This window comes from Typopeltis vanoorti, chromosome 15, assembly GCF_054136105.1.
Source record: "Typopeltis vanoorti isolate ZY-2024b chromosome 15, IOZ_Tvanoo_1.0, whole genome shotgun sequence".
NCBI lineage: Eukaryota > Metazoa > Arthropoda > Arachnida > Uropygi > Thelyphonidae > Typopeltis > Typopeltis vanoorti.
In genome coordinates, this window is record NC_143563.1 from 76951310 (window position 1) to 77239667 (window position 288358).

The following is a 288358-nucleotide window of genomic DNA, read 5'->3' on the forward strand; positions in this document are numbered from 1 at the left end:
TTGAATAGTTAAGTGTTAAATAAAATAAAAAAACAGACATTTCTTAACGACAATTTAATTTATCAAATAATATTTTAACTGTCATATTAATGTGCCACTGGCATAAACTGAGCTAAATTATCTCTTTGGCTGAAACACTGTTCATCAAACTGTACTCATTCGGAATAAAAGGAACACTGCATACCTGGTTTAACGCATACCATGGACAGAACGCAAGTTACAAAAATAGGCACACATCGCAGCCTGGGAATACAGATACAGTATGGAGTCCCTCAAGGAGCAATATTATCACCCTCACTTTTCAACCTATACTTAACATAAATAACACTCAAAATTTGGAAATTCAAAGTCAAATATATCAATACAGATGATACAGCACTACTAACAGTCCACACAGACATTAACATGCTTTCTTCAAAGCACAAGACCACCTGCTTCTATCCCAATTCAGTTATAATGAACAACACAAACCGCAAATGCTAATTATGAAGAACCCAAGAATCATGCACCCTACACTACTAGCGATATATAATCACACATACAATTGCATTAATCATGGCAGTTGCTGCTGTTCTGAAATCACACGCGTGGACTAAACGTATAGAAAACATTCAAAACAAACTACTCACTATTGCTGCAAAGCTCTTCTAAGCAAAAGACATCATGCCAACGAGCGTAAAAAAAATCATATCACGAAATTTATGAAACAATACTAAGGTACGGTATAACTGTCTATGCAAATATACCGAACAGTCAGTGATCAAATTGAGAGAAATGTTCACTGAAGAATCGTTTCCACTGTGATTTGGAGATCCAGTGCACACCAGACAGTAACCGAATCCCTAATAGCAAAACACAAAACCTTGAGCATAAAGAATCTAAGACACTATTTCAATAACGCTTATCGTAATAACAGAGGGAAAAAAAAACGTATCGCATAACAAGACCAACACAACCAGGCGCTATAACAACTTGTATGGAGCGGCATGAGGAAGTATCTCATACCCACACTACTCAACAACCTTCCATATAATCTAAAGCAGCTAAACACTTACATAACATTAAAACAAGAACTGTGGAAATGGTATAAAGACACTTAGTACTGCAAACGTTGTCATTTGTATCGCATAAAGCACAGTAATCACAGCAACAGACGCTAAAAAAAGTTAAGTTAATCATTAATTCCACTGTCTTCAGAAAACCTAACTCTACCTTTGAAGTCAGTGGGATCATGGCTGTACTTACACTTTTCCCGAGGCGGGCGGGGCCTGTGGCTTTAGAGTGCTCCGGGAACCCCTCCCTCAGTGTTTGGGGCCTTTAAATTGGCTTTACTTTTTCGAAGCCCCCAACTAGAGCTCGTATGTCTGTGCATAAATACGGCCCTGAGTTTATTATTATTATTATTATTATTATTATTATTATTATTATTATTATTATTATTATTATTATTATTATTATTATTATTATTAAACACTTCTTGGAATCAAGACTCTCATCTAGGGAGATACCAGTATGAAACAATATAACAGGGATAATGTTGTCATTCCTCAAGTTAAATTGATTCAATATCTCTGCAACTACCTCGTCAGGCACGCATTCCACTCTCCAACCATTTCCATGCAAGAAAAAGTCATGTTTCATTCTCTCACACACCACACTTTTATGCAGTTTCCAAGAATGACCTTTTTCTCTTTATTGTCTAATCTTGCAGTACTTTTTTCTGATATTATTTAAATTGACATACTCTTACCTTTTTAATCTATTTTCGAATTTGGCATAAAATAAAAATTTCTTGTAATAATATTAAAATTTATACATTAGCATTAATATAATGACAAGAGTCATGAATTTAATATTATTAATAATAAATTTAGAACTATTATTATTTCCTTTTTTCAGCCAGAATGAGCTGTTATCATATTAGCATTTAAAAACAAAACATATTAGTGACCACTAGGAGGCTATGGAGACAGGGAGAAAGAAGCTGTAAGTATTGCGGTAGTATTATGGTTGTTTCGGAACACCATATGGTGTTATATACAATACATTGGCAAGAGGCTCGTTCTGAAATTTGTAGAGCTCAAATATGTAACTAAAAATTTTGCACCTGTAACAAAAATGCTAATTATGTGCCCATTTCAAAATTTTTACATCATGGAGAAATACTAATTATGCGTTCCCTTTTAACTGAATAATTCCGATTAGTTTTTAATTTTTTTTTAATTTGTAGATCATTTCAACAGTTCTTGATCAATAATTAACCCTTAAACTTCAGATATAAAAAAAAATTAAAAAACAAAAATAAACTATTGCTTCCTTGACGTTGCTGTGCTATGAGCGATTTCCCCGTTCGCCCAAGGCAGGCGTCCTAGTTACGGAACTGGACATACGATACATGTGACAACGACAATAACGTGCATGAATACGCGATCTGCAAATACCGTGAATGGGCTAGTTCGCTTCATTTCCTGTACAGCAGCACATACATTATCGATTAAGATAAAAAGAAAGGTAGTTCATTCATCAAAAGATTGCATAATGAAATCTAACTACTTGTTAACGCACAAACTAGTTTCAAAATATATTCATATAATAGCAATGCGCAGTTTGTAGTATTTTAGTCCGCTGAAATATTAATAATAATATATAAGAAGCCGTGCTACATTAATAAAGATAGTAAGGCTTAACAAAATAATTCAATTTATGCTCTTAGTGGTGTTATATTATTGTATGCACGGCTCAAAAGCTCTTCTAGTCAGTGAACTTAATATCGAAACTGTAATGCCTTATTTAATTTATTTTTAACTTAAATTGAATATAATTTATTTGTTTTGGAACCGCCTATATAAAATCGTCGCGATATTACAGTTACTACGGCGATTTTATATAGGCGGTTCCAAAAGAAATAAATTATATTTAAGTTAAAAATAAATTAAAGAGGGCATTACAGTTTCGATATTTAGACACAGATTGGAGGAATTTCTTCTAGGCCCTTTCCTGACGATTTCAGAGTTAGTTGATCTTAACTTTGACATAAACAAGTAGGCATTTATCTCCCTGAAGAAACTCGGGGAATATATATATATATATAATAGCTTGGTATCTTTAACATATATATAAAATAATAAAATAATTTTTATTATATATACATATATAAACTGAAAGTTGATATATATATATATATATATATATATATATATATATATATATTCTTATATTAATTAATGTTGCCAATTAATTTTTACTGACAACGTTATTGTAAAATATCTAGTTTAATTTTTTAAAGCGTTTAATCAAAATATTTCAACGCACTCTTTAAAAATTGGCTCTGCTAGAGTCAGAAACCATATTATTAGTTTTCACTATACATAATTTTATTTTTCAAAATAAAATTTAATTTTGAACTGGCCTTTACAAAATAGAAAAAAACTTAACATTAGAAACATGAAGTGGGAGCACTGTCCGTATTCTCGTTACCTATAAATTTTTCAAAATCGTCAGTAGCCCTGAGCACAGCTATGGTGACGACAGAGGGAAAAGTCGGCCGCCTACTGTTTTCTAAAAGTTCAAGGGCTTAGTTGAATTCCGCTCATACGTCGTACGTCACCTTATTCCTTTCTCCCCCTTCAACACGAATTGACTCTTCTTGAGACATAAAAGGGGTTAGCGGATATCTTTTATTACTTATAAATAAAATAAAATAAAACAAGGTTATTTATATAACAACAGTGAAATGTTGTTATATAAAATAATAATTGAACGTCAGAAATTATAACAATAATCGCATTATCCTTTGAGAGATCTACATTTGTTTTATTCACTTCGCGTGTGTACTGTAAAAAAAATAACGCATTAAACGCTCTTATAAGAAATAAGTGCATGACGCGTCACCATTAAGCAAAAAATCGCCTTCTATGATTATTAACATGTTCTATAACATTTCTTTTCAACACATAGTTCGCAACTTTGTGGTTTTATACCTGTCAATAAAAGTACGTTAAGCTAAATAACCTATTGAAAACCGACCATTTCCTACTTAATATGCATAACAAGGTCACACCCAGTGTCTCTCTCCCGTATTGTACGACTGCCGATTTCGATGTGAGCATACGAAATACTATAAATATGTGATTGTGCTTCTCCTTATACAGTAATCTGCGTATTGTGTAGGTTTAGTTTTATTATAATCCATTTTATAGGTATAATAAGAAGTGAATTATAGTAGTGTATTTTTTTTTTTTTTTTGGAACGAAATACTAACTGTTTTTAAATGATTTATATTTAATGGGTTAATTTTTTTTTCTTTCTGAGAAGTGCTTAATATATATATATATATACAGGATGTTCGGGATAAATTTGACAGTTTCGTAAGGAAAAAGAAAATCTTCTTTGTATCTATTAAATTTAATGAATTGACAAAAAAACATTACAGGCAGAGTTAATTACAATACTATCAACAAGATTTACTCAAAATAACCACCATTAGTATCGATCACAGCTTCAATTCTGCTTCGGAACCTCGAACAAGCTGATGCTACAGTCTCCCTGGGAAGGGCCGCAAAAACTGTTTCAATTTTATCCATTAACTGGGCTTTTGTATTACTGGAAGTGCGATTGGTGTCTTTTTCAACTGCGCCCCATACAAAATAATCCATGGGGTTAAGGTCTGGGGAGTTTGGAGGCCAAACATTTGGACTGGTGAAGTCGTAGAAATTTTCAGACAACCATTTTTGACTTTTCCCAGAGGTGTGGCAAGGGGCCGAATCCTGCTGCCATACATACGGCCTACCATTGGCTACCCTTGTTATCCAGGGCTTGACTACAGTTAGCAACTCCACGAACAAAGCCCGAATTCCAATGCCAGGGTTCTTCAACACCTGTTCCTGCAGATTTGCGAGGAATTCTGCTGTACGAACGCAATCAGATCGTCTGCTAGGGATCTTTCTTCTTGCTACATCCTCGTAGTCACCATTGCAAGTCTCTAGTTCATGCCTGATTGTTTTTACTGTATTCAGGGAGCATTGGGCAGCAGTCGTAATATCCTTATTTTGATGGCGGGCACGAATCATCATGATACAAGTTATTCTCTTCCATGATTCAGGTGGGTTCCAGCTATCCATCCTTTCTGACATCTTGTATATGAATGAAGAAGGGTCCAAACTTTTAAATGAAGAGAAGTGTGTGTTAATACATGTAACTTACGGAAAAATATAATTAATTATAAATATGTCAAATTTATCCCGAACACCCTGTATATATATATTTCTTTTTTTTTTTTAATTTAAATCAGCATATTTGAAGTATTTAATCTATTTCAAGTTTAAGGAATTTACATAATAATTCCAGAATTTTTTTCTTTGTCGAAAAAAATAAGGCAATTTAAATAAGGGGAAAAAATAAAAAGGCAGTTTTCAAAGATGTGGCACAGTATAGTTCGAATTTTTTTAAGGGAGACATCACCTACCAGTACATCACAGTAAATACACATACACGTGTAGGATATTTATAAATATAGAAGCTCATGACTGTTGTGTTTATACAATAGTAATCAGAATACGCCATTTTTTTAAAAGCTCAAGATGATCTTTGATGATAACCTTCGACACCTCTGCGCATGGCAGAAGAATGCGAATTCATTCCGATAATAGGGTAATCAATGCGTTTCATGGGATGGGTGGTTATTATTACATGTCGTAAAATTAGCTTTTCTTTTATGAACATTGTAGTTTTTAAAGTGGTAACTATTTGTTTGTATAGCAGTTGGAAAATTTTACGTATAAAAGAGATGACGAATTCGTACTTCGCCTTATTCCTTTCTCTCCCTTCAACACGAATTGACTCTTCTTGGCACTGTGCCAGCTAGGGTTCTCGCAAGGGGACTATAAGTTGAAATGTGCACGCTTTTCAGCATGCGAATTCGATAAACCGAATAGAACTATTGCATTTGCAAAATACAAGCCTACTAGGGTGACCACGTATATTTATATAAATATATAAACTTCGACATTAAGTAATAAAGAAGTTCTTTAAAAATACTCATGAAAAATTAGTTTTTAGAAACAGGCGTATATGTTATGTAAAACATTATATGTATGTTGTATAACACTTATGCATGTAATTAAGTACTTGAATCATTTCTTACCCAGCTCTCCTCTTGGCATAACATTGTCTATTTGTTTCCATTGATTTAATAATACAAATTATTGTTGCCGGGATGAGTTCTTAATTCTCCACTATACTCAAAACCCTATCCAATCCCTGACTCTCAATTGTGCACAACAGTTCAAGCCAAAAATTCAGCATGTGTTTAATGGCTCAATTCAACAAACTTCAACCTCTCACTCTTCTTAAACTACAGTTCGTAACAACTGCAGAAATCCAACAAATCAACAGACTTTATAAGAACCAAATTCACTAAGCTTATATCTTGTTCAAATGACAATCGTACCTTTTCGTGCCTCCCCAAGGCTCTGGGATGCAACTTCTATCCTTCCATGTTTCGTTACCTCTCTTATAGCATAACATTTCCCAAGGATAAGGTAGAACGCTTGGCATCAATATTTCCCTCCAATTCTCGCAAAGACGACCAAGGCAGATTTCCCACTATTCTACAAATTATCAACATTATACTTTTTTCTGAAAATTCGCCATATTGATATCAAGGCTACGACATCGTAGCCTTGATATCAATATATCTCCTGGCCCGAATTGATAGTATTCTTCTAGGCGCACTGAAAGCTTGTGCTCCAGAACTCACATTCATCATCGTCTCTTCAAGCTGCATATCCTCTGACATCTATCCAACAGCTTTGAAGCAAGCCTTCATCCAAATCCCCTCCTTCCAAAAAAGAGGGATAGAAGTCAACCATCAAACTATCATCCTATTGCTGTAATCCCAATATTCTCAAAAATTATGAAAAAGATCATGAACAGCAAACTTCTTGGAGAAGTTTTCTGTTCAGACGGTCCAAAGCAGGTTAAGTTTCTGTCTCGGGGTCATTATGCCTCCATAGAAACGAGTAGTAACAGTCATCTTAATGATGTGTCGTGAACTTTGGGGAGAAGAGAGGAGAAACTTATTCTGAACCTCTATCCAACCCAGAGAAGGCATCCTATATATATTCACACGAAACTCTACAGTGTGCATGTGGTACTTAATATTTTTATCGATGATACAGTTCCTTCTCTCCAGAGATAACATTTTTTCCCCCAGTCATCTGACATTAATAATACGGAGACTGATCGCCAGTGTATATGTAGATTAAGCAGGATTATTGCAAATGATAAACTTCCTGGGTGGCTTTAAATCTGAACTCTACACAGGCATTACGACTTTCTTATTCAGGCAAGTACTCATGCATTAAATCAATATGAAAAGTGTTTTGTCACAAATCAAAGACTTTAATGGACTTAACCTTATCGGATATCTTCACGTATGACTTTTAACCTCAGTTGGATCTCTCACAAGAAGTGATGATGATGCCAGTCCTGAATCAAAGAGCCCCAGTCATCTGAAGTCAACGCATATGACCTTATTTCTTTGGTATCCTTTGATGTTAAGGAAATATCAGAAGAGACTAATAATCTTCTTGCTCCCAAAAGCCCTTAAAGGGAGGAACCCTTAAGGGCTTTTCAACTAAACATGAATGAACTTCAGCACGCACGCATCCAGCACACACACACACACACACACACACACACACACACACACACACACACACACACACACACACACACACACACACACACACACACGAGTCTGTTTTCATTCCTTCGAATGATCAGTGGCGGAACATTGGAACAACATAGAAATTTTTCGAAAAGAAAGAAACGTGGAACGTTTTATTTTTAATATTTTTCAAATTATTTTTCACGGAAAACTCTTTATTACGCTATTCCCCCCTCCCCTATAACACACAGTACATATAAATCAATTACTAGCATCCAGCAATAATCTTTGAATAAGAAAGACAGATAAACACTACAGGAAGTGGTTGTGCAAGATGCGTTTATCTCTCGGTGGGTCGGATAGAACTGAATCACAGACCGGATCAGGTCTGTGGTGCAATGTCTGCTAATCTGCGCCACTATCTGTATATCTACTTGCCATGTCGAGTTCACTGATTCATGCTAATATCTCCCCATATTATCACTGTATACTCTTTAATTTATATATATATATTATATTTTAATTTTAATAGTTAATATTTTTAATTTTAATGATTTAAAATTTAATATTTTAATCGTTTTATTATTAAAATGATTAATATTTTAATATTTTAATTTATTTATATATATATATATATATATATATATATATAAAGAGAGTATTATAGAAGAAAAATAATTATAAACATCCACCAAACGGCAAATGAAAGTTTGCACTAAGTAACCGGAACTGGCAGAAGATAGCTTTTGTGATAACGTACAAGTACTGTTTACTTTTTCATAAGTTGTTTTTATATGTTTAGTGGTAGAAATTTTTCGTTTGCTATTACAGTACTTGTTTATTAAAGAGGGATGTTTATCTCTTTTCTAAAATACTTTCGATTATCAAAATTAAGCTTTTTTGGGTCTTCATTCTTTAAAATCACTACTTATTAAATATAATTATAATATTTCGAATATTTTATTAGTATTCTCTTAATAAAATAATGTTTATTTTAATAATGTTTTATTAATTCTTAACGCTGTAGATTGTTTTGCTTAACATCTGTGTCTGGAATCTGAGAGTCAAATCAGTTTGATGATTTATGAAGAGTCACGGCACGGGTTTTTAAGTGAGTTCTGCAGAAAATCGTTGACTATTCTTATTAAAAAAATAATTCCTATCCTGATTTACTCTCACGTGTGTAGACGTTCGAAACCGAAATCCTACGGAATACGTTGGTTAATCCTTTTTCAAGAAGAAGTGTCTTAAAACTGTAGATTTGTGTGTTCAGGGGCCGGTTTGCCTGTTTTGAGTGACGAAAAATCCGAGTTTTCGAGAGAAAACCCCTCCACCTCCTTAACAGACCGGATAACTCATCATTTTGATTGAAAATTTTGATAAAGGTTCCTCACGTCCTAAACGGGACTAGAACCCGGGTCTTTCCAACCAAAGGATTTAGAAATAATGAAAATAGAAAAAAATATATATAAAATATATAAATTTTATATATATATATATATATATATATATATATATATATATATATATATATATATATATATATATATATATATATATATATATATATATATATATATATATATATATATATATATATATATAATAAATACAAAAAATAACCTTCTTCTTCTTCCTAACATGGAATTTAGGCCAAGTGATCTTTTCCGGTCTCATGCCATCTCTTTCTTGGTCTTCCGATTCTTCTTTTTCCACTTATTTTGTATCTATATAATATTTTTGGTAGTCTGCTGTTGTCCATTCGATTTAAATGCTCTAGCCATTTTTGTTTATACTGTCTTATGTAGTAATTAATTGGTTTTATTTTCAGGGATTGTAAGATTTCTTCATTTGTTTTGTGGTCCCACTTGGTATATCCCGCTGTTTTTCTGAGAAACTTCATTTCTGCTGTTTGAATTCGTTTTTCATCTTTCCTTTTCATGGTCCATGTTTCGCTTCCGTATAGTAGAGTTGGTTTTGACAAGACATTATATAGTCTGATTCTGGTGTGTTTTTGTACTAGGGATGGCTTTAATATATTATTTATTATGCCATTTACTTTGACAAAGTTTGATATTTTAGTGTCTATGTCTGTTTCTTCTTCTTATGATAGATCACATCCCAAGTATCTGAAAGTGTTTACTTGTTCTAGTATTTTATTATTATCTATCACTATTTTGCTTCTTATTGGGTTTTCTCCTTTGAATGCCATTATTTTTGTTTTTCCTTTAGATATTGTCATATTATATTGCTTTGAGATATCATTTAATGATCTTTGTAAGTCATCTTCTGATGTAGCTAATACTATTTGATCATCTGCAAATAGTAGTGTATCTATCTTCATTTGCGGGGTCATTTGTATACCAAATGGGTTATGCTGTTTTTTCCAGATTGTTAATATTTCATTTATATATATATATATATTTTATTTCCTGTATATATTTCTGCTATTTTATTTCCTGTATATATTTCTTGAATAGATTGTAAAAGTTGGTTTGGTATGTTTAAATCGGTTAATATTTTAAACAATTTTTGTATACTAATTTTGTCAAAAGCTTTTTCATAATCAATAAACGCCACATGTGTTTCTTTTTGAAATTCTCTTCCCTTTTCTATTAATAATTTTAAAGTAAAAATTGGATCTATGCAGGATCGGTCTTTTCGGAAACCATTTTATTCTTCTAGTAATTTGTCTTCTACAATGCTGCTTAGTTTCTCTTTTAATATTCCTGCATATATTTTATATCCTATATTCAGCAGGTGATATTTTCTATTAGGTCATTCTTTGTCTTATAAAATTTTATTTCATTGTTCTCATCTGTCCAGAGATTTTGGAAATAGGTCACCCATTTTTCTAAATCTATTGTTTGTATTTTTATCTTTTCTTTTATTTCTTTATGCATGTATTTTATTACTTTATAGGTATTGGGTTGTGTACAAAAAAATAATGAAAATAGAAAATATATCTCATGAAAAAGACGTTTCCTACGAATGAAGTCATTTTTATTTTAATATAATCATAATTACAAAATTACATTTAAACTAAGATTTTTAATTTTTTTTTTTAATGTTAATGGAATGCCACTCTTGAAAAATTCGCCCAATCAGACTAAAACGAAGCGGGAATTTCAAGGGATAGCTTTCTATGCTCGATTTTTTTTTTACCCATTTCTTCTTTAAAATACTGATTATTATTATTATTATTATTATTATTATTATTATTATTATTATTATTATTATTATTATTATTATTATTATTATTTATGTGGTTCCCATCCACGAAAGGTTATTAATAAACCTATAATACATTTGTACACTGGGTGGACTAAGGATTCTTTTTCCATTTTTATTTTATTTTATTTATTTTATTATTATTATTTTTTTGTTGTATATTCAATTATTTCCAAAAAATAATAATAATAAAATCTCAGTAAAGCAGCCATTTCGAAACTGCAGGCAACCTTGTACCTGTTCAATACTTTATTATTATTATGTGACACCTCCAGAAAGTCCAAAGACTCATCGAGGGAGGTGTGCCAACAGCATCGAACGATTAAACCCTTCCAACTATTAACCGTGCTCAAACTTGATTAACTTTTTGCCTGACTCATAAGTAGCAGAGGATCTACCAATCGGCCAACCTTTGCTGCCATTGTTTCACTTTATATGAGATTAGTTCTTTTTTTGTTACAGAAGCGAAAGGCAATTAACTCAGTGCTAACCAGCCTTGTGAGTGTCCAAAAGCTTCTCCCTTCCTGGAAAAGCAGGGTTTTTTTTCTTCCCCCAAAACAGACAAATCAGCCATAAAAAAAAACACATTCAATTTACAAACATAATACTGGCTTCGTAACCGGCGCTGCTTCGGCCGTAATTTCAAACAATCAAAAGCACAACCCGAGTCATCAGTCATTCTCCAGACAAAACACAGTTCGTGCATGCAGTGAACTTTGATTTAATACTAAAATACTTCATTGTCATCTGCTTAGTGCTGCCATCTCTTAGAATCAAAAAGAAGATTAATCAAATTAAGTGAAAATATATTTTATTAATGTCAATTACCATTCGATTTTAGTCCAGTTACTTACTATTTCGCATCACCATATTATAGCTTTCTTTCTTGCGCTCTTAAATAGTGCAATTCAAAAGTAATAAAAAAAAAAGAACAGAATCGAATTACTACGTCAACTGAATTTGTCATACCTCTCCATCTACCTATACGCTGACGGACTTTTATTAATTTTACGAAATGAGTTCTTTACAAAAACAGAAAAAATAAAATCTAATTATTATTCGAAACTGTTCTGCTAAGAGTAGAAATTTGGGGTCCATTTAAAGGTTTCAGTTAGCTTTGACTCAAAGCTATTTGAGTATATCTTCGTTTTGTTTCGTACAAAATTTACATCCAGTTTCCAATTTCTGCAGTTACATTCTAATGTTTTTTTTTTTTTTTCAATTTATTATTATTATTATTTTTTATTTTTATTTTTTTGAGAACAGCGATTAACGTAGTAGTAGTTATTTACTACTTTGGAGTTCTGTCAGAACTCCAATATTGTCAGATCTTATATTTCGGTCTTGTAACGAGATTATAAATCTGATCACACAATCCTGAATGCTAACAGCGCTAACTTCGCAGTGTTTAAGATTTGCTTATAGTATATGTCAGTGACGTATACTGACATCGTCCGATGCATATGAAATGTGGATCAAGAGGCCCGCTAAATATCATTTTTACACATGACTTTATTATAAATTTAAAGCACAAGAAAAATACAATTTCAATATTTAAATCTATAATAATAACTATGAAATAACTATAATAAAAACTTAAATATCTAGTGAGTGTTGAATTATCCTATAGGTAACTAATTATTTAGCGCGCAAAATATCAAGGTCCCATTTATTTGTTGTTGTTTTTTTTTTAATATGTTCATCAGAAATTGTAGCTAATAAAATATAATTTTCAATTAAACTGACTTAATTTTTTTAATAACGATGATTTTGAAAAGATGTTAAAAAATTTAAATTGTACGTATGCAATTTGCGTGAACCATAATAAACTGTTCAAGTGTTAAAAGACATAATAATAAACATGATAAATGTAAAATCAAAGTCAGTTTGTTGCTAAGATGAAGATAGACGATGTTTTATAATTTAGAATAATGATAATAATTGGAAAATGTCATAAAAAACAATTTATACTTTTCCAGAATCAATGTACCAATTAATTAGGATAATACATGTTTGGAATTAAAATATTAATGCGCAGTTTTTCCAGTATAATAAAATATCCATTTTAGTATGTGGCTAATTGAGTATCCCGAGGTATTATTATTAGCTAACAACGTAGTTGTTCAGTACGCCATAGGCTCTGTTATTGTTTTATACTGTATGGAAGTTTATTTAATAAGTATACTTTATTTTTATTATTATTTTTTCTTTTAATATTATATATTATTTTTCTATTTAAACTAATAATATTTATATAAAATAAAAAAATGAATTAAAACATCCATGAGTTCCCTCCCCACAACTTGGCAGTTGTTCGTAGGATTCTTAAATACCACAAGTCGTCGCTGATATATTTTCTACGAAGTAAAACTAGTTTGACGATGCAATCATTCATTTGAGGTGGTGATTAATATCCTTGGAGGGTAATGGATGGCAATGCTGTAGCCAATGAAGTTCTAACTAATCGTTCCTAAATAAATGCAACAATAAACAGTTAAATTGTGATGTAATTTCTGCTAATAATATTAATAATATAAACATCGCTTGCTTCGTAAAACTTATTTTGTATGCTTCCTATTTTAATAATGTATATGATTTTTAATTTCTTATTTTTTTTTTCTCTAGTAGCCTGTTTCTTTATATAATAAGTTTCTTTTATATAGAAGTTGTTCTAACCGTTGGCGTGAAGTTCAGGTGTTGCAAATTATTCAGAATTTAATTATCAGTTGTCCAATGCCTTTTATTCCGTTATAGGAAGATGACGAAGCCTTTTAACTTTATCTAGCTTTTTTGGAGACTTAGTGGGCAGTTCAGTCTTCAATATAAATCTGTCTCAATACCTTTCCGACGAAACTAATGTTAATAATAAATAATTAGATGTTTTTGCTCACCTCATTTCAGTTTTGGCCGTGCGTGAGTCTGTATCAGCCACGTCCACATGTTCCATTATATAATCACTGTGAAATGTGGACTTGGCTGATTATTTATTACATTAAATAAATAAATAAATTTATTTATTTATAGTAATAATAAATTTATTACTATAAAAACTGAATTTATCACTGAATCAGTATTAAAATCTGTCTTGAGTCAATTCAACTGGACTTTTAAAAGGAAAGAAGAAAATTATAGCTACAATTCATAAATCCAACGAATTTAATTATTGCAATAAATGTCATTATGCAAGAATATGACTATGAAACTCATCTTTGTCTTTTTTAAGAATTAAGAAAAAAAATTACCAACAAAAATACCAAATAAAGTTCATGTCTGTTTATCAAAAGATAGAACAATTAGTTAAGTGAATTCTAATTCATAACACTTTTATGAGGATTTTAAATTAAATCGCATTTACTATCAACTTTACTGACATAAGGGGTGAAGCAAAAGCTTTTCATATTCCCCACTATCTTAAGAGAAACTGTGAGTGGAGAAAGTTTATGAGCTAATTGCTCGCCCTGAGTGGGCTAGGAGATTAGTCCTCAGTGTTGAAGTTTAGGGTGGCTTTAGGTCTTTTATGTTTGAAATAATCCATTGCGTCATAATCTGCAGCCAGTTGGATCAGTTTGTTAGGGTGCACAGATGATTTTGAGAAGAATTTGATTGCTATAGTCTGCATGAAAGTGTGAATATAGGGGACATTTGTGTCCCGGTGAAGCTACACAGTTCGTACGAACCATGGGGCGTTCAAGATCATTCTGAGACATTTATTTTGCACACGTTGTAACTTAAGAATATTAGAATTTGAAGTATGACTCCAGGCCGGTGAAGCGTAGGTGAGTATTGGACGAACCATCAGTTTGTATATGAAAAGTTTGATTCTGGTGCTCAGCTTACTGTTTCTGTTAATTAACAAGTAGAGCTAGACTAGGGGTCGCCAAAGTCATTTGCCCGTCGACCCCTTCAAGCGTTTCTTGACTTGTTATCGACCCCCTATATTTTACTATTACGTAATTATAATAGGACAAGCAAAAAAAGACGCTTATGTGAGTTTTTAGATTGTTTATTTTATAGTTACAGTGTTTATTGTATGTATAATACATTATTATATTACTATTACTACTACTATTACTATCACTAGATTGACATCCCCCTAGAGCATAATGATATTCAGACCATAAATCGGTTTCCCAGGAAGAACAAAAAACAAGGCTCGCCACGACCCGCACCAGTCATAGTTCGTCTGACAAGCAAGGCTACAAGAAACAATCGCATAAAAGCCAGCAGACTGAAAAAACCAGTAGTCAAGGATTTAAATGCATCGCAAAACTATGCCAATCTTTCTATCTGAGTATTTAACACTTTTCAATCAGAATCTTTGGAACCAAGCAAGAAAAGAAAAAACAGAAAAAAAGTATCAATTTTTATGGATCAAAGACAGTAAAATATTCTTGAGAAAGTCACATACTTCAAAGTCTATACAAATAAAAAGCTCGGAAGATATAGACAGGTTGCCAAAGTGTAACAAAAGACTCCAACTTAGTTCAATAAGATCTCAACTAGTAATATCACTGGTATTACTAGTGATATTAATAAACTACTGGTATTACTACCAGCACTGCTCAACTCTTCAACATAGAGAAGTTTAGTTCGTGAATGAATAACGATTGAATTATAATATGTATATTGATGAATTTTAGAATATTAACGCTCACTTGTATGTCGATGCACAAAAATGAGACTGGGATCGAATACTTGGAAGTATCAGTAAATAAGAAACCACGTACGTGTTGCAATCTCGCTCCCACTGCGCCGGCCGGCAGGAACCACCGACATCCGTTTATTGGTAAATACGTCATTTTGGCCTACTTGATTGGCCTCAGTAACTGTTTTCATGACCTTACTCTATCTTACAGGTCCTATTCATGGACCTGTAAGATGGAGGTACTGGTCCCACGATTCACTCTTAATTGCGTTGTCATTACCTCCATGTCTTTTGTCATGGAGGTAATCCAAGTTAACCGAATTAAATATTACACATACAATGATGTCTTATATTTTTCTGTCGACCCCTGAGCCCGAATCGACCCCTAACAATGTCCTATCGACCCCTTTGGCGACCACTGAGCTAGACTATGGTTTTTGATGTGTTTTTGCACAGAGAGTCTTGATATGGGAGCTGAAAGTCAGTTTTCTGTCCAGTATTACACCAAGATATTTGATCTCAGTTTTCCACGGAATTTTAGTGTTGAAAAGGAGAATATCTTCTTTAGGAAGCACTGATCTTCTAGAGAATAGGACGGCTACGCTCTTCAGGGAATTCACTTGGAGTCGCCATTTGGAGAAATATTGTTCGATTAGCAGTAGGTTTTCTAGCAGTTTCTTGATGGCTAGGTGAGGCTTTAAAGATCTGGCCAATATCGGTGTATCATCAGCGTATAGAACTTTAATTGAAGACAATGGGTTGTGCGGTATATCATACAAGTATAAGGAGAATAGGATTGGTGCTAGTAAAGATCCTTGTGGAACTCCAGCCAAGATGCGTTTTTGTTGAGACTACCCCACACATCCTGACTTGTATGCGCCTATTGTAGAGGTATGCCTTTATAAGATGAATGATTCCGATTGGTACACCAGATGATATCAGTTTGTATAGCAAACCATAATGCCAAACCTTGTCAAATACACTGGCTATGTCAAGGAAAACAGCCCCAGTGCATTGACGCCAGTTAAAACCCATGATGATGTGTTCCACTCATCTGTGTATTCGTTGCGTGGTGCTATGCGATTGTCGGAAGCCAAACTGCTCCTCAGGCAGGATATTTAATCGGAGTACTGAATATTGAAGCCTAGTAAGAATTACCTTCTCGGCAATTTTGCGGAGATTTGAGATGAGGCTGATTGGTCTGGAATTTTGAGGCAATCTGGGATCTTTTCCAGGTTTATGGATCGGTATTATGTCCCAGTTTCCAGTAGGAAGGGAAATGTTTGTAATAATAATTAATAATAATTAAAGTTTTTAATAATAATTAAACTTTACAAAAAATTCTATAAAAGTCATACTTTTAAATTTAATAGCAGTCAGAATAATTCAATTGGACCAAATGTCTATAGTCTGTTTGTATGTTAACTCTAAAAAGGATGAAATTATTAGATACCAAGGTAGAGATTTTGCTACAATCTCTACATAAGATTGAAACTGAATGAGTTAATGAAAAAAAAAAATCTCTTTGATTGTAAATTGGGAGACTTTTTTGGAAATTTCTCATGCTTACTTAGGTGTGTGATGCACTTAAAATCCATCAAACGATTTTCTATGCCTACGTGACGTCCGAAAGCCATTGCCGTTAGTTGAAAATACCTTGCCTAGAATCCGTGAAGAACAACAGCATTTCCATCAGCTCTGATCAATGATGAATTTGGAATGCAAAAGTATTATCTTGATGAATACAACATTAGAAACAACGTTTATATTATAGCAATCAGTGAAACGTTTTTTTCCTTCTTCTTTTTTCTTGGAGTGAAGGGCTTGTTTCAATGTGTTAAGCAATCATTAATCTATGAAGCAGTAAGAGACAGTTGTGTGATGGAACCTTGTTCCAGAAATCCATGTGGGTCTGGTTGAACGAGATGATCTCTTGGGCACTCTACAACCACTAGGTTGCGTATTCAAATCTCCCTGCAGTATGACGTCTGCAAATATCTTTAGTCTGAAAATGAATATCATCGATTGGTGGGATATTTTCACCCTACTTTGGCTTGAAAGAATTCCATGGTCTGTAGGACAGAAACTATCTTCTAACTCTTCTCTCATGCAATGAACAAATCCATAATAGGTTTACAAGCATTTGTGGACGGATCATTGAAAAAAAAAAAAGAGAAATAGTAAACAAATCACTGCTCTACAGGCTTCATGCTATCTTTCAGAAAGAAATGGTTTGGTATGATCGCTATGCTTCCCCACAGTTCCATGCATAATATGAAAAATGTTGTTGTTTTGTATTCTCCTTCAATGGACTCCTTCAGAATTGAGAAGTTCTTTCTTCGTAATCGGTTTGTTTGTTGCGTGGCGATGTGATAAATTCATTTACTGAATTTATGACATCAGGTTTAATATCGGGTTTCTTTTAAAAAATTGCTGCGTGTTGTTATTATCACAAACAGAGGCATAACTCGTGTACCAGAAAAATCCTACAGTTTGGGGAAGGAGTTAGAGAGCTTAGATGAGTCGAACGCTGGACCGATATGAAAAATTCTCCATGTCTCAAGAGTTCGAAAACTTGTCCCAAAATCATAAGTTATTCCACTGGTCATGGTGTGGCATATTAATTATTAAGATGTTTTCCGATATGTATTACGTTTCAGGACAGAGTTTCGATTAACTAACTCCAAGAGATCAGGAGAAAGTTGTTGGATAACTAAAAGTGTTGGTTAATACAGAAAAAATGGAAGCAAAAAACATCACTCCAAATATAGTCTCCTTTGAATAGCGAGGACTTCTCATGTGCTGCAAGACGAATCATAGGTACTTAGCCAGGGGTGTAGTCCTAAAAGAAATAGTGCCAGGGCTCTATCTTAGAAACAAAAATCCAAAGCACTAAGTGCGGCATCATTATTATTATTATTACGACAGCCATATGGCAGAGAGATTGCCTTGTTTTCTGAAACGAAAATGAAAAGAGCGGCAAGCTGCTCTTTTTTGAATGAAAGCTGAAAATGCATTATAAGTCTCCTTATTATAATTCTTATAATTTATTATAATAAATTTAAAAATTTTGATAATTTTAAAAAAGTACTAGGGAGTCGCCCTGCCGCGCCCTGGCCCGACTACATCCCTGTACTTAGCAAAAACTACAAAACTATTCATCATACGTCTCCAATTTTCAAGGATCGCTCTCTCTCTCTCTCTCTCTCTCTCTCGTAAATTTGGTATACGCTTCTCAACAGCTCAAACGTCTGTCATATCACCTTACGCATTCTCTTTGTCAAACGCCTCTGCACCCTCTCCAGTACCTTCCTTCCATCCAAATTCCGATGACCAGATTTGATGTAATAACATTCAGATGTATCCTGATCATGGTCTTATACAAAGGAATCACTGTCATTTTATCTCTGTTGATTAATGATACGCTTAATATTGCAGCAATTCTTTTTGAGTGTCATTACAGCGTTTGCAATATGTCCCTTGAATTTCGAATTTCAATTAACAATAATCACAAGATTCCATACTTCATTCACTTCCTCCAGTATACTTCCGCATTAGAGTACGCAGTCCCCCATCTGCAGATCCCAGAGTTCAAGGCCTTGCATCAAGCGCCATTAAACTCGAATTCCCATCCATTTACCCACTTTTCTCTTATTGAGATCCTCCTGAAGAGCCAACTATAGCATTACACTTAATAATCATCCCCCAGCTTCACGTCGTTCGCAAACAAGTGAATATCTTTCTAAATTCCAGTGAAAATATCATTGATGGAATGGTTAAATAGTAATGGTCCTGGAGCTCTGTGGAACCCCCACTGGTACCTTTTTTTTTTTGTCTTTGATATTGCGTTCCCTAATACACAACCCTTTGATATCTATCAGAGTTATTAATTAACATACTAATTTCTTAAAATAAAGTAATTATTACTTAGAAAGTAGAAAAGTAAAATAAACATTTACTTTTGTACTACATTATATTATGTGTAAAAATTATTCGATGGAAACAGGAACAAGGCAATAAAAATTCTTTGGGGGAGGGTGAGAGCAGAGAACCACGTGAAGTAGTGGTGGTCATTATAATATATGTATATAATTTCTTCCTTAAGGACGAGCAGTTAATAGAACTTAATTAATTTCGCATTACAGAATTTTAAATCGTAATTACACACAAAGAAACAATTTAGATGTCTTGCTGTTTATTTAAAATCTATTGATTTATTGCTTTACACATACTACTCTGTCTTTTAGTAAGAAGCTTATTTGTGTTACATCAATCAGTAAGTAACCAAAACACTGTTGATCCAATCAACAAAACTGGAGACTTGTGTATAAACACCGGGATATCTTGAACGACCACATCCATTACCCCATGAAACGATGCCAACTAAAACAGCTTGACCATTAACACGCTTTATCAGTGGTCCTCCTGAGTCGCCCTATAGAAATAAACAAAGAAATTTGCACTTCATCGTGAAAGAGAAACATGCCGCTTACTAAAAATAAATTATACTTATCATATAAATAAATATAAGAATAAATGAAATAAATCTTCTTTTCAAAGAAAGTAAGCAGAGCGCCTTTAGCCCTAAATAACTTTTTGAAGACGAAAGGGAACCCAGTCTCCATTCTTCAAGCATTTGCTGATAGCGAGTACAAACTGTTACTAATCAGATCTTTTCAGGGGTGAGAGTAAAACTGACAACTGTTGCCACCTGGTAGACCCAAATCCTAACAATAAAGAAACAAATAAAAATATCGCTCTCATTAAACCTCATGTTGAATATTGGATTATCACTCGTTCGGGACCTCCTTAAGAACAGTCTGATGATTATTATTAAGTGGACTACTTCGAAAAGAAGTTCGTGGATATAATTTTAAAATGCGTATTACAACTATTTTCAAATAAAATTTGATACCCACGTATAATTCTTATGGTTTTATTCTGATTATCTCTCATGCGTAAAGAAATGCAAGCACACAAGCAATTTTAATAGTCAAATGTCATTTTCACCAAAAAAAAAAAAACATTTAAAATAATGAAGATATTAATTTAAAATTAATATTTCATTACTTTAATTAATGGCATCAAATATACATTTTCATAACTATATATTGAAAATTGGTAAATTGATTTTAAAAAGTAAACAATGACACAAGCGATTAACCCAAAGTTAATTTTGGCGAATATTCATGAGTGACTTTGTAAACAACGTAACAAGAAAACCCAAGTTAAGATGAACGTAACCTGAATTGCAATTCTTAATAGATACATTAAAAAATCTAAGATATATATATCGTTTATCACCAACAAACTACAGTGAATAATAACACACACACACACACACACACTGGAATTTAGTATGCTGATTTGTGAAATTAAATTATTGTATTTATTTATTTATATTTATAAACCGAGAAACATGCTTCTCCCCCCCTACACACACACACACACACACACACACACACACACACACACACACACACACACACACACACACACACACACACACAGTGATGAGAACTGTCAGTATACAGACATCCGATATATATATAGGAAGAAATAAATGGCAATAAACAGAGGATATTGATTTACCTGGCAAGCATCTTTTTTTCCTGTTGTATATCCGGCACATATCATGCTGTCAAAAAGGAGTTTTCCGTATGATCTTTTGCATGAAGTCTTACTAATCAGCGGAACATCAACAGTTTGAAGAGTATCGGAACCTATTCCATCTAGATTTTTAATAAATTTTTAAATTATATACTCGTGAAAAAGTAAAAGACAAAGTTTGGCTAACAAGCCAAAGATAAAAGAAAAACATTCAAGGAAAAAAAAATAATAATAAATTATATATATATATATATATATATATATATATATATATATATATATATATATATATATATATATATATATATATATATATATATATATATATATATAATGTCCATTTACTTTCAATTAGAATAATAATTTTCTAAATGAAAATAAATCATCTTCTGTCGCCCGTAGTTAATACTTTATTTATTTATTCATTTATTACTTTTAATTATTTATTTACACTTTATTCGTTTGAATAAACTTATTAAAATTTTTTATTACCCTTTCAGTTTGTCAATTTCCTTAATGATAAAAAAAAAATCATAAAAAAACTGCTTCATGAATGAAATAAAAGAGAATGGAAACTGCAGCCAAATTTCTACTTATCCGCTCGGTTGTATGAATCAACGCGAAGATTTCGCGTCATCTGCTTAGACGCATTCTGCGCTTGCGCAGCACTTATGCTATGTAATGTGCGTGAACCTGTATGTGCAGAACGATTTAAAAAAAGTTCACGGTTATTATTAATCATCCTGTTTGCGTGTTAGAATATGCTGTACGTCGCGCGCCTTGGCCCAAGAGAGAGAGAGAGAGAGAGAGAGGCCCAAACATGCCACATTGCAATTACAAACATACGAGGGCAAAATAAAATGTGCGGTATAATGGTTTATGTAAAACTTCTTAATTTGTGAGATTTCTTCTGTATTTTAGTAGAATTCCTCAGATAATGCAATAAAAACCATGAATATAGTTAAAAATAATGGTTTGATGTTTTTTAGTTTCTAAACTTTAAGAAACCTTCCAAAAAAAAAACAACGGAGAAACCTTATGAATTGAAATTTTTTGATAAGATTTTTTTTATCGTGCTTAATTCATTTCTATAGATGATCATGATTAAGTACGAGACTATTGCAATATTTTACGAAAATTATTTAGAATTATTCATAAAAGCTTATTTTGGCGGTTTTCAATATTGTACTGGAAGTGAACCCACTCTCCCCATACTAAAACAGACATTACTTTGTGCAGTATCTTATCTGCTTCGGCAAACATGACCCAAAATATGTCTTACTTCTTTGAATTACCAAAGAAATAACACGGTGATATCGCTGTTATATTTGAATAAAAATTTGTATATACTTAGGATAATAACCCGAAAAAAAAACAACTTAAAGAATTTCTGTAATGAATATCAACACACGTAAATTTTCTGTAATTACGATACATATAATATTATAAATATTACAAATTACCATATAATATAACTCAATTTAAAATATAACTTTTATTATAATTTTATTACGTATAATATAATAACAATAAATAACATTATGCAGTATGTATAATATTATATAATAAATATATCTAAATACGTAGGCTGTTCAATAAGTAATAAGGGACGAGGATGGGGTGATCAATCGACCGTGAGTTGCGGTGATTGATTCATTCAATCCAATACCCTTGCAGGGTAATGGATGGCAATGCTGTAGCCAATGAAGTTCTAACTGAGGCTCGGCTATTGCTGTTACCCTCCTGCCATGATCAGAGCTTTAATTGCTCAATAACACCTTATGCCTACACTGTCCTCTACAGATAACGGAGATGAAAAGCATTCTTGCTTCGCCCCTTTAAGCCAGTCCTTCTATAAGGACTATGGTGATGTAGAGTCGGAGGATATGGTTAGTGGCGTTTGCCTAGTGTGTGCTTGTTGATTATGATCTCGAAAAAATGATATTATAGATATGTTAATATGAAAATAGATATTATACCTCGGAAGCCTTATAGCCAAAGCCCTGCACTGATTCTTGCTGCCTCACTAGGGGAGATGCTAACAGCCTTTAGCAAAATGAACCCTAACCAAGCCGACACCAACAAATTCCTCAGGAATACCCAAGTCATCTTCTCCATGATCAACAAGTGACATGCTCTCCTGCATATCGTTTCTGATATCCCAGATATTTTCTCGTTGCTCCGCAACACTTCCACTACTTATTCACTTAAGCCGCTTTTCATCCCAAGCAACTCATTCAGAAGTTTTCTAAGCGCCCGAAAGCTTCTCTGCTTTTTGGTTCAGGCGCTCCCGCACTGCCCTGAATAGGGTGAGCCAAGCTCGTTAATCTTTAACACAAATCTATTTCCTAGCGATGAAGGGATAATAATCCGTGGAATTGAGGTCCATCAAGCCACAGAAGTTACAAGTTACAAGTATGGTGATGTAGAAAAAGAGAGGAAAAATGGCGGCTTGCGTACGCGTATCAGTCTCGCGTTTTGATTAGTGTGATATTTTTGGATTTCCGAATGATATGTAGAGGTAAGCGTTCTTCATTTTGTGAAATATTTACTACCTATGCTAGTAGATCGATTTGATCTACGGGATATTTACATTGGGCTCTAGGACCCATTTCTCAAACTTTATTCTAACAGAGTTGTTGCCTCCTATCAGACATGTCAAAACCTCTCAATGAAAGCATATTCGAAAAAGTTTACAGAGAATTCCAAAGATTAGGAAAACTATTGAGCGACAACTGGCCAGGGAAAGTAAAGCTGTTAGATACATTCCCCCCCTACAGCAGTGACAGAGGATAGGATGGATGATTTAAATGATGGAAGTATGTTGACTGAACCAGAATTAAGACACTCCACGAATATAGAGGATGCTGCATCATAATTCAATAGCCGAACCCCAAACTACAGGAATAGAAATGCATATGGAAAACACAAGCAGCATTACGATATATATGCAGCCTACAACCCCCCCCCCCCCAAATAAAAAACTCCTTGAATCTGACTTAGATGTGATGCTAAACACAGGCAGAGCAGTGATTATAGCCGGAGATTTTAATGCCAAACATTCAGTCTGGAACAGCAGAAATTCAAATATTAACGGAAGAATACTCAACTCTTACACCACTTCAAGAAATATAACAGTAATAGGACCCACTGAACCCACACATTACGGAGCAACCGGACGTCCTGATGTACTAGATATAGCTATATTAAAAACCATAGCGCACAGCTATCAGATACAAGCAATCAGCGACTTAAGTTCTAATCATAACTCATCATATTACAACTAAGCACCATACAAGATTTAACGGAAAACACCACCACATTTATAAATTGGAAACAACTTCCCTCAGCCTGCCAGGAAAACCTTGGTCCAATACCGCATATAACGTCTGCCGAAGATGTAGACAAAGCAGTGAAAACTCTTGAAAAACAAGTACCGACAGCTATAACACAGGTAACAAATATAGCCAAATGTACACCATCAAATAAACTCCCAGAGGATATAAAACGTCTTATCCAAGAGAAAAACAGATTAAGAAGACAATATTAGGGAACAATGGATCCAGCGGATAAACAAGCAGTCAATAGAGCAACAAACCAGGATCGATATGCCCTAAAGAACCACCGTAACTAACTCTGGAATAACAAAATTCACCAATTAAACACAGAGGATCAATCAATATGGAAAATGATGAAATCACTCCGTTCAAAGAGTTTTATACTTCCTCCAATCCAAGGTGAATCTAATGTTGTCTACAACGACGAGAAAAAAGCTGAAGCATTTGCTGACAGTTTAGAAAAACAATGCAGCCCCAATTATATCAATACAGATATAAATTTCATAAGTAAAATTCACACCCAAGTGCGTAAAATAACTCAAAATGCCTCACTCCAATCCAACAACAAATCCGTGTCACAACAGAAATATATGAGATTTTAAGAAAACTAAATAACAAAAAAGGCTCCGGGTTCAGATGGAATAACAAACAAGATACTCAAGTTACTTCCCCGCAAAGGGGTTATGCATCTGGTAGCCATCATTAATACCATCCTCCGGCTAACGTCGTCGGCTTATTTCCCAGAGCGATGGAAAATTGCCGACGTTTTCCTAATTCTCAAACCTGGAAAAAATACACAGTTTCCTGAAAATTACAGACCAATCAGCCTTCTTTCATGCATAGGTAAGATAGACAAACGTGCTATTCTCACACGGGTTCAAGAGGCAACAGATATCAACCATGTCATTCAAGATGAACAATTCGGCTTTAGGAAATATCACTCCACAACGCTACAAATTTACAGAGTTATCGAACATATAACCCAAGGGTATGAATGGCACCAACACTCTGGCGCAGTTTTCCTGGACATCGCAGTTTTCCTGGACATTTTCCTGGGCATTTGATAGAGTGTGGCATCATGGACTAATTTTTAAACTACACGAAGTTGGTATTCCATTGCCACTAGTTCTACTTATCAAATCATATCTAAATAACAGAAAATTTAAAATAAAACTCAACGGTATCAGATCCACAGAGAGGAGAATCACGGCCGGAGTCTCTCAAGGCTCTCTGCTATCTCCCCTACTCTTCTCCATATACATTGCAGATCTCCCCAAACTGTCCCCAGCTATCACCGCTCTATATGCCGATGACACAATTATTATAGCCAGATCCCTCCGTCCACACCTGGCCACAATCAAGCTGCAGAGAGCAATCAGTGAATTGGAGGATTGGTACACCAAGTGGCGTATCGCAATTAATCCAAACAAAAGCTCTGCAGTACATTTCACCAGACGTAAAGCAGAACCGAATACAAGCATACAAATGTTTGGTAAAATCATCCCTTGGCGCAATTCTACCAAACTGGGAGTTCATCTTGATAGACGTCTAAATTTCAAGTCATATATGGATAGTGTCGCCACTAAGGCAAGTCAGACCATAGCACAGCTATATCCACTTTTGAATAGGAACAGCTTCCTAAGCATAAGCAACAAAATCCTCCTTTTCAAATCGGTAATCAGACCGCAACTAACTTACGCCTCTCCAACCTGGGGTCACACGACTAAAAGCAACATCAACAGACTTCAGATAATACAGAATAAATGCCTAAGAATGGCATTTAATGTCCCATGATTCATCAGAAACATCCAGTTACATCAACAAGCCAATCTTCCAGATATTAAGACCTACATGACAAGCATTGTGGAGAAATTCAGGGATATATCACGGATAATCACCCAAATCAGCTAGTTCGACAGGCAGCGGACTACAAGCCCTCAGATCGTTTCAAACATAAAAAAAACGAAATTCTCCATCGCAAGAGAAAGCTGATACAGCCTCAATGCTCACAATGAACGGGTAAATTACCCACAACAATCCCCTCACACACAAGCTAAAATCAGATGAAGGAATGAAGAGTGAAGGACTCGGTCCATCTCCCAAAGAAGTTCCAAGTTATGATGTATAATTATTTTGTGTATTGTCAATGTAAAGTAAATATAAATATTTAAATTACTATAACATTTAAAAAAATGGTATAGTAATTATATGTTATAATAAATAAAATGAAAGCACTTAAAAAACATCTTGAAGTATTATTTACAATTACAAAAATATAGCTTGGTTTAGAAATGTTAAAAAAAAAGTAACTGTAGCTGATTTATATGAAAAATCAAGCAACATGTTTCCAATTTATTTGTAATTATTATCGCAATTTATAAATGTGAATTCTTACATAGATATTTCATATTACCATAAAAGATTGTTGAATTTGATATGGTAAACTCAGCAAATCAGCTTTCGGGTATGCAACTATTACTAACCAAGATAATAAATAAAATTTAATTATATAATTGTTTACTTTTTTTTTATTTTTATCAATTCTTAATTACATTTCAGCGCCTCTTCGTAAAGAAAACATTTCACTTATGTTCACAGGATGCCTCGCACCGGATATCAGTACTTCACGAACGGAAATAAGTTTTAATTTAATGCCTAGGTGGCGGGCTGGTAACAACAAAGTCGTGTGGCTGCAATCGCTCTTTTTTGCTAGCGGTTATGTACAATAATTTCATTTCTTTACAAAACTTTACAGATTAAATGAATATTTTCTCTCAATTAAACATAATTGAGATATGTTGGCTATTGTAAATCCGTGTTTCGCGTCACGAACTAAAGCGCTATCATTACCATAGATATGCTTACTGGGTAATATTAACAAGGACATTGAATTAATTAATTATATTAATTAATTCGCTAGCATTGAATAAAATTATATAATACATTTTATTCATTTCAATACAATAAAAATAAAATAAAAAGAAATAATAACTATATGGAATACCTTGTGGAAATAAGTTATAAAAAGCAGACCTAACAACACAACACGACTCCACGGTTTTAATTACCTCTATGCTGATGTAAACAATGCATTTTAAATAAATCACTCGCTTTTTAATTTATAATTAGTTGTACGGTTTATCTTTGCGTAGCGAATGCTTGCCTGAATCTACACCTCTTACTGGTTTGATTTTGAAGAACTATAAAGTAGATAAATAATAAGATATTGCAAACATTAAATGTCTCGTGCAGTTTCCTAGTTGGGCGACTCATTCTGCTGACTATGAATTACCAAAATGACATTTTAAAATTAAGATTTAAAAAAAAATCAATAAACTGCAGTGGTCTTCCAACTGAGCTTTTTAAAGTAACTTAAATTTACAAACTTACCTTCTGAAGTTTCTCCCCATCCTGAAATCGTTACATAACCAGAAACGGACTGATCTTTGTGTGGCAGACAAACAGTGTTGATATAGCCATTGGAACCCTGGATATCAATGGGTGTAGAGACTTTTACAAGGGCGATATCATTCTGGTAGGTATCCCGGTTGAATCCTCGGTGAAAAATTATTTTTGAGACCTTTAAATAAAAAAAGAGTGTTTAAGTATTTCCCCTCTCTAAAATTCATCCTAAAGTTTAATAAAAATGTTCTTATTCTGCCTAAAATATTAAAAATTTTCTTTATTTTTAAAGTATCTTTCTATAGAATTCCCATGAAGAGATTTCGTTTTTTTGTTTTTTGTTTTTTTTTTTGTATATGCAATCCGGCCAACGATTATTATTTTTATTATTATAATTATTACGCGGCATCCCCAAGGAGTCCGAGAACTCATTGCGCAAGGATACATCACACAACTCATAGTCGACATCACTGAATCCCTCTCCATCTACCGCCATTAACAGCAGATGTTGCCCATACATTACGCGCGTTTTGTCTGTTTTATGGATGGGGGACAACAAAAAACTGCCAGCGGTAGAACTCAAGTGGTAGAACTCAAGCAATTAAATGTTTATTTTTAATTACTTTTTTCGGGGAACAATTCTCAGTTTTCCATTGTCGGTGTGGATAGACCAGTATAAATTTGCTGTTTTATTTCCCAAAGATATTTTCTTCCCATATGTCTTATTCTTTCCCCTTCTTACCCACTATTGCAAAGTTTCGATAGGCAGGTTTCACGTACAATAAGATGATCCATCATGTTTCAACAAAAAATGTTAATAATATAGCGGTGTTAGGTGGAATCGTGTTCAGTAACCGAAGTTTCTAGAGAACAGAGAGTAAAATGTTTTCTCAGAATCTTTAACCGGTGTTGTTCTTACCTCGAAAGGTCGATTTCTGAGAACTGTACTCGAAGGACCCCGTAACACTATCATCTGTTTCTGTACTATCACAGGCGGGGCATAATTTTTTTTTTTTTTCACATATATTTGTCAAAAATTTATTTCAGTTATGAAAGTCCTATAACCAACGTAGAAACGAAATCGTCGATTCAAGAAAAGGAAAAAAAAAAAAAGAAGAAGAAGAAGCTCAATTCATCTATTTACACTATCACGGACAACTTCAGCCATCATGCAGGAAAAGCAAATAAAATCAAATAAAAATAAACATTAAATTCATTTACGACAAAAGTTCTGCAAATATATATGAAGATTTCCTTTTTCAAACAGTGTAAATTTCATTCTGTATGACATTTAGATTTTTTTTTCTTGAAAAAAAACCTAAACTTCTTCGATAAGGCAATTTTTGTTTCGTGCGACATAAAAAATCATCAAAAAGCTTTAGAGGATTCCAAACAATTAAAACTAAAAAAAAAAAAAAAAATGCTTCATCTGATTAACAAGTCAATAGCTTTATAATCCAAATCTACAATCGTTATTACATTACTCTGATTTCTAATATTTCATTAGAAGGAAACGATTAAGATCGAAATATTAAACTACATCTTTAGAAAAAAAGAGGAATTCATATTATCTCAATGAATATAATAAATAATAATACAGTTTAATATATAAAAATAATTTATGAATTCTTTTCTTTATGCACTTATTTGCTTTTTATATAATATTCGAATAATAAAATTAAAAATGAATGAAGTAAATTTATGAGAGTCATCCAATATCCTTGGAGGGTAATGGATGGCAATGCTGTAGCCAATGAAGTTCTAACTGAGGCTCGGCTATTGCCGTTACCCTCCTGCCATGATCAGAGCTTTAATTGCTCAATAACACCTTATCCCTACATTGTCCTTTACAGATAACGGGGAAGATGAAAAGCATTCTTGCTTCGCCCCTTTAAGCCAGTCCTTATAAGGACTATAAGTAAATTTAATAAATTTACAAACTTACCTTAAATTTAATTAAATTAATTTTAATTAAATTTAATAAATTTAAAATTTAATAAATAAAAAACTTACTTTGTGAGTGAAGGTGGTTGGTGATTTCTCATTTTGGTTATGCAAACCAACGACAATTTCATAATTTGCAGCTGAGCCTCTAAATATAACAATAAAAAAAAGTTTACGTACTGTCCGATGTCTTTTTATAACACATGAATTAATATCAGTAAATATTAACAGAATGTTACAAAGTAGTTAAATTTAAATACACTTCAATTTAGTGATACGGAACAATGAATTGCGATGAAATATGTATGCAAGATTAAAATGCATCTAATATATAATATATGCATAAAATATTAGTGATAATTGAATTTTCATAACACTGTGCGTTATGCTTTTTTTTTTTCCTTTTTTTTTTTTTTTTTTGGCAGCTTCTAAAATCTGTCGACTACCTTAAGAGGTTCCAAGTGTCAAAACCCTATTTTATTCGATGCCGTAGTCAAAAATATCAGCCATATAATTGATTTGTAAGATCAGAATGTTGAGCTAAATCCTCCCTGGGGTTCAACAATTCACCACGTTATTCCAAAGAAGTAGTGATATTTTATGATCTTTCTTTTAACTTCATGTATGTAGCATCGGAACCACACGAAAAGAGATGTCAAAACCCAACCGGATAAATAAATATTTATTTTTAAACATTTCTTCAAAGGGCACATCAGACAGTGTAGGTTATGTCTAGTTTATTTTCCAAATTTCAACTCTTTGTGACCCATAAAAAATTCGTAAAACATATGAACTGCAGCGTATGAAGCAAAGAAAGAAAAAAAAAATAGATAAATGCTGACAATGGCTAAATTTCTTTCTTCGGTAGTAAGCTGGTACTCACCATTTTTGAAGGAAATTCATTGCAAATAGTACAGGAAAGTTCATAATCAGTTTCATTCTCAAATATTTAATAGGCTTGGAAACATGACAATCAGAAGACTCGATTAGTATAAAATTGTTTATATTAGCACGTGCAAGCGCGTGTGTTATTTTGTTTGCACTTTTTTTCTTTTAATTTTTTTTTTTTAAACTTCGCGTTACAATACAATCGTGTCACTTGAATTAATGGCCCGGAAACGGAATGCAGGAAAAATTACAGCTTTGAAGTTCCAATAGATGAGCGGACACTGTCTGTAGGTGGTTTTCTATAAGCGCCTTAACCCCCACATCCTACGTAAATTCCAGGAAAGAACATCTGTTGATATGAAAACACCATAAAGAATTCGGAAAAGAGAAAGAGGAGTAATAATTTATGCATTAGTAATAGTTTATCGAAATCATTATGATTTAAGTGTTCCTTTATGGTGCATAAATGGCATTCTTCTCTCGATTACGACAATTTTTGATTCATAAAATGTGTGTGTGTGTGTGTGCCACCATTAAACGACCACCACAACAACGCATCTCTTTCGGCTTTCTCATGCGTGTACTCATTCGCTGCAATTACTGAGTGATTAGCTACGGCAGCTTGTGGGAAGGTGTCTATCATAAATGACACTGAAAATTAATGATATTCGACACGCAGACAGTACTACAGATTTAGCATGCCTTACACCATACTAGTGAGTAATGTATCGTAATAAGTACTTTTTAAAGTATACAAGTACAGTTTTGGAATGCAACTGTAACGAGTTCACGAATCCAGCATTCTGCACGGTTATGTAAAAGTGAGGGATCAAAGAGCCAAATTGGGAGAGAAGGGTGAGATATTTCTCTTCTCCATATCACTTGACAAATGAATATTTCTTTCTATTGCTCTTTAGATTAACAAATGAAACCCCTAAAATCCGTTTATTAGATTTTCAAAAAAGCCAATACTAGATCTATTATTTTAAACAGTACTTACCCGTTAATACAATGCGCTGCTGTGATAACCCATGATTCACTCAGTACTGTAGCTCCACAAACTTGAACGAAAGCTCCACCGGGTATTTGTCTTTTAAATGACGCCTACGGGAGACAAGAAAGGAAAGAAGAGAAAAGGGGATAATATGAATAGACCGAAGTGAGAGAACTGTATGTTAAATAACTAGTTGAAAGACCGTTGTAGTAGAAAAATATTTTATAGAATGCCCACGCGCTAATTCTGGAGTTTATGAAATAAAATATCGCATGACGTGTTCTCCTACAATTACTGCGTCATTCTAATCACATGATTGAAATGCAGTACATTAACTATAATACAATATTCTATATTTGCAAATATCTGTGTGTAGAGTGATCGTTGAAATATCTATTACAATACATATCTACGTCCGCGCAGATAAGATGATTAACAAACCCTCGACACCGCAAGGTATATCTACCTATTTGATCTAAATGTATTTCTTTAAATGTTTAGTCGGAAAATGTTTAAGTTGATTTAAACTGTGTTTAATTTAAATTTAAAAATTGTATTGTATTAAGTGAAATAAATAATACATACATAAATATAAATAAATTGATAATACGAGGGGTTTCTGAAAAGTAAGGTAACTTTTTTTCCCCCGGAACCCTACTCTATAGACAAAACATACAAAACCTCCAATAAGCGGCGGGTGATCTCACCGAGACGAAATTTATCAACCGACTTCTTGTTAGTACCACTCCCAACCGACTTGTCGCTGGGGGGGGGGGGATATATTTGGCTGTAGAGGCGTATGTTCACTGGGCGGAAAAAACCCCACTGCCCACGCCCGGCTAACTTGGCTATGCCTGAGGAAGATCCTCCAGTTCCTCACGTCTTCGAAGGGAATCGAAGCTGGGATACTCCTTCCCCAGGCTTATATAGTTGCGAGGCGCAAAGCCACTGGGCTAACCGCGCGGACTCGTATTTTTAACATTACATCTATTAAAAATATATCCTGCTTCTTCACGAGTGTGCACCCCGAACGAGTTAACTTGTAAACTACATGTATAAATATAAAGAAAACGTGGTTATAGATAATCATCGAATTATATCCAAACATTGTTTTAAAATGTAAGAAAATAAACAAATGAAAATTATAAAATTATATCAAATGATAAAATAAAAAACAGAATTAATTATGACAAAAAAGGGTAGTAAAGGGAAAGAAGTGCTAATTATTCGCCATGTCATGATAATTTATAATAAATTTTATTAATGTTATTTTAATAATAAATGTTATGTCTATTTTCCTATTTTTTAGACGAAATTGACTATATTTGATCAGATAGATTAATTAATCCATTCTATACTTAAAAAAAACATCGAAAAATCATATTTAAATTTAAATATAATAAAGGTTTCTTACGTCATTTGTGTGGCGTAAAATTATTCTTAAATAATAATAAAAATAACTGAAAAATAGATGTGTTCATCTTTAGAAACTAAATCAACCCTAATAGAATATATCCAATTCACATTTTCATTGCTATTTTTGATGATCGCATTTTAAGATATTCCTCGAATAAACACACTGAACGTGATAATAGCAATGACTTATTAAAAACAGACCTTACCTGCCAAGGAAACTCTCCCCGCAACGCTTCGCGACCACCCACAATTCTGTCACCGCTGTAGCTATATTTACTACCTCCACAGGTGTCAGCACTTCTCTGGAATCTTGAAGCTCCCAGAATGCCTGAAAATATTGTGCAAGAATGAGGAAAATGTAATTGGACCTTTTTTGTTAGCAAGTCTGTCGTTTGGATGTAAATAAAAAGTTTCCGTTACCAAACGTATAAAATATCAAATGTGGACAAGACGAAATGCAAGTGTACAGCGCTATAAATAGATACCATTTGAAAAGGAACACATCGGTATTAAATATAAATAAATTAACTGATTTAATTTATCTTTTTTTATTTTATTGTTATACTTTTTTTTATTTTAGTTTGTTCTAGAGAAACTACATTAGCTGGCGAAAAAAATATTAAAGTTATTTCAGGAGTTCTGCACACTTACTGTGTTGTTAAACTAACCATGAATTTAATAAAATACATTTACAGGCTTCAAACTTGATCTCCATTCTGTCTTATCACTAATGTTCAATATTTGGATAAGCCCTGTATTTCTCAAAAAAATTGTTGTTGTTGTTTCAACGCCATAAAAAATGGAGCGCATGATGGTTGTTAACCTAATCTGACTTACAAATAACGTGCACTTGCATGGTCAGTCACACTTTACATCACTTCACTAAGCCCGCATGCGCAGTGTGCACAATTTATGATATCACGCGCGCGCGTGTGTTTGTGCGCTTTCACTAAGAGCATGGAAAACTTTTTTTTTTTAATAATTATTTCTGTAGGTTTAGTTCTTCCTTAGGGTACAGGAAATGGGTGAAGGGACTTTCTGACTATACAGTTTGTGCAGTCTTCCACAAATACTGACTCCATCTCCCTTGACTATGTTTGCCAAGGAAAAAGTGGCTAATACAAGGAAAATGTTTTTCCACGCTGCGATCATTTATAAATTCTGTAACTGCTGTTGACATTCCATTTTATTTTAATTTTTAACTTTACGAAGATGATTCTACAGGAAAAGTAAATCTTGATTGTTTTTCACACTTACCTTATATGACAAACATTTTTTTTTTTTTTTGTAATATATAAAGATACTTATAAGGATAATACATAAGGATTGCATAAATAGGGAATAAATTATAAAAAGATAAAAGATACCTATTTTTCATATTTAATTTTTTATTTAAATTAAAATTAAAAAGTCATAATGCAAGTTAAAACAAATTGGTCAAATTTTGAAATAAAATTATTTAGATGTTTTATACTAAAATTGTGCTACTAAAATAATTTATTAATTATCGGATATCTGTTTTATCAATTTTTATAGTTATTAACTTATTATAAATATTAAATTCTTGTAACTAAATCAAATTAATAAAATTCTAATTGTTTATTTCAAAATACTTTGAAATTAAATAAATATTATAATAAGATTTAACACACCTTATATTTATCGTCATCATGTTACAATATCCAATTAAATAAAGGCGTGTTAAGATAAAGAGTAGGACTGAGTGGAAAAATGGCGGCTCGCGTGTTAGTGTTTTGTGTCGTGTGTTATTGATGGTGAATTGTGTATTTGACTGATAAGTTTTCAGAGATTTATGCTTATATTCATTAGTAATATCAGTTATTTGCTTGCCGCAATAAACAGGCATTTTACATTTTATTTCCCATACAAGGTAAGTCAACTGACTTCGCAAAGGCGATACGCTAGGCCTACTGCCATTAGTGTCGTTGTTGTATTTTAACATCTTGTTGCTAGTTGACGCGCCTATGCTTGATATTGCTGGTAGTCCTTTGCGGCTGCGGGATATTTTACAAAAACTTCTGCTGGCAGGTCTTTAGACCTGCGGGATATTTTATTAACGCACATACGCAACTAAATCGATATGAGCGTGCCTGACCTGGACGTATTTGCTGATCTGCTCGAAAGAGAGCCAGCTCTTGAACTCATTGATAAACTACAAAAGAAGTTCAAGTTGACATGGCCTACTAGCATGATTGACCCCGACACTATTATTGAGTCACTCGATAAAAAGCTAGCACTCAGTTTTATTAAAAAGCTCCTCAAAAAGTTTGAACGGGATTGGCCCGGCTACTTAAATTTGTATTCCTCACCTGAAGTTGAAGTTGAGGAAAATGAAGACTCCCCACAAGTGGAGGAAAAACTCAATCTAGTTGTCTCTACCTCTAATCCTTCTGATCAAGAAGAAACTCACGCACGTAAGAAGAGAAAAATTCTTGCTGCTGAATCAACAAATGTTGTTGGTATGGAAGAGGATGTTCCCATTTCAGATCCCTCTGTTTCCCACAATGAAAAGGTGCCACCGATTATCCTAAGGGAAAAGCAGAGATGGACAACACTCAGAACCATCATGGCAAATTCACAAATTCATTACACGTCTGCTAAAAATGCAGACGAGGGAATACGAATTCAGCCCACCACGGTGGCTGACTATAGAAACCTTACAAAGGAACTGGATACTAGAGGAACCCAATATCACACATTTTCACTTGCCTCTGAAAAAAATCTGAAAGTAGTCTTACGAGGAGTCTCTGAGGATATTGACACAGATGAAATAGTTACTGACCTTAACCTACAGGAACTACCCCCCATAAAGGTCACTAGAATGTTTAGATCAAATAAGACACCTATGCCTTTAGTCTTAGTAGAAATTCATAACATCTACAAAGACATTTATAATTTAAAATCAATCTGTGGACTCAAAATCACCACAGAACCATTGAGAAAGAAATCATCTTCTGGGCAGTGCCACCGGTGCCAAAAATTTGGCCATGCCCAGAAGCTATGCAAAGCTCAGTTCAGATGCGTAAAATGTGGCGAGAATCACCCCACAAACACCTGCGCCAAGCCAAAAACCACCCCGGCTAAGTGCGCTAATTGTGGGGGTCCCCACCCTGCTAATTATAGAGGGTGTATGCATCATCCCAAAAACAGATGGAATGATCCCAGTCATCAATCTACCTCGTCATCTAATGCGAGAGTTCCTGAAGCTCAGGCTACTCAGTTCTCCAAGAGTGAGAACATGACAACTGGTGCTCGCCCATCATTAACTGAGCCCCTTAAGAAAACGAATCTTCAACATCAAGTAAGAACATATGCTGATGTGGCCCGCTCCAAACAGATAGTACAAACCCAGAACCGGAATACTCCACACTCAAATCTATCAGCTGTTATCACCTCTTCTCTTGCAAACATGCTCCAGGATTTCAGCAACTCAAATCCATCCTTAAGTGTCACAAAAAGATTCCTACAGCAAACCCAATCCATATTATCTGCACTCTCTGATGCATAAGAAAAAAAATCGTCCCAAACTCTCTTAGGATTATCGGTTGGAATGCCAACGGTATAAAAAACAAACTATTAGAAATCCAGGAATTTAATAATAGATACAACCCAGATATACTGCTAATTAATGAAACTCACCTGAGGCCTGCTGACACCCTGAAAATCAGAGGGTATCAGATTTACAGAAACGACAGGCTTGGGTATAGAGGTGGAGGTACAGCCACTCTTATCAAAAGCTATATCAATCATCACTCAATAACCAACCCTACTACCACCAACCTCGAAATCACAGGAATCAATGTTCTCACAAACTCAATTGGGAACCTCAAAATTTTTTCTGCTTACAACCCTCCATTAAAGACATTATTGACCTCAGATCTGGATGCCATCCTTGGAGTAAAAGGACCGATCATCATCGCTGGAGACCTCAATGCAAAGCATCCTGCTTGGAACAGTAAATCCACTAACAAAAATGGTCGTATCCTTTCTAGCTACACAGGATTAAACCATGCTGTTGTGGCTGGACCTACCGAACCAACTCATCTCAGTACATCTGGCACTGCTGACATCTTGGATATAGCCATCCTGCAAGACATTAAACTACAGTACAGCCTTACATCACTAAACGAGCTGTCGTCGGATCACAACCCAATTCTACTGCAATTGGGAGAACAAGAATGCCTGTCTCCTCCTCATTCAGGCATATCGTGGGAGAGATTGTCTAAAGCACTTCGGGATCAAATAGGACCCGTCCCACACATATGCACACCAGAAGATGTGGATTCTGCAGTGACTAGCCTCACCCAACAGATTAAGTCCGCTATAATGGTTGCAACCTTCCAGAAACCTGTTCCCAAGCCTGATCGTTTGCCTGAGGACATTATGGACCTGATCAGAGAGAAGAACAGAGCTAGGAAGAGATTTCGTAACACTCGCGCTCCTCAGGATAAGACAGTGCTTAATAGATTGAATGGAGCAGCAAGAGATGCACTTAAAACGCATAGAAACGAAGTTTGGGATAAAAAGTTAGCCTCTATCTCACCTATTGATCACTCTATCTGGGGCCTACTGAGAAACATCAAAAACAAAAACAGATCCCTCCCCCCTATAATCTCAAACCAGGGCCTAATCCACACAGATGCAGATAAGGCAGAAGCCATACTTAAAAATCTTGAGGATCAGTGCAAACCATCTTATAACAACATTGATTTCAATCATCTGTATAAAATCCACAGACAGGTTAGACATGCACTAAACCTCCCGGATACCAGTGCTGATCATATTGCACCCGCATCACCTGTTGAATTATATGATATTATTAAAAAACTTAAGAACAATAAAGCTCCTGGACCAGACAGCATCTCAAACAGGGTGATCAAGCTGCTGCCCCGAAAAGCTATAGTGCATCTGACCAGTATAATAAATGCAATCTTAAGACTTCACTATTTTCCTTCCACCTGGAAACTGGCTGATGTGATTCCTATACATAAGCCAGGCAAAGACCCACACTTACCGCAGAATTATCGTCCAATCAGTCTCATCTCCAACCTGGGTAAGATTGCAGAGAAGGTCATCCTCTCACGACTCCAAACCTCAATAAATGACCTAAACATCCTCCCTAAAGAACAGTTTGGTTTTCGGCAACACCATAGTACTACCCAGCAAATCCATAGAATTGTGGAATATATCATCACCAGCTACAACTGGCGCCAGTACACAGGAGCTGTTTTCCTAGACCTATCTAAAGCATTTGATAAAATCTGGCATTTTGGACTCCTGCACAAACTTATCTCAGCCGGCATCTCACTAAAAATGGTTCATCTAATCCGTTCATATCTTCAGAATAGAACAATGCAAGTTAAAATTAACGGTTCTATATCGTCCCAGCGCCATATCTTTGCTGGAGTGCCACAGGGATCTCTACTGGCTCCATTGCTGTTTTCTGTATACATGTCAGACATCCCTCACAATCCGATGACTTCCATTTTAGCGCTGTATGCGGACGATACGGCAATACTAACCAGATCCCTCAGACCCCACTTCGTTACTAGAAAGCTTCAAGAAAACATTCTAAAGCTGGAGGGTTGGTTCTCTAGGTGGAGATTGGAAGTCAACCCCCTGAAAAGCTCAGCGGTTCTTTTCTCAAAAAGGCCAATGTCTCCTGCAGGAGATGTGTTACTATTCAATACTAAAATTCCCTGGCAGACAGAAACAAATTACCTGGGTGTAATTCTCGACAAAAAGCTATCTTTCAACCAACATATCAAGTCTGCATGTGCAAAAGCATCTAAAGCCATAGCTCAGATTTACCCGCTAATTAATAGAAATAGCAAGCTCAGCAACAGAATCAAATTGCAACTTTACCAGATGACGATTCGTCCCATAATCACCTATGCCTCTCCAGCCTGGAGCCACACCTCTAACGCTAACATTATCAAGATTCAGCGTGTGCAGAACAAGTGCTTGAGAATGATTCTGAACGCCCCGTGGTATGTTAGAAACAGCCAGCTCCATAGAGACACAAATATTCCATATATTCTCTCTTATCTACAATCCTTAGCTTCCAAGTTTTTTCTAAAGACGTCCACACACCCCAATGATTTGATTCAACAAGCTGCAGCATATGAGCCAACGGACATATTCAAATATAGAAGACCAAAAACTATATTAGCCTCCTATAACGATGCATAATCTCCATGCCCATTCAGGGCGAGCAAACTGCTCGTAAATTTTATCCTCACTGTAACCACGACAGATAGCGGGGAATATGAAAAGCATCTTGCTTCACCCTTAAAGACATAAATGTCAATTGTCAATTGTTAAGATAAATGAGCTGGATGATGGGTGATATAGAAATCGACCGTGAGATGTCGTGATTAATGATTAATACCCTTGGAGGGTAATGGATGGCAATGCTGTAGCCAATGAAGTTCTAACTGAGGCTCGGCTATTGCTGTTACCCTCCTGCCATGACATCATCAGAGCTTTAATAGCTCAATAACACCTTATCCCTACACTGTCCTCTACAGATAACGGGGAAGATGAAAAGCATTCTTGCTTCGCCCCTTTAAGCCAGTCCTTATAAGGATATAAATCGTTTATGGTTATATAAATATAAAGAGATAAATCGTTTACGGTTAGTGTTCTATTATCACTATTTTTTTTATATTCTTTATAATAAGTTGATATTTAAGACTATTATGCTACTATTACTATTCTCTTTTCTATAATAAATAATTAAAATTTCCCTTTGAGAGTTATCAACTAACAATTTAATTTTTTAGCGTTATTAGTTAGAGTAAAATATTTCATCGTTATATTACTGTAATTTAATAGCGTTGTTAATTGTATCATATCGTAATGTAATAATAATATTAAAGTCAATAACACTGTTTTAAGTGTTCTTATTGCAACTGTAATAAACATCTTCACTTTTATGATGATTGTGTTCTTATTGTTATGAATAGTACAATATAATATTTTAAATATAATTAATTAGATGTCTATGTCTTTTGCCATGGAATTTATCTTCACGATAAATTCCATGGCAAAAGAAAGACCTTATGATTTCTATTTTAACCACTAGATGAGTTTTTTTCTAATGTAGTCTCTTTGTTAATAACTGAAAAAAAAAAAGTACAGAGGAGCAAATATACTGACACAGTTTAGAGCAAGTTTATAAAATTAGCGTTAATTACTAAAATTCTAAAAAAATTTTAATTATTTTTTTCAAATTTTGTTGGAATTAAATAAATATTCTAAAAATATTTCACACACTTTATTTTTATTATCTTATGAAGCGTATAAAATTACAGACGAAGGTTTTTTTTTTTTTTAAGCATCTTTACCTTTTAAAACTGTAATGTTCTGGTCCTGTTTTAGTTTAGTTTAGTTTTAAGTTTTTTTTAAATACTATTTTCATGTTAATAATATGTTATTCAGAATTGTTAATTTAAAACTAAAATTGTCGTTTAAAACCAATAATTTATTTATTTATTGTTATTAAATAAATTATTAGTTTTAAACGTTTTATTAAATTAAAAAAAATAACATAACTGAGTTTTTAAAGTTCACATTAAATCAATTTTAAGCATTCGTATTAAATTTTAAAAAATTGCTAAATTAAGCGTTCTTAAGTTCACTTGAATGCATATTTCTTATATTAGCATTTACGATCACTACTTATTAGTTGAAGGTACTTAACGTTTTTATTATATTGCAATAAATAATCAAACCGGAAATGGTTCTCAAAGAAACGTTAGACGTGGTATTAATCAATAACTTCATCTATGAGTAGCTCTCCCGTGAAGATCATGAAAAAAAAAAAAGTATTCGTTGGAAATACTTTCCACAACGCCGAAAAATTACCATTTGTTTCAAATATTCACGCAAGATCATTGATACGATACAAACAGGATCCATTGATTGATAGTTTTTTTCCTTATCTCACATTGCCTTTACTATAATTACTTTCAGAAATTTGTCACAGCTAAATAACTTGGCTTTGTTTTAACCTGTTAATAATAGGAACAGCAGCAATCCTATGGTTGCAATCTTCTATATCTGTCAGTGCACGTGTTTGTTGTCCGATTTGTTGTTTAGTAAGGGGGAAAAGAAGACTACAATACTACAGAAAACTTTCAAGACTACATACTTACTTGGTTATTCACATTAAGACATATTTTTGCTATTTCCCTGTGCTTTTTTTGGGAAGGACGATCTGGTTTTCTGCAACGTTTAAATTTTAGACTCTGCCATCTGCCCAGAAAACATTGACGTATTACCCAATTGTCATATCCACAGGCTTTTTCACATTTGATATCAGTTACTCGCAATAGTGTCAGCTGCCATAATTAATACACTGCAAAAGATTTCGCGAGGTTCAATGGTGGCATTCCTGAACTCAATGCCTCTCTCAATGTATTCTGATGATGACTAGACATAATATTTCTCTTCTTGTTATGCTTCTCCGCTCGTTCTCTCTTTTTTCCGGCTTCACTTATCATTTTTATGTTTTCGAAATTCGAAAACAAATTCGAAAATTTGATATTTTGGAATTTGTTTTAAATTTAAAATCAGTTATATCCCTTAAAATATTAAACAAACTTTATGCCTGATCGTACAAGTGTGTTGGGTGTTATGTTTTAAATTCTATCGCACTATCTACATTTAATATGTAGCAAAGTGACCAACAGAACAATTCCACGTGGAATGTTGAGTCATATTACAATACATAAAAGTATATTCTTTCCATCAAGGTATTAAACTTTCTCCTACTGTGAACTTGAACACTCTCCTTTTTGCCGACGACCAAATAATAATTACAAATTCTGAAGATAACTTACAGAAAGCTATTTTAAATCTAAATGAGATATCCAAAGATCATGGTATGATAATTTCAACAGAAAAATCAAAAACTATGGCCTTTAAAGGACAAGATCCAGAAAGAACTAAAATAGTAATAGATAACAAGATTTTAGAACGGGTGAATTAATTTAACTACCTAGGATATATAATCTCATATAAAAATGATAAACCTAAAAATTGCAAAATATTTAAAAATAACAGATGTCATTAACTCTATATTTAAACCAAATCTAGTACAAAAACATACCAGAATAAAAATATACAATACATTAGTTCTACCAGTCTTAATGTATGGAATGAAATCTGGACAATAAAACCAAAAGACAAACAAAGATTAATAACAGCGGAAATGAAGTTTATGAGAAAAACTGCAAGGTACACTGTATTTGATCACAAAAGAAACGAATCAATTATGAAAGAATTAAACCAGGAATCAGTAATAGAAAAAATTAGAAAATATAAACATAAATGGATGGAACACGTTCAAAGAATGAAAACAGAAAGATTACCAAAACGAGCCTTAAAGTACAAGCCATTAGGGAAAAGAAAACCAGGACGTCCTCTTAAACGATTCAACGATGACTTCTAAGGCCGGAACAGGCCATGCTAGGCCTAAATCCTTGATAGGCATGATGATGATGATGATGATATTCTTTCTAAAGATGGATTCAAAAGCTTAATTGTTGAATAACTTCATAAAATAAAAGATCTTCTCACCACCATTTAAGCATCCACAGACCAGAATAAAAAAGAAAACTTCCATCTTGAAGTCATTCACTTATAAAAATGTGTTGCCTAAAATTAAAAACGAGCTCTACCAAATAAAAATACTGGATTGGCTAATGAGAAAAAGCAGTTCTTTATATAGTTATACAAGAGACGATCTTTGAAACTTGTAGGATAAGTTTTACTTCATCGATTACGTAAAAGAACATTCAGGCGATAACTCGGATTAAACATTGATCTTGTTAAGAGCTAAGCCATCAAGGTTGCAGTAATTTATGGTTCGTTTGTATACCGAAGGATTTTTGATATTTAACTGAAGTTTAGATAAAAGCCAGAATGTCAAAAAGTTTTGAGTCTCATAAATATTGAAGGCTTTTATTGTCATTATGTTTGAGAAAGAATAGAATAAGATTAAGCAACTTGATCGACAGATTCAAGTTGAGATTTAGTTGGTTCGTAATCAGTTGGTTTCAGAAAAGATAGGGATGGAGAATCAGAGAAAAAAAAGTTTCTCTGAATAAATCAAATAAAAAAAACTAGTAATTTACATAATATAAGATTTTATGTAAATTCAAAAATTTAACTCCCCCGAATATTGATTCATATATATATATATATATATATATATATATATACAGGGTGTTCGGGATAAATTTGACAGTTTCGTAAGGAAAAAGAAAATCTTCTTTGTATCTATTAAATTTAATGAATTGACAAAAAAACATTACAGGCAGAGTTAATTACAATACTATCAACAAGATTTACTCAAAATAACCACCATTAGCATCGATCACAGCTTCAATTCTGCTTCGGAACCTCGAACAAGCTGATGCTACAGTCTCCCTGGGAAGGGCCGCAAAAACTGTTTTAATTTTATCCATTAACTGGGCTTTTGTATTACTGGAAGTGCGATTGGTGTCTTTTTCAACTGCGCCGCATACAAAATAATCCATGGGGTTAAGGTCTGGGGAGTTTGGAGGCCAAACATTTGGACTGGTGAAGTCGTAGAAATTTTCAGACAACCATTTTTGATTTTTCCCAGAGGTGTGGCAAGGGGCCGAATCCTGCTGCCATACATACGGCCTACCATTGGCTACCCTTGTTATCCAGGGCTTGACTACAGTTAGCAACTCTACGAACAAAGCCCGAATTCCAATGCCAGGGTTCTTCAACACCTGTTCCTGCAGATTTGCGAGGAATTCTGCTGTACGAACGCAATCAGATCGTCTGCTAGGGATCTTTCTTCTTGCTACATCCTCGTAGTCACCATTGCAAGTCTCTAGTTCATGCCTGATTGTTTTTACTGTATTCAGGGAGCATTGGGCAGCAGTCGTAATATCCTTATTTTGATGGCGGGCACGAATCATCATGATACAAGTTATTCTCTTCCATGATTCAGGTGGGTTCCAGCTATCCATCCTTTCTGACATCTTGTATATGAATGAAGAAGGGTCCAAACTTTTAAATGAAGAGAAGTGTGTGTTAATACATGTAACTTACGGAAAAATATAATTAATTATAAATATGTCAAATTTATCCCGAACACCCTGTATATATATATATATATATATATATATATATATATTAGAGAAATTAGAGGGCGAGGGGGAGGTGACTCTTTTCCTCTCAAACTGTAGTTTCCACTATCTACTAAAAAAAAAGGCAAGCCTAGTTGTCTTAAGGTGGCAGCCCCACCACTAGGATACCTATCGTCATGGTAGTCACTCGACATAGGGAAATACTTTCAAGTAACGAAATCCAAATCTGAACCTGAATCTGATGCCAAGTGTTCCTACTAATTACCTACATTACTATTTCATAGCAATGTAGATAATGCTTAATTAATCAATTTTATTTAGAAAAACTCCTCTCACAACTAGCAATACTTACAGCAATTGTGCAGAAAATTCGCAGGAGTATTACAATATTTGGAACTGAGTTCTCGAGAATGTATTTTAGAATTAACTGCAAAAGTTCAAAAAGATTCAAAGTGCCGCCCGAGGAGAACCTCCCCTTTCGCCCCTCCCTAGCTACGCCTCTGAATCACAGCCATGTATCTCTAGGGTTTAATTTAGGAAATTATAACGGGCTGCAAAATTTAATCCAATATACATAAATGATATGTATTTTCCATAGTTGGGTTTTCATTTTTTTATGTTTTACTTGTAGCCATACGAGGCATAGAGAGACAACACCTAGGACACTTTTTTTTTTTTTTTGGCCCTGATCTTAGTTACAAAAAATTCTACACTATTCATTCAAGTTTGTTTACTAAATTCGTAAAGATCGACTTGTTTTTTGACTACGGAAACATCCGTATAAGTTCTCATCGAAAATAAGGATTTCTCTCTCTCTGTCATTGGAATTTTATTGTAATGACTGTTTTACTTGGATCTGATTTGAATCTCCTGAACTTGAAAATTATAGGAAATGCCTACGGAAGCGCTTGCAACGATGTTCAGGAGAATGTGTACACATAAAAGTCGCCATCAAATGGTCTTTAAGAAGGAGGTTTTATTTCTTCGTTTTATTTTACTTTAGCTGCTCTTTGATAAGTTTGTTTATCGTATGCTTTTCCCTTATTAAGAAATCTTCATAAGAAATAATCACGTGCATTTAAATGCTGGCGACAGTGTTTCACAACCGTTCAATTACAAAGCGCTTTGTCAGCCGCTAGGCAATTTCCGTCTGCAGGACACGGACGGAAATTATGTTTTACACTAATCAAGATAAAAAAAAATGCTAATAAACTATCGACGTTTTATGTGTACTGCAACTCGAAATTCAATATACATGTCTGTATGAGTTTGTCTCCGATCTCTCATCGCCGAGGGAGGCATCTCCTTCTACTAATGGGAGGGGAGGGGAGGGGGGGGTTACTTCTCCCATGGGGGAGCCATTGTCCATCTTGGAAGGGTGCATATATTGCATGTACGAAATGAATGGAGGACATCGGAAACATCCATAATCAAGGCGGATTTCGAATCCTCTCAACCTTTTGGCTGGAGAGCGGATAAGCTAACCATCCGGCCAACCAGGCCAGCATAATACGTCTTCTCGATTATATAAATCCTAAAGTGGTGAAATAAATGTTAACTTCGTCTTATTACTGCTACGAAAATATTGACTATACAAATGAATCGCTATTATCGTGTATTAACTTGGTACTTCTGTGGGGTTCAAGATTCATCGCGAGAGGCCCATGTTAACCATTATTCACAATATACCTATCACATCTTATCAAATCTCTCACCCTTACTTACACTGACTCATCTACAAAGCACTGACAACAATTTCAAGCAACCTATTTCAATCACCCACCACAAAAAGGTTAGCAAAGAAAAAGTCTAAACGTTACATCCTTACTAACTATATTTTCATGCGAGATCCCCTCTCTTTCTTCTATCAGCAAGTTTTTGTAACTTAGAAATCTTTAATCTATCCTAATAAGAAGCATTCCACAAACCTGAAACCATCTTGGTCAAGAGCCTTCGAATCCTCTCAACCACTTTCACATTCCCGAAATCAAGCAACCAATGAGTACATTTGATTTTACACCAGTGGTTCTTAACCGGTGTTCCCCAGAACACTAGTGTTCCGCGAACTGGTTACGAGTGTTCCGCCGGTGAAAGATGTCACGTGACATTAAAAACATTACCGGCAGTATTAAAACCTGTACTAGACCAAGTTATAAATATGGCCAATTACATGAAGTCAATACCTTTAAAAGCAAACCTTTTAAAAAAACTTTGCATATCTATGTACGAATCTTTGCTTTTTCACACTGCAATAATTTTTGTCCAAGGCGAATACCCAGCTCTCTCTCTCCACAAGGGCACTGAACATTTTGTTACAGTTGTCAACATCATATTAGTGTGAGCTTGGTTTCTCAATATTCACCAATATAAAAACTAAAAAGCATGAAAGACTTACTAATATAGACAGACAAAGATAGATGTGGGTAGCTATATCACATATTAGCCCTGATATTGCTGAAATCTGCAAAAGCCGACAAGCTCAAGTATCGAATTAAAATGTTTCATTTTTATAAAAGGCAAGTCCATGCATATTTTTATTGTTAGTTTTATGACCCTCATGCTTTTGGTGTTCCCCTTAGAATCAAAAGTGTTCCGCGACTTAGAAAAGCTTAAGAACAGTGGTGAGCTATAAGGGGCTCGCGCGAGCCCTTTGTTACATGTTTTTCAAATTTGCGATCCCCTTGTTCTTCTTGTTTACTTTTTTATTTTTTCAAAAAAAAAAAAATTTTTTTGAAACATATTAAGCGACAAATTCATACGGTAACCTAACAAAAATTAATCTATTCGGCAGTGTATACATTATTTCGAATTATTGTTTCCACTCCTCTATAACGAATGCGCCCAAGTTTGAAAATAAAATAAGCGCATGCCTATCTTTACCCTTCTCTCTTCTGGTAGCCAATCGTATAGTAAAACCAGTAGCCAATCAAATGTTTTATAAAAGATTATGAAAGATTTCATTCTTATTATGTCTTGATAGTTAAAAAAAATGTTTTTCTTATGTAAGATAAATTAACACAGTTGATGGTGCAAATGCTTCATGTTTAGATCATATCATGAAATATTTGTTTAAAAATGATAGCCGTTAGAGGTTGATTGTCCTCTCATACTTTTTGATTGGAATTTGTACAGTAGCTGTATTAATAAAAGTTTTGTGTTGTGAAATACGGCTTTTTTTTTTTTTTTTTTTTTTCTCGACGATGCGAGCCCTTTGTTAAAATTTCCATGGCTCACCATTGGTTAAGAACCACTGTTTTACGCAGATGCGGACGTATCAAAGTCTTATAAAGACGAATAATGCCTTATTATTATTATTATTATTATTATTATTATTATTATTATTATTATTATTATTATTATTATTATTATTATCCCGCATGATAACATGCAAAGTAGTAAAATAATACACGCAATTTATAGGCATAATATTCTCGAATTCAGGAGGAGAGAATGTATGTAAAAGAAACGATAAGCCGGATGTATTAAAAGAAGTAATTCCCCCACAACACACACACCCCACCACCACCACCACCATTGTGAGAAATCCAATCTTTGTACCTGAAGAAACTGATATTTCAATTAAGTCAGGTGACGGGATTTTATTGTTTTCGTATCTCCAACAGATTTTCTTTCCCCTTATCTTTCAATTGTAGATCTAGTCTGGCATCATCACCAAGATTTATTGCAACTACATCACTGTCTCTGTCATTTAGGATCTTGACGGATAAGGAAGGAGCACTTGAAAAAAAAAAAGTATATATATATATATATATAACCTAAAAAACTAAGCTAAAATAAAATGCATTTAAATCCACGGTGAGAACGTTTTTTTTTTTTTTTTGTCGATTTTATTCACAAAAGGTATTTAAAGTTATACCATATTTAGTGCGGGGTAAATAGGCAATGGATTACATTATATAATAGGAAAACCCTGCTCTAGAGACCAAACATCGAATATTTTCAATCCATTTTAAACCTACAAAAACAGATAGATGGTCTCATACCAAGCGGCAAAAATCGTCTGCTACCTAAGATATATTGCAACAGAAGATTATTATTATTATTATTATTATTATTATTATTATTATTATTATTATTATTATTATTATTATTATTATTATTATTACTACGTGATAACCTCCAAGGAGCCCAAAGACTCATCGACGGAGGGCACCTACTTAACAACTCTGTCTCCACCACTCAATCCACCAACTACAGCGAACCTCTACCACCTTATACCAACGCCATTTACTGCCCACCACCACTAGTATTTTTGTCTGTAAATTGCGTGTTTTCTGAAGGCCGATTTGTCTGTATGTGGGATGAAAAAACCAAGTATTAGGAAGGAAAAAAACCTTCCTATCTCCGTACGAGATCAGCTAACTCAATCTTCAATTGAAAAAAAAAAAAGAAAAAAAAAGCTCAAATAAAGATTCCTCTCGTCAAGACAAGAATCGAACTCTTAGGCCTTTTCCAATCGAAGGGCGTAAAATTAACTTTACATATCATACAGTCTCAGTATGATATGTAAAGTTAAGTTTCTGATAGGTCAGAAAATTATCGAAAAATTCCAACCTAGAGAGAGAGAGAGAGAGAGAGAGAGAGAGAGAGAGGGAAGGGGAAATGGAACAGAATGTCTCCAGCTACTGATTAGCACCACCTACCATTGGATTTTTAAAAAGCGAAAAAGGTTGGAGTTCGTTTTAGGAGGGCTTATTTCAGCTTTAGCAAATCAAGCCATAGTCATAAATATTTCGACCAGAAACTACGACTGAAATTTTTATGAGTGGCTTGATTTGATTGGATTTTCTATAAACGCCTTTGATTCAATGTTAGATTAGAACTGTTAATGAGTAATTGGAAAAATTTTTAATTGAAAATAAATTAAATGCAGAATTTATGAATCTGATTACAGAAAATAAAGAAAGTAGTAAAAACTGAGTAAAACTCAGTTGATTGGGTTTTATGCAAACCTCATTGGTGATGAGTGGGTAGTGCCATGTTTGGCTTATAGAAAAATTTTCCTGGTAATTAATCTAACCCTTAGTTTCATGTTTATTATGATTCATCATGGTAAAAATAATTAAAAAAATAATAAATAAATAAATATTTAAAAAAATAATAAATAAATAAATATTTAAAAAAATAAAAAATAAATAAATATTTAAAAAAATAAAAAATAAATGAAATTTAATTTTAAATTTGTGATCTAGATTAGGACCATTTTGAATGATTAGTTATTTGGTAACAAAGTCTAAAAAATATGAAAAATTATTTATTGATTGATCTCAGACACATGCGGATTTCATTCTTTTCGTTTGTACCTTGCAGCTACACAAGACAACAAAATTCACACATAGCGAACAAATATTGCATGTTTATTGCACAAAAGATTCCAGTTTCAGAAGTCATGCGTAGACATTCGCCGATTTTCTTCAATCTTTCAACTTTAGCGCAAGTAAGTACGATTTTTAATACGGAATTAGAACCAGAAGGCTGTTGGATGGAGAGCAAATATGGCCAACCAGCCATCAAATACACTGGGTTGTGTGTTAAATAAATAAGTAGAAACAAAAAAATTAGACAACCTATTTTCTAAACAGAATAACACGGTAGGAATAAAGTAACTTTCACATATAGCAAATTCATAATTTTAAAAAATCTGATCATGTCAAGCATTTCTATTTCGTTTGATGCTAGTTCTATTCTCCTTTGGTGATATGTTTTGTATGCAGAGGAGTTCGTGAATGAAATTAAAACTTCTTATTCCATAAGAAGTGCAGTATTTTTTGCCTCATTTGTTTGCTAAAGAACTTAAAATTTTCAAATTTTAAGTTCTTTAGAATTTAAAATTTTAAAATTTTAAAATTTAAAATTTGAAAATTTTAATTGCTAAAGAAATTAAAATTCTTGAAACAGTATCGTCCGGATAAATAATTAAAAGAGCCTGCATAGCCTTGTGGCAAATGTTTCTGTTTCCATATTGCAAGGCCACCAAAAGAAACAGAAATTCGATTCTAGTCTTCAACTAAAGAAACTTTTTCTAGGCCTTTTTTCAGCAGGTTTCAGACTTAATGATCTTTGCGTTTAGCAGATAAGGTTTTGTTTTTGCCGAAAACTTGAGTTAGCTACTCAATCAGAAAAATATACTGTATAACCTACACTATTTCTCAAAGCTATACTAGTTTATATTAGGAATAGGAAATGGTCGATGTTGTAGACTAACAACTCCAAACAACTCAACTACCAATGACGAAAGGTGGAGGCAAGCTCCATACTTTCCAAAAGTTAGAGCTAAAAGTGTTCCACTTCCTTCACTGTACGAAAATATTACGGGGGTTTAGTATACCTACTCTATGATGAAAAGTTAGGGACACTGCCGTTTCTCTTGGTATGCGAGTGACAGAGAACATGAAAAAGTAAGGTATGAAGACAAGGAATGGATGAAAAAGTATGTGTGGAATATTGGAAAATAAATCTTTAAGTGAAATTTATCACACGCTGTCAGATTGGTCACCAGGTAATGCGTGGAGAGTGGAACGTATTGTTTAGATGTGTTTCAACACAGTTAGGACATTTGAGATCAGCTGTGGCTGGCGTAATTAAATAGAAACCTCATGGTGAAAAGATACCCAACAACAACAACAACAACCAAAAGTACTCCATAAGCTAACAGAAAGGGAGATGAGATTAAGGAGAATAGCGGAATATTCCTTCCAACCAACAAGCAGCAGAATATTCCCATAACCAGGAGTTCAGGCATTCACAGTTATACATACATACATATATACATACATCTTCAAGGCTCACTCTTCCTAATTGGGTTGTGGGGGCAAAAGCTGCAAGAGGAGCTTCCAATGATCACGATCCTCTGCCACCAAGTTCAGGTGTTCTGGTGGGATTCCCAAACGTGTCCACCCAAGGTTTTGGATGTAATATATCCAGCGAGTCCTTGGCCTTCCACGTGGCCTCCCACCCTCTGGCTTGGCAAAGAGGGCCTGCTGAGAGAGCCTCTCTTGTGGCATTCTGACCAGGTGCCCATACCAGCGTAACTGTGATCTCTCAACACGGAGAAGCAGCGGTTGAGTATTGAAGGTTTCCCGAATTGCAGAGCTTCTGACTGTGTCGAGTTTTGTCAGCCCCGCAACCCCTCGAAGGAACCTCATTTCAGCCGCTTAGATTCGTGTCCGCATTCTTTCGGTCATTACCCAACTCTCATGACCATAGGTGAGGATGGGGACATAGACTGTATTGAAGACAGCCAACTTTGCCTTCTGGCTTAACTCCCGCTTCAATACTACTGAACGGCCAAGCTCCCGCAATATTGAGCTTGTATTCACAGTTATTATAATGATTTTACTAAAATACTATTTATTGAGCAACAGAGTCCGTTTCATTGAGGGGTTTCTGCGTACATTTTAGACAGCATGAAATAATGCTCGAGTCTGACTTCTGTGATGGTGGAGAGTACACAATTTAGAAAGTTATAAAAATGGTTATGTACTGAAGATTATCATTTTGTCGCTTACCTTTTGTTCTCGAAAAAGCACATCAACCATTATATTCTAGAAAATTTTGTGTTTCCCAGTCGATACTTTTATAGAAAACCCAACTTAAATAAAAACATGAAAATCACGGCCCCTAGAATTCAAGGATTCAGCAGCATAACATACGGATGTGAACGCTAAAATTTTCACCTTTAGGAACAGTTAGAATGTTGGCTGAGAGCAAGACCTACATGCACAGATGAAGGAAAAGTGGCAGTCATTTTGGTGGAAAAAATGAGCCATATTTCTTGTGTGTGTATATGAATATTTGTTGGTAAGGACTATCCGAGATAATGGAATGCTAATCACAATCAAAGTTTACAGAAATAAGGAATTTGTTTGGTAGCAGGGGATGGAGTTTTTTCCCATTACTCTGATAAAATTTTCATCCCACAAGGAAGACAAACTGATTAGGAAATTGAAAAACATAGGAGGCTAAGTGGACAGCATGTACTATCGCAACTTTAATTAAGTTTTAATGAGGCCACGCTACTTGACCTTGGCAGGCATTCAGCCAAACATATTTCCTTTAACATCTTTGAGAAATGAATTAACACTCCACTCATTCACAAAGAGGTTGGAAACCTCTCATGAGTCAAAATTTAGAGGAAATAAAGAATTTTGATCTTGATTCAACTATTTTGCCTTCTCAGGCTGAATAGTGGAAAGGGTGCTTTTTGGCATTCTTTCCATTAATTCGTAATATGTTTAGCAAAAATAATCTGTCACTCTTGAACAACACATTAATCATTGAAGTCAATGAGAAAAGTTTCCATTTATCATATCTCAGATGCTTCTCCAGAAACTTTCAGTCTGAATTTAGTGGAATTGGATCTCTCCTGCTTCTTTAATACGAAACTTTTTTTAAAAATAAGTCTTTGCATATCATCCAGATTTGTCAGTGCTTTGTTCTGATGAAATGTTGGTGTAAAGGATGCTGTTCGCTGTAGTTGGTGGATTAAGTGGTGGAGACGGAGAGTTGTAGAGTAGGTGTCCTCCCTTGATAAGTCTTTGGACTCCTCTGGAGAAGTCACATAATGAAAAATAATAATAATTGCAAGTGGGATGCATTATTCATGATGTCACATAATGACACTTCCAGTATAGTTATATATATATATATATATATATATATATATATATATATATATATATATATATATATATATATATATATATATATATATATATATATATATATATATATATATATATATATATATAGAAAGTGCTTGGTAACCTTAACATATATATATATATATATATATATGAAACGTACTATTAACTCGGGGTTGGGATATGTTCATTTTTTAAATTAACTGACTTAAACCCGAGAATTATAACACAATGACATTTATTTGAAAAAAACGCAACATGTTTCGTCAAAAATGACTTCTTCAGGCGATAAGAACATAGAAAGACAATAAAAGACACTTAAATTAACATTGACACACTCTAAAGCTATACAACTATAAAGCCATAATATTCGACTGTAAATTACAGTTATGAGCTTGAACTACAGTCCGAGTTAAAGTTCTATTGTTGTACACCTGTGCGTGTGTGGAATCACGCGATCTCCAGTATCTAATAGTAGAGTTGAAAGAGTCTGCCAAATTATAGCTAAGATTATTATTCAAATGAAAAGGGTCTAAGGTGATTTCCCTTGACTCTACAATGCGGCGCTCTATTTCATTATGGCTGATGTGTAGGTTTGAAGTCAATGTCCAATCTATTTCATGTTGGTGGCCTTCGTTGTTTGTGTTTATTGAAAGCAGGACATGGCCCGACAGAGCAGTCGCTCTGGTTCTCTTATAGGCAATGTCTCTCTGATGCTCTTCGAGACGTAGTAAGATAGATTTTTCTGTCTGTCCATAGTAAGGCTTTCCGCATTCACAAGTAACCTTGTATACACCTGGGAATTGTAGAAGGTTGTGAGGTTGTTTATAGTTGTTGAAGCGTGATCTTATTTTTGGCAGAGTCGAGAAGCACGTTTTTATGTTAAACTTCTTTAGAATTCTGCTCAGCTTTTTGGATAGTGTGCTGATATATGGCAAGACGATATGACCTTTGGAGTCGTCCTGTGTCTCTACGTTGTTACGTTGGTGGCGGGATAATTGGTTGCTAATACTTTTTAGAGAGTAGCCATTGTTTTTAAAGGTCCATTTAAGATGTTGTAGTTCCTTTTTTAGTTCTTCTTCATCTGACAGTACAGATCTTGCACGATTCGCTAGAGTTGATATAATACCTAACTTTTGCGCTGGATGGTGATGGGAGGACGCATGCAAATATCTGTCTGTGTGTGTTGGCTTTCTAAAAATAGAGACTTTAATTGATTCAGGCGTCTTGGTGAGTTTAACATCTAGGAAGCAGATGGAACTATTTTCTTCAATCTCCATAGTCAATTTTATATCTTGATGGCGGTTGTTTAAGTGGTCGAGGAACTTGTTAAGATTCTCAGTACCATGCTCCCATATGAGGAATATATCGTCCACATATCTAAGCCAAATTTTTGGTTTTAAAGTAAAAGAGGAGATCGCCTTTTCTTCAAAGTCTTCGAAAAAAATGTTGGCTAACACAGGAGAGAGAGGGCTTCCCATAGCTAATCCTTTGACCTGTTTGTATAGTTTACCTTCGAATTCAAAATAGCCAGAGTTTACACAGTGAGATAACAGAGAGAACATTTTATTTGAAATCTTGTTTTTTAAAATATGGAGAACGTCCTGTGTCGGAACGTTGGTAAAGAGTGCTACCACGTCAAAGCTCACCATGATATCAGAAGATTTTAGTTTTAGGTCCTTTATTTTAGAGACAAAATTTGTTGAGTTTTTAATATAAGAAGAAGATTTTCCAGCATAAGCTTTTAACGATGACGCCAAATATTTGGATAACCTGTATGTGGGTGAGTCAATGCTGTCTACTATAGGTCTCAGTGGATAGTTTTCTTTGTGTACCTTCGGGAGTCCATATAACCTTGGAATGAGGGGGTGTAAAGAGCGGATGGAGAGCCGTGTATTCCGTGGAATTTCTGTGGTCTTTTGTAGGAGATTATTTGTTCTATTGTGTATTTCTCTTGTTGGGTCTCTCTCAATTTCCAAATAACTATCTGAATTTAACAGTGCTAAGATTTTTTCTCGGTAGTCTATTTTATCTAGAACTACAGTTGCATTCCCCTTATCAGCCTTTAAGATGACAATGTCCTTGTTAATCCGTAGATTTTTAATTGCAAGTCTCTCACTAGGGGATATATTATCAGAAGGAGGTTTTGCATCGTTAATTGCAAGAATTGCTTCGATCCGAAGTAAACTCGCGTCTGCGGTAGGAAGTAGCGAAGCTGCCTTCTCTATCTTAGTTAAAAGTAATTCTTTAGGGATGCATTTCGGTGCTAACACAAAGTTTAGGCCTTTTTCGAGAATTTTCTCTTCATCGGGACTTAGCACGTATGACGATTTGTTAATTACCAAATTCTTAAGACTGCTATGGCAATTATTTAAGGTAGAACTTTCTTGTTTTGACTTGAGAAAGTTGAATTTTCTTATTAGCTTTTGTTTATTTAAGTTTTGATAATGTAATGCACGGTGTGTACTTAAATCTTTAATGTGATTCCAAGAATCCAGATCTAAGCAGGCTGCTAATTGGTTTTCTAAAGATGTTTTTTCTGTGAAAAGCAAAGATAAATAGCGTTTTGTATCGCAAATCCTCTCTGTTAACAGTTCAAGTTTAGCTCTAGTGTAAATACGGTGCGCTCTTTCAATTTAAAGAAACCATTACTACAGAAAGAGCGCACCGTATTTACACTAGAGCTAAACTTGAACTGTTAACAGAGAGGATTTGCGATACAAAACGCTATTTATCTTTGCTTTTCACAGAAAAAACATCTTTAGAAAACCAATTAGCAGCCTGCTTAGATCTGGATTCTTGGAATCACATTAAAGATTTAAGTACACACCGTGCATTACATTATCAAAACTTAAATAAACAAAAGCTAATAAGAAAATTCAACTTTCTCAAGTCAAAACAAGAAAGTTCTACCTTAAATAATTGCCATAGCAGTCTTAAGAATTTGGTAATTAACAAATCGTCATACGTGCTAAGTCCCGATGAAGAGAAAATTCTCGAAAAAGGCCTAAACTTTGTGTTAGCACCGAAATGCATCCCTAAAGAATTACTTTTAACTAAGATAGAGAAGGCAGCTTCGCTACTTCCTACCGCAGACGCGAGTTTACTTCGGATCGAAGCAATTCTTGCAATTAACGATGCAAAACCTCCTTCTGATAATATATCCCCTAGTGAGAGACTTGCAATTAAAAATCTACGGATTAACAAGGACATTGTCATCTTAAAGGCTGATAAGGGGAATGCAACTGTAGTTCTAGATAAAATAGACTACCGAGAAAAAATCTTAGCACTGTTAAATTCAGATAGTTATTTGGAAATTGAGAGAGACCCAACAAGAGAAATACACAATAGAACAAATAATCTCCTACAAAAGACCACAGAAATTCCACGGAATACACGGCTCTCCATCCGCTCTTTACACCCCCTCATTCCAAGGTTATATGGACTCCCGAAGGTACACAAAGAAAACTATCCACTGAGACCTATAGTAGACAGCATTGACTCACCCACATACAGGTTATCCAAATATTTGGCGTCATCGTTAAAAGCTTATGCTGGAAAATCTTCTTCTTATATTAAAAACTCAACAAATTTTGTCTCTAAAATAAAGGACCTAAAACTAAAATCTTCTGATATCATGGTGAGCTTTGACGTGGTAGCACTCTTTACCAACGTTCCGACACAGGACGTTCTCCATATTTTAAAAAACAAGATTTCAAATAAAATGTTCTCTCTGTTATCTCACTGTGTAAACTCTGGCTATTTTGAATTCGAAGGTAAACTATACAAACAGGTCAAAGGATTAGCTATGGGAAGCCCTCTCTCTCCTGTGTTAGCCAACATTTTTTTCGAAGACTTTGAAGAAAAGGCGATCTCCTCTTTTACTTTAAAACCAAAAATTTGGCTTAGATATGTGGACGATATATTCCTCATATGGGAGCATGGTACTGAGAATCTTAACAAGTTCCTCGACCACTTAAACAACCGCCATCAAGATATAAAATTGACTATGGAGATTGAAGAAAATAGTTCCATCTGCTTCCTAGATGTTAAACTCACCAAGACGCCTGAATCAATTAAAGTCTCTATTTTTAGAAAGCCAACACACACAGACAGATATTTGCATGCGTCCTCCCATCACCATCCAGCGCAAAAGTTAGGTATTATATCAACTCTAGCGAATCGTGCAAGATCTGTACTGTCAGATGAAGAAGAACTAAAAAAGGAACTACAACATCTTAAATGGACCTTTAAAAACAATGGCTACTCTCTAAAAAGTATTAACAACCAATTATCCCGCCACCAACGTAACAACGTAGAGACACAGGACGACTCCAAAGGTCATATCGTCTTGCCATATATCAGCACACTATCCAAAAAGCTGAGCAGAATTCTAAAGAAGTTTAACATAAAAACGTGCTTCTCGACTCTGCCAAAAATAAGATCACGCTTCAACAACTATAAACAACCTCACAACCTTCTACAATTCCCAGGTGTATACAAGGTTACTTGTGAATGCGGAAAGCCTTACTATGGACAGACAGAAAAATCTATCTTACTACGTCTCGAAGAGCATCAGAGAGACATTGCCTATAAGAGAACCAGAGCGACTGCTCTGTCGGGCCATGTCCTGCTTTCAATAAACACGAACAACGAAGGCCACCAACATGAAATAGATTGGACATTGACTTCAAACCTACACATCAGCCATGATGAAATAGAGCGCCGCATTGTAGAGTCAAGGGAAATCACCTTAGACCCTTTTCATTTGAATAATAATCTTAGCTATAATTTGGCAGACTCTTTCAACTCTACTATTAGATACTGGAGATCGCGTGATTCCACACACGCACAGGTGTACAACAATAGAACTTTAACTCGGACTGTAGTTCAAGCTCATAACTGTAATTTACAGTCGAATATTATGGCTTTATAGTTGTATAGCTTTAGAGTGTGTCAATGTTAATTTAAGTGTCTTTTATTGTCTTTCTATGTTCTTATCGCCTGAAGAAGTCATTTTTGACGAAACATGTTGCGTTTTTTTCAAATAAATGTCATTGTGTTATAATTCTCGGGTTTAAGTCAGTTAATTTAAAAAATGAATATATATATATATTATATATATATATATATATATATATATATATATATATATACACTATATTATATATGAAAATAAAAAAAAACAACAAAAAACAGCTAATGCCTTTTTATTCCTGTATAGGGAGTAGGCGAGGCCGTTTTAGTCCTATCTAACTTTTTGGAGACTGAGCGGGCAGTTCAATCTCCACTGATAGCCAATCAGAGATAGGTAGCTTAAGGCTATCACTGATTAAGCAGCGCACAGTGAAGATACGGCTCAACAAGTGCCGCCATCTCGTGTTCTCTAATCCTAAAACAATATTTTTAATGTCTGAAACAGTGTGGGATTTAGGGTCGATTTTCTTGAGTTTACGGGGAGAAAAATCCGAGTCTCCGGGCGAGAAAACCCTCTTGCACGTGCCAAAGAGATTTAACGAAAAAAGGCTTAGTAAAAGTTCCTTCTAGTCGGCGACTAGACTTGAACTCGCAGGCTACCTTCGGGTGGTTTAGCGCTGAGCAGTGGGATGCTCAGCGCTAAATAGGGATGCGTTGATCGGTCTGGGAAGCTCACATATAATAGCATTATTAGTACGCCCACAGATACGAGACCCTTCGACACTTCTGCGCATGTCAATAGAAGGAGAATCCATTCCGATAATAGGGTAATCAATCCGTATTGTGGGATGAGTTGTTTATTATTACACGTAGGAAAATTAACTTCTCTTTTATGATCACTGTAGTTTTTAAAGTGGTAACTATTTTGCTTGTATAACAATTGGAAAAAATTACCTATAAAGCACGTGATTTCGCGTTTTGTTGAGCAATTCGTTCATCGCCTTATTCGTTCAACGAGCTCTCCCTTCTGTGGTCGAACTATACTATCATATTTAATGTGTAGGAACTCTAGAGCTTCTACATATTAAAACAAAACTCTAGGAACTTTAGAGCCTTGTTTTAATATTACAGCTAAGTTTTAGTATTCTATAACAGTGCCACTTAAACATTTTGAGAATACAGAACCCTACATAAAAATATTTCTTTTTTTGCGTAATCCCCTGTGAAAATTTTCATAACAAATTATCAGAATTGAATTATGACAATGAATTTAATCAAGAAAATATGTGATATTTAATATTAAAAATAATGAAATAACATTTCTGGAAATCATCATCAAGCTTTTCAAGGATTTAGGCCTAGCATGGCCTGTTCCAGCCTTAGAAATCATCGTTGAATCTCTCTTATTTTGGTAATCTTTCTGTTTTCATTCTTTCAACGTATTATGTTTTTTTTTTTTTTATTTATTTTTTCTATTTCCGTGGAACCATAAAATTCCGTGGAACACAATTTAAGAAATACTAATCTTCAAGACTTCCTGGCGATTCCTCTTTTATAAGATATATTAGATCTACATCAATATAAAAAAAAATATCTGATATGACCTTTAAATAACATCGAATGGTTTCCTGATATTTAACGATGATTGTGTAATTTCTGGATAAAATAAAATAATAATGATTCATATAAATCAAGTGGGTATTAAATCCAGCATTATTTCATATAAAAAAAATCACGAAACTTTCATAGTTTCTACATTCGGCTTTGAAATAATGCTGGATTTAATATCCATTTGATTTACGAGATTTAACATCCACTTGATTTGCATCCCCGAACTGAAGCCTTTTGGCTCTTTATTTTAGTAAATAATAATACTGATAATTTTACTGATAATTTTTGTTTCGTCTTATCCTTTTAATGTTTTCATACATGCAATTCAAATTTTAGGGTTATTCATCTTTTGATGAATTAGACAGTGTAATTATGAATCCTTCTAATTAAAACTCAGTAATTTTTCTTGTAAACATGTGCACTCACTATTGAATAATACAGCCTACAGCATAATTTTAGCTGACGTCTCAACTGATTTCTACTCTATAACCTATAGTTCTCATTTCTACCACCAGGAATTTAAATGTTTTATTTTTGCTAGTGTATTTATTATTTTCTTCATCGTTATGTTTTATTTCAATTCTACATTTGAATTTCTTGAAAATTATATTAAGTAATTTTTTCAGTTTAATTTATTTATTTATTATTTTTTTTAAAAGATTCGATTTCATTTTAGGTCAATTTCTTTCTTCGCTTTTCATTTTTGCTTTTTTTTTTTTTTTCCTAGCGATTTTTAGCCAGGTCATGATGCGACTACGGGACTGTGTGCAGTGGAATTAACTGCGAGATTATTTTGTAGTTTAATGCTTTCCTGTTTAACTGACGCATATTATGTGTTGAGAGTCTGCACCCAATTAAAGATCACAGTAGGATTCCGTGCCCAACTGTTCAAAACACTTGTGCACGGAACCTTACCCCATCTTGAACAAGTGCAATGAGAAAGTTCCAATTCACAGGGATGTTCAGAGTCCTCTTCGATTTTACCTTCATTTAGATAGATCATGTGTCTATCCTTTATCCTCCAATTATTTTCATGCATTCGTTTCTTTCTATATAGGACATTTTCTCTGTCTAAATATTCCGTAGCGGCCGGTGAAAATTTTAAGTGGGGGGGGGGGGTACTACATATACAATTTAAGCAAAAATAATTCATTTTTTCCTAATCAGTAACCGATTTATTAATAAGTAAATTGACATATTAAAAAATTGCTTTATTAAATATTTTACCCTCACCATGAACACAACAATAACAAAAGTTTCATACACAGAAATAACGCGCGCAAGCATGCAATTTATCTGTAGAGACACTGCTCAACAAGCATTATCAGATTCACTTGTTACGTGCGGTGACAAGTGCAAACAAATATTGGCGAGTCTAGTCTGAACTGACCGAACGTGATAATTCCGACACTTGTTTCGTAATCGTAAGGGCTAAAAGAACAATTCCAATTAATAACTATTCAATCGATGTCGAAACATTAGCTGTAAGCTTTAACATGTTGTATTGCATTTATATAATGTTGTAAGTATTGTTATTATTTATAAACACAAACAAAATTTAATTTTTTCATTTTTTTCCCTTGGGATACTGCAGTGTCGCAGTGCTTATGTACAAGCCGCCACTGATCCATTCGTAGTTGTCTTAATGAGAATGCACTGAACTCCTCATTCAAAATATCTGCAATGTACAAACAAATATTAAGAAAAACTAAACAAATTTTTCAAATGCAATTCAGTTTTGTTAGGTTATAGCATATCCTGATGCATAAATATAATCTAGTTTACTTGGACTCTGCATTTTAACCAGCACCACAGAATTCATAATATTTCAGACAACAGATGGGCGTTCGGGTTTAGGGCCACAAAATGGCAGAATCTTTCTCAATCCTATTAAATCTTCGATTTGTATCAGCTCAGATTTCAGTTACAGCTAATGGTGGAGACTAAAGATTGATTTCCAAATGTTGGTTATAACTAAAATAGTTTTGCTTACTTCTTTGAAAATAAATAAGCATTAGAGCATATATGTTATTTATATATTTTACTTCGCTTTCAATAAAATTCCGTCGATGCCTCCATTCTCCCACCACTTATGCAGTAGTACTATTTTATCTTTCTTCCACTAACATGGGCTTTCCTAGTTGCAAGACTTTCATTAAATAGCAGTTTCCATGGGACTGTTAGTACAGCACATTTCCTTAAGACACTTGGTGAAATGTCTCCCAGTCCTACTGTCTTACTCAGATCTTGAGTATTTAGTATTCTAAATACATCCACTTCATTAATTCTTCAACCCTCTCCGTCCTCTTTGAAATAAAAGTTGCTTCGTCAGACGAAATATTCTTATGAAGTACAGTATTTATTAAACAGGTCTGTTATTATCATTCGTCTTGGTCATTCTACCATCTGTTCCATCTTGCAAGACCAGTAGTGTACAATCATTCCTTCTCTTGCTGGCCACCTAAGGAAAGAATTTTTGGTATTCTCCCCTTGAATGTAGTGCCGATCTTCTCTCATATTTTTTATAACTTAATGATTAAAAATACGTAAACGTTTCGGGCTTAAAATTTTTTATTGAATTAAGAATTTAAGAATATGTAAAAACCACTAGCACTGTAATTTTCTTTAAATGAATTATATTTTTAAACTGAAACATTCTATAAATATTACGTGTAAACAGAAATATTGTAAAGTAAACATGGAAATAACGGACTCCGAATGCCACGTGACTCTCAAAGTACGTCTAGGTATAATGTGAGAATCTGTGACAATGGTAGGTTATTATGGTAAAGAACTACAGCGCGACAAGCGACAAGAAAACAAACTGGCGGTTTTGGGCGGTTTAGCAACTGAGCATTGGTGGCGCACTGTGGCACGTTGCTAATGTTTGGTTTGTAACTATAGCTTTATGGCAAAGGCACTTTGACAGAAAGTTCTCGTGCGCGCCACAAGGCAGATGCTTACCTTGACATGGTATTTTGCAACACACCGGATGGCGTGGTTGTGTTTTATGCATCATTATCATCTTAATGTATACTTGCTCCATAGACTTTTGTTACCTTAAAATCGAAACTTATACTCGGTGATGTACTCATGAGATGCAAGTAGCAGGTGAAAAGAAAACTTATTAATGAATTGAATGTGAGCTATATAGCATACAGTGTGCTTTTGGAAGCTTAGTAATTTAAGACTTAACTTATGTACTTTTATTTTATTTTTGTGGATACTTCGTCTGTAAACTTGATGTACGTCCCAGCTGAATATAGCCGTGGGCTTCACTAAATATGACATCCATTCTTCCATTCACGCTACCTGTGGTGAAACGACTTCTAGGTTGGAAGAAGGGTGAGGGCGAAGATAAGTGGAGTGAAAAAGCTGTTAAAAGTTTGGTAAAGAAACTGAAAAAGACTGGCGGGCTGGATGAATTAGAAACGGCTGTCTCTTCTCAAGATTCGAGTACAAAGTGTATTACAATTCCGAGGTAGGTATTTTAAGGTTTCTATTTATTTTATTTAATTTTTTTTTTTTTTAACACAGCTGTTAATTTTATGAAAAGTATTTTTGCATTAAGTGATTTAATTACCAAGGTAAGCATTTGCTAGTTCAGGTATGCCCACGCTTCCCCCTACTCCATAGTAAAATTTATTTAGAATTAAAAATTTCTTTTAAAATTTATTTAGTTTCAGAAAAAAAAATGAAGAACTTCCAAATATGTAATATTTTTCTCCTTGCGCTATGTATTAATATCCAATCATTAAACAAGATATATAAGTACCCATTGAAGCGATTTATATACTAAATGTTAATTATATTTTAATAGACAGTATTGTTTTGATATCCTCCCAGAATTATGTTTGAATTTGCCAGACCTTTTATTAAGATGTCTGCTTATTCTTCGTTTGGCAATGCGCTCTTGGGTGTATCTGGGATGAAGTGTAGATAGTTTGCATGTGTGCGTATTCACACACACACACATATAAAATTTGGTCCATAGGTTGCATAAACTGTAGCAACTGCAGTGTTTCCTACTATAGTTTATGCAACCATGGCTACATACACATTGAATACGAGTCTTCTTCCATTCTAATTACGAGGAAAAGGAATTTTATTAGCATTAATACCGCGAAGACCTTAGGTAAATTTGAAACGTTTTTGCATTCGTACATTAATTCATTTTTTTTTTTTTTTTTTTTGAGATTTTGTACGTTTTTGTTGTTTATGATTTTTCCTTACACTAAGAAATAATTTCAGACTTGACTCATCTAAATTACGCATACATTTGTACCTGTTGCTAAGAGGATCCCTTTGGCGAGACGAGCAGAGCACTTATTTGTCATTAAAAGAAATGATGCGCACCGTCATCTCTCTCTCTCTCTCTCTCTCTCTCTTAGTGAGGAAAAAAAAATTTTTTTTTCTCTTAGCGATTTTTTTTTTTCTTTCCAGAAATGACGGTGCATCAAGAAGCAACGCGGTTTTTATATACTGCCACGGTTTATTTTTAGTGACTTTGCATAATATAGCGTAAAAAAAAGTATTTAAAAAGATAATTTGCGATGTTATTCATTTTCTTTATAGTATCTTTTCTCTTTCATAGATTCGTTCCGATATATTTTGAAAAATGCTGTTATTTTAAAAAAAAAAACGTTATTATTATAAAGAATGCTATTCGTTTTAATAATTGATTATAACCTTGTTTAGCTTAAGCATAATTATTTGTTCACGTTACTTTTAAATTCTGTCTAGATGTAGAATTTACCAACAGGTGGAAGGCGGATATTTCTTGTGGATTTTGCGAATATGATAATCAATGCTGTAACTACCGTACCGCGAATTCCCGCAGTGCAGGTGGGGGGTATTCCGAGAGCTGGCAGGGACCCAGTTAAAGTTTTCGGGGCCCCAGCAAAAGTCTTTCGCGTGGAGATTCAGTAATTCTGAAACATTTTAGCGGCCGAATTTCTTTGGATTTCCAGGTTTGGATTTCCAGGCCAATTTTTGATAGTGTTAAAATAATTTTTCTTATTTATGGTGTATCCAGCGTGTGTAAAGGCAACACAGGAAGCAATATTATAAAAAACCAAATATCTGTGTTTAAAACAGTGTTTACTTTTAGAATGTTTGATCATTTTATTTTAGCTTAATAGTTTCAAATATATGATAATCTTAAATGGTTTTAAACCATTTAAGATTAATGATGTGCATGTGTGTGTAATTTTAGATGTGTCCGCCTAGTTTTCCAAGTTGTTAGCATATCTGATCTCCAACCAGTAGGTAGGCTGAGGATTCAAATCCCACCTTGACATGATGTTTTGTGAATGTTTTTAGGTGGGAGATAAATTTCATTTGTATGATGTGAGGTCACCACCATCCTGCTTACTGGAGGCCTGAAGTGCATGAAAAAAATGTTCCGTTTGGTCTCCAGAGTATGGTTTTCAGTTTGTCTCTTAGCCCAACTCATGGTACTAATACTTGTGTACTGTAGGCTAGTAGCTTTTCATAGGCAGGATGGACAATTTTTTTTTAATATAACTTTAAAATAGTTTTCAATATACAGTTATTTGAAATATGTAATAAATGCTAAAATGCATATTTTACTGAATATGTCTAAAGTATATAATTCTTTTACTATATCTGTAAGTGAAAACATGTCTAAGTGAATATCTGTAAGTGAAAACAAACTTGTCTGTGGGTTTACTTTCCAAGGAAGAATTATTTTTGGTAAAGATGGCAGGCATCCTTAAATAATATTGCACTTTAGAAATCACATTCAAAGTTCCACTTGAGAGGAACTTTGGATGTGATTCCTCCTCCTCTTCTGAATGTGAAAAAAAAAAAAAACATTAAAAAAATAAAATTAATGAAAAATACAGTTTTGCTTTTAAATGTATATATTCAAAAATGAATAATAACACTATTATTAGTAAATTGTTAAATATTAAATTTATTGATTATATTATTAATAAAAATATATATAAATTTTTTATATCTATTTTTAAACATTTTTAAAAATTTTAACCAGTATTTTTTAGTGATTGCTGTTTATTTTTTAAACTCATCTTAAAAATACCATATTATAGATCAGTGTTTCCCAAAGTGTGGTATGTATGCAAAATGTCTTTAGCAGATAGACACTTTTTTTTAAAAACATTTCTTTGATTACCATTTTTTTTCCTCTTCTATATTTTTGTCACCATATTGCTGTAGATAGGTGCACGTCTAGATGAATGCGTAAAAAATCTAAAGGAAGTTTGAAATGAATTATGTCTCTTGGCATGCATCAGATGATCTCCATTAGCACCATATCTGCTTGATGGCTTGATTGCATTGAAACCACATAGTTTCATACTGTTTGCATTAAAAGTTTAAACTGAAATAGTTAGAACCAAGCTGTTGGAACTCTCTGCTGACTCTCTTCATTCATCTAATTAAACTTGTTTTTATTACTGAAAATTTTAATTTCATAATTTTTGTTTCTACTGTATTTATATTAGATTCAAATGACTAAAAATATATTTAATAATTAAAGTGTAATTAAATAATTAAATTTGTAAGTTATTACAATGCAAATGTTAAAAAAATACCTATATTAGTGTTTGAAGGAAATATTATGATAATCTTTCCAAACTGCCTTTGCCTTAGCAGGGGTATGCCAGCATCACTAAAATTTTAAAAGAGGTATGGGGGGGGGGTCCTGAAAATTTGGGAAATACTGTTATAGATAAATGAATAGTGAGATACCTCTTTCACTGAAGTAACTGAAGCAAACTGATCATCTGTCCTTTGCTGGATGTTTTTCCTGGGAGATAAGCAATTCTGCTTGGTGATAGGGTTTGCCTGCCTGAGTAGAACCACCGCTGAGTATTTTTGAGTGATTGAGAGTTAAGGAGTTAAAATGATCTGCTAGATCACTCATCGAATTTGAGTGATCTGAGGGATTGTCTAGTTTTGGAGACCCTTCTCTTATACAAAAGTTTAGGCAGTGGCCCTTCCCATAATGCATAGTATTATGTACACCTGAAAGGATGTGTGCTTGCATTATGAGATACTAAGGCAATTAATGTGAAATTATTAGCTTCTATATACAAGTAGTCTAGTTGGGAAGATACTTCACACAAAAACTTTGTTTGCTTACACTTGGATAGAGGATTAAACAAGAATATAATTTCTTGGCATCTTTAATTTAATTTAAAGATTTATTCTGCACTTCAGAAGTAATAAAAATATTCATTGAGCTGGAAACCTTACATTTCTGGCACATGCAAACAAAGTAGATAGATACATTTTCAAGATATTCTTGGTGCATTCATTCTAATATGATTGCTATTGTTTTTAGTGTGTTTGTTTCTAAGGCATATATTGGTGTTTTGAAGTGGAGGGCAAGTTCATGTTTGCCAAATTGGTCAATATTCACTTTTATTACGGATGTGCCAATGGAAATTCACATATGAACTGATTAAAATCCACATGCAGTTATTCATTCAAGGCATCAGCAGCAGCAGTTCTCCATCAATTTATGAGCAAATATTTTTGGAATGATTAATAGAAACCTAAAGATATTTTGATCAAAGCTTTCCTGAAAGATAGATTGTTTAAGGTTAAATTTACATGCCCTCTTCAGTCACTTGATCTAAATCCTGTGGATTTTTATCACAGGGCATGTGAGTAGGAGTCAAGAGAGAAAGAATATGTTAATTCTTTTTGAAATGCTGGAGATTGTAGTCTTTGGGAAATACTTCATTAGGAAGGTTGTTCCAAATAACATAGGTAGATAGAATAAAATATGAGTATCAGTAGCAAGGTTGATGGGTTAGAAGTTAAATGGATATTTGGGCAGCTGGTGCTTGTGTTATTGCAGATGTTATACAATGCACATTAATATTAGATTAAATTAATATATTTTATTGACTCGCTAAACAAGAGTTTTTGCTCTTAAGGTTTCTGCGTTGTCTCTGAAGAGAGCCAACTAGTCCGAAATAGCTGTCAGGCTAGTGAAACCTTATCAAAATGGCTTAATGAAAGGTGAATATATATATAGACACTTGGGCAGCACCTATGTCTTCTAAGTAGTCCACACCAGGACAACTCATGAATGCCTGGGGATGTATTTCCATAAGCTGTCTGGTCAACTTACCTTACGAAACTTTCATAGCATCTACATATGACTTTGAAATAATGCTGGATCTAATATCCACTTTACTTATATAAATTAATATATATATATTTTTTGCTAACTTTATATATCAGTTAATGTTTAAATAATGAATGCATCCAGCACTAGAGAGCAAACAGAACTTTTCAAGACAAGGTGGTGGCCAGGCCCCCTGCCCCACCCTGGGTGTGCCACTGATGGATACCCTAGTTTTTAATAATTTGCTAAGCTGGAGAAGGAGAGGGGAGTGGTGCAAAAATCACAGAATGTAATGTATATTTAGACTGAGCATCATTATGTCATGTATCACTCTTCAAATTGTGGGTCAAAATTCACAGTGATTGATAAAGTTATTAATTTTTTGGGAAAATATGAAGTTGCTAACAAAAGTGCAAAAGTATGCTTCTTCTTATTATATATATATATATATATATATATATATATATATATATTAGGGTTACCAAGTAATTTTATAAACTTGGTTATTTTACTCCTAATCCCAATTAAGCAAACAGTTAAATTTGCATCTCTTATTGAGATGTGCTTTACATTATGGAAAATACTAAGAATCGTGATCAGAGCTTTATCCACCTTTACAGTGAGTTGCTGTGGTGTTGCACCACCTTTAGACTTGAACTATGTTCAGGCGCAAATTTAACTGTTTGCTTACTTGGGATTAGGAGTAAAATAACTAAGTTTATAAAATTACTTGGTAACCCTAATATACATTATTCTCAAGGTAAAAAAACTTTTATATATATATATATATAATATAAAATTTTTATATATATTTTTATATATATATAAATATATATATAAATATATATATATATATATTGCAGTGAAAATATTGGAGTAGTTGGCTTTGGCTTATTTATCAAAAATTTTATTAAACTATACTTTAGTATAATAAATTTAGTTTAATCCTTTATCCAAGTGTGAGCAAACAAAGTTTGCGCCTGAAAGTATCTTCAGGACTGGGGTAAGGTGGTACAACACCAGGGCAACTCGTTGCAAAGGTGGAACAAGCTACCAACACTCCTGTCTCAGTATCTCCTATAATGCAAAACACATCTCCTTGCGGATATGTCTAATGTTATGCATTAAGGGAAGGGCCACTACCCAGACTAGTTTCGACCTTTATTGAGGTCTCTTCAGTGGGAGCCAGGCCCAAGTTGAGATACCAGGCAGAAGCATTAGTAGGTCATCTCTACCTATAGGAGTTGCCACGAAACTAGTCTGGATAGTGGCCCTTCCCTTAATGCATAACATTAGACATATCTGCAAGGAGATGTGTTTTGCATTATAGGAGATACTGAGACAGGAGTGTTGGTACCTTGCTCCACCTTTGCAACGAGTTTCCCTGGTGTTGTACCACCTTATCCCAGTCCTGAAGATACTTTCAGGTGCAAACTTTGTTTGCTCACACTTGGATAAAGGATTAAACTAAATTTATTATACTCTAACCAAGTGAAAAATAAACTTTCAATATACTTTAGTGTTCCTACAATAATTAAATCCAATGAAAAATGTTGTTTAGAATCTGAATCTCAGTTAATATGAAAATAAGAAAGCAATTCTGTATTTCTTTTATGCTCTAATTCATATAGCATTCTGCAGTGGTTTGATAATTGTTGATTTAATGAAAAACAGTATAAAAATAAAAATAAACGATTTTTTGCAAATTTTTAGTTAAAAATATTCTGTGATGAGATTCCAGTCTCTGATGTATAAAAAAAACTGAAACTCCTGACTTTTTTTTTTTAAATAAAAATCATATTTTAATATATGTGTCAGTATCTGGAACCATGACCACCACCAGATATGAGAGACAAACAAAAAATTGCATTTTAATTTAACTCTAAAGTAACAAAGGTTGCATTCTGTCACTGTTAGAACATTTTTATTTATAATTAATGGCATCAGTATTGTGATAATGAAATAAAAATTGTAATAGCACACAAATGGATGGACTCAGATTCAAGTTATTTTTGAAATTTGGAGAACATCAATTTATTTACTTAATGGTTCTCCAAACTGTATAAGACTAAATAATGTTTTTTACTTTACTTTTATAAATGTCTAGAAGAACTTTTTAATTTAATACATAATACAGCACTACCGAGAATAGTTTCTGATCAAATTTAAGATAATTTTTGAGTAATCCTTAGATGCATGACAGTCTCGCCATCTCCCACCCAATTCTATTTTTTGAGAGAAAAAAAAAAGTCTTGGGATCTTATAACTTTACGATAAAAATTATTATTTTGCACCTTTAGTCTTCTGATGATATTTATTCTAATAATATTAGGTTAAAATTGTTTGCTGCCCAGAGTAGCATAGCCGTAGTCCGTGTCAGGACAAAATTAGGCAGGAAAAAATTACACGGGAAAAAATTGCGCTGCAAAAATTACACGAGGACGAAATTACACAAAGAAAAAATTACACATATAAAAATACACTAAGAAAAAAATTAAAAGGAAAAAATACACAAGTAAGAAATTACTTGTGTATTTACACAAGTAATTTCGAAATTACGAAATTAAGAAATTAAACAAAAAATTACACATAGATAAAAATACACTAAGAAAAAATTAAAAGGAAAAATAGGAAAATAAAGGGTGTCCTAAAATTCACGCAAGATTTAAATTTAGCGCCATTTGTGCAGTAAAGTGTTGCCAACGAGAAAAAAAAGACAGCGTGACAGCTGACAGTTCAGGGTTATTAAAAACGGAGCGCTACACGAAAGAACAACGCATTTTCATTGTTGAGCAATATTTTAAAAATAATGAAGGTTTGGCAGCTACAGTTCGCAATTTTCGTACAAAATATGGTCGGAATAGTGATTTAACTTCATCAACTGTGAAAAGATTAATTAAAAAATTCAAGGAAACTGGATCAATTAGTGATCTTATACACTCTGGCCGTCCTTCAACAAGTCGTTCAACAGAAAACATCGAAGCAGTTCGTGAGAGTGTTGCTGAGAGTCCAGGAACATCAATTCGGCACCGTGGTCTTGAACTGGGCATTTCGAAAAGCTCTCTACAGCGTATTCTTACGAAAGATTTGCATCTTTATGCTTACAAAGTTCAATTGACTCAAGAACTGAAGCCTACTGACCACACACACAGCGAAGAGTTCGTTGAATGGATTATGGAACAACAACAAGTGGATGCTTATTTTTCGAACAAAATCGTCTTCAGCGATGAGGCTCATTTTCATCTTGATGGCTTCGTTAATCGACAAAATTGTCGCAATTGGGGTTCAGAAAATCCACGAGTGATTGTTGAGAAACAAATGCATCCACAACGTGTCACTGTTTGGTGCGGATTTTGGGCTAGAGGCATCATCGGTCCATTCTTCTTCGAAAATGCGGCTGGTAAGGCAATAACAGTTAATGGTGCTCGCTATCGCGACATGATAATCCAGTTTTTTGTGCCTAAATTGCAAGATATGGATGTGGACGACATGTGGTTTCAACAAGACGGTGCCACATGCCATACAGCCCGAGAAACAATTCAATTACTGGATGAGTCATTTCCTGGTGGTGTAATTTCCCGTTTTGGTGATCAGAATTGGCCGCCCAGATCATGTGACTTAACGCCGTTGGACTTTTTTCTTTAAGTTTTTTTGAAGTCTAAGATTTATGCCAACAAGCCCACGACCACCCACGCCTTGAAGGAGGAAATTGAGCGCTGTATCAACGAAATTCCTCCACATTTAAGCCACATGCAAAAGGGTCATGGAAAATTTCGACAAAAGTGTGCATATGTGCCAGCAAAGCCGTGGAGGCCATTTACCCAATATGCTATTCCATGCATAACCCTATACTGTATTATGAATCAATAAGAAATACATACATACATACATCTTCAAGTGCCACTCATCCTAATTGGGTTGTGGGGGCAACAGCTGCAAGAGGAACTTCCAATGGTCACGATCCTCTGCCATCAAGCTCAGGTGTTCTAGTGGGATTCCCAAACGTGTCCACCCAAGGTTTTGGATGTAATCTATCCAGCGAGTCCTTGGCCTTCCACGTGGCCTCCCACCCTCTGGCTTGGCAAAGAGGGCCTGCTGAGGGAGCCTCTCTTGTGGCATTCTGACCAGGTGCCCGTACCAACGTAACTGTGATCTCTCAACACAGAGAAGCAGCGGTTGAGTATTGAGGGTTTCCCGAATTGCAGAGCTTCTGACTGTGTCGAGTTTTGTCAGCCCCGCAACCCCTCGAAGGAACTTCATTTTAGCCGCTTGGATTCGTGTCCGCATTTTTTCGGTCATTACCCAACTCTCATGACCATAGGTGAGGATGGGGACATAGACTGTATTGAAGACAGCCAACTTTGCCTTCTGGCTTAACTCCCGCTTCAATACTACCGAACGGCCAAGCTCCCGCAATATCGAGCTTGCTAAGCCAATTCGAGTATCTAGCTCTACGTCCCATTTTCCATCATTCGTGAATATGGACCCAAGGTATTTAAACTTCTCCACCTGCCTCATTGGGACTCCACTTACATTTAGAGTGTACTGGGATGGTTGTCTTGAGACTGTTTCAGTTTTGGCCATACTGATCTTCATTCCAGCATCTGCACAAACAGTTACAAACCTATCCAGGGTCCACTGGAGGTCATCTGTGGAAGAGCTAAGCAGAACTAGGTCATCTGCAAAAAGCAGACGTCCAATGCTGCATTTTCCAATTCTGACACACTCACTGCCTCAGCTGTGCCTATCAATCCAGTCCATAAATATTATGAAAAGGAGGGGTGACAGAACACACCCTTGGCGGAGGCCAACAGAGACTGTGAAAGGTTCAGACTTTGTGCTGTTTACCCTGACACAAAACTCTGGGCATTCATACAGGGACTTGATAGCAGCTAATAGTTGACCATCCACTCCATACTCCTGTACTACTTGCCAAAGCTTATCCAGGGGAACCCGGTCGTATGCCTTCTCCAAGTCCACAAAACATGTGTAGACATTCTTTGCATATTCCCAAGATTTCTCAAAGACTTGCCTTAAAGTGAAGATTTGGTCAGTTGTGCTTCTACCAGGATGAAAGCCACATTGTTCTTCCTGGAGCTTTGACTCAACTATGCTCCTGCACTGTCTTTCCAAGCACTTAGCATACACTTTCCCAGGCAGGCTGAGCAGAGAGATGCCACGATAGTTACTGCAATCCTTCTGGTCTCCCTTCTTAAAGACTGGTATTATTATGCCTGTCTACCATTGCTTTGGTGCTCGCCCAGATATTCAAGCAGCCTGACACACTCGAGTCAGCCATAGAACACCGTCTCGCATCATCGCCAGCAGCCTTGCCCGATTTTAGCGATTTTATTGCTAAACGGACCTCTTATGCTGTGAGACTAGTCATTGCCCGATCTGCACCTCTTGGATGTCCACAACTGTTGGGCCACCCGGGTTAAGAAGGCTCTCAAAGTATTCCCTCCTTCTGTGGAGGATATCCTTCTCGGTTGTTAAAAGTGCACCATCAGAGGTCTTAATTGCCCTTGCTGTGCACGATTTCCTCCCTCGAAGGCGGCTGATGGTCTGCCAGAATACTTTGTTTGCATTTGCATAGGATGAGCCTAATCTTTCTCCAAAGGATTCCCAAGCCTTCTGCTTTGCTCTCTTTACTGCCTTAGCAGCAGCTTTTCGTCCCTCAGCATTCCGCAAACGCATCTCAGGTGACCTGACTCTAAGCCATGTTAGGTAGGACTCCTTTTTTGCCCGGACAGTTCTTTTGGACTTCTTGGTTCCACCAAGGTGTCCTTTTCTCACTGCCCGTTGCCACGCCGAGCCGCTTTCTGCCACACCATGAGAGTGCAGAGGCAGTGACAGCTGTTCTGAACAGCTTCCACTCCTCCTCAACATCTGCAGTATGCTTGGGGATCTCTTTGAACCTGGAGGAAATGTCATCTGCAAAATTCTTCCTCACAGCCTCGTTTTCCAATGTCTCCCATTTCACGTGGTATAGCTGCTTAGGCCTACCAGCGTTGATGGTAGCATCTGGTTTCTGAAGCCGTAGAGTGCACACAACAAGGTGGTGGTCAGTTGACAGTTCTGCCCTCTTCTCACACGAAATAAATAAGAAATTACAATTTTTAATTAAAAACCTGTGTTTTCTATCAAAATTACTTCTTGCGTGAATTTTGGGACACCCTGTATTTGCACAAGTAATTTCGAAATTACGAAATCAAGAAATTACACAGGGAAGAAAAAACAGAAAAAATTACACAAACAAAAAATTACACATATATAAAAATATACTAAGAAAAAAATTAAAAGGAAAAAATACACAAGTAAGAAATTACAAATAAAATAAAATTTACCAAAAATTGTACAAAATGTATAACCAGCGAGGGGTAAATCACTAGTGTAGATTTAGGCAAGGGGATTAGGGAGGTGGTTGAGTTGGAAACTCAACATGATGTAGTGATTAGCTACTCTAATTAGTACTTACCTCAGATTTACAAGGAATAATTTCCTAAGTTAAAAACTAATTGTCAATTGTTAATCACCATGAACTGCTGAAGAATTTCTAACAATTGTTTGGGTGAAGGTATATAAGTAAATTTCTGTCTTACATTCTTCAGTGCTAGTTTAGTGACTCGTAATACAACTAGTGTATAACGTGCGACGTAATAAATTTCGTGATTAATTTTTTTAAATTAATTTTTAATTTACTTATGGCTGATTTTGAGTACGGCGTTAGTAATAAAGGTGGTCGAATTATAATTTACAAAGAATTTGAGTTTGTTCGTCACCTTGTAACTGCTATCGAAACTATTCATTGGCGTTGTGCAAAGCTTAGAACTTTACATTGTCGATCGTTGCTCCATACCAGAGACAACAAGATTATCCGCGAGTCTTCAAAACACTTATGTTAACAGCACTTTTGAATCTGAAGCTCATCAACTTGCAAATCAAATGAAAAGAAAAATGTCGAATCCAGGCGCAACGGCTCGTGCAATTATAGCTAACAGTTTAGTGACTGTATCAGAAGGATTAAAAATGTGCCTACGGAAGAAGAGCTCCATGACGAGGCGATTAAATAGATCCAAAGCTAAAACAATCGGAAACGTTCTTTCAAATCCAGATAACAAAAATTTTGAAATATCAGAGAAGTACTTTAAATGGATTATTCATGATTCCGGGGTCAGAAGATCCAGAACGTATAATACTAATTGGTCACAAGACTCTTCTAGATCAACTTGTAGTTAACGATTTTTGGCTAGCAGATGGTACATTTTAAAGTGGTTCCAGAAATATATTATCAGTTATACAGTATCCATGTCCAATATGATAGACGGCGTCGCTTTTCCTTGTCTACCGGCTCTTCTACCAGGGAAAAAGGAAGAAATATAATTGAAGATGCTGAACATGTTACTGGAGAAAATTCCTTAAGCTTGACCACAAAAAAGTTTGACCGATTTTGAAACAGCAGCAATGAATGATTTCCATTCCGTGTTTGAAAACATCGAAATTGGTGGCCGCTTTTTCCACTTATCACAATCTTTTATATGCAAAGTAAATGAGTGTGGGCTAAATTCTCTGTATGAATCCAACCAGTCATTTGCAGTAAACATTAAAATGTTATAATCACTTGCACTTTTACCAGTAGAAGTGTTAGAAACATTTTTAGAAGTTGCTGATCTGTTTTCTAATTTAGACGATTATAATGAACAAATCAAGCAAGTTCTCCTTTACTTCGAACGTACATACATTCGTGATCTACAGCTCAGAAACGGCACTTATGGCTCTATTTAATATTTCTTCTTGGAACCATAGACACTCTGCAGCCAACGGTATAGCTAGAACTACAAATTGTATCGAAGGATGGCCCTATGGACTTCAGTCGCTCTTTCAGTATTCCCATCCAACTGTCTGAAAATTTTTGGATAACATATTTAAAGAATTTTCTTTACAACATACAAACTATTTGCAGCATTTAACTGGTCAACGAAACCCAGGACGTCGTAGGTACATTTCGTTAAAACAACGTATTTCAAATATTGCACAAAATTACGACTCTAATAGACGATTGGATTTTTTACGTTGTATAGCTTATATGACTTAGTGTTTCTTTTTAATTATTTTTTAAAATAAAAGTAATTTTTGCAATATTAAGAAAGTTTATGTGTTTAATTTGACAACAAAATACCAATAATATTTTAATCGAATTAAAGTCAAGAGGTAGGTCTTATAAAGTATTACAAAATTAACGGAACTCTTATCTGAAAATAAATATAAAATTCATCATAAAATTTTTAAAACTCTAAAGTAAAAACCTTCGGTATGAATATTCAAATTTGTGTAATTTTTTCTTAATGTATTTTTATCTATATGTAATTTCATCCTTGTGTAATTTCTTCCCTGTGTAATTTTGGCAGTGTAATTTTAACATGTAACTAGCCGTAGTCAACTGTATGTATATGTTGCACGTTTGTTTAAAGCTTGGCAAGTTTGGCTCTTTTGCAATTGCAATTTACTGTAAATGAAGAGTTCCAATACCGATGTTTGTACTGAGGAAACTGAAGTATTATCATTATTATAGTTCACAAATTTTATCACAATGAACTTACGACAAAACCAACTACTCCTGGAGGTTCAGTTTTATACCAAGCCTCTCTGAGAGCTTAAGTTCAAAACTTATATTTGACCGTAGCACATCCAGTAAAAGATTGTGCACATACAATCTTTTAGTGAGTAGAATTTTTATTAAAAAGTACCACGAAAAATATGGATATTTTATTCTCCTTTTTAGATATAATGAATTAATAAAATTACGAGGCAAAATAAAAAAATAAAAAAAATAGCAAAGACAGTTTACATGTAAGAATAATAACAATACAGCATGCCAGAACCCACTCCCCAAGTTTAGATAAACAAGTCTAAAGTCTTCCCTTTTGCCGCCGCTTATTGTCTCATACTGTCGAAAGATAAACATGTCGACTCCGCTCTCCGATTGAACCATTAGGGAACATCTGTATCCGATTTTTGTTATAATTAAACCTTCCTGATATTTTCAGAAGAATGTTAGCTCATTATATACAAAAAATGTGTACGAATGGACGAAAAGGTTCAAAAGAGAAACGGAAACTGATAAACGTAGGGGGATTGCTATCAATGTTTTTAATTTTTTTTTATTATTTGAATCGTTGCCATGTTCGATTCATTCAATCAATGCAACCATAAACAATTCAAGAACTTAAATTTGAATGTTTTGCTCACCCACTTTACAGTCCAAACCTCACTCCCCAATTTTTCTCCCTATTTAAGAATATTCTTTTTAATATGAAGTCAAAGAAGCGGTGCATGCGCGATTGCAAAACAACCGATTCTTCTCAGAATTGCAATTAAGAAGCTCCTGGATTGATTCAAGGTTGGAAAAGCAAAAATACGTTGAGAAATAATGTTCAATTATGCACATTTACCATTCCACATGTAATAATAATAATAAAAGCAATAAATTGTCTTTACTTTTTTGATTTACTGTGGTAAACAGAATTCCAGTTGGACGTAATCTTTTCCAACAAATCAGACTTATTAAATTTGTTTCGTAGAAATCATGACAAACCAGTTGTTGAATATCGGAACTGAACGGCTATACCAGTTGTTTGGATTTAAATTTTCCCATTACGAAAAGTTAAGGCCGCGTGAATGAACTCTCTGTGGAATGAGCCAACCTTGGTGTAAAGAAGTGCCACTCTTAGCGAATGGAAACAAAATCATCAAATCATATACAGATTTTATGTAACCGAAAGTAGAAAGGCGCCTAGTAGCAATTTTATGAGTTTCGAAATTTTGGTGGCTCACTGTAATGTTTATTGCAGTGTTTTCGTAAGCATAAAGTTCGGCATGTTTTCTAGTGTTAACTTCACATAAGTCCTTGCGGGTTTCCAGGGAATTATTGACCCATTGAAGAGTTAGCCTCTGTGTGATGACGAATGCCATTAATCAATCTTTTTTTTTTTTTCTTTTTTTAAGCACGCTATTTATTTTCATAAAATAAAATCTTTCGCTTTAATAAAAAAAATAATCAGGAAAATAAAAACTTGCACGCTCTTTATTTTCGTGATCTACCTGGAAACTCCCAGGTAGATCAGGGAGTTCGCATCCTTGCTAGTCCGCTCCTGTTAACATGATTCGATAAGGTCCCTTTAACAAGGTGGAGCTCAATATACTGGAACGGCATGTAAATGTTGGCGAAATCACTTTTGGAATCGTATTTCTTTGGGAGCATAATTCACGTATCCTTATTACTCACAATTCACTTTTGAATTTGCTCATGGGGCATTTCAAAGTTCTTGTTCGGTCACTCTCATCATTGCTTGCTTTCTCTCAAAGATTTATAGATAGTCCTTCTTGAAGTACATTTGCATTCCGCATTGATTATTCAGCCCAAAATCATTGCAGAAGATGAAAATTTGTAATCAGTTTTGTTTATACATGAAACTTCAGGTTGTTTCTTAATTTGCAACCACTTACCAAAAGGCGGAGTGTCATTATATGACCTAACCGCTCATGAATTTTTTTTTTTATGTAGACCAAATAGCAAAGTTGATCGGCTACTAACTTCGAAAGCGTACGTTGCATGTTTATAGCGTGAGCATATTTCGTTCATTTCTTAGCCACTGGTTACCCTCACGTTATCACCAAGCAACAGACGGCTGTCATCGAAGTCTGTTATTTTATCATTTCTACATGAGTTGGGACGTGGTGATAGCGTCTGCAGTTTAAAGGGAAGAGGTAGCAGCCTATTGATAGTCCAGAAAGCATATTTTATTATTTTTTAATTATTATTTTATTTAGTAACAAGTAAATAGAAAATGAATTTTACAGTAATTACTATTCATCAATATAGAAACAAATTGAAACTATTGCACTTTAAAAATGTACTGAAAGTTTTAAAAATGTTTATTTATATAACTTTCTAAACTGCCCAATTTCAGGTTCATCATTTTCTATATAAACTTATTAATGTCTAATAAAAAAAAATCCCGCTGCTTCCTAAGTTATCGACCGCTAAATAATACCCAAATAATACTTCAATCACATAACATGCAGTGCAATGCTATGAGCACTGTTTGCCGCAGCGTATATTATATATATAGTATAATCCCCCATACGTATGTCGGTGCTCTGTGTGGTTAACAGGTTAAGAAGAAACCTAAGATGAAAATATGAGGAAGACTATTCTTCTAAGGAACAGAGGTTGATGGAATGAAAGAGAAAGAAAAGTTGGTTCGCTAGGTTGAACTTGGACTAAATGGATCTTGACCAGTAGCTGCAATTGTTTTCACAGACTTAGAAGAAAATAGACTGAAATTAGTTCATCAGAACAACGTCCATGAAAATGTCTGCAAGAAAGGACCAAGATACTCGTATCTAAGATTCGGATTCGTCTCTGAGAAAGGTGCCATCTACTGGTCCGATTGCCCTTTTTTGAATTTCTGTGGAGATTTTTGATGCATACACTTCAATTGTGAGACAGTTTTTCTAAACTTAACTTGCAGCAGCCCTCTAACATTTCATTCATTCTGATATTAAATACTCAAATGACCATCAAAGAATATACAATCTGAAATCTTAATTTTCTCAACTAAACGCAGTTTTTATATAAAATGAGTGCAGATCACTGTTTTATTAATTTTAACGAAGTGTGTTCAGATGGATAATATGAGAATTTTAGACATTGTTTTATTTGCTATTATAAACGTATTTTTACGAAGTTTTCATTCTAATTAGGCGTACAGCGATTTGAGAAACTGTACACAAAAATCCTAATAGACTGGTGTTTTTAAATGACATCAATGCCAAATGTTGATTAGTTTTATAGAATTCAAATTAATTGATGTATTAATTTTATACATTAATGTTTGTGTCTCTTATTCAGCCTTTACAACATATTAGTTTGCTAATTATTAATACAGTTTAGATCAAAAAATACTTATAACATTATAAGACTATTATAATGTTATAAGTATTTTTCTATCGGCATCTTCAGGAAATACAAACTAGTAAGCTATATGAAGGTAACAGACTAGGTTATAACTGATGGTTCTAATTCATACAGAAAATTAGTATTGAACGAGGCAATGCGCGTGTCTCGGGAACATGATTTATTCGTTATGGCTTATGATGTATTTTTTTGTATGAATTAGAACCATCAGTTATAACCTAGTCTGTTACCTTCATATAGCTTACTAGTTTGTATTCCCTGAAGATGCCGATAAAAAAAAAAAATTGGCGAAACATGTAGGACAATAAAATAAAGCTACTTGACGAACATTATATATAAAAGAAGTGTAATAGTCTTATAAATAATAGTCAAGAAAAAATTCAGCACATACTTATAACATTATTTGTAAAGGTTATTTAGTTAAAAGGCTTTTTTTTTTTTTTTTACCGATTTCATACATTTGTTTGTATCTCAGACCTCTAGTAAGCAGGGCGGTGGCCTCACACCGGGCGATGAAATTCATCTCCCACCACAAACAACTGTGTCTACGGCGGGATTCGAACCCGCAGGGGTTGGAGAGCGGGTACGCTAACCACTCGGTCAACCAGACCGGCCAAATTACTATTCTTTCCTGAAGTGCTATATTTCTAAAACTAGATTTTCTGCATCCAATTCTCGCAATTTATGGCACTTAAAAATTCCACTGCCCTTGATTCCTCACAGTCCGCCGATCTAGCGTGATGTTTCTTCCTCTAGGAAATTAATGCCATGAACATTACTATATTAGAGCAAGCAGTCGACAATAATGTCATTTACTGGACGTAAGGTCTTCAAATCAGAGTCTGACTGCGTAGCACACTTGCAATGACGAAGCGACATTTGCCCTCCGATTGTGAAGACGTTAGTTCGAAGCTTGTCTATGAAGCGAGGAATTTTTATAAAGGCCTTTCGCAGCTGAAGATGAGCTAATTGTCTCATACGGAGAAAGAAGGTTTTTTTTCCCCAAAACTTTTTTTTTTCCCTTCATACCGCTAAACAGGCAGAACACACGCAGTTAACAGACATAATTACATTGGTTTCATTGCCTTAGGTGCTTCGGTCGTCAAATTCAAATCAGATCTCGTCTAGTATCAATCCCTAAAAGTACCTTTGCGTGTAGCATAGAAATTAAGTACTAAAAACGTTTTATAAAACTTATGTTTGAATGTACGGGGTGGTGTAAAATAACCTTCCCTCTTTGGAGGCATCTGTAGCTAAAACAAATAAACGGAATGAGACCAAATTTTATATTGAGACTTTTGAAGGCATGGAGAGATGATTTCCGCGAAAAAAAAAAAGATTTAGTACCAAAAGTCGCCGATGGGGGAAATTTTGGCGCTGGTGGAGCCGAAAACAAGCGGATAATTACATTAAAGGCAGATAAAATGGAATAATAACATTTCGACGGTGTAAGCGACAGCTGCGTCATTCATTCCTGGGGACCAATCGTTCGATGCTGTTGGCACACTCTCCCTCGATGAGTCTTTGGACTCCCTGGAGGTGTCAAATAATAACAATAATAATAATAATTCCAACTGGATATGTGGCGCGTTACAATGATAATAATAATAATAATAATTAAACTAAAACAACAACTAGCGAGAGACACAGAAATTAATGTAGTGATTCAACTCACAGGAAATAATGTTTTATTCATCAGAATCAGGGTCCCCTGGACCCCCATACACGATTTTCAATGTGCTGACCTTTCTTGTGTACAACAAATTGCATCCGGTATGCGACATGCTCTACAGCTGAGCGTAAGGAGTCGGATTGGATGTTCATAACAGCCCGTTTTATGTTCTCTTTCAAGACATGCAAGTTGGGAACGCCATCAACATACACAACGGATTTCAAATACTCCCACAGCCAAAAGTCACATGAAGTGATGTCCTGGGATCGAGCCATGCTGTCAGAAAGAACTGACTGATAACCTTCTCATTACTAAAATGCTGGCGTAAAAGGCGCTGTACTAAACGTTCAATGTGTGGCCGTGCTCCATCCTGCATAAAAATTATGGAAATGTTATTATTCCATTTTATCTGCCTTTAATGTAATTATTCGTTTGTTTTCGGCTCCGCCAGAGCCAAAATTTCCCCTATCGGTGACTTTTTGTACTAAATATTTTTTTCGCAGAAATCATCTCCCCACGTCTTCAAAAGTCTCAATATAAAATTTGGTCTCATTCCGTTTATTAGTTTTAGTAACATATGCCTCTAAAGAGGGAAAGTTGTTTTTTGGCCACCCTGTATGTCAGCGGTTAATGTGGGGGGTAGCTATATGCTACCATACTAGGGAAATGATTATGAGCAAGGAGGTTTCTCGTTACCTTCCTTGCCGTACGATATCGTATGACTGTAGCCTGTGTGTTCACGGGACGGGTGTGCCTGCTTGCGGGATGAAAAACCCCAGATAAACTGGTGGAAAAAACCTGCTGTCCACGCCCAAGACCGGCTAACTTGGCTATGGCTGAGGAAGATCCTTAAGCTCCGAACCTAGGACACTCCTTTCCCAGGCATATGGTTGTGAAGCGCAGACTAGTATGCGTATATTTCTGATGTATATACACTCATGTAAGCAACAGGTCATAAAGGAGGACGTGTATTTCATTGTGACTTGTAAACTAACGTCTAATTTTTCTGATACGTTTCTGCAGATTGATATTGCATCATCCTGCTGGCATTAGAAAATTGAATTAAAGCAATGCAATTTTTTTTTTTTTTTTTTTGTCCTCTCTTTCTTCCAGAATAAATTTGATTCTTTTTATATCTCAGTTGCTCTTCACTAATCTTTTTTAGATTTTAGTTTAGGTAAAGGGCATGACCATGGTGGTTGTCGTCCGGTTGCAAATTAATTCAAGGATGACTGGTGTGCCTTGGGGCAAGATAATTTCACTTCCCCCCCATCTAAAATCGCTCAACTATCTGTGTTAACTGAAATAAAGTTATCTGAAACAGATAACTTTATTTGTTTCAGTCATAATTCTAACCTATTTAAGTTAAGGGATATTACATTCCATATTGTTTCCTTTGTTTTGAAACCTTTGGCTCTTCATATAATTAGTAATAATTCTAACCGTTTCAACTCCTTCCTAGTACGGTGTCGGTAACGATATTTGTTCATTATCGCATACGTTAGCACTGTCTGGAGTTCATCCGGAGTCACTCTTACGGCCCACATACAGTACCGTCGATAGGGTGTAGCATAGAGGCAGCCTGTCTCATGGCGCGGCTTAATAAGGGCGCTCGTTCAGCCATATTGGGCTAGGCGCCGTCGCTACGCTAACAATTCCTGTTAGCGTAGCGAGTGCGGAAAGAAGTTTTTCCGAGCTTAAACTGATTAAAAATTATTTGCGAACAGCAATGACCCAAGAAAGATTGGTGTTGGTCTAGCAACTGTATCGATAGAGGCAGATATAGCTTATAATTTAAATTTAGAAGAGCTTAAAAACAGTTTTATTGTGCGATATCCCCGTAGAGGGCCCTTCCCCCCACATATATTTGGTACTTGACATTTATTCCTCGCGTCTTGTTTGTTACTGGTGGATTTTATTGATATTTTGACTACTGAGTGCAGTGTGAAAGAGAGAGCAGAGTTCTTTGGTTAGGAAAATATTTTCATCTAACTTGTCAAGATTTGAGATGACTGAACCATGTAGCAGTTTCTTTGTTCTGAAAAATTTTAATTAAATAAAATTTAAAATTTTTAAATTTTAAAAACAAAAATTCAAATATCATTTATTTTTTCGTGAATAATATTTTATTTATACGTTTTTTTTTTATTTATAAATAACTGTCTTTACAAATGATGTTTATGGATCTATATTTTATTTGTAAATTCTTTAAAAAAATTTATCCAAGCTGTGATATTTGCCACTTCTTTATAAATAGTTCCTCTTAAGACAAAAATAGCCAGTGGATACACGACATGCTTGTAGCTTTTGTGGTCATAGCACTGTTTCAGATGAACTATTGCATAGTATCGGCAGTAACAATCTGTTCTTCAACCATTCCTTTCTTAAAATAATGAAGTTTTAAGATGTGTTGCTTGAGAGTTTTGTCACTGGTTTTCAGTATGGGTATTAAATTACGAAACGTTACAAAGAAGTTCTTGGTTCAACGTACGAAGGATAACACATTCGAAAATGGTCTGTTTATTCTTTTTATTAGGCGCCTGTCAGAACATTTTTCATATTTGGTCTTTTCACCAGCTGATAGATTATCTGTTTCCAGACTTACTAATGCTTAGGCTACTTCTTTCACAATCGTCATTGTAGTCACCAACGATACGGCTAATTTACAGTGCTAGAATTTTAGTAAGAAGATTATTTTCTATAATCTTTAGGGTGCTTAAAGCATAGTCTACTATATTCACTCAACTTGTCATGCATATTTTTTTCTTTTTCTTTTTTCGTGGTAGGAATAAATAGCGTGGAAAAATCTATTTTTTTCTGGATTCAGTTACGAATTCTATAACTACTGTTGATTCCTTTCTACAAGTTGTCGCATCATGACTTCGCAGACGCAAAAAATTCATTTGTGAAGTGATTTTAATTATTGATCTTTCATCATAATGTGGTCTCGTGATCGGGATAACTCCCCCAGGAGTGTTGGAAGAGGAACGCACACGCACGCACGCACACAAAGTAACTGGATGATTTGCTTGCTTTTCAATCGTCCCTTTTTTTTTTATATCAAATCTACAAATATATCTACAGTCTGCTTGCGAGCACTTCGGTTTGTTATTTACGTTTTCATCGACTAGCCTTTGCCATTTCAGGTTTTCAGCCGTGATAACAGCAGCAGTAGCAGCAGACGAAGTCAATAAACGCCTCGACATTCGATCGACGGCGTCTAGCTCTTGCTAACATCTCTCTCTCTCCGAGAATAGCTCTTCCGATTCGCAACATGCATGCTCAGGTGTCCCGCTGTGAAAAACCATTGTAGGCGTGTGCACACGTGTCTTGTGTATATTGAAAATAAAATGCCCATAGCTTATTTTAACGCTTTATGCAAGACACAGATTCCTTCTACAGTACTTCCAATGTTGTATTATTGACTTTGGAGATTATGATTAAACTTAGCTCCCTTAAAAACAATGAAAGGAGACTGACCCAATAAAACTCGTCGGGCTAGTATCCCTATTCAAATAGTTGTTTAATGCAAAAATATAAATTTCATTCGAATCCGTTTTTCAATCTGAATTAGACGAACACTTGAGACTAGAAAAAAATAACTAAGTTCTTCCTGACCATTTTCTCCTCATGTATCGATATCCACAGGTGCAAATAAATCATACAAATAGAGGATTTTTTTTTTTTTCTTTTCAGGTGGGGCACGTTACATTTTCGAGGATGGAGGAAAGAGAAGCCTAAAAAGTTAAGGCTGTTTTGAAGCTACAATAAATAAAATCACTAAAGTCTTTTATACATGTACCACACCGCCTGTGCTGACAGTAGTTCAGGGCTCCATTCCTGAGACCACTCCCAGTCAGAAATTGTGTGTGTGTGTGTGTGTGTTGGAGAGAGTCCACCCACGAAAGTTGTCTACCTATTGTACAAATTAGTGACGTGGATAGATTGCGAATAAGATAATTCGAAAACCTTGTTTCTCATGAACTAACGAGCCCTTTTCAAACCACTTCAGGCTTTCATAGCACCGGGCAATGAAAATCACTCAGACTGAAGCCAAGACATTTACTCGCCAAACCAGGCCAGCAATATTGAGCATGGATCCAGTTCTCAACAGTTACGGAGCTATGAGTATTTAACATTTATCGAGACACCGAAATTTAACAAACTATAAGAGTCAGATCATTCTTGCACTAAGCAAGCTAGCGCACTTCTATTGGCAAATAGCCCATTAAATATTCGGTTTTCATTCTATATTCGGCTATCATTCTAAAACCCTTTAGAATGGCAGTATGGCCTACCGTTAAAGAATATTGCTAACAATTTCCACTGGGATAAATTCCAGTTGACTGACGAGTATATTCAGTTATGTTTATTGACATTTACCAGAAAATGGTTTATTTTCCAACTTCTGAACATTTAAGACAGAATTGTGGATGATAACATTTAATGACAACTACAGTCCACATATTAGTTCTCTAAGAATTTCATCCGGCCTACATGTTCCATTCTTGACAAATTCAGAAACGTTACACAGTGAAGGATTGTATTACCATATCCAGCAGACTCCGATAGAATTCTTCCTAATGGATATGCGATCTGCAGACCAGACTACCGTGACTTCATCAGATTGTAGTCGGCTGGATTTCTATATGGACGGTGATGTGGAAAATATATCGTAGGAATACACGGTGGAAAAGGACATAAAAGATGTCAACAAGATGTTGTTGACTCCGCAGTTTTCTCTAAAATTGCATTTTCCGTTACGTGCATCCCAGCTCGGTTGACTGTGACTATTTTGGATATTAATATTAACCTGAACTGGACAATGCATTTATTTAAGTATTACTTTTGTTAGTCAATTCATGTCATCATGTATGGCATTATTTCTGACCTGGAGTACCTCATGTATTCATGATGCATTCAAATAATACTGGAAGGCATTCATCTTGAATCTGTATTACCAACAATCACTCCACATTCTTTATGTATGAAATTCATTTAAAATGCGAAACTATTCCTCGCTAATTTACAGTTCATCATAAGAGTATGTATCATACGAAGGTGGTCTGAAAAGTTCTAGGCCTAACAACGAAAAACGAATTTATAATTTCAAAATTATTTTTATTTTTCAACATAATCTCCCTTAAACTAATACATTTATTCTAGCGATGCTCCAGCGCCATTATCCGGTCATGTAGTGGTTCTCAGTAAGATCTGCAAAATATCTCTCTGCAGCTGCCAACACCTCTTGATTGGTTGAAGTTTTAATCTGGCGAAGAGATAGAAGTAAGAGGGAGCCAAATCTGGGGAATAGGGTGGATGTTCCAACAATTCATAGTGCAGATCCTTTAATTTTTCCATTTCCAAAACACCTTTATGGACAGGTGCATTGTCCTGATGAAAGATAATTTTTTTTCTTCTGCAAATCGGGTCTTTTCTCACGAATTTTTTCGTCTAGTCTGGTTGAAAGATCGGAATAATATTCCCTGGTTATTGTTTTACCTTTTTCAAGATAATTAATAAACAAAATGCCTTTAGCATCCCAAAATACCGATGCCATGACCTATTCTGCTAATGGAACCGACTTTGTCTTCTTTGGCGCTGAAAAAATGGCTTCTTCCGCTGTTTTGACTGCTGTTAGGATTCTGATGTGTAATGGTGAATCCAAGTCTCATCCATAGTAATAAATCAACGCACAAAATCAGTTTTATTCTTGTTAAAACGCTGCAAGCACTTTTCAGAGATTTTCATGCGAATGCGTTTTTGATCTGCTGTGAGCAAGCGTGGCACCCATCTTGGCCAAACCTTTTTCATCTGCAATTCTTCATGCAAAAGATATCCTACACGTTCTTTTGAAATGCCTATAGTCTCAGCAATTTCACGCACTTTGACTCGCCGGTCATCCAATAATATATCGTGCACTTGATCAATGATTTCTGGTGTTACACTTTTTTTGGACGTCCTTCACATGGATCATCTTCAAGGCTGGTACGGCCACGTTTAAACTCGGTAATCCATTTCCTAATTGTCGAAATCGAAGGAGAAGAATGCCTATAAACTTTTATGAACTTCGAATGAATTTCTTTTGGCGTTAAACCTTCTTTTAGAAAGAATTTTATAACCACACGATACTCAATTTTATCCATTTCAAGGGATACAGACAACACTTTTGCTTCAGACAGCTGTATGAAACAAACTACTTGATAGAATGACTTGCAATTTCACATGGATGCTTATGAGAGATGCACCAACTTAGAAAAGAAAAATCTTGCCGATACTATTGCCATGTATAGTCGAGGTCGAGAACTTTTCAGACCACCCTCGTAGTACTGCCCACAATATCCAATGCTCATTTTTCTGAGCACTGTGACAAAGTGTTCCTAATTCAAACCGCATCCATAACACCATTTTTATGATGAAATGATACACACTGGTAAATAACATCTTTCCTGATGCCATTCTCAAATAATTACATCTGATTAAAAAATGTATAGCAAGCTGTTACCGTATACTTGACTATGGTCTACTAACAATCAAGGTGGATTTTCGTTACTGGACAAGCAAAATAGAATTCAAGTATTGTTTGAGGCTGACTTGGAAGCCCTTACGTAGTGTGGACAACATGATTAGAAATATATTAATGAATGTTAAGAACACAATCCTTTTAAGTAACTGCACTATTCCTTTTGGTCAGTTTATAGTCTGATTGGCTATCCCCCCCCTCAATTATTTCCAAATTTTAATTATCCTAAACTATAATTTGTTGATTTAACTGTACTGCAATTACTCGCTGATTAACGAGTTCGAATAATTGCAGTAATTAATGGTAGCATATGGTAACACATCTGGAAGTCCAAATTACGGTTACGAGAATATTTGTTAGTTGCGGTTTGCTGAAATTATTATTATTATTATTTCATAACATCTCCAATTACTCATTGTGGGAGGACACAGCACTCAACTACAATCTATCAAGAAGCAGAAAAAATGAGATTTAGTTGAAATTTATGCGGTCTGGAAAATATATAAAAATATACAGCTGGAATTTGTTGCATTTGTTATGTTCTCTACGGGATACAGACACCACTTTTGCTTCAGACAGCATTATAAAACAAACTACTGGATAGAATGACTTGCAATTTCACCTGGGTGCTTATGACAGATGTACCAACTTAGAAAAAAAAATATTGTTGATAGTGTTGCCATGTATGGTGGATGCAGAGAACTTTTCAGACCACGCTCGTAAAATGCGAAACTATTCCTCGCAAATTTACGCTTCGTCATTAGAGTATCGTGTGATTTCATGATAGATGTTCAGAGCGTTTATATTTAAATTTTGTTTGGATAATGGCCTATCCCAGGCATGGGCAACCTTTCCTAGTTCAGGGGAAAAATTATCATTCTGTCTCCGAGTCAAGGGCCGGACCAAATTATTAAATAAAATAAATTAATATTAAATGAATTAAAACAAGTTGCTACTTCATATTTCATTTATTTATGATGTAATGCTTTGGTATAAAGCTCTACATAAATTTTATAATATAATGAACGACATAGTAATTTAATGTGAAGATTGGCCTTGTACTTAAACTACGAGGCTATCAATATTGACGTTAATATTACTTAAGGATAATCGCATAGAATTTTTTTTAGGTTTTCGTCCGTTATTCTTGTCCGAATTTTGATTTATTGTATTTCATCCTCGAAAAAAACTGTTCACACATATATGTGCTGCCGAAAAGACAAATGATTTTTCTTGAAAAGGCGCGTAAATTTGTATATTTTTTTCCCACCAAATAAAATTTATAAAAATCCGTCCAAGCAATATTGTTAATTTGTGATTTTAGCACTAAATCCGCCTGAAGCTCAATAAGTTCCATCTGTAAGTTTTCTGGCACATTATTTACACCAGCATCCATCGGACGAGCAAATATAGCGAATGTGGAGTCTTTGTTTTTGAAGTCGGCAAACCTTGTATCAAATTGCTCTATTAGTGCCTTCAGTTCATCTCCATAACAATTATAAGGGATATTTTTATGAATTGCTAGAGTAGGAAAATGATAACAATTTTTAGCTCTTATCTGACTTTCCGACAATCTTAGTTTATTACAAAAAGCTTTGACATATCCATGCAGTTCATGAACCAATTGTCCTTGTTTTTGCAATTTAAGATTCAGTTCGTTTAGGTATCCGGTGACATCTACAAGGAATGCTAAATCACACACCCACTCATCATCTTTTACTTGGTTAATTGTGTTTCCTTTTATGTCCATAAAATCTGCAATGTCTTGTCTCAGATCATAAAATCGTTTTAACATTTTACCTTTACTCAACCACCTCACTTCACAATAATAAGACACATCTTCATAATCCGAAAATAGATCTGCCAAATACTCCTTAAATTGGTGGTGATTAAGTGCACGTGACTTAATAAAGTTAATACTGGCTACTACAACTTCCATAACATTTGTGAATTTAATCGATTTTGCATACAGATTTTGTTGGTGGATAATGCAGTGAAAATTTGTTAAATTTTCCGGATGGATCTGTAGTTCTATTGCTCTTTCATGAACTATTCCAATAAATCCCTTCTTTGCACCAACCATTGCAGGAGCTCCATCAGTGCATATGCCAGATAGTGAACTCCATTTAAGCCCAAATCTCTCGAAGACTGTGTTGACTGTTTGAAATATATCTTCACTGGTAGTTGTTCCTTTTAACGGCCGAAGCGCCAATAATTCTTCTATGATGTTGAAATCCACATCAACTCCTGGAATAAATATTGCTAGTTGTGCTGTATCGGTGGCATCAGTGCTGTCATCCAAAGCAATTAAAAATACTTCCAAACTAGCAATCTTCTCTTTTAAACTTTTTTGGATATCATCAGCCATAATTTCTATCCGTTGGACAACAGTACGTCTCGACAAACGAATATTCTCGAAGTCTTTTTTCAGGACGTGTACTTGCAACATCCAGCAGATATTCTTTGAAAAATTCTCCTTCACGAAATGACTTAGAATGCTTAGCGATTTTTTCGCTTACCGCAAAGCTGGCTTTGATAATGCTGTGGTGCTGCGTTCTTTGCTTGTTGAACATTTGCTGCTGGGTATCCAAGTTCTTCTTCAACTTCTGTATTTCACCTTTTCGTAGTTGTCCATCAATTTTTTGGTGATCCGCATGTCTCGAAGTAAAATGTCTCTTTCATGGATGGATACGGATTCGTTGCACAGCAAACATAAAGGCAAACCTTTATTCAGAATAAAATAACAATCCTCCGTCCAGTTGTCTTGAAATTGACGATTCTCTACATCTAATTTTCTTTTTTTTTGCAATAACCCCTTACATTGTCCCATCAACGCAGGCACCGAACAGAACATAACATCAATGCAGGCACTGAACAAAGCACAACACCAACGCAAGTACCGAACTGACACGTTGTAACACGTTCACACACGCCGCTAGTCAAAGTGAGAAAGAGACCTTGGGGGGGGGGGGAAATATGGTGTGTTTTGCGCAAGTCATATGATGTCAGCTTAATGTGAGTTAGTAGAACACACCATGTTTTCTCCCACCATGAATCCGACAAACTTCGCTGAAATAGATTAGAGCCGGATCAAAAGAAGTAGAGGACCGGATCCGATCCACGGGCCGGGGGTTGCCCATATGTGGCCTAGACTAATATCGTGACGCTTAAGTTTGTCCTCGGGTTGTTTTGTGAGCTTTTCTAATTCGCAGTTCCATATGGTGAAACCGAGCTCTCAATCTATTTCTTTAATTGTGATCAATCTACGTGCAACCAACCGTCTACTCAATTTCGGCATTTGACTAATATCGTAGAACACGTACAGAACTCGATTTCTTAGCGTTTTTTTATATATATATAAATATCAGCTAACGCCTTTTATTCCCTTACATTGACTATTGATTAAAATAAGATATTGAAGTAAGATGCTTTTCATATTCCCCGCTATCTGTTGCGGTTACAGTGAGGGTAAAATTTATGAGCAGTCTGCTCGCCCTGAATGGGCATGGAGATTATGCATCGCTATAGGAAGAGTTAATATAGCTTTTGGTCTTCTATGTTTGAATATGTCCGTTTCCTCCTATGCTGCAACTTGCTGAATCAAATCGTTGGGGTGTATGGGCGTCTTTAGGAAGAACTTAGATGCTAAGGATTGTAGAAAAGAGAAAATATAGGGAATATTTGTATCTCTACGAAGTTGATTGTGTCTAACATACCATGGGACGTTCAGAATCATTCTCAAGCACTTGTTCTGCACTCGTATTTTGAGAATGTTAGTATTAGAGGTGTGGCTCCAGGCTGGAGAGGCATAGGTGATTATAGGACGAATCGTCATCTGGTATAGCTGCAATTTGATTCTGTTGCTGAGCTTACTATTTCTATTAATTAGCGGATAGATCTGTGCTATGGCTTTAGATGCCTTTGTGCATGCAGACTTGATGTGTTGATTGAAAGATAGCTTTTTGTCGAGAATTACACCCAGGTAATTTGTTTCTGACTTCCAGGGAATTTTAGTATTGAATAGTAACACATCTCCTGCAGGAGATATTGGCCTTTTCAAGAAAAGAATGGCTGAGCTTTTTTGGGAGTTGACTTCCAATCTCCATTTGGAGAGCTAACCCTCCAGCTTTAGAAGGTTTTCCTGAAGCTTTCTGGTAATGAAATGGGGTCGGAGAGATCTGGTTAGTATTGCTGTATCGTCCGCATACAGGGCCAAAATGGAAGTCATCGGATTGTGCGGGTTGTCCGGCATGTATACAGAAAACAGCAATGGAGCCAGTAGGGATCCCTGCAGCACTCCAGCAAAGATATGGTGGGATGAGGTAGAACCGTTGATTTTGACTTGTATTCATCTGTTCTGAAGATATGAATGGATTAGATGAACCATTTTTAGTGAAGTACTGGCCGAAATAAGTTTGTGTAGGAGTCCAAAATGCCAGATTTTGTCAAATGCTTTGGATAGATCTAGGAAAACAGCTCCTGTGCACTGGCGTTATAGCTGGTGGTGATGTATTCCACAATTCTGTGGATTTGCTGGGTAGTACTGTGGTGTTGCCGAAAATCAAACTGTTCTTTAGGGAGGATGTTTAGGTCATTTACTGAGGTTTGGAGTCGTGAGAGGATGACCTCCGCAACCTTACCCAGATTGGAGATGAGACTGATTGGACGATAATTTTGCGGTAGGTGTGGGTCCTTGCCTGGCTTATGTATAGGGATTACATCAGCCAGTTTCAGGTGGAAGGAAAATAGTGAAGTCTTAAGATTACATTAATTATAATGGTCAACTGCACTACAGATTTTCAAGGCAACAGCTTGATCACCCTATTCGAAATGCCGTCTGGTCCAGGAGCTTTATTGTTCTTTAGTTTTTTAATAATATCATATAATTCAATAGGTGATGTGTGTGCAATATGGTCAGCAGTAGTATCTGGGAGTTTTAATACGTATCTGATCTGTCTGTGGATTTTGTATAAGTCATTGAAATCTAAGTTGTTATATGAAGGTTTGCACTGCACCTCTACATTCTTTACTATGGCTTCTTCCTTATCTACATCTGTGTGATTTTGATAATTAATGTAATCAATAGGTGAGATAGAGGCTAACTTTTCATCCCAAACTTGGTTTCTATGAGTTTTAAGTGCATCACTGCACCGTTCAATCTATTAAGAACTGTTTTGTCCTGAGGAGCGCGAGTGTTACGAAATCTCTTCCTGGCTCTGTTCTCTCTGATCAGGTCCATAATATCCTCGAGCAAACAACCAGGCTTGGGAACATGTTTGTGGAAAGTTACAACCGTTATAGCGGACTTAATCTGTTGGGTGAGGCTAGTCACTGCAGATTACACATCTTCGTCTGTGCATATGTGAGGGTTTGATCCCTAAGTGCTTTAGACAATCTGTCCCACGATATGCATGAGTGAGGGAGGAGAGAGGTATTCTTGTTCTCCCACTTGTAGAATTGGGTTGTGATCCAATGACAGCTCATTTATTGATTTAAGCCTGTACTGAAATTTAATGTCTTGCAGGATAGCTATATCCAGGATGTCAGCAGTGCCAAACGTACTGAGATGAGTTGGTTCGGTAGGTCCAGCCACAACAGCATAGTTTGATCCTATGTAGTTGGAAAGGATGCAGCTATTCTTGTTGGTGGTTTTACTATTCCAGGCAGGGTGCTTGGAGTTTAAATCCCCAGCAATAATGATGGGTACTCTAACTTCTAAAATGGCATTTAGATCAGTGTGCAGTAGAGTTTTTAAGGGTGGATTGTAAGCTGAATAGCTTTTCAATCTGCCGGCAGAGCTGGTGAAAACTTCCACGCCTGTAATTTCAAGGTTAGTGGTTGGTGGGTTGTTCACAGAATGGTACTTAATATAATTTTTAATGAAGATGGCAGTGCCACCGCCTCTGTAGTTGGATCTGTCATTTCTGTACATGAGATAACTCCAAATTTTGGGACTGTCAGAGGGTCTGAGGTGTGTTTCACTGATTAGAATAATATCAGGTTGGTATCTGTAAGTGAAATGTTGTAGCTCCAGAATTTTGTTCCTTTAGCCGTTCGCATTCCATGCAATGATCTGAAGAGAGGCAGGAATGAGTTTGTTTTTATTCATTTATGATTGCTGTGAGGATGGCCTGTGTTTCCCGTAGGAATCTTTTAGTGGTGGTTGCTGAAGGGTTAGACAGGCTGAAATCTTGTAGCATATTAGCTAGAGAGGCTGTGATAACTGCTGTCAGATTAGTAGGTGCTATTGGCTCTGATATTGGTTTGTTAGTACGGGCCATGTCAGCATAACTTCTTGTTTGCCTTTGGCTTCCACCGACTGTTGCTGACAAGTCTGAGGTTGAGGAGCAGGGGCCTCAGGTGATCTTTCACTAGAGGAAGAGGGCGGTTTAGCTGTCTCCATCCCTCTGTTTTTTGGATGCTGAGTACACCCCTTGTAGTTTGCTGGATGAGGGCCACCACAGTTGACACATTTAGCTGAGATGGCTTATGGCTTGGTGCAGGTGTTAGTGGGATGGTTCTTAGCACATTTCAGGCATTTATACTCAAATTTCTGGCATCTATGGCATTGACCAGTAGATGCCCTTTTACGGCGTGGCTCTGGGGGTGATCCGGAGTCCACAGACCGATGTTAAATCATAGATGTTCTTATAGGCTTTGTGGATCTCAACCAAGACCAAAGGCATACGGGATGTCCTCTCCAGTCATTCTGCTGATCTTAATAGGTGGCAGGTCCTGGTGGTGGAGGTCAGCCTCAATTTCATCTGTAGGTAGTACTGCGGGGTGTTACCTTCAGATTTTTCTCCAAACTAAGAGAAAAGGTGTGGTATTTAATGTTGCTAGAGTCTAACACTTTGGTCAGTTTCCTGTAATCAGTCACAGTAGCCAGCTGAATTTTTATACCATCATCAGTGTTCTTGGCTGAGAGATACTGTATCTGCGAGTTTATCATGGTGGACCTTAATTGTGTCCATCTTTTCTTTTCCTGGAGGACTATCGGTGGAACCCTCTCTTTCGTGGCGGTCGAGGGATTGGAACTGGAAGTATCCTCTTCCATACCAAAATCTATGGGAGGTTCTGTGTCAGTGGTTTTGCGCTTTTTGCGCACGCATACCTCTTCAAAATCTGGGGGAGATTGCAACTGAGTGATGAGCTCCTCATTTGTATCGTTCAAGTTATCTTCTGTGACTGCAGAGGGTGGGAATGAGTCAAAAAGCTTAACTTTTCCCGGCCAACTATCACTCAGAAGTTTTCCTAATCTGAGGAATTCATTATAAACCTCCTCGAAAATGGTCTCGTTCAGAGGTTTTGCCATAGCAAATCTCTTAGACACAATCTGGTGTTTTCCAGCTGTACAATATATATAGTTTAGTATGCCCTGTGATGTGATTAGGCTTAGAAGATGGTTTCTGATGGAACTAAAAATTGAAATTAAAGTATTTACTCACCTGCAACTTACAAAAACTTTTCGTAATCAAAAAGCTTGATCAATACATGTGAACATAATACTCGACACGAAAGCATAAATCGCCAAAAAACATCAATCAAATTCGCAATTCACCATCAAAAATACACGAAACACTAACAAGCGAGCCGCCATCTTGTCCTACTCCCTTATAGGGAGTAGCCGAGGCCTTTTATATATGCTATCTAGCATTTGGAGACTGAGTTGGAGTTCAATCTCCGCCGGTAGCCAATCAGAGATAGCTGGCCCATGTCTATCACTAATTATAGCAGCTACCGATGAAGAGGCTGGCAAACAAGTGGTGCCATCTCCTGGTACTCATATGTTAACAACATATGTTACTGTCTGAAATAATGTGGGTACTACGGTCGATTTTCTTGAGTTTACGGGATAAAAAAAAAACCGAGTTTCAGGGAGGAAAAACCCGCTTGCTTGTGCCAGAGATTGACTAACTCGGGAATCGGTCGAAGAAATTAGAAAAAGTCCCTCCAGTCGGCGACTAGACTTGAATTTAAGTCTGACTTTGAGCGACCAAGCGCCACTTCCGCTGAGCTACACAGGCCTATTATTATTATTATTATTATTATTATTATTATTATTATTATTATTATTATTATTTTTTTTTTTTTTTTTTTTTTTTTTTTTTTTTTTTTTAATTGTAGGGAACACATTCATAATGCAGTTAGAAGAACTCGTTCGTCCTTTAAGTTTAAATCTTGTCTAAGATGTGATAAACATAAGGGCTTTTCAGCCTTCAGTTGAAAAGCCCTTATATTTTGCTTGATGAAATCTCTTGACACCTTACAATGAGATCTAACCAAAGTATCCAACTAGAAGATATCATCCCAATGAGCTTCTGAGGCACTGTGACATTATAAGTCATAATGTCCACCTATCATTCTGTCTACACACTGGAAAGTTGTTTAACTGTAATAATGAATAAAAATAGCACTGCATTGCCTTGCGCATTCTTACGTGTTCTCTGATAACGTATTAAAGCGTATAAAGTTAAGCCAGGCATATGTGGAGGTTATTTGCCTCTGTAAGACGCGATTTGATGCAGTGAATCCTTACAAAAATAGTTTGACATGCATTAATTAATCAGATACTGTTCATTTTTATGCATGATTAGAATGTCATCAGAAGTTATACTTCAGCAAAAGTACACCTTCCAGTCGTGATTTTTACTATAGGCACTCGGCAAAAATAGATGTAACCGCTTATGGCATGCATTTATTGATAGCGTTCGTGTGTCATCCCATATTTAAATAAATTCAGAATCTTATTAAAAATAAATTTATAAAGTAATCTTTGTTGTTTGAAATTATGGCCCAAGCGACTGAGGCTATGAAGGCTAGAGTATTATATCTGTTAATATAACACACTGTTGCTCTTAATATGGCACACGGTTTGCTTGTTTTGCAGAAGGAAAGGCCATACTCTCTTCGTATGATGTGTGCGTGTGTGTCAAATTATATACTAGGAATATTTCATGACATTGAAACCTACTTCAGTTGTCTTGTCGACTGAACAGAAACTGGGGGGGGGGGGAATATAATCTAATTTGATGTGATAAAAAATGACATGCCAGTTGTTGAAAAGTGCTTACATATCTCGTTCGCGTGACAGTTTGGTCTACCGTGTAATCAGTTGGACTTATTGCAGCTTTCTTTTGTTCTTGTAAAAACAGATTTCCGTTGTATGCATTCGGAAGAACGGCACGTTCCCTCTGGATGAAATTTGCAATTTTTCTTGAGGACGCGAAGAATATTTATTTATTTACTTTTTTTTTTTTTAGTACACTCTTCGCAGCATGGGCTTCCGCAGAAAATTTTCCGGGGGGGGGGGGAGCTTGAAGATATAATTACATCAATAAATTTTTATTTATTTAATTAAATAAAATAAATAATTAATTAATAATAAAATAAATAAAATAAATGAGAAATGAATAATGAATAAATTAATTATTAATAAATTGATTAATGAATTAAAAATAAATAAATAAATAAAATAACTCCATATCACAGAGTTTTGTAAATCTTAAAAATTCTTCCCTTATGTTTTTATTTCCGTCAACAAACCTAATGCCAAGTGAAAGCTGCTCTATCTCAGCAATATTTGCGGTTTCGTCAGCTAACATCGAAAATCCAATAGATTTATTTACAGCAGTTACAATGCTTTCTCGTATTTCCATTTCACAAAGTTCTATTAGTGTGTACCGGTCATTTGCAAGAGCTTTCATCAAATGATCTTTTAAAATTAAGTCTCCCGCTTCGATCCGAAATTGAAATAAATCATGTATATTTCCAGAATCACTCCCATAACGGCAAAGCACGAAATACAATGGCTGATAAAATAGAACTTAATTTAATTCTATTGGACTCTGTAGTTTTTTGTATTGATTTATTAATCTGACAAATTATAACTTTTTCTGGATGTTTGTGGATTGTTATAGAATTATCGTTATAGAAATCTGGATGTTATAGAATTCTGTGCATCATTAGCAGCTTCTTTGTGCCATTGAGATGATACATGATTTCTGGTGGCTTGGTTTAAATCGTTATATTTTATGAATGGAGTTTTTATAATATTTGAATTTTTGAATAACATTTGAATGGTGAGTATTCCTCTAACCAAGCAAATCTAAACTGTTTCTTTCCAGAAGAATCTTTTTTGAAATCATAGTCCTTGTTGGAGACATAAGTATTAGAAAAGATTTCAAATTTTAAAGTTGGTGTTTTAGCGGAAACTCCAACGTAGGAACCAATATCGTATTCTAATAAATTATTTGTTGAAATTGACTCGACAGAGTCGTTTTGAATGGATGTTCCAGGAATCGGATTCAACTTGTGTATCCGAAGGCCATGGGCGTCAGCAGAAAATTTTCAGGAGGGGAAAAGCTTGGAGACAAATAATTACAAGCAATAAATTTTTATTTCATTATTTATTTTATTTTTATTTTTTCCAAAAGTAGATTATAGAATTGCACCACTTACCTTTTAAAAATACATTTTTCTTTTTAAATTTGTTTCACTATAAACTTACAATTCATGCTTCACTCATTTAACTCACTAGACACAGAGGACAAACGAACTGGTCGCTGTTCACAACAGTAATGAACTTTTTTTTTTTTTTTTTCACAAATCAGAAAAAGATGAACCAAAAACAGGAACACTTTGTTTTATTGCTGCAATAGATGAAACGTGTGTTCTTATGGGTACCCCGTCGAAACCGACCAATCCTTAATAAAATTTTAAGACGGACAAAGCGTCCCAGGGTCGAGGGTGTAAGGTTACTTAACGAATCTTAATCACTTTTACGATTATAATTTGTGGAATTTTTTTACTCGATCCCAGGGAGGGGCAAATGTCCCATTCCACCCCCCCCTATGCGGACGCCCATGCTTCGCAGCTTAGCTTGAAATTTTCAGATCTCGAAATGCCATTGCGATACGTAATCTCATATGACATGAGATGATGGACCAGTAGACAAAATAAAACATTACGATCTTCACTCTTCTGGGGTGGGCGAAATTGTAATATGCCTTGTCATACACCGACGAGACCCAAAGTTTCTGTTTTGGTTATCGATATTATTCACCATAATTGATTGCAATCCCTAACAAAAACAACCAAAATTTCACATGAGGAATTCCAGCATGGTGACGAAATTGTTATTTCCTAAACTTCTCTCATTCTGAAGCTGAACTTCAAATCATTGTTGACATTTTCAGACATTCGTATGAAGGAATCGGCCGAAGTACATCACGAGAAAAGTGCTTCACCACCATCATTCAAAGTGCCTCTCATTCGCCTTGGATTCAGAATCCTGGAAAATGTGTACCATTTCTCTCTCCTATCTTGACAGTCATCTCTCTCAGCAAATGCTAAGAATTTCTTCATTGGTGAGGAGATTTCGTATTGTGTTGGAACAGTAGTACATCTTGTAAACGTTTGAGAAAACGAATCTTTGAATAAGATATCCATTCTAAAACCCATCTCTTGGTTTATATTTAGGACTTTTGTCATACCAACGTTGCTGTATGGTTGTGAAATTTGGATCACATACCCCAAGAACATGAAAAAACCAACCCTTAAACTTAAATATGAATGTAAATTAAACAGGAATTAAGGGATTAAATGAAATATATTAGTATAACTAATACATTAATAGTGGATATGGACTTGTGCTTACGCTTGACACCACCAGTGTGAACTGTCCTTTTTTTTAGAAGTCCTAGCTAAGGTTAAATGTAAGCAAAATAAACTGAGAATAATTCAAAATCAAGCACTCATCATGAAGTACAGATGTGTATAATTGAGCGAGCGTGTGCACACGCAACGCTATCTATGGCAGCCCAGTTAACCAGTTGGGTAGTCGCGGGAATTTCAAGTGTACTGTCCTAATTTTGCCCGGAGTAAATGAGGTGTCGGACCATCAGTTACCAGAAAATCAGTGGTGTACAGATATTGGGATGAATGAATGGAAAGCTCTGCTTATAGATAGATCAGAATGGAGAAAGTCAATGCCTATGGATCTCATTATTTTTGAAAGTGTACAGTGCACCACGAAGAATCGGGTCTCCCGAAAACACGTGGAGGGTTCTAAAAACTCAATGTGGAAAGTCGTGTAGAACACTCATCGGCCTAATCAGTCGTATTCCCCATCATCACTGGCAGTCGCGAGTCACTGCTGATGATTATTATTAAATGCTTGTAGATAAGTTAAGGGATAAGTTTACCGGGAAAGCAACTCCCGGTAAACTTATCTACCTCGCAAATATATTTTCCTCCTCTTACTTACATGTATTCTTTGGCTGATTTTCTTGTTTTGAGAAGGAAAACTACTACCTTCATATGAGATCGACAAACACGCCTTCAGTTGAAAACCTTTTATAAAACCTCTTTACTGATAGATTAAACGTCTATGCGCTGTTCAAATTGTAACAATATTTATGGCTAGACTAGGTAGTTCTTTGAATAAGTTAAATTTCGTCAGTGACATTATGATATTTCTCGAGAAAACAGCGGAAATTTATGATCACTATTTCATTCGGACCATTTTAATTGAGAATTTGGAGAAGAGAATGTCTACAAGCCATGTAAAAAAAAAAATAAATAAATAAAATAAATAAAAAAAAAAAACGACTCGCAGTTCAGTTGTGGTAACGAATGTTATTGCGACATATACTTTTTTTATTATTTGCAATCGTTTCCTTTTTTTTTCCCTCCCCGAACCTTTACAGCTGCATAGTGTGACATCATCACCGAAGCATACTCGTATATATGCAGTAGAAGTCTGTGTGTGTGTGTTGTAATTTGCAGAGCTAATTTAGACGACGATTTTGCATCATCATCACTTTATAATCATTCTTTCGCAACTATTTAAAAAAAAAATGTACACATTTACACCATATTTCAACGCTGGTCTGCAGGACCTGTTTTTGATATGTCTACTTTAGATGAGCTTGAGAGATTAAGAGAAGGCAAAAATAGTATAAAAATGAATTCATTCCAGTTTCTAAACAGGAGAGAATTCATTTTATATGACAATGTTTCGGTTTTGTTTTTCCACCTATAAAAAGTAATCTAGTAAAAATACGTATTAATGAACTTTAACTACAACAAAAGAATTAGGTATACGCCAGCTGATTAGATCTTAAAATTTATAAAATTAAAAACAACAATTTGAAAACAGTTCTCATTTTATTTTCATATCATATTTTTCATATCATATTTACTTTTTCGAGTAAGATCCTGAATTATCAATGACAGTCCTTCTCGCTCTAGATTTCTAACCATGCGTGGGCGAGAATCAGGGATTATCATTAAAAAAATTCAAATGTAACCCTTTGTTGGAAGTGACCTATAGATGACTACAAATACTCAAGATATTTATATAAACGCAAAGACACGAATTTATAACTCGGTAATAGAATCGATTTTAATATATGGGTCTGAAACGTGGGAGGTAAACCGAAAGATTAGCGATGTGCACTTGAAGAATATGAAGAATTCACTTTATGAAGATTTCAATGCATGACCAATAAAGAAATAAAAATAAGAACGAATATGTGAGGAAGCAGTAATGCAATTTTGTTAAAGGGAATGATTTATGAACCTTCAAGTAAGTTCGTAAGATTTTGCCTAATAGTGAAAAGTTATGAGGTTGGATCAGTGACTGGCTGATATGGTCATCTGATAAGCCTATTTCCCTTGTGGAACGCAGACTTAAAAATCTTGTGAAAAACTTTTACATCCCGAATCCATCCTAGTATGATGGCTTCATTATTAAGTACTTGTTCTTTTTTTTTGTTTTATTTTTGGAGGCTGTGTATAAGGTGGTCATAGTTTAAAAATCCGCGATTTCCTCTCAAAAATTAACTAAAACTGTGACTGTCCTTTTTTCATCTGATCTTTAGATGTGCATCGTGATATAATGCTGTCACAATGGACGAAACCTGTGTTTTATTGCCTGTTACTTTATAATTATTTTTTCATTATATCGAGTGTTGGTTGAAATTACGGCTGAAGCCACTAAAGTGTGATTACATTATATGTGGGACCTATAGTTGGCCGAGAGCATGTCTTCGCTTTGCAACATCAAGCTGTGGGGTCAAACTCCACTGTGAGGCGGTTGCATGTGCAAGTCTTTATGTAGGATGATTTTTCATTAAACTGTGACGCTCTTGCCCTGGTTGTTTGAGTGAAGAGGCTTCAAAAGGTTTTGGTTTGGTTTCCAGAGCATGGTTCCTCTATCATCTCCCCCCCCCCCCCCCTCCACTTAATATCAGATTCACACAAAAGAGGTCGCAAATCTATAGCATATCAGCGTGCAATAGGTTTGCGACTGACATTATTTATATTAGCTCAGAGTTTTTATCCTTTAACAAGGTTTTTAAAGCTCGTGTTAGCCGGGAAGTTTTTGGGAGGTAGTAGTGATAACTGATAACTTCTGTGACTTGATGGACCTCAATCCCATGGATTATCATCCCTTCATCTCTATGAAAGTGGCTTAAATGAATGAGAATTTATCGAGCACCTGGCTCACCCATTTTAGGGCAGTGTGGGAGCGTCTGTACCGATGAGCAGAGCCGCTTTCGGACGCTTGCGTTTCCACCTATCGTTTTCATCGTAGTTAGATGACCCTCGAATGAGTTGATTGGGATGACTAGCTGCTTTGGTGAAATATGTAATGGCAGTATCACGGCGAAACATGTGAATATCAGGAATGGCAGCGTCTCGGTGGAGCAGAGTATTCCTGACAAACCACGGAGCATTAAATATCATACGGAGACATTTGTTCTGGATGACCTGTAACTTTTTGATGTTGCCAGGGGAGGTGTGTGACCCCAAGTCGGTGATCCATAAGTCAATGTGAGTCTGATGATTGCTTTATAGGTTCGTAGTTTGTTTTCAGTGCTGACACGGCTTCTTCGGTTGAGAAGAGAGTAAAGTTGCATAATTGCGGAGTTTGACTTGCTGCAGGCATAATCGATCGATGTGAGAGTTGAAGTTTAGACGGTTATCTAGTTGAATACCTAAATATTTGGTGCTGGATTTCCATGGAATAGTTGTGTTAAAAAGTTTTACTTCTCCGTAGTGGGATGCCTTCCGTCTTGTGAAGAGAATGGCAGTACTTTTATCGGCATTCACAGCTATTCTCCATTTCCTGAGCCATTTCTCCAGGTTTGTTGCTGCGGTCTGCAAGCGCTGTGTAGCTAAGTTCAGCCTGAGAGATCTACTCAAAATTGCATGTCATCCGCATAGCAAGCTGTGGTGGTTGATATCGTGTTAGGGGCGTCAGCAACGAAGATGTTAAAAAGCAGCGGAAAGAGCAACGAGCCTTGAGGAACACCTGCAGTGATTCTTTTCAAAGAGGATTTGAGTTCTCTCAACTTGACCTGAAATTTCCGGTTTTTTAGAAAGGAGTCGATAAGTTTGATAAGGTAGAGCGGAACTTTGGCCATAAATAATTTATAGATGAGGCCTTTGTGCCAAACCTTATCAAAGGCTTTTGCTACATCCAGAAAAACAGCTCCTGTATGTTGTCGCCAATTGAATCCAGTAGTGATAAATTCGACCAGTCTGTGAACTTGTTGTGTAGTACTGTGACCGGTTCGAAACCCAAACTGCTCTTTCGGTATTGTGTTGTTATTGTTCACCACATCTTGAAGTCGATTGAGGATGATTTTTTCTGCAATCTTTCCCAAGCATGAAAGGAGACTGATGGGTCTGTAACTTTGCGGTAACTGAGGCGCTTTTCCCGGCTTATGAATGAGGATTATATCTGCTTGCTTCCATCGGGTTGGAAAATAGTTTAGTCTGAGTATTGCATTTATGATTGCTACCAAGTGCATAACAGCTTTGTGTGGAAGGGCCTTGATTGTTTTGTTGTTAATTTCATCTGGGCCAGGGGATTTTTTTGTTGTTAAGCTTCCTAATGATTGAGTAGACCTTTTTAGGCAAGGTGGGACAGATATTTTCACAGTTGTTAGGCTGATGGAGCGCAGTACGGACTCGACGGTGAATTTTCTCTATGAAGACCAAACCGCAGATGCATAATTAGGACTGCACTGAAGTTGAAGAGCTTCAGTGAAGGCTTCTGTCTTTTCATCGTCCCTATAAACTATACCTCTTTCTCCGTGAATGGAGTGGATATTGGAACGGTCCGTACGGATAGCCTTTGCCAACTTCCACAAGGAGTTATCTTCAGTTTTCAGGGAACAAAGTTTTCTTTTCCATTGTAGATTTCTGTGATCTTTTAGTGCATAGCTAAGTAAGTTTGATGCTCTGTTCAGCTCTTGGCGATCTTGAGGAGATAGCGTGTTATGAAAGCGACGTCTGATTTTATTTTTGTTTTTGATTAGAGCAAGGATTTCTTCTGGAAGTAGGTTTATTTGAGCTGAAGTGGAAATAGAAGAGGCTGCAGTTAAGCTAGTTTGAATTTTTCTTTCCAGGTTGTTGACTGCTGCGTCAATTTCTTCACAGGTGGAGATATTCGGCACTAAATCCATGATAGTGTTGATTGTAGCCTTGAATTTTGTGAACTTAGTAAATGACTGACTGGGAATAAGTTCCGGATCCTCTCCCATTTTTAGAAGTACTGGGTTGTGGTCCGAACTGAGGTCGTTAACTACTTGCGGCTGGAATTGATGAGATGTGTTTTTGAATATGGCTATATCTAATACATCTGGCCTGCCATGTGTTCCATAGTGTGTTGGTTCAATCGGGCCTGCGATGATAATATTTCTCAGCTTAGCAAAATTTGAAAGGATTTTTCCGTTGTAATTAGTACACCTGCTATTTCATAAGGGATGTTTTGAGTTTAGATCACCTGCTACTATTGTTGCTTCCGTAATGTCAAGCAGCTGAGAAAGATCAGAGGATAGCAGAGTTCTGCCTGGAGGGTTATAAACAGAATATATTTTTAAGTTGCCTGCATTAATGGTGTAAATTTCTATGCCAGTGTTTTCCAGATTAGTTGTAGGAATCTTTTTTTATCTCATTATAACGGATGTTTTTCTTGATAAAAATTGCAGTACCTCCACCTCTGGCATTAGGTCTATCATTTCTAATTAACGAGTAATTTCTTAGCTTGGGATTATCACAGGGCCGCAGATGGGTCTCATTAACTAACAGGATATCAATTTTGTAGTGGGTAGCAAATTCTTGGAGTTCTAGAATGTTGTTGCTGAGTCCATTAGCATTCCAGAATGCAACCTGTATAGAATTTATTGTGATTGCCGAATTATTCATTAATCATCGAGAATATGACTTGAGTATTTTTGAGAAATCTGTTTGTGTCAGCCTGGTTTGGATTTGATTTACTAAAAGCTGATAGCATTTCTCCCAAAGTGGCAGCAAACATTGCAGCAGAGTTTTGGCTGCTTGGTGTGGTTTCTGCCGATTTGTTGCATGAGTAAACTACAGAGGCATATATGATTTATCAGGTGTAATATTCCGCACTTTAATTTCAGATTTAAGGTGTGTGACTCGCTTCTGAGTGGGCGGGGTTACTGCCTCCCTAGTCCTTGTCAGGTTAGATGGGCAGAGTGAACAGCCCTTGTAATTAGCTGGATGTGGGCCGCCACAGTTGGCACACTTAGCAGGAGTGGTTCTTGGTCTGGCACATGTGTGTGAGGGATGATTATTTCCGCACTTCACACATTTGTATTCCGCCCTACAAAGTTTCTGCGCATGCCCATACTTTTGGCAGCGATGGCATTGACCAGCTGAAACCTTTCTTCTGAGAGGTTCGGTCTTGATGACTAAGCTGCAAACTATTTTAAGGTCGTAAATTTCTCTATGGTCTTTACTGATCTCGACTAAGACCAGAGGCATGGGGCGTTTGTCTGCTCGGTACATGCGCGATATCTTAATCGGATCAAGGCCTTGTGATCTGAGGTCAGTAGCTATTTCTTCGGCTGGTATGGTCTCAGCCAGACCTCTGATTACCACCTTTAAATTTTTTTCACTTTTAGGCTGAAACGTGTGATATGAGACTTTCAGTTCATCCATAAGTCTGGTGAGCTGGCGGTAGTCCGAAATTCCCTCTGGTTGAATCCGGATTCCTTCATCTGTACTCTTGGCTGATGTAAATTTGATGTTTGCGTTCTTCATCGTAGCTGTAATTAAAGACCATTTTTCTTTTGTTCTTAAAATTACTGGTGGAATCCTCTCTTTGGGTTGTGCCCTGGAGTCGGTCGCTGTTCTTTCATCAGGTTGTGCTGCTAAGTCCATTGGAGTTGTTCTTTCCGGGGGTTGATGTATTATTTCAGGATCTGCTTCTGGCGAACCCTTCTTACGCTTCTTTCTGCTGACAACCTGATAGTCTGTAGAGTTATCTGAGTCCACTAGGGGCTGGTCGTTAGCCGGTGACATAATCTCTCTAGTGTTATCTTGAGAAGTGCTGGGGAGAGGGTCAGGGGATTGACAGTCCTCTGTTTCACCCTCTTCTGTTTGGTGGATTGCCACCTTTCCTGGCCATTCCCTTTATAGTAGGCCTCATACATGCTTGAAGATTGCCAATAGCTGCTTAAAATCGAGCTCATCGTATGGAGAGTCCATAGTTTGGCCTGAGAGAAAATAGGTTTCTCGGGTTTCCCGAGTAATCCTGTAGACTGAGAGTCTACTAGCTAATCCCGTAGACAGCTTAGAGTAAGCGTCTACCACCAAAAAGTTAGTTTGTTATAGGTGACTATCCTAAAAACAAGAAAAAAGGAGTTTCGGGAACTTACTTGGACACAGACCATTCGTCCACCACTGGTCCTCATTGCGGGTGGGGCCTGCCCGCCATTATACCTCTGCATATTTCATACAGAGGGGGAGATAGTAGATCTCGAACTGTGGTAGTTCCAGTGCAATGTGAGCTTCGCGAAAAACCTTATATAAAATTCAACTAGGCAGAGTCTAAAGGAATACGTCCGATCACAATGACAGCAAAAACAAACTCTATCAAATGTCAAAATCACGGATCATATATATATATATATAAACACTTGGCCTGGAAGGTAGTAGTGAAATAAAGATTTGGCCTTTAAACTGCGTAATCTATACCAGATTACTGTTTGCGAGAAACAGCTTTGAGAGATTGTTCTCTGAAATGTCTATTTATTAATGTACTGTTCATCGTGACTTTGAAAAGGAAAGATAAAAATCATTTTAAATCAAAGAAACTGCACATTTCATTTATTTGTTGGTATTAAAGTTTCGAATAGGCGACTAAAACATATTACATTTTCTCTTTAGCTTTATCCTATCATAGTATTGGTAGTAATGCAGCCTAAGTAGCATTAGTTGGCGGAAATATCTGGAACATTTATAATGGCTTTGCAACTAAAAAGTGGAATAACGCTTGTTTGATATGGAAGACGAAAGGTTTTTATTTTATTATTTTTTTTTTCTTCGCCTGTGCCCGCCATTATTAATTGCCTGTAGTATGTTGAAATAAGTATTGGGACAGCTTTGTTTAAGAGAAATCTAAATTGCACTTTCGCCTATTAATAGGGAGTTCATAGGTCATAGTATGTGAGATAAGTCAGTGTTCTGTTCAGTTGAGAGCGCATCTCTTTGCAGTCCAATCCAGATTTGGAACATAAATCTCTTGCAGTACAATATGATGCATCGTCCTGCTTAAACAGACGTGCCAGTTTCTTAATGTCGCAGCGTAGAAAGCCTTTCATTATCCACAATGAGTGTTTCACATCTTGCCGGGATTCATTCTTCCAGGCGCCAACCACAGTTCCGAGTTCATACCAGAAGAAATAGCTTTTGACCATTCCTCCGGGACCTGAGCGAGAAAAGGTAGCGCAATTCATGCTCTGTAACACAAACTTCCGACGCTTTGTTGAATTAGTTGCAATGGTAGGTTGGATTAGATGTAACTATCCTTCTGTAAAACTCAAGAATCCACAAATTTTTACACACTGCCCCACTTTTATGTATTCTCATTTGTCAGAAATAGTAGGTCTTTGTGAAAAAGTGAGACTGATCTTAAATTGGTTCATCGATGTTACCATTTACTCATTCTCTTTCTGTCAGATAGAGAGAGAGAGAGAATGAACATATGCAACAATATTCTGAAATCCTTGTAAATTTTTTGAATTCTTGGTTGATTATTTTCACAACGGACTGCCGGAATTTCTGCACCATCCTTCCGAGTGCTCTCTAGCCTCTTAGATATGTGCGTTTCTTGGATCGAGCATCGTCCTCACATCAATAGATAGTGTTTCCTATATTTGGGGCGATGCAGTCATTTTCCAGTGTCACAAATGGATGTGCTATTGATGTGGCATTTTTTGATAACCTCTTTCAAAGTCCATGTTTTTTTTTTCTTTCTTTTTTTTCTTCCACGTGTCATTGACCATACTGTCAATGACACGTGGAAGAAACACTGGTCGATGTGTGGATAGGCCACGTGTGACTACAGGAATATAAATATTAGTATATTTCATTCTAAAATTGAGAATTCCAATACTTATTTCAACACAGTATATATCAGGGCGAATGCTGGTTCTTGAAATTCACGCTTGATCTTGTTATCATTCAGGGAGTGAGAGGTGTGATTGAAGGAATAATGAATTACTGACCATTTAAAACTATATATTTAGAAATTTATGTACATTTAATCATACAAATACAACATTTATTTTACAAATGATATTCTATCTTTTTCAATTGAGCTATTTGAATACAAATTCTACCCTACGGTTCTTCTTTATGAACTGGTCAACAACATCGTCATAAAAAGTTGGTTATAACTTAATTTTCCCAAGTAACACGCACACTTGTAAAGGCTGACTGAAGCCCCCCTTCACGACGTGAAGGGTGCGGAAATGGCTGTGCGCGCGCATGAAACCCCAGTGCAGCTGCGAGGACTTGGAAGCTCCTACAACCGAGCAAGCCAGGGTAATTTTGACTAGACGAGCAAGCATCGGCCTTCGATACACAACGCAAAGCTCAATTATTGCCGCGCAAGTTTAAGACGTCTTCTATCTACAAAAACAAAAGCCTAAATGGAATGCTTATAAATGCATGCATTTATTAACAAATAAATATTACTTCTTTTTCAAGTAATGAGCTTGCGCAGCAAGTATAGCAAGCATGGAGAATTTTCACCCCTGGTATATATGTTAGCTCTTCTTCTCGCGTAGATATTGTAGAGGTCTTTATGCGAAAGTGAGATCGATCTTGAATTAGTTTGTTATTGCCACTATTCATTCACTGTTTTCAAAGAGAGATAGAGAGAGACATACGCAACTAATACGTATAGCTTTTCGATGAACTTCAAATAAGTCATGAGAGGTACATGTACCTCTTATACCTTTATAAAGTGACCTCGAGTTTGATCCAAGATTCGATTATCCTTTCCTTGGTTCCGTTGTGTCGTCTTATATTTGTAATCAGAACGCCCTGGGGTTGATAACAAGCTACTGTATTTAGCTGTTAAGTTTCATAGTTTAAATTTATCAAACCAGTTGGATGTAATCAGCTGTAAGCACGTGGCTTACATGCGACGCTTTACAGTGTAACTTTAAGGATAGGGAATAATCAGTCCAAGTACCTACCGGTTCATTCTTTTGTTTATGGATTGTCTATTTTAGTCAGTCGGAGTTATTATTTCTCGTGTGCCTCCTATCAGCTTGCTGCCCTTGAACCGACGAGTTCAAAAACTGTAGCTCTCCAGATCGTAAGTGGGACTTCCTAAGGAGTCATCGCCTGTAAACAACTTAAAGAATAATATTGGGAATAATATACGCAGCTTTTTCTGAACATCGAAACATTCCATCGGGGTCAGCGTGACTCATCTGTACCCTCCCCTTTCTTCTTCAGATATCACTTTCTTAAAGCGGCTCTCCTCGTAACGTGATAAACAAGGTATGAATTTCTTTATGTGGAGGATATTTTATTATAGTGTGTATATGTGTATGCGAATAATTTGGCTAACATTGTTATTGTACTGCGGTAATGTCACTGTCTTATTCAGCAGTCAGTGTCTGCTTACTAAATGAGATTACTCAGCAGAAAGTCACAGATGTATACACATCATAGAAATTATATGTGAAAATAGTGATGCCGGATGAACGTTGTACATCTTTTGACTACGTTAATAATCTGTTATTAAGATAGGCTTACGGATGGAACTGTCGTAGGTGTATATTTACGTATCTATAACATCGCGAGTTAGTCAGAAATAAACCCTAGTTTTCTATCATAACCAGGGGCAGCTCGTGCATAGGAAGAACTGCGGAACTGCAGCACCCCCAATTTTTTTCGATATATAAATATATTTATTAATTTATTTATATTTGCTTGTAATATTTAATTTTATCATCAACAATTCTATAGAATTCTCTTATTTTGTATAAAAAATAATAAAAATCCATCTTGTAGCACTTCGGAGAGCGAAGGACGCTAGCAGCACTGTGTTTACCACAGTGTCATATTGCTACGCGCGCAAGCATATGCATGTCATAGTGAGATGCGAGCTATTAGCGTAATGCGGCACTGAACGTCGCGCAGTTCCACTGTTGTTTATATGCCGTTTGCGACAGTAGTAGAGTGTTCGTAGTGCTTATCGTGTTTACTCCCTTTAAATATTTGGACATTACAATTAAAGGAATGGATTTTATTTTTAAGTAATTTTGAATTATACTAAACTGTATAATTTTATCGATAATAAACAATATTTTTTCATGTTTAATTTTTTTTAAAATTTTTATCATAATTTTGATATTTTACCCAAACACGTGTACACTGTACTTATAGTGTGTATGCATATTTCGAAAGTTGCAGCACCCTCACGATTTCAAGCCACGAGCCGCCACTGAAACACAAAGTGGCGTGTACATCGCTTGTCTGATTATGACTGAAATCGAGTCTTCAAGATAATTTTATCTGAAATTCTAACACGGAACAGTGTTTCTTATTCTATGAATGGAGAGACGCCCCTATGCTCTACTTACATATCTTTACGTATCTTTGTAGGCTTTTGATTATTTTAATGTTTAAATACATTTGATGGCCTGTGCGTTGAACCGTTTATTTATGCTTTGCAGGGATCATAAATAAATATATAATAATTAAGGTGAGCAGTGAATTTTTTTTTTTTTTGTGAAAGTTCTCTAGTAGATGGGAATAGAAGTGCCACTTATCCTAGCCACAAAATTAATAATTTCCTCAAAATATATGCCAAGCGTATGCACAAAAATATCACGTACATAGTTATAAACATTTTCATTTCTCTTTCCTCCGACCAAACTGCAGTATAAACTGCTCATGAACTGCCTCAAAGTGTTCAAAAGCTAATTCTCCAGTTAATATGACCGCACTATTCGGACTGGTCAGATTTTGATGAAGTTTGTTATTTGGAAATCTTTACCGAAATTTATCCAGCTGTTTCATTTGTTAGATTCGATAAATTTATTTATGAATTTTATCCGAAATTTATCCAGCAGTTTCAGTATTAGATACGATGAATTGATCAGATTAATCCAAAAAGGTTTACAGGAGAAAAGATCACCACCACAATCTGAGAGCGGTCAGCTCAACCTTGGTCGAGCATGCCTAGAAAATTGTTCTTTGTATACTGGTTGGGATTTAAACTCTGTGGTCTTTTCAACTAAGATGAATGCGACTTCAAACTATGAAAGAAGCTGGTTGCATTGCATTGAAAGACATATAGGACTCGAGCCATTTCTGTATTATCCACTTGACTGATATGTTGATATTGACATAGCGATTTGTGACTATTTATATTTTAGCCGATGTCAGTAGGTCATGAGGCGTTCGTGGGTTCTATCTGTCAGCTGTGTGTTTCCCATTATGGCTATGACTTCACTATCAAGACGTTAGCCAGGGACGCCAAGAGCGTTTCTTAGGCCTCTTCATTTCAAATGCCGAGATGTCTGGTCTCGGATGGAAATAGAAAGGTTCTTCATCCTTCAAAAACACAAATTTATTATAGAATAATCTCCGTTGAGTGGTCTTAATTGTGTTGGCGTTAATTATAAACAAGGAGACATGCCGGGAGACTATAAACAGTGACATGAAACACATGCTGATAATTTTCTTTCGATTTATCATACTGATCTTTTTGCTAAGTTCGCAGTTTGTCAGCTGCGAATGTAATCAAACCAAGGTTTTTGATTACAGGAATTTTGCAATCTTCAAAATTAATTAATCTGTTGATATAATTTTTGATAACTAAACATTTTGGAAGACCAAAATGTTTTAGTTATTTTGAACTTGAAATTATGCTGAAATATTTGGCTTAGGTCTTTAGAACTCTGTATCAGGTGGAGATGAATCAAGTCAAGTTAAAGGCATCCCCTACGGAGACAAATGGGTTGGTGAACGGACGATTACGTCTTTATATTTGGATATAGAATAGAGATGACTCTTACTAAGTAATTTCTCTCGCTCTCTTCCCCTCCCCTCTCCTGTGCATTCGTTTTGCATATTCATAAAGTTGCATATTTATAAAGTACATAAAAATGCGCCACACATAAAACCCTGTACTTGAAAAAGCAAGTCATTTTAAATAACAGCAAGTTCAACGGTAATTTTTTTATTAACATGCAAACCCTTAGCAACAAATGTCATTTTCAATGCCACCTGTTGTTAAGAGAAAGGCTGCTGATACAATGTATATAATCGAAACTGTTGCTGTAGGCCATTTGAGCAAGGTTAATGCAATTAATATTGCGAAGTGAATGGTCTGGTTAAAAATAATAATAATAAAAAAAAGAACAAAAATCTGTGACAGGAATAGTTTTTGATAGAAGATATAGAGAACTTATCGTATGTCTGGATCGAAGTTCAAACTTAAAGGTAAATAACTTTAACTGTGATTCAAGAAAATAAAAACGATCATTCACTTTGAATGTTTAAAAAATGAACCCGAAGGCTGAAGTTCCATTGACTGGAAGCGATTAAAAATATCTGATTCGTTCATTCATGTTTTGCTGAAGAAAACTGAATATGGCTTGAAATCACGGAAAGTGGAAAACTGATCTTTATGGATAGCAAGAAAGACTCCTGAAGACTAATTTACATCTCATTTTTGTGTATTCAGGGGAAATAACGCTGCAGTTGGTCTTCATCAGTTATTAATCCTAGGCAATAGCTTGGGTCATCCAGTCAACTCAAAAGAAGAAGGTCCGATAATTTTAGAAGTATCTCAAAGAATATGATATTCATTATCCCGTTTTGCTGTTAGCAAAATACGGATAATGAACGTCGATAAAATTAATTGCAGCCTATATCCATTCACAGAGGCACGCCAAGGGTATTTGCCGCCCGGGTGAAAACTTTTATCGGCGGCCGATAAAAGTTTTCACCCGGGCGGAACACCTTTCTCGGTGTTCATAGTCAGTATATCATTAATTATATATATATATATATACTGTATATTATTTTTATTTGAAATAACACAGCTCAGCAGATTCGTGCATCTTATATTGTATTTTTAAATATCCATTTTATAGAACGCGAATTAAAATGTTTTTTTTACCGTTCTTACCGCCCTTTTTCGTACAACGTGTATGTATGTATTACTTAACCTCCCCTCCTCCTCCTGAACACTGCAAACCACGTGGTACAGCAAAAATATATATAAATGCATGAGAATGCACGCTAAAATTTACTACATTTGTATACATCACTTGAAATTGGGTATTGTCACTGGCCTCCTATCCTTAGGACCATCTAGTGTGACAATGGCATAAACTCCACAAATTAGCCAAATTCATACATTCACAAACGTCCATACCCGCGATGAGATTCGAACTTAGGCTGTTGGTAGGAGAGCTGGCCTCGTTTGCCTGGTTTACTTGGCATACCAGGCCTGCTTAACATACACTTCCTTTACGCATGAATTTGATTAATTCGTTATTAGAGGCCTGAAGTAGTTTCTGGGGGACCTGAAGTGGTTTTAAAAAGCTCTCTGTTTGATCTCTGAAGCAGTGTTTACTAATTGTTATAACCCTTAGCCTAATCACGACAAGATTACGACCTTTTGTTTGTGGCGCAAAACTAACCATAACCATAAAGCTACATTTCCGTGACCAGGTAATTTAGTGCTGAAAGAAAAAGAACAGCAGGCGCCCTGCATACCGAGCAATAACCAAACGGATGCCCTTAAGACACTCTACAAATCGGCTTGTGTATAATATTCACTTCTGTTCCTTCATTTTCTCGGATCCTTTTCGTTTTTAATTCTTGCATGCATATGAGACACACATAACAATACGCATGCTCAGCAGTGCTAAATTAGATAATTATACATAATTAGATTCCAAGCTTGCTATTTAACGGTGTGTGATTATGCTCTTTTGTTAACAAAAGAGTTCACTCGGTTATAACCCATTGATCTTGACTTTGAATTCACTTTTATCGGCTGAAGGCCATTCTGCGAATTTCCAATCATAACAATAACTAGTTATAATTGTTCTCACTCTTCTTCCCTGTCTTTTTATTATGCTCTCTAGGGAATAAGAATCCCGTAGAGAACATAACAAATGCAACAAATTCCAGCTGTCTATTTTTTGTCTGTTATAAATTTCAACTAAATCTAATTTTTTCCCCGCTTCTTGATAGATTGTAGTTGATTGGTGTGCCGTCCCACGATGAGTCTTGGAGATGTTATGTAATAATAATAATAATAATTTCCACAAACCGCAACTAACAAATATTCTCGTAACCGTAATTTGGACTGCCAGATGTGTCATCGTATGCTGCCATTAATTACTACAATTATTCGAACTCGTTAATCAGCGAGTAATTGCAGTACAGTTAAATCAACAAATTATAGTTTAGGATAATTAAAATTTGGAAATAATTGAGGGGGGGGGGATAGCCAATCAGCCTATAAACTGACCAAAAGGGATAGTGTAGTTACTTAAAAGGATTGTGTTCTTAACATTCATTAATAGATTTCTAATCATGTTGTCCACGCTACGTAAGGGCTGCCAAGTCAGCTTCAAACAATACTTGAATTCTACTTTTCTTGTCCAGTAACGAAAATCCCCCTTGATTGTTAGTACGACCGTAGTTAAGTACTAACAACGTTAGTACTGAAAAAACATTAGTTCAGAAAAGAACAGCTTGCGATACATTATTTAATTAGATGCAGTTATTTGAGAATGGCATCAGGATAGATGTTCTTTACCAGTGTATATCATTCCATCTTAAAAGTTGTGTTATGGTTGCGGTTTGAACAAGGAACACCTTGTCATACTGCTCAGAAAAATGAGCACTGAACATTGTGGGCAGTTCTACGAAGGTGGTCTGAAAAGTTCTCGGCCTCGACAATAGATGGCAACACTATCGGCAAGATTTTCTTTTCTAAGTTGGTGCATCTGTCATAAGCATCCATGTGAAATTGCAAGCCATTCTATCAAGTTTGTTTCATACTGCTGTCTGAAGCAACACTGAAGCAAAAGTGTTGTTTGTATTCCTTGAAATGGATAAAATTGAGTATCGTGCGGTTATAAAATTCTTTGTAAAAGAAGATTTAACGCCAAAAGAAATTCATTTGAAGTTCATAAAAGTTTATGGGCACCCTTCTCCTTCGATTTCGCCAATTAGGAAATGGGGCTGCCGACTTTAAACCAGCCTTCAAGATGATCCACATGAAGGGCGTCCAAAAAAAGCGTAACAACACCAGATATCATTGATCACGTGCACGATATGGTATTGGATGACCGGCGAGTCAAAGTGTGTGAAATTGCTGAGACTATAGGCATTTCAAAAGAACGTGTAGATATCTTTTGCATGAAGAAATGCAAACGAAAAAGCTTTGCCTAAGATGGGTGCCGCGCTTGCTCACAGCAGATCAAAAACGCACTCGCATGAAAATCTCTGAACAGTGCTTGGAGCGTTTTAACAAGAAAATTGATTTTGTGCGTCGATTTATTGCTATGGATGAGAGTTGGATTCGCCATTACACACCAGAATCCAAACAGCAGTCAAAACAGCCGAAGAAGCCGTTTGTTCAGCGCCAAAGAAGACAAAGTCGGGTCCATCAGCAGGAAATGTCATGGCATCGGTGTTTTGGGATGCTGTTGTTTATTCATTATCTTGAAAAAGGTAAAACAATAACCAGGGAATGTTATTCCTATCTTTTAACCAGACTAGACGAAAAAAAAAATCGTGAGAAAAAGAACTGGTTTGCAGAAGAAAAAAATCATCTTTCATCAGGACAATGCACCTGCCCACAAAGGTATTTTGGCAATGGGAAAATTAGGGGATCTGCATTATGATTTGTTGGAACATCCACCCTATTCTCCATATTTGGCTCCCTCTGGCTTCTATCTCTTCCCAAAACTAAAATTCTTCCTCGCTGGTCAGCGTTTTGCTTCGAATTAAGAGGTGATTGCAGCTGTAGAGAAAAGAACTGGTTTGCAGATCTTACTGAGAACCACACTACAGGGACAGGACAATGGCGCTGGAATAAATGTATTAGTCTTAAGGAGATTATGTTGAAAAATAAAAATAATTTTGAAATTATAAATTCGTTTTTTCATTGTTAGGCCGAGAACTTTCAGACCACCTCGTATAACAGTTTTCAACAAAAAGTCGGTTATCTCAAACATTTCACAATAAATAAAGTACGTCATTTACTGAAAAAGATGTTGGCTTCAATTTGGAAATGCCATATTACTGACAATTCGTTTTGTTGCTGTGGTATTGCTGGAATTTCCGAGGGAATTTATATTCTCGACAGTTAAAAGAATTTCAGCCAAGTAGCAACTTCTAAATTTCAACCAATGTCCTATTTTCTCAGTACTTGGCTCACTTTTTTAACAGTACGATTTTATGATAGGTAAAAAAAAAAATAGTCCTGGAATAAATAGTTGAAATTGGTCGTTCAACCGATATGAAATGTAGACGTATATGTGGTATTTCACGGCACTACCATTTGGGTTTGTGAAAATAGTAAGGAATCGAATAAACAGCTATATTCCAAATTTAGTCTCACGGTTGAACAATGCAACCTCTAGAGGTGGTTGTGGAGAAGGCGGATCGGATCGTTCCCCCATTAAATTTATTAGGCTGAATTTTTCAGATTTTAGCAAAGTAAGAAACAATTACAGCATATATTGAAAATTTAGTCGAAATCGATTGAACGATGCGATTTGAGGTGTCTGCGGAGGAAGCGACGCTCCTATTTTTTTTTTTTTTTTTTTTTTTTATTTCTTCAGAAGATCAATCTGTCTGCCTTTGGCATTACTTAAGAATTTCAGATGTATTCTAGATTTGGTCGAAAATAGTTGAACGAAGCGACTTTATATCAGAGATGGCTGTGGAGGAAGTTACTTTCGGGATATCACGATTGGATTTGACTTTTTATTCATAGGTTCTTAGCAGTGTTAAAAAAATCAGTTATATTCTAAATGTAGTCATTTAGAATATAACTGATTATAGACCTCTGCATGTTACATCAGTGAACATCATGATATGTAAAGATTTCTGGAAAGGAAACCCCCCTCCCCCCCCCATACACACGTACACTCCCAAACAACTCCATTAATTTTTGTGATATTGGACTAAAATGTTCGGACGGAATCATAAAAAACAGACAGCAATATTTCAAATTTCGTCGAAATAGGTTGAACAATGCAGCCTGAAAAAGGTGTAGGCATCGTGTATACAGGAAAAGTTTAATACGTTCTTTTTTTAATTATAATGTTTTAATGATGATGTAACTACTTTTATTCAAGAGCTCTGTCGAATACAAGTAGATGACCGACAATATTCAACATGGATCCTCAATTAGAACAGATCGAATTTGGTTGTTTCTTACAATTATAGTAGTCGGTGATTCTTACGTTACTTGGCTTAGCCTGTCTGACTTCATTGTGTTAATAAATAGTTACAGTGTCTGTGCACGCCCGCGCGCGTGTGTGTGTGTGTGTGTGAGAGAGAGAGAGAGAGAGTATTCACGTTTATTTCTCCGAATCTTTTCCCTCTATATTTACACTGCACAAAGCAGCCCTCCAATAGGAGAATGCAAATTTTTACTGTTAATTTACCGGCCTGATTGTCGAGTGATTAGCGTAGCCGTTCTCCAACAAGTTGCAAGTTCGAATTCTGCCGTGGGCATAGATGTTTGCGGTTGTTATTAGGTGGGAGATGAATTTCATCTTCCCGTGTGAGGTCACCGTCCCTCGTACTGATGTGGCTTGAAAAAGTTCCGTGTTTGGTCTCTAGAGAAGGATTTCCGTTATGTAGTAAAATAAAAATACAAAAACCGTATGAAAAAATACTAAAAATAGAAAAACATCCTTAGTCTACACCTGGTACTAATGTAATATAGATTTACAACCTTTGGTGAACGCGACTCGCATAAAAAAATAAACAGTAATAGTTAATTTTGTTTGTTTCCTGCGGCTTTAATAAGTCATATGAACAAATATCCATGTTGACCGTAGAGAAAGCTTGCATCAACATATATCGATTTTGCTCACCTGTTTGCTATATCTATAGGAAAAATTATTGTTTAACGTGGGCGGAACAATGCTGCAGTGTAAACGACGAACATCTCGTATTATAGAATTAGCAGTCAGAATAGTGACTGTATTTATTCCGATCTGCTAAGCTGTGAAAATAAGCATGTCAGGATAGATTTTTCGCATTTGAAATTGTAGGTATATTATCTTATTTTTACAAAGTAGACTTTTTGTTAGATTTTAAGATTCTTACTTTGTAGCGTAGTGCTAATCAAGTTCGATTTTATCTTAGATTGCAACGTGATAAGATAAAGTGTCAATGTAGCGCACTCTTCAATGAAATTACCCTTTTCCCACAGGAAGGAGCATTTTTAAACGAAGCTCGATAATTGGTTATCACTGACGTGGTGATTATGTTGAACTTAGAAATACATAGAGTTCCGGACTGGTAGGCCGGTTCTCCTTAAATTCTGATGACTCGAAAGGGGGGGGGGTTCCCCCTGGCGCCTATGGCACCCAACCTCCCGGGTTCCGGACTAGTAGGCCAGTGCTCCTTGAATTTTGAAGACTCGAAAGGGGATTCCGCACCCTGACGCCCAATCCCCCGAATTCTGCACTGGTAGGCCGGTTCTCCTTAAATTCTGATGACTCGAATTTTGAAAATTCGAAAGGGGGTTCCTCCCCCCCTGGCGCCTACGGTGCCCAACTCCCCGAGTTCCGGACTGGTAGGCCAGTTCTCCTTGAATTCTGATGACTCGAATTTTGAAGACTCGAAAGGGGTTCCGTCCCCCCCCGGAGCCTATGGCGTCCCCCCCCCCGAGTTCTGGACTGGTAGGCTGGTTCTCCCTTGAATTCTGATAACTCGAATTTTGACGACTCGACACTCAGGGTAGCCCCTGAGTTTCAAACGTTTCAAATAACTTGACAAAAAACGTGACACAAAAACGTTACAAAAAAGGCTTATCATTTTATATTATAGAGTAGATTAGTGAAACAGTGTAAGGCTTTAGTGGTCATTGGTGGTCTGTTTTTACTCCCTTGAACAGCTTATTTTTACTCCCTTGAACAGCTCATCAAGGTTATTTAACATTGATTTATGACTTCTATTTTTTTTTTTTTATTCCTATAGAATCTTAACTATCTCGTACAATTGTCATGTTTTCAAAACAAACAACACAATTTTTTATTGTAGTTTTGGATATCTCTATGTACTAGACCTCGCCAACAGCTGTTTTCCATCTGATAACACGGAGGGAAATTAAAAATAAAACAAGTTCGCATCATGGCATTGGATGCGTCATCACAAAACTAACTGCCTATACCACTGGGTTTGTTTCTGAAATTATCATGTCACAACTCCGGAGAAATAGCTGTCTCATCATCACTTTAATGTTATCGAAGTGCTTAAATAAAAACCCACAATCAACTCCTGCTAGGACCAAATACTTCATCTTAACATTTCACAATATCGGTCCTTAAGATCTTCATAAAGTCTGGCTTGTACAACGCATGACTGGATTTAATCATCTAGTTAAATTATGGTTTTCCCTGCTCTGCAAATTCTAAAGAAAATTAAGTGGCCACTTAATTTTCTTTAGAATTTGCAGAGCAGGGAAAACCATAATTTAACAAAAAAAACCAGAATTGTCACTAGCATTATTTTCTTAGTAAGACTTATTGCGACTATTTTTAACTATTAAAAACAATGTTGCCAATGCACTTTTTTTTTTAAAGGTATGGTTATGTCTCAAAAAAGTAACTTTCAGTCGATGTTAGTTTGTTAGAATGAAACTGATTTATAGTGTTTCTAATTTAGGGAAAGTGATCAGTATTAATGGAACAGTATATTATTCACGGTAATCTTATTAAAACAGTAATGATAATTATTAGGCATATTTGCTGCTGGTTAAATTATTTGACAGAGCCCAACTAATGAAATTAGTCACAAATGATAATTAGGGTCTTTTCTCACGAATTGTTTCGTGAGAAAAGACCCTAATTAAAAAGATCGGAATAATATTCCCCGATTATTGTTTACCCTTTTCAAGATAATTAATAAACAAAATGCCTTTAGCATCCTAAAACACTGATGCTACAACCTTTCCTGCTGATGGAACCGACTTTGTTTTCTTCTTTGCACCTGCCTACAAAGGTGTTTTGGCAATGGGAAAATTAAGGGATCTGCACTATGAATTGTTGGAACATCCCCCCTATCCCCCCCCCCAGATTTGGCTCCCTCTGACTTCTGTCTCTTCCGAAAACTAAAACTCTTCTTCGCTGGTTAGCGTTTTTTCTTCGAATCAAGAGGTGATTGCAGCTGTAAAGGGAATATTTTGCAGATCTTACTGAGAACCACTACAAGGACGGGATAATGGCGCTGGAGATCGCTGGAATAAATGTATTAGTCTTAAGGGAGATTATGTTGAAAAATAAAAATCATTTTGAAATTATTAATTCATTTTTCATTGTCAGGCCGACAACTTTTCAGACCACCCCCGTATATCATCTGTTATGGAATTTGCGAATCAGAACTCAAATACGCATAACAGTATATGCCAACATTGCAAACTGTCACCTCTCAGAATCATAAACATTACAAAGAAGAATTGTTTCTTCTGCGGTTTTTTTTTCGAAGGTTAAACAGAACAAACAATAAAGAAGTCTTCTATGACAAAATCCTCAGAAAAAAAAAAAAAATCCAAAGGCATTACGTATTATGGCTAAAAATTACTTCAATAACACGTACCCAGGCAACAGACGTGTGGTGTTACATAACGACCTACCGCAGTTCTTTACACAATCAGATGGAACACGTATAGTACAGTTGTGACAAAACATCCTCTTCCCCCCCCCCACCTCACTGCCGCACAACCTTAAAATACATAAATAGCTGCAGAACATTAAACTGTAGTATTTGCAAATACTCTAGAACAGGGGTTCTCAACCTTTTCCAGTGGCGTACTACTATATTTAATTCAAGATATTACATGTACCAGTAAGGCAGTGGCTCAACGTACCACCAGTGGTACGCGTACCATAGGTTGAGAATTCCTGCTCTAGAAGAACCATAAATATTATTTATGGTTATTTATTTATTATTATAAAATAAAATAAAATGTAACTTTTTTGGACATGGATAGTTACTAAGTGTACAATATTATAATAAAACAAAATCTGCAAGTTTCCAAAAAGAGGCAATTCTGTGTTAATAGCAAATCAATTTTTCTTATTACTGTGCTTTACAAGTCTGTACATTGTTAGCGTACCACACAACAAGCACGCTTGCTATCGGTAGTCGCATCGTTTTAGACATTACGATGACAAGAGCTGTAGATGAAAGGGTATACCTTACATATACGGGAAGCCTGTACACATACTTCACTATCTCCTAACAACAGCAAGCTCCGACATGCTGTATTATAAAACTCAAAACTGAATAACATTGTGTAAATCCTAAAACTATACAGGAGTAAATGTGACTTCCGTATGGCATGGTTTTATATTATGTTCGGCACACTTACTATTTGAATATTGGAAATAATATTCTTTGTGATATGAGTAATGTAACGTTTAGCAGCATATTATAACTGATTCGTTTAAAATAAGTCATAGATGAGTGGAACATATGAGACTTGAGGGCTCTCCAAAGCATACAGACATTTATAAATTAGAAGTATTTTTTTGAAAAGAAGAAAAAAAATCTTTCGGCGAATGGGGAGAATACTGATTTTTATTAAATTGACTTATTTCTAGAACGGTTATTTTACTTTATTATTTGTAATATTACGTATCATATGTTTTCTTGTTTAAAATATTTTGCAGGTAATGTTCATTGTCATAATTTCTTTCCGATATATATATATTTTTTATATATGAAAATTTTCAACAGGCCTTCTGCGAAAAGAAATATTTTTAGGTGGGGTTCCGCAGTTTCCAAAAGTTTAAGAAACTTGGATATAGATTATTGTTTATTTAACAAATAGTAATCATTTATATAACTATTGACGTTAGTTTTTACGTACAGTACACAAATCTTTTTCGCCATTCTATCTGGAAAAATCCTGAATAACAGATTTTTCGAAATCTAACTCGCTTGCTTCGTATGAGCAAAGTTTGGCAAAGATAGTAACAAACGGGGAAAGTAATCAAACCATTTGTTATCACCACCGATGAGAAAAAATCGCGTGTACGCATGATAAGCGCCGTGACCGTACCTTCAAACAGTTCATAATTTCTTGCGATTACAGTTTGCATATTATTGCGCCGTACAATTGTTTTACTATCAAGTCTCAATATTCAGATCAATAAAAATTATTTTTTTAAATATAAAAATTGAATTTATATTAATCGCCGGTAAGTCCCCATTAAGTCTAGGCCACCCGATGTCCTTATATGCTAAAATCTCAGTAGCTAATATAAAAACTAAGTTATTTGAAAGCCTTATGGGTTACGGTAACAAAATGCTAAAACGAGTTACCAATAAACCTCGTCTTGAACGTTAAGATGCACCCTAGCGGTTTTGTCACGTTTATTTACACGAAAAGCAGTTTCATGTAAGATAACGTGGATAGTAGCGAACCGAAGTGAGCATTTCGGAGCAACACGCTGAAAAGCCATTTATAAGCACAGTAGCTCTATTTAACTTAGGCTTTATTGTCGTTTCTTAAACACTTTCCAGGATGGTCTGTAAATTATGGTGCAACTCGAACAAGGGAAATGTTTTGACATTCAAACACAGACGTAAAAAACAAAACAAAACACAAAAATCATGGCTGAGCGAACACTGACAAGTCAAAAATCAGTACGCAACGGTAGATTGGTAAACTTTTTTTGTCAGGCTATTCCGACAGTAGTTAGGGCGACTTTGCAAAGAATCATCTGAAGTCTTAGGTCATGGACATTTGAAAGACGTCATTATATAAGACAGCAACAGTGCAGACTTGTGCAACACGAACATTCATGACAATGAACATCGTAAGATGATAGCACAAACAAGCATGCGTTATATACATACATGGCTTCACAAGGACGGTTGGTCAATAAAATATTTAATGATCACTATAATAGCAAGATACCCTAATGAGGCCGCAGTTTTCATTGCTTTATAGGAAGGAATTGATTTATACGAATTATCTAGATGTCAAATGTTCAGTTATATCCGAGCATCGCTCAAAATTTAGATCCGGTTAAGAATAGTCAAATAAAAAAGTTTGTTTTGCATTAGAATTACTTTTTTTTAAGAAAAAAAAAATAATTCTACGTAGAAAAAAATTACAAGGCACTTCGAAGCGTATTATCCCGATTTTTTCTCAACTCTGAAAAGCATCCTTTCCCTGAAAACTTCAAAACATATTAAAACTTAATTTCGACAATTTTTTTTCTAAATATTAATCCATTCCGGGGCGTGAAAATTATCAGTAAATGAATATCTTGAATAATTATTCTAATTAGTCTATATTTAAAATGCTTGACAATATTACTTGCCAAGTCACGTTCTTGCGCATCCTCTGCGCCATCACAGGTTGCAATATTGTTAACAGTTCATCAGCATGCCATCTAAACGGCAGGCAAAATTCAGTGCGGAGATGAACGAACGATTTCTCATCTATTAAGAAAGGACGAAATAATTTTATAGTCTAGTCTGGTTCTGCAAGTAAATGTTAATTATGTGTTGTAGTTATAAACGTAAAACCAAAACGCAAATCGTTAACAATGTACAAAAACTATCAGGTTTCAGTGACTGTGTTTACTGATATCAAGTATAAAAAAAGTGTGTCCTTCTGCTTTCACCTACTACAGATTTGCTAATGTGCTTGATTTCACTTCTGCAGCTATGGTAATATGCGGTGTAGTATGATGATCCATACTACAAACCGGAAGTTCGCCAGCGGATCTCTTTACAAGTATGACATCTCTACAGACTGGCCTCTCAACATGCGTGTATCATATCCTCTTCTATATTTGTGTTGGAATACTTGATCGTGACCTAAAGTTGTCACCTGGATTTATTGTAGTCTTATGTTTTCATGTTACGTATTAAATATTTTTAATTGTTTAATTATACATTCGTTTTACCTTTTTATTACACAAATGCATTCTACGATCAAAACAAGAATTTTGGGGGTGGGGGAGAATCAATTGGTGTGTAATGAAGTTTTTTTTCCTATGTTATTTTCAAATATCAGATATATTATTATTATTAACTGCTACCGGTTCTTAAAATGATTGAAATTGCACAATATATATATTAGACATGCAGAGTATATATACATAATATGGCATGTATTGTGCAATTTCTATAATTTTAAGAACCGGTAGCACTAAATAGTTTCCTCTCAGGAATCCAATACTTTTGTTGTTACTGCTGCTGATAATGATAATGCCTTGAATTTAATATCAGTAAACTAAGGCCAACGTGAGCAACTTCAGCTCTAGCTTCTATGAGAAACGGTTGGTAAGCTTTGCGACAGAACACTTTGCCAACTCCAAGCATCTTGGTTTCCCCCTCTTTCCCCTATTTGCTGTGATGAATTACTAGACTTCGCGTCCTTCCGTCTGGGAAACGACTAGCCGCCAGACGGAGTATTCCATTTTGCGTGTAGGGGAGAACTAAAGAAAGGAAACTACCTCTTATCCATCAAGTTACGCGAAACTTTTAAATGATTGCACGAAATTGTTGCAGAATGCATCAGTTATTGTTTGACGAAATGAATTGTGTAAGGAATGTGTGTTTTTGTAGTGTTTCACTACACTTATACTTTAAAAAAAAGAAAAAAAATGAATGGTGTAGCGTATATAAAGAAAAATTAAACATCGAATTGCTGACTGAGCGAACTCACGTAAGACAGTCTCGCTAGCATTCCAAGTTTTTTTTTTTTTTGAATAAACAACATCGCGAGTGTTTTCTTATTAGAATGATGAGCAAATTAGCATGCTGATTAACCGATAGTATTTATAGCATTATTTTTAATGATACTGTATAATACTCATTCTCCCGCGATGTCTTCTAACTTCACGGAGATATAATAATAATCATCATAATAATTTATTTATTTTCAAAAATCAAAATTTGTGTTATTTTTAGGTCTGTTATTTATTATTGAATATATCTCAACCATATAACAAAAATTGTTGAATGTGGAAAACAAACTTAACCCGACATTTATCAGTTAAACGCTACAGTAATACTTGTTTCAATTATTTTTATTTAAACGTTTCATTTATTTAAAAGGGAACACGTAGCTTGGTGCGCCCATTTGCTTCTTGGTGTTGATCGTCTCTAACTATTGCTTGCTTATGCTAGAGTAATTTGGATGAAAACAAGAACATAATTTTTTAATGATGGTATACCACTCATCCACTCGGGACGGAAAGATAAGACGTTTTTTGGCCAAGTTAAAACCGAATGAAATAACAGCATCTTTTATGGTAAACGAGCGACCGATTTCAAATTTTGGAGAAACCAGAAAGAAGGCCAGAAAATACGATAGAAAAGGAGATGGGAAAAAATTTGGATGGTGTATGATGAGGTGGCAAGAGACTTTGGATAACTAAGAGGAAAAAGAACGAATATTGTTTACCAAACGAGAGCTGGAAACTCATATAAAAGGGATAAAATTACAATGCTGTCTCAGAGAGAGAGCGCGTTATTCAAACTAAAAATAACACGCATTTTAATTTTTGAAAATAAATAATTATTATGATTATTATTAGATATCTGTGAAACCAGAAGACTCATCGTGGGAGAATGAGTATTATACAGTATCATTAAAAATAATGCTGTAAGTAGTATCGGTTGATCAGCCAGACCAGCTTTTGAGGGTTCATGTATTCAATGTAGTAATGGTGTTCATTAATTATTTTTTCTATAGAATAGCTGTCCATAGTATGTCAAATTACATTCATAAGGGATCTAGTAAATAGTAGCTAAAGATATAGGCAACAGTATCTTTTGTAGATGATAAGAGATCTGAAATTTTGTTGAGAGGAAAATATATGGAATTAAAGTGACAGTATTCTACCAATAGGTTCAGAGATGTAGAAATATATGGGATTGAAATCCTGCAAAGAATCTAGCAAGAATCCTTAAGTGTTGGAACATGGGAGTCAATTATTTGTTGGATTTCATGAGAGTCTATTTAATTCTATTAAAGTTTTGATAGTGAGAAGTTCTTGTTGTAAGTCTGAAGGAGAAGAGCACTGTGTGCCCTTTTGATGTATATCTGCAAGTAATGGTTAGATTCTGGTTAATGTAAACACTAATTGACAAAGTACCAAGAAGGATGTCCAAGAAGGTAAATTAAAAGCACTTTCTTTTTCCATGGTGAGTTGAATGAGTGGGTGAAGGCAACTGATTCAGTGAGTCTTTGGATTCCATGGATCCTTGAAAGTAATACTATTCGATATAGGAAAGTGGCGAGTTTGTTTTCAGAATGAGGTCAAACAGTAAACACATCATTGACATAGCAAAACCAGAAAGAGAGTTGGGGATGGATGAAAACAAGTTATCTTCCATATGGTTCAAATAATAGGTTGCGAAGGGTGAAGAAAGGAGGGCTATCCATGGCTGTACCTTCAATCTGTTTATAGATCTTGTTTACCAGCTGAAATGTTCTGATTGTTATAACAAATTCAAAAATCTTTACATCAGGAGGGAACTCCTCATATAGAAAACGAATAATCAATATATATAGACAATATATATCTCCACTACATCTGAAAAGCCCTCTTTGCATTATTTGTATTAATTTCAATTAATTTTTTTTTTTTTTTTTTTTTTTTTTTTTTTTTTTTTTGTCAGCGTTTCTCTCAGTGCAGTATTTTGCCAGTTAAATTTTTGCATCTCCTGTAGTTCTCAGATCTGATCTGATTTACTCTTCTCAGGCTAACTCAACTGTTTAGCCTTACTTAGCAGAAACACATCAATCTTCAAAGTCTCCAAATTTGAAAGCATGCTGTTCTTCTTGAAGAAATCACTTCTCACCTCTATAATTTGCTAACATCATATAAATGTGAAAAGGTATTCCAAGTCTTGGAATACCAGTTCTCTTATTTGGAATGGTGCACCGAAAAACCTCTCAGAAAGTACTTGACACTATTCAAGTCTCTCTCACTCTCTTTCTTATCCCCCCCCCCCAAACTTCAGACAGACAATTATTTCAATCACTTTCTCAGGCTGTTTCTTTACTTAGGTGCTGGTCTGGTGAACTAACTACCATCATTCCTCTAGTTTCCTTGAGCTCTGTAAAAACAAGAACAGATGCACACCAATGTGCTCACTATGTCTTAAAACCTATTAAACAAACTTCTTTTTCCCATTTTGTCTGCTCTTTGGAACAGTCTTTCTCATTCTGTTTTTTTCCCTAAAGTGTTCCAGAAACATAACATTAGATTTCTCCTTAAGCACTTGCGACACATGGCTGTTGCATCCTCTCATGTATTGATATATATGCATATATATATTGATATATAATTATTTTCTTGAAAACGCTCCAAAACCCATTTTTATACTGGAATCCTTTGATCTTTGCAGAAATAGTGTTCATGAATTCACATAAGCATTTGATATGTTGAGTTGTAATAATACTGAAGTAATTTTTAATTAAGACAATTTAAAATTTTGAATGAGCTTGCATGTTTTTGGCAGGTCATTGGATGGTCGTCTTCAAGTATCCCATCGCAAAGGACTTCCCCATGTAATCTACTGCCGTCTTTGGCGTTGGCCAGATCTTCAAAGTCATCACGAATTAAAAGCTATTGACTGTTGTGAATTTGCATTCAATCTTAAAAGAGACGAAGTCTGTGTTAATCCTTACCATTATCAGAGGATTGAATCACCTGGTACGTAGCTAAAATTTTCTTGTCCCATTACATAAAATAGTATGTTTCTATTTTATATTTTCCATTATATTTATATACTTTTTTACTTAATGTTTAATTTATATCCCTAATATTATGCTACCAAATTAGAAATTTTCAAAGTTAATTGATAAAATTAAGTTGACAAAATTTTCTAGTAAGAAAACTTAGAAACATGGAAAATATTAATATTATTTTTCACCTTTGTAGCTTTTTTCTTTCATTTTTTCCCTTTTCTGAAGTATATTCTGATTCCAATTTACTTGAAAAATATTCAGTAATTTCAGAATAAAGAATATTAAAAATATAGTCTGATCTTTTCTATCTCATGCTGACGTACAAAACGAGTGTTGTTCAGGATTCAACTCATATCCTATTTTTTTAGATTTCGCTGCTTTTCGAAATCATATTCAGATATTTTGAACTTGCCTCAACAGAATGTCACCTCCTTGATATGTTCCAATTCCACATTAGGGAGTTTCTATGCACTTGTAGGGAAATGAGATAAATGCTTTGCTGTTGAATGTATAGTCTTGAATATGGTTTTTGTCTTGTGTCAAATGTTATTTTAATATTTTCTTCACTTGTTATTTCACAAGTGAAGAAAAAATATCTTCACCATTTACCATCTAGTAAGAGTTACAGTTGCTCTTACAGTCCTGTTCAACTTTTTTTTGTGTGGCTAATATATTATTATTATTAATTTTTTTCTCCCTTCATCACTTACCGCCATTTTAAAGTTATCGCTCTTTTTTCTTTCTTTTTTTTAATAAGTAGTTTTAGAAAAGTTATTTGGGGTGTTTAAGAGTCAAAGCTATATAACTGAGAGGAGGCCTCCACATAGCCTTTAAAGGAATGTGGAAAACCGACTAAGGCTTCTGACCTAATGTCGAATGCACCTTCTTGTGGTGCACCCTGTTAGTTAGTTAGGTATCTACCTGGATACTGAACGAAAGAGGATGGACTGGCAATTTGAGATTTAGCTGACCAAATTGTATTCTTATTGGCTTAAACCAAAATATAAAATGATGGTACAAGGTTAAACAAGGCCCCCCCCCCCCCCATTGTTTTTGCCAGGGAACAAGGGTGAACAGTGAAAAGTCAGCTACTGGAACAAATTCTGAAAAACATCACAACTCAACATCACCAGAGTTCGAGATCAGTACTATCAACATAAGAAGCCTGAATGGCAAAGAAATCGAACTAGCAGAAGAATTGGATAAGTACCATATCAACATAATAGGGGTTACTGAAACAAAAAAGACAAAAACTGGTGAGATCTTTCTAAGCAATAAATACAAAATGTTATATTCAGGCAATAACATCAAATCAGGGAAAAGAAGGAGTAGCTATAGTATTCAACACTAAATATGAGGGTAATCTTCTTGAATGGCAGGCAATATCAAGTAAAGTGATGTGTGCAATTATCAAAATGGGGAACTGGACAATGAAACTTATTTGTGCCTATGGTCCCATAGAAGGTTCTACTAAGGTGGAAGTGGAGGAATTTTTTTGAGGCTTTAGAGAAAGCAACTGACACAATGAAAAGGAAAAGTTGGTCCTTGTTGGGGATCTAAATAGTAAAGTAGGAAATGATTGTCAGACATACAAAAATATTTTGGAAAAATTTGGAGAAAAGAGCAAAGCTAATAATAATGGCAAATACCTGTTGGATTTCTGCTCAGGACACGGACTGGTTATTATTAACACAATGTTCCAACATAAAAATCTGCACAAATTGACATGGAGAGAAGAGGCAAGGAATAAGAAAAGTCTCATTGACTATGTTATTGTTGATAGTAATGTTTTCTCACTGGTGCAGGACACTAGAGCGTACAGAGGATTTAAAATTGGAAGTGATCACCATTTAGTCTTGAGCAGGATTAAATTGAATTTCACATTGAAAAGAAGAACATGTAAGAAAGTTTTAAAGCGAATAAAAGTTGAGCACCTCTCAGATGTAAACTGTAGACTAAGATATTCAAACATTATTTAAGAAAGAATGAAAGAGTTTGAGAACAGGAACCAAACCTTGGAGATTCAGTGGCAATCGCTGAAGAAAACATTGATTGATTCAGCCAGAGAGGTATGTGGTGAGGTTGTTTGCAAGGATAGAAAAATCAGAACTCCGCGGTGTACACTGGAAGTTGAAGATGCAGTGAAGGAAAAGAAGAAAGCATATCAAAAGTTCATGGCGAATAAGTCAGCTTGTGCTCTGTAGTGAAAATAAAAAGATGAGTTAGACAAGGTTGTATCCTTTCACCAAATCTAGTTAATATCTATAGTGAGACAGTGATGAAAAAGATTGAAAAACAAAAAATAGGAATTAGTATCAATGGTATAAAATACAACAATTTTAGATATGCTGATGATACCATTCTAATAGCAGAAAACAGAAACAAATTTATCAAATTACTGCAGCTACTAATTGAAGAAGGTAAAGAATTTGGATTAGATATAAATGCAAAAAAGACCAAATTTATGAAAATCTCAAAAGAAAACAGATCTGAGCCAGAAATATTCATAAACAATATGAATATTGAACATACAACAGAACACAAATATTTAGGCACCTACTTTACTGCAGATGGAAAGCAAGATAAAGAAATAAAAATAACAGTCATAGCCAAAGATGGCTTCTAGAAAAATAAAGATCTGCTCAGAAGTTCTATGGGTATCAAGACAAAGAAAAGAATGATAAGAACATTAGTGTGGCCAGTTTTCACATGGAAGTGAATCCTGGATATTCAAGAAGAGTAAGATAACAGATAATGGCCTTTGAAATGTGGTGTTATAAGAGAGCTCTGAAAATCTCATGGACATGTGACAAATACAGATGTCCTACAGAGAATGAGAACACAGAGATCTTTATTACAGGAAATGATCCAGAGAAAGATGAGATTGGTGGGACATGTACTAAGGATACTAACAGTTTTAGAAGGAAAAATTCTGGGAAAAGGATCAAAAGGCAAAAAACGAAGGACATGGCTTGAAAATATAAGATCATGGAGACGGGATCATATGGCTATGCAGAAACAAAAAGGAAAGCCACCAACAGAGAGAACTGGAAGGACATGGTACTGCACCCTCTCACTGAGGAAGCTACATTAAGAAGAAGAAAACTAGCTAAGAAAAGTCATGGGAAGACTTTTGTAAGAACACAGAAAATAAATATCAGGAAGACGGCAAAATATTCTGGAGGTTGTTGAAAAAGTTCAGAAATGGAGGAAAGAGTGCTGCAAAAGGAATTAGGGATGATAAAGGTCACATGAAAACTGGAGGAAAAAGATATCGAAGTATGGAGTAATTACTTCAAAAAATTGCTGAATGAAACAAGCAGTGATAGCACAGTGGTACAAAACACTCAAAAGGCATGCAATCCATACATTATGTATTCCTTATATGTATGGAATGAATGAATACATATCCATACTTGAAGTAGAAAAAGCCATCAAAAGCCTGAAGTGCGGAAAGAAGCAGGGGGGAGGGGATGATATTCTACCAGAAATGCTCAAGTATGGAGGTATAAAAGTTTTATATTGGCTGCACTGCACTGCATAGTTCAGAAGGCCTGGACAGAGGGATGAATTCCAGATGATTGGAGTAAAGCTCTCATAGTACCCATATATAAAAGAGAAATAAAACTGAATGTGAGAATTACAGAACTACTGAGTGTTCCTGGTAAGATTTATGCAAATATGCTTAAGAAACAGTTGAGAAGGATGTGGAAGGGAAGCTTTCTGAAGAACAAGCTGGATTCAGGCCAAATAGAGGCTGTCAGGATCAGATTTTCACTTTACATCAAATAGTTGAGAATTGTGGGAATATAACAATGATCTGTATTTAAGTTTTGTAGACCTGCAAAAGGCATATGACAAAGTGCAAAGAGAAAAGTTATTCAAAAACTCTACAGTTATATGGTGTCAATGGGACATTATATCAAGCAATACTTAGTCTTCAATTCAAGTCAGCAGTTAGAATTGAAGGAAGTACAGGATGATAGTTTGATGTTAAATCTTGTGTTAGACAAGGATGTGCATTATCCCCTATCTTATTCATTATCTATATGGATCACATTATGAAGGAAAGTGGTATTAAACCTGATATCAAAATTGGAGGTGTTAATCTCAGCTCTTTACTTTATGCGGATGATGTTAAAATTCTAAATAAATCCGCTAGAAGTCTGCAAGATTCCCCGACTAAATTGAATAACTGTTGTGATAGATATGGTATGAAGGCCAGCAATAACAAGACAAAGATAATGAAAATAGGCAGAAGCACTGAAAATATCAGCTGCATTATGAATGGAGAACCTATAAAACAAATAAAACATTTCAGCTACTTAGGCACAATTTTTAGTGAAGATGGTAAATTAAATATGGGAATAGACAAAAAAAAAAAAATTAGCAAAGCTGGTATGTAGGAAGTTAGCTGAATATATGTATATGGAATAATAGAGAAAGTAGTCAAAACAACTAAATACGTGATGGTGTTCAAACCAATTTTATATTATGGATCTGATAGCTGTTAGAAATAAAACACTTAATCAAAGACTAGAGACCACAGATATGAGAGTCCTGAGAAAGATTAGGGATGTGAACAGATTGAATCAATGGCAATATCATATTAAAAATGAGGATATTAGGAAAGAACTTGTTAGCATTCAGGAATGTGTTAGCAGAACTAATCTCAGCTGGTATGATCACTTAAACAGAATGAAAGAGGAAATATTAGCAAAACAAGTGTTTTCTGTCAGGTTGGCAGGAAAAAGACCCAGAGGAAGACCAAGATATAGGTGGATTGTTAAAAAAATTGCCTTAGAAGACAGTAATATAAGATCCAATAATGTTGGAGTCTTGACAGATAACAGATTGATTTGGAGGAAATTGTTGATAGGAAGTTAGTGATATAAGCTTTTGAGGGTACACCCCCTTGAGGATACATGTCACAAATTTGATGATGACAATGAGAAAACTTGTTATTATTATTATTATTATTATTGTCCCAAGATCCTATGGAGTCACAGACTCATCTAGGAGGTCCCCTTTTGTCATAGCTTCCTCTTGTTTTCTCCCAATCTCTCACTTTTATGAAAAACGTCTTCAAAGTTAATTTTATAACAACCCCCTTACTAACTTGTATGTCTCTATGACATCACTCCTCTTCCTCTTATCTGCTAGACTGCAAATTGCATTGTCTCAACCTTTCTTCATACTCAACATTCCAGAGACCAGAAACTATTTTAGCCAATTGCTTCTGGATCCTTTCCAACATCTCTTCATCATTTTGAAAACTAGGTGACTAAATCTGTGCATGGTAGTCCATGTATGGCCTAATCAGAGCCTTGCACAATGAAACCAGAACTTCCTTACTTCTACAAATCAGTGTCCTCTGCATCATTATTAAAATTCGTTGTGTTGTGTTGTCCTCACAGTTTTGGCAATATTTCCTCTAAATTTCAGATCCTTATCCACCATCATCCCAAGATTTCTTATTTCCTCCATCTCCAACAATATATCCCCACTAAGAGTAAATTCTACATCCCCATCTTTGTTTTCCAAATTTTAAAACTTTACATTTTGCAACAATGAACTGGTATCTCCACTCCTGTGCCCACTCACTCAGTCTATTCAAGTCTTCTTGTAAGGCCACAATATCTGTTCTACTCCTATAGTTCATCCCAACCTTGCATCATCTGCAAACAACTGAATATCCCCATTCAGATCTTTCCCAATATCATTAACATACAGATTAATGTCCCTAAAACAGATCCCCAAGGCATACCACTAGTGTCTTTCCTCCTCTTGGATATTGCTCCCCCCATACACAACTTGTTGATGCTTATCAGACAGGCAATCTCCAATCCAGTGCACTAGTCTAATATCCAACCTTATCTGCTTTAGTTTAACTATCAACTTGTCATGTAGTAATCTATCAAAAATATTTGCAAGGTATAAGTATACTACTCTGTATCCATCTCCTGCATCCAATGCTATTGTCACCTTATTGTAATAAGTAAGTAGATTACTAAAACATGACCTACCTTTAGCAGATCCATGCTGTTCATCAAAGATAATACCACTGTTGTCAACCCAATTCACCTGGTTCTCACTAACCTGTCCAAAACTTTAACCAAAACACCTGGTACACAGATTGGCCTATATTTGATGCTTGACTTCTGTCACATTCTTTATGAATCAATACAGTCTTGCTTTCCATCCTCTCCTTTGGAACTACCCAATGTAAGACTAATATTAAACAAATATATCAAGGCAGATGTCAACTCCCTGGACATTCCTTCAAAATATGTGATGATATATCATCACGTCTCACAGCCTTATTAATGATATCAAGTTTGTTTGCTTAATTCCCCATATACTTCTTCCTCACTCACGTCAATCTCTCCTCCTCCTCCTCATCATCATCCACTGCCTTCAAACTCTCCATGATGTCACATTCATAAGGATGAAATACCTTTATGAACTGTTCATTAATTATCTCAACTATATCCTCCATATTGTTTTCTCCAATCAGTGAATTCTACCATAATCGTTCTTATTTTTGCTGGCTACATATCGAAAGAACTCCCTGGGATATATTTTTTTTTTTTGCTTCATTAGCTAACCGCTGCTCACACTGAACTTTTGCTACCTTTACAAACTGAGTTACCCTTCTTGCCTGTTCTTTGTATTCCTAATGGAATTGATTATTACCATTCCTCTTATGTTGCGTCCACAATGCCTTTTTTCTCTATTGCATGCTTAATCTTTTCATTCATCCATTTCATATGACCTTATTTAATCTTATGACCTTAGCAATACATTTAGACATTGCTTCTACTAGATAGTTCTTGAATATCACCCAAGCATTGATCTCCTTTCCACCCATCTCCTCATTCTATGCTACAGCTCCAAGCTGTCTCCTGAACTTCTCATAATCACCAGCCTTGCAGTTCCACATATGTCCTTTCTTCACAGAAGTCCTCATAGCTGGCAACCACCCAGGTAACCACTTCATGGTCACTCTCACCAACTGGAGAGAGATTTGACACCTCATTTATAATAACATGCTCTGATGAGATGATCAAATCCAAGACCCTCAATCCTCTTTTGCCCTCTGTTACATACTGCCTAAGGTAGTTGTTCCTCAAAAATCCAAGAAACTCATTTTCTTTACTTCCAGTTGCTATCTTGTCATCCCAATCTATATTGTCATAATAAAATCACCCATAACGATCACCTTTTCCCCATTTGCTTGACTAATTTGCTTATACATTTCCTGCTCACTATCCTCACATTACCAGTTCTATAGCAATATCCCAACAAAGTATTTCATTGTATTCACCTCTATTTCACACTATACTGCCATAAAACCATTACCACTATTTCCTCCTTGCATCTCTGTCTTGTATGGACATAATTCTTTTTCTATCATAAATAGCACTTCACCTCCCTTTTTTACCTTTTCTATCTTCACGAAACACATCATACCCTTCCATCTCTATTCTTCATTCAGCATATCATCCTCATCCAACCATGTCTCACTTATGGCAAAGTTTAGTAGGACTTATTATTAATTTGACTGTTTTAAAAAACGTTTTTGAAAAAATCATTATGAAGTAATGGTATTCAGATAAAGTCATCTCTGCTACTACTGTTATTATATGCAGCACTTTTTCCTTAGATTTCTATTTGACTGACTTGTGAACTACCTTTCACTGAATCTTTAACACTCATTGGTATGTGCAAAGGGGGGGGGGGGATTGATAGCACACTTATTTTGGAAACCATTGATATGGTTTCCGGGCTTAGCTACATGGTGAAGGGATGTATACTCATTTCCCACGGCTTTGGCAATTTTTTCTTATTGCCCTTAAGATCTTTTAGTTTTGAAATAGCTTGTCTCTCTCTTAAATAAAAGAATTGTCTCTTATGTAAACAACTTTCAAACAGTGACATTAATTATATATAATATTTACAGTTTAATGTTATTTCCATTTAATATAATTTAATGTTGTGTGTTCTGATTATCGATAGATACACATTGGGAGACAACAGTCTGTGATAATGTGTGTGTGTGTGTGTGTGAGAGTGAGGAAGGGGATATTCATTTATGTACAGCAGGGCCCAACATTCAATGATAATTTGTTTCACAAAATACATTGTATGTTGAAAATATTGTAAGCTAAAAGCAGTAATATATTGACTTCCTATAGTCTGCTCCAAATCCTTGATAAGCAACCCCATCACCACAAAAAATTGCTCAAGCAGTGGGAAATGAGTAAACATTCATTTTATTTATATTCAAGTAAACAACATTCATTTACATGATGTTTACTTAAAAAATGAATGTTTTTGTAAAAATCAAGTAAAACATACTTAAAATGAGGCGCTAGCGTCGCTGTAGCATGTGGCGGTGAATTTGAGCTGTGCAGAAGAAAGTGATTTTTAATCGGTGAATAGTCCGCTTTTTTCCCCGTTTTTCTACATTTTTGAGTGCTAAATTGTTTCTCTGAATATGAGTGTACTTCAGTGGTTGTTTTTTGGAAGTTAGTTGCTGTCGCGATATAATATATTTTGGTACCGTCGGAATCGAACGCGTAACGGTGGAAGACAAAACGAAGCTAAGTTACTGTATTTAGTTATATTTCATTTTATTTAATTATATTTAGTACTTAAATGTTCTGATGTTTGTACTTTTTTTTCCCTCTTATTTATTAATTGAATAATTATTAAAGATTACGCTACTCGGCAGTAAGGAATGATGGTGGATTCGGCAGCAGTCGCAAGTGGCGTAACGCCAAGTCCTCCGCCATTTAAGAACTCAATTATTAGCAATATCATAAGGGACTTTGTGGCATGCAGTACTTGCAGCATGTATGCGTCTCGGGAATTACATATGTGGCTTGTTAAAGAGAGTGGAGAGCGTATGTGCGCAAAATGCAGGCAGTTGGAGGAAATAAGTACATTAGATATATCGATATCCGACTTTGTTGCCCCAGGAACGGGGAATGAATGTAGGAAGACAAGTAGTGTGATAGGAGAGAATGAGAAAATAATAGTTGATAGTGTGGAAGGTGTGAGTGACTGTGAAAGTTTAGGAGATGGTTTTGTTTGGGAGAGTGAATTTAGATTAAGAGTGACTGACCTGCAGAGGGAGATAGATGAGTTGAAAGAGGAGGTGGAATGTCTTGTGAATGAGAGCAGAAGTATGAAAGATAAGATTAGGAGAATGGAAGAGATAAATGCAAGGCGAATCAGAGTAGGAGAGAGAGAGAGAATTTAGGGAGTATGAGTGAGAGGTATGGGGGTGCTAGAAGAGGAGAGAATGGAAACAGTAGAAGAGAGGGAATGAGAGAGAGGTATGGGAATGCTAGCAGACAAGAGGATGGAAACAGTAGGAGAGACGGAATCAGAGAGAGATATGGAAGTGCTAGAAGAGGAGAGAATGGAAACGGTAGGAGAGATGGAATGAGAGAGAGGTATGGGAATGCTAGCAGACGAGAGGATGGAAACAGTAGGAGAGACGGAATCAGAGAGAGATATGGAAGTGCTAGAAGAGGAGAGAATGGAAACGGTAGGAGAGATGGAATGAGAGAGAGGTATGGGAATGCTAGCAGACGAGAGGATGGAAACAGTAGGAGAGACGGAATGAGAGAGAGATATGGAAGTGCTAGAAGAGGAGAGAATGGAAACGGTAGGAGAGATGAAATGAGAGAAAGGTATGGGAATGCAAGAAGACGAGAGGATGGAAACAGTAGTAGAAGAGACAGAATGAGAGAGGGATATGGAAGTGCTAGAAGTGGAAAAAATGGAAACAGTAGGAGAGAGGGAATGAGAGAGATGTATGGGAGTGCTAGAAGAGGAAAGAATGGAAACAGTAGAAGAGAGAGGTATGGGAATGAAAGAAGAGGAGAGAATGGAAACAATAGGAGCGATAGAATGGTAAGAGGTATAATGTATGGCGACTCAATGATCCGTGGTGTTCAAGATAGGATGCGTGAGGAGTGTTTGCCAGGAGGAACAATAGAAAGGGTGGCTATGGCAATTAAGAGAGGTGAAAGGGTGGTTGAGATGATTGTGATGGTAGGAACGAATGACTTGAGTGGTAATGTAAGTCGGGCAGCGAGAGATATGAGATTTTTGCTTGAGACTGTACGGAAGAAGACAGAGAGAGGAAAAATAGTGTGCGTGTTGCCTAGGTATGATAATAATGAGCTGAGCAGAAGAGTGCTGATATTGAATGGCATAATAACGAGAATGTGTGACAAGAGAGGACTGGTATATGTGGATGCTTGGAGTGCGTTTGAGGAAAGAGAGGAATTGTATGCGAGAGACCGTTTACATTTGAATGAGGAAGGACGTAGGCATCTGGAGAGATTGCTGTTCTGAACGAGTCAGTGTGTCCCAGGGAGGATGATAGCAGGGGTGGCCTCTTGTGGGAATGGATACTTGGGAGAAGGAAGACAATGTCAGGTAACACTGAGCCCAGTGGAGTCTAGAAGGGATAATGCTGGGTATAGAAACAATGGCATTTATATGCTTTATACTAATGCCAGGAGTATCCGGAATAAGGGAGAGGAATTGGTGGTGCAGATAGCATCAACCTTGCCAAAAATTATTGTGATCACTGAGACGTGGTTGACAGAAGGGGATATAACAACAGGAATAGAGGTCGCTGGGTATAGCATTTTTCGTCAGGATAGGAGGGGAAAGCGTGGTGGTGGGGTACTGCTATGATAAGTGATGACTTATGTCCTCTAAGAGTGAAGAATTTGGAAGGAAGTGAGACAAATGATTTTCAGAGTGTATGGTGTGAGGTAGAGGTAGGCAAGACAGGATATTTAGTGGGGTGTTGCTACAGACCCAGGAGCACAGAGGATGGGGACCAGGAGATGTTTAGACAGCTAAGTTTGGCAAGTGCAAGAAGAATGATTGTTATGGGAGATTTTAACTTCAGTAGTATAAATTGGAGAGAGGAAGATGCATGTAGCAATAGGGGAATGGAATTTCTAGACTTCTTGAGGAACAAATGTCTTAGGCAACATGTAACACAGGGAACAAGAGGTTCAAAAGTTTTGGATTTGGTTATAGCATCAGAAGAGTTGATAATAACTGAGTTGATGTCTCTCCCACCAGTTGGAGAGAGTGACCATATGGTGTTGACTTGGAAAATGAATAGACATGCAGGAGTATCAAAGAGACGGGAACTTATGTGGAATTATAAGGCAGGTGATTATAATAGTCTTAGACGTCAACTTCGGGAAGTTTCATGGAGGGAGGAATTGGAAGGCCGGGATATCACTAGTGCGTGGGAAATTGTGAAAGAATATTTGTTATCAGCAATGGTAAGTTGTATACCACGAGTGAAGAAGAGGACGCAATTTGGAGTAAAGTGGATGACAAACAATATTAAACAGGAATTGCATGTGAAAAAGAGGCTATGGAAGAGATATAAGGAGACAGGTGAAGAGATGCATGAGGAATATAAGACACAGGCCAGAAGAGTGACTAGTGTGGTAAGGAAAGCGAAACTGGAATATGAGAGGAGATTGGCCCTAAGATCCAAAAAAAATCCTAGGGAATTTTTTAGCAATGTGGCCAGTAGGAGGAGAAATGACTGTGGAAGAATGATATTGTGGGATAAAAATGGGAATAGAGTGACTGATGCAGAGGACATAGTGGAATTGTTCAATGAACACTTTATCGGAGTATTTCATCCTGGAGGAGTCAGTTTTAATGCTAGAGGGATAGGACTAGTAAGAGGTCTGGAGGTACAGGAGGAGAGTGTGTTTCAGATACTGAGTACTCTGGATGTCAGTAAAGCTGTGGGACTGGATGGTATTTCACCACGAGTTTTGAGAGAATGTGCTAGGGAATTGACAGTGCCTTTAATGTGGCTTTTCAATGAAAGTCTGGCTTTGGCAAAGGTGCCCAGGGAATGGAAGGAAGTTAACATAGTGCCATTGCATAAGGGTGGTAACAGACTGGAAGTGTCTAATTATAGGCCAGTCTGTGTGTCATCAGTAGTTGTTAAGATCTTAGAGAAAGTAGTGAGGGACCGTATACAGCATTGGGCAGATGAAGGTAATGTTATCTGTGAGAATCAACATGGATTTGTGAAAGGGTGCTCTTGTTTTAGCAATATGCTAGCCTTTTATAATAAAGTTACAAGAACATTAGATGAGGGAAAGGCATATACTGCAATTTTCTTAGACTTGGCGAAGGCATTTGACAGGGTGCCACATGATAAGCTGATATTTAAGTTGCAGCACATGGGCCTGGATGTCAGATTGGTCAACTGGATTCAGGATTGGCTGTCTGATAGGTATCAGAGAGTTGTGTATGGTGGAGCAGTTTCCAGGAGGCAGAGGGTTACAAGTGGGGTCCCACAGGGCTCAGTACTAGGACCTATATTGTTTAACCTTTATATCATTGACATAGCCAGTGGATTGCAGGGGGATATTCAGTTGTTTGCAGATGATGCAAAGCTGGGAAGGATTATTAGTAATAGTGCAGATGTGGTAGCCCTGCAAGAGGATTTAAATAAGCTAGATAGATGGGCAAATGAATGGGGGTGTCAGTTTAATGCAGCAAAATGTAAGGTCTTGAGGTTTGGGAAACATCGATGGAATGCTGCATACTCTATGGGAGGAGTTATACTGGAGGAAGTCGGGGAGACAAGAGATCTGGGGTTGATGATTGATAGAAACCTGAAGTTTAGGGGGCATATTGCAAAGGTGGTGAAGGTAACACAGAGGATTGCTGCTATTATGAGAAGGACACTGACTTGCAGAGATAAAAGGGTTATCATTCCGTTGTATAAGTCTCTGATCAGACCACACTTGGACTATTGTTCTCAGATTTGGTCCCCAGGATTTGAAGGGGATAAATTAACTGTGGAAAGACGGATGACAAAGATGGTTTCAGGACTGTACAAGGATAGTTATGAGGATCGGCTGAGAGAATGTGGAATGCAGAGTTTGGTGGATAGAAGAAGGAGAGGTGATATGATTGAGACTTTTAAACTGTTGAGAGGTGGTTACAGGGTTGACACTGGGGAGTTCTTTCGCTTGGTTGAACAGTGGGAAGGAGTGATGACAAGAGGCCATCCCTGGAAGTTACGAAAGGAAACTGTGAGCAAGAGGGTAAGGAGTGGTTTCTTTGTGTGGAGGGTGGTTGAGCCTTGGAATGGATTGGTGGAAGCGAGAACGGTCACTGAGTTTAAAGAGTGGTATGATAGACTTTGTGTTTCTAAGGGGGGGGGGACCTCCCCTCGATGAGTCTTGACAGACTTTATGTCTTAGGAAGGACCTCCCTCAATGAGTCTTTTGACTCCTTGGAGGCCTGAATAATAATAATAATAAAATAAAACATCGTAAAATAAAAAAGAAAATCAGATAATAATTAGCATTTTCCTTAGACTCGAATTGCAGGGGTTGATGAAATCATATGTGGCATAGTAGTGGTGGATATTCTCAACTAGTGCTTGAGCTATGGTTATTAATTTAAATTTATTTAATCTCATCTCATCTCATTTTCCTTTTACCCTCTTTTAACTTGCAGTGTTGAGGGTTTATTAATCATTGGACCTAAACCATTCATAGGATAAAGTGGTGTCAGCCCTATGCCCCGGTGTATCCTATGTCCTCTAGTGTTGAGTTCTCAAGGCCGGTTTGCCTGCTTTGCGGGATGAAAAACCCCAGGATAAACTGGGGAAAAAATCCTACTGTCCACGCCCAAGACTGGCTGACTTGGCTATGGCTGAGATCCTTCAGATTCTCACGTCACCGACAGGAATCAAACCTAGGACACTCCTTCCCCAGGCATATGGTTGCGAAGCACACAGCCACTAGGCTAACCGTGCAGACATTTGTTTAATTAATACTGTAAACACAAAAATAACTACAATTTAATTAAATGCACTCTATACTGAACAGGTGTTAAACAGAATATTAAAAAAAGAATAACAGTGCCCAATTATGCATTTCAAAATGAAGCTGACATGTTCAGTTGAACAATTACAAAAATGATTCATTGGGATCACTGTATGAGGATGTGCAAATGATGTTTCACATTCTGATTGGCAAAGACTCCACTCGCACATCATTCCCATCTGTATTGGAAGTCTACAAATATCACTCTCTCTACAAGTAAAACTCTCTTGGAATATAAATTGCTTCCTGAAAATATCAGATATCAATGTCAAAAGAAGTCGAGGCCCAACCTCAGTCACTTTCATAATTATTTTTGAAATGAATATTATCGTTCATTTCAAATTACTTACATTGCATTCATTCACTACATAACTGGATTATATTTTTTAGCAACATTATTTAGCATTCCTGTTTATACACCTCCTTTTGCAGTTGAAGAGATTATTAGTTTATTCAGATAACAACTCCATTTCATTACTCTGGAAGAAGTTAATAGTTTTAGATTTTTTTATATTTCATTTAATCATTACTCAGGAAAGGCTGACTTTTTTTTTTTTTCAACTTAGTGGAAATGTCATTAAGTAGTAGTTCTTCAAATAACAAAGAAATTTGTGGAATATTCTGAATATTGAAAAATCACTAGCATTTTTAGATTCATCTTGTTGAAAATTAGTTTCATCCTGAAAACTTAAATTAGTGCTAGCATGAAAGGTGTTTCACTTCTAGTTTTACTGGTTGGTTAATAATTAAATGATTATTAAATGATTAATAATTAACATGAAAATAATTGCTTCCCAAGCAATTATTTTCCTGACCTTCATCATCCTTCTTTTTTGTTTCATTCATCTGGGGTCAAATGACATTTGCGTTCTCTACAGCAGTGGTTCTCAAGCTTTTTGTAGTTGCAGAACCCTTTTTTGTGAAGCATATTTTCAGTAGGAACCCATGACAAGCTGTGTAACTGGAGCATTCATATCACCAATAAAGGTAAACCATTATTCTAAATACAGTAACTATTTTTTTTTTTTTTTTGCACCATAGCTTTAATTATTCATGTTTGGGTAGGAGTTTTACTAGATTCATTAATATTTGTGTAATTTTTGGTCCAACCAAAACTGTTTTCGTGATAATTATTTATTAATTTCTGGTCATTTTCCATCTTGAGTTAATATACCCATTTTGATTCTTGTAGGGTTAAGGGATTCAAACTAAATGAAAAAAAAAAAAAGATACTTTTGATACTACATTATTAAAATTGTAATTCAAGAATTTTAAGAAAATCTTTCAAAATGATATACAGTATTAATGTTTTTTTGCAGCATAAATAAATAAAGACAAATATTCATGTTTGTATATATGAAGTGATCAGTTGACACATTTCATCAGTAGTTGTTAAGATCTTGGAGAAAGTAGTGAGGGACCGTATACAGCATTGGGCAGATGAGGGTAATGTTATCTGTGAGCGTCAACATGGATTTGTGAAAGGGTGCTCTTGTTTTAGCAATATGCTAGCCTTTTATAATAAAGTTACAAGAACATTAGATGAGGGAAAGGCATATACTGCAATTTTCTTAGACTTAGCGAAGGCATTTGACAGGGTGCCACATGATAAGCTGATATTTAAGTTGCAACACATGGGTCTGGATGTCAGATTGGTCAACTGGATTATTCAGGATTGGCTGTCTGATAGATATCAGAGAGTTGTGTATGGTGGAGCAGTTTCAAGGAGGCAGAGAGTTACAAGTGGGGTCCCACAGGCTCAGTACTAGGACCTATATTGTTTAACCTTTATATCAATGACATTGTCAGTGGATTGCAAGGGGATATTCAGTTGTTTGCAGATGATGCGAAGCTAGGAAGGATTATTAGTAATAGTGCAGATGTGGTAGCCCTGCAAGAGGATTTGAATAAGCTAGATAGATGGGCAAATGAATGGGGGTGTCAGTTTAATGCAGCAAAATGTAAGGTCTTGAGGTTTGGGAAACATCGATGGGATGCTGCATACTCTATGGGAGGAGTTATACTGGAGGAAGTAGGGGAGACGAGATCTAGGGTTGATGATTGATAGAAACCTGAAATTTAGGGGACATATTGCAAAGATGGTGAAGGTAACACAGAGGATTGCTGCAATTATGAGAAGGACACTGACCTGCAGAGAGGGTTATCATTCCGTTGTATAAGTCTCTGATCAGACCACACTTGGACTATTGTTCTCAGATTTGGTCCCCAGAATTTGAAGGGGATAAATTAACTGTGGAAAGGATACAAAGACGAATGACAAAGATGGTTTCAGGACTGTACGAGGACAGTTATGAGGATCTGCTGAGGGAATGTGGACTGCAGAGTTTGGTGGATAGAAGAAGGAGAGGTGATATGATTGAGACTTTTAAACTATTGAGAGGTGGTTACAGGGTTGACACTGGGGAGGTCTTTCGCTTGGTTGAACAGCGGGAAGGAGTGACGTGATGACAAGAGGCCATCCATGGAAGTTACAAAAGGAAACTGTGACCAAGAGGGTGAGGAGTGGTTTCTTTGCATGGAGGGTGGTTGAACCGTGGAATGCATTGCCTGATGGAGTGGTGAGAGCGAGAATGGTCAATGAGTTTAATGAGTGGTATGATAGACTTTGTGTTTCTTAGGGGAGACCTCCCCTCGATGAGTCTTGACAGACTTTATGTTCTTAGGAAGGACCTCCCAAGTGGTTGAGAAAACTGTGAAGATTGTCAATACCATGTTCCCATATGAGGAATATATCGTCCACATATCTAAGTCAAATTCTTGGTTTTAAACTAGAAGAGGAGATTGCCTTTTGTTCAAAATCCTCGAAAAAAACGTTGGCTTCCCATTGCTAATCCTTTGACCTGTTTATAAAGTTTACTTTCAAATTCAAAATAGCCAGAGTTTACACAGTGAGATAGTAGAGAGAACATTTTATTTGAAATTTTGTTCTTTAAAATATGGAGAACTTCTTGTGCCGGAATGTTGGTAAAGAGTGCTACCACATCAAAGCTCACCATGATGTCAGAAGACTTGAGTTTTAAGTTCTTGATTTTAGAGACAAAATCTGTTGTTTTTAATATAAGAAGAAGATTTTCCCGCATAAGCTTTTAACGATGATGCCAGATATTTAGATAACCTGTAGGTGGGTGAGTCAATGCTGTCTACTATAGGTCTCAGTGGGTAGTTTTCTTTATGTACCTTAGAAATACACAATAGAACCAATAATCTCCTACAAAAGATCACAGAAATTCCACGAAATACATGGCTTTCCATCTGTTCTTTACACCCACTCATTCCAAGGCTATATGGTCTGCCTAAGGTATTGGTGATAATCCACTTCCTTGGATGAGACCTCTATTGGTTTTCATTTTTTAGGTTGTTTCATTATTTATTTTAATTTTAATATAGCTTTCATCCATTATATTTACTATTGCTTTGTGGTTTAAGGTAGAACTTTCAATTCATACAGTATATTGATAAATTTTGTTCTATTGATTTGATCATATGCTTTCTCATAATCTAGGAAGGCCATATATGTTGGCAGGTTAAATTCTATTCTTTTTTCTATAATTTGTTTGAGTGTAAATGTGGGATCTGTACAGGATCTTCCTTTCCTAAAGCGACATTGTTCTTCTCCAGTAATTTCCTCGGCCCATGGTCTTAATTTACTTTTAATTATTATTATTACGGGCAACTCCAGGGAGTCCTTAGATTCATTGAGGGAGACCCCAAATCATGTTCATCACAACTATTCCACATTCACACAGTATCTATCATACCTTGCCTTAAACTCATTCACTGTCACAGCACCCACCACAGACTCTGGCAGCCCATTCCACTCATTCACCACTCTAAAAGTAAAGAACCCAGCTCTAACACCCTTACTAACCACACTCTTGCCCAGCTTCCATGGATGTCCCCTAGTCCTCCCACAACCAATCCTGTTCTCAAAAATATCTTCTGAATTAATTTTATAGAAACCCTTCAATAATTTGAATGTCTCAATCGTATCTCCCCTCCACCGCCTATCAACCAATTTCTGCAACCCACAAATTCTCAACCTGTTCTCATAAGGTTCATTCCACAGACCTGCTATCATCTTGGTCACTTGCCTCTGGATCCTCTCAACCTCCTCCCCATCAAGAAGCACCTAGGTGACCAAATCTGGGCACAGTAGTCGAGATGGGGTCTTATCAAGGCTCGATACAGAGGAACAATAACATGCTTGTTTCTGCTCGTCAACGTATTCTTCAGCAACCAAGTGATTTGATGAGCTGATTTGGCCACTTTTGCAATGTGCCCCCTAAACTTCAACTCCTTATCCACCAACACCCCTAAATCTCTTGCCTCATCAGTTTCCTGGAGTACAGTTCCACCAATGTAGTAAACTGCTGCTAATCTTTTCACCCCAAAACGTATAACCTTACATTTTGCCACATTAAATTGACATCCATTCTCCTTAGCCCAGACCCCCAATCTATCCAAATCATCCTGCAAAATTTTGACATCATCTGCGTTCACTATTGCCCTACCCAACTTTGCATCATCTGCAAACAAATGAACTTTTCCTCTCAGATCCTTTCCTATATCATTAATGAACAAATTAAACAGCAGTGGTCCAAGAAGAGATCCTTGTGGCACACCACTGGTCACAGGCCATCTTTTGGACTCTACTCCTGAATAAACCATTCTCTGATATCTCTCTCTGTCAACCACCCTCCTATCCATCTCACCAACCCTGTATCCATCCCCATATGTTGCATTTTACTGATTAGAATTCCATGTGGTATCCTGTCAAAGACCTTAGCAAGGTCCAGTAGAATCACTGTAAACCCATTACCCTTATCCAGTTCAGCCGTCACTGTGTTATAATACGTAAGCAAGTTACTGAGGCATGACCTGCCCTTCACAAAACCATGCTGTCCCCGATACAGTATCCCATTTTCATCTATCCAATCTTGTATTTTCCTCTTTACTATTTTCTCCAGGACCTTGATAACGATTCCTGTTATGCTGATTGGCCGGTAATTTTCAACAGCAGCCTTGGAACCACCTTTATGCAGCGGAACTATTTTCCCCTCTTTCCACTCCCTTGGGACTGACCCAGACCCAAGGCTCAAATTAAACAAAATGGTCAAGGGCACTGACAATTCTTTAGCCGCTTCATGTACGACACCAGCTGGTATACCATCCAATCCCACAGATGTATTGACATTGAGGTTCTGTAATAGACTATTTATCTCTACTTCATTCATCACAATTCCAGTATAAGCTGTTGGTTCTTCCATTCCTGTAATGTCACCACCTGGATGATATACTCTTGCAAAGTGCTCGCTCAGTAATTCCACTGTATCGACTGATTCAGTTACCTCCCTACCCTCAGCATTTTTTAAAATCATTCTGCCATGAACATTTTTCCTTTTACTTGCAACATATTGAAAAAACTGTTTGGGATTCTCTTTAGCCTGCATGGCCAATTTTCTTTCATAATCCGCTTTTGCTTTTCTTACCATCTTTGTTACCTTTCTGGCCTGAGCTTTATACTGTTCCTGCACCTGCTGGTCACCTTTCTCCTTAAATTCCCTCCACAATTGTTTCTTTTTTTGCAGCTCAAGCTTAATAGTGTTATTCATCCATTTAACCCCTACTTGATTTATTATTCGGACTCTTGGTATACAGTCAACCATTGCCTCCTGCAAACAGTTCTTAACCACCTCCCATGCACTATCAACATTCAGCCCTTGCAGTTTTACATGCCATGGCACTGAGCCAAGCACACTCCTAAGCTTGTCATACTTACCAGCCTGATAATTCCACATGTACCCTGTCTTAATTGTAAATTCCACTCCTTTAGCCACCTCCCAAGTCATGACCTTATGGTCACTCTCACCAATTGGTGGCAACATTCATGTTCATTACAGCCACATTCTCAGTTGCAATTACCAGCACTCTCTGCCCCCTGGTATTTTCCACTGCATGTTGCCATAGATAGTTGTCCCTTAATAACCGCATAAAATCCAATTCGTTCCTCCCATGTGCCCTCTCCTCTTTCCAGTCAATGTTACCATAATTGAAATCACCCATAATAATTACCCTCCTTCCACTCATTTCTTCTATTTGCCTATGCATACTATCCCCACCATCTATTTCATCACCTGGTCTATAGCAGCACTCAATTGTATATTTTGTTCTGCTAGCCTCAATCTCACACCAAATAGCCTCAAATGTGCTCTTTTCTCTATCCTGCAGTTTAACTTCTATACTCCTTGGCTGCAACTCATCAGCTATCATCAATAACACTCCTCTCCCCCTTTTTATTCCCCCTGTCACTCCTGAACATGCTATACTTGTCACATTCAATCCCACTAGTTTTATTATCTTCTGTCAGCCATGTTTCACTAATACCAACAACTTGTGGCCTGGAAGTGCCAAGCAAGGCCAAAAACGCCTCCTCCTTGTTCCTAATACTCCTGGCATTAGTGTACATGAATTGCAGAAGCCTGTTAGTCCCATCCCTACTTTGATGCCTTATACTAACTATCCCATTCTGATTTGTTATCCTTCGTACTTGTTCGGGTATATTATACTCATTCATACATTCAACTGCCTCCCTAAAGTCTGCATATCTACTTCTCCCCCTTAATAAATCTAGTTTCCCTGAGTCTGTACATCCACTTCATTCATCAACACTTTTTCAAGCCTCCGTACACCAAATTCATTCAAATGTAAACCATCCATCTTATATAAATCCTTTCGCCCATCGACCTCACTCCACACATCCACAAATTCTATACCACTCTCCATGCATAACCCACGCATAAAGTCATTGGCAAATATGACCCTCCTTCTAAACACTTCAATGTCGTACCGTGGCAAAACACTCACCATCCTAACTCTCTCACTCTTCTCTTTTGCTACCTCAAATAATTCCCTCACATCCTCTATCATTTCAATTTTGTCTTCTTTCAAATCATTCCTGCCACAACTATCATTTCTTTCACCCTCTGTTTTAGCGCTCTAATAGACTCGCTGACGTCCTTTATGTTCGCACCCGGTTGGTACGATTTCGTCAAACTCTCAACTATCACATCTCTTAATAACGAATCTCTGTACAGCACTCGCTCCTTCATTTTATTTACGTTTACGAACATTCTCTTATTTTTCGTATCAGACTTTCACCGTTTATTAGTTGGTACGTTCGGTATACATTTTTGCATACACTCCAGTTGCCGCTTTGCTCTATGTATCGCTCCGCTCAACCGTCCGATTTCACTACTTGCATCTATCTCACCATTTTCATTATCATTTAAATCATCCATTCGTTCTGTATTTCTACCTTCATTTACACTTTCAACGTCGCTCTCACACCTATCTGGTACTACCTCGCAATTTCTTATCACATCACTATTTTCTATATTCTGACTTTCTTTAACGATATCACTCTCACTACCCGAAACACGCTTTAGATCCTCATTCTCCTTACACTTTCTGTACATATTTACTCCACTATCACCAGCATGTACTTAATAAGGATATTCCTCTGTAGTTTCCACAATTTTTTGTTTCCTTTTTTTGAATATGTTTATGACTTTCATTGTTGTGGAATGTTTCCTTCTTCCCATATTCTGTTTAGTTAATTGTAATTAAATTTATTCCATCTTCTCCTGTAGCTTTTCTATTTTTTAGTTTTTCCAATATTTTCTTTAGATCGTTTAGTTGTATTGGTTCTTCATTTATTTTGGAATTAATCACACCTTTGGCACAACTATTTAATATGAGTCTTGCAACAGGGTCAGTCCCAAAGGAATGGAAGAGAGGGAAAAATAAATTATTCCACTTCACAAAGAGGGGAGATAAGACTAAGGCTACAAATAATAGGCCAATCCGTGTGTCTGTGGTTGTTGTTGTTAAGGTTAGAGAACTTGGTGAGGACTAGGATTCAGAAGTGGGTTGATAATAGCAGTATTCTTTATTATGGTCAGCATGAGGTGAGGTATTGTTGATAATAGGTGAAGAACTTTGACCAACAAAAATAGAAGTTAAGGAGGATTTTAATTCTAGGGGAGATAGTTTATTTGAGGTTATCTGGTGTGAGATAAGGACCTCTGTAGCTGAGTTGGTTTTGATGAAGCTCTTTGGTTGGAAAGATCTGGGTTGAAATCCTGTCTATGATGCGAGGATTCTTTATCAGGGCTTTTCAGTCAAAGGTAAGTTAACTGGTCTCATATGGTGATGGAGGATTTTCTCTCATGGAAACTTGGGTTTTTTTCATACCTCAAAACAGGCAAACTGGTCCCAGGAACACAAATATCTGCAAACATAGGATACTAACTGCAAGATGAAAGAGACCCAAACCCCATCATCTTATCTTTCTACTGTACATTATGGACCTCAGATAGAGATCCATAATAGTCAGCCTCCTGGATGGATATACTTTACAGGACAGATAGACAGGTGTGAGGTAGCGGTTCACAGGACTAAATACATTGTTGGTTGCTGCTATAGACCAGAGAGTCTACAGGAAGATGTGAATGCCATATATCATCAGGTTAGCACAAATGCATGCTAGGCAATTATTATGGGGACACAGAATGGAGAGAGGAAAGGGGAGCATGGTAAGATGCAAGTGCAATTTAACAGTTGCTAAGGAATAATTATCTGAAACACTATGTCATGGAGGGCACCAGGAGTTTGATTGTGCAGGATGTGATAACAGTGTAAAACTCAATGTAGCTTGGAAATACCAAAGCGCTTTACATCGATTTTTTACAGAGGTCAAGTCTCGTGAGAACTGTTACAAAAATAACCTTGTTTGTCTCTATGTATTTTATGTTAAATATTAATGTAAATAACCCTATGGGAAATGACTGTATTTACTGTTTTAACTAAAATTTCTAGAATGTCAAAGGCAATGCTTTGCCATCAGAACTTTGCATAATAGCTATATATAAGAGCACAAGAAAGTTGTTTACGATTAAGTATGTGAGAAAGTTGTTTACAAGCTCTGCGCATAAACACCTTCAAAGTTAGTATCAAAGAGATCTGCTAGGTTCAGACAAGTTTCCGCTGCCCGACAAAATAAGAAAAAAGGACTGTACGGAGGAGAAGAAAGAACGGAGCGGGTTTTATCAAAAGATCAAGGAGATGTGCCGATTTCTTCGGGGGTTACAACCCTTGGTGCAAGGTCCCCAGAGAACGGGAAATCAAAAGGGACCGAGCCGAACATCGGGAGGAAGAGGCGGCCCAGTTACCAAAATGAGAGGTGAGGCGCAGTTACCAGAGGGAAGAGGCGAGGCATAGTTACCAGAAGCAGAGAACCAGAGGCAGTCGGATCCAGAGGACCAGACGTTACGGCGAACCCATGCCAGAGGGAAAAGAATGGGAGTGAGGAGAGAACAATTATATGTTATATGTTACAGCCTCTGGAGAGTCTTGCTTTAGGGGGCATACCCGAACCAAGTGTTGGTTGATGTCCTTTTCCTGCTGGAGGTTAACCGAAGCCAAGAGCAGCAGAGCGACCTTCAAGCCTGTATGCTGAAACTTCTTGCATGAGCTGTTCGAGTACCAGGAAAATTGCAGTCCAAGATCCCGATTAGATGCCCCCTAAAGCAAGACTCTCCAGATGGAAGCCTAAGGCCTGAGATGAAAGAAAAAGCATAGAGACTTTAGTACAGGACCTTTGGAAGAGTGTGCGACACAGCCTCTGTAAGTTTGCTCCATCTTTTGTTGTACATTACTTTTGTAATCTAGGAGATATGTTATAGATGGACTGATAAGAAATAGTAATAAGAAGTATCTATAAGAGAGTCCTCTGATTTGTTATTAATTGGAATATAATTTGAGAGATAACTTGGCATAGTTAGCTAACCTCTTTGTGAATAAATTAGTTTCGATAATCTTGATTTAATAAGCAGAGAAGTAATAGAGTAAATATATTGTATAGTCATTTAGTATTGAAAGGGGAAAGTTTGTTTCTTTATGCTAAAAGTCTAAAGGATAGGTAGAGAGAGTAACCTCCCTATCGTTTAATTAATGTACTTTGTTATTATTGTTAATAAATGTGTTTTATTTATATGTCAATGGAGTGCTGCCTGATCTATTATTTTACAATGCACTGTTTCTAAAAAAAAATTGAACTCGTGAGCAGGAAACAACTAAGGCATTAAAAGCACAGTTTAAGTACTTAAGAACCACGACTATTTATATAAACTTTGTTGAAGGAATTTACGCAAGTATAAGAGAGAGAGAGAGAGAGAGAGAGAGAAAAATCTACCGGTCATTTTACTGAGTCTTGTGCCGATATTGATATACTGGTGCTGCAGTCTAAATAAATAAATTTTCCAGTGTTCATAGGCATACGACTAGTAAATACAAAAGGTGGATAAACATAGTACGCAATAGAATAAGTAAGAAAGGTTATGAGAGAAAAAGCGCGCACTGCTAATTAGAATAAAGATATACATTACAATAGCGCGGTAATCAGTCAGGCTCATAAATAGCAATTAATAGCTACCGTTACAACAGTACCCATAACCAGGGTAGACACTCTACTTCCAACTGGGGAAAGCAACCATGTAGTCTTATTTTGGGAAGTTGCTAATCATGTGTAATTCTCTGTCAAGAAATAGTTCATGTTGAACTATTAGGACATGGCCTGGGACAGTGCCATTGCTTAAGAAGAAGCAAGAAAATATCAGTAGTGCATGGGAAAGTCAGGGATTATTGGTTATTCCTTGACTCCCACTTGGCTCATCCTGCTGACTGTGGGTATGGCAGTATCAGGCTGTATACCTATGGTCAAGAGGATAAGCCAAGTGGAAGTTAAATGGATGAGTAGAGAGATAAAGCAAGAGCTGCAAAGCAGGCACAAAGGTGACCAGTATGGTAAGAAAGACCAAATCGGATTATGAGAGAAAATAGCTAAGCAGGCCAAAATAAATCTAAAAGAGTTGAGGATGTAGTGAGTAAGAGGAGGAATAATGGAAGGACGACTTTAATTAATGCTGATGGTAGGAAGATAACAAAAGCAGAAGAAATAGTTGCTTGCTGAGTGATCACTTTGCAAGGGTGTATCATCCAAGTGGAGATTTTGCAGCTGCTAATGTGACAGACTGAAGAATATCTACATGAATAAAGCACTAGGAATGGATGGCATACTGGCCTATATACTATGCAAATATATAAGAGAACTGGCATCTCTGATGAAGTTGTTTAATCTAAGTCTCAGCTTCAGCAAGGTTCCAAGAGAGTGGATAGATGGCTTAATAGTTCCATTACATAAAGGTTGTTCCAAGAGAAAAGTAGCAAATTACAGACAAATTAATTTTCCAGAATAGTGGTTAAAGTATTGGAAAAGTTGGTTAAAAGTAAAATCCAGCAATAAGTGGATAGGAGTACGATACTTTATGGTAGGCAGCATGGCTTTGTAAAAAGTGGGTCCTGCTTTAGTAATTTACTCACATTTTACTATAGTGACAAACAGCAGAATTAGATAAGGGAAATAGACTTTGCAAAGGCATTTTACAGAACACCATATGGAAAACTATTACAAAAGTTGTAACAAATGGGAATTAATATGAAACTGGTGGCATGGATGGAGGTAGCTGTACTAGGGACAATACTTTTTAATTTGTATATTAATGAAATAGGAAATGATTTGGGGGGGGGATATGCAGCTGACAATGCAAAACTGAGAGGGCGATAGTCGATAACAGTGATGTAGATATCCTGTAAGATGATTTAAATAAACTGACACTGTGAGCAAAGAATATGGTTATCAATTTAATGTTGAAAAATCAAAGGTTATGTACTTTGAGATGACAAGTTCCACATTGTGTATCACATTGATGGTGATATATTGCACCATCAATGGAAATTGATGAGATTAGGAAGTAATGGTGGACAGAGGGTTGAAGTTCAGAGGGTATGTCACAAAAGTTGGAAAAACAGCTCATGACTACTTGGATGTTGGAAAAATACACCAATAATTAAAGATACAGAGGTTATTATTCCTCTCTATATGCTATGATTGGGCTGCATCTTAACTACTGTGCACATTTGGTCACATGGTTTTCTTGGGGATCAGGAGGTTGTGATGGTGGAGAGGATTCAGAAATGAGTGCCAAGTTGCTAACAGGTCTGCAGAATGCTTCCCTGTGAGGATAGGAAGTTATGTGGGTTGCAGAGTTTAGATGATAGGTGGAAAAGAGGAAACATTATAGAAAGTTATTAAAGGGACTCTATAAGACTGACAAAAAATAAATTTTTCAACACACGATGAACAAAAATCACATTCATTCAGGGATGATTCCCCCTGAATGAATGTGATTAGTAAGAGTGGTCAAACTAGATTTTTTGCTTGGAGAGTTGTGAATAAGTGAAATGGATTGCCAGAATTAGTTTTAAGTGCCCCGACAGTGAATGAATTTAAGAAGAGGGATGACTGATATTGGGTATATAAAGGTTAATGTGTGTCTCCTACAATGAATCTTCTGACCCCCCCCCCCCACGGAGATACCCATATAATAATAATAATAATAATAATAATCTTAGTTTTATATTCTACTTGCTCACACAAAAACCAACACAAAAAAAAATTGTGTGTGTGTGTGTGGGGGGGGGGTAAATAAGCAAGTGAAATACCGTCTTTCAAATCTGGCTATGTACAGTTAAGTAATTTTGTATGACATTTGGCTAAAAGAGAATAATGAACAAGGGTAATGAATATGACAGGTAAAAGCTCATAACAAAAATGGAACATACAGAAAATCAATTTCCTCTATCCATACAGAAAACCTATTTCCTCTATCCTTTCTGACAATACAATACCTTGTACTTTTTATCCCTGTGACTAATATAATTTTCTGTCAAGCTCTTACTGATGGCTAAATTTTTGGCCAATTTGAACTGGCCAATGCCAAAAACAGCATCTCCTTTACATCTGACATTCATATATATATACATACCAGGGAGGGGGGGGGGGGCTCTGGCACCTATGGTGCCCAATCCCTGCCTTCCGAGCTAGTAGGCTGGTTCTCCTTGAATTCTCATGACTCAAATTTTGAAGACTCGACACTCAGGGGACTACCTTCAGCTAAATTCGGCTTATCTTTTTTATATTATATGGAGATTATTATATAAATATATTATATTTTATTATAATATATATAATATGTAAGGGCGACTGTGGAACCCGCAGTTGCCCTTTACATAATGTCATTACCAACCCATTTAGATTTGAAACCTGTGAAATTACATTCACCATTGTGTAATTATTTCTGTACAACACACTCATTTATCACAAAGATGGCTGAACCCATACTTGATTGCATTCCCCTTAGTACTTCTAGTTACCCTGATTTTGCACTTCCGCCCTCTCACTGAACAGTACCTTTCCAAACATTAACTCTAAAACCATTCAAATGCAGTCCATCAAGCATATACAAGTCCTTTCATCCATCAGATTCACTCCATACATATATAAATTGCACACCATTCCTTCTGCACAATCTTCTCGTTGACTCATTAGCAGTCATAACTCTTCTTCTTGTTCCATCCTATCATACCAAAGCAACAGACTCAAAATCTTTATTTCCTCACTTTTCTTGTTTGCTTCAATCAGCAACTTTTCATATCTTCTCTCATTATATATGTCTCACCTATCAAATCATTCATGCCAGCCAAAATGATCAATTCTTGCACATTTCCCCCTCTGCAAACAAACAGCTTCACTAACATCCTTGATCTTTGCACCTAGGAAACATGCTTTTGTTACTTTCTCCATAAGTAATTTCTCATAGGCTCTATCCAGTACATTATCCTTACTTCCAGTTTCTCATACTTTCTCTCTCCTGCTGTACCACATGTGAATCATTTCTCCAGTAGGCAGCCTGGTTGGCCGAGTAGTTAGCATTCCCGGTCTCCAACAACAGTAATCATATGTGACTTGATGAAAGCCTTATACAGGGAACCATAACTTCTTTGCATGACAATGTCCTCCTCTTTATTGCCATAATCCATTGGGATGTTCTTACAATTTTAGCAATGTGACCGCTAAACTTCAAATGTCCACTATCACGTCCAGATCTCTCATCTTCCACCTCCTTCAGAATTTCTTTATTAATTGTATACTCTGCATCCCACCCAACCTTCTCAGTGAAATTTCAAGACCTTACACTTTGCAAAATTAAAATGATAGCACCACTCATTGCCCACTCAAACGGTCTGTTGAGATCCTCAGAAAAAAAAATATGTATGCTTTAAAAAATTTTAAATTTTAACAAGATGTATAATTTAAAAATAGAATAAAAAGTGTACTTTTTGTAACTATTAGTATGAGCTTGTTATTGATAAATTGCTAAATCATCAGTTTTCTAAAACATTTCACTGTTGAATTAAATTACCAACACAGGCATCTGTAATAGTATGCAATCTTTAGAGGTACCTGTGGCATAATTAAAATTAATAACTTAGCACGTATAAAACCAACAGTAATAACTTTAATGAATTAAAGGTACAAATATTTCATACTGAAAGTAACAGTACATCATCAGTGTAGAACAAACAGTTAAAAGAATGGAATACAAAGTACAGAACAGTCGATGGATTACCAATTAAATTGTTGCCACATGCCAGAAGATTAATGTTAATAAAATATTATTAAATAATTCTTAAATACTATTTCATTGATGGTTGCATAAGATGAGAATCTCCCAAACTTTTGGGAGAGAGAGAGAGAGACAGTCATTTCGATTCAAATTCTGCCAATGTAAAAGGGCTTTACAACTTTCTTTAAAAAAGCATTCATAGTTAAACCTGCATCTGTGGAGAAGACAAGCTTTATCCATAGCATTGACACTAAACTGGATATTATGTTTAGTGTCAATGCTATGTTATGCTAGACCAGACTTATGAGGTTTCATGTATTCGATATAATACTGATGTTCCTTCATTCTTTTTTCCACAGAACTGCCTGTTTGTCCAAAATATGATAAATTGCATTCACATGGTATCTGGTAAACACCAGCTAATGATGGAGGTGCCAGTTTGTCTTTTGTAGATAGCAACAAGTGAGAAATTTTGTGGATAGGATAATATATGGGAATAAGATGATACTACTTCAAAATTCTGCTCATCACACCTCTCAAAAAATTGGCATTATAAAATCTTTAATTAATAGAGCACATAAAGTGTGCTCCTTCCCATTAAGCTTACAACAAGAACTTTTCACTATAAAAAAGTTAATAGAATCTAATGGTTACAACCCTCATCAAATCCAGCAGACAATTGACTCCTATGTTTCAACACCTCAGGATTTTTCAACACCCATGGCAGTACCTTTTAACTTGTTTGTAGATCTTGTTTTTCCAGCTGAAATATCCTGAATATAACAGATTCAAAAATCTTTGCAATATCCAGAGGGTAATCAGCTGGAAAAACAAGATTTACAAACAAGTTGAAGGTACTGCCATGGGTAGCCCTCTGTCTCCACCTTTGGCAAACTATTTTTTGAAACATCTGGAAGACACCTTGTTTTCATCCATTTATCCCCAGCCCTCTCTTTGGTTTCATTATGTCGATGATGTCTTTGCTATTTGGCCACATGCTGAAGAGGAACTTACCCCATTTCTACAACTGATAAATAGCCTTCACCCATGCACTCAGTTCACCATGGAAAAAGAAAAGTCTGGTAGTTTACCATTCTTGGACATCCTCCTTACATGCACATCCTCTGGTACTTTGTCAACAAGTGTCTATCGAAAACCTACCTTTACTGGCAGATACATTTATCAGAAGTCTGCTCATCACACCTCTCAGAAAATCAGCATTATCAAATCTTTAATTAATAGAGCACATAAAGTGTGCTCCTTCCCATTAAGCTTACAACAAGAACTTTTCACTATAAAAAAAAAGTTAATAGAATCTAATGGTTACAACCCTAATCAAATCCAGCAGATAATTGATTCCTATGTTCTAATCCCTTATATTTCAGGCATCTCAGAACCTATTTGCAGAATTTTGAAGACGTATCATCTTATTCCGACATATTTTCCTATCAACAAAATTTTTCACTTGTTGCCATCTACAAAAGACAAACTGGCACCTCTATCATTAGCTGGTGTTTACCAGATACCATGTGAATGTAATGTATCATACTTTGGACAAGTAGGCCGTTCTGTGGAAAAAAGAATGAAGGAACATCGGTATTATATCGAATGCATGAAACCTCATGTCTGGTCTAGCACAACATAGCATTGACACTAAACATAATATCCAGTGGGATAAAGCTTGTCTTCTCCACAGATGCAGGTTTAACTATGAATGCCTTTTTAAAGAAAGTTGCAAAGCCCTTTTACATTGGCAGAATTTGAATCGAAATGACTGTCTCTCTCCCAAAAGTTTGGGAGATTCTCATCTTATGCAACCATCAATGAAATAGTTTTTAAGAATTATTTAATAATATTTTGTTAATATTAATCTTCTGGCATGCGGCAACAATTTAATTGGTAATCCACCAATTGTTCTGTACTTTGAATTCCATTCTTTTAACTGTTTGTTCTGCACTGATGATGTACTGTTACTTTCAGTACGAAATATTTGTACCTTTTAATTCATTAAAATTATTACTGTTGGTTTTATATGTGTTAAGTTGTTAATTGTAATAGTATCCACAGACAAGAAGGTTATGTATTGGCATTTCATGTTTAGTTTTTTATTATGGTTTAATTTACAACACAAGACACTAGACAGACATGATATGCAGAAGATTTATTTTTGCGTGTTAAACATTTAATATGTTTTACAGCACAATTTCATCATCATAATGCCACATGTAGCTTCAACAGCTTATAATTGGTCAGCTGAATCCAGGATTACCAGTTCATTCTCATTTATTCTGCTTGCTTTTCTTAATGGAATGGATGCACTGCAGGAGGTATTAAACATGTTGTAAGAAGTTGTCTTCTTACAACATATTAGAAGTAATCCTACTATACCATATCCAGTCAGTTATTCACATTCCTTATGTGATTTATGGCGATTTCTTCCCAGTTATTTGGCTTTGATCCTTAAGTGACCTTAATTGCATTGGACTTTATATACTGGATTATACATCTCTTGAAGGTATATACTGCGAAGTGATGGTGGTGATATAATTCTTGTAGATCATTTTTTTTTTTTTCCCCTACTTTTTTTAAGAAGCAGACTAAGTTTAAATCTGACTGTTCATGAAGAATTAATTCCTTTTTCTCACTTGATCTCTCAAATTGTATATGACACATTTAAACCAGATATTTTAGAATTAGATTTTGAAAATGACATATTGCCTACAGTAAATTTTTTTGTCATCTTTATATCCTTTATCAACTGAAAAAAATGACAAAGAATGAAAAGAAAAATATACCTCTACAGAAAACAGAATTATTGTAAGCCAACCACATAAAGTTTCTAGATCAACTACCCAGTGGAGTTAAAATTTCATGTTCAAATTTAGCCCTGACTTCTCATAGAAAATTGGAATGAGCTGGTAGATTAAATGGTTGTAATGATATAAGTCAAAAGCTACATGAAATAGAGTACCATAAAAATCAAAATTTTGGGTCTAAACATAATTGCTAGGTACAGTAGGGTAAACATACAAAATTTTGTTGTGGCAAATCCACCACTTTTCAAGATATATAAGCTATGAAATGAAAAAAAAAGGGGAGTCCAAGAGTTCTCTAGATAAAAGTCAAAAACTTCATGACATAGGGATAATTACCAAAAGGCAAAGTCAGAATTTTGGTTACAGCATAGTCTGGTATAGCCTAATAAAATAAACCCTATAAAATTTGATTTTCATTAGCAAATATGAATAGTAACAAACAACAACTCTTTATAAGTAATATATCCCAGGGTCTCCTCTTTAATCTCATTCTGTAATTCCAACTGATTTTCAGCTTTCATTTTTTAAATGTTTTGCTTTTACAAAAAAAAAAAAAAAAAAAAAAGAAAATCAGTTGACTGGTTGATCTTTGGAAACATGCCAGAATATTATATTACCTGTGATTTTATTATTATAAAATGTGGTTATATTTATTATAAAAGCAAGCAGAATATTATATTACCTGTGGGCCAAACATTTTTATTGCTATGTGAGCTTCCTATACCTTACTGGATAGAACACTTTAGAGACTTTTGTAGAGAATTTTAGCAGAATCTATGCTACTTGAGCTCCCATTTAAAATAAAAATGAACAATCAGTCAAGTGGATCTCTGGAAATAGATGTATTTTTCTTTGTCAACTGTTGCCTTGACTAGAAAGTTCATTTTTTAATCAGCATTCATGTCATTCACTTTATGATTCTACACACAAATGAAAGGGAATTAGCTGCTACAGTGCTGGTCTCTATTTAACTTGGACTGAGTTTCAAGCTTCTTAATATGACTTCTGGATAAATCTTTTGGGAACTATTATAATTTTATTATTATTATTACATCACACCTCCAGGGAGTCCAAAGACTCATCGAGGGAGGGCATCTACTCTACAACTCTTCGTCTCATTACTCCACCAACCTTCATTACCTAACACCAACGCCATCTACCGCCGACTACCACCACTGGTACTTTCACAGACAATCATAACATCCATGCCCACGGCGGGATTCGAACCCGCAGCCTTTTGGCTGGAGAGCGGATACGCTAACCACTCGGCCAACCAGGCTGGCATCAAATTTTTCATCAAATTTTCATCAAATCTCTGCCACTTCAGCTTTTAAAAACAGTAGTGGATCTCTCTGGAAAAGATGCACAATTTACAGAAGCACTTATTAAATATATAAATAAGTTTTATTCTCTATCAGGCTACTGAATGGAAAATATTCATATCTGCATAGCATCTTGCCAAGATGGATTGCATATACTGTACTTTGTTACATATTATTCTTATTCAGAGCATAAAATTAGTTTCTGGAAATCATCTCTGTTGTGTTATCACAGTACACATTTGCATTTAAGTAATTAATTATTGATTTCCTTCCTTATTTTTTTCTTTATTAGCATAATTATGGGACAAGAAATTACTTATTTACTTTAGACTAGTAATTATTAATTAATTTAGACTAAGAACTTTTGGACTGAATTTTGAAGTTAGATACTTTTGTGCATTTATTTAGCCCTTCCTCCCATTTTGGTACCACGGCAATCAGGTGACATTCCTTCTGAACTGCCAACATTGGACGACTACATTAATTCAATATTTGACAGTGCAGAATTTCCTGCTGATTTAGAAAGTCAAACATCTCCTCTTACAGGTAAGTGAAACTCTGCTTTTCTTGGTCTGGTTTTGATATCTAGATTATAATTTTAATTTAATGGGGATGTAGATGCATAGAATAACTTTAATTTAACAGTTGTTATTCCTTTTAATGAATGTTTGATTATTTTATTAACAAAGCCATGAGACACTTCATTGCATCATTTATTGGTACTTATATTTTTCTTTTGTATTGCACTATGTTTTAGTCATTTTTATGTAAAACTGATTTGAAATTCAAAGATTCTGATGATGTTTTCTGCAGTGAATAAAACCTCATTATTTCTAGGTTCACATAAGAGAAAAATGAGTAATGTGTTATGTTTCTATTTTTAGTTGAAGATAAAAGGCTTTTTTATGACATATCCTAGTTTTTATTTCTATTTAATGCATTTAACAGATTTTATACTGTATTCATGATTCTACTTATAATACTGAAGAGAACCATCTACCAGTTCTTGTATTTGGAATTTTTCAGCTCTGTGATTTATTAATTATAAAAGACAATTATAGTGAGAATGTTCAGCGTCCAGTTGTAAATTAAGTTCGCTTTAATCATGGAGCATTTCTTGTTAGTAAAGTATAGTTTTTGGATTTACTTTTTAAAATGGACTTATTTTCTGGATATGGAGTGTCTGCAATATTAAAATAAAATTTTGTTTTATTACTTTAAATAAAATTTAATTATCATTGAAAGTGAAAAAGAACCTCCATATCTCAGTTGATTATGTTGCTACGTTGCTCTTTGATTGAAAAAGTCTGGGTTTGAATTCTGTCTTAGGACATTAATCTGATGAGTTAGCTAGTTTTATTCAGAGTTTGTGAATGTTAACAGTTATTCCTGTCTGTCTGAAATAGACTAGTTTGCAGACACACTTGTAAGGCACTGTCATAATACCCCTGGATCTGATAAAGGAGTGTCTTTAAGGGTTACTAGCTTGTACAATAAAAGAAAGCAAAAGTTATAACCATGGTTAATAAAGATTGCTACTTTAAATATGCAGTTTAAACACACTGACTGTTACCAGAGAGCACATCAAAAGACAGCAGCATGACATCATCACTGGTGGGCAGCGTATATGACCCATACACTGTATTGCAGTTGGCTTCCAATATAAACATTATTATTAGTATTATTATGTGACACCTCCAGGGAGTTCAAAGACTCATCAAGGGAGGGTACCTACTCTACAACAACCCTCTTTTTCCACCACTCAATTCACAACTACAATGAACAGCAACTGCACCAACAACATCTACCGCGACTAGTAATTTCGCAGACAATCGCAAACATCCATGCCCATGGCAGGATTCGAACCCGCAGCCTTTTTTGCTGGAGAGCAGATACGCTAACCACTCGGCCAATCAGGCTATATACTTTCAAATGTCTATTATTAAACTATAGAGAACTCCTATCTAATAGACACTTCAGACTATGAATTTTCAAGTAACAAATTACCTTCTCTGCAGTCTTTTACTTCATCTAATGAAATTTAAACACATTGACTGTTACCGGATTTTAGGCCTCCAAGGAGTCAAAAGACTCATCGCGGGAGGTCCTTTCTAAGAAACACAAGTCTATCAAGACTCATTGTGGGAGGTCCCTCCTAGGAAACACAAAGTCTATCATACCATTCCTTAAACTCATTGACCATTCTTGCTCTCACCACTCTATCAGACAAAGCATTCCACAGTTCAACCACCCTCCATGCAAAGAAACCACTCCCCAACCTCTTGCTCACAGTTTCCTTTCGTAACTTCCAGGGATGGCCTCTTGTCATCACTCCTTCCCACTGTTCAACCAAGTGAAAGAACTCCCCAGTGTCAACCCTGTAACCCCTCTCAACAGTTTAAAAGTTTCAATCATATCACCTCTCCTTCTGATCACCGAACGCAATCCACATTCACTCAGCTGATCCTCATAACTATTGTAACATTGTACAGTCCTGAAACCATCTTTGTTATCCACCTTTGTACCCTTTCCACAATTAATTTATCCCCTTCAAATCCTGGGGACCAAATCTGAGAACAATAGTGTAAGTGTGGTCTGATCATGGTCTTATACAACGGAATGATAACTCTTTTATCTCTGCAGGTCAGCATCCTTCTCATTATTGCAGGAATCCCCTGTGCTTCACCACCTTTGCAATATGTCCCCTAAATTTCAGGTTTCTATCAATCATCAACCCCCATATCTTTTGTCTCCCCTACTTCCTCCAATAGAGTATGCAGCGTCCCAAACCTCAAGACCTTACATTTTGCTGCATTAAACTGAAACCCCCATTCATATGCCCATCTGTCTAGCTTATTCAAATCCTCCAGCAGGACTACCACATCTGCACTGTTATTTATAACCCTTCCCAGCTTCACATCATCTGCAAACAACTGAATATTCCCTGCATTCCACTGACAATGTCATTGATATAAAGGTGGGACCCCATTTCTAACCCTCTGCCTCCTTGAAACTGACCCACCATACATAACTCTCTGATACCTATCGGACAGCGAATCCTGAACCCAGTTGACCAACCTGACATCCAAACCCATGTGCTGCAACTTAAATATCAGCTTATCATGTGTAACCCTGTCAAATGCCTTCGCTAAATCCAAGAAAATGGCAGCATGTGCCTTTCCTCTCATCTACTGTTCTTGTAACTTTATTATAAAAGGCTAGCATATTACTAAAACAAGAGCTCCCCTTCACAAATCCATGTTGACTCTCACAGATAACATTACCCTCATCTGCCTAATGTTATATACAGTCCCTAACTAATTTCTCCAAGATTTTAACAACTACTGATGACACACAAACTGGGTTATAATTAGACACTTCCAGGTAAGATAGTGCCCTTATGCAATGGCACTATCTTACCTTCCTTCCATTCCCTGGGAACCTTTCCCGTAGCCAGATTTTCATTGAAAAGCTAGGTCAAAGGAGCTGTCAGTTCTTCAGCACATTCTCTCAAAACTCATGGTAAAATACCATCCAGTCCCACAGCTTTACTGACATCCAAAGTACTCAGTATTTTGAAACATGCTTTCCCTCTTACACCTCTAAACCTGGAACTAGTATTAAAATTTACTCCTCCATGCAGAGGACAATTCCACTATGTCCTTGGCATTAGTCACTCTATTCCCATTTTTATCCCACAATATCATTCTTCCACAATCATTTCTCCTCCTACTGGCCATTTAACTAAAAAATTCCCTAGGATTTTCTTTGGATCTTAGGGTCAATCTCTTCTCATATTCCAGTTTTGCCTTCCTTACCATACTAGTCACTCTCCTGGCCTGTGTCTTATATTCTTCATGCATCTGCTCTTCACCTGTCTCCTTATATCTCTTCCATAACCTCTTTTTCACATGTAGTTCCTGTTTAATATTGTTTGTCATCCACTTTACACCAAATTGCATCCTCTTTTTCCCTTGTGGAATACAGCTTACTATTGCTGCTAACAAATATTCCTTCACAATTTCCCAAGCATTAATGATATCCCGGCCTCCCTCCATGATGAAATCACTGTAAACTGAAAAGAATCATGATTTTATCTGAAAACAGCTCAGCTGAGGTGATGCATCATCAAGTCACAGAAAGTATGTTTTGAACTTGCTGTGATTTGTGGATAATCTTCATTTCCATGAACTTGGATGTCTTTCCATTTATTTTCATCCAGTGAATGTCTCAGATTTGTGCTCAGTGAATTTAGTATTTTTTTGGATTTATTTCTGCAAGTATTATTGCTGATCAGAAGTAGTCATTTGTATACATCTTTAAAATGACCTTATTGATGTTGTTGCATGTGGTTTTTTTTTATATATTTTACATTAACATTTAGTAGGTTTAAAGTATGTGATTTAATAATTTGAAAACAAAAAAAAATCTGCTAAACACTTAGGCGAGGCCATTTAGGCCTCGCCTAAGTAACTACATAACTAAGTAATGCCTAACTAACTTTTTGAGATTTCAAATAATTTTAAAAATAATTGAATAATTCATTTTGATAAGGTAATAATTTAAAAAAAACTTTAATTTTTTAATTTACAAAATAAACTGGTTTCTTATAATTGTAAAGTATTGTTGCATATTAGTTTGCTTGATGAATGTTTTATAGTTAAATGATCTCATTATTAGTTGGCACATAGCAAGATTTAGTGAACTCAGAATTATTTTTATGGGAAAAATGCTAAATATGCTTTTATCAGTTTCATAATTTGTGTACAAACTTCTCCAAAAGCATATTTTTCATACTGCTGGCATTAGTAAAATTAAGTACTGACTAGTTTATGTAGTTATGTTTTTCTCTCCACATCTGTCCTTTGCTAGTTCATGACTCATGATGTGTGTCTGTTTCTCTCATCATTTTTTGTTTTTACGATCAAATTCTTGTGTATTTGAGTATCTGATCCTATTCTGTGGGATCACTTGCCTTAGTATGTATCCCCATCTATTCCATACCACTGACCTTTCTTTCAGTGTCCTGTCTCTTGTTCATGAATTCTAGCTAAGCATTGTAATATAAGTTTCTATGTGAATGGTTCTAGCATGCAAAGATAGATGTAGTTGGTTGACATGAATTATTAAAAAAAGAATAAGTATTTGTATTAAGAGAGGATTTTGTCTGTCTATCTTTTGTTACCAACACTACATTAAAGATGCCAAAAAATTATATACTTGGACATGAATATATTTCACAAGTAGCTCAGATATATTTCACTGATGTGAAATATATTCACATCTGAGCTACTTGTATATGCTAATCTTCGGCCAACCAGGCCTGCATAATTGGACTATAATCAACATAATTGAGCTATTTAATAGGGTGTTTTGGTCTATCCTGGTAAAGGATGCTTTATTCATAGAGGGATAATGAATGGAGAGACTGTATTCTGATTACTGTCACTAAGGTGGGGGGGTCTAAAAGACAGGATTTTGCCACAATCTTTAAATTATTGCGCTAATGAACTGACTGTGCCATTAATTAGACTGTTTAATAAAAGCCTTGCAATAGGACAAGGCCTTAGAGAGTGGAAGGAAGGTAAAATAGTGCCATTGCATAAAAGTGGTGGCAAAATATAGGCCTCTCTGTATTTCTCCTGCAGTTGTTAAGATTTGGGAGAAATTAATAAGAACTTGTTATACAGAACTAGACAGATAAGGACAATATTATTTATGCAGGCCAGTATGGATTTGTAAATGAAAGGCAACAAATGATTACATTGTAATAAAAGGCAATAAATGGTTTCTGGTAGGATATGTGATGAGAATGTCTGACAATAATAAATTTAGTTTAATCCTTTATCCAAGTGTGAGCAAACAAAGTTTAAGCCTGAAAATATCTTCAGGACTGAGGTAAGGTGGTGCAACTCGGAGCAAAGGTGGACCAAGCTCTCATCACTTCTGTCTCAGTATCACCCACAATGCAAAGCACATCTCCTTGCGGATATGTATAATGCTATGCATCAAGGGCCACTACCCAGACTGGTTTCGACCTTTATTGAGATCTCATCAGTGGGAGGCAGACCCAGGCGGTGATACTAAGGCAGAAGCAATAGGAGATCATATTCACTTATACAAGTTGCCAACAGGTGTACCACCTTATTATTCTATTACTCTGGATTAAGAGAAAGATGTTGGAAGTTTATTTTGCGCTTGGTTAGACTATAATAAATTTAGTTTAATCCTTTATCCAAGTGTGAGCAAACAAAGTTTGAGCCTGAAAATATCTTCAGGACTGAGGTAAGGTGGTGCAACACTTAGGCAACTTGTAGCAAAGGTGGACCAAGTTCTCATCACTTCTGTCTCAGTATCACCCACAATGCAAAGCACATCTCCTTGCGGATATGTATAATGCTATGCATCAAGGGAAGGGCCACTGCCCGGACCGGTTTCGACCTTTATTGAGGTCTCATCAGTGGGACGCAGACCCAGGCAGAGATACTAAGGCAGCAGCAATAGGAGAGTCATATTTACCTATACGAGTTGCCAATAGGTGTACCACCTTATTATTCTATTACACTGGATTAAGAGAAAGATGTTGGAAGTTTATTTTGCGCTTGGTTAGACTATAATAAATTTAGTTTAATCCTTTATCTAAGTGTGAGCAAACAAAGTTTGAGCCTGAAAATATCTTCATGACTGAGGTAAGGTGGTGCAACTCGGAGTAAAGGTGGACCAAGCTCTCATCACTTCTGTCTCAGTATCACCCACAATGCAAAGCACATCTCCCTGCGGATATGTATAACACTATGCATCAAGGGAAGGGCCACTGCCCAGACCGGTTTCGACCTTTATTGAGGTCTCATCAGCGGGAGACAGACCCAGGTGGTGATACTAAGGCAGAAGCAATAGGAGATCATATTCACTTATACAAGTTGCCAACAGGTGTACCACCTTATTATTCTATTACTCTGGATTAAGAGAAAGATGTTGGAAGTTTATTTTGCGCTTGGTTAGACTATAATAAATTTAGTTTAATCCTTTATCTAGTGTGAGCAAACAAAGTTTGAGCCTGAAAATATCTTCATGACTGAGGTAAGGTGGTGCAACTCGGAGCAAAGGTGGACCAAGCTCTCATCACTTCTGTCTCAGTATCACCCACAATGCAATGCACATCTCCCTGCGGATATGTATAACGCTATGCATCAAGGGAAGGGCCACTGCCCAGACCGGTTTCGACCTTTATTGAGGTCTCATCAGCGGGAGACAGACCCAGGTGGTGATACTAAGGCAGAAGCAATAGGAGATCATATTCACTTATACAAGTTGCCAACAGGTGTACCACCTTATTATTCTATTACTCTGGATTAAGAGAAAGATGTTGGAAGTTTATTTTGCGCTTGGTTAGACTATAATAAATTTAGTTTAATCCTTTATCCAAGTGTGAGCAAACAAAGTTTGAGCCTGAAAATATCTTCAGGACTGAGGTAAGGTGGTGCAACTTGGAGCAAAGGTGGACCAAGATCTCATCACTTCTGTCTCAGTATCACCCACAATGCAAAGCACATCTCCCTGCGGATATGTATAACGCTATGCATCAAGCGAAGGGCCACTGCCCAGACCGGTTTCGACCTTTATTGAGGTCTCATCAGCGGGAGACAGACCCAGGTGGTGATACTAAGGCAGAAGCAATAGGAGATCATATTCACTTATACAAGTTGCCAACAGGTGTACCACCTTATTATTCTATTACTCTGGACTAAGAGAAAGATGTTGGAAGTTTATTTTGCGCTTGGTTAGACTATAATAAATTTAGTTTAATCCTTTATCCAAGTGTGAGCAAACAAAGTTTGAGCCTGAAAATATCTTCAGGACTGAGGTAAGGTGGTGCAACTTGGAGCAAAGGTGGACCAAGCTCTCATCATTTCTGTCTCAGTATCACCCACAATGCAAAGCACATCTCCCTGCAGATATGTATAATGCTATGCATCAAGGGAAGGGCCCCTGCCCAGACCGGTTTCGACCTTTATTGAGGTCTCATCAGTTGGAGACAGACCCAGGTGGTGATACTAAGGCAGAAGCAATAGCAGAGTCATATTTACCTATACGAGTTGCTAATAGGTGTACCACCTTGTCTGGATTAAGAGAAAGATGTTGGAAGTTTATTTTGCACTTGGTTAGACTATAATAAATTTAGTTTAATCACATCTTCTTGCGGGTATGTATAATATCCGCAAGAAGATGTGCCGCAATGATTAATCATTGCAGCACATCTTCTTGATACCGCAATGTATAATCACTGCCCAGACTGGTTTCGACCTTTATTGAGGTCTCATCAGTGGGAAGCAGACCCAGGTGGTGATACTAAGGCAGAAGCAATAGCAGAGTCATATATATGAGTTGCCAATAGGTGTACCACCTTGTTATTCTATTACTCTGGATTAAGAGAAAGATGTTGGAAGTTTATTTTGCACTTGGTTAGACTATAATAAATTTAGTTTAATCCTTTATCCAAGTGTGAGCAAACAAAGTTTGAGCCTGAAAATATCTTCAAGACTGAGGGGTCCGCATCCCACTGATGCGGACCCCTCATCTAAACCAGTCTAAACCAGTCTGGGTAGTGGATTAAGATTACTCTGGATTAAGAGAAAGATGTTGGAAGTTTATTTTGCACTTGGTTAGACTATAATAAATTTAGTTTAATCCTTTATCCAAGTGTGAGCAAACAAAGTTTGAGCCTGAAAATATCTTCAAGACTGAGGGGTCTGCATCCCACTGATGAGACCTCAATAAGGGTCGAAACCAGTCTGGGTAGTGGATTAAGATTACTCTGGATTAAGAGAAAGATGTTGGAAGTTTATTTTGCACTTGGTTAGACTATAATAAATTTAGTTTAATCCTTTATCCAAGTGTGAGCAAACAAAGTTTGAGCCTGAAAATATCTTCAAGACTGAGGGGTCTGCATCCCACTGATGAGACCTCAATAAGGGTCGAAACCAGTCTGGGTAGTGGCCCTTCCCTTGATGCATAGCATTATACATATCTGCAAGGAGATGTGCTTTGCATTGTGGGTGATACTGATACAGAAGTGATGAGAGTTTGGTCCACCTTTGCTCCAAGTTGCCTAAGTGTTGCACCACGTTACCTCAGTCCTGAAGATATTTTCAGGCTCAAACTTTGTTTGCTCACACTTGGATAAAGGATTAAACTAAATTTATTATAGTCTAACCAAGTGCAAAATAAACTTCCAATGTCTGACAACAGATGGACCAAGTGAACAACAGAATGGACAACAAGAACTGGTTATCAGAAACCATTAGATGAGTGGTAAGATGGGATGATGATATGATGAGATAACAAGATGGCATGGACATTTATGGTGGAGAGATGCATCAGGTTGGTCAAAATGGATCATCCAGCAGCGGACTGAAGAAAGTGATGATAATGATGATGATGATAATTGTAAAGATATATATGTCTGAAGTAAAAAAAGATGATTGGGAAATGAGAGATGAGGTGATGAGAGCTTGGTTCACCTTTGCTCCAAGTTGCCTAAGTGTTGCACCACCTTACCTCAGTCCTGAAGATATTTACAGGCTCAAACTTTGTTTGCTCACACTTGGATAAAGGATTAAACTAAATTTATTATAGTCTAACCAAGTGCAAAATAAACTTCCAATGTCTGACAACAGATGGACCAAGCTATGATGTATAGAAGTAAAGAACTAAAACAGATGTATTTAGTTTTATTACTTACAAAACAGCTTTATAAGGTATTTACTGTTTTGATATTTTGTGTAGCAAATTTTCAGACATAATGATTATTTCTTTCCTTCCTTTATTGTTCTCTCTCTCTCATTTTCTTCATTTTAATTTCTGGCTCTTATTCTGCTTAACTTTTCATTTTCTAACAGAAGAAATTTCTTCAACAGAAACACCACCACCAGGCTACATGAGTGAAGACGGAGACAACCAGGAACAAAATGGAACAGATAATATGAGTAAGTTATCAATTTTATACACAAGGAAAGTTCTTTGTAAAATGTTAATGAACTCATATGCTACTATATAGATTGTTAAAAACTCTCTTGAATAGTATCTGTTGCATTTCAGTAATAGGAAAAATTTGAAACTTTTTTTTTTGTTTGTTATTAATATAATTTCTGCTTTTGTCTTTAGTAATGCATGGACTAGGGTGATCCAGAAGTTTTTTGAATTTGTGTTTGTTATATTTTCCTCTTTTTTTTTTTTTAATTTTAATTGATGTTATAATAATATGTTTTGCACACAGAGCTTACTCTTGTGACCACAATTATATGAATAGTCATATTTAATGCTTAAATGATAGAATAGTGCTTAGAATGACAACTTGACTTAGAACTTGGAACGACAACTTAGAACTTGACACTTTCTCAAAGACCAGCCTCAGTCCAGATTGCCACTTTCATTTGATCTCAGGCCTGTTGTTAAAGGGATGCTCTGCAATGTCATCTTCATTTACTTGTCTAAGTTAGCGGAAGTGTTCAAAAGGTTTTCTTAAACTAACATCATTATCAGAGAATTGAATTAATCTTTGGAATGTTTCTCCAAATGAATTGTTATCATTGATGGAAACGGAGTCTATTTTAACAATCCAAACACAGGAAATAATTAGATCAACCTAAATATGATACATTATATTGAATTTATTGGACCATGGTTTAGATAAACATATGTACATAATCGTCGACCAGTTTTGCCAGCTGGGGTCATATTTAGTGAAAAGAACCAAATATTAACTATCAAAATAGATCAACCTAAGTTAAAAACACTTCTTCCCAATAATTGTCGGCCTGGTTGGCTGAGTGGTTAGCATATCCGTTCTCCAGCCAAAAGGCTGTTGGTTCAAATTCTTCCATGGTCATGGATGTTTGTGATTGTCTGTGAAAATGCTAGTGGTGGTGGTGGTTAGTGGTAGATGGCATTTGTGTAGTTGCGGTTCGCTGTATTTGGTGGATTGAGTTGGGGAGATGGAAAGCTATAGAGTAGGTGCCCTCCCTCGATGAGTCCTTGGACTCCCTGGAGGTGTCACTTAATAAGCAGTTAAGTATCTGAGAACAAGGCTATGTTTTGGGTTTGGGTGAAATTTCAAGAGTATAGTTTACTTTGGGCTGGTGTTCGGAAGCCTTCACCATCAGTGATAACATGTATTCTTAAAATGAGTGAGTGCATTTGTTTTGTACATGGGAGCTCTTCCAACAAGACAATGCCAGACTGCACATAGCAGTATGTATGTATGTATGTGTAGGCTGGTAAAAATCAAGTAGCTGAAGATACAGCTTTTCCTCATCCAGTAACAAGTAGGCTTTAGTGACATCCATTTTATTATTCATTCTGATTGATGATCTGCTTCTTGGTAGATGTTTTGTTGCCATTGTGGAGTCTGGACTATTTATCATAAGTTTGTGCCTTCAAGGAAAAGACATGGTATTATTATTATTACACCCTCCATGGAGTCGGCAGACTCATCACGGGAGGTTCGTTCAACTGACAACATATTTATCATATGGAATCTTAAAATCCTTAACTCTCCTTCCATTAACAACACATTCTGGTAATGCATTCGATTCACTGACAGTTAATCTCCATGTAAAAAATCTACTCTTCACACCCCCTCTTCATCACACTTTTACATAACTTCCAGGGACGAGCTCTGGTTCTTCCCCCTCTCACCTACTCTTTTTATAATCCGCTCTGGATTAATCTGATAAAATACTCTTACTAACTTAAATGTCTCTATCATATCGCCTCTCTTCCTCCTATCCACCAACCTCTGCAATCCACATATCTTCAACCCCTCTCTCTCTCTCTCTCTCTCTCCATATCCAGCATTTCAAAGTTCCAGCATCGCCTTAGTCACTTACCTCTGGACCCTCTCCAATGTCTCCACATAACATTGAAAACCAAGTGACCAGATCTGAGCACAATAGTCCAAGTGCAGGCTGACCAGTGCCTTATACAGTGGCACAACAACTTCCTTACATTAGAGTACTTTTTATCATAGCAGCACTACAATGTGCAGCTTTTGCAACGCTAGCAACATGCCCTCTAAACTTCAGTCTACTGTCAATCATCCCAAATCCCTAATCTCATCCACTTCCTGCAGTATGGCACATCAATATAGTACACAGCCTTATATTTTTGCACTCCAAAATGCAACACCTTGCACTTATTGATATTAAAACCACAACCCCACTCTTTTGTCCAAGTAAAAAGTCTATTCAAATTTTCCTGAAAGAAATTAACATCAGCAGTGCTACTTATAATTCTTCCCAAATTTGCATCATCATCAGCAAACAACTGAAGATCCCCAGTCAGTCCACATGATATATCGTTTACAAACAAGTTAAATAGCAGGGACTCAAGAACAGAACCCTGGGGCATACCACTGGTTACCCTCCTTTTTTAAGACACTGCTCCATCATACACAACCTACTGGTATCATTCAGAGAGAGCCAATCTCTTGATCCATCTAACTATATATCTGTTCCAATCCTCTGCAGCTTGTACCCCAACTTATCATGTGGTAATCTATCAAAGACTTTTGCAAAGTATAAGAATATCACTATATATGATTCTCCCTTATCTAACACACTTGTCACCTTATCATAAAATGCAAGTAAATTACTAAAACAGGACCATGCTGACCATCATGAAGAATGCTATGTCCATCAACCCAATCCTGTATTCTATTCTTTACCAATATCTCCAATACCTTGAACCACAAACACAGTTATACAGACTGGCCTATAGGTGGAGACTTCTGTCTTAGAACCATGCTTGTGGAATGGTACTATTTTGCTTTCTTTCCAGTCCTTAGGAACCCTGCCCACTGCAAGACTTTCATTAAACAACCAGGTCAAGGGCATAGCCAGCTGTGGTGCGCATTCCTTAAGAATACATGGTAATATGTCATCCATTCCCACAGCTTTATTATTCACATCTAACCCAACCAACATCTGATATGCCTCTGTTTCTTTCACTTCCAATTCTTCTAATACTTGCTTCTCTTCTATATATTGCACGGCATCATTTACACCAGTATGATATACGCTGATAAAGTGCTCGTTCAGTAATTCCACTATATCCTTTGCAGCTGTTACTCTGCTGCCATGACTATCCACCAATGTTAATCTGCTATAATTATTCTTCCTCTTGCTTGCCATGTAGTGGAAAAATTCCCTTGAATTAACCTTGGACTGACCAACCAATCTCCTCTTATACTGCACCTTTTCTTTCTTTACCATGCTCATCACCTTTCTAGCTTTACTTCATACTCTGCATGGATCCGAGCACTACCAACTGTCTTGTACCTCCTCCATAACATTTTCTTTTCCAGCACAGCTTGCTTGATTTCGGTGTTCATCCATTTCACTCCTACTCTATTTGCTCACTTAATCCTTGCTATACAGTCATACATTGCTTTTGTCAGATACTGCCTTGTGAGTTTCCTTGTATTGTCAGCATCTTTTCTGCTTAGCTCATCTACCCAACGTACTGATGCTAACCGACTACGAAGGTGGTCTGAAAAGTTCTTGGTCTAACAATGAAAAAAACAAATTTATAATTTCAAAATTATTTTTGTTTTTCAACATTATCTCCATTAAGACTAATACATTTATTCCAGTGATGCTCCAGCGCCATTATCTGGCCCTGTAGTGGTTCTCAGCAAGATCTGCAAAATATTCCTCTACAGCTGCAATCACCTCTTGATTTGAAGAAAACGCTGACCAGCGAGGAGGAGTTTTAGTTTTGGGAAGAGATAGAAGTCAGAGGGAGCCAAATCTGGGGAATAGGGTGGATGTTCCAACAATCATAATGCAGATCCCTTAATTTTCCCATTGCCAAAACACTTTTGTAGGCAGGTGCATTGTCCTGATGAAAGATGATTTTTTTTCTTCTGCAAACCAGTCTTTTCTCACAAATTTTTTTGTCTAGTCTGGTTAAAAGATCAGAATAATATTCCCTGGTTATTGTTTTAACCTTTTCAAGATAATTAATAAACAAAATGCTCTTTAGCATCCCAAAACACTGATGCCATGACTTTTTCTGCTAATGGAACCGACTTTGTTCTTCTTTGGTGCTGAACTAACTGGCTTCTATCCACTATTTTGACTGCTGTTTGGATTCTGCAGTGCAATGGTGAATCCGAGTCTCATCCATAGTAATAAATCGATGTACAAAATGAGTTTTATTCTTGTTAAAACGCTCCAAGCACTGTTCAGAGATTTTCATTCGAGTGCATTTTTGATCTGCTGTGAGCAAGTGCAGAACCCATCTTGCGCAAAGCTTTTTCATATGCAATTCTTTATGCAAAATATATCATGCACGTTCTTTTGAAATGCCTACAGTCTCAGCAATTTCATGCACTTTGACTCACTGGTCATCCAACACCACATCATGCACTTGATCGTTGATTTCTGGTGTTGTTGCACTTTTTGGATCCTTCACGTGGATCATCTTCAAGGCTGGTACGGCCATGTGTAAACTGGGCAGCCCATTTCTTAATTGTCGAAAATGAAGGAGAAGAGTGCCCATAAACTTTTATGAACTTTGAATGAATTTCTTTTGGTGTTAAACCTTCTTTTGCAAAGAATTTTATAACCGCACAATACTGAATTTTATCCCTTTCAAGGGATACATTACATTTGCTTCAAACAGCTGCATAAACAAAGTACTTGATAGAATGACTTGCATTTTACATAGATGACATATAACTGCCATATATGACAATGTACCAACTTAGAAAAAAAAAATCTTTTCAATAGTGTCGCCATCTATGGTTGAGGCCAAGAACTTTTCAGACCACCCTCGTACAGAGGTTCCTATAATCACCTACTTTAATCTTCTACATGTATCCATTTTTGGCAGTGACCTTTTCTTGTTTCATCACTTCCCAAACAAATGCCTATGATCACTCTCACCAACCGGTGGCAGTGTGAACACTTCATTAACAACTCCATCTTGTGAAGTTACCACCAAATCCAATTAAAGTCTCTAGTTGCTTCAATCACATGCTGCTTAAGATACTTATCTCTCAGAAACTTCACAAACTCGCTCTCCCTGTTCTCATATACCTTCCTCCTTCCACTCTCTATTCCTGTAATCAAAGTCTCCCATTAGAATCACCTTCTTTTTACATGCCCAACTAATTTGTCTAAACATTTCACAATCAGTATTCTCTGCGTTCCCTGGCCTATAACAGCATCCTATCAGATATACTAACCTGTTTATTTCAACTTCACACCATACAGATTCAAAATATGTGCATGCACTACCAACTTCCACACTTTGCAGACACAATTCCTCTGCAATCAATAGCACTCCCCCCCCCCCCTCTTTTCGCATTTCTATCCTTTCGTAAAATTATATATCCTTCTAATTCTATTCCTGACATCACATTCTCCTCAGAGAACCAACCAGCACCAACATTCTCTATTCTAGCTGCTACACCACACCTCTCTCTCTCTCTCTTTGGTCTGACCACTCCCATTTCCCTGATCCTGACTCTAATTTCCATTCCTACCTATCTTATCCTCACCTTTATGCATTCCATCATCTTGTGTTGCTGCAAGTGGACCTGCGCAGTTCAAATCTGTGTTTTTCAAGGGTCAACTGCATATATGTAATTACTGCCAAATTCATAATTTCTTGAAGATTAACACATTTGCAAATCTTCCAGAGAAATTTGGAAATATATCTTCTTTATAAACATTTTAAAGTGTACTAACAGCACAATGTACTACAAATGATCTCTACTTTTTGTATATGGAAAGAAATAAAATTTATAAAGAAAAAATTTATTTATTATGTTATAAAGAATAAATTTATAAAGAAATAGAGGTGCAAATTTTTCATGTAGTACTATCATATCCTGTACACCCCTTGAGGGTACATGTCAGGAATTTGATGATGATGAGAAATAAATAAATTATTTCTCATGATTATAAGAGAATGAATCACTTTTATGATATTAAACTGAATTTTGAATTATGTTACGTTATAATTTCATATTTTCCTGTATCATAGCTTGCTCATTACTGAAAAATATTAAAACATGATTAATAAGCACAGTAAAAAATACAAATATTAATGTCGTAACTTTGTTGTATTTCAGACACAACCATCCTCTCATCTCCTAGTTCACCCTTAGGTATGAAACATGCTTGAAATTCTTTATATTTTAAAAATGTAATAAATCATAAACTGTTATTGCACTTGATTTAACTTTATTGCAGCTTCTAAAGTAAGAAGCCACTGATACTGTTTAAAATTATTCAAACAGTAATCTTAATATGAAATTATAATATACAAGTATTTCCCATATCCACAAGGTTGTGATTTTTGAATTTGATTTAGCTCAGCAGACATCAGTGCTGATAATTAACAAACACAGTGGACAAGACATCTGTCCCTTGTTAATTTTTAGCTATATAATAAATAACAAAGACAAAGATGAGGTGCTTCTATTGTATGGGCCTTGATCAGATCACATCTGGAATTATTTGGTATGTAGATCTGGTTCCCCTGGATTTCAGGAGGATGGGATGACTTCAGAAAGGATACAAAGGCAGATAACAGGGCTTCGGAATGTTGACTCTGAGCACAAATTGAAGAAATGTAATCTGAAGAATTTGATTGATCTAAGAAGGAAAGACAGATGATATAATCAAGACGTGAAGTTGTTGAGAGATACTTATCAAATACACTGGAGAAATTTTCTGAGGTGACAGAGCAAAGTGGAATATGCACATGAATGGGGAACTATCCCTATAGATTGCATAGGAAAGTGTACTTTTTTTTTTTTTAAACATTAAATGCATCTATTGTTGCAAAACAAGTGTTTGGTTCAAATGAATAGGAAAATGACCCATAGCAAAACCAAAATCTAGACAGACTTGTGCAGCAAGCAGTGCCTTTAAAAAACCAAAATGTAAGATGTAATGATATTAGAGACCTGACAAATATGATTCAGATTGGAAGAAAATTGCTCATAGGAAGCTAGTAATAATTAGTATTAATGTAGACTTAACTACATCGGACTCGTGTGGTATCCTGTACATTCCTAAAAACCACCTATTACGAAACACCGATGAGTATGTTTATAATTTGCAGAAGCCAGTTCTGCATTTTGATGTTCTCAAAATGTTGAATAGTACCAGTCAATTGGAAAACTCAGATATATTTGTGTTTTTTGATCGATTGATGCTATCCAGCCATACTTATTTCAACAACCAAGCAAAAGACTACTTTTTTTTTTTTTTTTTAGATGTCTATTTTATCTAATTAAATCAGAGCACTCATTTTTGTTTTTGTTTTTTTTATACTACTCATTTTACTAATATACTCATTTTACTAATATACTCATTTTACTAATATACTACTCATTTTACTAATTTTACTAATACTACTCATTTTACTCATTATACTACTCATGAACATCGTGCATGATGCAATTATAGGACATGACTTTGAGTTATTCTTTGTAGCTAACAGTACTAACTTTGAAGAATTACCATTAAAATTAATTGTTTATTGCTGTTTTCAGCATTTTAAAAGATATATGCTAAATTAAAAGGATTTAATTATTCACAGATGAAAGTGAAATTTAGCAGGGCATAAAAAAATTTAAAAATAAACAAATAAAATGAAAAAATCTAGATTTTTCCCATTTGATATTAGGATAATTTCCTATTTTCTCAGTCTTAAAAGTGGGCAGGTATGTAGTTAGCTACAAAATGGGAATTCACTACTATAATCTGTAGAGTGAGTAACAAAAGTTTCAAATTGAAAAACATGCTGCAAAAAACATATCTCTCTCAAGAAAGAGTTTAAAACATAATTCTTTAGTGAGAAAAGAAACCGTCACACTTTTCTGGGATTCAAAAGGACCAACCCTTAATATCAGGAATGGGATATGGTGGTGTGGTAAATAGTACATGTTTACACTGAGTTGATACATGATAAAGCCAGCAATTCAGAGTTGATGATTAATAACATAAGGTTTTGTATTATTGCATTACATTGCCTGTTCTGCTACTGCAGGCCATGCTGTGGAAACACTCTGGAGTCCAACTTATGGACTGTGAAGCTTTATAATGCAGGCCTCCTTTTTTAAGGTCCTTTTCATGTACTCAAATAAAATGTCTGAAAAAAAATGGAGCTAAATGCATAAGAATGAGTTAATTTCATAATATTTATATATATATATGATACCCACAAAAAGTTGTATATGAAAGTAACTCATTCTTATTGGAAAGATACAGACAACAGAAGTGTGGTATGAGCAGAAATTAGCTAATCAAGCCAAGAAAAAGAATGACTAGATAGTACAATGCTAGTAGAATAACAATGATAGATTGGTAATTGCTGCAGAGGATATAGTTGAGGTTTTCAGGGTAGTTAATCAAGCCAAGAAAAAGAATGACTAGATAGTACAATGCTAGTAGAATAACAATGATAGATTGGTAATTGCTGCAGAGGATATAGTTGAGGTTTTCAGGGTATTTCATCCTCATCAATGCAACATTGTGAGAAGCTTGAGTGTAGAGAAAGAGTTGGTGAAAGACTCAAGTAAACTTGATGGGCCAAAGGAGTGGAATGAGGGTAAAATTGTTCCACTTCACAAAGGGGGGAAGACTAAGGCTACAAATTATGGACCAATCTTTGTGTCTGTGTTAAGGTGTTAGAAGAAGAAGTTGATGAGGACTGGAATTTAGATTTGAGTAGATAATGGTAGCATGGGTTTGTTAAGAGGAGGTTATGGTTTGGCAGTCTGTTTATACATTACAACAAGGTAACAAATTCACTGGATAAGAGAGATGTGCATTTCAATTTAGTTACCAATGCTAAACGACAAGTTGGTAACTAAATTGAAATGGATAGGATTGGATAAGAGACTAATTGAGTTGGATAGCTGATTGGTTGTCAAATGGGTATCGGCAGGTTGTGTATGAGTGGTGGTGGTATCCCAAAGAGGAAAGTTACTAGCAGAGTGCTGCAAGGGTCTGTTTTGGGGCCATTATTGTTTATTCTAGATGTTAATGATATTGGTATTGGCTTAACTGGAGATATGCAGCTATTTTGAGATGAAAAGTTGGGAAGAACTATGAGGAGCAAAGAAGATGTGTTATGTCCTTAAAGGAGGATCTCAGTAGACTGTGTGAGTGAGAAATAGAGTGAAGCTGTCAGTTTAATGTTGAAAAGTGTAAAGTCCTGAAATTTTGGTAGGCAAAGATGGAATGAAGCGTATATGATTAATGAGGAAATTTGGAAGGAGATGATAGAGATATCTGAGAGTGATAGAGAAGACTTGATGCAGAAGCAAAGAACTTATGGTGCCATTGTATACTGACTACTGCTGTGCACATATCTGGGTCTTCTGATTTTCAAGGGAATGAGGATATCTTAGAAAGGGTTCAAACAAGATTCACTAAGACTGTTGGGTTTGCATACTGTGAGATACGAAGATAGATTGAGGGAATATAATTTGCAGAGCCTTGTGAGTAGAAAAAGCAGAGGAAATATAGTTGAGACATAAAAGTTGATGAAGGGTTGTTACTAAATTAATGTAAAGGAGATTTTTCTTAGAGTAGAGGGAGACAAGAGTAGAACAAGATGCTATCTGTGGATGCTGTATAAGGAGGGTGTGAGTAATGGAATAAAGCACATTCTTTGCTTGGAGATCAGTTAGTGAGTGGAATGCATTGTCTGAGAGTGTGGTAAGTGCAGAAACTGTGAATGGGTTTAAGTCATAGTTTAATGATCTTGTGCATGGGAGTGTAGACCTCCCACAATGAGTCTTTTGATTCTTTGGATGTCTGATGTTAATAATAATAATGTAGCACTATGGGTAGACCAAGGGTTTATTTTATTATTTTTTAAAATATTTTTGATTATTAAAAATAAAAACATAATCTGGAAGCTACTTCAGGTCTCCAGTGAGCAAAGTCATGGTTGAAAAATTTTGCAGACATTCAAAAGCTTGTACCCTGGATCAAGTATAATTAGATGCTTCTTATAGGGTGGCATTCATAAAATTCTTCTAGAATACTAATCTTATCCCAGCATATGTAAAGATTTGCCCTTCAATTCAGAAAAAAAAAAAAATCATAATTATAAAATGCAAGAAAAGTTTTATTAAGCCATCACGACATATAGTGATGATCACAGTTTGTCACCAGTAATTATTTGGTTAAAAAAAAAGCTTCAGCTTGGATATGCTTAAGCTGAAAATGACTACTGCTTGGATAGTTCCCATATGTAATAATGTTTGTTGTAGGATAGTTTCACACACACACACACACACACGTGTGTGTGTGTGTGTGTGTGTGTAGAAAGCTTTTTACCTTGGGTGTATTTGTGTGTGTGTGTAGAAAGTTTTTTACCTTGGGTGTATTATACGAGGTGGTATCAAAAAGTTTCGAGACTAGCTCTGTTTACGAGAAATTACTTTATCTACATTTACACACTGTCACCTTCAAAATAGTCCCCTTGCATAGCAATACAATGTTCCCAGTGTTCCTGCCACTTCTGGAATATATCCTGGAAGTCTTCTTTTCAAAGCTTGTCAAGCACATTCTGTGATTCACGCTGGATCTCTGCAATAGTGTCAAAACGGTGACCTTTGAGCTGGCTCTTCATCTTCGGGAAGAGGGCAAAGTCCGCAGGAGCCAAATCTGGCAAGTAGGGTGGGTGTGGAAGTGAGATCATGTTGTTTCCAGTGAGAAACTCATGTGAGAAGAACTCGGTGACAGAGTGCATTGTCGTCGTGGAGCATCCAGTTTTTTGTGCAGCACAGATCTGGTCACTTTTGCCGAATGTCCTCCTTAGACGCCTTAAAATCTGGTAGTAGAACTTGCTATCGACAGTCCGGCCCACGGGGATGAATTCTCAATGCACAATGCTGCGAATGTCGAAAAAGATGATGAGCATGCACTTGGTCAAGCTGTGGACCTGCCTTGCCTTTTTCGGTCATGGAGATGATGGGCTCTTCCACTGTGAAGACCTTGCTTCATCTCAGGGTCGTACCCATACACCCAAGTTTCATCACCAGTAATGATTCTTGACATGAAAGACAGGTCATCCACAGCACGCCGACAGAGTTCTTGGCAGACTTTGACGCGGTGTTCCTTCTGCTCCTGGGTCAGCAGCCTGAGGATGAACTTAGCAGCAACACAGCGCATGTTCAAATCACATGTGAGGATTACCTGGACTGTTCCGTATGACATGCCGACAATGGCAGCAACGTTGTGGATTGTTCTCTGATGATCCTCGTGCACAAGTTGTCGAATGGTTTCGATATTTTTTGGGGTTGAGCTCGTTTAAGGTCTTCCTGGTCTCTCGTCGTCTTCCAGTGATGTTCTTCCACTCTTGAAGCACGCGTGCCACTCAAAACACGTCAGACGACTCCTTGTGGCATCACCGTAAACTTGCCGAATCATGTCAAATGTCTCTGTGGCAAATTAGCCCAGTTTCATGCAGAATTTCACGTTTGCTCTTTTTTCTAACTTGCTGTCCATGATGAAATCGCAGACGTGGTAACGCACATGGTCAGAATAGCACCAGTTGCACAGCTCCTGATGTACACAGGATGATGTCTTTTGGCACACTGACTTATGAAGGTCGGTGCTCCCTGTGACTGTAGGTGCAGTCTTGTCTGTAGGTGCAGGTCTATTGTGACATGGTTTTGATTATTTATTTGTATGTTCTCTTTTTAGATGCTGCAGTGCTAATCCAGAAATGCTATTACTGATCTCATACTCCAGTATTCAGACTCCAATAATTTAAGATAAGAAACCTCATTTTGAATTACTTTAGCTGAAGTCAAAAATTTCTGCAAGTATATTAAAATAATTTAATCAAATATTATTTATAGTAATTACTTACAAACTCATTAATACACTTATTTACACAAGTATACTACAAGTCACTAAACTGTACATTAATAATTAAATTCACTTTCACATGCTTCCTTTCAAATTAAGAATGTGTAAAAACAAAGATTTTTATTGATCTCAACTATTTTTTATAATTGAACTCATAATGTGAAAAACATAGACCAAGGATAACATCATATCGATTCATTGCAGACTGCATTTCAGGAAGAATTTGAGTAACGAATGCCTGCTCTCTGTGGATAGATTAAACAGTGCAAATAAGTTATTATATCATTCTCTCTACTGAATTATCAGCTTGAAGTTTTTCAGAGTTTTGTTTTTTCATTAACAAGAGAGAGGGAGAGAGAGTCCAACTGAAGAAACAAAATTGTCCTGCTGTTTTCATTAACATAGAAAACATTCATCCATTAACAGAAAAAACACGTATTACATTCATGTAATATAAAGAATAACATTTCTTACAATGATGGAGGCATAAATATTAAAATAGTTGCTTTGCTATTCTTAAACAAAGAAATTTTTGTAAGAAGTAGAAAATATCAGAGATGAATGATACAAAATATGGCAATGAAATTTTAAATCAAAGAAGGTCAAAAAAAAGGGGGAGATTCTAGGTTTAAGCATCCTTTGCCAAGGAATATCAAATCATATAAAGGTACAAGCACCTCTCTTGTGGCAGAAGGAATCATAGAGGTATAATTCCTTCTACCACAATTTGGACAGTTAGAATGAGCTGTGGTTTTTGTACCAGAGATTTGGGATTCAGTTCAGAAATAGAATATCAGGTTTGGATGTGTGAAGGTGATGATGCATATCATTTAAGTTGTTTTCTTTGTTTCATCCTTATTTTATCTCAGCATCAGCAAATGCACAACTAGTCTATCATAAAGATATTTCATGTACAACTTTTCTTTGTTTATATTCAAGTAAAATAAGATTAAAAAGAAGGATATATTTTTTTAAGTATAATTTACGCTTTTAACTTAATCCTAAGTTCTTAACATGGCCTTCCCAAAGATGATTCATCATAACCAGTAAATATGAAAAAGTGCTTTCATCAACCACTCTCTTCAAAAAAATAGAATGTATATTCTGCTTGTTTCATCAGCTAGTTTTTTTTTTTTTTTTTTATCACGGATATCATAGTTGTCATGCTATTTCAATTAGAAAGATCTAAGTTTAGATCTCATCAAGAATACATACAACTTTTTTCTTAGAAATTTATGGCTGAGGTTGAATTTGGTTTTACATTAGGAATTTACAACTGAGGAAAAGGTGCTTTTGCTATTTGGATTAATTCGGATTTTTTTCCCTTTTATAAAAGACAAACTGGTCTGAGAAACACATGCAGCTGACATGACATGCAGCCTAATAACAGTAGTTGCTTTTGTCTAATTATAAACAATTTAAACAAGTGTCTGAATTTTTAACAAAAGAAATCTTTATTTCTTAACGATATTTCTCTTCTGTGGGGATAACTAAATAAATTAGTAGGGTTGAAATTTAAAAATGTCTTTTATTGTAATTTAAGCACTTCATAAACTATTCTTCTTCTTCAACCTATCTTATTCCCTTAGGACAGATAGATTTCCTTGATTAGGAAATCTATCTGTCCTTAATTTTTTTTTTTTTTTTTTCAAATTTCCTTCATTAATGGTGAATTAATGAAGTTAGCACCACTCCTCTGCATGCCCTAAGTGCAAGTATTTATGCTTGAAGACCTGTATGTTCACAAGGCCAGTGTGCCTACTTTGAGGGACCCCCCCTCCTCCTCAAGTTTCCAAGAGGAAAATCCCCATCTCTGTATGAGACTAGCTAACTTACCATTTGATTGAAAAGACCTGATAAAGGTTCCTCATATCATAGATGGGATTTGAAACCAGGTCTTCCCAACTAAAAGGCTCAATTGAACTATGGAGACTTGAAGTGTACTTTACTTTATGCTAAGTCTATTTTTTAAATCATATTGTTTTGTTTGTTATTTTATCTTCATAACTGATATGCATTATGCATGTAATTTCATTTTATATATATATATATATATATATATATATATATTTATTTATATTACAGATGTACAGCCAGTGACATATACAGAACCAGCATTTTGGTGTTCTATTTCTTACTATGAACTGAATACCAGAGTAGGAGAAACATTTCATGCTTCCCAGCCTTCACTTACAGTAGATGGTTTTACAGATCCTTCAAGTTCCGAGAGGTTTTGTCTTGGTCTTTTATCCAATGTGAATAGAAACCCGGTGGTTGAACAAACAAGAAGGCATATTGGTAATTTATTGCGTATTTTAGCTGTTTATTAAGTATTTAATTAAAATGAGCCTTAGGCAGAAAGTGTTCATGAAAGTTTTGAGGTATCTGCATTAAAAATATATATACGCTATTACATATCAACATAATGGTGTTACTAATATACTATTATTATTACACTCTTCTAATCTTTTTATAAAAATTCTTAAAACTGAAAAAAAAAGTAAGCTTCGCATGATTTCATTATATTATCACTGATCATAAAAAAAAAAAGTACACATTTATGAGTCAGTCCGAATTGGTCTGATGTATTTTGTTTCAAACATTCTGATACCAGATCTGATTGAAGAGGTTCCAACGATCATCATCATCATCATGATTTAGGTCTAGAGTGGCTGTTCTGGACTTAGAAGTCATCATTGAATCTCTTAACCCTTTGACATATAAATTATTTTTAAACTCTAAATTCATTTGAAATTGATGCGAATTTCATAACGTCTGCGATACGTCAAAATCAATTTTGGTGCAATAAACAAAAGACGTGTCACAGACGTCTTTGTATGAAATTCGTTTGAAATTGACGCGAACTTCGTAACGTCTGTGATACATCAAAATCAATTTTGGTGCACTAAACAAAAGACATATCACAGACGTCTTTGTATGTTAACGGTGTTGGATTCTGATTATGTAGATATTAGAGTAATTATTATTTGCTTCAGAATCCAACATGATCTTCCATCACAAAGGCTACATTTGTAAATATTATTTAATGTAAATAACTTAAATTATAATTTGATATCATGTAATTACCTTAATTATATCTAATATTTAATTGTTTAATCAAAGATATGTGTTAATAGTAATAAGATTCTGTATTAAATATTATTAAGCTATTTTATTTATTGTTATGTCAATATTATAAGAACTTGTAATTTAACTACGCATTTATTGAAATGCAAATATTCTATTTATTCTTGTTTGTGAAAGTTTAACGTTATGTAATAACTGAATGTAGTGGTATAACCTTATGTAACGTTAGCGAAAATGTTTACGTTTATTTGTTGTCATGGAAGCACGTGAAATAAACGAGCGCGATTGGAACAGAGCGAGGGCTAAAAAAAGAATAATAAAAAAATATAAGAGGTAACAAGAGAGAGTTGGGATGGAAACTTGGAAGTGAAAGGAAGCAAGGGCATAAACTAGAGAAGTAGAAGTAAATGAAAGGTTCTTAAGGGCAGGAGTTAAGAGGGTAATTTTTATAAGTGAGCAAGGACGAAGTGAATTTTATAGTTAGCTGAAAGTGAAGCCAGCAGTAATAATAAAAGGGAAATTGATGCTGTGATCGGATAATATAAAAAGCTGGATGTTCAAGGAAGAATTCTGAATAAACCCAGTTGGTCTAGAATTGCGGCTTATTTCCGATTTGCCCTAAGGAGAACTGCACAGTGTTTTAAATAGTTTATGAGTGGTAACAAGGATAGTTGAAGTACCCTGCAGTCGATGTCTGGATTTCTGAAGCGCGATTGATAGTGTTTTAATTATAACTGTGGATAAGTCTTGTAGATGTGTTCTTAAGTGAAATAAAATTAATTTAAAAGTTTGCTCACAACGTATTTGATGTACTAGGAACTATTTCCGGTAAGGACTATCTTAGTGTATTATTTCAATGCTTGAAGAATTGAGTGTTAATTACGCTATGCTTAACCTAACCTCAACTGTGGAAACTCTTCGTGATTGAGAGTTGAAGTTAAGAATTGTTAGAGAGATATTTTCAACTATTAGTGCCTGCGATATTTTGAACTTATAGCATGACTGAGAAGTGTGTGTGAAAACTGATTAGATAGGAAGTTCTATTATATTTATATATGTGTAGGAACTTTGTAACTCAGAAGCTGAGAAAGTGTATGTGAAGGCTTGGAAGGTCGAACTAATGTGATTGACTTGGCTTAATATTTGACTTGTTTTTATTGTTTAAATTAGAAGTAGAATTTATGTATGTGTTATATAGCTTATATTAAATGTTTGTTTTTGTTAATCAAAAGTTGTATTTTGCCTGAATCTCTTTTACTGCACCATTCATAAAATATTCGAACCAAAGCTGGTAAATTAAGTAAGTCAAATATACTCGGCCAGTATATATATTAAGGAGAAATAGTTGAAGGTTGATTTTTCTTCAATTCTTGAACTAATTCAGATATAGAGTGGCGCAGTCTTTAAATATAAATTTTCTCTATATTTGAATTAGAAACCAACTAGCAACTATTTTTAGGTTAAGAACATCGTAGTAAATAACATGTCGGATCCAAGGTACAGATTAAGACGAAGTAGGATCCAACAACGGGTTAAGAGGACATCCAAGATTCCAAGGATACTTTTTTATAATAATTTATTGAATTTTATGTTTAATAAGATAAAGGGGGGGGGGACTTTGGGGATGAGGAAGCAGTGGAGAGGATTCAGAGGCGAGGGACCAAGAGGGGATATGATAGAGACATTTACCTAACCACTGAACTAAATCACATCCTTAACACTTTCTCAGCCAATGGCTCCTCCCCTCCTCCCCCCAAAAAAATAAATAAAAAAATAAAATCCAAAAAATACTAAAACCAGTTATCCACAACCCACCTCCCCCTTCACAAAAAAGATTACTTATATCCATCACCATTCCTTACATCTGAGGCACCTCGGAAAAAATCAACAAAAGCCTAAAAAAACATGACTTGACCTCTTGTTACAGACCATATAGAAAATTGGCATCCTTTATCCGCTCCACTAAAGACCAACCACTTCCCCTAGACCTACCTGGTGTATACCAGGTCCCTTGCAGCTGTAAATTGTTCTACTTTGGCCAAACAGGCAGGATAGCAAATATCAGAATCTTAGCACACAAGGACTACATCCGATTTCACCAGTACAGCCACTCTGGGCTTGCAGACCATGCTCTGGATACTCGCCACAGAATAAGGTGGAAGAAAGCCACAGTAATACACTGCAGCAAGTTCAAATATGAAAGACTATTCATGGAATCAGCCTCAGCCCTTAGGAACATGCCAAACCTCAACAAATTTGGATGCATGAGACGGCCCCAAATTTGGGAAACATATATCAGAAGAACTTCAGCCCAAAGGCCAAGAATACCTAATATAGCCCACCAGGGGCACCATCAGGACTTTAGGAAAATGATAGCTTCCTCACTTCGTCTCTCATTTGTTGTTATGTAGTACTTGCATGCACGTGTCTTTATCTTAAGTTCCCATGAAGATGGCAACATGATGTTGCAAAAATATCGGAAAGTATATATTAAAGTTTATTTGATTTATATTTCTAGTGTACGCTGTCAATTCCTTAAGTATTTAGTTATCATGTTTAACCAGCATATAAGCCTTTCTACAAGAAGGATAAATAAATGCAGGGGAAATGTTTCAGCACTTGGCTAGAGGAACCAGAACAAGGGATCATCTCTGGAAGTTGAATAAAGGTGTGGTTAGTAGAGGTGTGAGGACTAGATTTTTTGCTTGGAGTGTGGTGAATGAATGGAATGGGTTGCCAAAGTCAGTTGAGTGTTTTGTCTGTTATGGGTTCAAGGAGAGGTATGATAGATTGTGTAGATAGATTGGGTCTCCTGCAAGGAGTCTTCAGACTCCATGGAAGTGCCTCTATATAATAACAATAATAATAATCTCCAAATAACTTGGCTTCATAGAAACCTGATTAATGCTGTGATATAATTGTTAATCCTATCTCTATAGTATGCTATGTCTTTCGGTGTATATTTTCTTGGGATGGTTTGTCTGTCTTCCTGGAAGGAAAAACCCTGCCATCTCCATATGAGATTTGCCTTCACACACACACAATTAATTACGTTAAATTAATTAAATTGCTAGTAATCAAAAGCAGAATCAAATTTTTAAAAAATTTGGTGTGATCTGGCATAAGCATTTTTTGTATGTTGACACAATTTATTTAATTTATATGTAATTTAAAAATTATTTTTAAAATTTAAAAGGTTAATCTATAGCACATTCATATTGGATGTGCTCAGGGTTAGATAATCTAAAAATCTTGTTCTAAAGACCAAACATGGATTTTTTCTAAATCATTTCAGACCTTCAGTAAACAGGGTAGAGGTCTTCTGCCAGGTGATGAAAATCATTTACTGCCTAAAAACATTCACAAGCATTTATGCTACAGTGAAACTCAGACCCATTGCCTTCCTGTTGGGAGCATAGATGCTGCCAAATTTAAACGAATTGCCAATAACTTAAAACAGGTTTGCTAAAATATGGTAGCTAAGTTAAAAATTTTGTTTCCTACTACATGTATGCACATGCAGAGATGGTTGTCACTGTCAAAAGGATTATAACATGACACTGAACTAAAAGCACTATCATAAAGTAGTAGTAGTAGTATGGCTGAAAGATCACATTCATGCATGAACAAAAGACAGATTATAAACTGGGTAAGAGATTACTTACTATGAGTAAGTTATCCTGCTAAATGATAAGTAATTCTCACTGGGTGGATCATTACTAAAAGATGTCATAGCTATTTATAATTCATCATGTGGTGGGCAATAATAGTTGAGAAAACATTTCAACTTATAGCACACTAAGACTGTAAATAGGTAAAAAGCTGCAGTAAAACAAGAAATTTATAACATTGGATATGAAGACTTGTAGTTAAAGTCTTGTTTCAAAGGACAGCAGTACACAAAATATGATACTCTTAGCTTAACATTTTGACTAATTTTTCTCATATTCCATATAAATTTATTCATCTGGCATCCCACCACACCAGCTTTGCTTATTCTGTTATCTTTTTCCATATTTAATTTACCATTTCACTAAAAATTATGCCTGAATAGCTGAAATAGTTTACATGTTCTATAAGTTCTGAATGCAGCTGAAGTTTTTCATCCTCTTGTCTATTTTCCTAGTTTTGATCTTTTTATTGCTAAATTTTTTTGCCAAATTTGTTAAAGCTGCTATTCAATTTAGGTAAAGAATCTTGGAGACTTGCACAGGATTCTGCATAAAGCAAAGAGCTAAGTTTGATGTCTTTTAATATTTTGTCTACAAAACTTAAATACGGATCCTTGTTACATTCCCATGATTTATTGACTTTTTGTTGTAAAGTGAAAATCTGATCCTAATAACTTCCTCTGTTTATCCTGAACTCGGCTTGTTCTTCTCCAAGTTTCCCTTCCACAATTTTTCTCACTCTCTTCTCAAGTATGGTTGCATAAATCTTACCTGAAACACTTAGTACAGAAATTCCTCTTGTGATTTTTACATTGTTTTATTTCCATTTTTATAAATGGGAGAGCTCTCATAGCTGTATTTCACTCATCTAGAATTCAGCTTCATTATACAGTACACCACCTGTAAAACTTTTATGCATCCATATTTAAGTGTGTCTGGTGAAATATTATCTACTCCTGCTGCCTTTCACATTTCAGGCTTTTCATTGCCTTTTCTACCTCAGGTGTTAATATGTACTCATAATTGCATTCCTTCTTGAAGGTTTTATGCAGATGTTCTGTTACTGCTTATTTCATTTAACAAGCTTTCAAAGTTATTCCAGATATCCAGAATATCTTTCATTTCAGTTTTCATGTCACCATTATCATTTTGGATTCGTTTAACATTGCTCTTTCTTCTATTTCTAAGCTTTTCTAGAACCTCTAGAACAGGGATCGGCAACCGCTGGCCGCATGCAGCCCAAACGCATTTTTGGCAGCCCATAAAAAGTTAACCATATTACATGGCACATGGCCCATATGCTGAATTATCTAAATAATACATTTTATAATATGAATAATAAATTAAAAATAATTTTATACCCATACTTCATGATATCGCCATGCAAATTGGCGTAAGTCAACCGTGTGAGTCATCACATGTGGGGATAACCTGGCGACTTCATCTGACGAAAATCGAGATTTTGCCGCACTGTTTCAGTCATGTTTCCTGGTCTGTATTTTAATGTAATTCAATAACATCAACTATTATTTTCAGAGGATATATATTTCTTAAAAATAATTTCAAAAATGGGTTCAAGAAAACATAAAATTACAGATGAAGGAAGGTTTAATGATGAATGGAACAGCAAGCACTTCTTGATTGAAAATGAGGATAATCCCCTTTGTCTTATTTGTCATAAAACTGTTGCTGTTATAAAAAAATATAATATCAGACGTCATTACGAGAATATTGTACTTTATCTCTTAATCTCAAGCTTTAAATAATTCTGTGTTTTTTAAGATTGATATAATAAAATTGATAAGTTAAAAAGTTTTTTTTTTCACTCACTATTTTCTCTTAACCCCTTAACATACAAAGATGTCTGTGACACATCTTTTGTTTATTGCACCAAAATTGATTTTGAATTTTGGTTTCACATATAAGTACAACCGAATATAGATGCTAGACAATCTTGTGCCTATTTCCTTTCAGCCGAGAAAAGTTGCCAACAGCATGTATCGGCTATTTCGTTTGCGTTTGCACAAATTCATCATTATTTTTCAAATGATGAATTTGATCCATCAAATCGCCCTCGCCCAAAAAATTAGCAGAAAAACGACCGCTTTCTGATTTTTAATTGGTAAGTTAAGGGGTTAATTAAACTCCCGCGAGTCTGAAAAGGTTGCCGACCCCTGCTCTAGAAAATTCTGCCGCCTTCCTGATATTTATTATTATTATTATTATTATTCTATTTACCTCCATGGGGTTACAAGACTCATTGTGGTCAGACTGGTCAGCACCAGTCTAAACACAAATTCTATTGTACCATTTGTTAAACTCATCCACTGTTTGTAGTTTCTCCATCCTCTCAGGTAATGCATCGTGTTCTGATCAGACCTTTGTACACTGGAACACCACCCCATCTCTGCTGGTAAGTATCTGCCTAAACATTGCAGCAGTTCTCTGGGTTGCCTTCACAACCTTTATGACATGTCCTCTGAACTTCAAATTTATACTTGTAATCACTTAAGATCCCTTGCTTCCTTCCAGTATAGCTCTACCAAGTGACTATGAAGCATCCAATCTGTGGATCTCAAAGTTCTTACATTTAGCTGCATTAAACTGATATCCTCATTCATTTTTCCACCTTATTCAAATCCAATCAAAGAACCAAAACATCAGCACTATTACTAATAACCCTCCCAAGCTTCACATTGTATGCAAATAACTAAATATCTCCCTGTTGTCCCATGACAATATCATTGACAAAAAGATTAAACAGTAATGGTTCTGGTACTGAACCTACTCTCAGATGCTGCTTCTCCATATACATTGTGATATCTATCAGAAAGCCAGCTACCAATCTAATTCACTAAACTGATATCATATGTTGCAACTTAAAAACGAACTAGTCATTTAGCACCCTGTCAAATGCCTTTGCAAAATCCTCCCAAAAAATTGGAGTGTGTGCCTGACCAGAATAGTGTTACCAGAATCACTTACATTAAATTTAATTGTCTTTATTTGTAAAACTTTCAACTAAGATTTGACAGTGTATTGAAAATGTATCGACAATGGCTATGAAACTTAGCCAAAAATTTTACAAATAAAGACATTTAAATTAAGTGATTCCATTATTAGTATGTTATGATGAATTCATTGCTCTTATTACTCTGCTGTAAAAGCAACCAGATTACTAAAACAAGAGCATTCCTTAACAAATCTCTGCTGGTCTTTGATCACCATCTCATTGGTCACCTGAGTCCCATCTCCATCTTGCAAAGTAATCCTCCACCATTATTTTTCTTCTTGCTCACCACATAGTGAAAAATTTCCTTGGGATTCTTCTGATTGCAGCTCTAGTCTCTTCTCATATTCTAATTTTTTACAATACTAGTCACTTTCCTAGAATGAGCCTTATATTCCTCATGTAGCTGTGCTGTACCTCTCAATTTATGTCTTTCTTTTCATCTGCAATCCCTGTTTAATTTCTCTAGTCATTTATTTGATTCCAAATTGCTTTATCTTCTTTACTTGAGGTATATATCAGGAGGCTGCTTAGAAGGATAAAAGAGAAGGGTGGCCAGCATGTTGCCTAGGTATGACTGTGGTGAGATGAGGTAGAGAGCAAGGATTATGAATGATATGCTGGCTGAAATGTATGAGGAGATGGGAGTACAGTTTGTTAATGTGCGGAATTAGTTTTAGGGATGAAGTGAGCTGTATGGGAGCAATGAGTTGCATTTGAGTGGTTATGGTGTGAGTCGCTTGGAGAGACTGCTGCTGGAAGGTAGAAAAGTGAGTAGAGTGAGAGAGAGAGAGAATAAATCAGATCAAGCGGGAAGTGATGTGGAAGAGCAGGAGAGTAAGTTAGGAGAGATTGAAGAGGTGGTTATGAATGAGGAAGTGAGTGGTATGAGTATAGAAAATGTGAGAATGGATGTGCAAGAGGAACAGGAAAATGGGGAAGTTCAGGGTGGTTCAGGGGTACACAGCATGAGAAAGGTGGATGCTCCTAGAGGAGGTGAGAGCATGTGTAGAAAGGAGTGGGATGACCTGGGATCAAGAGGAAACAGTTGGAATTGAAAAGGGTTTTAAAATGAATAAGCAGAAAGGGAAATGCCTCAGTCGAGCATTGAGAGATCACATCGAGTGGGTGGTATCAGTGGAACTATCTGTAGATCCAGAAATGAGCTGTTGTGTTTGTATACAAATGCTAGAAGTATAAGAAACAAGGCAGATGAAATGGTTGCATTAATTGCATCTGTTCAACCAAAGATTGTCGGAATAAGTGAGATATGGTTGTGTTGGAACGTCCTTCTTGACTCTATGGTTCGTCATCTTGTTAAGTTGTTGTTAATAAAACCAATTAATTGCTGATTGATTACTAATCAAAAGGTAGGGAAATTTATATTTATACTGCACCACCCTATATTTAGATTAGTCTATGTAAAATAGTAGAATCAATCTTCAATTAACTTAGCAGTCTCCTTATTCATACAGGCCGAATTTAATATTTTTCACTTAGGGCTCCCGCAAGGTTCGAACTTTTTATGAACGGTGCAATGAAAAAGAATCAGGCATACACAATATTGAAATCAACAAAACAAAACATTTAATATAAGGTTATATGACAAATACATAAATTTAACTCCGAAAATAAGACAATACAATTAACTTAGTTTGTCAGGTCAAAACATTCATATTAAATTAGACTTCAAATCTTCAGATACAAAATTCACAGTTCTCTCAATTACAAAGATTGTTCACGCTGATCAATACTACAAAATTTCTTGCTAAATAAATTTGCTGGTATCACTCAGTTACACTCTATATTTAACACTTAGCAAGCACTTATAACATTATTAATCGCAGCAGTTATTGCTTCAAGGGGAATTATTTTCAACTTCTAACTTCGGCTAAATTCAGTGAAACGCCACAGTAAATATTAGGATATTCGAGATGGAACTATCACTTAAACCTTCACACTGAAATAAATAAAATAGGACTGTTCTTACCAGGATTAATCCTCAGCACATCAGATTCAATGTGAGCACATTTTTTGATCTGGTCACCTGGTTTTCAGAAGGATGAAGAGATGTTGGAAAGGGTCCAAAGGCGACTGACTAAGGTAGTTCCTGACCTCTGGAATGTCGAGTATGAGGAAAGATTGAGGAGATGCAATTTGTAGAGTCTAGTGGACAGTAGGAAGAGGGGAGATATGATAGAGACTTACAAGTTTGTAAGGGGTTGTTATAGGATCAATGCTGGAGAAGTTCTACAGAAAATAGTGGGAGATCGGGAGAGAACCAGAGGTCATCTCTTGAAACTGTATAAAGAAGGTGTGAGTAGGGGAATGAGAGGCAGGTTTTTTTTCATGCAGAGTTGTAAATGATTGGAATGCCTTGCCTGAGAGTGTGGTGTCTGCAGGGAGTCTGAATGTGTTCAAAGCATGGTATGATGAGCTGTGTGTGTGATAAAAGAACCTCCCAGATGAGTCTTTGACTCCATGAGGCCTTGGGTAATAATAATAATAATATAATCTACCATCACTGTCATCAGTTTTCTCTTAAGTATCAACTATGCACTACTGACATTCTTCCCTTCAAATCTTTCATTTGTACTATTGCAAGTTGGTTTTCTAAGTCTATTATAGTTGCCTGCCTTATAATTCCACATAAATTTCTTCTGCTCTTGATACTTCTGTATGCACATTCATCTTCTAAGTCAGGACTATATAGTCACTCACATCAACTGGAGTATGACATCTCAGTCACAATTAGATCATCTGATTTACAACCACGTTTAAAACTCCTGATCTTTGTGTTTCTTCATCCACATGCTGCCTAAGACAGTTGTCCATCAAGAAATCCAAAAATTCAGTTCCTTTAGTACTTACTGTATGCTACCTCATCTGTGCAGTTTATGCTGCCATAGTTGAAGTCCTTCATAATAATCATTTGCTTTGCACCTACTAAATCAAACCAATTTGCCTAAACATTTCCTGTTCATCACCATCTATATTTCCTGATCTGTGGAAGCATCCCACTAAATATCTTGTCCTATCCACTTCTACTTCACACCATATACTCTTAAAGCCATTAGTGTTATTTTCACTCTGATTCTATACTCTGAGAGAACACAATTTATCTCTTACCATGAGTACTACTCCACAACCACATTTACTTATCCAATCCAGATGGGATATCAGCAAGTGTTAATTGAATGTTCAGCTGAACTGCCTTTTATCGTGTTTGTATAATTTAAGTCTTAGCTCAGGAAAGATCCCATAAGGATCTTTCCTGAGCTAAGACTCAAATTATACTTGTACAAGTACTTGTCAAATTATATCTTGTACAGTGGAACTATCAATGTTTGTACAAGGGTGGTGCAAAAACTGATGTATCTAACTACCAACCTATTAGTATCTCTGGAATGGTGGTGAAGATCTTAGAGAAGTTGGTAAGAATTCACATATAGAAATGATTGATGGATAAGCTATATTTTGCAAAGAACAACATTGATTTACTAAAAGGTTATGTTTTAGCAATTTGTTTATATTTTATAACAATGTTACTGCTGAGTTGGATAAAAGGAAGTGATACACTATGGTACTGTTAAACTTTGCTAAGAGAATATGGGATTAGGATATAAACCAGTGGTGGCTGGTGAAAATTTTGAGTGTGGGTGCTGCATATACAAAATAAGAAAAATAATTCATTTTTTCCTAATCAGTAACCAATTTATTAATAAGTAAATTTACATATTCGAGAATTTTGAGAATCGCCGATATTCATTTGCACTTGTTACGTGCAGTGACAGTGCAAAACAAATATCGGCGAGTCTAGTCGCAACTGACCGAACATGATAATTCTGAGACTGCGTTAGATCGCAGTGCATTTGTTTCATAAGCTAAAGCATTAATCGAGCAATTCCAATTATTAACTATTCAATCAATGTCGAAACATAAGCTGTAACCTTTAACATGTTGTAGTGCATTTATATAATGTTGTAAACATTTTATTATTTATAAACACAAACAAAATTTAATTTTTTCGTTTTTTCCTTGGGAGTGCTGCATTGTTGTAGTGCTTATGTACAAGCCGCCACTAATATAAACTATGACTTCGATATGTGGGTGGCTGAAAGATATCAGAAAGTGATATATGATGGGTGTGAATCTATCAAATCTAAGGTAACCATTGTTGTTCAATCTATACATTAATGATATTGGGAAGGTCCTGATAGTAGATGTTCAGTTGTTTGCTGATGATGCAAAAATATAGTTGAGTGTGTCTGAGCTCACCTATAAAAGCTTCTTGACTTTGATTCTTTTTAAAACTTGCTTATATGTTTTTCTTTTCAATATAATGTTAATTTTAATCCTTCTTAAAACAAAGTGATAACCACTTACAGTTTTAAATCCACTATATAATCTTGTATCCTGAACTGATATGAAGATATCACTAATACAGTAATATTAGCTAATAATACATTTCTGTTTTCTTGTCTTCTCACTATATGAATTTGTGCACATCTTTATGTTAAAAGATGATGTTAGTCTGTGTTCTGAAAAGAAATCCATCAGGCACTTAAAATTATTATTAGCTTTGCTCTTTTTTCCAAATTTTATCAAAATATTTCTATATACCTGGAATTAATTTCCTGTCCTGTTGTGTAGATTCCAACAACATCCAGTTTTTTTTCCATTTCTTTTGTGTTAGCTGCCTTCTCTAATGACTCAAAAAATTACTTTGTTTCTTCCTTAGGACAACCTTATGTGGGATCATAGGCACCAATTGACTAGGCAATTTCAAGCAGTTATGTGGGCAAATTTTGAAATTTATTAGCAGGCAATTTCATCTTCATATTTAGTGTTGAATGCTATTTTTACTATTCTTTCCTTGAACATTATTGCTCAAATATGACATCCTAGATTTATTATTTAATTATTTAGCAGACTTTCGCCTGTTTAGTCTTCTTTGTCTCAGTAACACCAGTTAGATTCCCATCATACTTCTTTAGTTCTTCTGCCAGTTCAACTTCTTTTCTGTTGATACTTCTTATGTTGATGGTCTTGATAGCGGTAAAGCACTTGACTAAGTTTGGCTCAAAGGCCTATTAAGTAAGTGTTGACTCATTGTATGGGTGAATTTCTTACTTCTGCAACTGGGTTGTCACTGGTTACGCATTATGTGTTTTAATGGATGGAACTTTACCTCAAACTTTGCAACTGATACTGGAGTTACACAAGGTTGTGTTCTTTTCACTCTCTTCTTTTCCACATCATCAGAATGGCTTTCTCCATTTGACTTCAGATCCAAATCCATACTTTTACTGATGCAGTCCTAATTTTCATTTAACAAAACTTCCAAAAGATCACTGCCTGCAGCATTCACGTCAACCTTGTTTACTTTAAAATCCTTCAAATCTCAAACTTGTCATTTTTTTGAAAAGGTAACTTTTTCTCCCATTTTTCTTTTTTCACACCCAAATCTCATACCTAAATAAAATGATATAAAAAATTTCTTATCCTACCCATGGTACTAACACACTATATAGGTTTATAATATTTCATGGGTGGAAGACACTAAAAAGAATCATAAATATAATACTACAAATATCACTACCTCAGCATCTATTAAAAAATTTGGTTTTCTTTGTCACTCAAGGTTTTACTCTACTTCAGATTAGCTCTAAATCTTACTGATCTAACCAACCATTATATACCTTTATCACATTTGGAGTGGTGCTCCTAAGGGCTCCCTAAAAATACTTCACTCCGCCCACTTTCATATAGATGTTTGATTATGTGTATTGGTTTGTTCTGCTTACTATTATTATGCGATACCTCCAAGTTCATGGGCTCATCATGTGAGGGCAGTCCTTCACACAACCTACCATCTCTATTACTTAATCTTAGCATACAGTAACACTATCCTCCATCTACACACAGTGCCATCTTCTACCCACCAACTGTATTTTTTTTTGTCTGTAAACTGCATGTATTCTCTGGTTGATCGGCATAGCTCCTGCTCTTCTACAATTCATCACTCTTTCACGGTTCAACTCCAAACTGATAGAGAGAATTTTTCTTCCAATTCACTCATTCTTTCTGCTGCTGCTATCCTTTGGGACAGTCTCATGTATTTTCTACAAAATACAATTGGAAGGTCTTCAAATTCAATATTAACAAGTATCTGCTTTCCCCTTAACTTTCTGTCTCTCCTCACTACTAATGTACTATAGTTTGAACAACCTCTTGTGTATGGGATTACCAATAAAAAAGTAATTCATAATTTTTCATTTTTAGCATTATTAATTTATTTCATTTAATTAAATTAATTAATTTCATTTCATTTACTTATGAGTCTTAGAATTTTGATATTATTCTTCTATTGTTGTTAAATTCTTGTCTTTGCTTCTTGTTTCCTCTTTCTTTCTTTAATGATAAATTAAAAACTCATTTATCAAGGGTTCCTTCACTGAAAAAATTTAGCTTTTTTCCATTAATTTCAGTTAATTTAATCGATACAGGCATACCTGGTCATATGACAAGTTAGGTTCCAGACCACCATTATATAGCAAATTTTGTCATATTGTAAATCACTGCTTTTCTGTGCGTGTGTATGGATGCATGTAATGGATTAATAACATTTTTAAGCAGTCACATATGTATGTTAACCCTTTGACATATAAATTATTTTTAAAGTTGGAACAGTATATATAATAAACTACTATTTATTTAATTCATTTGATTTATTTCGTTAATTGTTACCTTATTATAAAGAATATTAATAATTTTGCTTGGCACATACATAGCATCTCTTTGCTGGATGTTGCTTTTTTTTATCAGTAGGGGGGTATATGTTCAGGGAAATGTGCCCAATTTTTTGTCTGGAGTCTAATTGGGCAGTCCTTTTGCGATAGACGTCCACAGGTACTATAATTAGGTAAAGATATATTTGATAACACATATCTTCTGCTATGTTCAAACGGAAATTGACTATTGTTAGTTTTGATGTATTGGGTAGTTTGGAATATAAAACATAAGCATTGTAAATAGCAATATCCATCAAATAGAAAAATACTTTCTTGTAACCTTTGACGCATTTTCGCATAATTGGAAAACAACATCGACACCGCCCATTCCACAATTGTATTCAAGAACACATTTAGGTTTTATTACTTTTTCTTCATCGCCCCTCTTACTTCTCCTTACTTTTCCTGTATCTATTATTTCTTCTTTTGAATGCTTTGTGCTTATCATGTAAACATCCTTCTTATCGCGCCAACATAATGACAAAATTCCTCGACAAGAGAAAGTTTTTGATTCGCCTTTTTTTTATTTTATATGTCGTCAATTTCTTAGGCATATTCTTGCACTTTTTTCTAACTGTCCCCACAACATTTGTACTATTTTTTCTCAAGAAATAAAATAATTCTGGTGATGAATATCAATTATCTAAGAATAACGTATATCCTTTTCCTAAAATAGGTTTGGCCAACTCCATGATGACATTTTGAGATGCAGGTGTATTGCTTCCTGGAATTTTATCCTTTCCTGTATAAATTTTGAACTTTGAACAATATCCAGAGTCTGATTCACATAGCTTGTAAAATTTTATTCCAAATCGTGCTCGTTTGCTAGCAATGAACTGTACATAATTTAGTCAGCCTCTATATTTCATAAGGGATTCGTCAAATACTACATTTTTATCTAGTGTATATAATTGCTGAAACTTATTATTCAGGTAGTCGACTATATTTCTCACTTTACATATTTTGTCATCTTTCTTTATTGTTTCATTATCCATGAAATGGAGAAAATGAGATATAGCCAAGAAGCGTTTACGAGGCATAATTTTTGAATATATGGGTGTCTCGACCACAGCCCTCTCTGACCAATACATGTCTATATTAGATTTTTTTACCTGTGACATAATTATACATAATGCAAAACATGCCTGCAATTCGTCACTTGTTATTGGATACCATTCTCAGTCTTTTTAGTAATTTCCTCGTTTATTGCTTGAGCCGCATATCTATCAGTTTCTGTAACTATCATGTCAAAGAAATCATCACAAAGTATTTGTTTCAAAACAGAAAGAGGTGTCGGATTTGCACCAAATCTTAGCAAAGCAATTGCATTGACGCCGGTAATTTCCGTAAATGGTTTTATAATAGGAATATTTTCCTTTGCTTACCAATTCCATTCATTTTCTTTTACATCGAAATCATCGCTACTAGACAATATCGGTCTCTAACGTTTACGAACATTGCCTTGAACCGAACATCCACTGCTACTGTCGCTATTGTCACTTGACAAGTCAAAAATGCCAACACTTTGATGATATAAATTTGTCTCGCTTTTTATCCAAACTGTCCTCTCCGCTTTCAATATCACTTTCAGCTAACATATTATAAATATTTGCAGACATATTAGGGATGATAATAAATTGCAACACAAACTAACTAGTGAATAGAGTCTATTTGCATGTATATTCACTGCCTAATACCCTAAATTCGTTTGAAATTGATGCAAACTTCGTAACGTCTGCGATACGTCAAAATCAATTTTGGTGAAATAAACAAAATACGTGTCACAGACTTCTTTGTATGAAATTGACATGAACTTCGTAATGTCTGTGATACGTCAAAATCAATTTTGGTGCAATAAACAAAAGACTTGTCACAGACATCTTTGTATGTTAATGGGTTAATAATGTAAACCAACAAAGCATTCGTTGTCGGTATGCAAACAAAAAATTTAGAATAATTTTTGCAAAAATAAAAGTTATTCTGAATAGCTGGCTTAAGGAACCTACCAGCCAAGTTTGGTCATCAGTCTATTGTAGTATTTACTAGTGTAGTACTTTTTACTTGCACTTAGAACTTATCTTTGTTTTTAACCTGGCATTAGTAAGATGCCAGGTTAAAATGCCAGGTTAACAACTGTAACAACAATAGTGTGAGGGAAGTTTAGACTGTAGCCTTTTTCAGCGTTCAACACCGCCATCACTAAATTGAATAATTTTAATCTTAGTATCTAATGTAATAGGTTTACGTGTCTTCTTTTCACTGGAAGCAACAGCACTCAGACTTTGAATTTACTTGCCATTATTAACAATAAAATAAAATAACAGTCATAATTTATAATTCAAGCAAAACACCAAAACAAGCGAGCTATCAACAAACAGTTCACAAAAAAATGTGCATCGGTTGCTTCATGGGGGTGTCATGTCTCTAAAACTGTTGTGTGATAAAGTGTTACATTGCATAAATAGGCATTCATTATAATTGAAAAGCATTGTATGAGCAGATTGTCATAAAGCATTGTAAGGTAGGGGTAGTACTGTATCCATAGGAAGATTGAAGTATGGTTTGATCTTCCTATGCATATTTCTTTATGAAAATAATGCCATTTTTTATATAATGGTTAAATAAGGAATGCCTTGCTTGTTAAATATAATTGGTTCAGTTATTGTTAATTAACTGACATCTGCCTCACAGAATATTATTTTATTATTTTACTTAAATATAAAGAGCCAATAGGCTTCATTTCGGCGATATAAATACCAAGCATAGCGATCAGAACTTTCCCCACCTTTGCAACGAGTTGCCTGAGATTATACTACATACTAGGACTACTTGCATTAGCTCACGCTAGTAATCGCCAATACTTTTATAGATTACTATATTCGGCATGAAACTCTCTGATTCCAATCTTTGAGTTTCTTATTCGGTTTTAAAACAATGTGGGATTTAATATCCCCTTAATTTGAATAATTATTTTATTATTATTGGGACTATTTTTATAGTAACTCTTCATTATATGTACTGATTTTTTTTTTACCCCTATCCAGGACGTGGTGTGCGACTTTATTACATTGGTGGTGAAGTATTTGCTGAATGTCTTAGTGATAGCAGCATATTTGTTCAAAGTCCTAACTGTAACCAAAGATATGGCTGGCACCCAGCAACAGTCTGCAAAATCCCACCTGGTAAGTTATGAATAATATAATGATTCCTAGAAATTGTGAACTATGAAGAAACATTTTTGAATATTAAATATGTCCCCTTTAGATGTTTATGGAATAACTGTGAAAATGATCTAGTAATTTGTTATTGTTTTACAGAAAATATATTAGCAATATACTTTTGCACTTGAATGGATTTGGCATCATGAGCTTAGAAAAATTATTTATTGGGTCAGACATACTGCACATAGTTGAGGAAACTAGATAATCATGTGAGATATGGTGGCAACGTGTGGTATGCAAATGTGATAATGATGTAAATGGCATTCAGCATGATTATGTATCTAGTGAAAGAATAAAAATGTATGCTTTGGAAATGAGTATGTTTGTGGAGGGAAAACAGAACTTGTCCAACAGGACCAGGCAGACTATAGATGTAAGTAAAGATAAAACCCAGGTGGTAATTTGCTTGTTTATACATAAATGCCAGGAGCATCAGAAACAAACAGGTTAAGTTCATTGTTTTATTGAATACATTTGCTTAAGATTTGGCATTAGTGAAACTGGTTATCAGAGTCAGATGTTGTAACTGGGATTGAGTGTAAAGGTATAGCATTTTTAGGAACAACAGAAAAGATAAGAGAAGGGGTAGTACTAATGACTTGAGTCCACTTAGGATAGAAATGCATGAAAGCAATAATGATAATAATGTACCATGTAGCAATGAGTTTGAGGCTATCTGGTGAGAAGTGGAGGCCATCAGGATGAAACATATGGTAGAGGTGTTGCTACATTATTATTATTATAATACGGGCACCTCCATGGAGTTCGAAGACTCATTGCGGGAGATCCAATCTATGCATTGCTGATATCTTTCCATTCAATATATACCATGAGAACAATGATGGTATTCTCCTTAGTTTGTCATAATTTCCAGCTTTGTAGTTCAGCATGTAAGTTGTCCTAATTAGAACATCTATATAATTAACTACTTACCAGGAAAGTATGGCAAGATAACTGTCATCAACTAGTGGTAAAATAGTCATTCTTAATTCACACTCCTTGACTTTGAGTTCCTTCTTTCACATACTGCTTGAGAAAGTTGTCTCGCAATTTTCCTTCATTCTTATGAGATTTCTCTTCTATCCAATCAGTGTTTGGATAATTTAAGTCACCCATAATGATTACTTGTTTAATACCCATCAGGGTAATTTGGCAATGCAGGAGAAATTTGCTAAGTATTGAATGATTCCATGTTTGATATAAAAAAGATAGATTAATACATGTTTGATTCCAAACTGACCAAATTTATGTCTCAGCACTCCTTCCATAGGATTTCATGGGCAGGCAACACCTAAAAGAGTTCAGTTTACCTCTTTATAAGGCCTTGATATGCCCACATTTGAATTATTGATAAGTCTAGTCCCCTGGGTTTCTTGGGGGGATGAGGAAGCAGTGGGAAGGATTCAGAGGTGAGTGGCCTGTGGAACGTTCCCTATGAGGATAGATTGAAGGTGTGTGTGTGGATTGCAGAAGTTAGGATTGATAGGAGAAGAAGAAGAAGGGATATGATAGAAACATTTAAGTTGCTTTAATGGTTTTATAGGATAGATGCAAGGGAAATGATTCAGCATTTGGCTAGAGGGACCGGAACAAGGGGGGGGTCATCCCTGGAAGTTGAATAAAGGTGTGATTAGTTGGGGTGTGAAAACTAAATTTTTTGCTTGAAGTTGTGAATGAGTGAAATGGGTTGCCAGAGTTAGTTGTGAGTACTTTGTCTGTTAATGAGTATGGTGCCCATATATTTATTATATCGGCACCATACATGTTCATGGTGCCGATGGTCTCCTGCGATGAGTCTTCGGACTCATTTTCCTCCCCAGATATACTCATTTCCAAAGTATTTAAATGAGGCAATATCTGAATGTATACCTAGAGTGTTTTGAGAAACAGATAGGATGGTAGTAAAAAGGATATGTAACCTTCTTAAGCAAGAATCCATAAGAAGATCTATACAATATATACATGAAAACACAAGGAAATGTATTATTTATTAAATATACTACCATATATTTCAGTCTGAAATTAACAACCCATTGTCAGTGGCTTAAAAAAAAGTTCTTACAATGTAGAATGAAAACATTTGATTTATTCAAAATAGAAAGAGCTGTATGATGTTAAATTGCCAACAGCTTTATGCTTTTACTGAAGAAAAGGTTAATCATAACAGTGTAAAATAAATTAATAAAAATAAACCAACTAGATGTATTATCTAGTTGGTTTCTTAAGACCCCTTATGTCTTTATAAAATATCATTCTTGTTCTTAATAGTAATTTAAAAAAACCCACTTTAATGATGTGTTATTCTAATCAAACTTTCCCGTATTTGTGATAAGGATAAGCAGTAATTTCAATTCAAGTTAGGGTGGTGAAGCATGGCTTCAGCACTCTCCTTAAATAAGAATTCAAATTTGTACCAATATCTAAGTAGAAGGCGTGTTTCAGACCAAAGAATATTGTTGTCTGTCCCCTGTTCCGTGTTGAGCTAATTCAAACTTAGATGATTGATGTTATTCTATTGAGCATCCAGTTTGTCCGAAGTAGGAAAGATGGCAGTCACATGGAACTTGGTATACATCTGGAAGAGACATAATTCTAGTAGCAAGGCTTATACGTTGGTCATACATAACTGGTAATTAGTTTACGGAATTAACAACGCATATAAAGTATATTAATTAAAGGCAACTTTAATAAATAACTTCTATATTTCGGCAACGTCACGTTGCCATCTTCAGGAACATAAAGATATGGTATGTGCACGCAGGCACTAACAAAAGCAAATGAGGAAGAAAGCAAGAAACTAATATTGTTCCTAAAGTCCTAATGGTGCCCTCTGGTGGGCTAATTTGGTTGACTTGGCAGTTGGGCTGAAGTTCTCAAAATGTAAGTATCCAAATTTGGTGACCAGATCTGAGTACAGAAATCCAGATTTGTTCTAATCAAAACTTTATACAATGGGACCACCACATTTTTATCTCTCATAGTCATTGTTACCCTCAACAGCAAATGTTATCAGGTTAGAAATTATCAATAGGTTATTTAAAGATACTTTTGAATTGTGATGTCTATCAGATACTACATTCATGGTGTACCAGGTTAAGTCACTAAGTGTGTGATATTAGGGTTACTTGACTATAAGACAAATGCCACCATTCTTTGCTTATCAGAGACCCAAATAGCAAATAACTCAAGTAGGGATCTCATCTTGTACAACAGCAGCAACACAGATTTTTAATCTTTCATCGATTTTGAATGCATGCACACCCCCAATAATGAGGAGATACAGAGAACAGCTTCAAATGTTCATATGCTAACACTTTAATGTTTAGACTTTTTTTTTTATTATTATTTCACAATTTTTTGTTGGTTGTTCTCTTATTGTGCACCCAAAGAAGTCTTCTTGAAGACAAAACTAGTTGTACTGAATTAAAACAGTATTTTTTACTTTCTATCTGTTGGCTTTCAGTCATTTAATCTTTTTTTTTTTTTTTTAAATATATATATATATATAATACACACATATAAGCATGTTCTGTGAGATGTGTATAACATTGTTAGCTGAAAACAAATCAGTAACTAAGAAATAACTAAAATATACCACTTCCTCCTCAGATTATGAGAAGGCAAAATCTTTCTCCTAGAAATGTGAGCTGGTGCACCGCTCAGTCCTGAGTTTGCTGTGACTGAACAGTGTGCACTTGTAATAATCAAACCTGCTGCAGTTTGATAGATCTTGTACTGCCACACTGTTGCCTCTTCTCCCAGAGTGAAAACAAAATTGTTTGGCATCTTGGAGGTCTTTATGCATGTACAAAATAAAATGTTTACTTTACGGTTTCAAAAATAGCATTGTTAGCCAAAGAAAATGGACATCTCTAAAGAAGCAGGACATGAAATGTACAAATTGCTACCTGCAAGCTAATCTCACTCATTTCAAAATTCTGTCTGACAATTCTGTTTTGCAACACAAATGAAAAAATTCAAAATAAATTCTGATATTAATTTTAAATGCTTTAAATAACAAAAATATTTAAAGTTATAATATAAATAACAAAAAGGTGGCTTTCTTCTAGTCTCATTTTTCTTACCCCATTCTTTGTCTCTGTTATTCCTGTTGAGGCCATGCTTGTCTTTTATCTAATTTGGGTATCTTGCACTCACAGCCTCACTATTTAGTTTTTGTTTCCTTGACTGGCTACACACTCTCCTCTTCTCATCGACAGGCTATTCAGTTTCACCTACAGAAAACATCTCGCTCCTACCTTCCACATAATCAAGTCCTTTCTTCCTGCACATTCTAGCTATCATTCGATTCATAATCAAGGGAAGGGAAGATAATATTTGAGCAACTTGCTCACATTTTATACTAATGTTACAGAGACAAGGGGTAATGGATACACCATGATACTTTTAGGCTTTGCTAAGGCTTTTGACAGGATACAGCTTGGAAGGCTATTGTTCAGTACAAGATCAGTACCTTCAAATTCAAATGCACTTTGGTGTAATGATATGTCCAATGGCATGTCATATTGGCAGGATTATGCTAGAAGAAATTGATCAGGCTTAGGTATCTGGCAGGAGTTTTAGTAAATAGGAAGTTGAAGTTCAAGAGCCATATAGCAGAGATAGCAAATACAAATCAGAGGATAATTGTAATGCTGAAATAAATGATGACATTTAAGGATGCCATTTTGCCTCTTTACAGGGCTTTGATAGGATCTCATCTGAACTATTGTTCACAGATTTGGAACAGGAGAAATAGAGAATATAATAGTGACCTACAGACCTTCAGCTGGACACAGATGCTTATATTTTTAACTTTTTCTATCCAAAGAATAGCAACACGTAACATCCAAATTGATATGGCAATAGATGTGAAAGGAGCTCACCATATCTTGGGAAGGAAAGTAGTTCTATATATTGTTAATAGCAGTTGGCTGCTGAAAGCCATCAGCTCGACATACAGCTGCTGGGATGTAATAATATAGGAAGTATGGCATGAAATTTAGTAATATTCTGCATTAAAAGTAGAAAATAAAAGAAGCACATAATTTCTTTATAGGGTTGGTTCATTGATGATCCTTTTCTCACAGACCAATCAATCATTTTGTCATAGATGTTCCTTTTCTGCTTTATGCCTTTTCTGTATTTTTGTGGGTTCTGTTCTGCTGAACTCATCATTTATCTACTTTCCTTTAACCCTATAAAACACAAACATCCTAGTCACCATTCATAACACACTTTAGATTTATTGAACTAGCTTCTGATTCTATTTCATTTTTTGGAACAGTACTCTTAAACAACACCTTCCAGCTGTTCAAGAAACACTTAACTTGCATGCTCAAAGGTTTTGTAACTTCTCTTCTGCTCATGGTGGGTTGAGTTCCTCAAAAACGAATTTTTGCCATTTCTTTCTGTCTGCTGTCTTTTTTTGAAGTTTTATTATGGAGTTTAAGTGGGTGCTTTCTTTAATGTTGTCAATCCATTTCTTTCTTGATCTTCTTCTGTCTGGGCTGTCCTTCAATTCTGCCATTTAATAATATGTTTGGTAGTCTTTCTGGGTTCATTCTTGAAATGTATCCCAACCAGCTTAGTTGGCTCTTTTTTTAGTGCTGTAATTATTGTTTCTTTAAAGTTAAGTTCTTCTCTGTCTTTTTCATTTGTTTTTCTTTCTGTCCAGTTTGTTCTATTGATTTTTCTTAGGCATTTCATTTCAAAAGTATTGAGTTTATCCATTTATTTTTTCTTAAGATCCAACATTCTGAGCCATATCTACTGTGGGAATTATCATTGTTTTATATATCTTTGAGTTCTTTGCTGAATCTTTTATTGTTCCATATTTTTTGTAGTAGTCTGCCCATTGTTATCCATCCATTACTGATTCTGTGTTTTATGGTTTTGAAATAGTCTAGATCTTTGGTGATCATTGATCCTAGATAATTGAATTGCTTTACTTGTTATATATTATTGTTTCCTATTTTCATTTGGATTGCTTCTCTTTTTCTTCCTATTACCATTAGTTTTTTTTTTTTCTAAAATTGATTTTCATATCATATTTGTTACTTGTTTGATGCAGCTTGGTCAGGATATTTTCTAATTTTTCTTGGCTGTCTATAGTGATAACTATGTCGTCAGCATACTTTAAATGTGTTATATTTCTTCCATTTACAGTTATGCCTTCACACATCTGTAGTCCTCCTTTGTCTACTACTTCTTTTAGATAGAAGTTGAATAAATATGGTGACAATGAGTAGCCTTGCATAACTCCTTTTTTAATTGCTATTTGATCTGTTTCCATGTTTTTGTATTTCACTATTGCTTGTGTTTCTGAATAGTAATTCTTGATACAATTTAATAGGTATTTGCCAAACTCTCTGTTTTCCAGAATTTTAATGAGTTTGCTTCTGTTTATTGAGTCAAAAGCTTTGCAGTCAATATAACAGCAGTAGTTTTTTATTTTTTTCTCTCATAAGATCTGCTGATATGTTTAATATGAAAATTGCATCTATTGTGCTTCTCCTATTTCTAAATCCCATTTGCTTTTCTTCCATCTGCTCTTCATAGGAATGTTTGACTCTGTTTTGAAGAATCCTGATGAATATTTTATAGCAGTGGCTTAGAAGGGTGATGGGTCTATAGTTAGTGCAGGATCTGACATCTCCTTTTTTCTCCATTCTGTTGGTAATTTTCCTTTCTTTAGTATTTTGTTGAACAGCCGCCTTAGATAATCTATTATGCTTTCTTTCCCTTTTTCCAGAAGTTCTTTTTGAATGTTGTCTATGCCTGGTGTAACTTCTTTCATGTGTTAATATTAAAAAAAAAAGGATAAAAATCTAGTTTTGCAGTTAATTTTTGGTATTGAGACCACATGTTTCTTAACATAAGTTTTCTTAAAATAAACAACATAACCCAACAAGTTTCATAAGTCATTGGACTTATGTCATTCGAGGTATCAAAACATATAAAAAGAAAACTACAAAAAATTAATTACACACAGTTATCATAATTAATTAATTGTGAAGTTATCATAACTTCAATACAAACAAGTAACCAGAAAACCATTGCATTAATTGCTCTTATATGCATTGGAACAATGCTTGTTGCTATCAAGTGCTTTAGCATGACTTGTGTCATATCCCAGGTTTGTGGTTGTTAGATTTTTGATGAAAACACACCAAACTTGGTGTAGCATTAAGTCTTGGTTTTTCTGCTATGTGTGTAATTAATTTTTTTCTAGTTTTTTTATATAATTTTGTTTTCTCATGATATACATTCAGCGACTTACAAAACTTGTTAGGTTATATTGTTTATTTTATTAAAACTGTTATATGTTAAGAAACATGTAGTCCAATACCAAAAATTAACCAAAGAACTGCTAAACCACACAAATATTTCATTCAAAAATCTTGTTTATTAAATATGGAAGAGACAGTGTGATATATTTATAGCACAAATGACTGAAGGTTACAGTTATCTGAAGGGAATAAATTTAATCTTATCTGAGGATTTTAGTATTCGTTCTCTTAATCAGGATTAATCTTTTGCATGAGCCTGTAGGGTACAGTTAGGAATAAGAATTAAAATAACCTCAAAGATATGAGGTTATAGTCAGATGTGTTACGAGGCAGCAGCAAAAAAAATATAAGTTTCATTAGAATTTATTAGAGTTTTACTTTGAATTTATGAGGCATCTTAACTAGACAGAATGTATAGTCTGTGGATAGTTTACACTTGGGGAATTTTACTTTAATGTAATATTTTAGTATAGTTAGTGAAATGTATGCATCGAGGAGAGTGGTTGGAGTCTGGTTAAACAATGATTGTGGAGTGAATGTGTGCCAAAAAGTGTAAAGAATGTGTTTCAGGTCGTGTGAGTGATAACATTGTCGAAAGTGAGAATCTAGATAACAGCGATATTCAAGGTATGAATGAGGTTATTTGCGAGGTAGTACCTGATAGCTGTGAGAGTAACTGAATCAGTTGATGTAGTTGAATTACTGAGCGAGCACTTTGCAAGAGTATATCATCCAGGTGGTGACATTGCAGAAATGAATGAACAAAAAGTTTATATGGGAATTGTGGTGAATGAGGTGGAGGTGAGTAGTCTATTACAAAACCTTAATGCCAATACATCTGTGGGATTGGATGGTATACCAGCTCGTGTCATACGTGAAGCGGCTAAAGAATTGTCAGTACCCTTGACCATTCTGTTTAATCTGAGTCTCGGGTCTGGGTTAGTCCCGAGGGGGATAGAAAGAGGGGAAAATAGTTCCACTGCATAAAGGAGGTTCCAAGACTGCTGTTGTAAATTACTGACTGATTAGCATATCAGGAATCGTTGTCAAGGTCTTGGAGAAACTAGTCAAGAGAAGAATACAGGATTGGATAGATGAAAATGGGATGCTGTATGGGAGACATGGTTTTTGCGAAGGGTAGATCATGCCTCAGTAATTTGCTCACATTTTATAACACAGTAATGACTGAACTGGATAAGGGTAATGGGTTTTCAATGATTCTACTGGATCTTGCCAAGGCCTTTGATAGGATACCACATGGAACTCTAATCAGTAAACTGGAGCAGATGGGGATGGATATAGAGTTGGTGAGATGGATAGGAGGGGTGGTTAATGGAGAGAGAGATACCAGAGAGCGGAGTCCAAAAGACGGCTTGTGACTAGTGGTGTGCCACAGGGTTCTGTTCTTGGACCACTACTTTTCAATTTGTTCATTAATGATATAGGAAAGGATCTGAGAGGAAGTGTTCGCTTGTTTGCTGATGATGCAAAGTTCGGTAGAGCAATTGTGAATGCACAGGATGTCAGAATTTAGCAGGATGATTTGGATAGTTTGGAGGACTGGGCTAAGGAAAATGGATGTCAATTTAATGTGGCAAAGTGTAAGGTTATGCATTTTGGAGTGAAAAAATTAGCAGCAGTATATCACATTGGTGGAACCGTACTCCAGGAGATTGATGAGGCCAGGGATTTGGGAGTGTTGGTGGATAGGGAGTTGAAGTTTAGGGAGCACATTGCAAAAGTGGCTAAAACAGCTCATCAAATCACTTAGTTACTGAAAAATACTTTAACAAGCAGAGGCAAACAAGTTATTGTTCCTCTATATCGAGCCCTGATAAGACCCCATCTGGACTACTGTGCCCAGATATGGGCGCCAGGGTTTCTTCTTGATGGGGAGGAGATGGAGAGGATCCAGAGACGAATGACCAAGATGATGGCAGGTCTGTGGAATGAACCTTATGAGAACAGATTGAAGATTTGTGGGTTGCAAAAATTGGTTGATAGGCAGAAAAGGGGTGATATGATTGAGACATTCAAATTACTGAAGGGTTTCTATAAGATTAATCCAGAAGATATTTTTGAGAATAGGACTGGTGGTGGGAGGACTAGGGGCCATACATGGAAGCTGGGCAAAAATGTGGTTAACAGGGGTGTTAGAGCTAGGTTCTTTACTTGGAGAGTGGTGAATGAGTGGAATAAGCTGCCAGAGTCTGTTGTGGGTGCTATGAGTTTAAGGCGAGGTATGATAGATACTGTGTGAAAGACGAATAGTTGTTATTGACATGATGTTAGGGCCTCCCTCGATGAGTCTGTCGATTCCTTGGAGTTGCCTGTAATAATAATAATAATAGTTTGCTAGTATTCTTTGTGCAGTGTTTGAATAATGGTGGTAGCTACAATTCAGTTTGCCGATGGCCTGTCATGGAGTCCTCCACTATTTAAGAACTTCATTTTACGTCGTATACTATGAGATTTTTGTGGTATGCAATGCTTGTGGCATGTAATGCATCCCAGAAGTTAGAATGGGGCAGGTGAGAGACTGGGGAGTGACTGTCTGCATAAAATGTACAAAATGGGAAGAACTTCGTGATTTAGAAATTAGCATAATAGATCTTCAGCAGCAGCATTATGTCAGAATGGGTGAATACTGACTGAGAGAAACGAGTAGCATGATCAAAGGTGAAGAAAACAAGTGACATATGAATGAGAATATAAAATTAGGGAATGTAATAAGTTTGAAAGATGGTGTTTATTGGGAGAGTGAATGTCAAGTGAGAGTAGGTTGCTTGCAGAGAGAGACAGATGCACTGAAAGAAGAAGTGAAATGTATGAAGAATGAGTTAAGAAATATAAAAAGAATAGATTAGCAGACTGGAAACAACAAATGCAAAATGAATCAGAGTAGGTGAGAGAGAGAGAGAGAGAGAGTTATAGGAATGATAGAAGGGGGAGAAAATAGGAGAACCAGTGGAAGAAAGAGAATAAGAGGAAGGGAAGACAGTACAGGAACCAGGGATGGAGAGATGACAGGACAGTAGATAAATAGAAGAACAAGGAGAGAAAGTGTCAGAGGATTGAGAGAGAGAGTAAGGGATGCAGGTGAGCAAGGAAGGAACAGAGTGGTAAGAGGTGTGATGCATGGAGATTCAATGATCCATGATGTACAAGATACAATGTCAGAGGAGTGTTTACCTGGAGGAACAATAGACACTGTGACTATAGCAATTAAGTGAGGTGAAAGAGTGGATTGTGATGGTAGGCACAAACGACTTGAGAGGCAGTGTGAATCAGATAGCAGGAAGTTTATGCTTGAGGTTGAGAGGAAAGATAGCGAGCGTGTTACCCAGGTATGATGATGATGCAAAGCCAAGGAGAAGAGCATTAGTAATGAATAATATAATGACTAGAATGTGTCGAAAGAGAGGCTTGGATTATGCGGGTGCTTGGAGGGCATTTGAGGACCAAAAGGAACTGTATGCTTAGGCATACAGTTCCTTTTGTATGCTGTAAACTGTATGCTTGTTGATGTTTAGGCTTATGCCACAGACAGCTTGCATTTGAACAAGGAAGGACATAGGCATCTGGTGCGAATGTTGTTCTCTGAACAAGTCAGTGTGTCATTGCAAGGAAACTAGAATTATCAGGATGGATGGTAGCAGGGATGGCCTCTTGCAGGAATAGTTGCTTAGGAGAAATGATGTAATGCAGAATCTAATTAAGTGTGGAGGGACTAGTGATAGGTATAGAAACACGGACAATGTGTTGATAATTCTTTATACTAATTCCAGGACTATTTGTAATGAAGGAGAGGAATTGATGGCGCTACTAGCCTCAATATGTCCAATGATTATTGAGATCAATGAGATACAGTTGACAGTACATAATATACTGACAGGAATAGAAGTAGCAGGGTATAGCATTTTTTGGCAGGATAGGAAGGGCAAACATGGTGGTGGTGGAGTATTGCTTATGATAAGTGATGAGTTGTGTCATCTTAGAGCGTAGGATTTGGAGTGCAGTGGCACTAATATTTTTGAGAGTATTTGGTGTGAACTGGAGGTGGGTAGGATAGGATATTTAGTGAGGCATCTCTATAAACCAGGGAGCACAGAAGGTGAAGAGCAGGAGATGTTTAGGCATTTGAGCTTGGTGAGTGTGAAAAAAATGATCATTATGGAAGATTTTAACTACAGTAGTATAAATTGAGAAAAGGAAACTGCATATAGTAGTAAGGGAATGGAATTTCTGGAATTCTTGAGAGATAAATGTCTTAAGCAACATGTAGTAGACGGAACATAAGGTTAAAGAGTTTTGAATTTGGTCATAGTATCAGAAGATCTGATTGTAACTGAGATCATGTACAGAGTGGAGTGATCATGTCTTTTGACTTAGAAGATTAATAGGCATGCAGGAGTATCAAAGAGAGAAAGGAATGCATGTGGAATTATGAGACAGGTTATTATACAGTAATAATCTTAGAAATCAGCTTGAGGCAGTTCCATGGATAGAGGAATTGGAAGGGTTAGTTATTATCAGTGCTTAGGAACTGGTGAAGAAATATTTATTAGCAGCAATAGCAAGTTGTATACCATAAGTGAAGAAGAGAACACGATTTGGTTTTAAGTCAATGACAAACAATATGAAACAAGAACTGCAGATGATAAAGAGGTTATGGAAGAGATGTAAAGAGAGAGAGAGGAGGAGAGCAGATGCATGAATATGAGACTCAGGCTAGGGCAGTGACTAGTATGGTAAGGAAGGCAAAACTCGAAAACTGCTCGACTCTGCATTTCTCTTCCCAATTTGCATCACATGCAAACAGATGCATATCACCAGTTGAACCCATCCCAATATCATTAATATACAAATTGAATAACAATAGTCCCAAAACTTGACCCTACAGCACCATTAGTGACCTTTCTATTTTGGAATACTTCCCCCCCCCATATACAATTTTCTGATACCTATCTGACAGCCAGTCACCGATTCAACTCAGAAGTCTATCATCCAGTCCCATCCTTTCAGTTTATATAACAGCTTGTCATGTGGCAGTCTATCAAAAGCTTTGCAAAATCTAAGTATACCACAGTATACTTAGACTGACTGTAAGTGAGCAAGAGGTGTTTGGGGAGTTGAGTAAACTAGATGTAAATAAGGCTGTGGGACTTGATAATATATCCCCGTGTATTCTGAAGGAATGTGCCAGAGAGTTGACACCTGCCTTGACATATTTTTTTAATAAGACTTGCACTTGGTCAAGTCCCTAAAGAGTGGAAGGAGGGCAAGATTGTGCCACTTCATAAAGGAGGTGATCGAACTCAAGCATCAAACTATAGGCCTATCTGTGTGTCAGGTGTTGTGGTTAAGTTGTTGGAGAAGCTTGTGAGAAGCTAATAAATCTTTGATGGACAGCATGGATTTGCTAAAGGGAGGTCGTGTTTTAGTAATCTACTTACTTATTACAATAAAGTGACTGCTTCCTTGGACAGAGAAGAAGGATACACAGTAATATACTTGGATTTTGCAAAAGCTTTTGATAGAGTACCTCATGATAAGTTGACAGTCAAACTAGAGCAGATGGGGTTGGATATTAGATTAGTGCATTGGATTCGAGACTGGCTATCTGATAGGTATCAACAAGTTGTGTATGGGGGTGCAATATCCAGGAAAAGGAAAGTCACTAGTGGAGTGCCTCAGGGATCTGTTTTAGGGCCATTACTATTTAACTTGTATATTAATGATATTGGCGAAGATTTGGATGGAGATATTCAGTTGTTTGCAGATGATGCAAAGTTGGGACGAACCATGAAGAGTAGTGAGGATGTTGTGACCTTGCAGGAAGACTTGAATAAATTGAGTGATTGGGCACGGAAATGGGGATGCGAGTTCAATGTTGCAAAATGTAAGGTTTTAAAATTTGGAAAACAAAGATGGGATGCAGAATTTATGCTTGGTGAGGATACATTGTTGGAGGTGGAAGAAGTAAGAGATCTGGGGGGTGATAGTGGATAAGGATCTGAAATTTAGCACCTTGAAACCCACAGAACAAGTTTCTTCTCCTCCACCTTCATCCCTGCAACTGCTGTACTATGGAACAGTCTTCCCCTGTTGTGTTCCCCAAGGAGTACACTATACAGTCATTCAAATCAAATGTGAACAAATATCTTCTTTCTCAACCCACCACCCATACATGGTACTAATGTATTATAGGTTGATCAACCAACCTCTTGTGTATGGGCTCAACATAAAAAAAAGTCCTACCTGAGCCACTCATTGGTTGTGATTTCCCCACCACACCTGCCCTTGCCCAATTACCTTTATCACGCTTACCATATACATCTGCTCAGTCTCAACTTCCCCACTCACATCCTGATCTATTCCATTTCTACACTAATCATCCCCATAGATACATACATTCACTACTACTTTCAACATCCACTCTCCCTATGCCATTTACCTGTTCTTTTTGCATTCCCATTCTCTCTTCATCTCCTGTACTACTACTGTTTCCATTGCCAAGCACTTTTGTCTCTTCAAATACCATTCTCATGTTCTTTCACTTCATTTCTTACTTCCATTATCTTACTTGCATCACACACTGTACATCACATCACATAACTTTTCCCAATACAGGTATCCCTTGATTAATGTGATTAATTAATCCCTCGATGTTACTGCTTATATCAAAATCACGTTAATCAAATATAATAATCATTGGTAAAAATTACAATTCGTCCATGATCAATTACTATATTAATAATTCATTTTATATGGTACTCTTTTAGGAAAGATAAAAAATGAATGCAAGGTAAATGTTTGTACCTATATTAGTTACAATTTTTATCAAAAGTTATCAAGAGTCGTTTGAACAGTTTTAGTTTTTTCCTATCAACATAAGTTCTATGATAATAAGCAAAATGACTCTAGATCTCGGCAAACAAGCATTCTTCGATTAACATCTAGATCCATATCCATTACTTGCTGCTTAAGCAATTCTAAACTGCGAAATATTCTATCCACCTTCTTTGATCGTTATCTCCTTTGGAACCTCATTTTCACATTCCATTTGTTCGTTGCCTTTATATGCAGGTTGTTGTATTTCACGATGATCTTTGTAACTGAAATCTTTTGAATTTGAATCCAATAATTATTTAACATCTTCTGAATCAACACCATCAAAACCATTGTCTTCACCAATTGTAACAATTTCTTCAACCACGTTGTTCACAGGATTTTGAAAACCACATAAGTCATTAGCGCATTCTTTAAAAGGTTTTCCAAACAGCTCTCATACAGATAGAAGACACTTGCTCCCATGAGTCATGAACGTATTGAACTACATGTTTAATGTTAATATTTTTCTAAAATTCTTGGAGCCTAATAGTATTTTCTCCCGTCATTGTTGTTGTTTCTACTGCCTTTAAGAATGTCTTTTTAAGAAAATAGGCTTTGAAAGTTGCAATGATGTCCATGGGTTGTAGCAATGATGTCATATTTGGTGGAATTTTGGTACATTTAGAGGCACGTTAATTAAAATTCTTGCCGCATATATAAAGGGATTGTCACAATTAATTTTGCCACGTTAATCAAATCCCACGTTATGTGAAACTGTGTTAAACAAGGGATACCTGTATACTGTTATCTTTCGATCTCTTCAATAACCTCCTGATATAACCTCAGTAACCTCCAGGCGACTGACTAAGGTAGTCTCTAACCTCTGGAATGTCAAGTATGAGGAAAGATTGAGAAGATGCAACTTGTAGAGTCTGGTGGACAGGAGGAAGAGGAGAGATATGATAGAGACCTACAAGTTATAGGGGTTGGTATAGGATCAATGCTGGAGAGGTTCTATAGAAAATAGTGGGAGATCAGGGGAGAACCAGAAGTCATTCCTGGAAACTGTATAAAGAGGTGTGAGTAGGGGAGTGAGAAGCAGGTTTTTTTCATACAGAATTGTGAATGATTGGAATGCCTTGCCTGAGAGTGTGGTGTCTGCAGAGAATTTGAGTGTGTTTAAAGCACAGTATGATGAGCTGTGTTCATGATAAAAGGACCTCCTAGATGAGGCTTCGACTCCATGGGGTATTGGTTAATAATAACAACATTCACCCTTACATTCTCCTTATGTCCACTTAAATCATTTGTCCCCAACCACCATTAATTCTTTTGCTCATGTTCAAAGTGTGAATTATCTTGCTCATTCTCCCTCCTGGATAGCAGACCTTAGGGACTTTCTCATTAACCAATCCTCTAACAATGGAATCTCCATACACTACTATTCTTTATTATTATTATTATTATTCAGGCCTCCATGGAGTCAAAAGACTCATTCATGGGGGGTCCTTAGAAACATAAAGTCTATCAAGTCTCATTGAGGGGAGGTCCCACCTAAGAAACACGGTCTATCATACCACTCCTTAAACTCATTGACCGTTCTCGCTCTCACCACTCCATCAGGCAATGCATTCCATGGTTCAACCACTCTCCATGCAAAGAAACCACTCCTCACCCTCTTGCTCACAGATTCCTTTCGTAACTTCCAGGGATAGCCTCTTGTCATCACTCCTTCCTGCTGTTCAACCAAGCGAAAGAACTCCCCAGTGTCAACCCTGTAACCACCTCTCAGCAGTTTAAAAGTCTCAATCATATCACCTCTCCTTCTTCTAATCGCCAAACTCTGCAGTCCACATTCACTCAGCCGATCCACATAACTATTGTAACATTGTACAGTCCTGAAACCATCTTTGTTATCCACCTTTGTACACTTTCCACAGTTAATTTATCCCTTGCAAACCCTGGGGACCAAATCTGAGTGTGGTCTGATCAGGGTCTTATATAATGGAATGATAACTGTTTTATCTCTGCAGGTCAGAATCCTTCTCATCATTGCAGCAATTCTCTGTGTTACCTTCACCACCTTTGCAATATGTCCCCTAAATTTAAGGTTTCTATCAATCATCAACCCGAGATCTCTTATCTCCCCTACTTCCTCCAGTATAACTCCTCCCATAGAGTATGCAGTGTCCCATTGATGTTTCCCAAACCTCAAGACCTTACATTTTGCTGCATTAAACCGACACCCCCATTCATTTTCCCATCTATCTAGCTTATTCAAATCCTTTTGCAGGACGGCCGCATCTGCACTATTACTAATAATCCTTCCCAGCTTTGCATCATCCGTGAACAACTGAATATCCCCTTGCAATCCACTGACAATGTCATTGATATAAAGGTTAAACAATATAGGTCCTAGTACTGAGCCCTGTGGGACCCCACTTGTAACTCTCTGCTTCCTTGAAACTGCCCCACCATACACAACTCTCTGATACCTATTGGGCAGCCAATCCTTATCATGTGGCACCCTGTCAAATGCCTTCGCTAAGTCTAAGAAAATGGCAGTATATGCCTTACCCTCATCTAATGCTCTTGTAACTTTATCATAAAAGACTAGCATAGCTATAACAAGAGTGCCCCTTCACAAATCCATGTTGACTCTCACAGATAACATTACCCTCATCTGCCCAATGCTATATACAGTCCTTCACTACTTTCTCCAAGTAGTGAAGGACTGTATACAGCATTAGCAGAAGTGGTAGCAGACTGGAAGTGTCTAATTATAGGCCAGTTTGTGTGTCATCAGTAGTCACCCTTGTGCAATGGCACCTATCTTATTACCTTCCTTCCATTCCATGGGCACCTTTCCTGCAGCCAGACTTTCATTGAAAAGCCAGGTCAAAGGCACTGTCAGTTCTTTAGCATATTCTCTCAAAACTCATGGTGAAATACCATCCAGTCCCACAGCTTTATTGACATCCACAGTATTTGAAACACACTCTCCTCCTGTACCTCTAAACCTCGAATCTGCCCAATCCCTCTAGCATCAAAACTGACTCCTCCAGGATGAAATACTCCAATAAAGTGTTCATTGAACAATTCCACTATGTCCTCTGCATCAGTCACTCTATTCCCATTTTTATCCTACAATCATTCTTCCACAGTCATTTCTCCTCCTACTGGCCACATATCTAAAAAAATTCCCTAGGATTTTCTTTGGATCTTATTGCCAATCTCCTCTCATATTCCAGTTTCATCTTCCTTACCATACTAGTCACCCTTCTGGCCTGTGTCTTATACTCTTTATGCATCTTCTCTTCACCTGTCTCCTTATATCTCTTCCATAGCCTCTTTTTCGCATGCAATTCCTGTTTAATATTGTTTGTCATCCACTTTACTCCAAATTGCGTCCTCTTCTTCACTCGTGGTATACAACTTACCATTGCTGATAACAAATGTTCTTTCACAATTTCCCACGCACTAGTGATATCCCGGCCTTTCAATTCCTCCCTCCATGAAACTTCTCCAAGTTGACGTCTTCACTTGTCACCTCTTTTAACCTTTTTTCTTTCATTCTATTCTTTTGCACACTTTCATTTGTTTCCACTAAATGTCTAATATCACTCCAGATATTCCTCTTTTCATTTTGAATAACTGTTTCATCAAATCATGCATTCTGACATTTTCACTGTCTCTCATTCTCGTAGTCTAGCTACCGCTCGTTCTGCCACTCCTTACTTCTATTTCCTCATTTATACTTTCTTTCGCTCCCTTATCATTTACTTTCACTTCTACATTCCTGCATTCTTTCACCCCCCCGTCTCACCAATTTTCATTCTGTTTCTTTCATTTATGCTATCCTTCATTCCTTCAGCCTGTTTTTCATTCATTAATTTGTAGTCTAACAAAATGTCGCACTTCTTACAAATTCATACTTTCTCTTCTCCTGGTCAGTCTCTCCACAAACACATCTCTCACATTTCGCCACACATACAGATTATACTCATGACATCAAACCATTTTTGAACATACGTCATTAAAAGCACTTGATTTTCTTGACACTCGATATGGTTGACCTTATGAGTACTGCCAATGTGTTCTATTCAAAGAAAGCAAGATTCCAAATTTCAACTAATGAAGTTAGTAACAATTCCCCAAGGGCATAAATTGCACAGACACACTAAATTATCAAAAGTAAACAATAGTATACTAAAATTCATGCAATATCACTAATTATTATGCAAAATTGCACTTGTCTTTTTCAGAGCTCTTTACTAATGCTACACACGTGGCACCCTTCTAGTTAGTCAGGATTTGTAGTTAGGATTGGCTGCTTTTTACGTTCTTCTGTTGTTCTTCTATCTGATAAACTTAATGAGCTTTTTTTTTAAGTAATGAAAGTTAAAGTGATGAAAGCAAATGAGTTCATTGGGGGAAGACAAAGGTCGCAGATCTTGTTAGTATAATTGCATGTAGTGTTTTACTTATAAACATGGATATAAAGGTAGAAAGAAAATACACAACACACACACCATCCAGATAAATCTTTACATGGATACCATTTAAATTGTATTAAAATTGTGTTAAATATTCATATTCGCTGAGTATTAAATCCAAGGTTGTGAAAATATACCTTCAATACCTTAACATGCTCATTCTACATCCAGGGAAATTGTTCAATATATATAGATAAATTCCAATTTGAAGTGCAATAAAAGAATTATACATTACATAATCTGCTAGTAAGAAACATAGTTACCTCTCTCTCTCATATTGAATGTTGTCCATATAGCAAAGTCCATTGTGTAAATTGCATTGTTAATTGATTTGCTCTTGCATTAACTCATGATGAGAATGGAAAAAGAAAATGCACTTCACCAGTACCAATAATGAATGAACATCTCTTTTTTTTTTTAATATAAGCACCCTCACTAAAATCAACTTCGTAAATATTAGTATGGTAACTCAGAGAATTAATAATTTCTTCCATGTATATAATTAACCATTCATGCTCATTTCACATCCAGAAAAATTGTTTTATATATAGATAAATTCTAATTTGAAGCACAATAAAAGAATTCTACATTACATAATCTGTTAGTAAGAAATGTAGTTATCATCGTTGTCACACCAACCTCCGTAACAGTTATCTGCCATTGTTAGTAGCAGAGTTCTCTGTTGATGGCTATAATTGTTTATCATAGTCTGTTTGACATTTTCTCCAGTTTATTAATTCAGTCAAGGTATTTTCTTAAGGAAAATGTGCTTTTTCTAACGAAGCCTAACAGTCATTGAATATATATTCAACACACATTTCTTTAATTGGATGCCAGCAAAGTGAAAGTATTTATTTATTTTGTATGGAGTTCCACCATCTCTTAGGACAGGTTGAACCCTCCTAATGAGGGATTAAGTATATATTTTATGATTGTAGATCCATGTGTGTTCACAGGACTTGTTCTAGGGGACAAAAAAATCTGAGTTTCCAGGTGAAAAAAACCCCCTACCTCCATATGAGACTGACTAACTCACCTTTAGTCAAACGAGACCAGATAAAGGTTCCTCGCATCTTGGATGGAAATTGAACCCAGGTCTTTCCGACCACAGGGCTTTGTCTATACTGACTGAGCTATGGAGGCTCTAGTGCAAGTATGGAAAGTATGCCCTGCTCTAGCCACAGAGGCAGAGCAGGGCATCCACCACACTGAGCTTGACAATAAAGCAAAGAGAGATCAGAGATTGTGTAGTAGTAGACCTGACTCCACTACTAAGACCACTATTCATTAAACACTATCTTGTCAGCTAGTTACATTCTCTGACTGTCTAGATTTATCTCCTACATGCCTGTTTAAAGTGGCATGAGAATGTAGTCTCCCCTAACTGCAAGATGCTTTTTTTTCTTCTATCACCAGCTTACAACTCTGTACAGCTTAACCTGTCATTGAAAAAATATATTGCACTTTATGTTGAATTTTTTCTTTACAATTATTCATAAGACTATTACACTTTTTTTATATAATCTTTGTCAAGTAGCCTTATTTTATTCTCCTACATGTTTCGCCAATCTTTTTCTATTAGCATCCTCAGGGAATACAAACTAGTAAGCTAAAATGAAGGTTACAGACTAGGCTATAACTGATGGTTCTAATTCATACAAAAAATTGGTATTGTGCGTGATAATGTGCGTGTCTCGTTAACGTGATTTATTAGTTGCCATGTCTCAGCATCAAGATTATTAGAGATATCTGTGAATAAATTATAGCACTGAGTCTATTTTGCTAAGCATGAATCTCGTATGGCGAATTCTTTCTCTAAGAAGAGCATACGAAGTTCATTGGTAAATCAAGTTGGCTTGTCTAGTTTTATAATATTGTTAATTTTATAATATTTAATATAATAATACAGTTATATTAAATACTAAAGATTATGAAGAAAAAATTAAAAATCTATTATCTGACAGGTCTGTATATATGAAGTTCTCAGTAGAGATCCTACCACAAAAAACCATAATGACACCAATGAATTATTACGTGGAATGAATAACTGGCCTATAGAAATTATAAAAAAACTAAAATCTATGCACCCACTTACTCCTAGATTGTATGGCCTTCCAAAAATTCATAAAGAAGGTATACCATTACGTCCAATAGTTGATGGAATCTATTCTCCCACTTACCAACTGTCCAAGTATCTTGCGAAGATTTTACAACAACACATTCACGTCTCGGATACTTATATTAAAAACTCAAAACATTTTATAGATAAAATAAAAAACATCCCTATTTTTGAAGAGGATATACTAGCAAGCCTGGACATTAGACATAATGTCCTGGACATAATGTTAGTAAACATCTCTGTTTACTAACATTCCAGTGGTTGAAGTCATCAACATCTTAGACAATTGTTCCCAAGAAACATCACTACTTTGTTCAATCACTGTTTAACTTCTATTTTATTTGGCAAAAAACGATCTACAAACAACTCACTGGATTAGCTATGGGTAGCCCCCTCTCACCTCCTTGTGCTGACTTATTCATGGAAGATCTAGAGAAAAAAATTTTAACCCAGATCTTTCCAAAACCGAAAATTTGGTACAGATATGTAGATGGGATCATACAAAAGAAGAACTAATGAATTACCTCAACCAAATCAATAGTTTCCACAATACCATCAAATTCACATTAGAAATGGAAAAAGATAAAAAACTGCCATTCCTTGACATTTTAATAAAGAAACAATCCAATAATAGTATCAACCTATCTGTATACAGAAAACCTACAAATACTGGACGTTACCTCCATTTCAACTCAGCTCATCACATAGCTCAGAAACTTAGCATTATCCATAGTCTCAAGAAAAGAGCTATACAGTATACGACAGACAAGGATGACCTACTAACGGAATTAACCACAATATCCAGAGAACTTTCTTTAAATGGTTACCCAAAAAGACTCTATAACAAGATTCTCTTTACTGATATACCACATTGACAACGTGATGACGTCCAATACATCAGTACAATTACGATTCCTTTTGTCAGCAACCTTTCCAAAAAATTAGCTAACCTTTTAAAACCACATAAGATCTGAGTGGCATTCAAACCAATCAACACTATTCGGAAATTTTTAAGATCACCGAAAGATCCTCACCCATTCTACAAGTACTCTTGGAGTATATAATATACCTTACTCATGTGGTATTAGTTACGTAGGTCAGACCTCTAGAAGCTTTGAAATGAGAAAGAAAGAACACATAGGATATGTCAGAAATAACAGATAAGACATTTCAGGCCTTTCATGCTACTTTGCTTCTACTAACCATTATATTGAGTGGGATAAGAGCCTTATGCCATACATAGAAGATAACTACCATTCAAGAACCTTTAAAGAAGCAGCTACAGTCGCCCGTAAAACTGAAAACCTAAACAAGAATCAAGATCTAATTTTATCAGAAATTTGGAAAACTTTTATCAGATCATTAAACATCAAAGGAATGAACTTTCATAACAATTACGGCATGAGCCATAACGAATAAATCACGTTAACGAGACACGCACAATACCAATTTTTTGTATGAATTAGAACCATCAGTTATAACCTAGTCTGTAACCTTCATTTTAGCTTACTAGTTTGTATTCCCTGAGGATGCTAATAGAAAAAGATTGGCGAAACATGTAGGAGGATAAAATAAAGCTACTTGACAAAGATTATATAAAAAAAGTGTAATAGTCATATTGCACTTTATTTTCTACTCTCACACTCATCTACTCAATGTTGGCATATTTTTTTTATAAGAAACATGATGTATATTTTTCATTTGTCTATAAAATACTGTCTAGAAAAATATAAAAACAGAAAAAAATGATATTGGAACTAAATTTTATTAATTATTTCTGTTTTTATTTTTAGGTTGCAACCTAAAAATTTTTAACAATCAAGAGTTCGCTGCATTGCTTGCACAATCCGTCAGTCAGGGTTTTGAAGCTGTTTACCAGTTAACTCGTATGTGTACCATTAGAATGAGCTTTGTTAAGGGATGGGGAGCAGAATATCGGAGACAGACAGTGACATCAACGCCATGCTGGATTGAGTTGCATCTGAATGGCCCACTGCAATGGCTGGACAGAGTTCTTACACAAATGGGATCTCCTCGCATACCCTGCAGCTCTATGTCCTAAATTATGTTGTATTTTTTTTTTTAAATTAAGAGTCGGCATATATTGGTGACTCTATAATGTACATATGATTAGTGATAGCTAAAAGCCAGTTGATCAAGATCCAAAAATTGTTGAATTTTCTTACCAATGTAATTTTATAATAGGAACTGAGTTTTTCTTTCAGCCTAGTGTTCAAACTAATTCTGCTGAGCTATCACTGGTCATAATTTTGGTGACTTTGTTAACTGATGTGGCTTTTTTCAGTAGTGGTTTTTCCGCTGCTGATGATAGCTTTCATTTTATTGTATATTTCCATTTAAGAGGCCTGAGGTCATCAGAATGGGAAATTATAATTCTGCTCTGTGGGCAGTTGTGTGGATCCAAGTAATGCTTGAAAGTAAATGGGTTACCATGCAAAATATTTACATTGCATTTTACAGTATAGTATTTTTCACTTGTTTAATTTCATAGCATCTGAATGTTGTTTATTTCTGTCTAAGCTTCCTAAGTATAGTGGGCATTGCTTAATGCTTAATATTGTATATTGGTTACTGCAATGATGATTTTTATTTTAAACATTTAGAAAATATGATCATTTCTGTATAGAAAGAGATATCGTAAACAGTGTTAGAAAAGAAGAGTTTAATCCTAAGTTAGCTTAAAGCATTAGAACTTTTTAACAGTATTTCTTGTTGATTCCTAGATATGTTTTAAAATTTTAACAATTTTACATCTTTTTTTATTGCTTGTTAATTTTATTTTTACTCTTTGTTTTACTTAAAAATTAAATAAAAAAGTTCTATATATTCTAATAATACATTTTATCAAGAGGAAAAAATGTTTCTATTCTCTCTTTGCCTTCCCTAGTATAAATTTGAAAATGATTAAATTTATCTGAAGATATTTGTTTTAAAATTTTAGCATCTTCCGTGTTTTTTTCATTTTTATTTTAAGGAGCTACCATAAGTAAAATTTATTTAATTTTAAATAAAACTAAATGAAAAGTTCTACTGGATAAGAAGAAAATATTCAAATATTAAATTTTACCAGAATAAAAAAAAAATTACTATTCTCTTTTTCCTTAACCTGATATAAATAACATATTATTTTTAGTAGTAAAATTTATCTTAAGACATTTGAAGGAAATATTTAAATTAAAGTTTCCTTCTTGTTCACATAGTAGTAGCAATTTTAAAGTATACACATTTTCAGATATACTAATCAGAAATTTGACCTAATAATTTTGCAAATTATTTGATTCCATTGTGAATAGGACAGTTAATTACTAGTTAAAATTAATTTAAAGTAAATAATGCAATTTAGTTTTCCATGTGAAAATTATTACAGTGGAGTTTGGGATTAAGTGATCTTTAGTTAATCAGTACTCCATTTTTAACTGATGTGAAGAATGTAAGAACAGTCTATAGTATTTCTTTATAAATAGCCTGCACAGAATGAGTTCGGATTTAAGTAACGAATCAGGTATGCATAGTATTATAATACACGCTTGATATTCATTTTCTCTGTTCCCTCACTGAGACTTGGTTTGTACAGTCATTTTTAGCTTTAATTTACATCCCAAGTGGTTGTGCGATGCTGTGTTTTAGTTGATTATCAGTGCTTTCATTTTATTTAAAACTTTTTTATTAATAGTTTTGTATTTATGAGGATAAATTGAAAAGTTTTGACTTTTTTTTTTGTTTATTTGATATCAAACTAACAAAAAAGAGATCACAGCTTTGTGATCTCTCTCTCCTCCCTTTTCTCCACTTTATTGTAGTATTATCTGTATTTTAGAATATACAAATGAAAGATGAATTCATAATGGTTTTTTTTTTTTTTTGGCAGGTTGTAACTGCACTTGCTTTTGTCATTCCAAATGTCTTTCTGTCCTTTCCAGAGGAATATTGAAATTGTCTGTGAGATTTTTATATCCAGCTTGACAAACTCCCTGACAAATTGGAGAAGACAAGAGTCTTCTGCCAATTTGTCAGGGAGTTTGTCAAGCTGGATACATGCAGTTCAGAAGTTGAATAGACCAAAATTAATAATGTTGAAAGGTTAGTTGCCTGAGAACTTCAAACTTCAAGTGATTTTGATATGTTTTTAGAACAAGAAAAATAATAATTTTGACTTAATTCTTGTCTTCAGCTGTACCATCAATGGTAAATCATATTATGCAGCAGTCTGAAGTGTAGCACTTTATGATGGCTACATTCAGTTCAGCAATACTTCAACTTCTAAGGATTTAAGATTTTTCAGCGACCTCCTTTATAATTTTTTTTTTTATCCCAAAATTGTTCCTCTAATACGGACACTAACGAAAGACCATGTTTGGAACATTAAACAGCAGTGCAGTATCACCACCTAAAGAGAGAGAAATTATGTAAAGCATCTTTCATTTATAAGTAAGAAAATGTTGGTTACTAACTCTTTTTTTTTGGTTTATTCACATAATGTACCTCTTCTACTTTTATGGTATTACTTCTCTCATTTCATTATACAGCAATACATCAAATAGTGTGATTAATGTGCTGAAAATATGTATTAACTGAAACCCCACACTAGAACTGTTGGTTTCAGTGAAATGTTTTTTTGTAACACTAGGAAATGCGTTGCAGCTTCAGTTAAAATTAATAACTATTACTGTAAAATATAATGTCTTTCTGATGAAATTATAAAGATACCATAATACATTTTACACTAATTACAAATCACATTATAGCGAAATCCACACTGCTTGAAACTGCATTATGGGAGTATTACTGTAAATATTTTGCACTGCAATTTCCTCCTGTTTTACTTATTGACACAGCTTTGTGCTCTCTCTCTCTCTCTCCTCCCTTTTCTCCACTTTAATCATAACTTTTATGTTGATTATGAATTTCATGTTGATGTACTGATTACTTTTATTTGATAAACAGAATTTGCATTTCTAGTGGTTCAATAAGTCACCTAAAAAATGAACTATTAGATATATTTTTCAGAAAGTTGACTAATTATTGGGAGGGAGGGGGGGGGGGGGAAACTCATTAAAATATTATATTTTGAAATGCATAAGAAAATTAAACTGAAGTTTAATTGTTCTTTCTAATGAAACATTTTTGCTTATTTGATACATTTTTTTATGAATGTTACTTAACTAATAAATTTGAAGTTAACACTTTTGTTTATTCAATGTAATGATCCCAAATAACTGACATACTTAGTATGTTGATATTATTAAAATAAATTATTCATTTATGCTATGGCTTTCTCATAAACCCTTTTCTAGATTTTTTTAAATGAAGATATATAAATACCACTCTTAATTTAATAAATAAATAATAATAAATTTATGGAACTGTGTTTTAGGATGGGGTGGCTGCTCAAGAAAGACATTATATGTTTAATTCTAGTCACTGACTAGAATATTTTTTCAGCCAACTCCAGAAATCACTGGTGTGTAGGTAAGTAGGAATTTTTTTTTGTTTTAGAAGAAACTTGGGTTTTTACTTTGCAACTCATCAAAATCAACCATATAACACACAACAAATACATAAAAGAAGTTAAGGATTAGGAATAGCTTGTTTGGCATGCTACAGAGTTGTAGAGTAGGTGCCCTCTCTCTCTCTCTCTCTCAGTGAGTCCTTTAACTCTTTAGTGGTGTCACAAAATAATAATAATAAAAAAAATAATAACAAACAATGCACTCAACCTTGATGGTGGTGAGAGATGGAGACCAGCTGTCTACTAACTGAAAAATAAGGGCTGAAGCCAGTGTCGCACTCAGGATTTAATCTTGGAGGGAGCCGAGTACTCGAGATTTAATCTTTTTTTTGGGGGGGGGGGGAAATCTGACTCAGCATCTGCAGTGATTGCCAATACATGATACCCGTGATCTCCTCTGGCCCGGCTCGGGCAAACAAAGTAGCACCCGAGCACTACTTTGGTCACAGCGGCCAGGATTCCACAGCACTGTAGGGTATTCCCACCTTATGTGACCACTAATTCATAAGTAGCATAGAAAAATAGAAGACATGACACAACATAAATTTTAAAAAAAATGAATTTTAATTAGGGAAAGATTTTTAGAAATTTTTCTGGTGTTTTTTCCTTTTTCTTTCTCCCTGGTTGCGCCAATGGCTGAAGCATAACTTTGGGCAATGAAAAGGCATTGTGGCCTTTCCTATGATGCATAGCATTATACATGTCTGTAAAAATTGCATTGTATTATGGGATACTAAGGCAATTGATATGAAGTCATTAGCCTCTATATACGAGTTGTCCTATCATGAAGTTACTTCATATGCAAACTTTGTTTGCTTGCACTTGAATAAAGGATGAAACCAAGAATATAATTTCTGGGCATCTTTAATTTTTAAAAACATAAATCGCTATGCATACTTTATTTATCCCTATGTTGCAGAATTCAACAGATTCTGGCCAGCTTTAAATTAAGTCATTAATTTTATTTAATTAACTAATTTATTTATTATTCAGTACATTCATTGAGTCACAAAACTCATCATAGGTGATCCATCTTAGACATCAGTCTATCATATCATATCATGTCTGTATCCTCACCACCCTCTAGTGCATTCCATGATCAACCACCCCCCATGCAAAAACTTATCATGGGGGTCTATCATATCACTCCTTTATCTCTTCACTCTGATCTTCTCAGGCAATGCATTCCCTCCATGCAAAAAAAATGCCACTTATCGCCCTTTTAATCTTTATTTTCCATCTTCCAGAGATGGCTCCCTTATTTCTTCTCTATGTTCTACTATACAAAAAACCTCCCCAGTGCCAATCCAGTTAAATTTCTTGTTAGCTTAAATATTTCAGTCATATTACCCTTTTGTCTACTCTTTACCAAACTCTAGTTTGTTGTGTCCTCAATCTGCCCCCATAACCAACATTGTACAGTCCTGATATCTTTGTTATCTATCTCTATACCCTCTCCAGGGTTACTTCATTCCCTTTAAATCCCAATGACTGGACATGAGCATTTTATAGTATGGAACAGTACTACCTTTGATTTCTGCTGGTCAATGTCCTTCTCGGTATTGTGGTACTTCTCTGGAGCCTTCACTACCTTTATGATATGTCTCCTAAATTTCAAATTTTATTAACCATCATCTCCAAATTCCTTGCCTTCTCCACTTCCTCTCGTATATGCCTCAACTAGTAGAGTATCCAGTCTTCCATTAGTGGATCTCAAATTTCAACTTACACATAGTTGCATTAAACTGACATCCTGGTTTCTAGCTTATTCAAATCCTCCTGAAAAGCCACATAAACACTATTACTAATAACTTTTGCAAGTTTGAATATCTCCTTGCAGTCCAATAATAATATCATTGACATAAAGGTTATAGTAAAGGTCCCAGTACTTAGTCTACAGAGCCCCACTTGTAACTTTCCTTCTTCCTGATACTGCTTCCCTGTACACAGTGCTCTGGAACCTATCGGACAGCCAGTTTTAAGCCAGTTCGTTAACCTGATATCTAATATACCCCATACGTTACAACTTAAATATTAACTTATGTGGTACCCTATCAAATGCTTTTACAAAATAAATAAAAAAATGGCAGTATATGCTTTCCTCGTAGATAATATTACCGTAATCTGCCCAACTTTGTGTACATTCTCTTAATAATTTCTCCAAAATCTTAACTATAGAAGAAATACAGACTGGTGTATAGTTTGATGCCGCCATTCTGCCACCTTATGCAATGATACTCTTATCTTCCTTCCACTTCTTGGGTTATTATTCTTAAGTATCTAGACTTTCATTAATCAGTCCAGTCACTGGAGGATCCTAGCATGTTCTCTTAAAACATATGGTGAAATCCCATCTGGTCTCCCTATATGCTGACATCTAGAGTACTTGGTTTGGAATACATTCTCATTCGCCTTTAAAAACTTCAACCTTCACATCCCTCGAAGAATTAAAACCTACTAGTCTAGGATGAAATACCATAATAAAGTTATCATTAAACAATTCAATTATGTGCTCTGCATAGGTCACTCAACCTCCATCTCCATCTAACAAAGTTATTTGCTCATAATAATTACTCCTACTTATAAAATAATTCCTTGGGATTTTCTCTTAGATTGCAGTGTTACTCTCTGCTTATATTCCAACTTTGTCTTCTTTACTATACTAATCACTTCCCTGGTACAAGTCTTACATTCCTCATTCGACCATTGTCCACCTATCTTTATACTTTTTCCAGAATCAGAATCTTTTTAATCTGCAGTTCCAGTTTGATTTCATTACAGAAAATCTTATTATTTTTTGTCACTTGAGGTATGCTATATGCTATTTGTCATTGCTGCTGCTAAATATTTCTTAACTGGCTCTCATTCACTGGTGATCATTCTTCCATCCATGGAAATGTCCCAAACTGATTTTTAAGATTATTATCTCCCTTATAATTCTATATAAATTCCTTTTTCCTTGATACTTACCATATCTGTTCATCATCCTTCTGAAGCTGCACGGTCATTCTCACCAACCATGAACAGATCCTGTGATGCTAGAATGAAAACTTGATCCTCAGTTCCTTCAACCTCATGTTTCTTAAGACATTTGTCCTTCAAGAATCCCAGAAATTCAGTTCCGTTAGGACAAATGAACAGGGATGTCAGTATAATGGAACTAAATGTAAAGTTTTACAATTTGAGATCCACAGATAAGGATGCCTCACACTCACTTGGTAGTTATACTGAAAGAAGCGGAGGAAGCAAGGGATCTTGGGATGATTGTGGATAAGATTTAAAGTTCTGAGGACATATTGCAAAGGTTGCGGAGATGTCTCAGGAATGTAGTTATACTGAAAGAAGTGGAGGAAGCAAGGGATCTTGGGATGATTGAGGATAAGATTTGAAGTTTTGAGGATGTATTGCAAAGGTTGCAGAGACGTCTCAGAGAATTTGGTCAATGTTGAGGAGAACGTTAACTACGAGAAATAAAAAGTGTGCTGTCCCATTGTATAAAGCTTTGATCACACCATGTCTGGATTTCTGTGCTCAGATCTGGTCATCAAGATTTGAAGGGGGGGAGGGAGAAGTAACCTTGGAGAAGGTGCAAAGAATAATAACAACAACAATGATATTAGGACTGTACAACATTGATTATGAGGATATACTGAGGGCATGCAGACTGCAGAGTTTGGTGGATAGAAGACAAAGGGGAGATATGATTGGGATATTTAAGCTGTTGAAGGGTTATTATCATATTAACATTGAGAAGATTTGAAAGAAGATGGTGAGTAAAAGAATAAGAAGTAAGTTTTTTGTGCATGGAATGCATTGCCTGAGAGGGTAGTGAATATGACCTATTATTTTCCTAGAGTCTTGTGACTCTATCAAGGATCAGGAAAATAATAATAATTATTATTACTATATGCTTCCTCTTTCCAGTTTTACATGATTGCTCTGCACTTGCAAAACTGAGTTGCCCAAACATTTCCTGCTCATCTCTGTGTTCTCTGGCCTATAGTAATAGCTCACTAAATATCCTATCATGCTCACCTCTGCCTTACACCACACACACTCTCAAAGCATCATTGCCATTTGCTTCCAAATTATCTGCCCTAAGACACTACTTATCACTTATCATAAGTTAACATCCCACCACCTAATTTACCTTCTGTAACCTGCTGAAAGCTGCTAAACCATTCTGCTTCTGTTCCTGTCAGGACATCATCTTCTGTCAGCCACATTTCACCAATTCCAATAATCTTTGGACAAGAGGAGGCTATCAGTTGCACCAATTCATTCTCTTTATTCCTGATACTCTTGGTAGTTATATAGAGAAACAGTGCATTATCAGTATTCCTATGCTTATTATTATTCTCCTTCCTCCTCCTCAGATTCTACTTGACTTTGTGATATATCGTATATCCTCCTATCTCTTAAGTGATTATTCTCACAAGAGCTCCTCACTACCATTCAACCTTTGGGAAAAAATCTTCCATTTCATTTGTACTTACTTTAAAAGATTGCTTATCATTGGTTGGGAACTAAATATAAAGTAAAGAATGCTCTGACAATTTCATAGCATAGATAAGAAATATAATTCATATCCAAGACAGAGGTCATCTTACCAAGTTTGGAAATCTTAACTAAACATGGAATAAACTAAATATGGTCTATGAAATTTATTTTTGTTTGAATGTATGTTAGCAAAGTGCATTTTGTCGTGTTAGACAACTTTGTTAATCAACTCTCTACATCATTTAAAAATATATTCAGAATAAATGTTTTTATATTAGATATAGTTTAGTCAGAAAGAAAGTATCTATAGTGTATCAAAAATAAAAGCAGATAAAGTTCTCATGTCATTATAATTACATGAGAACTTTATCTGCTTAATTACATTTAATTAAGAACTCTTTTAAGGGGTTTTTAGATTCCTAAGAGTCCTTAAATTTTCTTTTATCACTGCTTTTAATTAGATTCCACTAACTTGCTTCTATTTTTACTGTTAACATTTTACACTTATATGTTGATGTGATAATCACAACTTTTTTTTTCTTCAATCAGTTTCAACACTTTATTTCATTTTGTCTCTCTCTATCTTTTTTTTTTTTTTTTTTTTTTGAGTGTTTGAATTTGCTTATCAAAGTTAGTAAGTACAATAAAATAGAACAATAAACTGTATATTATATTAAAATTTAACATATCAGTATAATAGCAGATATCCATTTCTTAAATAGGTAATAGTTTTTCTCTATCTTTCACATATTTACAATTTTATATATACAAATATTTATATAAAATAACTGTAGGCTACATGTTCATAGACATTTTCTGTGCAGCACAATATTTTGATTTTAAATTTTATATTTTTCCTCCTGCACATGAGGAAACAGGTGCAGGAGAAAATTAATAAATGCAGTGTAGAAGGTAATCACATATTCAGTTCATTTGTAATTTTTTATTTTTTTTATGTTCTTTTCTTCGAATAAGTTAAAGGTTGGAAACTTTATAGTAAAGTTGAGTTTGAAGCCTGGCTATAAGGTAATGTACTGAGGAGAAAAATGAAAATAGCAAGTACATATCTGCCTGTTATCCCTCTCCTGCTATAGATGCCATAAAAATGTGCATACATTTCCAGAAATGGATGTTATTTTTTCCTAATCAGCCAAATCCTAAAAACAGTTGAACAGAAATATTGGTGTAGTTTAATGTTAAAGCATTTTTAAGTTCTGTTTCATCATTGTTTATGTATTTTCATAGTCGCTGTTCTATTAATGCATGTATGTTTTCTCTGACTAGTTTTGTATAGGAGGGCTCTACTACCCCATATGAGGCTGGCTAACTCACCTTCACATGAAACATCCTTTTTAAATGTTTCTTCATGTTCTAGCTGAGATTCAAGCCAAAGTCTTTCCGGTCAGACAGCTTTAACTGTGTTAGGGAGATACTACATCTTTAAGTTTGATATGTATATTCAAGTTGCCTACATGTAGCTTGCCATCAGTTAATCTTAATAGCATTGTAAACCTTTTCAGAAATGTTTTTAAAATTAACATAATCTAAATAAATAATTAAAATAACTGAAATAAATAAATATTTAGTTTTTTTTTATTTTTTTTTATTGGGGTTGACCTAGTCTGAAATTCTTTGCTTTTCCTTGCACAAAGAATATGTGTTTGATATGTTCGAAATTACTTTTATGAACGAAAAATTTAAATATCTAAAAAAAAATTAATGTTCAATAAGGTTAATGTATTTTAATTATGTATTTTTGTCCATTTGCCATGCTTATATTAGGAATAAGTTACAGAACAGTTAATTACATTTTATTGCATCATTAGCATGTTACAGTTTGCAAAATGTCAAGTTGAATTAGTGAAGAAGTATTATCCTACTTAGATCCTGACTCATCACTTTAATGGTAGATATATTAAAGAAGGCATCACTTATTATATTACTTACATTTTACTATTTATATTTTAAAATCCCAGAATATTTCCATTAATTAAAATAATTCTTGTATTCCTTATAAACATTGAAAGATAGGAAATGTTTTATTATAAACATTATCTTTTAAATAGAAATTATTCAAAATTTAATTCTAATATCTCTCTAAATAAAGGAAATGCTATTAATGCATATCTCAGATCAGAAGATGCTTATTTATTTATTCATTTTCTAAAGGAAATGAGAATTTTAGATTTTAGTCAGAAGTAAACACAGCACAAAACTTATATAAAATTACAAAATTTTATTTTGGTGATATAAATGCAGTTGGGGGGGGGAGGGGTAGCTGTATGAATTCATTGTAGTTTGCCTCTCATCACTGTGTTCTTTAAATTCTTGAACTCTGATATGAAAAGTAAGAATTCCAGTTGGCTAGAATTTTTCTCCTTATTTTGTATTACCATGTTTATTCATTTAGCTTATTAGAATTGAGGGACCAGTGAATTTTTAGTAGATTTCTTCAGTAAAAGAAACATTACAGATTGTATTAAATCAAACTTGTTTTACAGAAAACTTTCTTATGATATCTTTACTATTTAGGAAAATTTTCTAATATTTGAATATATTTACATTTTTATAATTTTTATTAATTGTTGTTTTTTTGAATTGTGTAAATTTTATATTATGCTACTTTCAGATAAATAGCTGTTAATGTTCATATGATTAGTTTTTAATTTATTTAACTCATCATTTGCACATAATTTGACTAAGAAAGTGAGTCTTTTCAAATTAAGCATTAACATTATTCAAATGTGAAACTTATTTATAGGAATTGTTTTGGGTTAATATCTTCAAATCTAAATTTTGATAAATATTTATTGGCTTTTTTTGCCTCTTTTAGTTTTATGTTGCTAGATTTAACATGGAAACCCATCTTGCTGCCTGAATGAATGAGTGAGCTGTTTTTAAAATATAGGATATTAATATAGCCAACATTTTCAGTGTGTCAAAAGATTGAAATTTTCAGGTAAAGGATAATTTCTGTTAGAATATATGCTAATTGATGGATAATATAACAATGATATTCTTAAGTGCTCTCTACTTGTTTTGTAAATCATCATTCTGTAAAGAGTGAACACTAAGGCAATGTGATATATGAGAAAATGATGTTGTGCCTTTAATTCTTCTAAAGTAAGGAGACTTGCAGATAGCAGAGAATTCTACCATCAGTTAGGATTTGATAAAAGTGCCAGTAATATATGTCATAAATTAACAAGTAAATTTTGTGTGCAGTGAAACTGCACATGAAACTAGGTTAAATCTTCTGTCTTTGTATTATCAGCAATAGACATTTTTTTAAGTTTTGTTTACCAGTCTGATGAATTTTTCGAATGCTGCTAATCTGTAAATAGGTTCCTAAATTATATTTCTTATATAGGATTTTGCTATAACACATAGACAAAGACTATGACACTAATTGTAATGATGCTTTTATATATTTACTGCTTTTACTACTACTACTTTGTTTGATTCATGTAGTCTCTACCAGGACTAAATCTAGGACTTTGCCAATATTTTATTTTTGCATACAGCTTGCTTGCTCCACTGAAGTTGAGAATTCATACTTAGAGTTGTAATTACTCGGACATAAATATGTTTTATTGATTTGTAAAGTAGCCACTCAATCTGAGAAAAAGAAATAATATACAGGGTGTTTCAAAAAGAATGTCCTGATTTGAAAATTGTATATCTCTGCAACCACAAATGAATGCGACGTACCATGTGAATGGCCTTGGCCCAGAGTTTGAAAGACGACCGCTAGTCTTTAGGCCTTACTTCATACTTGGTAATTTATTTTGTAACTGTACCACATTTTCATTATTAAATATAATTATTTGAAATCGGGATCATTCTTTTTGAAACACCCTGTGTATATATATACATATATATATATATATATATATATATATATACATACACACACATGAAGTATACATTAGCACTTATAGAAAATTCTGAAAATCCGACTGGGCTATTTGTTGTGAAGTTACTTCACGTGCAAACACTGTTTGCTTAAATTTGGATAAAGGATGAAACCAAGAATATAATTTCTTGGCATCTTTAATTTATAGTATAACCAAGTGAAAAAAAACTTTCAACAGCTATCGCTAATCCAGAGTATTTAAGTAATAAGGTGTGACACCTTTTGACTACTTCTGTTTGGAAATATGACTTCTTACTTCAACTTTAGTATCACTTCTGGGTTTGGCTCCCACTGATGAGACCTCAATAAAGGTTGAAACCAGTCTGGTAGTAATCCTTCCCATAATGCATAGCATTATACATGTCTGTATGGATATGTATAATAAGGTTGAAGTCATTAGCCCTATATACATATATATGTATGTATATAGCTGACTTCATGTGCAGACATTGTTTGCTTACACTTGGATAATGAATAAAATTAAGAATATAATTTTTTTGCATCTTTAATTTATAGTATAACCAAGTGAAAAAACTTTCAACTTAAAAAAGAAGTTAATGAATGGAAAGGAGGGGGCATATTATTATTGTTATCATCTTCTTGACTTCTATGTAATCACAAGGACAAGACTCATCATGGAAGGTCAAAAGTCAATGCAAAAAAAATTATTTCTTACCCTTTTACTTACTGCTTCCTTTTATAACTTCCAGGGATGGTCCCTTGTTCTACCACATGGAAAACTTATTGCAGGAATATAATTTATTTATCCATTTCCTGTAGTATTGCACTAACAGAAAAAATGAAGCATAGTAAATCTTTAAATTTTGTAAAGATTTGTTAATGAATAAGTGTTGGTATAGTCTTTTCATGTTCTTATAGCAAGTAACTCAGAACTCAGATACGTGCAGTGCTCTGGCTGAATTTATCCATTATCAAGGAGGGATACCAAAAGAAGTAAGGGCAAAAATATAAAAATATATTGGGGGGGGGTAAAAGAAGAGAATCTAATCAGTGGATAAATTGTAAGGATGACAAAAACTTAACAGTTATGTAGTTCTCTATATAACTGTTACAGAAATGGCATTTCTGTAACAGAAATTTTCTCTACTATTGAAGATAAAATTTAGTTGGTATATTAGGATATCAAACTGCATAAGCAAGCAAAATTATTTCTGCAAATCTTGTAAAATATAATTTGAGAATCTTCGTCTCAATCATGGATACACAAATATTTTCACTCTAAGATCAATGTTTGTTTTAAATCCATTTTATTTCAAACTAACTCTTTTTGCTTCAGACTTACATTTGAGCTTAGAAAGAATTAGTAGTATCAGTAGTTATATATTCATTTAAGATGGTATTTAAAATGTTATGAGGGCTTTTTTTAGTATTTTCTTTTCAGTTGTTTACAGGGTTTGGAGTTCTATATGAACCCAATCAACATGTGGGCTTTGCCCATGATCTGGACTTTTAGAATCAAGTTTAGCCAGTGGCAGATGAATTATTTTTTTCTCTCTCAGCAACACAATTGTTTTTTTACTCTCTTGTGCAACAGACAGACTGGACCATGAACACAAAGTTGATGGACAATTATCCATTAGCCTTCGATTGTAAATTTGAATCTGCTCATGTCCTTGTGTAGTTTTCAAAGATTGCTATTTGTATCTAAAATGTGAGACTTCTTTTATATACAAAATTATTCTTTGTTATTACTGCGTGCCACCTCCAAGCACTCATCATGGGGAAGGTACTCCATTCCTCTATACCCAACACACCATCTTCCCTATTTAATTCTTCAGTTATTAATATCACAATGACACTACTCCTATTTACACACAGTGCCATCTATTACCTACTACCACCCCACCTATATTTTTTTTTGTCTGCAAACTGCATGTTCTCATGACTGATTTGCCAGCACCCAGGATGGAAAACCCAGTTTTTGGGATAAGAAAGCCTGCTACCTCTGTATGAGATCAGCTAACTCACCTTCAATTGAAAAAAGCCAATATAAAGATTCCTCTCACTGTGATGAAAATCGAACCAGTCTTTTCCAGTTATAAGGCTCAATGTCCCAATATTCTTCTAATTGTGTTACAGAGGTGCTACTGAAGAATAATTCAGAGTTGAATATGTGAGTTTTATAATTAATCAAACCTTAGTTTCATTTTCATTTTTTTAATTATTATCAACAGACCGTCATGGAGTCAAGACTCATTGTGGGAGGTCCCACTCTCACATGCACAGCTCATCATACCTCAACTTAAATGCATTCACTGTCCCTGCACTGACCACACTCTCAGGCAATGCATTCCAATCACACACCACTCTCCATGCAAAAAATCTACTCCTCACCCTCTTGCTCACACCCACCTTATACAGCTTCCAGGGATGGTCTTTTGTTCTACCCTGTCTACAGATATTCTATAAACAATCTCATCCATGCTAATCTGGTAATTACCCCCTTACCAACTTATATGTCTCGATCATGTCTCCTCTCTTCCTTCTATCCCATCTTTGCTTCCCAAAATTTAAAACCTTACACTTTGCAATATTAAACTGACACCCCCCCACACACACTCACCCATTCAGATAGTCTATTTAATTCCTCTTGCAAAGCTACAACATGTGCTCTACTTCTCATAACTCTCCCCAAATTTGCATCATCTGCAAAAACTGTATATCAATTTAAGCCCTTTGCAATGGCATTTACATACAAATGAAATAACAAACTGTCCCCAAAACAGACCCCCCCCCCCCAAGACACACCACTAGTGACTTTCCTCTTTGGGATATCACTCCTCCATACACAACCTGCTGATACCTATCAGACAGCCCATCTCCAATCCAACACACTAATCTACTGTCCAACCCCATCTGTTCCAGTTTAACTACTAGTTTGTCATGTAGCAATCTATCGAAAGCCTTTGCAAAATCTAAATATATTACTGTACATGCATCCCCTTGTCCAATGTATTCATCACCTTGTTATAATAAAGTAAGTAGATAGCTAAAACAACTTAATGATGGATAGGTTAATTTGAAATTTGTGGGCTGGAGTACACATAATTCTATAGGATATTTCTTTGTACATTTTTTGGAGTTATAGTTTTTAGTTTGGTAAACTAAAGAGTCTGACGCATGGAGTTTCCTTTACATTATCTGAGTTGACATGATTCTTAATAATTAGTATCATAGACTGGGTTGCAAATTTTTTTTTTTTACAGAATAAGAAGAAAAAAAGTATGGACATTAATTATGTCAGAATGAATAAAAGAAGAAATAGATAACCATTTTAAAATAAACTTAAACAGGCATATTAGTTTACAACTCTTCACTGTTTTTGCATTACATTAAAATGTACTTTCAGTTTAATAAATTACTAGAGATTGTAATTGAAAACCATATTACCTAACGAGAAATTATATTCTTGCTTCATCTATATTTTATCCTAATATTGTATAAGCAAATAATAATTTGCAACATTTTTTTATATTTGACAGCAGCTGACTTTGCCATAAGTTTTCCCTGGGTATTCACTCTAACACAGAAGTATAGTGCCTAGGAAATTATGAAATTAGTTGACATGAAAACTTCTTTTGTTTATTTATACTATAGTAAAGTATGGAGACAAGAATATAATTTCTTGTTGAATATTTCTCAACTGATAGAAAGAATTTCTATTACCAGGGTTGGTTCTAGTAGCTGAATTAGTACATTTTTCACACTAAACTATGTTGCAAGTAATAAGTTCTGTAGATTTAAAAATAAAAACTGTAAATATTGCATTAATAGTTTTGCTAAAGCTTTACTTCAATATGGTTAAGACAAAAAAAAAATGCTTTATGATCTTTCACTTAAATGCATTTTTTCCCTTCCTTCTCTTAATCATTTAGTAGAGACTACATGGAGATCAAATAATGTTTAATTATCTAGAACATAAAATTATCTCTAACTAATGTCCTATTTGCATTTTACTCAAAGATTCTTGATAACAAAAATTATGAAGCATTATTACAAAATGAAGTGTCATAATAGCCAGTATATTTCAGTTTTGATACAAAGTAAAAAATTGATTTTTTTTCTTACTTTACTACAATTTGTCATTAAGGTATTTATTGCATTTTTCTATAAATATGCATTGTTAGTGTTGAGCAGTTGTATTAGTTGAAGTTAACAATGTGCATATGTACTGCCTGTCTTGTCCACATTTAAAAGCTGTGGCTTTACATGCTCATATCATGTGATTAAGGTGTTATTCTTAAATATATGAAGCCTACAGTTAATAAATTATGTGGTTTTAAAATTGTTAGGTTGTCTAAATAATTTATACTACAGTACTTCAAATTTCACTTAGTCTGTATGCAGTTTTTCTCTGCATTAGAAAAGATGTCACTGATAAACTCTAATGTCTATCCTTGTTTTATTGTCTGCTTCTGTGCGCATCTGTCTTTACTGCATGTGTGATTTTTTTTTGTTTGTTTTTTATGAATTTTTCCTTCAATATGCTGTCTGTTCTGTATATAATGAGTTGCAATACAGATATTATGTTTTATCATATCAGATTTTACATAACATTTTTTTTCCAATGAAGATAATCTAGCAAAAGGTCTCAAATTTTGATCTCAGACTTTTCATCTAGATTATAAATGATTTCTTAAACAGTAGCAGTTTTTTGTAAAAATTAGGAAGTTTGGTGCTCCTTTTGTATATCTGTGTGAGAGAGTAATAATAATATAGCAAATGCTTGTAAATTTAGCCAAAGCATTGCATTGCTTGTCGGGCTGTATTAATTTTCATAAATGATGTTTTATATTTATTTTACAGTTTGGTTAATTTTTTATACAGCATGCAGAAATGTTAGGGATATATTATTATTATTTGATACCTCCAGGGAGTCCAAAGACTAATCGAGGGAGGGCACCTGCTCTACAATTCTGTCTCCACCACTCAATCCACCAACCGACTGCAACTACACCAACGCTATCTACCGCCGACCACCACCACTAGTATTTCCACAGACAATTACAAACATCCATGCCCATGGCAAGATTCGAATCTGCAGCCTTTTGGCTGGAGAGCGGATACGCTAACCACTCGGCCAGCCAGGCTGGTGGCAACTTCCACTGTAGTATATATTCAGTAATATATATTACAGTGGAAGGAGAAAATGGAATTATTATGCCAGCAAAGGTTGGTTGATTGGTAGAGCCTCTGCTACTAATGGCTCGCAAAAAGTCGAGCAAGTTTGAGCGCGGTTAGTAGTTGGAAGGGGAACAATCATTCGATGCTGTTGGCATACTCTCCCTCGATGAGTCTTTGGACTCCCTGGAGGTGTCACATAATTATAATTATGCATGTTTGATGTTTGCACATGTAAACATCAAGATGAAATTTTGATGAGTTAAAAAGAAGAAACTTGAGTCAGCAGACTATTTCACTTGAAATTGTTTAAAATGAGCCACTTAAATTTTTTCCTAATCATATTTGCATATTGTATACACTCCCTGTTACCTAATGTTACTCTGACATAGTTGCATGTAAGATCTTATTATGCAGTGCAATTCATACCAATCTATGAATAGCTTACAGATATTCATAAACAGAGACATGTTGAAGTCTGTCTAAGAAGGAATGATACATATTTAGGTCTTTAAATACAGTAGCTTTCAGTGGCGGCTGGTGAAAATTTTAAGTGAGGGTGCTGCATATACAAAATAAAATTTTTTAAAAAAATCTTTTTTTTCTAATCAGTAACCAGTTTATTAATAAATAAATTTACATGTTAAAAAATTGCTTTATTAAAAATATTTTACCCTCACCACTTACAAACACCAATAATAAAAGTTTCATATTTCACAGAAATAACGATAGCAAGCATATGATACACTGCCCAAAGAGCAGTGTATCATATCAGTCAAGCGTAAACGAATATCGGCAAGTCTAGCTGCAATTGGCACGATCATTCTCACACTGTGTTAGATCGCAGTGGATTTGTTTCGTGTAACGATAATTGAAAAAAATATAATTCTTTTCATATTTTCAACAGTGACACTCGTCATAATTCAGCCCTGTATCTATAATAAATAAATAATTATGTGTTATTTTAACAGACTGAAATAAGATTTGCAAAAAATAGTTCACCCTCACCACGAACACGCACCAATAAAGAATAACACGTGCAAGCATACACTGCCCAAAGAGCAGTGTCAGATTCACTAGTTACGTGCAATGAGAAGCGCAAATGAATATCGGCGAGTCTGGCTGCGATTGGTTGAACATGATAATTCTGACATTGCATTAGATCGCAGTGTATCTATTTCGTAATCTAAAGCGTTAATCGAACAATTCCAGTTATTAACTATTCAATCACTGTCAAAACATAAGCTGTAACCTTTAACAGGTTGTATTGCATTTATATAATGTTGTAAGCATTGTTATTATTTATAAACACAAACAAAATTAAATTTTTTCCTTGGGGATGCTGCAGTGTCGCAGTGCTTATGTACGGGCCGCCACTGGTAGCTTTACTTCTTATCTAAACTTTAGATATTATGATATTTTTTTTAATGGCTAGTTCAGTAAATCATTAACAGACGAGCAGCTCGCAACTGCAGTTTTCAGTTGCTTGTCTATTAATAATTTACACACTAACTGTTTAAATCAGTTTGAGATAATAAAATCTGCCATGATGAATACTAATAGGCTGTTTATTATATGAAAATTGTGATATAATTTGAAGTGTGATCAACTCTGAAGGTATCAGAGTTAATCACACTTCATACCCATACATCATGGCTGTTTTGTTTATTCTGTGAGAAATGCTTCAAAATAAATTGCTGTGGAGTGTAGTACTGTACTGAATTCTTTTGTAAACACATCATACATAAGTGATCATTTTTTATAGTTGTCCTAGCATGTTTGCAGCTATTGAATTATTCATGCAACTTAAACAATAATTTCAATATTTTCAAATACTGTAAATCTGCATTTTGGATTCACTTGTTATTGATATAGAGTTTATGTGCATCAGACGTCTTGTACAGCTAGCTGTCTTGTGAAAATAAATGCTAAAAGATTTGTTTCTTAATTCTTTTGAATGAGTATTTTTCTAATGTTTACAATAATTACAGATATTCTGTATTAGCAAACCAGTGAACCAAGGTTTTTTTTTAAAAACATTATTAAACTTTCATTGAGTAGGTTCAATTTTACTTTTTAATTTCACTTTACTGACTAAAAGCAGACATCACTGAGAAAATTCTTATTGAGTGGAAAAAAATGTTTTCAAATGGAGTCCAAAGACTTGTCGCAGGAGGTCAAATACTCGCAGACCTCAAAAACTATCATACCTTCCTGTAAACACTTACCACCTATTTTGGCAATGCATTCCATTCGTTCATCACCTGCCAAGAAAAATATCTCTTTTTCACTTCTTTATTCACATGCAATAGGCTCCTCTCACCAGTCTATACATCTCAATCATATCACCCCCACCACACACACACCCCTCCTATCTGTCAAATTCTGAAGACCACATTCCCTCAATCTATTCTCATATTCAATATTCTACAGTCCTGAGACAGTCTTGATTATTCACCTCAGCACTCTCTCAATGTTTCCCAGATCTGTGCACAGAAATCCAAATGAGGCCTAATTTGCATCTTATAGAATGGAGCTTTCACCTCCTTATCTTTACATGTCAGCATTCTTTGCATTATAGCTGCGATTTTTTGGGTAACCCTTACAATTTTCATGTCCCCCTTTGAAGTTCGGGAGGGACATATCATAAACTGAACTGCCTCCATCCCCTGAAGCGAAGATCCTTCAATGTGGTATACCTGATTTCCTCTTCTCTGGCCAAAGTGCATAACTTTACGCTTAGCAACATTTCCATTCTTCAGCCAAAAGTACCAACCTATTCAAATCCTCTTCTAGCAAGAAAACATCAGAATTTCTTGACATTACTCTTCCTAATTTAGCATCATCAAACAACTGAATATCTCCTTTCACACCATGAACTATATCATTGATATGCAAGTTAAACAGCAGTGGACCCAGAACAGAACTCTGTGGCACTCCACTGATCACCTTCCTTTTTTTGGGATTTTGTACCTCATACACAACTCTCCGGCTCTTATTAGTCAACAAGCCTTGTAACCAAGCTTCCAAATGACCTATTCAATCCCATGACCTATTCCTGCCCAATTTCAACAGTAGTTTATCATGTGGTACTTGATCAAATACTTTAGCAAAATCCAAATAAATCACTGTATAAGCATCTTACGTCATTCAATACATTAGTCACCCTATTATAAAATGTAACCAAATTATTAAGTATGACCTACTCCCTAACAAACCCATACTGCTCTCTCTCTCTCGAAAGCCTTGCATTTTCATCAATCTATAACACCCCACTATATTTGATATATATACACACTGGCCTATAGTTGGACGTTACTGATTTGGTGTGGCACTAGTGTCGTTAGTGAACGTGGCGGTTGTGTTGAGTTGTGTAGGAAAACGTGTTTTTAAATTAAAATATAGTGTGCCTTTTTGTCTCAAATTGTGTTGCAGTTGATACAAGTGTCCTTCAGTGGTGTTATTGTTTGGAATTCTGTTCTATATATTGTGTTTTCACTGTGGTTTGTTTCACTACTTCAGCAACTAAAGAAGGATAAGAGTGACTCTTGTCCAACAAGAAGCATACACCAGCAGCTTGCAGAACTTCTCTACGAAAGTCTGGCTCTGTATTTGGATTTTTCACAGTGGATGCATTGCGGGAACTGTTATATGTATGTGCTGAGGAATGTAAAGGATCTATGGACTGTTTGCTAAATGAGAAGAAAGAAAACGTCGATGTATGTGAGCAGTGTCGGGACAGGCTGGAACGATTAGGCATGGAAGCAGACGTCGGGACCATAGCGGATGAACTTCGGCAGGAGTTCGGAAAAATGAAAAATGACCTTCATTTTTTGCAAGAGGAATTGGAAGTGCTCAGTAAGGGGATTCTGGAAATTAAAACAGAGTTAAATGGGTTGAATAGAGAGAGAGAGAGATTAGGTCTATGGAGATTACACTAGCGGAAGTAACTAGAACCGGATTAAGTATGGGAGAGTCTTTGGTGATTGATGAAGAAATAAATAGTATGGAAGTGATTGGGAGTCAACAAAATGAAAGCACAAGAGTTCTAGAAGAAACGAGATGTTGTGGTAGTGAGGAAGTAAGTAAAAGAGTGTTGAGTAATGAAACTGGGAGAGTCATGCTGAATAGCATAGAAAATTAGGTCGCGAGTGACTCTTGTTTGGACTTGAATGAAATTATGAGTGGTAAAATATATGGTGATTCTATGATTAAGGGTATGGAGAGCGGTATGCCTGAGGAGTGCTTAGCTGGTGGAACAATAGAGAGAGAGAGAGAGGCTTTAGCAATAAAGAGTGGGCATGATGCAGAAAAGATGATAGTTATGGTGGATACAAATGACCTAAGTGGTAGTATAAATCGAGTAGCAAAAGATTTAAGAACACTTAGATATCGTGAAGAAGAAAAGTGTCAATGGGAGGATAGTGTGTGCGCTGCCTCGTTTTGACAATTATGAGTTAAGCAGACGAGCGATGATAATTATTATTATTATTATTATTATTACGGGCAACTCCAGGGAGTCATTGGACTCATCGAGGGAGGCCCCAAATCATATTCATCACAACTATTTGACATTCATACAGTATCTATCATACCTCGCCTTAAACTCATCCACTGTCACAGCATCCACCACAGACTCAGGGAGCGCATTCCACTCATTCACTACTCTAAAAGTAAAGAACCCAGCTCTAACACCTTTACTAACCACACTTTTGTCCAGTTTCCATGGATGTCCCCTAGTCCTCCCACAACCAGCCCTGTTCTCAAAAATATCTTCTGAATTAATTTTATAGAAACCCTTCAGTAATTTGAATGTCTCAATCATATCTCCCCTCCTCCGCCTATCAACCAATTTTTGCAACCCACAAATCCTCAACCTGTTCTCATACGGTTCATTCCACAGACCTGCTATCATCTTGGTCACTCGCCTCTGGATCCTCTCCACCTCCTCCCCATCAAGAAGAAACCTAGGTGACCAAATCTGATATACAAGAGATGGATTGCATCTGAACATGGAAGGTCATAAGCTATTAAATAAGTTACTGTTTCCTGAACAAGTTAAAGTAAGTGGGCAGGGAAACTAAAATTGAAAAGGTTAAGTGTAAGAGGGAGAAACTTAAGCAGTGATTGTATAATTGTTGATCCTTATTCGTGGAATAAACTGCAGAATAGAGGGGATAAAAATCGGCATGGGACTACTGAAATTAGTGACATCTTTATCAGTTCTAAAGCAGGTACAGGAACTAAAGGGAATCTGCAATTTTTGTATACAAATGCAAGAAGCATTCGAAATAAGAGGGAAGAATTTTTGGCATTAGTCAGTGCAATCTCACCAAAAGTAAAGTTGTAGGCATTAGTTAAACTTGGCTGTCAGTAGAAGATGTGGTCACTGAAATTGAATGTGATGGGTACAGTATTTTCAGGGAGGATAGAGAAGATAGAATGGGGGGAGGAGTACTGTTGATGATAGCTGATGAGTTGCAGCCAAAGAAAGTAGTATATCAAAATGATAGACATTTGAATGATAGTACATTTGAAGCAGTCTGGTGTGAAATAGTGACCAACGCAACCAAATATATAGTTGACTGCTGCTATAGGTCGGGGTATAGGGGGTGATATTGAATTCATGTATCAGCAAATTAGTACAATGAGTGCAGGGTTAGTGATTATTATGGGGGATTTTAATTATGGTGATATCAATCGAAAGGAGGAAATATCACGTGGCAAAAAGGAAATGGAATTCATACTCTTCTCCGCGATAATTACTTGAAGCAGCACATAACTGAGGGGACACGTGGTGTGAGATGTTGGACCTGGTCATTGGTTCAGAGGATGTATGCATAAGTAAGGTGTCCTCATTACCTCCAATTGGTGAGAGCGATCATGTGGTATTGACTTGGGAAGTTGCAAAATTTGTGGATTTCTCACTTAAGAAGGGGTATATATACGGAACTACAGGTTAGGCAATTATAACAAGCTTTGGAGTGAGCTTGCAGCAGTCCCATGGCAGAACATATTGCAGGAGAAAGATATTAGCAGTGCATGGGATAAAATCAGTGGGTATCTGAGGAAGGCAATATCAGATTGTGTCCCCATGGTCAGGAAGACAAACAAGGTAGGTGTTAAATGGATGAGTAGTACTATCAAACTTGATCTGCAAAAAAAAAAAAAAGATGTTATGGAGAATTTACAAGGAGAAAGGCAATCAGTACACCCATGAGCAGTACAAGGCTCAAGCTAGGAAGGTTATCACCATAGTAAGAAAAGCTGAATCAGATTATGAGAAGTCCTTAGCCAAGAAGATCAAGGGTAATCCCAAAGAGTTCTTCCACTATGTAGTAAAAGGAAGAATGACTTCGGAAGGATAACCTTAGTGGGTGCCGATGGTATCGAGGTGACCAATTCAGATGTAATAGAGTTATTGAGTGATCACTTTTCAAAAGTCTATCACTCAACTGAGAATATATCTGTAGCAATAACTAATATGAGAATTGAAGTTAAGAAATCAGAGGTACTCAGTATATTGCAAAATTTAAATGCGAACACTGCTGTAGGTTTAGATGGAATATCAGCCAGGGTGTTGCATGAATGTGCAAAGGAATGGTCAACACCTCTTACTTTGTTATTTAACTTAAGTTTGAACTCTGGTATGATCTCTAGGGAGTAGAAGGAAGAAGGCAAAGTCCTTTGCATAAAGGTGGCTCTAAAACTGCGGTAATTAATTACAGGCCAATCATCATTTCGGGAGTGGTGGTAAAAGTATTGGAAAAGTTGGTTAAAAACAAAATTCGAGAATGGGTGGATCAGGATATGATACTCTATAGGGGCCAACATGGTTTTGTTAAAGGTTGATCCTGTCTTAGCAATTTATTAACTTTTTATAATAGAATGACATCTGAGTTAGACAAAGGAAATGGCTACACGGTAGTACTTCTGGATTTTGCTAAGGCTTTTGACAGGATACCCCATGGAATAGTGTTGTGCAAATTGGAGCAGATGGGGGATGGATACTAAGCTGGTGATATGGATAGGAGAATGGCTCAGGGAGAGATACCAGAAGGTGGTGTATGGAGGAGCAGAGTCCAGGATGAGACAGGTGACCAGTGGTGTGCCTCAGGGCTCTGTGCTTGGGCCATTGTTGTTTAATTTGTACATAAATGATATAGGAAATGGCTTAAAAGGAGATATTCAATTGTTTGCTGATGATGCAAAGTTGGGTAGTGCAATAAAAAATCAAGCTGATGTTGAGAGTTTGCAGAATGATTTAAATAAGCTGATAAAATGAGCAAAAGGAAATGGATGTCAGTTCAATGTGGAAAAGTGCAAAGTTACGCATTTTGGGATTAAAAGATTACCAGCTGTGTACTACATTGATGCAACGGTACTCCAAGAGATTGATGAGGCTAGGGACTCGGGGGGTGTTGGTAGATAGGGAGATGAAGTTCAGGGGACACATTGCTAAGGTGTCCAAGATTGCACATAGGATTACTTGGTTATTAAGGAACACACTAACATCCAGTAGATAAAGAGATTATTATTCCCCTTTATAAAGCATTGATAGTTCCACATTTGGATTACTGTGCTCAGGTCTGGTCACCTGGATTCCTTGGAGATGAGGAGGTTATGGAAAGAGTTCAGAGGAGTTGGTGAGTGATGTAAAAAATGCTCCCTACATTGATAGATTGAGAGCTTGTGGATTGCAAAGGTTGGTTGATAGGCTGAAGAGAGGGGATATGATAGAAACATTTAAATTACTAAAAGGTTTTTATAAGGTTGATGCGGATGAAATGTTTTAGCTGTGTGATAGTGATGGAAGAACAAGAGGTCATCCCTGGAAATTAAGGAAAAGTGTGGTTAACAAGGGTGAACGAGGTTTTTTGCCTGGAGGATGGTGAATGAGTGGAATGCATTGCCCGACTCAGTTGTGAGTTCTTCGTCTGTAAATGAATTCAAGAACAGATATGATAGATATTGTTTTGATAGTTTGGGTCTCCCGCGATGAGTCTACTGACTCCATGGAGATGCCTGTAAAAATAATAATAATTCTCTCTTATGCATTGGCACTATTTTTCCTTCTTTCTGCCCTTCTGGGACTGTTCCTGCTGTCAGATTTCTGTTGAACAACCAAATCAAGAGCACTACCAGCTCATTTGCACATTTCCTTAATATACATGGTGATACCCATCCAATCCCACAACTCAATTAACATCAAGGTTACTTAATATTCTAAACACTTCCCATTCTTATACTGTCAGTTGTTTGCCCTTCCTATTGCTATTTAACACTACTCTTAGCCCCCCCCACCCACATGGAATACACTAAAAATACTCATTAAACATTTCCACCATATCTTCACCATATGGAACGCATCACATCTGCTGAAGATATAGTAGTAACATAACCATGAATTCTCTATAGTTATGTTGCTTCTAAAGTCAGCCTTTCCATAATCACCCTTTTTCTCCACTAGCAACGTAACCATAAAATTCTCTGGGGCTTTGCTGCTTCAGCCAAGCTCTTTTCATATGCCAATTTCTCTTTCCTTACTACACTTGTCATCTTCATAGTCTGCCCCTTATGCTGATAATGGGTACCTTATTCTTTATACCTTCTCCATTTCACTCTCTGCATCAAAACCACATGATTACTCTCCCTAACTGGTGATATTGTGGCGATAACTTCTATCATCACTGTATGAGATGATATTAAATCTAACACTCAAGTCCCACATGTTGCCTCAACTACATGCTACATAAGATAATTGTCCCTGAATAGCTCAAGAAATTTGATTTCCTTACTCATGCATATTTTCTGCTTCCAGTCAATACTTCCATAATTAAAGTCACCCATATTATAAACCACCTGTCGCTCATCTGTCTGACCATTTCAGAATCTTTTCCCTCTGCATTTCCTGGCTCATACTGAATATCTAAAATTTGTGCCAACCTCAACTTTATGCCAAATTGCCTCAAAGCCACTATCATTATTGCTTTCTTCAAATTCCACCTTGAGAGGATATGACTGTTTATCTTCACACCACTTTTAAACCAACAACCCATTTCATTCTCGTAAGGACAACCTCCATCATTGGACACATCCAGATGTTATAATAAAGTGCCATGAACCTGCAACTTAGCCTTTTTTGGACAGGGAAAGAACTGTTAACATTTTGGAGAACATAAGAGATACATACAATACTCATTATAGCAATGAGTACTAGCATCCTTTCACTCAGGATTAAATGGAAGAAAACAAGTATACAACAAAACTATTACAAGTCTTAAAGAATATTTTTGAAGTCATCAGCAATGAAACAGTTCTCTATCTCAGCTAGTATGGCCATATTTAGGAAACCATTATATTAAAACCACCTTTGACTCAAATGGAAATAGGCTAATTATAAATCTTGGCTTAGTGGATACCATGCTAAGATGTTTGTTCTTTTTTTCAATTACAGTATGCAGTCTTAATTACTTCACAGTTAGAAAAATAAGGGGATAAACATCCTTTGTTGTTTTATAGCCAGTAAGCGAAACTAAAGATCGATAACTACGATTGGAGCAAGCCCCCTCACTATTCTTGATGTTTTCTCATAATGTAAAACACAGCTCCTAGGAGATGTAATACTGTCATTACATTATGAGGAGAGGTCACTACCCAGACCGGTTTCAACCTTTTTTGAGGTCTCATCAGCGAGTAGGTAGACCTGGAAGATATCAAAGCTTAGTGAAAAGAACTTACATACCTTCACTATACGAATGCCATAAAGGTGTAATTCTATTTTAGTTAAGATAAAAAGCCAAATGGCTTTTTATCTTAACTAAAATATAAAAAAACTAAACTAAAATATAATTAAAATATAAGATAAAAAGCCAAATGGCTTTTTATCTTAACTAAAATATAATTACACCTTTATGGCATTCGTATAGTGAAGGTATGTAAGTTCTTTTCACTAAGTTTTGATATCTTCCAGGTCTACCTACTCACTGATGAGACCTCAAAAAAAGGTTGAAACCGGTCTGGGTAGTGACCTCTCCTCATAATGTAATGACAGTATTACATCTCCTAGGAGCTGTGTTTTACATTATGAGAAAATATCAAGAATAGTGAGGGAGCTTGCTCCACCTTTACTTCGAATTGCCTTCGCTGATAGTTTTTCGGCATGAAACTTATAGATCGTAGTTATCGATCTTTAGTTTCGCTTACTGGCTATAAAACAACAAAGGATGTTTATCCCCTTATTTTTCTATATTAAGGTGCCAGAAAACTAGCCATTTGGCTTTTTATCTTAACTACTTCACAGTTACTTTATTATGCTCTGTGCCAAATGGTTTTGGCACAGAGCATAATAAAAATTATTGTATGTTGTGATTAATACTATTGAAATACCCACACTCTAAGAAATGGTTAATGCCAAAACCAAATATGGGATTTGCATTAAACATGTATTCAAGCTTCAAGATTAAGAGTTTTTCATTCTACCAAAGTAAACTTTAGAGTGTAATGTAATGTAATTTACAGATTGAATCATGATACTTTCTTTCCTTTACATTAATCTGAAGAAAGTTAAATTGTATTGTGCGAGAGAGAGAGAGCATTTTTGAAACAAGTAAATTTAGAAAATCAGAAGCTGCAAAACACTGTATGTATCTTAATAAAATAACTTGCTCAAACAAGGTATGTTCAGAAGTGTGTGCTTATGTAACCTTTATAATGGTGCAGTATGACTTTTGCTGTTCTTGCATCCAAAACATCCACTCACCCACCCACTCAGAAGAGAACAGAAGTCCATGAATCAAATTTTTAACAAGACATACTGAATTTATTTTTTATTGATGAGCTGTTGATAAAAATTAACCTGTCCTGCTGAAAACAGATTTACTTTATGTAAATACACACCTAGCATTTCCACTGCTTTTTTAAGCAGTCCCAGAAGATATTTTTAGGAATGCTTTTTAGCCATTCTTTCATCATTCATTATAGAAAAATTATGGTGACAACTGCTATTTTAATTTAAAGTTATTTCTCCAACATAGCAGTTGTCACCATAATCATGCACACAGAGCTACATATTGATTTACAGAAGCATTTCACAGCATTAGTTCTTCCAGACAAGGGACAGATTAAAAAATAATAATAAATAAATATAACTTGTGTGTAAATGGAACAACTATGTAATTGCCACACCCTCTGCAAGATATTTCTTACTGAAATATTCAATTTTTGAAATAAAATCTGGACTTTGTCAAGGGAAATGGAAATGAATCAGAAGAACATCCTTGGAGACTCATAAGGATGATATATAAACTACATTTAATTTAATTAAGGCAAGTAAGCCTATAGTTTTATCATAATGAGGAAAAGACTAAATATATATGCATTTTAAGGACCTATGAGGACTGATCCAACTTGGTTATTGATGATTATCTTTGAGCAAGTGGATAATTGCAAATGTCTAGGAGTCAACACTAACAATACAATGATATGCATCAAGAGGTGAGAAATGAGAAAGCCACTTGTGGATATTTTGCAGTCTTACAGCTCTAAAATCTAGAATATCAGGAAGAACCCAAAGAAAACTTTAAGTTGTAAATCTATGCCTAATGTTAACCTATGATTGTGAAACATGGTCAACATCAAAGGGAGATAATCCTAGATGAGCCCATGTTTCAAAGCTATTTAAAAGGGTAAAGTGAAAGAGATAATTGTTTTGGAACAAATGATTTGAAAGGAGAAAAGTATGGTATGAGGGAGGACATGAAAGAGTTACTGAAAGCAGCAAAAGAAAAGAGTGAGAGAGTTAAGATAGTGAGTCAGCCCACAGTATGACAGAGTTGAGCTGAGAAGGAGGGCCATAATAGCAAATAAGTCTATAATTGGTTATTCAAGAGGAATGATGTGGAATGAGTTTGACAGATAAAAGGACTTACATAAGAAGGATGGTTTGCATCTGAATGGGTTTGGTGTTCAGAGTATGGAAAAAGTGTTGTTGAACGAAAAAAGTGGATGTGCAAAATCAGGGAAAACAGCTTTTAGGGGAGAAAGCTGTTGTGCGAGTACACAGACATTTGAAAGAATGTGTAGAAAATGCCTAAGTTAGTACCACTGTTAATAACAAACCAGAATGGATAGTTAGTATAAAGCTTAAGGACAGCAGTGGGCCAAAGGGTCTATTGCACTTTATAGACACTTATGTATAGACTTTATGTACACTAATGCCAGGAGCATTTGGAACAAGGGGAAAGAGTTTTTTTGGCATTATTTAGTTCATCCTGACCCAAAGTTGTTTGCATTGAGACATGGCTGACAGAAGATGATATAGGTAGTGGAATAGCATGTAGCATGTGAAAAGTATTTTCATGGAAGATAGAGAACAAAATGGGGTAGTAGTATTATTGATGATAGTCAATGAACTGCCAGTGAAAATAGCACATTTGAGGCCAGCAGAACAAAATATACAGTTGGTTGCTTCTATAGACCAGGACAGGGCTGGCTCTATTGACGGTGCAAGATGTGCATTTGCATGGGGTGGCAAAATTGGCATAAACTATATGAAAAATAAGGGGGAAGGGGCAACCGTAGATTAGAGGATGTAAAGGATGATTGGGATAGTATGTATCGGTAAATAAGCTCAGTGAGGGAGGGCAGGTAATTATTATGTTATATTAATTATGGGGGACTTTGGGAACATAGATTGGAAGGAGTCCAATTGAAAGGACAATGGGAGGAATGAAGGAAGGAAATGGAATATATGCAGTTACTAAGGAATAATTACTGAGGTAGCATGTGATGGAATGAACTAGTGGATTGAGAGTGCTAGATCTACCTAGTAATTATTATTACATGACACCCAAGGTGTCCAAAGACTCATCGAGGGAGGGCATCTACTCCACAGATCTCCACCAACTACAGCAAACTGCCACTACCATCATCATCTACATCAATGACATCCACTGCCCACCACTAGTATTTTTTGTCTGTAAACTGCATTTTCTCAAGGCCAATTTGTCTGTATGTGGGATGAAAAACTTGAGTTTCAAGGAGAAAACACCCTGCTACCTCCATATGAGATCGACTAACTCACATAATTGAAAAAACCCATAAGATTCCTCTCGTTACAATGAGAATCAAACTTAGGCCTTTCCAATTGAAGGGCACAACATACCATCATTCTTCCAATTGCACTATTGATCAGAGAATTTGTGTGTAACCAGCATGACCACACTGCTATCAGTTGGTGAGAGTGATCATATGTCTCAAACTGGGAGGTAGCTAAATGTGTGAAATTTTCAGTTAAGAGGGGGTATATGTGTGGAATTACAGATTTAAGTATGACAAACTTAGAAGATTGCTTAGATCAATGCCATGGTATTAGGTAGTGCATGGAAAGTGGTAATGAAGTGTTTGAAGGCAGTAATAGCAGACTGCATGCCTAGAGTCAGAAAAATCAAGTTGGAGTTAAATGGATGAATATCATCATTAAGCTGGAGCTACAAAAAAATAAAAATTTGTGGAAGGAATTCAAGAAGAAAGGTGACCTGCAGGCACATGAGCAGTACAAAGCACAGGCCAGAAGGGTAACTAGTATGGTGAGAAAGGCAAAAACAGAGTATGAAAGGTAATTAGAAGTGCAGGTCAAAGATAATCCAAACAGTTCTTTCGATATGTTCCAGTAAAAGGAAGAATGATTTTAATGAATGCCGATGGTAGGGTGGTAACTGAGTTAGGCAAAATAGTAGAATTACTAAGTGAACACTTTTTCAAGAGTATATCATCCAGGTGGAGATATTCCAGTAACAAGAGAAGCAAAGGTTTACATGGAAACTGAGGTAAATGAACTGGAGTTGCATAGAATATTACAGAAGAACCTTGATACAGCTTTGGGATTAGATGGTATACCAACTCGAGTTTTATCAGAAGGTGCTAGGGAATTGGTAGTGCCTTGGAACATGTTTAAGTCTCAGCTCTGGATTGGTCACAGGGGGGGAAGAGGAGAAAGTAGTTCCATCGCATAAAAGAGGCTCCAAGATTGATGTAGCAAATTACTGAACAATCAGGAGTTGTAGTCAAAGTATTGAAGAAGTTGGTCAAGAGAAAAATACAGGAATGGATAGATAGATGGAAATGGGATGCAGCATGGGACAATGTGGTTTTGAGAAGGATAAGTCATGCCTTGGTAACTTGTTCACATTTTGTAATACAGTTGAATTGGATAAGGGTAATGGGTTTACAGTGATACTGCTGGACTTTGCAAAGGCTTTTGACAAGATACCACATGAAATTCTAATTAAAAAATCCGCTTCACCCTATGAGCTATTGCAGCTCATAGGGTGAAGCGGATAAGAGGATGGTTGATGGAGAGATACTAGAATGTAGTTTATTCAGGAGTAGAGTCCAGTAGAAGGCCTGTAACTAGTGGCATGCCACAAGGCTCTTTTTGAGTCATTACTATTTAAGTTGTACATTAACAATGTAGGAAGATCTGATAAGAACTATTTAGTTTGCTGATGATGCAAAATTGGATAGAGCAATAGTTAATACAGATGTTGTTAAAATTTTGCATTAATGGATAAATTAAATAGACTGGCAGTATGAGCAAAAGAAAATGGATATCAGCTTAATGTGGCAAAGTGTAAGGTTATGCGTTTTGGAGTGAAAAGATTACTACATTAATTAAACTGTACTCCAGGAAATTGATGAAGCAAGGGATTTGGCAGTATTGGTGGATAGAGAGTTAAAGTTTAGAGGGCACATAGCAAATATGGCTAAATCAGCTCATCAGATCACTTGGGTACTGAAGAATACCTTGACAAGCAGGTTATTATACCTGTTTATAGATCCTTGGTAAGACGTGATATTGACTACTTTGCACAGATCTAGTCACCTGGGTTTCTTAGGGATGAGGAGGAGAGGCTCTAGAAGCGAGTGACCAAGATGTTAGCAGGTCTATGGAATGAGTCTTATGATGACAGGTTGAAGATTTGTAGGTTACAGAGATTGGGTGACAGGCAGAAAGGGGTTGATGTGATTGAGACATACAAATTACTGAATGGTTATTACAAGATTAATTCAGAGGAAATTTTTCCAAACAGGTCTGGTGGTGGAAGAATTAGGGGGCCACCCATGGAAACTGAGCAAGGGTGTTAGAACTAGGTTTTTTGCTTGGAGAGTGGTGAATGAGTGGAATAGGTTGTCAGAGTCTGTTGTGGGTGCCATGACCATGAATGAGTTCAAAGCAAAAAGCAAAGTATGATGGATACCATGCATTGTTGGATAGTTCTTGACATAATGTTTAGGCCCTCCCTCGAAGAGTCTAAGGACTCCTTGGAGTTGTCCATATAATAATAGAAAAGCTATTACATTTGAAAGAACAGTATTAAGAAATATTTTTGGACCATCTTACAGTCAAAATAGTGCACTGCATGAACAAAGACTTAATGAGGAAGTGTGAAATGAGGAAGTGTGAAGTGTGAAATACCTGATTGACTGTGATCCAACAGTCAATCAGGTATTATTATCACAGGCGACTCCAAGGAGTCCTTAGACTCATCAAGGGAGGCCTTAAACATCATGTTCATCAAAACTATTCGACATTCACAAAGTATCTATCATACTTTGCCTTGAACTCATTCACTGTCATAGCACTCACAACAGACTCAGGCAGCTTATTCCACTCATTCACCATTCGAAAAGTAAAAATCCCAGCTGCAACACCCTTACTAACCACACTCTTGCCCAGCTTCCATGGAGGTCCCCTAGTCCTCCCACCACCAGTCCTGTTCTCAAAAATATCCTCACTATTGAAAGAAGTATAAGAAGTAAGTTAATGAAAGGAGAAAATGCCACAATTTAAGGATAAATGCTATTATAACAATTTTATAGTCTGCTATCTAGCATTTAAATACTTTCGAAAAATTAAGATTTCGTGAAGAAAAAAAAGAAACGTGGAAGGCTTTCTGTAAATTAAGAAACCTTCTGAAGTTCTCAGGTAGCAAAATATAAACATGAAATAAATTTGTAAAGTGTGTAGAAGAAAAGCGTGTTCAGCATCAACCGAATTATTTAACCCATAATAATCCGCCTATACATTTATTCAATCCTTGGTGTGTAGAATTCCCATAAATATATATTATTCATTCCGTTTTGTTTTTAGTAGGAGTCAAGAGATGGCGCTACCATCCATTATAATATGTTCATCCATCCGGTATTACAATCAAGCACATCACACATTTATATTTCCCAAAAATGGGCACATCAGAGAGGTTGAAGAACTCATCATTCGAAAATAAAGAGATTTAAAATAGTAAATTTCTGTTTATACTAACAATAAATAAGGGTGGGCTACAGTTTTTTCCTTTCTCGCGTCGTTTGTTTTCGTAAGGTTTGGTAATCTTTTCTTTCTCTGTCTATCGCTCACTCTCCATGTCTTCTTGAAAAGAACAAACTTCCCTCAATCTGAAACTGCAAACTTACATCAAGAACAGTTTAATAATAAAACGTTTGCCATTGAAATTTAAAGAAGTATTGGAAGTGATTCAAAAGCTTAGGTAGAGTGCAACCTTGACAGCTGTCTTGCTAGTTCACTATTTAAAAAACGACAAAGAGAACACAAATAAGGCAAATAATTATCTTCAATATTTGCATTATACAGTATCTATTGTAAGTATAATATGTATTATACAGTATTTTATAAGTTATAAAAAATTATTATTATATCATTTTATGATTTTTTTCAATACGTATAATTTACATTATTTTCTATATCACAAATATAAATTATATTTATTCCTTACACAGTTGTCACAGCTTTCACAGAATCGGTTGGGCTTTTACGATAATAATAAACTTGAAATCCTGCAGGTGTCGCTGCATACATGAGGAAAACAAAAAATCTGATAAAACATTTCCATTTCTATAAATATTTTTCTATATTTTTATAATATTATAAATATTTTATATTATAAAATTTGAAATAAATATGAGAAACTAAGTCAAATTATCAATAAATTTAATAGCATACTAAATGAGTGAACTGCATAACAACTAGCAGATTTGTAGCAAAAGCTACAACACTGAAATGAAGTAGAAGATAATACCGCATTCTTCACGGAATTATCAGGTAGGTTTGTTTATATACGATGGATTTTTTTTATCATTGTTTAAAACAATAGTTTGTTTCCCAGTGGGAGAGCCCCCCCCCCCCTTGAGGGCGTTTTAGAAATTTGTAGGAATCTGTGGTTGTCATGCCGATAACGCAGGCGATAGTAAACCATTTGATGGGCATTTTAAAAAAGAAAAGAAAGAAAGAAAAAACTGGAGTGTTGTCAATATTGGCTGAGCTAGACTGCTTTGTGTGATGCGTGTTCGCTGGACTGATTTTAACTTAACAGTGAAACTAGTTGACATGTGTTGATATTTTTATAAGAAAACAATCTAGTTCCATCAATTTTTTTTCCTAATAGAATTAAATACAAATGGTATTTTTGAGTTCCAGTTATCCGTTGTTATAATGTCAAGATTGCTGCAGGTTTAGAAGTATAAAAGCCATTTCTTCGCCAGTGAACAAAAACGTGCTGGTGGGGAAAAAGCAGGATTCTGTTTGTTGTTCACTTGACAGTACGTTTGTCAATTTACTCTAGTTTTTTTTATTTATTTTTATATACATTCGTTTCTCCATTTAGTTTTTACTTTCACACCTTGTAATCCGATTATAGGTTTCGAAATGAGTTTCACAAGTTTATTTATTTTTAACCCACCAATAATCTCTTGGATTGCCTTAGTAATTTACATCCACCATTTTTATAGGAAGGCGAAGGGAATTTAATTTATCGTAATGTTAATTTCATTATGACCAGCAAAGATACCGAAAATACAAGTTATCCCCCCCCCCGTCCAGAGATAAAATGAAAGGTGTGGTGGATAACATGAAAATTTAATTCATATGGCCTAAAAAGGTAACGGAGATGCTAAACCACTTAATCACAGAAATAAAAAGAGAGATGGTAAATAACTTAATCAAAACAGAAATAGAAGCACTCTTCAAGATGTCTCGATATTGATGGTGTAGAATACGATATTTTTCTATTGAGAAATTTATAGAAAAGGGACAGTACTGCAATGAAGGCCTAAGTAAATAGAAAGTGTTTCCAATACATGTCTTTTTTTTTTTTTTTTTTTTCTAATTTGCAAGTATGTTGTTTCGCTATAAAGTAGCCAATGCAAGCGAAAAAAAAAGGGGGGGGGGGAAATGGTGACTATTAGTCGATATGAGTTTTAAGGTAGTTATAACTTGGACGTAAATATCTGTTGATTAGAAAAGGCTTAACTAAAGCTAAACGTAACCAAAACCTAAGGACCAACACTATTTCTGAAGATTACAACTGTAAATTCAGACGAATGAGCTCGTGGCAATTTGCATAACTGACGATTTCGAGTAGAAAGTGGATACACATTCAAATTTTCGAATTGCACGCAAAGGGGTCACGTGGTAGCACTCAACAGGATAAAATGTAAAAGGCTGCTCTTTGAACGAATAAAGTTGCCAACTTAGATATCTTATAATGTCTCAGATCCTCGCGCGAAATCATCTAGAATCTACATGATTCCACTTGAAGAAGAATTATTGGAAAGCTAGAGGAAGGCTCCGAATTATAGTTCGCCCATCGTTTGTAGATCTCTGCTTGGCGTTTCGCCAAGAATAGTCGATTCATGCTGAAGGGAACAAAGAAATGAAGGAATTGGTCGCCAACATGAGAAATCACGTGCTTTCTTGTCGTTGCTGTATTAGTAGTAGTAGCTTGATTTTTGTTGTCGCTTTTTTGCATTATTTTTTTATTATTAATTTGTATGATGGATCCAGTACCGTCAACAAGTTCTGTTGTTAAACGTTTCAGTAGTTCTTGCAAAAGAATATTGAATAATATGCTGACATTCTGCGAAAAAGAATCGTTAAAAGGCAGTCTCCTTGTTTCCCTTTCTGAAGTCATAAAACGTGCAAGTGCAATTGCGGGCGTATCGGGGCGACTGTTAAAAGAATTCGTAGGGAATCAAAAGGTGAAGGTAAACCAAAATTTAAATCTCCTAAAAAAAAGCGCCAGAGAAAGAAAACCATCGAAACCGTAGCTTTGAATGATTTTGATGTAGACGTTATAAGAAGAACTATTCACGAATTTTACGTGGTCGAGAGAAGAGTGCCAACTGTTCCGAAATTGATTCCTGTGCTTAAAGAAGAAATTAATTTTCCTTGGAAAAGAGAAACTTTAAGGAAAATACTTCATGAAATCGGATTTTGTTTTAATGCTATTGAGTATGTTTGGGCAGAAGTGAAAAGTTTCATTCGCCATCGCAACGTAACTGGGGATATTGATGTGTCGAAACTTTTTAAGATTTCAGAACAGGTGATTGAAAGTATTACAGTTCAAAACTGGGGAAAATATTGCTCTCATGTCACCTCATTGGAAATATGTATTGGGACAGAGACAGAATTATCGAAGAATTATGCGAACCTATGGTGATCAGTTTAAGTGAAAGTGATGGCGATTCGGACACCGATTCAGATGACTATGAAGATTAAAAGGATTTGAGAATGGTATTTTTTCCCAACCTTTTTTTTTGCATGGGTTATTAAAAGAGTCACAACAACTCATAAATTATTAATCGGTTTACGACATTAGAGTGTCTCAGTTCTCTCAACTGTAAGTTTAGAATATCTAAGTTAGTTCATTTGAAAAAAATTCTGTTTTTCTGTATAATTATTTTTATATTATAGAAAACTTTCTTAAAAATTAATTTCGTTAAATTTTTGTTCTATGCTATACCTTTTTTAATTTTGTTAATATTCTACGTACATTTTTCCAACTGTTATACAAGCAAAATAGTTACACTTTAAAAACTACAATGTTCGTAAAAGAAAAGCTAAAGTTTCCGACCTGTAATAATAAACAAACTCATCCTAGAAGACGGATTGATTACCCTATTATCGGAATGGATTCTCCTTTTTCTGACATGCGCAGAAGTCTCTAATCTGTAAGGGTCTCTAATCGGTGGGCGAACTACTGATATTGATAGAGTTTGGAATCTCACAGCATTGTATCCAAGCTCTGGGCAACGTTTCAAACCAATGGAATGCGTTCCAGACGTTTACTAAGAGTTGCCCTAGCTTTTCCACAGAGCATGAAGACAGCTTTTCAGTTATGACAATAGAACGTAATCAACGCACCACAGCATGTCAGCTTGCACGTTGGCTCCATTCTATGCAGATATCTTAAAAAACTGAGACAAGACGTCTGTAACAAGTAGGCCCATACACCTGAAGGCCTGTAGTCTGCGTCCCTTTATCCACAGCTCATCGTAGAGCATGTTTACAGTGGTGTTGTGTCCATAAAAATTGGACAATACATCAATGGGCTAACGTATTATTTACAGACGAGTTGTTTTAGTCTTTCCTCCGATTCTAGACGACACTGGATCTTGCATGAAAGTGGTACTGCTTACCATGGCAAAAATGCTCTTGATAGAGATAGATACAGCAGTGCTAGTGATCATAGTATGGTGACGTATTATGCTTAATGAACGCACCGAGGCTACAAGTGCTGGAAAAAGGGACTGACTAATAAACGACATTGAATCGAGTGGCCAGCACGCTGCACAGATCTCAGTCCCATAGAACACAATAGGAAGACTCATTAGCTGCTCGAAATTCCCTTCCAGAAAAAAAAAAGAAAAAAAAAACAAGGTTTTTGCTGTGGAGGAGGAGTAGGCCAGTTTTCCTCAAGAACTCCTGAATCACTTGGTGCTAAGCATGGTATCTTGTTGTGAGAGCTGCATCGCAGTTCGGGACAGACATATTCTATACTAAAATGTCTCTCCACATAGTTTTATGTAAGCACTGTACATTAATTCCTTAACTACGTCCTTAGGATATTTGTAACTTTTGCCAAAAACGTATTGCAATTTAATTTGTACGAAACATATAACACATTTTTGTGTAATATAATTTATTAGTATGCTGGCAATAAATTTGTGTGCACATTTGGCTGTAGTTATGAAATTTTTTTCGTTTACAGTTAAAATGTAGTTTGTCCTTAGCTTTTGGACACCAGTGTGTGTGTGTATAATAAACTCAATATCCTTAGATAGAATATGTTTCCATAGGGGTTTAATGGATGATGTAAAGAAGGAAGAGTTGTCTTATATAAGCAATTCATCCTTAATGGTCATCCTAAAAAAAAAAAAGTTTATAAGCTGCATTTTTAATATTGATTGTTGTTGCCTTATTTTAGCATGGAAGTAAATATTACTTTGCATTAATCCCTAAATATTTTCAACATATCAATTTATCACGAGATGAGGTTAAAATGTCATGATTCTAGATTTATTTTAAACCGATATTCAGAAATTCAGCTACAAAAATTTGGCTGAATTTTTGTAGCTGAAAAAAAACCATATCCTCAAACTTATATTGTTTAGTGAAAACAAGCAAAACTGACAGATAGCGTTTCATACAGTCCGGTGTACATAGACCAATAACCGAAGGAATATAGTTGAGACATTTTCTTCATTGTTGAGAAAACCATTGATGAAATAAAAATAATAGTGACTGTACTGTCATTCTATAGATGAATTTGCATATATATAAATTCTGCACAAATGCTCCACACATCGGCAGCAGAGATGGAGTCATACTCTTTAAGGACACCTCACGCCGCAAAAACCAGCTGATGTTTGATAAGATTCTTGTTGCGCTGATTTGAAGGGAGCTGTCAGGTCTCGTGCTGTGTGAGTGTCAGTCATCTGTACGCGGTAAGGTCCTTTGGGTTGTCAGTTGTCGCGTGTGTGTGTCAAAAACCATTGCTGAAGACGTGGGAATGGAGGCTTTGACGAAATGGCTACTGAAGAAAAAGTGACAGGGGAGCGTTAGCAAGGAAGTAGAAGTGATAATGAGACAGAGGAAAAGAAATGGAAGAAAGTTGCACCTTTCACCCTCTCTGTTTGAGATGATGCCGAGATGGGAAAACATTTTTCTTTGTTATAATATCCATTCAGACTTTCAGGATCGCTAGCTTTCTAGAACAGAGAGGCAGCTTGCCTGAATTCCAAATATTTTGAAGATTGCCATGGCGTATAATGTCACCAGGTCTATAATTTGAAACGATATTTAATATTATGAGATAAATATTAAGTCTTTAGTTTAATTATATTTTCCAATAAATATATTAATTAAAAAGTTGTAGAAATACATCCATCATTAGGTTATCATTTCTCCACAATTTTTTGCTAAATAACTAATAATTTCCATTGTTTTTTTTTAGCACATAAATTATAAATGCTGCTTGTAATTATTAAATATATGTCCATGTTTGATTAAGTTCTGAAATATTTTGTTAAATAAAGAACTATTTCTATATGGGGGGGGTATTATTATTAATTATATACAAATACGGTGGTGGGGTGGTCTGGAAAGTTCTGATGAACACCAAGAACAAAAATTAATTAATTTTATTAATAAAATAAATAAATAAATAAAATATTAAAAGAAAGTTTATCAGAACTCTCCAGGCTCCTCGTATAAAGAATTACGTAATCTATAGGTGGCGCTCTGTACTAGGAGATACACTTCTGCTTTTACGCACCTATCAACCAGTATTCGAAGTTTAACGAAGTTAAGTCAGCAAGAAGCGGTTAAGTTTACATTTTTTTTTTTGAAAATATGCTTGACACAAGCAGATAATAAAAAGACAAAAAATTCTTTGAAATCAATTATTAAATATTTCGTTTAATAATATAATTTTATCTCCTGTTATACGCTTCAGCATATTTCACAGAAAGTAGGCTTACATAGTTTATTTGCAACGTACAATTAATAATCTTAATCTGAGTTATGTTTGTCGACTACATGTATCAGAGCCAGTGATTGGCTCTGCGTTCTTGTCCTTTCTAGAACTGAAGACCAATCAGTGTTTAAAAATCTAGAATCTACTACAATGATTATATAATTATTATCACATGCTTTATTTTCGTGTTTACATAGCAACAGCGAGTCTTTCACAGTCGGTTCTTGTTGTTTGGCGCCCTCTACCTTGATAAAAAATAAATAAAATAAAATAAATAAAACTACGGTGTAGCAAAAAAAAAAAAAGAATGCTATTCTTCTCTTTGAAAACTGACAAAGGAGCGAGAAGTGATTTTTGACTTCTGTACACCTACAGTTCTCTTTGAAAAATAGCGATTCCACTGTCTCAAGCCACACTTCAGTGAATACTTTAAATAAAGTGTTTACGACTTTTCGAAACAACGGCGGTAAGGAATGATCTTACGATAATGAACAACAAATTTTGGCATCCACGGAAAAGCAAACGGCATAGAAAGTGACGCCGGTCGACACGGAAAGAGTGCTGTCAAAGTCTGCCTTATACGTTTGATTCGGTCGACATCAAACGGCTGTTCTCTCCCCCCCCCCTTCCCTCCCTCTACGGCTTTTCTGTTTTTTGTTTTCTGTACACATGTGAAAGTTACCGGATGGTGGGCGGAGAAGGACGCCACATGAATAAAAGAAAGCACACGCCACAGAACAGTTAAGTACTTTCAATTCTTGAAAGCAATTCCGAGTTTTTTTTTTTTTTTGCCTTTTCTCTCTCTTCTCTTCTACACACATTCCTGCGTGGCTTGGTCCGAAGTAAGAGAAGGAATACGAACATTGGGGTGGGGGGAACTAAAAGAAGGGGTGGGTGGAAATGGACCGGGTTAATACGGAAGTCTGAAAAATCAATACAAGCTGGACAGAAAAAGTTCCAAGTTTCCGGTGTGGCATTTACTCAATGGTCCCGCGTTTTTTTTTTTTTTTTTTTTCACCTCTTTTGCAGGATTTTTAAACACGTTCGTGACATGCCAAAGAGATCAGCAATACATATCCAAGAAGACAGACAGAAACAGAGTAAACGATAGTCGATTTTTATTAGAATACTTCGTGAGCTTGTAAGTTAACAGGTGATAGCTTCTGATAAGTATACAGCAATCCCTCGATTAATGCGCCCCCGATTAGTGCGTCAATTTTTTCGATACCCAAATTCGATTAATACGCCTACATGCATCTTAAAAATAAATGTTACAAATTCTCAAAATTTTCGATCTATACATTATTTATGGCTAACTATTTTAAAAAATCACTCACCAGGATGAATTAATTTAGTTAACGATTTGAAACATTTACCGAGTTATTTTTTAATGGCATACTACACTATTTCCATGTACGCTATGTTCCAAATTTACCGCCAAAATTTATGTCGTCTGCTTTACATAGCATTTTGCTGATCGTATCTCGTGCAATTGTTTTCCGTACCTTTTTATTGTAAATTATTTTCCTAACCTTCAATCATGAGTAAAAGAATTAGTGAGCAAAAAAACAGAAGTGTGAAAATGATTCGAAAAGTAATCTGAGTGGAAGAAAAACTTGAAATAATAAAGAAAAATGAACAAGACGAATCCAGAGCAAAGATAGGACAAGAACACAAAAATGGGTGAATCAACTGCTGAATACAAAGAGAAAGGTAAGGCTACTTTAGGATCATCATACATGCACTGGTTATAATCAAAAGATTATAACGATTGAATTAGAGAGACTTCTTTTTACATGGATCGAAGATTGTAACCAAAAACAGATCCCGCTAAACACTGACCTTATTAAATCAAAAGCATTGTCTCTTTGTAACCTGGAAAGAAAGGGGGTATCAGTGATGGAAAAGAAGAAGAATTCCGCGTTAGTGCTGGGTGATTTGAGCGTTTCAAAAAGAGAAATATCCTACATAATCACAGGTTCGAATCACAGGCGAAGCTGCAAGTGTAGATAAGGAGATATCCAGAGATTTTGAAGAAAATTGCGTAAGAAGGGGACTATTGGGATCAACAAATATTTAATGTCGATGAAACCAGCCTTTTTTTGGAAGCGAATGCCTTCCAAGACTTTTCTAGCCAAATCAGAGAAATCTCAGCCTGGTTATAAAGTCGCAAAGTCGAATGAAATTACTGCTAGCAATATGCGAGCCGTTTGGAAGCACATTCTTCCACATTGTGCAAATGATTTTAGAGACTTTCCAAATGAATCCAAGTTAATTAAATCTCATTCTGAGAAGTTGGGTGATTCCGACCTGCTAAATTTAGTTATAAGAATGGTGAGGTGTTTTTCATCTGGACTATACATCGTGATAGAAAGAGAGAGATCAGAATAAAAATTCTTTAACTTACGTCACACTATCTCTTTGCTTTACTGATTCCAATTCGCTAACTTGGCAAAAATGAATCACCGTTAAAATTGATTTTTAAAAGTGGACTGTCAAAGGAGATATTTCAACAGTTTATTTCCAGTCTGAGAAAGAAATGCATTTCCTTTTGAGTGATCATCAATACAGCAATGACGTGGCTTTATTACTGAAATTGTTGTTATTATTACAAACCCCATTCTGATAGATCAACTAAGAAAATATTTTACTTGTCTCAGTAGTGTCCACTGCTACTGCATTCTTCACATCAGCCTTTAATTCATTCACGGATTTTTTCCTTTACCACGTTTTAGACAAATCATTTCATTCTACAGACAAAAAAAAAAAAAAAAAAATATATATATATATATATATACTCAACACTCTTGTTCACTACCCCCAAATATACCGATGATTTTTAAACCTCTCAGTTTTTCGATCCATGAAAATTCTCTTTTGGTTCTGTTCCAGTTTATCAAGTTAATTGTCTTATAGTTCCACATATATTCTCTTTTAAATTGTGATTATAGTAAAATTAATTTAAGTAAACGCTAAATTAAATTAACTGTTTTAAGTAACGACTGGAGAATGGTACAACCCACTCTCCAAATTCCATTTTACACACACACAAAGCCTCCGCACTTTTGGAATGGTGATGTGAACAAGACACTCGATGTAATATGAAAATCTCAAAGGCTGTTAAGACCTTCGCATTTTATGAAAAATACCCAGTAAGGGGGGGAAAAAAAACTGCATCTTCCAATCAAGCGTATTATTGCACGTATATTGAATGTGATATATCTTACAAGTATGACGGTGATATTAACATTAAACCATACATGTTGCAATGAATATGTGGACATTTTAAGAAATCTATTCGGGGGCAGGATATAGAAGAGAGAACCAGGATACTGGTGATTCCAACTTGACTCGTCTTCCGTATGGTGGGAAACAAAGTTCAGACTGCAGATAAAAAAATAAATAAAAAATTATGAAAGAGACAAGAATATATGACATACAAGGCATCCGTTCATGTTGGAAGTTTAATGGAATATTATCAGCACTGAGAAAGGATTAAAACTAATTTGAATAGTTCCAATATTTCGTCTCCGTCACAGAGACATCTTCAGGGATTACAAAAAATCTTTTTGTAACAACACACACGCACACACACAAATACAAGACAGTAGTGAGTGAAACTAAAGTCCTATCTATGGTGCGCCCTCTATGGGCATTTGTAGGTGGCCTAGGATGTAAAGAGGGATCTCTGATAATTAATGTTCCCAAATTTTGGGAAGTTTAATGCAACCGTATTTGTTTAAATTCGGTTGATTCCTGAGTGCAGATTCAGATTCAAAAAATTCAGTAAATTCAAAAAAGAAGCATCATCTGCACTCAGGAATCAACCGAATTTAAACAAATACGGTTGCATTAAACTTCCCAAAATTTGGGAACATTAATTATCAGAGATCCCTCTTTACATCCTAGGCCACCTACAAATGCCCATAGAGGGCGCACCATAGATAGGACTTTAGTTTCACTCACTACTGTCTTGTATTTGTGTGTGTGCGTGTGTGTTGTTACAAAAAGATTTTTTGTAATCCCTGAAGATGTCTCTGTGACGGAGACGAAATATTGGAACTATTCAAATTAGTTTTAATCCTTTCTCAGTGCTGATAATATTCCAGTAAACCTCCAACATGAATTCTTCACAGCACTTAAGCCTTAACACACCGACATAAAGCAAAAGAAATGAAAATAAAGAAAGACTGGGGAAAAAAATAGAAAGATAAATAAAAATGAATAGTTTCCTAAAGTAGCACTTGGACACAAACGAAAGGGGAAAAGTAAACATAAAATATCGTTGACACTAAAAGAAAATAATTCGTTTCATTCTATACTATGTTACTTTCTCTCACACAAACGCGCGCACGACTACTCATTAGGGTATTGTTCAGCCTATATTTGCAACTAGATCAAGTAGCTAAAAATAAAATGCACTAATTACAATACTTCTTTTTTATGAACCAGTCTAATCTGGTAGATATCCTAATAAGAATATTCAAGCTGTAATAAAATGCGTGAATTATATTTAAATCGATTCTTCTTCTTCTACTGTAATTAAAGGGGAAAAATAAATGACTTGCAACCGCTCAAAGATAAATCATCACCAAAGTGTTTCGGATATTTTGGGCATTAGTGTAGTTTACGAAGTAAATTAAAAAATAAAAAAAAAAACCGTTGTTGACCTATTAGATACACGAAACCCTCTGGTCTTAATATAAAGCAATTGATTTTCCCAGAACAAGCAATTGCGTCCCATCTTGTGTACGTTTTTTTTTTTTTCTTTTTTCGTAAAATAAAAAAATCTCGTGCCGTCTTGTATGGATCGGCTATCCTAGAGGCGGCAGATAGGAAATTGAACACAGAGGACAAAACAGGAGTGTGTGGAGCAGTCGCCGGAACTTGGAAGGCGCATCATTCCCTTGTTCCCAGACCACTTAGAGCTTTTTGCAAGAAGAGCCGCGACCCAGTCAAAGCTAATTGATTATATTTTAGCAAGAGTGAAGACCACCACAAAATCGACTGTCTCGATTATGGTGGCTTGCTCGTTAGCCCAGATCTCTCCCAGGGAATAACAAGAATCTAAGTATGTGCGCGCGAGAGAGAGAGGGACTTCATACGTGTAAGACCACAAAACCAATAGACAGTTTTGCTTTTTCTTCTTTAAAAAAAAAAAAAAAAAAAACAATAAAAATCTAAAATAGTACAAATCGATTGTTCGTACAAATAGTTTTGTTGGAAGGGTAGCTTTCCTTTCCACAGACTGTTGAATAGTTTTTCGCTATAGAAGCTCATCATGGAGGTTTCCGATGACAAAGTGATATCTCAATTAACTTACATTCAAATATATAAATTCATTTCGTGCATATTTTGTTAAATGTAGGAGAAAGATATATACTTTTAAAAAAAAAAGGACAAATTCTAAACATTTACGTTATTATCTGGTTTAGAAACAGAACCAGTAGGTAGACAATAATGACTTTTTTTCAATAGAATCTCTGGAAGGAAGTATTTACGGCAGTATTTGCACTCTGTTATTACTAATTATGAAAAATTGTTAAATATATTTATAAGTTTTGTATATAAATATTTAATATAATTTATATAATTTAATAAAAGTTTTAAAATTTCAGAAGAATAAACATTACATTTAAAACATTGAAAAAAAAGAAGGTTAAATGTAATACATTAGTCAAAAGTATACATAAAATAATTATAATTATTAAATTCGGAAAAAATTTAGTGACGATTAGTGCAATACTCATTAGCTTTTTTATGAAATATTAAAAACTAAATTTTATAAGAATATCTATTTATTTTTATTTCACGGGAAGAATGTACTAACTTATAAAATTTAGTTTTTTTTTTTAGTTTGAACTATAGTATTAATCATTAACACTATAGTTCATGCATTTTAAAACAGATGATCAAGTGACAATCCTTACGCTCTTTTTTTTTTTTTTTTTTTTTTTTTTTTTTTTTTTTTTTTTCAGTCACAGAATGTCATTGATAGTCCAACAAAGCTATCAGTGAATGGCTACTTTTACCTTGAATTTGATGCTCTATTTATGTGATAAAATTTTTAAAATTTAAAAGCAATACCTGTTAGAAGTATTTTTCCTATGCTGTAAAAATCAATTGCTTCTCAGTCGTATTCTTTAATTTTAGGAGATCGTTTAGAAATGCCTTAAAACAGCGTCTTTGTTGAGATTAGCATCACGAACATACAGCCGTTGACATCATCACACCCGCTTGGGCTGCCACTTTCACAATAGATTCTTTTATAGTGTGGCTTAACAGACTCAGCTGTTTTCTGATAAGAAGTCAGTAATCTTCGAAACAATCCGTTTGGTTATCATTACAATGAAATATAAACCACCTTTATCACTATAATGAAAGATAAATTTCTTTAAGTCTGAAAATAATACAATCATTTTCAATAATTCTAAACTAAATTTTTATTTAAAAATCAAACAAATGATATTTCCAAATATTAGGATCTCCAAACTGGGGTCCAGATGCTTCACTTCTTTTAGCAGCCCTGTCTCTCGTAAGTACGTTTTCCAAAGCAATCTCTAACGACATGGTTATGAGATAGCCGTGTTAAACTATATTATATTATGTTAAGTAATTTAAATAGCTACTTAAGCTATTTAAATTACGTAATACTCTGATATTTGACATCTCTTAATGCTATCACGGTTAAGAATAAACGTGATTTTCTTGGTGGAATAATTAAAGTTTAACGTAAGTCTTCTTGATTATTTTTTTCTGTCACAATTATCTCTACGAGGAAGAATTTTCATTGACGCATTGCACTAAGTTTTTAAACAGTTGAATATAAAAAGAAAATGCTGTAATGTAATTGGAACACTTCTCTTAATACGTTTTTATGAATCAGTCAAATCGGGACTAATAAGAATATTCAAAGCTATAAGAAAGCACATGCAGATTGATGACTCCTTCTCCTCCTCAAAAAAAAAAAAAAAAAAAAAAAAAAAAAAAAAATTACGTTTGGATTGAGACAGTAAATTCATAATATAATTAACGGCTATTTTAGCCTGTTTTTGTTTAGGAGTGTCCCTCATATTTAATACATTGGAACTTTGTGGGAATGACTGTAGAGCTATGTCCTCATAGCCCATACAGTCATTCCCACAAAGTTCCGACGATGGTCAGACGATGACCGAAACGGTCCACACCCCGTAAACCCTTGCCCCAGTTTCCACATAAGGATACCCTTCCCCTTCTTTCCTCCCCCCCCTCCCCACAACAAAATAATATATATATATATATATATATATATATATATATATATTATTAATAGTAACCCGGGTTCCCAAACTTATTTCCCGTGTCCCAAGTACATCCCCATGTTCTTTCCCTCTCTTCCCCCCCTTTCAACAAGAGCTTGGATTTAGAAGGCATCTTTAAACCAAAAACAAGGTATGTACATAATTTTTCCACATTTTTTATTCTGCCATAATTGCCTTCTACACTCGCCCGTAATGCCCTAAAATATATACATACCCCTTTTGAGTTATGTTAGCCAATGTATTAAATACAAGGGACACTCCTAAACAAAAACAGGCTAAAATAGCCGTTAATTATATTAATAGTATTTTAGAGGAGTAGCATGTGAATTTCCCAGAAATTATACTTAGTAAATTCATATTTCTCAAGTTTAAGTGTTCCAAAATTTTGATCATTGTTGTAGTATATAAATTACGCAAAAAATACGAATTGATTTTCTAGAACAAGAAATTGCATCCCATCTTGTGCATTTTTTTTTTTTTTTTTTTTCGAAAAAAAAACTTTTCAAGCGCCGTTTTGTAGGGATCGGCAATCCTAGAGGTGGCAGATAGGAAATTGAACACAGAGGACAAAACAGGAGTGTGTGGAGCAGTCGCCGGAACTTGGAAGACGCATCATTCCCTTGTTGCCAGACCACTTAGAGTTTTTTTGCAAGAAGAGCCGCGACCCAGTCAAAGCTAATTGATTATATTTTAGCAAGAGTGAAGACCACCACAAAATCGACTGTCTCGATTATGGTGGCTTGATCGTTAGCCGAGATCTCTCCCAGGGAATAACAAATATCTAAGTATGTGTGTGTGTGTGTGCGCGCGAGAGAGACTTCATGCGTGTAAGACCACAAAACCAACAAACGGTTTTGCTTCTTTTTTTTTTTTTTAAATAAAAACGCAATAAAAGTCTCAAGTAGTACAAATCGACTGTTTCTTGGAAGGGTAGCTTATCTTTCCTACAGCCTGGTTAATAGCTTTTGGATAATAGTGACCTATATAATTTGAAATAAATAAATAGATGATTATTTTTTATTTCTCAGATCTATAGGTTAAAATTGGCTTGAAAACTACCTTTAATGTTTTGAATAATTTCTATCTTATTTCATATAAATTTATTCAGTTGACTCCTTATCATACCATGTGAAAATTCTTTTGTGTATTTCTATATTTACTTTTCCATCTTCACTAAAGATTGTGCCTAAATAGCTGACCTGTTTTGATTTGGAATTCGGGATGCATCTGGTTGATGCTTTTTATTTTCATTGTCATGCTGATTTTTATACAAAATTTGTTACAGTAATCATGCAGACTTGTACTGGATTTATTTAAGAGCATAACATCATCTACGTAAAATGAAGAGCTGAGATTAACATTTCCAATTTTGATATCACGCCTAATGTCACATTGCTTCATAATGTTATCAATGTAGATAATAAGTAATAGTGGAAATAGTGTGCACCCTTGTCTTACATCCGATTTAACATCAAACCATCTTGCCTTCAGGTATAGTTTTACATAGTCTTTACTTAGACTTTGCATAGTCTATATTTATTGCTCGATATAACGTCTAGTTTACGTGATATAACTGTATTTTAAATAATTGTATTTTAAACAGTTTTTTTTATTTTTTTAAATTACCATGGTTTCTAACTATAATGCAACAATGGTGATACGTAAGTAAAGCCAATCTCTAAAAATTAAGACGATCCCAAGCCCACTCAATAGTGGGCGAAAGACCGTCCATCTCAGCGTTGACTCCACTCACTGATGGCCTTCCACCCGCCACCACCGAGTAGAACCTAACCAGAACCGCTCAAATTCCGAAGAAAAGTATTCCCCGACAAAGCTCCTCACGGGGCCGGGCCGGAAAACACCTTCCACGGTGACTTAAATTGCTCCCTTAAGGCAAAAACCTTAAGAGAGCGAACTCAAACTCTCGAATCTCAGCGTCCATTTAGTCGCCTCTTACGACATGCTTGGATTTGCATTGGTGCTATTCTTATCCCGGCAACCACACGGGAAATATATCTGACTATAATGTAATGCAACATTGTTTCCACTTTGATTCGAACGAAGATAAATTCGAAAACGATAACAATAAAGTTTTTACTCGATTGTTATCTCTTTTTATTAATATTACGATAAGGTGTGTGAATATTATTAAGATTATTATTTTAAATATAAATAAAATAACATAATTAATAATTAAAAATGAAACAATGAATTATTATTTATTGTTCTTATTATTAATAATAATTTTCTGATTAAAGAAATTCAGATGTATATTAATTGAAAATTCCTAGGAAGTAAAGATATTATCGTGATTGTATTACATGAAAAAATAATAATAAATAAACAGCAGCCTCGCTTAATTTTAATTTTTATAAATTTTATATTTATCAAATATTTTAATTATATATATATATATATATATATATATATAATGCATCATTCAATACATCTGCTATGTTTACAGCAACATTTTCTAGACATATATATAATTATTATATAAACTCTTTTGATACCCTATTAGTCATCCAATAGAAATGTTCACAAAATTCAGCAGCTTTTTAGATGAGTAATTTTCAGTAATGCAATTGCGACTAATCATATGTGTTTTTTTTTTACGCGAAGAAAAACTCGCAGTGCAAAGTGAGAATTAGAGATAACGTTTTTAGGAGGTTTTCCTCCCAGTCAAATTAAATTAATTGAATAAGATTAAAACTCTTTTTCAGCTATTTCGGAATTACATTTTTTTTTTCGAAATTTTTTCCCCTACCGAGTTGAATGCTTTCTCTGCATCTTAGACGTGATTCTCTGTCGTATGTTTCGGAAAAACGGTTATTCCAAGGAAGAAAGAAAAAAAAAAATAACAGAGTGTTAGTGGAGAGAGCTGTTTGATGTATATTCATGAAGGATAAAAAAACTAGTCTATAATGCGAAGAAAAACAAACGATTATAATCACAGTGAGAAATCTTTGAATTAATGAAATGAAGGAGAAAAAAAATTAACTTCGGTCTTGTTTTTCTTCTTTAACCAAGTTGGGATCAGTCAGCTTCAAGAATTTTTTTTATTTTCCCTTAACTATTTTAGCCTCTTTTTTGAGTGTAATCTTGTAGTCGAATGGGGAAAAATACGATCTTAACCTAGCATGTGTTAGTAATCAATTCAGGCTACGATTGAGAACAGTCAAACGACCGCGGACATATTTTGTTAGCGTAATAACTACTTCTAAACAATTTTTTTAAAATAGCATAAGCTAAAGAATCGGCTACTTGAAAAGGTCACTTTCCAATTTCCAATATGTATTACATTTCTTTTTTTTGGGGGGGGGGGAATGGACTGAGTCCTTTACTCTTTATCCCTTCATCTGATTGAAGAAAATCTATGAATGGGGTATTATTGAGCTATATAGGCTCTAGTCATGACTGGGTAACAACAATAGCCGAGCCTCAGTTAAAGCTTCATTGGCTACAGCATTGCAATAATAACTCCCAATATGTATTACACCGCAAAAAAAAAAAACAAAACACAAAACGTTATTGTCTGTAAGGATGAAGCAAAATGCTTTTATAATCCCTGCTATCTGATAAGGTTACTGTGTAGGGGAAAGTTTATGGGCTAAGTGCTTTGCCCGAGTGGGTGGAAGTTAAAGATCTTCATTAGGAATTAGGATGGCCTTAGGTCTCCTATATTGGGAGAAATCCAATTCATCAGTGTTTGCTGCTTGTTGTACCAGTTCATTTGGATGTGAAGACGATGTTGAGAAGAACTTTACTGCTAAAGATTGCAGGAAAGAATAGATATAAGGGATATTTGTGTCCCGATGAAGTTGAGCATCTCTTATATACCATGGCGCATTTAAAATCATGCGTAGGCATTTGTTTTGCACTTTCTGCAGTTTGAGGATATTTGTGCTTGAAGTGTGTCTCCAGGCAGAGGAACCATAAGTAATAATGGGGCGAATCATCAAATGATAGAGGAGCAATTTGATTTTGGTATCTAGCTTACTATTCCTATTGATGAAGGTAAAGCTGTGCTATGACTTTTGATGCCTTTGTAAATGAGGCTTTTCTATGTGGACTGAAGGATAGTTTTCTGTCCAGCAGTACATCGAGATATTTGGCTTTCCAGGGAATTTTGATATTAAATAGGAAGACGTCTTCTTTAGGAGATATTGAGTTTTTAGTGAAAAGCATGGCGGCGCTCTTTTGAGGGTTTACTTGCAATCTCCAATTGGAGAACCAGTGCTCTAGTTTCATCAGGTTTTCTTGCAGTTTCTTGGTGACAAGATGCGGTTTAATAGATCTGGCTAGTATAGATGTGTCGTCAGCGTAGAGGGCAATGATAGATGACATTGGACTGTGCGGTATGTCTGCCATGTAAATCGAGAAAAGTATCGGTGCCAGTAGGGACCCTTGAGGCACTCCTGTCAAGATTCGTCGCTGGGTAGATAATACATCATTTAGTTTGACTTGCATTCGTCTGCCACTAAGAAATGACTTTATAAGGTGGACTAGAACCAATGGAATGCCGGCTAAAATCAGCTTATAGAGTAGTCCAAAGCGCCATAGCTTGTCAAAAGCCTTTTCTAAGTCAAGAAAAACTGCTCCGGTGTATTAGTGTCAATTGTAGCTCGTGGTAATGAACTCAATTAATCTATGGATTTCTTGAGTAGTGCTGTGAAACTGGCGAAAGCCAAACTGTTCTGTAGGAAGGATATTTAACTTGTTTACAGAGACTTGAATTCTGGAAAGGATAACTTTTTCTGCAATTTTGCCCAAATTAAAAATCAGACTTATGAAACGATAATTTGAGGCTGCTGTGGATCCTTGCCAGGCTTATAAATAGGGACCACGTCTGCCAACTTCCATGCAGAGGGAAAGTACTTGAATCTGACCATGGAATTTATTGTTGTTGTAAGATGTACAATGGCTTTTCGGGGCAGAAATTTAATAACTTTATTGGATATGCCGTCACTCCCAGGAGCTTTTTTATTCTTTACATTCTGTATAATGTCATAAATGTCAACTGTAGAAGTAGGTGCGAGTTGGTTAGTACAGGTATCACGTTTTAGCACGTATCTCACGTGGCGGTGAATTTTATAAATATGATTGAAGTTTAGGTTATCGTATGAAGGGCTGCACTGTTTTTCTAAATTTTCAGCTATACTTTCGGCTTTTTCTGCATCTGTGTAAACAATGTTCAGATCACATTTGAGAGGGGGGGGGAGAGATTTGTTTTTGTTTTTGATGTTTCTCAGCAGCTTCCGGATGGTTTGATCACCGGGTGATATGGAGGCTAATTTGTCTTCCCATAATTTGTTTCTGTGGGCTTTAAGTGCATCTCTCGCTGCACTATTCAGTTTGTTGAGAAACGTTTTGTGTTGGGGTGCCCTGGTGTTATGGTATCTTTTCTTTGCCTTATGCGTTCCCTGATTAAGTTCATGATATCTTCTGGTAGTCGTTTAGGCTTAGAAGCAGTTGAATTTGAGGTGATAGATGATAAGGCTGCGTTGATTTGATGAGTAAGTTTATTGACTACAGATTCGACTTCTTCCTTGGAATTAATATGAGGAACAGGGCCAATGCACTTTGGGAGCATTTTGGATAATTTTTCCCAAGGTATGAAGGTGTGAGGCGAAAGGGGCAGTCCCTTCTGATTACTTGGAGCAGAATAGGGTTGTGGTCTGAAATAATTGAAAAATAAAGATAAAATCGTAAAGGCTGTGAAAGGATCTGCTCCCATTAAATCGACGATAATGACGAAGCAACGACAAGGTCCCATCGGTGATAAGGAAAAGCTAATTGCATCATGGATAGAGGACCTGAACCAAAAGAGCATATCCCTTAGCATTGTGACCATAACCGCTAAGACACTAAGTCTCTTCAACATTATGAAGGAGAAAGCAAAACCCGATTATGACTACGAATTCAGCGCTGCTTCCGGTTGGTTCATGAGATTCAAGCAGCGTTTTGGACGGCATAATGTGAAAATGTGTGATGAATCTGCAAGTTCCTATGAGAAGGTTGCCAAGGAGTTTGTGGAGAAATTGGATAAAATTATTACGGAGGAAAATTATTTGCCACAGCAAATATTTAATATGGATGAGACGTCCTTGTTTCGGGAAAAAATGCCCGAGCTGACATTCATCCAAAAAAAGCTAAAATCTATACCTAGTTTCAAAGCTCTTAATGCCCGTGTTACGATTCTGTTACGGGTAATGTGGCTGAATATAAACTGAAAACATTTGTGATGTGTTACAGTGAAAATCCACGAATCTTCAAAAACATTAGGATGCATACTCCCAGTTCATTATTGAAGCAATACGAAGTCGTGGATGACTCAGAAATTGTTTGAGAATGCCTTAATAAGCTGTTATGCGAGTGAAATAAAAAGCTATTGTATGAAAGAAAATGTAGATTTTAAAATTTTCTTAATTCTAGATAATGCTCCAGGTCATCTCTTATAGCGGTGATCTTTACCAAGTTCGAGATCATGTTTCTCCCTCCAAACACTACTTCATTGATCCAACCGATGGATCAGGGAGTTCTTGCAGTGTCTAAAGCTTATTATCTAAGGAGAACTTTTTCACAAGCCATTTCTGCTACTGAAGCAAATGACCAGACTCTCATGCAATTATAGAAAACATTCAATATTTATCACGCTATTAAAAATATTGTGAAGTGATCTCTCAATGACATATGGGTGGCATATCGAAAAAGACATTAAAAAGGTTTGTGCATGATTTTGGAAGTTTGTAATAGTGAGTCTAGCAAACAATCTGAATCTTGAAGTGAATGATGACGACATAATTCAACTCATAAAAAGTTCCCCTGAAGAGTTGACCAACGAAGAATTGGTCGAAGTGTTGCAGAAGAGGAAGAACGAGAAAAGGAAGAGGAAAAAGAGAAACACGAAGAGATAGTTCAACAATTCACAGTGAAGGGTCTTGCAGAAATGTTCTTTGCAGTTAGCGATGTTCTCAAAATGACTGAAGACATGGACCCCAATGTTGAACGCTACTTATTAGTAGAAACGAAAGTACGTGACACGTTTGCTTGCTATAAACACATTCATGATGAAAAGAAGAAGAGGAATAAGCAAAGCATTGGACATTTTCATCATAAAAACAAAGGGCACACCAGAAGAGCGACAGAAGAGCCTGATCATTCACACAGGGAAGTAATGAAGATGTGTTGTGGAGGAAGAGTAGGATGATATTCTCCTGTTATATAGCGGCAGTAACACACAGTAAAGTTTTATAATAAGGTTTAAAAATTAAAATGGCAGTATAGTTATTACGGTTAAGTCCCTAACCCCGATAACTCTGTTGATTTAATGTATCGACTTACGTCCTGCAGGATATAGATTAAATAAGACCATAATAGTGGTCTTATTTAATCTATACATTCTGCTAACCTTTATAGGAGATAGATCCTGTAAGTTGAGGTCAGTAAGTTGAGGTCATCTGGGTCAATGTCTTCGGATACTCCTCGAAGTACCACTTTCAAATTTTTTTCCGAGGTAAGTGACAAGGTATGATACTGAATACCTCTGACGTCCATTTCCTTTGTTAAGTTTCTGTAGTCTGTCACCGTAGCGAGCTGAATTTTGATGCCCTCGTCTATGTTTTTGACAGTGGAATAGTTTATCTGCAGGTTAGCCATGATGGTTCTTAAGGCTGACCATCTCTGCTTTTCCTTTAGGATGACTGGGGGCACCTTTTCATTGGAGGAGGCAGAGGAGTCTGAATTGGGAGCATCTTCGTCCATGCCAATATCATTTGTTGGCTCCAAGGCGAGAGTTTCGCGCTTCTTGCGTCTCTCCTTGATCAGAGGGAGTAGAGGTAGAGATCACTAACTAGATTAAGTTTTTCCTCCATTCGAGGAGTGTTCTTCATTTTCATCATCGTCAGTCCCGGGTAAGGAATAGAAATTTAGGAAGTCGGGCCATTCAAGCTCGAATTTTTTAAGAAGCTGAATGCTAGCCCTTTATCGAGCGAGTCGATGATGATGTCAGGATCGATCATACTTGCAGGCCATTTAAGCTTGAACTTTTTTTTTGAAGCTTATTTATGAAGATAAGTGCCTGCTCTTCATCGAGCGAGTCTATGATGGCGTCAATATCTGACACGTTCATCTTGATTGATTTGCGTATAAACGCAAGTCTAGGGACCAGCTAGCAATAGTTCTGTAGACCGAGATAGTCTACTAGAAAAATTTGTGAGAAAAAGTTAATGGGTGTTGTGGGAAGATGCCGTGAAGTTGCTTGGCTCAGCTCGAATCACCTACCTCCCTAAGAACCATACATCCATCACTGGTCCCATATTGGGTAGGGTCTACGCGCCCATTGACCTCATGCACGTTTCGTGCAGAGGGGGAGACAGTAGGAATTCGGACAGGGCTAGAGCCAGTGCAATGCAAGATTCACGAGTAAGTGGTGAAGTACAGCCTAAAAAAAAGCGCAGTGACTAGCAGTAGAAAATAAACACGTCCGTCAAACACACCGTTCAACTTCATCCGATATAATTATTCAAAATTCGGCCGTCCTTCCAGACGATCAATATACATTATATCCTTATAAGGACTGGCTTAAAGGGGCGAAGCAAGAATGCTTTTCATATTCCCCGTTATCTGTAGAGGACAGTGTGGGAATAAGGTGTTATTGAGCTATTAAAGCTCTGATCATGGCAAGAGCGTAACAGCAATAGCCGAGCCTCAGTCAGAACTTCATTGGCTACAACATTGCTATCCATTATCCTCCAAGGGTATTAATCACTGCATCTCACAGTCGATTGACTTCATTTTTCTTATCCTTATAAGGACTGGCTTAAAGGGGCGAAGCAAGAATGCTTTTCATATTCCCCGTTATCTGTAGAGGACAGTGTAGGGATAAGGTGTTATTGAGCAATTAAAGCTCTGATCATGGCAGGAGGGTAACAGCAATAGCGGAGCCTCAGCTAGAACTTCATTGGCTAAAGCATTGCCATCCGTTACCCTCCAAGGGTATTGGATTGAATGAATCAATCACCATATGTGTAAGTAAAGGTGATATCTCAAAAATATCGGACGATCTCTAGGCCACTCATTCGTGGGCGAAAGACCGTCCAAATCTCAGCGTTGGTTCTACTCAGTGAAACTCGAGTACCGAGCAGAACCGCTCATTCCGAAGAAAATAATTCACCGGCACGTACCCCTCAGCGGGCCGCGCCGGAGAACACTTTCCCCCGTAACTCAATTGCTCCCTTAGGGCAAAACCTAAGAGAGCGAACTCATTTACCCAGGATAACAGCAACAGCCGAACCTCAGTTAAACTTCACTGGTTCAGCATTGCCATCCGTTACCCTATATATATATACGGGCATCTCATATAAAATCAATCACCACATCTCACGGTCGATTGATTCCCTCACTCGACTTCATTTTTTTATTTATGAAATACTTTTATAACATATTCTATGTAAAACTGTTAGGTGTAAGAAAATGATTTCATGCAAAATAAAATAATGTTTTAAATACTGTCTATAATCATTAATATTAGTTGAATTATGTAAGATAACATAATGTTTTATATTAAATACTTTGTTTTTCTTTGATATGCAAAAGAGAGAGAGAGAGAGAGAGAGAGAGAGAAATTTATAATTAGACAGTTATCAATTCACATTGGCTGGTTTCCATGGCAATTATTTTCATAGAATTTTAATACAATAAATAACCTTTTTGCATTCTTAAGGAGTGCAGTTGAAAACAATATAATGTATTGTGCATAATGGACATCAAATCTGTCTAGCGGTTAGCACTGTCACTTGCAGTTTAATTTCAATTTCGTCTACCATTCTACACAACCGCATTATTATATTCAGTGTATTGAGTACAGTAATAGTTCCATCATAGCAGTGTGCTCTCTTTCAGTTGGCACATTCAAAGCGTGAAGCAGACGCCAAATGCTTCATGAACAGTGATCGTTTACTCATGCTTAAATACATATTTTGCGTAATTAAACTGGAAGCTGTATTGCAGTGTTATATTAATGAAGTTCGCTACAAGTATCTGCAATGTTTTTATTTAATAGTTAATGATTTTAACGACACGCATTTTTTTTTTTTTCTATTGTAAACGCCAAAACGTAAGCAAGGAACGATTGTGAAGTTCTATGTATAATTCATATTTAAACGCTTAAAGAAGGTCCTCTATTACGTACGCAGCGTGGTCAAAAAAAAAAAAAAAAAAAATCTGAATCAATGTACGATGAATTTAAAAAAGCTCTTCCGCTAGTTGTAGATATAAGTAGAATCCCGTGGATCATTCGTTATTCATTCAAAGTTGTAAATTGTCATTATTTTTAAGTAGTATCTTTTAAATTATGATTGCGATTCCCTATTGAGATTTCTACTCAATCCAAGGAGTTTCATTCTTCAACGAATTACGAACGTGCATCAAGTTCTGCTTTAAACTGGGAAAAATTGTCACGGAAACATTCAACTTTTAGAAAATTGCTTTCAGAGAAGAAACCGAACAAAAATGAAATATTCATTTATTTTTTTTAACGTTTATATATTTATGGCGCATACGGATAATGCTAAAAGAATCGAACTAAAGACCAACATTTCCATTCACTTCTTCTGCGGTATCTGCAAGAAGATATACTGGAAAAACTACCTGAGCAAGCAACTAGAGAGAGATATCTCCACACGATAATGCTCCTGCTCGTTCAGTTTTATCTGAGCAGGAATTAGTCAAAAAAAAAACAAAAAACAAAAAAATCCAGCATGGTGTTGTTCTATACTTTTGTTTTTTAAATCTGATACCATGCTAATTTTTCTTCCTTACTTTTTTTTTTTTTTCATCCCCAAAGTCAAGTTGGCACTAAACGTAAATTAGATTATATCGCCGTGGTTAAAATATTACGAGTTCTGCAAATATTTTTAGCAATAGCGTGAATGGACTCTCTATTATGATTTTGATTTTCTTTTCTCTGTTTTCATTTTAATTTCCAAATTATTATTCTCTCCCTCTTCCTCTCTAGAGAAAAATTGAACTTGCTTTTTTTTTTTCCTTCGTTCCCATTCCCCCCCCCCCCCTCTCTCTCTCTCTGTTTCTTTCTCCCTCTCTCTGTAACGAACAGCGGTTCTATATCCTCATGACTCCATTTTTCCTTTATACTCTTACTCTTGAGATGTTTTTGGACGCCCGTATCATGTCACATACTCGATATCTCACCAGTCCGCTGGTGGTTCGTCCCCAGCGCCAAATTAGAAGACATTTAACGCAAGACAAAGCGAACAGCAGTACAAACACCACTTCAGTGCAGTCCGTCGCATAAGAAAAGAACCGACTGAGCCCCATCCGTCAATGTCCGCAACGAGAAGAAAACGGACAGAGAGCAAGCAAGACACTGCAGGAGGTGCGGGCTTGTTTCCTTGGGTGTCCTTGTCGAACATCGGTGGCGTACTGCCCATGGATGCTGAGTAATTATCTCTAATCAGTCATCCATTACTCTCAAGATGACGATGATGGGCAGTCGAAATCAATCACCGAGTGTCACCAGAAGCCATTACCTCAACATCCACAAAATCTCTTTTGCTTTAGAAAACGTCATTTCCGGTGGTTTAAACAGTCTCCCGGGAAGCAAATGAAATATATTCTAAACCGAGTTCATTTAACGAATATCTTTTAAACAAACAAACGCAACATGCTTTAATTAAATTACCGAAAATTGCTAACATTAAAGTGGGCATTAAAGAGTCAAACTGCTCTCCACGGCAGTAAACTATGCGATAGTGTGTTAGGGGCGGTATCTCTAGCAGCAGCATCATAACGCGGTCATTAGTGCTGGGGGGGGGTGAGATTACCTTCATCAGGCAGGTAAGTGCAGTTAAAATGGGAGAATCTCGTCCACAGTGGGAAATTGCAAGCCAGTGGGTTTGCAAGTTAGAGCGTACCTTGCTGTTTGACTGCAGATTATTTGACTGCAGATTAATGTGTGTGGTACACCTTTTTTTTCACCAGACAAAGTAACGAATAATGAAAAGAACCAGAGAGAAAGAATGAAAATTATTGAAATAAATTACAGACAGAAAAAGAAAATGAACCAGGAGAAAATCGGGAAAAAGCTAGAGAGAAAGATATGAAAAGACTGAATAAGGATCGAAAGACTAAAAGATAGAAAGATTGAATAAAGACTAAATAATTGAATAAAAATCAGACATACAGAGAGAGAGAAGAAAAATCAAAATAAAAGAACAAGAAAATAATTCTTTCTTTCTCTTAAAGAAGATCAGGTGTGCAAAGATGGATTGATAGACGATAATGAAGAGAGAGAGAGAGAGAGAGAGAGACAGACTGGGGTGGGAAACTAACTGACTGACTGAGTCTCCTTTTCGGTCGCTTCCGACCGTAGTTGACTTTGTAAGCTTTGCTCACAAAGTATTCCTGGTGAGATCTTTACAGGGTAGTTCACCATTGCTTTCCCCAACCCCCCAATTTTATCCGGGCACGGGACTGGCATATGGCTGGGATTCATGACTGTAGTCCATGTGCGTTCAGGGGGGCGGTTTGAGGGAGGAAAACCCCCAGCTAAACTGGGGAGAAAAACCCCGAGTCCACGCCCAAGAAACTTGGCTATGGCTGAGAAAGATCCTTAAGCTCCTCAACGTCAGCGATGGGAATCGAACCCAGGACACTCCTTTCCCAGGCATATGGTTGTGAAGAGCATGGCCACCAGGCTAACCGCGCGGAATGGGGGTGGGAAATGAAAAATCATCAAGAAAAGGGGGAGAGAGAAAGAACGAAAGATACAGTAACCCGATTGAAATTTTTAGGTCAGTAATTCTGAACGTGAGTTGAGCACGATTTTTATCTTTGTTAATACCGTTCTAATATTCGGTTAATACCAACCTAAATTCTGATATTTCTTTTAACATGCGTAACCAATAAAAACTCTTCGGGAACTTCTGTTCTAGACTTTGTCTGTACACTTGTTCATACATATAAAAATGCGTGATCAAATATCATTAAGCTGCGTTACTCACAGAAGCGGGGGGGGGGAGAGAAGAGTGATATGACAAACTGCGTATTCTTCTGTTTTCAGAAGCTCCCACTACCACACGTTCTGAAAGATGGCTTTAATAAATATAATACGGTCCCATCTTGTCACAATCTTTCACGCTTTATTGTTGCATTTTTTTTTTACGAGTAAAACGATAAAGGAAATGACAGAAAACGTTGATTGGACAACGGTAGAGACTCTGAATTACTCTACAAAAAAAAAATAAATAAATCTGAGACAAAAGAAATCCTCGATCCACTTTATAAAGCGCAGAAAAATGTCTTTCTCCGAGCACATTTATCACTTCAGAAGCTGTCAGCGGAGTAAAAATAAATTTTTCTTTCTTTCCCTCGCGCCTCTTACTCGAGCAGGCGGGCCGGTGACAGTTTCAGGGACGAAACAGTACCCCTTGTAAGGTGGCAACCCACTAGATCAACTCCGTCAAATTACATCACTGCTGGACACCACAATCTGGGCTTCATTTCGTCTATCAAGAAGGTGCCACGAGCGATTTCTAGACACTTTTGTTGGCTCTCGCGTGTGATGGCGCCTCGCATCGATTTACCATTTCGATAGGACGGTGCTCGCGCATTTTATTCACGTCTTCTACCAAAATGGTCATCAGATTGGATGTTGAACTGTAAAAGAAGAAGGTAGTAACAGAGGGAAAGTAGGGACCTTATAAGAAGGAGGTATAGAAAGGAAGTTTACGGAAAAAATACACTTACATCGGAGAGAGAGAAATTGGGACAAAAACCATTGGAGAAAATATTAAAAATGAAATATCAAAAATAGATGAAAAGGAATATGAAATATTTACGACCAATATAAGTAAAAGGCGGACAAAATGAAAAATACAAAAGATCCAATACACTTAATAGAATACAGACAGAAAGAAACAATAAAACGTAATTGTCTGTGCAGAAAAACAACAGATGAAAGTTTTAAAAAAATGCAAGTCGTTTATCTTAGCGTTTTATTGACTGCGTAGTTTGTGCGTCTCCCATTTCTGTCCCGGAATTCTATACTGATATGTACGGCAAAGAAGTCACTTTATTTCGGATTTTTGTCTGCTTAATCAGGCTTATCCACCTCTGTTAGAAACGTCTTACATAATGAATTAAGTGACTGCGCATTAAACTGAGTTGTGAAAAGTTTAGTTGAAAGAAAACGGCTGTCAGCAAGAGGATGGTGCAAATCAGATTAAAACTATGATAGTTGTTAATTAGGTAACCTTAGTGATTCCTTACCAGCCAGCCCGACATTTCTTATATCATGGATTACTACACTCAATATCACGGACAACTTACATTTGATTTCAATGACAGAGGGTGAATTTAATTTAACATCATGGGTATAAGCATACGTCAGTAACCAAAGCTGAAGCTATTAATTCTTTCCGACTTATATCATAGACAATAAATTACATTACAAGCTTAACAATATTGTTTCTGTTTCATCTTTTTGGATTGAATGAATCAATCACCGACTATGTAAGTAAAGGTGAAATCTCAAAAATACGGACGATCTCTAGGCCACTCCATAGTGGGCGAAAGACCGTCCTAATCTCAGCGTTGGTTCCACTCAGTGACGGGCTCCCCGACCACTGAGCAGAACCGCTCATATTCCGAGGAAAATAATTCACCGGCAAGTACCCCTCAGCGGGCATTGCCGGAGAACACTTTCCCCGGAGACTCAAAGTGCTCCCTTAGGGCAAAACCTAAGAGAGCGAACTCATTTACCCAGGATAACAGCAACAGCCGAACCTCAGTTAAACTTCACTGGTTCAGCATTGCCATCCGTTACCCTATATGGGCATCTCATAATAAAATCAATCACCGACTATGTAAGTAAAGGTGAAATCTCAAAAATACGGACGATCTCTAGGCCACTCCATAGTGGGCGAAAGACCGTCCTAATCTCAGCGTTGGTTCCACTCAGTGACGGGCTCCCCGACCACTAAGCAGAACCGCTCAAATTCCGAGGAAAATAATTCACCGACAAAGCCCCTCAGCGGGCCGTGCCGGAGAACACCTTCCCCGGAGACTCAAAGTGCTCCCTTAAGGCAAAAACCTTAAGAGAGCGAACTCAAAAACTCATCGCCCAAGTGGGTAAGAGCAACAGCCGAACCTCAGTTAAACTTCATTGGTACAGCTTTGCGTTGCTATCCATCACCCCCAAGGGCATTAATGAACCAATCACCGTAATGTGTAAGTAAAGGTGATATCTCAAAAATATCGGACGATCTCTAGGCCACCCATTCGTGGGCGAAAGACCGTCCAAATCTCAGCGTTGGTTCTACTCAGTGAAACTCGAGTACCGAGCAGAACCGCTCATATTCCGAGGAAAATAATTCACCGACAAAGCCCCTCAGCGGGCCGTGCCGGAGAACACCTTCCCCGGAGACTCAAAGTGCTCCCTTAAGGCAAAAACCTTAAGAGAGCGAACTCAAAAACTCATCGCCCAAGGGGGTAAGAGCAACAGCCGAACCTCAGTTAAACTTCATTGGTACAGCTTTGCGTTGCTATCCATCACCCCCAAGGGCATTAATGAACCAATCGACCGCATCTCACGCTCGATTGCTTCCAACCATGTATTCTCTGTTTCATCTTTCATGTGGCAAACGTTACTATAAAAATCATATTAATAAAAAAAAAGGGTGTGGTTCTAAATTTTCTGTGCCATTCAAAATTTATATTAAGTTTTGCATTATTTACAAATTTGATATATAAATTTATTTGATATTCTATATAAAATTTGCTAACTACCGATTTCCGAAAATGACTGCTAAATGGGTACCACTTGATTCCCTTTGTGAAGTAATAAAAGATGTCGGAAGACATTGGGGGGGGGGGGTTTGCTCGGTTTATGGTGAAGTAAGTTTCTGGAAGTTTGTGAACAAAAGAAATGTAAAAAAAAGACATA

At 35.7% G+C, this 288358-nt stretch overlaps 2 protein-coding genes across 4 annotated transcripts; one reads left to right on the forward strand and one right to left on the reverse strand.

Annotated features, from left to right (window-relative positions):
• Window positions 1-19723: 19723 nt before the first annotated feature.
• LOC150098910 (trypsin-1-like) lies at window positions 19724-42849 on the reverse strand. Of its 2 annotated transcripts, none has more exons than XM_090405577.1 (7): window positions 42744-42849; window positions 33344-33465; window positions 31728-31831; window positions 29909-29987; window positions 27884-28073; window positions 21138-21277; window positions 19724-19980 (listed from the first exon to the last, which is right to left on the reverse strand). In XM_090405577.1, exons 1-7 carry the CDS (start codon window positions 42787-42789, stop codon window positions 19819-19821), a joined length of 843 nt encoding a protein of 280 aa, XP_090261703.1. In that variant the 5' UTR covers window positions 42790-42849; the 3' UTR covers window positions 19724-19818. The 2 variants fall into 2 exon arrangements, with proteins under 2 accessions (XP_090261703.1, XP_090261704.1); XM_090405578.1 differs by having other exon boundaries at window positions 42747-42819.
• Window positions 42850-62765: 19916 nt separating this feature from the next.
• LOC150098911 (SMAD family member 3-like) lies at window positions 62766-225235 on the forward strand. 2 transcript variants are annotated; one of them, XM_090404669.1, is made up of 8 exons: window positions 62766-62962; window positions 127829-128040; window positions 161147-161284; window positions 170656-170724; window positions 176880-176915; window positions 184735-184947; window positions 202256-202393; window positions 224967-225235. In XM_090404669.1, exons 1-8 carry the CDS (start codon window positions 62766-62768, stop codon window positions 225233-225235), a joined length of 1272 nt encoding a protein of 423 aa, XP_090260795.1. The 2 variants fall into 2 exon arrangements, with proteins under 2 accessions (XP_090260795.1, XP_090260794.1); XM_090404668.1 differs by having other exon boundaries at window positions 127847-128040.
• The last annotated feature ends 63123 nt before the right edge of the window (window positions 225236-288358 follow it).

Bases quoted from the DNA above. Each gene is read 5' to 3' on its own strand.
- LOC150098911 (XM_090404669.1), top strand. From the start codon at position 62,766: ATGACATCCATTCTTCCATTCACGCTACCTGTGGTGAAACGACTTCTA. The intron at 128,041-161,146 runs GTACGTAGCTAA...GCATTTATTTAG, and splicing joins TCAGAGGATTGAATCACCTG to CCCTTCCTCCCATTTTGGTA. The intron at 170,725-176,879 runs GTAAGTTATCAA...GTTGTATTTCAG, and splicing joins AAATGGAACAGATAATATGA to ACACAACCATCCTCTCATCT.
- LOC150098910 (XM_090405577.1), bottom strand. From the start codon at position 42,789: ATGGAAGTTTTCTTTTTTATTCTGGTCTGTGGATGCTTAAATGGTG. The intron at 33,466-42,743 runs GTGAGAAGATCT...CAATATTTTCAG, and splicing joins CTGTGGATGCTTAAATGGTG to GCATTCTGGGAGCTTCAAGA. The intron at 31,832-33,343 runs GTAAGGTCTGTT...TGTCTCCCGTAG, and splicing joins GGGGAGAGTTTCCTTGGCAG to GCGTCATTTAAAAGACAAAT.